Here is a 286762-nt window from a genome sequence, read left to right on the forward strand (position 1 = left end):
ACATATTGTATTCCTTACCAATTAACCTTCCACATAATATATTAGAAATATTTCCTCCCGTCTGCAGGTCCCGGTGTCCAAGTGAAGTTTAAACCTTCTCAGAGTGAGTTCTCAGGTTGTGAGAAAGTATTTGGTAAAGGGACAGTTATGTCTGCCAACTTTACAGCATCTGTGAACACTTAGTGAGGTGTTTGTAGTAAACCAACCGCTGCGGCTGTGGAATGAAATGAAGTGTTAAAGCCACGATGCATCGAGGAATAGGACATTTTCTCATTTGTCTCATTGAGTTGAATATGTCACCGACATTGAATGTTCTTTAGGACCAATTTCCAGGCAAGTCACTGTCATGCTGCCCCCTGTCTACACAAAGTATTTTCCATGCAACATCTCTGAATACTTCTTCAATCAAATGCAAAGCACAAGAAACAGACACAACCATTACATCAGGAGCGCCATTTAATACCTCCAACACCAAGAACAAACATACTCAAACGCACAGTTATCTATCGTTCAATAATGTCATGGAACTATTTGCACCCTCACATCTAGCACGCAAAACAAATTGTCATTTAAAAAGTCATTTTAAGACATACTTGATGCTGCCCACCATATGACTAATTACTAATATGTTGCGATTTATTTCTTCTTTATTCCTTTTTCTCTGTTATATCTGTAGCCTGATGATCCTTCCTTTTAAATGTTCTCTAATGAAATGATAAATTATAATTAGGGCCGGGAGTTTAACGCGTTAATTAAGATTAATTAATTACACAAAAATTAACGCGTTAAAAAAATTGATGCATTTTAATCGCACTTATTTTTGCAACGTTTCTCACTGGATGAGTTTCAGGCGGACCGATTATACTGGAGCACCAACTAGCGTTGATGAGTTCAGACAACAACAAACCACAGTGAACATGAAGGAAGAAGCTGATGAGACCTTTGGTTGGCCCCGTGGATGATGGGACATTTAGTTACTAAAAACCAACGGATGGAAGCGTCCATAAGAGCATGGTTGTGTTGCTATGCAACAAGGAATTCACATATCACCGCAGCACATCCAGCCTCAAGTACCACCTCAATGCTAAACATATAGCAGCTAGCGGCTAGTGTGCTAGCTAGCGTGGATTGTGTTTTACTTAAAAAATGATGATCGTGTTCAGATCCGACACCTTTATCTGCAAATGCAATCAGGTGTTAGTGCCTTTCAGCACTCTTAAACATAACTTTTACATAAATGCTTCAGAATTACCTTTTTTCATCTGCCACAAATAAGCAATAAATAAGGTTTGGTTGGCTTTGTGCACAAAAAACTCCCAGGTTAAGGGTAAGGGAATCAGGTAAATCTCAACTTTGGTTGTTTTTAGACATTTGAAAATGACAAATACTACCATTGTTCTTTTGAGGACGGTCTCCAAAGACTGTAAACTATGACTGGTTGGTGTTCAATGCTTATTCTGACATGTGTCTTGGTCAAATGTCACAAAGTTGTTGCAGCAATTTTTGGGTTGATACCATTTTCTACACACATTTGGTGCTAAATAATGCAATTTTATTCATACCGAGAATGGATAAAAATGGTCAGAAAAACCCTCCAGAAAATAACATCAATATGCTCAGACCTTTGGAACAAGTAGAATCCATGGGTTCAAAAACTTTGGTAACTTTGGAGATTTCTGTATTTTCATTCATTAGGCTCGATAGATTCTTTAGATCAGGGGTCTCAAAGTCAAATTACCTAGGGGCCGCTGGAGGCAGTATCAAAATGACAACAAAAAAGACACAAAATGATCAAAAAATACACAAAATGACCAAAAAAAAGACAAAATTACACCAAAAAAAGACACAAAATGACAAAAAAAAAGACACAAAATGACCAAAAAAGACACAAAATGACCCAAAGAACACACAAAATTACTAAAAAAAGACACAAATTTATGAGGAAAAAGACACAAAATTACCCCCAAAAAAGACACACAATTACTAAAAAAAAGACACAAAATAACCACAAAAAAAACATAAAATTACTAAAAAAAAGACACAAAATGACAGAAAAATAACTAAATTACTTTAAAAAGACACAAAATGACCCAAAAAGACACAAAATTACAAAAAAATACACAAAATGACCCAAAAAGACACAAAATTACTATAAAAAAAGATACAAAATTATGAGGAAAAAGACACAAAAAAGACACAAAATTACCAAAAAAGACACAAAATTACCAAAAAAAGACACAAAATTACATTACATAACATTTCCACTTCTTCCAGTAACAACAACACGGCAGATAATAAACGCTCCGGTAGCAGCTGCCTTTCCTTTTGTTAACGTTGTCATAGAAACAAGTGAAACAAAGCTCCAATTTGCGCAATGAAGGGACCTTCCACACACAACACGGTAAAGTGCCATTCATATAAAACTCAGATTAAACTTTCATATCAAGGTGGGGGCCACAAAATATCTATAATGCTTTAGATCTTCTAGTTTCATATGATATCACTATCTTCAGTATGCTCCTAAAATTCAGCCCGCTTCGCCCTCCAGAAGTAAAATTGTGGCGTATCATTCCGCTTTAGGCATCTGAAAATGATCAATGCTACCATTGTTCTTTTGAGGACTGTAAACTATGACTTAGTCTGAGATGTAACTTGGTCAAATGTCAACTGGAATGTAGACAACAATGATTATAAAGTGAAAGATGCACATGTTATGTCTGATCTCAACCTTATGAAAATCTAGAATCCCTCACATCTCTGCCTCAAAATTCAACATGACCTCAGTATTTTGTTTTCTCTGCCACCCATATTGAGTTTCACAGTAACTGACATCCATGTGGTCCTTTTCTTTTCCCCTTAAAGTGGAGAGCATTGCATGGAAATGTGGTGGAAAAGAAAGAAAAACAGAAAATACTAAATTAGTCTTAAAAGACATGTTGCATACAGTCACTTGTAATGACTGCTGGACTCTGGACAGAAGAGGAATGTGTGGAACCACACAGAACCCAGCGATGGGGAATTCTGTTTGCTTTCGGTGTTTTGTCAAAATACTTGCATAACCGCTATGCTGCATTTGTGCTCTTGTTGTGATAGAAGCTCCTCTATTTCACACACAAGTCCAACAGACCAGATTTAAACTGTGGTGTCCCACAATGGAAAGCAAACATCTACGAGCCGGCCAAAGGAGAATCCCACCTAGTGAACAAGGGGGAATTCAGGTTTACATGGCTTCAGGCAGGCTTGTTTGTTTATATCTTGGGTCTCAAACTCGCGGCCTGTGGGCCAATTGCGGCCCTCGTGACGATATTTTGTGGCCCCCACCTTGGCACTTTACCGAGTTGTGTGTGGAAGGTCCCTTTAATTACTTTTTTTTTGGTAATTTTGTGTCTTTTTTAATAATTTTGTGTCTTTTTAAAACAATTTTGTGTCTTTTTTTGTAATTTTGTGTATTTTTTGGTCATTTTGTGTCTTTTTTAAAATAATTTTGTGTCTTTTTTAATAATTCTGTGTCTTTTTTATAATTTGTGTCTTTTTTTTGCAATTTTATGACTTTTGTAATTTTGTGTCTTTTTTAGTAATTTTGTGTATTTTTTTGGTCATTTTGTGTATTTTTTGGGGTCATTTTGTGTCGTTTTTTTCAATAATTGTGTGTCTTTTTAAGTAATTTAGTGTTTTTTCAGTTATTTTGTGTCTTTTTTTGGTCATTTTGTGTCTTTTTTTAAGTAATTTAGTTTTTTTCTGTCATTTTGTGTCTTTTTTTTAGTAATTTTACTGCCTCTAGCGGCCCCCAGGTAATTAGAGTTTGAGACCCCTGGTTTATATGCTGTTTATACCAATACAAAGCAAGAATAAGAATGTTTTTCAGGCATGTTATGATGATGCACAAATGATCCTTTGAAATATCTATGTGGGATGTAAAGGCTTAGAAGGTTATCAGCAAGGTCCTTGAACAAGGTTCCCCTCCTATCACTGTTTTGGCACGGGTGAGATTTAGAGTGGGCTGAGTCCTCGAGAGTATCACTTGTGATTTTGGAAGGATGGGTCAGTTACTTTGCTGTGCAGTCAAACTTTTATGCCTCTTTCTCCTTCAAGTCTTCACTTGAATCATGTTCCTTTGAATCACCTTTTTCTTTGAATCTTCTCTTTAATCTTATTCCTCATGCTTAATATCAGCATACCCAAATTAACACTGTAAGAGTTGATCTTAACACTTTTAAAGTGTCTATAAGGGTCCACATCTCAGTGTTAATTTAACACTTTTTCGAGTGTTGGTACCTTTACACTGAGTTAGTGTAAATTTGACTCTTTTTGGAGTTAAAATTTAACACTGCTGAACACCAACCAGTGTTAGTTTTTTACTTCTATGTACAGGAATAGAGCTATGAAATACAGGATCAGAGTTTAGAGTAAGTAGTTCGGAGTTAATATTTAAACATTTACACTTACAGGTTTGATTTAGTGACACTTCCTTTTTACACTTGGTTTTGACAACAACTATTTATCGACAGAGTTAATTATAATGGATTAACTCTATCCAGAGTATAATTAACTCTACTAGTGTATGTCTAGTTTAACACCAAGAATTCAACTTTTCTCAATTTGCCTTGTATGCTTCTCCACCACTACAGTTTTAATATGTTCCTTTTGGAAAGTGGTGGAAACACACTGGAGGTGGATTACAGCAATTTGGTGCCTCAAAAGCAATACTTGGAAAAAAATACATTTATGATTGTTCACCATGAATAATGACACCCAACCAGAACCACATGGTTCAACAAATGGATTAAAATCAATTGGATTAAAGGATTAAAAATAGTCTTATCACCTTAATAAGTGATCTAATGACATAAAAGACGCATGTATCCTGGTCAGTAGTTTAGTAAGAAGAGTTTCCTTTTAATGTATCACACCCACAGGCTTGTGCTCCATGTGGTAGCATTTACTGAGGTGTTTGTAGTAAACAAACCAACATAATTGTAGGAATGGAAGAGAAGAGCAGACATTACAGACCTGTGTACACCTCAAGTACTTCTTCATTGGAAGTCAGTGGAGGCGAGAACATCATGTAATCACCATAGTCAGGCTTCTGTTGTGATAATTAGCTCTGTTTTTTAATGATGGACATTTTCCTGCAACTTACCATCAAATAAGTTGAAAAAGATTAATAGTGCCACACTGTAAAAAAAATGTCTGTAGATTTCTCGGGGAAAAACTGCTAAACCACGACAGTAAAAGGTTGTAAAATGATAAATGAATTCATTTAGTTTCAGTAACAATGAAATATCAGCCAAAACAGTATTTTTTACAGTTTTGTTTTTTGAAAAATACATTACTCCACTGTAAAATACACTGTAATATGTATTTAATGTAATATATTTACAAACCAACAATGCAATTTTTGCATTTATCTTTTGTAAAAAAAATATTTTCTCACTGTTAAATGTACTAAACACCATATCTCTAACAAAAATATACTGTAATATTTAATGGTAAAATCTTTCATTTATGCAGCATTTATAAAGTTGTTGTTTTTTGTCAATTATATGGCAAAACAGTGTTTCTTTTGATGTATTTTTTTTAAAATGTATACAGTAAAAAAATTAATAAAATGGCAATCTTAAACATGAAATCAACAGTGCCAATATGTTATTACCGTAATATTTTAAAAAGTTCTACCGTATTTATTACGGTAAAGTTCTGGCAACCACAGCTGCTAAAAACAACAGATTTTTTTTTTTTTACAGTGCATAGGAGGCAAACACATAAATAACAGTTTGCATGTTTGTAATTGGAAACTAACATACCATTTGGCTTATAATGTGTCCAGTGTTGCTGTATTTGTTAAAGGTTTTGGCCTCTCAGGGCATTACTAGTCTCTCTCTCTTATAGGAAGTGTATAAGCACTGTTTTACTGCTATTATTTATTACATGCTTTTTTTTTTTTTGCATAAGCACTTTTTTTTTATATTAGGTGATATAAAACGGCTTTTACTCTGTCTGTTAGCATCATTGTGAGCATGTTAGCATGCTCATATTAGCATTAAGCTCAGCCTCACAGATCTGCTAGAGTGGGAAGCCTGGTTTTAAAATGTGTGAAATAAAAACTTGTTTGTGGACAACATGGTGATTTGGCATAGCTGTTCAATACTTGAAGAGCAATGTTGGATTTGCCTTGTGCAAACTGTGTGTGATAGATAACATCTTGGAACATACAGTAGTCTCACTTGCCTTTAAAAGGCATGTAGCCCAGTCCGGCTCCATTTGACATTTAGTTATGCAGATAAGGGAGGCCTGACCCTTTGAATTTGTGTATTTAAGCAGACAAAGGTCCCCTTCTTAAGCATGAACAGCCCTACAACAGCCCCGGCTCTATCTCCCAATACAAAACTCCTTTTAGATCTTTAGGGCACTTAGAGGCAGGTAAGAATCACCCTGCAGGACAATTAGCATGCCAAAACTAGACAATCAGAGAATTGAATGAGTTTGAAATAAAGAGTTAAGAGTTTGAGACACAGTGACGGCAGAGAGAAGGAGAGGGAGACACAGGGCTTTGGAAGGACAGCCAAATTTCAGTAGTGGAGCCAGAGAGTGAAAGAGGGGTTAGGCAGGGTGAAACAGAGGAAATGGAAGAAAAAAGAAGAAGGGGGGGAAGAGAGAAAAGGCTACATAAACAGCCTGGGGGCAGGGAGATGAATTACATGACAAAGAAAACAAAATTCATCGGTAGTAGCATGAAAAGAGGTGATTATTATGAGCTATTGTTGTTGTAAACATGATACACTGGATATGAAAAGCCTCCATATCAGTATAATAAAATAATAATGAGGCAAAGACAATACCAGACATAATAAATGGGAGTCGCTCTAATGCAAAGAAAAGCAGCACATGTTGCCACTGTCATCATCTCTGAAGGCGCGGACATACTCCGCAGATTCCACATCAACGACAGCTGCAGAATTGTACCGGTCACACGGACACGCACGTTTCTATTTCACTACAATTGGAGGTCCAAATTATTCTGGAATTCCACGCATTCACACGGAGAACATCGGATCTCTTTTTACAACCTCAAAAATCCATATTGTTTTCTCCTTCTTTTACCTCTTTAATGGTGCCTATGCCATCACCTGGACGGGTGTGGAACAACAATAGACTGTATATAAATAATGGACCCATTGGTTTTTTCATTCATTATTTACACTATTAGCATCAAATTGTCTTGAAGAAAATTTTTACTACTGATTAAGACTGTAGTGTTGTCCTAAAAAACAAATCAAGTGAGAAGTTTTCTTATTTTGCATTGAAATAAATGGACAGAAATATTTTTGCAGCCAAACTTAGCGCCCCCTCCTGGAATCTTCCGTAGAATGCAGCTTAAGCACTTCCTGGTTTGCCTCCCTGCTCAGACCAGGAGGTTGCTGCCTGGAAACAACCAGAGCATGTGTAGTTAGCAGGTGGCAACATCCCAGTCTGAGCAGTGAAGCAAACCCAGGAGTGCCTCAAGCCTGCAAATTTTCTAAATTCCAACAAGGGTCGCTATTTCTGTTACAAAAGAACTCCGGTCCTATCTATCTATCTCAATACAAATTGCGACTTCTTCTCACTTGTTTGATGAGCTCAGAAAAAATTCTTGTGGCAACATTATGGCCTCAATCACTAGTTTCAAGTCTTCTTTAAGACAACATGGTGTTAATTGTGTAGATGATGGTCCATTTAGAAGAGAATAGATGATAAAGCAGGATATGATTTGGGACGTGAATACCTTGTGACTGACAGGTCACTAACATGGCAAACAGCACTGTGTACATCTAAATAGTCATAAACTTGTTTGTCGTTGTCCGTGTTTTTGTCTCAGAATTTTGACCCTTTCACTCTGTGTTTTCAGTTGTTCATGAAGTTTTTGAACATTTTGATCATTTAAAAATGTCCTGTTCGGTGTTCGGTTGTATAAAAGACACTCCAAGGAGTTGACTGTTCAGTTTTTCCTAATGTACGTAAGTAACGTACATTTTGTTTTAGCGTCAACAGTTTATTTTTCTATACGAATTAGAGCAAGATGGGGACACCAAACTCAATGCTTCAAACAGCCAGTCCACCATCCAACGGGTGACGTCACAGAGAATATATCCATTATTCATATACAGTCTATGGTAGTTACTGGACTTGCTATGAGCTTTTCAGTTTGTATGGTCATTTTTTAGGTGCACTGCATGCAGACGTAAATGGTAAATGGACCTGCACTTATTTAGCACTTTTCTAGTCGCTTTGCGACCACTCAAAGCGCTTTACACTACAGACTGCGTCATTCACCCGTACATTCATACTGGTGGCAGAGGCTACCCTAAACGGTGCCACCTGCCACCATCGGGAATTCATTCACACACCGATGAACGCAGCATCGGGAGCAATTTGGGGTTCAGTATCTTGCTCAAGGATACTTCGACATGTAGGCTGCCATGGTCGGGGATCGAACCACCAACCAACCAAGTTTTATATCACATGGACCAAAGCGGACCCTTGCAGAATTAACAGTTGAGAGATGATATCATGTACATTTTCAAGGTTTGTTGAGCAAAACACAGTACTTGCTGCAGTATTTTATTGTTCTTTATTATTTGGGTACTATAAGCAACAAAATGGATCATTGGCAAATGTGGACAAAAGGGAGGATTTTTATCTGTCCACAGGAGGAGGCTTTGGCTCTTAAGTGATGAATAAAGTACATAAAAATATTTCTATTAATATGTATGCTTTGATCATTTAGTAAACTTTAGTAAACTCCTAATTTCCTTCGTTCCTCTCTTGTATTTCGCTCCTCTGACTCATAGATTTTATTGTCATGATTACAATCTGACAGTCTAAATTACACAGAGCAGATGCACATGATGACAGTATGACGGATTGTGTTACAGTGTTTGCGTGTGTTCCGGACAGCATCTCTCGTCTCTCTCTGTTATTGTCCGTGCAGAGAAGAGTTATGAGATGGAGATCAAATCAAATCAAATCAATTTTATTTATATAGCCCAAAATCACAAATCACAGATTTGCCTCAAAGGGCTTCACAGACTGTACATGGTACGACACCCTCTGTCCTTAGACCCTCACATCGGCCAGGGAAAAACTCCTTTAAAAAACCCTTTTAACAGGGGAAAAAGAAGAAGAAACCTCAGGGAGAGCGACAGAGGAGGGATCCATCTCCCAGGACGGACAGACGTGCAATAGATGTCGTTGTACAGGGCAGGTCAACAGAGTAGAGTAGATAGAGGTTGGGGGGGGGGGGCGAGAGAGAGAGAGAGAGAGAGAGAGAGAGAGAGAGAGAGAGAGAGAAGAGAGGAGAGAGAGAGAGAGAGAGAGAGAGAGAGAGAGAGAGAGAGAGAGAGAGAGAGAGGAGAGAGAGAGGAGAGATAGAGAGTGAGAGAGAGAGAGAGAGAGAGGAGCAGGAGTTCTTGGGGGGGGGGTTGGGGGGGCACAGCAGCAGGTGATGAGCGCCACCATTGGCCAGTAGTGATGGGGAGTGGACCAGGAGAGGAACATTCCCATCTGGGGCCGGACCAGATCCACAGCAGTTGAGACCAGCAGGAGTGATGGAGCAGGACCACAGCTCCACACCCTGTGAAGAGAGAGCAGAGAAAAGTGCGAGTATTCTGGGGAAAATAAAAGCTTGTGTCATGTATTATTGGGACAGAGAAAAAGAGGGCCCCGGTGTATCGTGTCCCCCGACACATTGGGCCTATAGCGGCATAACTAGGGGCTGGTCCAAGGCAGGCCTCGGCCAGCCCTAACTATAGGCTTTGTCAAAGAGGAAAGTTTTAAGTTTACTCTTGAATAAAGAGAGGGTGTCTGCCTCCCGAACTGAACACTGGGAGATGATTCCACAAGAGAGGAGCTTGATAACTGAAGGCTCTGGCTCCCAATCTAGTTTTAAGGACTTTAGGAACCACAAGTAACATAGAATTTTTGGGAGCGTAGTGCTCTAGAAGGGTAATATGGCATTATGAGGGTCTTTAAGATATGATGTGGTGCCTGACCATTTAGAGCTTTGTAAGTAAGAAGAAGGATTTTGAACTCAATTCTGGATTTTACAGGGAGCCAGTGCAGCGAAGCTAGGAACAGGAGGAAATATGATCTCTTTTCTTGGTTCTTGTTAGTACACGAGCCGCAGCATTTTGGACTAACTGAAGAGTTTTTAAGGATTTATTGGAGCAGCCTGACAGTAAGGAATTACAGTAATCTAACCTTGAAGTAACAAAAGCATGAACTAATTTTTCTGCATCCTTTTGAGACAGGATGTGTCTAATTTTTGTAATATTACGTAGGTGAAAAAATGCAGTCCTTGAAGTTTGTTTTATATGGGAGTTAAATGGACAGATCCTGATCAAAGATAACTCCGAGATTCCTTATGGTGGTATTGGAGGCCAGGGTAATGCCATCGATGCTAATTAAGTCTTTAGATAATGAGTTTCGGAGGTGTTCGGGTCCCCAGTACAATCACTTCTGTTTTTTCCGAGTTTAACATTAGGAAGTTGTGGACCATCCAGGTTTTTATGTCTTTAAGGCATGCATTTAGTTTGGCTAGCTGATCAGTTTCACCTGGCTTGATTGATATATATAACTGAGTGTCATCAGCATAACAATGAAAGTTAATTGAATGTTTTCTAATTATATTACCTAGAGGGAGCATATAAAGGGTGAATAAAATTGGTCCAAGCACAGAACCCTGTGGAACACCGTGGTTAACATCAGTGCGCACGGAGGATTCATTGTTCACATGAACAAACTGGAAACGGTCTAATAAGTACGATTTAAACCAGCCCAGTGCCGTTCCTCTAATGCCAATTACATGTTTCCAGTCTCTGTAATAGGATACGATGGTCAATTGTATCAAATGCAGCACTCAGATCTAGTAAGACAAGGACTGAGACAAGTCCATTATCAGAAGAAATTAAAAGGTCATTTGTAATTTTTACCAATGCTGTTTCTGTGCTATGATGAGTTCTAAATCCTGACTGGAAGTCCTCATATAGACTAGTTGAAGAAATGACAGATTAGCCATGGTGACTTCCTTTGTCTCAGGTGGTGAAACATGGTAATGGCCTCTATCTGTCCATGACTGTATCAGTGATGAAGTGGTCCTTTTGTAATGGACTCTTGTATACTGGTTTACAGCCTTTCCTGCAATTACTGGGTCTTAAACCACATACTGTTGTCGTCATTGCAAGGCTTTCACTGTGAAAAGATTTTTTTAAAGAGGTTTATTGATGTCAAGGCAGGGTTTATTAGCAAAAAAAATAAAGTAATGACATTATATTATCAAACAGTAACAAAATCAACCACTTCATCTAAACCTTATTATTAACATGATATATGTTGTTTGTTTGATCTGCACAGAACCTAATCTAACCATTTTTACTCTTTTTATGCATATTAAACAAGCAAGATAAACTTGTTAATCAGTGACACACACACACACACACACACACACACACACACACTCAAAGAAATGCTGTCATGCAACCAGGTAAGCAAACAGTCACACAGTCACTTACACAGAGAAAGAGGCAATCAGGCAAGTAAATACACACACACACACACACACACACACACACACACACACATAGAGGGCTCTTATGTGACAGCTGTTTGTTATTGAGTCTGTGAGGTCAGCGAGGTCTGGTGTTTGTAGTCACTCAGACTCTCACTGTGGCATCAGGGTCAGTCCACTGGTGTGTGTGTGTGTGTGTGTGTGTGTGTGTGAGTGAGAGAGAGAATGTTTGACTAAGAACCTGTCCCCAGTAATGCAGATTAATTTTAAACCATAAATTTTCCTTTTACCTTGCATCTGAGTCAGCACAATTGCATTTTTTTAAAGAAATAGTATTTGTTTGAGTGCAATTTTCTTGTGTCCAGTAGGCTCCAACTCCAAATTCCCACCTGATCGACCTACACTTGACCCACTGACCCACACAACATACACTTATATGTCCCTATACTACTTTACCTGACTTTCTGTCCATGAACGCAAACCATAAGACAGTAAAATAATTTACATGTAGGTACACATAGAGGGCATAACGGTAAAAGTGCTTTTTAAGTTTAAAAGGTCAAGTTTTACTAGTCTTTGGACATTAGAGAGGAGGTCACACTTCGGACTTTTTTTTTTTTTTTCTCGTTTATTTTGGTTGAAAGGATGCTACTTTTTAAATAAGCGATGTTTGCCTGGATTCATGATGTCCAGGATTACAATCAATGATACTGGTTAAAGCTGTATTGTTTGTTTTTTTGTATTTATTTGTTTTCTGATCAAATGCACTATGTGCTGCACTTTTCTAATGTATTTTTACTGTTAAAGTTGTTGTAGGACTGTTGAGTATTACTTGTTGGAATGTGGAGCCCAGGAAGACTAGCTAACTGCCATGGCACAAGCTAATGGGGATCCTTTAATAAAAGATAAAACATCCGACCGCAACCACATATATTTTCAATTAAATGTTGCATTTGCCATTTTTGTAGCACTATTATTATTTATATGTATCTGTTTTTAACCCTTTATCAGGCGAAGAACTATATTTGGTAACTTCATCGGCTATATAAAATGAGTAATAAATGAGTAATAAATAAAATAATATTTCGAGAAAAAAGTTGCAAATTTACTAGATTAAAGTGGCAAATCTGCAAGAAAAAAAGTTGCAGATTTAAGAGATTTAAAGTGGCAAATCTGCACGAAAAAGTCGCAGATTTACAAGAAAAAAGTGGGGAAAAAAGCAACTTTTTTCTCGCAGATTCACCACTTTAATCTCATAAACTTTTTTTCTCAAAATATTACCCCCCTCCCCTTGGTCTGTATGTTTTTTTATAATTTGCAAGTATTTCAATGAGTGCCCTATTAAGGGTTAAGCAATGGTTTTACAGGACCAGTATTGGATGTGTAAACTTGGTTGCCATTGGGCTGTCCACCTCCTGAGCATTGTGCAGTTTTGGGTTCCAATCAAGTCAACTTTTGGCCGGAGACTCAACGTCACCATCCGACCATTGTTGGCTGTAATGTGTACGTGAATGGCTGATCAGTGGTCCAACACTGTACTGTAATGTTGCAGAGCATACAGTCTGCAGTTGCATGTTTGGGTTCTAATCTCCAACAGATTAGATTGTATTGTCGCAGAAACTCTCTTTCAAAACTGCCCGTGACCTGCGATGCCAATCAGGCTGTCACAGTTGGTCCGTTTGTGTTTCTGCCTTTGTACCTTCTAATTCAAAGGAGGTCGTGAGCTATGCTAGGATGCTAATGTAGCCCCCACAGGAGCAGTGCAGCATGGAAAAGCCATTACAGCTGACAGAAAGGCCTTTTATTTGGAGAACTAAGCTCAGCTTCACATCAGGAACCAATTACTTTCAACTGCTTTCCTCAGAAAGCAGCTGAAGAACCCCCCACCTCTACCTTCTTCTGTGTCCATCCCCCACTCCTCCCTCCATCCCTCCATCCCCTCCCCAGCCAGTTTACCTACCTACCTCTCTCTACGGCTCTATCCCTCCCTTTCCTTCCTTTAGTCTTCTCTTTCTCCTTCTCTCTTTCTGGCATCTCACACTTTAGCTAACCCTCCTTTTCCTTCCTGTCTCCCTCTCTGTCAGGAAAGGGTGGAGGGGAAAAGAGTGAAACCAGATAGCTATTCGTACTTAGAAATTTTGAAAAAAGTGCAAAAATTAGGGACAAAATATAGAACTATGTCTTCCTCTCATAACCTCTCCTTGCCCCCATACCTGGCTCTTTCTGCAGCCCACTTATGTTTCTCTTTCCAGTCCCTCTCCTTGTTATCATCCCTCAAACTCCTGCTCCCTCTGTCTCTCACTAAGGTTGAGTCAAAGTGTAAAAAGAGACAGAAGAAGAAGAACGAGGAGACAAAGGGACAAGTCCTCCAACCTGTACAACAACATATTGTTCCTTCCCCTCTAATACCAGTTAAAATCAACATTGACTTTTGGTGTCACACAGGATACGAACTGCTGTCTCCTGGTTTAAAGTCCTGTGTTTGCTGGTTTTGACCCTATACGGACTTTGTCGCTCTTTACACAATTCCACCTGGGTCACAATAAGCTGCTTGTTCAAATTACCTACAGGTTTGTTTTTGGGAGAGGAGCAATTCAGGGATCAATGATGAATTTATCCTTTAAGGATAACTGGGTCTGGGGTTTTTTTAAATACTACTCCTAAATGTCAAAGATCTGTGATGTGACATATATGTTACAATGGGCGTTTATGGTATTTATGTTTATGATATTTCTTGTTTTAAAATAGAAAAAAACTAGACACATTTTCTGCTTACAGAGACACAAATTTGCCTTTTGCTTTTGCATTTCCATAACAGATATCAAAATTGTGACTTTCATTTGTTCAAGAAATATGTTCAGAACAAATTAAATGCAATACAGGACAAAGTATTAACGGATAAGAATTTTTAAACGGGTTTAAACTTTGTCTAGTAACAAAAAATGAGCTACTTTTTCCACATTTCTGTTCCCATGCAGTCACAAAAAAGACAATGTTAATGATAATGACACATCAACAGCACACCGTCGTAAATTAAGGACCAAATTCTTTGCTAAAACCCAGATGATTTGAAAATGAGCCTCTACTTTCATTTCTTACATGGCGGTGCTATGATTCACCATGCACTCATCACATTATATGGTGTCTCACAATTGATACCATACAGGATCACAGAGACTAGGGGAGATTTTAATTGACTCATTCTCAGTGGTGGAAGAAGTATTCACATCCTCTAAGTACATTTTGATGCTGATGCTTTTTTTTTACTAATTTAAGTAGAGTATCAAAAGTAAAAGTACTCGTTATGCAGAATGAACCCACTCAGACTGTTTTATATATTCTAAATATATTAGATTATTTGTAATGATGCATTTTTGTAAGCAGCACTTACTTAGGGTTCATTTTAACTACTGCATGTGCTGTTATGTGGATTATTAACAAAAATCCTTAATCATTTTGTATGGATCACGTTTTTATGTTAAATCTCGACCTGAAAATCAACTAAAACTGTCGGCTGAATGTTGGGAGTAAAAGTTACAACATTTGCTGTAAAAAAAAAGGTAGTGAAGTAGTAGTAGAAAGTTACATAAAATGGAACATTTTAAGTAAGTTTTTGAAGAATTTATGTACTTTAGTTAAGTCCTGTACTTGAGTTAATCCAGATCCAGGAAGCTCAAGTTTTATTTCCTCTGGCAGATGTGTCTGACCCTTTTGCCATTAACACAGAATTTCACCTGTCCTGGTCCTCACTGGCCCTTCGCAACTATGTATCTTATTTAGGGCTGATTTAATACAATGACTGGCATCCAGCGCAAGTCACAAAACTCAGATCAAACTGTCAAACTCGGCAGCGATGACCAAAAGTGAATGAATGAAAGATTCTGTTACTGCATTGCACATTTCATACATCAAAGTATTTAGAAATAGTGACTGTTCAACTGATATTTGAGAAAGTGTCCAGAATTACATCCAGAAACAGGTGAATTAAATAAACGTATATTTTTGTCTCTTGGGTTCTCGATGTTTTAAAGCCTCTCACATTCTTATTACTGGAGTTATTTGCAATGTATTCCTTTCAGCTGCATATGATTTGCTAAAACAAGATATTCTGACATAAAGTTTGAAACATAATCACAAATATAATATCCTGCTGTGTGGAGCATTAAAATGTTAACTCAGTGTGTGCTGAGGGAGTGGAAATTACAACCTATATATAAATACTGTAAAACCCGAACTTTGAGTTGAAGCAGAAAGGGATTTTTATAATAGTATAATCCAATGGGTATTGACACAGACGTACAAGAGATCTGAGTTCAAATTTCACCTGTCTGTGGAACTAAATTAGTCGCAGATTTTGTTTAAACTAAGCTTGCATCGTAAAATCACAGGTTACATATTGAAACATATTGAATCTCTTCCCACAGGAATGTAGCGGTCTGTGTTTCAGACACTGAGAATACACACACACACAGCTACACGCGCACACACACACTGAGCAGTGCCACGTCTGTGGTTAAAGCCTGGTGGTTGGTACCATGTAAACACACACTCAGTGGCATGGTTGTGGTAACCCTCACACACTGAACACACTCTCTCTCTCTCTCTCCTCTATCTGTCTCTCTCTGTCATTTTTCCACTTTCTTTTTCCTGCTCCTGCATCCTCTCCTGTTTCCTGTATCTCTCTGTTCACGTCCACCTTAGAACTGATTTTATCTGCACATTTAAAACTTTTGCAGATGTCTGTCTGCATCCCAGACAGCACTGTATTCACTTTTGACTGTTTTTTTTTTTGCCTGCATCTGCACCACAAGGTAGTATATTCACAGTTTTTGATATGTCACATGCAGCTTTATGAACAGATTAGCAAGGAGAACTGCATTCATCTGCACAGTAAAATCAGCATTCCCAAATTAACACTGTAAGAGTTGATCCTAACACTTTTTGTCTATATGGATTAATTTACCACTTTTTCGAGTGTTGGTACCTTTACACTGAGTTAGTGTGAATTTGACTCTTTTTGGACTGATACATTTAAAAATTTTTGAACAATTCTCTGGTAAATCATGTAATTTTGTTGCTTTTGATATTTGTCTATAGATATACATCTTAAACACAGGTGATGAATGAGCAGAAAAACTAATGCTTTGATAATCAGTCAACTATAGACAAGGCCATTCAGATTCTTCGTCTGGGACACTGAGTTATATTTATATAACCCAATGTCCCAAATCACAAATTTTACTCCCTCACCCCCCTTTGCGGCTACACTGGCAGCGCAGAATGCAACTTATTTACTTTGTATAAAAGTATTTCTTCCTTGTTTTCAACAAAAATGTTGAAAGGCACTGATGCCAAAACCACCCGTGTGTCCAACTACACAATGATGCACACCTGCACACTCATAAGGCCGCTCCAATTGTGTGTCATACCAATGATTGGAAGGAATCTTGCCTTGTCTCTGTAGTTCCTGACTCACAGTGACCTGTCCTATCAATGAAGCATCCTGGACTCTGGGAACCAGCGTGTGTGTTGGTGTCTGGAGATAGATGTGGCTTCAGGGTCTCTGGCTCACTCAACCTGTACTCCTGCTGCTCATCTGCAATCAAGCCACCTACACGTTCAGTGTGAGACTGAACCAGGCTTTTATCCAGCAGACCGTCCATTTACCTCATGTGGTCTACAGCTCAGGCCCATTTTGAACTGGTTCATCCGCTGCCCTGCACTACCAGCCTGGACCCCAGACCAGCTGAGGCCGGCTCTACGCTGGGGCAAGAGGGGGCCGAGCCCACTTAAATAAATGTCTTGCTCCCTCAAATCAAAATTTTAGAAGTTGAGAAAGCCCATTTTAATATACTCACAAAATTAATATACAGTACAATTTGAAAAAATTATCTGCAGTAGCGGAAAAATAAGCCGAAAAAGGGACACACGAAACACAATTGTTGGTTGAAATCTGGAAGAAGGATGTTTAATTTTATTAATTTATCTAATATTTCCGTTTTCCCCCCCCTGAGGGGTTGCCACCTTATTGTGGTCGAAGGTTTGCGTGCCTCAGTGACCTTAAGAGCTAAACCAGCAGGAGCTTAGTCTTCAGGTGGGACACCCAAGTTGGCAACCTGGTCTCACAGGAATCCGTGAAATAGCCACGGATTTGCTTGACTCAAAATCCGTGGAATAGCCACGGAATCACTCAAATTTCCGTGAAACTGACCCGGATTTCGCTACAATGCAAGTTAATGACAGTCATATCCCGTGGCTATTCCAACAAACAAAGTGATTATGTACATTCACTGAGTGAATATTTAGAAAATAAAACATATATTTCTCGCTAGAAATGTTATCAAAATCCATTTTTATGCAGAAACTAAGTCAAAATATAGATTTTTTTCACTAAAAATGAGAGAACTGTCCGCCATGTTTTTTGTTCTCACCGCCGGACCCTTGAAAGTCACGTGACTTGGAACAAACCAATAGGAAAAAATATCCATGGAATAGCCACGGGATATGACTGTCATTAACTTGCATTGTAGCGAAATCCGTGTCAGTTTCACGGAAATTTGAGTGATTCCGTGGCTATTCCACGGATTTTGAGTTAAGCGAATCTGTGGCTATTTCACGGATTCCTGTGAGACCAGGTTTCAAGTTGGACAGGTGTGAAGGTAGAGGCCTGACAAAGTGTAATCCATTTCTCCAGGTTGGGGTTGGACACATAGACCCCTTTCAATGAAGAAAGCATCGTTACTATAAACACAAAATGATGTGTCCACATGATGCCCCCTCATACATGCTGCCTAGAACCGGCCCTGAGACCAGCCCTCACACCATTAGGAACCCTCTTTAAACCTCCAGCCACTCCCTGACTGATCCAAATAAATCCACTCTGTACTGCGGGTCGTAAAAGAACTACAGCAGTTATAACATCACTTCAGGATTTAAAGTATTTGCATGTTGGCATGTTCAGCAAGTAAATATCAGACGAAGACAGTTGACAGGTCTGGAATTACATACAAATATGTAAGTTCACATCATCAGGTAAGAAACACGGGTAAACATACGCATGTCTGCTCTTACTCAGACACACAGTCTCCCCTGTAGGCTCACACACACACACATACACGCAGACATTCTTGGATAAAGAGCTATTTGTTTTAATGGCTGAAGGGAGGATGTGGATCTACCACCCATTGTGACGCTGTGCTGACTGCTGCGGTTCTCAGGCATTGTGTGAAGAAAATCAGCCCTTAAAGCTCCACGCGAGAGACAATCAACTCTAAAAACTGCATGTTCGAGCCACAGCAACAGCTGGAGATCTGTCAGTCCAACACGAGGTTGTCCAAACAGAATCCAGGTCAGGTCCTTCATAGTCATTTAAATGGAAGACAGAATATTAAGACAAATTTCCAATGCTGTTGTCAGCAGTGTTGCAGGCTAGATGCCTAGATGGAAGAAACTCAAACATACACTCAAATATATTATTCTAATTGCACTGAATGCATGTCCAATTTAAACAACTTAAGTTTACCAAACAAACTGGAATATGCAGGTTCCAGTGTTCTGTAAAATCCCCTTTGTCGTTTTTGGACAAGCTCATATCATTATTATCAGCAAACAGAAATGTTAGAGGCATGTGGCGGGGTGTTGACTCCTTCCAAATGTGTTACTGGGGAGTACCAATAATGATCCAGAGCCCAAGGGACAACACTGTAAAAGGCCAAGAAAATTCTTCTGTTATTATAATAAAAGAAGAGACTGAATCTCTGTGTCCCACCCCACTGAATCACCTCCTGCATGGGTCTCAAACTCATGGCTCGCGGGCTAATTGAGGCCCTCGTGACAGTATTTTGTTGCCCCCACCTTGATATGAGAGTTTAATGTGAGTTATTTATATATTTAATGTTCATATGAATGGCACTTTACCGTGTTGTGCCTTTTTTTGGTAATTTTGTGTCTTTTTAAAATAATTGTCTTTTTTCGGTAATTCTGTGTCTTTTTTGGTCTTTTTAAAATAATTGTGTGTCTTTTTAAAATAATTTTGTGTCTTTTTTTGGTAATTTTGTGTCTTTTTTTGGTAATTTTGTGTCTTTTTTGGTAATTTTGGGTCTTTTTTGTAATTTTTGGTCTTTTTTGGTAATTTTGGGTCTTTTTGTAATTTTGGGTCTTTTTTAATTATTGTGTGTCTTTTTTGGTAATTCAGTGTGTTTTTCTGGTCATTTTGTGTCTTTTTTGGTAATTTTGTGTCTTTTTTGTAATTTTTGGTCTTTTTTGTAATTTTTGGTCTTTTTTGGTAATTTTGTGTCTTTTTTAAATAATTTTGTGTCTATTTTGGTAATTCAGTGTCTTTTTCTGGTCATTTTGTGTCTTTTTTTTGGTCATTTTGTGTCTTTTTTAAGTAACTTAGTTTTTTTCTGTCATTTTGTGTCTTTTTTTTAGTAATTTTGTATCTTTTTTGGTCATTTTGTGTCTTTTTTTTTAAATTTTGTATCTTTTTTTTTGTCTTTTTGGTCATTTTGATACTGCGTCCAGTGGCCCCCAGGTAATTTGAGTTTGAGATCTGATCTACTGTCAAGATCTTGTCACTAATCATACAGTGCCCATGCTCATATATTCCTTATCAATAAACAATCCTGTGTCTTAACTACAAACTCTACAAAAACACGTATGAACTTTGACTTCTAAAAAAAAAGTGTGGAAAGGACTCAAAAACCAGATGCTCCACCGTCACCCTCAGGCAGAATGACCGTATATTACCTGTGAAAACCTATTAAACGCTTGTTAGGGAAAGCTACAGTACGTCAGAGCAGCTGATGTCTAGTTCAACAATTGTTATTTTACAACACGGGACTATGGCGTGTCAGTCAGGGCTCTCAGGTCAGAGGTCATGATGTTATCTTGTAAGTGTCAGAGGCTTTACAACTGGAGACTGGTGACCTCCTGACAATCAGAGACCTGGCAGATCCTGACAGGATTTGGTCTGTTTGTGTTCCAGTTTTAACAGGACCCTTTACTAGGAAACAAAGTTGACATACTCTTGTGGTTTTTAGGTTTAGTGAAACCAGATAACAAAAAGATAGAATGGCGCTTAGAAGACCTACAATGGTGGTTATCTACTTGGTCAACAGGACAGAAGAACACAAGTCTGATGTGTTGCACTGGAAACATATGGATCAGGATACTGGGACAGAAAAATAAGTCCCTCCAACAAGAATAGAACAGAACGTAACCTGTTTCCATGTCCAATTTAGTGCATCAACTTTTTTCAGCAATGGTTAAAATCACCACGAGCAAGTGTAACATGATTTTACTTTTTTTGCAGAGATTTTTCAAATTTTGCAGTGTGCGTTTCAACATTTTAAATAAAATATTTTGTGCTTACTGTTTTTTGTGTGATTTTTTTTGTGTGTGTTTTTATCTCCTTTTTGTGTTTTTTAATGTTTTTTTATGTGTGTTCTGTGTGTTTTTAATTTTTGGTGTGTTTTTGTGTGTTTTTTATGTGTTCTTATCTGTGTTTTTTGTAAGAAAAAATAAAATAAAAACACCCCTGTGTTTTTTGGAAAAACAAAATTGTGTTTGTGTGTTTTTTTATTTGTGTTCTTTTGTTATTTTGTGTGCAGGTTTTTTTTTATGTGTTTTTTGTATTTTTTTGTGAGTGTGTTTTTATGTTGATCCAGTGGTTCTAGTCAGAGCTCCCTCTGGATCTCTGAGCTCCTCACCCTCTCTCTAAGGCTGAGTCCTGCCACTCTACAGAGGAAACTCATTTCAACCGCTTTTATCCGCAAGCTCTTTCTTTCAGTCATTACCCAAAGCTCATGACCATTGATGAGGGTTGGAACATAGATGGACCAGTAAATCCAGAGCTTCGCCTTCTGGCTCAGCTTCTTCTTCCCCACAATGGCCTGGTACTATATATATATATATTAGACTTTTTTCTTTTTTTGACAATGCAAAAGAGGGTCAATGTGGCAAGGAGGAGGAAGAGGAGAAAAAGAAAGATGAGGAGAAGGAGGAGGAGAGAGGGAGGCAGGAGGAGAAAGAGAGAAGGAGGTGGAGGAGGCTGTGGCTCAGTTGGTAGAGCGTTCGTCCAGTGATCGGATGGTTGGTGGTTCGATCCCAATGTGCCATTGGTAGCCTCTAACACCAGTATGAATGTGTGTGAATGGGTGAATGAGTGCAGTGTAAAGCGCTTTGGATATATGTATATACACGTACGTGTACCTATACGTATAGGAACCCAAAGGTAAATGTGTTTTTGCTGCATTTTCTTATATGTACAGTTTTCATGCTATAGGTCTTGTTTCCATACATGGGACTATGAACCAAAGCGTGAAGCAGGCCTGTTAACAGCAGGTTACTGTTAAGGACATAGATGAATCACCTTAAAGAAATGTAAACAAAAAAAAACAAATATGAAGCGAAAACAAAACCCACTGCAGACACCACGATCACGTCGTTGGGTACTGTACACAAGGGAAATAATCTGATTCAACTGCATAGCTGCACATAACACGAGAAAGAATCTGGTTACAGAAATAAATTCACTTGGGGCTTGGCTGGCAACACCCTGTTTATTCTATGGTAAATCCAATGAAAGACTGGCCCTTTTCCTGCCGTTACTCAATCTTTCAAACCCATCTTTGCCAATATCGCATCTTAGTTCAATCCAGTCCACTTTGACCCTCTTTTGCATTGTCACGTTCAGTTTATTTTAATTTCTTTCCACATCTTCCCTCTGCACCTGTCAATCAATATCTTTAGTTTTCTCTTTTACTGTGATACTCGTTTTTCTTCTTGTTGCTTCCACTCTTATTTTGATCTCTCTTTGTTGTGGCTGTGTATACGTGTATGTGTATTTCCCTTGCAGTATGGTTAGTGTGATTTATAGGGAAGCTGCAGACTGTGGAGGGACTTTGGTTTCAGCTTTGAAGTCACAGCGACCACAGGACCTCTGGCTGACACACACACACACAAACACACACACACACACACACACACACACACACACACGCACAGAGAGAGGACCTGTGGATTAAACACACACTGTCAGTTCCTTTGCCAGAATCCTAAAAGAGGGAGTCAGCAAAGGAGAGATGTGTCACACAGAGAAAGAGAGGGAGGTTGAGACAGATGGCATAGAGAAGTAAGGGAGGAAGGAGAGGAATGATATAAAGACCCTTAAAAAAGAGAAATGGGGTGAAGGGGTGAGAGAGGGAGGAAGGAGAGAGGGGGAAAGGAAATGGTCCCTGCCCATAGAGGTAAAAGAAGCCCTTGTCTGTTTCAACAAAGTCACATTTCAGCTCCTTTTAGTTGAGTTTCTTTAGTTCGGTCCTGCTTGTCACTTATTACGAGATCCAAAGGAAGTGTCCCCGAGGCTAATAATTCAAGATAAACTTTCACATTTAACTCTATGGAGTCTTTTTGGGCAATTTTGTCCATTTTTTTTAAATAATTTTTATTCTGCCTGTATACACCACTTCAAAATATGTTTAAATGCCATGTCAGTATTTTCCCCCATATTTTTATATTTCATTATATCAACATATTTTAAACCAAAAAAACAAAGAAAAACCAACATAAATGTGATCTTGTGATTGTGTGTGATCCTGTCATCCAACTCTGGTTTTTATTCTAGTGGGACTCTATTTTATTTGTGTCTTGTGTGTTTAGCGTTACAATTTTGGTCATTTTGTGTATTTTTTAGTAATTTTGGGTCTTTGTAGGTCATTTTTTTTTGTCTTTTGTTGTGTCTTTTTTAGTTATTTTGTATATGTATAAAATGAGATGTGGATTATAATAAATTAAATTACATGCAATGAGGTAAGAGAACAAGCTATTTACAATGAGATATTAGATTATGTAATATGATTTGTGAGATGAAAATATGAGATATGATGTATGGGTCAATATTATTGAATTTAAAATACAGCAATTTTGCCAAAATTCAAAAGGCTTGAAACTTGCTACAACTCTTTCGCAGAATTGAAAAAAAAAGATATAAGTCTCAAACCATAAAAAAAAAAATAGCTGCTTGGACCTTTAATCATCCCAAAATTGTTTTGTGTTGGTAGGGGACTTTAGGGGGTTTCCTTAACATATGTTTGACGAGGAAGGGGGCATGGGGCAAGTCTGTAACTCTGTGTGACAGTCTTTGTGGCATGATAAGAATGTGTGATAGTACACACACACACACACACACACACACACACACACACACAGGAGCTCTTGTGCTTTTACATCAAAGTGGTGACATTTAGCACCCGACTTCAATAAGAGGTCAACCTCAGCAGATCACCCACCGTCAGAGCAGCGATGGGAATGTCACTCATTTGGTGTGTGTGTGTGTGTGTGTGTGTGTGTGTGTGTGTGTGTGTGTGTGTGTGTCTATGAAAGTGAGAGTTTGAGTGACGGAGGGAGAATGGGAGATAGAGAGATAGAGAAAGCATATGTCTCTGTGTTTGTGTGTCACGAGGTCATGTGACCCTGTTAGTTCTTTCTGTCAAAGAGTCTCAGACTCTCTTTGAGGCGAGTCAACGACGTTACCTGCTGACATGTCCTCATTCACTTACATGCACTCAGTGGTGCGTTCACTGGCCACCAAGACTCACAGGTGTCCAACAGCACAGCACGGGGAAGTTCTGAAAGTTTCAGCTTCACTGGTTCTAGACCAGTGTTACTGTGGGGGCCAAGGAGGGGCCAGTGTTTAATCAGGGGGGCACATTAAAAAACGGCAAAGATGATATTTAAGCATTTAAAACCTTTATTTTAGCTTATTTAAAAATCTAATTTAAGTATATTTGGAAGATACAAATACACGGTTGAAATGAAACAATGATTATTGTTATGTTATTTTTGTACGACAATGACATTTCTAATTTTTGTGCACAATTATATTTTATTTTATTTTGAAAGTGCAGTACAGTGTGAATGATCTTTTTTATATAGATAATACAAGCTTTTATTGCACAATGAAACTATTATACAATGTGCACATTCTGGGTTCCTTTTGTGTACAATGAGATATTGTTTGAACAAAAAATAGATCAGAATTGTTCCGTCGTTCATCGTTATAAATTAATCATTTTATTATTAATTTGACACAGGGGCCACAGCAGGGGCCAAGGGTTTCTTCACAGGGGCAGTGGCCCCTGGAGGCCCCTGTGTAGAACCGCCACTGATCCCAACCACTTTTACCAGAGAACTAGATTGTGAAGAAGTTATGTTCACAAGATTAGTCAGGAACAATAACACATTATTAAAACATTAGTTATTAAACCTGCAGACAAAGGGAGGACAAATAGTATAACAGGATAGAAACAATTACATCTTAGAAGATAAGGGCTGTTTCCACTACCGGGCAATACCCGGAATGAGGCGGGTCTCACTCGCCGAAACGCCCCTAAGCTGGCTTTTGTCAGGACTTTTTTCATCCCTGTAGAAGAGCAGAGTGTTTTTTCTCCTCTGAAAAAAGCCTGGTTGCTGATTGGATAAATCGCTAAGCAGGATGTGACGTAGTACTAGACTCCACAACAACACGCGCCATTTATAAAAGCCAGCGAAGCAGTGTTGCCAACTTAGCCACTTTGTTGCTATAATTAGCAACTTTTCAGCTCTTCTTAATGAACCGTGGGGGCCAAGCCCCACCACCATAACACCACCACCCACTACACCCCCAGGTCCACCACCAAGCACTCACCAACCTACAATCCAACCTAACCACCCTCTCCACCTCCACACACTATGGACATCCCTCTCAAACCTAATCCCCTACTATCCGACCCCCTCACACCCAACATCATCACCACAACACAGTCACAACCGAACACCACACCAGAACCGACACCTAGTCCCCCACAAACACACACCACAACACCACACAACCTCAACCACATCGCAGTTTACGAGGGGAGGCCAGACACTCCACTAGACCCACTAGATCTTCCACTAGAGATTGGAAACTTGAGAGGTAAGTGTGTCTTTACAGGAAATCCAGGAGTATGAGTACTTGTTGGGAAGCAACAATATGTTGTACTTGAAGCAAGGAGTATTAAAGTAGCCCAAAGAGAAGTACAACAGATACTCCGGTAACACTTTACAATAACCATCATTTATAAATGGTAAACAGATAGTTTATTAATGTTTAATCATCCTTTATAAACCGTATATAGGCCATTTAGAATGGTAAATACATAATTTATTAAGGTTTAACTAACTTCATAATTTATACATGAGAAATAGATGGTATATTCATGTAAGTTTATAGTTACTTTACCATTAACAAACAATTCAATTATAATTAATAGTTTATTAATAGTTTTAGTTTCACTCATTTTAACATGTTTAACACCATATTAAGTATGTTAATGATTTTTTAAACGATTCATATACATTTAAGAAATTGGTTTAAAACATTTAAAGATTCAATTTGTATAGTACTGTGTATATGGTTAATAACTGGTCTATAAACCATCTATAAACATCGCTTAGTTGGTTATTGTAAAGTGTTACCGATACTCTTACTATTTAAATGTTCTCATCCTGGTAAAAGTTTGGATCATCTTTGTCCTCTTCTTTCTCACTGTGATTTGTAGAAGGTAACTGAAGACAGGGTCCCCAACCTGGTATGAATAAAATAATGGAACCCAGTAATAATTAAGCTAAAGCAAAACAAACAACAACAAAAAACTAATGAAAGCTGTATCCTCACAGCAAGCTAAACGTGCCCAGGCTCCTCACTGGTAATAGGACAAAATGAGGCAAATCTGTTTTAATTAACCCAGCTACAGGCTGATTGAGCAGCTGATATAACTTAACTGATAATGAAATAAACTGAAACTGAAACTGAAATTCATAGTTAAACAGACACAAAAAAAAAGCCAAGGCTATCAAATTAAACCACTCGAGCACCATAAAACCCCACTGTAAGTATTTGTTCCTGAACTTTTCAATCTTAACAAAGACAAAAGTTTGTTTAATTAGAGTAAAGAGTTTTTAGGTCAGCAGAGCTCAGTGTTTGGCCTGGATGTCTGGTTGACCCAAACAATTCTTGGTGAATACAATAATAGATTTATGTATGTAATTATTTACAGAGGAAAATCCTTGTTTCCTGCATGCGTAACTTGTTTGTTTGGATGGTGAATGTTTGTGTTAAACCGTCTGTCGGCCCGTATGTGTTTGTGCTGTATGTCTGCAGCTGTTTAAGAGTGTGTATGTATTTATAAATCGGTCTGCATTTATTCAAGCTCTTCCACTATTGTTTTTTCCTTGAGAACCATATTTGTTTTGTTTTTTAAGGATATAACTGCATGAATATTTACATTAAAATGCCCATGGTCTACAGTATGGAATGTACAGTATGCACTGTGAAAACATGTTACAAGTTATTGCACACTATTGACATTGAAAGCATTTCAATATTATTGTACACAGAGCATTGGTCACTTCCTTTTGTAATGAAGTGAGATGTGAAGAAATATTTCACTTCAAATTAATGGTACACGTGTCAAGTGCCTATGAGAGGAGGGAAACAAAGGGAATAAAAGGTAACAGTAGTAAAAATGAAGTGAAAGTGAATTAAAACGAAAGCAAAAGACAGAAAAAATGGGATACAGATGCATGTGTATTCACAGACTTATACACAGGAAGAAAGCTGAGTCAAGCTAAGAGATCCTAAAAAAAACATGTATTTTGGCCAAGACAAACACAGAAGAACTGATGAGGGAGGAAGAGAAACTAAGATGTGGTGATTTCCCCTCTTTTCCCTCTAAAACATTGCCTCACTCACTACTTAATGTCAATATGAGTTGCAGTCTGGACAGGCCAGGATATACAACAAACTTCCCAATCTACTATCAACACACATTGATGAAGCCTGCAGACAACAGGACCACTAGCCAGCAGGACAAGGACAGCAAGAAGGCACTGGACGAAAAGTACCTATTAGCCACAATTGTAAGAATAATTTCCAGTATCTGTTTACATCTGCTATCAACTGCTCCCAGTGCCAGTTACCTACTAATATGGTAAAAGAAAACTGTTATGAGGGTTTCCGGGCTACATAGACTAATGCTGCTTTGTTAAGTTGTGTGCTTATGTTATCCAAAATGTTTCTGACAATATTAAAACCCAGAGAATTCTTTAATCAGGGTTCGTACACTTGAGCAGTGGTCAAATTCAAGCATTTTTCAAGGACTTTCAAGGTAAATTTTCAAGCTTTTCCAGTACTTACACCTGCTGTAAATTGCATGTTTTAGATGAGTACTTACATACTAAAAAGGGGGAGATTACACTGAACCATACCAACAGTGATGGTATTACACTTTTAGGAGGAACGGTCTTCATTTCAGATAGGCTACTCATTATTTTTTACGTTGAACATGTGATTATCTATAGTCTATAGATGGATATAGTCAGATTGCAAGAGAAATACAGTAAGAATTTCAAGCATTTACAAGCACTTTATCCAAAATCCAAACACTTTTTAAACCTTGAAAATACAACATTTAAATTCAAGCATTTTCAAGGATTTCAAGCACCCGAACGCTGTTTAATTTTATTCAAAGTAATGGTCCGTTACATTTGTCCGACTTTTACTGGCGCCACATGCGCTTTTCTATGGAACTAGAAAAATGGCAGCTGGGAGAGACTGCTGTGGGAGGATGGGCCGCTTGTGAGTGCTTTGGGACGGCCCCTGCTACTCTTTAAGAAGGGTAGGAACGAGTCTCCAAAAGTCTCCAATAACACCAGACAAAGTCTTAAAAAGTAAATAAAGTATATATATAAATACAAAACAGCTTCCCAAACTCTAGAAGGATACCTCATCTAACTTAGAATGCAAATGTAACTTTTGTTAAGTCCTGAAGGATGGTAGATATTTTTGCACACAACCTGGTAAATCATTCTCACTGTTACAGTTCATTAATGGCTGTTTGATGAACTGCATGTGCAGCACAAATAGCTGTAACAAAGAGTGGAGAAGATAAACTTAAATGCAGGAGACTGCAGGTAACAGAAACAGCTTTCTATTCAAGGCTTGTGCAGGCAATGCAAAACTGATCATAGCCAAAGAATGGCAAACCAGAATGGACAGAAAAACCAGCACTTTAATACAAACTAATGTGACGAGGGGATGAAGTGCAGGTGGAGTGAGAAGACCAGGTGAGGGGAATGAGGTGATTAGGCAGGAGAAACCCCAGGAGCAGAAGAACTAACGAGGCTGATTCAGAGCATGTGTGTAAATGGGAAATGCAGCACAGAAACACAGGAGGGAAAAAAACAGAAAGAAATTAAGGAAATGATCTAAATATTACATCATTCAATATGAGATTAGTCATGTACAAGTATGAAGCAATACAGACCTATTTATATGGAAATTATAAGTCTGTATTCTGATATTAATGTAGTATTTTTCAGCAAAAGATGTGCGATCCAAATGAGCTTACAAAGTAGACTCACGCATCTGAGTACATTTTTGTTGTTGGACGTAGTTTATTCTATCTAAATGTCAATATATTTTAGCTGTATTTAGCAGTACATATTTTCCAGTATAAGGTAAAAAAAAAAGTCTCTTTAAACCTCTGAAGTCCAGGAGATTTTGGTTCAAATTTGTCAACTTCCTGTGTATTTGTTTCTGTCTGTGTTTAGCATCTTTCAGTCTGTCCTTACATCACATGCATGGCTCCTTTTTTCATTTTATTTTTAATTAAAGTATAAAGCTGCCAGGAACCCAAAATACAAACAAAAGACACAGGTGTCTATGGAAATGTAACACTTTTTTTTTTTCTTTTCTTTTTTTTTTTTTTACCATTTATACACACAAAAACAGCAAAAAAAATAATAAATAATAAAACTACAAAACAGTCTATTTGCATGTAAATTAAAAATGGTAATAGTTATCATTGTAGAAAGAAAATTCAAATTTTAAAAATGGTCTAGAAACATAAATGACACACTGTGAAAGCTCCTATGGTTGAACTTTCAACTGGTTTTCCCAGCTTGTCTACTCATCATATATAAATTAAGTTATTAATGTAAATGAAACGTGTATTTTCAATAAATAGATGGACTCCAGAGGGTTAAAGTAACCATTTGGTGCACCCCTGTAGGTTTACTCATGGGGTTAAGGCATCTGATCAATAAACAGCATTTTAGGGTTGCTAGATTATGACAATATAGCAAATTTTCTTCTGTGTATTGTGACATATGCATCATTTTACCCATGGAAAACATTTCCATAAAGTCTTCTAAACAACCCTTCTGCAGGGCAATATTTTAACATGAACATTTTAAGCTCAAGGGCCATGAAATACACAAGTTTCTTCCCTCTTTACTAAATGTTTTCCTATTAACTGAACGACTGTGAGATGCCCAGTAACTGTTTGTGTCTGTTTGTATTTGCAAAACTATGTTAGGCCTGACCTTAACAGAAAAGAGGGCAGTAATCACTAGATCTACAACACAGTTTACAGTGTGAGTGAGCCTGTACCAAACTTTTATTGAACTTGTCAGTTTCTAAAGTTACCATTCAAGATTAAGTTTCAAAGAACGGAAACTTGCAGGACAAAGATTTTTACTTGGTATGTATCCATCTTACACAGCAAAACACCAAAAACTGTAGCCTCAAGATATTTTTTCGTCAGTCACACTGTTTGATGACATTTGATACTATGACAGCTATAGTTACCCTTTGTTCCTTTTATAAGGGTAATAATTTTATTTCATGAACTCATTTTTTGGGGCGATACAGAAGTAAAGTCATAGTCATGTGCAATGTTTTGGCAGTCAGGCCTTCATCACTGGTTCAATCTGAGGTTAGGGGGGGACACACTGTTCCCTTCTGTCAAAGTCATCTCTGACTGGTTTTCACTCCCTGTTTCTAAGATTATCTCTCCCTCCATGTCAGTGTTTTATCTGTCTTAAAAATGTTCAGAATCATTCTCTACAGAATAAAAAATGTTGAATATTTAGTTTTTAACCCTCTATGGTACCAATTATGATGCCACTCCTGTTTGGAGTGGGGGTTTTTTGTTTTAAAATAGATTAAATTAATATAATCTGAAGACGTTTTTTTGGGTTTGTTTTCCATAGGCAACATTGTACCATAACAGTGCACAAGTAAAAAAGAAAGTTTTCTAAATTGATTTGAACATCATTTATCTAATAAATGTGTAAAAGATTCAGCAGCTTCAATAGGGTACAATACATAACATTTTACATTTAAAACATTATAGAAGGAACTTTTTTAACCGGTTTCCTGTCTGAATTTTGCCTGTAGGCAACGTTGTACCATTGAACCAACGACCCATTGAAATGAATGTCTTGAACAGTTCAAGTGTATGAAACTATCAAAAATGAAGGTTTACTCACCTATCAGTAGGAATATTTTTTTCCAGATGGAAAAGGGCCAAAAATGGACGTTTTGAGTCATTTTTTTGTGGCGCAAAATGGCAAAGCTGTATCCTTTGGAAAAGTCTGCAAAATAGGGTTTCAATATGGCCTCCTGGAGGTCATGTGACAAATTAAAGCGTTGCTATTGGTTCCCTATGCTCTTCCCTCTTTTTTAAAAGTATCGCATCACTTAAAAACATGCATTGTAGAAATCTGACAGGCCAAAAATGGGTATGTTGCCTGAGGACAACACCGTACCATAGAGGGTTTAAAAAAAGTCTTCGTAGGATACACCTGTTGTTTCTCACTTCAAGTTCTCTTCCACCATTGATGATGTCAGATTCTAGGTCATAATTAGCTGGTTGGAAGGTCTTCCCTCCTTCCCTTTCATTTTCTCCTGCCACCTGCCCTCTCCCACTCACAGGTCATCCATCACAGGGAGAGCTCTCCTTCTGTTTGAATCACCAGAGCAGCACACAGTAACCAGATATCATCTGCGATGTTACACTAACCGTCCATTACACACTGCAGTGATTGCAGGACTGGCTACACTTTGCTTTGATTTTGGATATCAACTTTGCACACACACAAATCACAAAAAGCTGGGGCTTTTCCTCTGCAAATGATTGGATTTGAATGTTTGCACAGTATCTCCCATGGCTGCAGAGTGATTGCATGTACACTACTGTGGTAAAGAGAGGTTTGTCTGTTTTCATTCATCTGTGCAAGCGTGCAATCAAGCAGAGAATGGCTGAGGAGTGTGTGCAGGTGTGTGTTTTCATGTAGGCTTTTTTTTTTTGTATGTTGTATGTGTGTCAGGCTGCAATCTGTATTTATCATCATCATCATAACAGTCCACAGAACTTCCTTTCCTCCTTTTCAGTCCTGTCACTTCTTGTTGTCTTTCTCTGAACTGGAGAATAAGTCTTGAAATTACACTTTTGTGGTTATTTTCGTAGTTTTGGCTATTATTCCCATCAGAGATAATATCATTGTACTCACAAGAATACTCACCGTTGTCTCAGATTTCCCAGATGTCAGCATTTACTTTGGTGCGTACAATGTTATCAGAAACACTTATGACGGTGGCCAACACAATGAAAATATGACCCAACTTGTAATATCCGTTTTCCATGAAATCATCAGCGGTGTATGTAAAAACGATATGACTTCACCCTTTCTGCTGGTGGGAACTACACTAGAAGACATAATTAAACTGATTTAGTTCACTGCTGCCACTATGCAGTATCGTGTGTGGGACTGAGAGACATGCAGACACAGAGAGTGAGAGCGAAGTGAGGTCGGCTACAGAGTGGAAAACCAGGGTTTTGGAAACATGATTTCCTGTGGAAACAGTGATGTCATGACGGTCTGTCTTTCACAGTGTCTCGTGCACACACGTACACACACAGGCATTGTCTGTGTAAATCAGGTTTTCTCTTGCATTCTGTTAATGTCATTAACATAGCGGTCTGTGTCAACTGTGCTGTACACTGCATCAATTTATAGTGTTTTTTACTACCGTGGTTGTGGAACCGAGTTTGTCAGCGCAATTCATTTGAGACTGGTAAATCACAAAAGAAAAGCCTCATTCTTTATCCAATAAACATTCATTGTTCATACTGTAGTGACTACATGCAAGCTTCTGTGGCTGGCAAGCTAACCAGTAGCATGCTAACTCGCATCGGGGAACATAGGACCCTTCTTTAGAAAAAAGGTCCTATGTTCCCCGCAATCTATCAATCTTTACGGTAGACTATTAGCATGGCCAGCAGGCCCACCTTAGCTCAAGCAGCCCAAAACTTAAATTTGCACAGCAGCTAATTTCTGGTTACTTTGCAGTTCATTTTTTTGCTTTTTAAATAGGGTTAGGGTTAGGGTTAGGATTAATAATAATGGTCTATATGCCATGGAATTTGGCAGTAATGGTGGAAAAAGTAACAGACCGGGGAACATAGACAAGCTCTCCTAGCATCTGTGGCTAACAAGCTGTCCGGTGACATGCTAGCTAGCTGATAGCTAGATAGATAAGCTAGATAGATAACTAGCCTTTCAAGTTTGATAGCTGGCTATTTACCAGCTAGCAAGCTCAGTTTCAAACAGTTAACACGGTATTGTTACGTAGTATAACATGATACCTGTCTCAAGACTGATTGAAAACTAGCATTTTAAAATGTTGTAAAATAGCTGCTTTCAAGACAGCTATTGTATTTCTTGCTCTTCTGGTTTGTGTATGCATTGATTCAGAGTTATCTAGAACAAATTGTTTGGTATAACTGAAATATTTCTCACAGTGAGACAAACTATAGGACACAACATACATGAAAAGCTTGTGCTACTTTGAAAATGTAGCACAAAGGAATGATGATTTGGTTTTGGAGAGATGTGATTAAAGATCTGAAATGGCAAATGCTCGATTTGAACTGTTTTGTGAGTGTTTACTTCTTGACTTAACTAGTCAAAGTTTAAACATCAAGTACATTAATAGAGAGCACATGTATACCTCTGGTTCGTACAAAAGGAAAACTGATGAGGAAATCAATAACTCGCTATCTGCACTTTCAACAACCTCACAGTTTTAGTTCAGAGACACAAAAACACCAACCAAACCATGAGCGAAACTCTCACACTGACACCAGTAATTCCTGAGATTTACAAACAATCACATGGCACAACACACACTCAACAAATGGTTAGAGCTCCAGGACAAATGGAAGCTACATGTGTGACTGCCCATTACATTTTGGCTTTGCACAAGCTTACAGTATCATAAATGCAAGAGTGCCAATGCAATGATGAATGCAATGCCAGATTGGAGGCATTAAAGGCCCATCCAGTAACTGGATCGGAGCCACAGTCTGCATGCTTTGAGCATGTTCTCAGCCAGGAAGGCAGTCTCACTCAACCAGGTATCCTGCCTCCTGGGGAGGGTTGGAACAGCGGGGACATATTTCCATAAAAGCCCCACAGCTGCTCATTCAGACCAAGAATAATTAGTAGTCCAGTTTCTACTTTAGGTATAAGGCTAGTGTACCATAATAGTCAATTTTCCCATGAAACAACCAAAACCAATGTTGCTTTAGTTGGTTGTTTGTTTTCTAATAATATGATCAGTCGAATTCAGAAGCAAATTAAAAACCGTTCACGGCAGCAAGTTGCACATTGGATTGATTTAAAATAAACTACTGTCTTTTAATTTAATCAAGGCAGCGCTCGTCCATTGCAACAATGTGCTTTTACTATTATTATTGTTTTTTATTTTGACAAATTTGCTGTTGGCAAGAAAAATATAGTATTTCTCCAGCCGTATCCTTTAACCCTCTATGGTAAACATTATGAGGCCAGTTAGGAAAAGACTAAATAAACATGATCTGAATAAAAAACATTTTTGGGGTGCACAAGTGAAAAAAATAGTTTTTTTAAATTAATTTTAACATAATTTATTTAATAAGCATGTATAAAAGACTCAGTAGCTTCAACAGGGTACAATACACAACATTTTAAATTTAAAAACATTATAAAAGGAACTTTTTTAAACCGGTTTCTTGTCTGAATGTTGCCTGTAGGAAACATTGAACCAACGACCCATTGAAATGAATGTCTTGAACAGTCTAAGATTGTAAAAGTAGGGTAAAAGTGTATGAAACTATCAAAAATGAAGGTTTTACTCACCTATCAGTCGAAAAATATATTTTTTTCCAGATGGAAGGGGGCCAAGATATGACATTTTGAGTGATTTTTGTGGTGCAAAATGGCAAAGCTGTTTCCTTTGGAAAAATCTGCAAAATAGGGTTTCAATATGGCCTCCTGGAGGTCATGTGACAAATTAAAGCATTGCTATTCGTTCCCTATATTCTTCCCTCTTTTTTAACCCATTGAAGCCTGGAAAGCAGATACGCCAGTTTGTAGTATTTGTATAAGCTCCCAAATACTTTTTGAATTTCATTTCTATCTGCTACAGAGGCTGAAAAATCTATTATTTAGTAGAAGCGTTGACACTTCTGTTGAATTTTAGGGGCTTATTTTAAAATCGCCCAGAGGTTTTACAGGCGTTTCAGGCCTCAATGGGTTAAAGTATCGCATCACTGAAAAGCATGCATTGTAGAAATTTGACAGGCCAAAAATGGGGCAACACCGAACCATAGAGGGTTAAATTGTTATTTAAATATTCATTAATTCACATTACTACGTTGTACAGAAAGGGGCTTTTAGTCATCAACGTTTTAGGATGGTTTCCAGAAAAAGGATTAAAATAAAGTCTATATTGATTATGAAATGTGTGGTAATCCACTAGTTTAAAATATATAGAGGGTTGTTTGGCCAGTAAGGTGGTGGTTGGTGTGAGGCTGCACAGTGAAAGCTTTATAAGTACTTGACAAAAAAAAAAAAATGTCTTTAAAAACATTTTTTTTTATTGTAAAACAAAAACATATGCGAATTTTGAACAACCTGGGAAAGGTAGGCATATGTAAAAGAGCAAATAGAAAAAATAAATGAATAAATAAATTATCCACCAGGGAGTTTCTGAATGAAATATAAGCAATACAAACTAATCATTAGACCCATTAAAACATTAAATAATAAAGTACAAAACAGCATTACAGGGTCATCCATACAGTACTTCTGTCTGTTCCAGATTAACATATTTAACCCACTTGGACCTCAGTTTAATACATTTATCTTTCTGAAGGCGAAGCGACAAAGTAATCCTTTCCATAATAAACAATTTTTTGACCTGATAATGTCAAATTTCATGACAATCCATCCAAGAGTTGAGATATTTCAGTGTTTTGATGGTTTAAAACGTCTGCTGCTCTCTCTCTTTGGCCTTTGCTGCCCGATCCATCTTTTCCTTCACTCCAAACAAACCACAGTTGCTACTGCTGGAAATATTTTTCACTTTCTCTGTGTGAAAAGATTTTTCTTGGATGAGACATTTGCTCACGAGAACAGCTAATGTAAGTCATTTTATGACCGTTTTAAAGCTTTCAGACACGAAGTTGATCCCTCTGCTACAAGGTTAAACTAAATGTTTGGTTATAATCGGCCCCTCGATGGCTGTTTTTGGCTGCAATTCACTGATATTCTGTTTCAAGTTTCCCGATCTGATCGATTTCAAATTTAACCTGATTTATGTGTTTGGATTTCACTTGAACTTCAGTGTAATATATATTATTTATTGCTTGTGTTGTGTCCTTTTCCTTTGCTTACTTTCCAACCTTTCACCAGTAAAAACCACATTGGAAATTACTGTTTTTTACTATTTTTATAATCCAAAGTAATTTATTTATGCCTGGTGGGTAATTGTTCGGCTTACAGTGTAAAAACAGATGGATAAAAGTAGTTTTATTTTGTGTCTGTAGTACTTAAACCAAAACTGGCTCTAGTTTTCCATTCGACTTTCCTGGCACTATTTCATCTAACAGTTGAACCTCTTTGTCTGTTTTCATCTTTTTCTTTCCTCATCTTTGAATTTTGCTGTCTCGCTGCTGTTCATACAGTTAATGTATTTTCTTCAATTTCATTTATCTCATTTATTAAAAATAATTTGCCTTGGCTTTCTTTTACTTTTTTACCCTTTTATTTTTCTTTTCTATCTCTAACTCTGTTTTTGGATTGAGTTTTTATTACTATTTTTATTCTTTCACTGTTTTTAGTATTTTATTGTTTTCATTGTTTTTATTTATAACTATATTTTTGTATGATTTTATTCTATTTTAATAACTGTACAGCACTTTGGTCAACTGAGGTTGTTTTTAAATGTGCTCTATAAATAAACTTTGACTTGACTTGACTTGCTTTCTCTTTCTCTCACGGTATTTTTTTTTTTTTAATTCTCACACTCTTTTGTTTTTCTATGTAATTCTCATATTTCTTCTCTACTGTTTTCATATTTTCTCTGTGTGTCTGCTCCGTCTCTCCTCACGCTGCATATCTCATCTCAGCTTTTATTTTCTTAATGTCTCACATTCATAGAGAGAAAGTGCTCGGCATCTCCCAGATGAGAGCTGGTTCATATTGCCACATTTCAGTTGATGTAACGCACAAAAATATCAAACAAGAGTACATTTAAAACCTTTAAAATATGTGAAAAGTTAAAGGTATTTCAGTGTGACACGTCGCACATCACAAGCCATGTTTCTGTTCAGTTGTCTCACAAATTGTTTCACATACTTTTGAAATGTTACTATGAAGAAATGGAAATTAAGCATTGTTGCTATCAACTATCTATCAATGGCAGGGGTCTCAAACTCAAATTATCTGGGGGTCGCTGGAGGGAGTATCAAAATGACAAAATGACAAAAAAAGACACAAAATGACAGAAAAAAAACTAAATTACTTAAAAAAGACACAAAATGACAAAAAAAAAAAAAACACAAAATGACCAAAAAAGACACAAAATGACTGAAAAAACACTAAATTACTTAAAAAAAGACACAAAATTACAAAAATACACAGAATTACCAAAAAAGACACAAAATTACCCCAAAAAGACACAGAATTACCGAAAAGACACACAATTATTTAAAAAAGACACAAAATTATTAAAACAGACACAAAATTATTTTAAAAAGACACAAAATTATTAAAAAAGACACAAAATTATTTTAAAAAGACAAAAAATTACACAAAAAGACACAAAATTACCGAAAAAAGACACAGAATTAGCAAAAAGACACACAATTATTTTAAAAAGACACAAAATTATTAAAAAAGACACAAAATTATTTTAAAAAGACACAAAATTACCAAAAAAAGACACAAAATTATTTAAAAAAGACACAAAATTACCAAAAAAAGTAATTAAAGGGACCTTCCACACAACTCGGTAAAGTGCCATTCATATACAAAGCACACTAACTGCCTTGTGGGAGTAAGTGTGTGTATTTGTACCTGTGTATATGTATATGTGTGTTTGTGTATGTGTTGCATATCAACTGTGTTGCAAGTCTATTCCTAAAAGTATCAGTGAGCATGTGTTGGCTTACATGCTGACCCTGTGCATGCAGTGTGTGTGTGTGTGTGTGTGTGTGTGTGTGCATGCGCGTGCATGTGTTCAGAGGGTACAGACTACGATTGTTCTCTCTGGGTGTTAGCTTTCTGAGCAGGAAGTGCACGTTCAGGTCAAGGGGGGATCGAGGCACGCTCAGTCTGACCACATCTGTTCAAATACCAGAGACCCTCAAAGTCACACAGGAAATATGTGTGAGTGTGTGCACGCTTAAGTGCGTGCACGCTACAGAAGCCTCTCTTTGTGAGCGCAATTTATAAAAATATTTGACCTTTCGCTGCAAATAACACGTTCCCACAATAAGTAACAGAGGGAAATTTGTCATGTACCTGCTGTAATGTTACTGTAAAAGGGCACAGACACTGAATAAACATCATTATACAGCTCCATTTTTTTTATTAAACATACAGTATATAGGGACTGAGAGTCAAAAAATTATACAATGAAGCTTTACATTGCTGATGGATGATAAAGTACCTTATACAGTGCTATTGCAATTTTAGCTTTATCTGCTTTATATTAACCCTTTGATGCACAACATGGGTCTAAAGTGACTAGACTAAGTTTTTATATTCTATATCTTTGCTATAAATTAATTTTATCATTCTGTTTTGCAGGTTTTCCTCTAATAACTTGTTTTTGATTATCATACGTCCTAATTTTTTGCTTTAATTTCTTACTTTTTGAATAAAAACCCTTTTTGTATCACTATGCTTCCAATGCCAAAGGTCATTTTTAAACCATGTTGTGCATCAAAGGGTCACCAATCACCAATTAAAAAAAATACACAATATTAACTATCCTATTTTGTTAAATTGGTGTTTTTTTTTCCAATGGAAATTATTATTTGGTGGCTCTAATAAGTCTCACATGTTAAAATATGTGATTTTCTAATGTAATCTGGTGGTTCTAACAACTATTTTAAAGTTAAACCTTCAAAATAAGACAAACATAGTTACACATACACTCAAATTGTTAATGCAAAGGTCATTTTTTACCCATGTGTGTAAACTTGAAGTAATAATACAAAAACTATTTTGCTTCATGAAGTATGAAAGGAAAAATTGATATAATGATCTGTTGTAATAAAAAAATAATGGGGAACCTTTATTATGCTTTTTGTTATCTTCTGACATATATACAGTCACGGAAAAAAATATTGGACCACCCTTGTTTTTTCCAGTTTCTTGTTTATTTAATGCCTGCTACAACTAAAGGTACATTTGTTTGAACAAATGTAATGATAACAACAAAAATAGCTCATAAGAGTTTAATTTAAGAGCTGATATCTAGACATTTAACATGGTTTTCTTGATGATGATTTTGATTCTTATTAACAATTTAATTGCAATGCTTAATAACTTAAAACGTGCTTGATAGGAAAGGGAAAAACTCCCAGAAAACATACATATCAACACAGTTATTGTTCCCATAGCGCTGTGTGTAACATCCACACTGACTGTTTCATGAGGTGTGACGCTGGTCGTCAAATGGTTAAAAGTTCTGGCGTCAGAGTGTGTTTGTGTTGTTCTGCTTCCAGGACGTTTAGGTACAATCCAACCTTTGTACATTCATCAGGAAAACACACTTTACAAAAACCATCATTTATAAATGGTAAACATATAGTTTATTAATGTTTAGTCATCATTTATAAACCTTATATAGGCCATTTAGAATGGTAAATACATCAGTTATTAATGTTTAACTAACTACATAATTTATAAATGTCAAATAGATGGTATATTAATGTAAGTTTATAGTTACTTTACCATTAACAGACAATTAAATTATATCAATAGTTTTAGTTGCACTCATTTTAACATTTTAACACCATATTAAGTATGTTAATGATTTTGAAATGATTCATATACCTTTAAGAAATTGGTTGAAAACATTTAAAGATTAAATATGTATAGCACTTTGTAAATGGTTAATAATTGATATATAAACCATCTATAAACATTACTTAGTTGGTTATTGCAAAGTGTTACCACAACTTTACTAAGATTTGGAAAAAAAAATAATTTAAAAAAAAAATAAAACAAAGCAGACCAAAAAAGATATAAAAATTACCAAAGAAGACACAAAATGAGAAGACAGAATAACCAACAAAAAAAAACACAGAAGACACAGAATGACAAAAAAAGACACAAAATAACTATAAAAAGACACAACAACAGACACAAAATGAGAAAACAGAATAACCAAAAAAACCCACAAAATGACGGAAAAAGACACAACAAGTGAAGTAGATAAAATAAAAATATTAAAAAGTAACGTAAAATAACAGCAAACGTTAATTGTTTGACAAGCTAAAACTTTTAAGTGTGCAATGCTGATGTTATTTGTCAAATCAATGCACACGTTTTCACTGGAAGAAGGGAACCATGCAGCATTTGTACTACATCACTTCTAACATAAACAGATGCAGACAGCCACTCATTCACATACACACACACAAGACTGACTCATGAGCTTTTGTAATGGCAATAAAAGCCGTCTGCTTCAAACACACCCTGTTGATTAAGAGTCGGTTAAAGAGCCTGAGACGACGGGGAAATGAGTGGAAGGGTGAGGAGGGGAAAATTCAGAGGGAGCCAATGTGAGGAAGGGAGGGAGGTTCAGAGAAAGAGCAAGACTTTTAGTATGGAAGGAGGAGAAGGATGATAGGAGGACGGGGGGAAATGGGCCTAGAGCAGGGGTCTCAAACTCAAATTACCTGGGGGCCGCTGGAGGCAGTATCAAAATGACACAAAAAAGACACAAAATTACAAAAAAAAACACAAATTGACAGAAAAAAAATTACTTAAAAAAGACACAAAATGAAAAAAAAGACACAAAATGACCAAAAAATACATAGAATTAACAAAAAAAGACACAATTATTAAAAAAGACACAAAACAAGACAAAAAAGGCCAAAAAAGGCCAAAAAAAGACACAAAATTACCAAAGAAGACACAAAATTACTATAAAAAAGACACAAAATTACAAAAAAAAGACACAAAGTGGCCAAAAAATACACACACTTACCAAAAAAAGACACACGATTACCAAAAAAAAGACACCAAAAGACACAAAATGACCCAAAAAGACACAAAATGACCAAAATAATACACAAAATTATTAAAAAAGACACAAAATTACCAAAAAAGACAGAATTACCAAAAAGACACACAATTATTTAAAAAAAGACACAAAATGACCCTAAAAAGACACAAAATGACCAAAAAAATACACAAAATTACTAAAAAAAGACACATTATTACCAAAAAAGACACAAAATTACCAAAAAAAGTAATTAAAGGGACCTTCCACACACAACACGGTAAAGTGCCATTCATATAAAACTCACATTAAACTTTCATGTCAAGGTGGGGGCCACAAAATATCATCACGAGGGCCACAATTGGCCCACGGGCCGCAAGTTTGAGACCCATGCTGTAGAGTAAAGGGGAAATAAAGGAGTCAGTAAATGTTCCCATGTGTTGCTGACACTCAGTATCTTGCAGGAGAAGTGAGGAGATGAAAGCAAAGGAGGCAACGCCCAAACTAACTATGACAGAGGGAGGGAGAGGATGGAGAGGAGGAGGAGAGGAGAGGAGGAGAGGATGCAAGGAGCCCCGGTATGAGCGAGGAGAAGACAAGGAGGGAGGAGGTGACATAGGAGATGAATTCTAAGGAAAACAGGGAGACATGGAGGGATTAACCCTTTATCAGGCAAACAACTATATTTGGTAACTTCAGGTAATATTTCGAGAAAAAAGTTGTAAATTTACTAGATTAAAGTGGCAAATTTACAAGAAAAAAAGTTGCCGATTTAAGAGATTTAAAGTGGCAAATATGCAGGAAAAAAGTTGCAGATTTACGAGAAAAAAGTTGGGAAAAAAGCAACTTTTTTCGCGCAGATTCACCACTTTAAATCAAATAAATCTGCAAATTTTTTTCTCGTAGATTTGCCACTTTAATCTCGTAAACATTTTTCTCAAAATATTATTTTTGTACGTTTTTTTTACACATTCTGGGAGTACGTAATATCCTCCAATATTCTCTAGGGTTGAAATTTGGAATTTGCAAGTATTTCAATGAGTGCCCTATTAAGGGTTAAAGTGGTGAATCTGTGAGAAAAAAGTTGTTTTTTCCCACTTTTTTCTCGTAAATCTGCAACTTTTTTCGCACAGATTTGCAACTTTAATCTACTAAATTTGCAACTTTTTTCTCGAATTATTACCTGAAGTTACCAAATGTAGTTGTTTGTCTGATAAAGGGTTAAGAGAACAAAAGGGCAACCTCTGATATTTAAAGATGCAGTGAATGAGCATTCTGTCAGCACTTTCCATAAATAGAAAATTAAACAAAAGCTGAGTGTCCCTAAAGGAGGTTTTCTCCCTCCTCCACCCCTGAGCTGCCACGTTTACGGGACAATCCGTCTATTCTTGGGAAAGAAAAGCTTTGACAGCCAGACGGGAGCCAGTTAGAGACCAAGCACCATGTGGTCATAGCTGACATTAGCTGGTAAACAACATAAGGGAAAGAAAGAAAGAAAAAAAAATGGGTGGAGGTCGTTAATACTTCATTGTACAATTTTAGTGCTTTGTCTAATATTGTTTTTAATGTTTGTTGTTGTTTTTACTTGGTGATGAATGACTGGAGGAGTCCTAGGGGAGTTGAGTTATATATTCAGCCAGAGAGTTATTGTTGCTTTATTGTTTTGAGTCTTTTGTAAAAGGCCAGAAGAGAGACTTTGAATTTAAAAGCTGCAATTTTTTTACTTGTCAAACATCTAAAACAACTGTCAACGTTCTGTCATTGGTGGGTTCATTTGATTTTGTACGAAAAGTAATGCAAAGAAATTAGTTCCGTACAAAATATAACCAAAACTATTGTTTTGATTTGGCTTTTACTTGAAGCATTTTTAAATATTTTTCTGCTCATCCATCTCAGTGTTAGAACATCTTCTCTTTTGTTTATTTATTTGCTATTTATTTATTAGTCTATATATAATCATGCTTTACTTTTCAATTATTTATGATAATTATTTTTTTATTATTATTTATTTATTAATATTATCATTATTTACTGTTGTTTTTATTTTATCTTATTTTACATTATTTTATTTATATTTATTTTATCTACTGCACTGCAAAAAATAATAGTCTTAACTCTATGGAGTCTTGGGCTATTTTGTCCATTTTTTAATCCTTTGTCTTTTCGTGTCTTTTTTGGTAATTTTATGTCTTTTGTTGTGTGTTTTTTAGTTATTTTGTGAGGGTTTTTTTTTGTCATTTTGTGTCTTTTTTGGTCATTTGTGGGGTTTTTTTGTCTTTTTTTTGTTATTTTGTGTCTTTTTCTGGTCAAAATCAGTCTGATAAATATCGTGATGTTGCTTTGTTTAAAAAGCATAAAGTACCTGAAAACAGAAGATCATTAATCGGTTCCCATGCCAACGATTATCAGAGCTGTTTACTGGCCAAAACATGACATCTAGTGGAGGCTACTGCACCTCTCACTCTGCCTTCTTCATTATTTTCTTTCCTGTACTTTGTGGAGTCACTTGGGAATAAAGAAAGGGAAATCTTATTAGATCCGTCTGAACTCGTGACAGGAAGAGCTTCAATGAAGAAAAAGCAACTCAGAGATTGAATTTTAAATTCTAAATGGTTTCCGACTGAGAAAGTCATTTAGACTGAAGAGAACCAGGCTCATTACAGACATCCCATTAAAAGGGATTAAATAGATATGATATTGGATCTTTAAAAGAGACATTATTAAAATTGGATTTTACACGAGTGGTGAAATTTAAATTTATTGCATGGCAGGTCTCAGCATTTGAACCGACACACCTGGTTAAAAACCCTCCAGTCAGCAGGTTGTCTAATTTCAAACACGGGAGCCAATAAGATCTGACAGTCTGGGTTTAATATTGGGACTATTCTGTATGTCAAAGTCATAAAATAAAAAAAATAAGAAAATTTAAATCCAAATTTAAATCTGAAGTTTTTCTGTTTCATATGCACTGTACTGTTCATTCATCAGTCTATTGTGTCGTGTGTGTATATATATATATATATATATATATATATATATATATATATATATATATATATATATTCAGGTGCATCTAAATAAATTAGAATATCATAGAAAAGTTTATTTATGTCAGTAATTCAATTCAAAAAGTGGAAATAACACATTATATAGATCCATTACACACAGAATGAAACATTTCATGTCTTAATTTATTTAATGTCTTCTAATTATAATGATTATGGCTTACCAATTTTAAAAAGTCTGTTTAATATGGAAATGTTGGCCTCTGAAAAGTATGTCCATCTATATGACTCAATACTTGGTTGGGACTATTTGACTTGAACTACTGGAAATTGACTTTTCCATCATATTCTAATGTATTGAGATGCACCTGTATACAATGTTTTGTTGTTGTTTGTTTTTTTAATCTTTTATCTATATTATTTTACCAGAAGAGAACCAGGCTGCAGACAGCGTCAGCCCCTTTACAGAAGTCACTGTATGTTATTTATGTTAATTTACCATATGTAATCAGTTCCAGTGATCAGTGCCTGGTCGCTTGTTTTCATTCTCTGGTCTCTTTCTCCCTCTAGTGGCGCTCAGAGAAACTGCAGACACTAAAAGTTATTAGTATTTGACACTGCACAAAAAAAAAATAATGCAACAAAATCAGTGTTGCTGCTAGTTTATTGAAAATAATTCATATTTTCTGTTTTTTAACACATGGTGGTGTTATCTATCTATCTATCTATCTATCTATCTATCTATCTATCTATCTATCTATCTATATATATATATATATATATATATATATATATATATATATATATCTACAGATACTGTAACTGACATTTTTCTTTGTGTGTCTTGTTTATATACTGCATGCCTGTATTTCCTTCATTGATAATAAAGATCTGGAAGGAAAAAAAGGAACCTTCCTGTTATAACCACAGCTCTCCACTAGGTGGAGTCATTACACAGGAGAGCAGACGTCACTGGATCATTCCTGTGAATTCAGGAACTTTTCCTTTCAATGTCAACAACAAAACAACCTTAGAGAGATTTAAGCTTGATATTGAGTATTCTTGTGTTTTCTGTGGTTTAGAGGAGGAAACAGTTTGACATCTTTTTTATCACTGTGTATGTGCTCGAATATTCTGGAAGTTTCTTGCATGAGTTTAAAGAGAACATGAAATCTCTCACACTAATTGACACTAAACAAAGCACTTCATCCACAGATATATACGAGAGGTTTTTCGAAGAAAAATAATGCATTTACATTCTGTTCCCTTTTTTCTGTTTGTTTGTTTGTTTGTTTGTTTGTTTGTTTGTTTGTTTGTTTGTTGTTTTTTCCCTTCCCTGTATTTTTTTTTAGTTTACTGGCATTACTAATAATAAACTTAATTTACTGTGATTTATTTATTTATTTATTTCTGTTGGCACATATATATTGGAGCACCTGTCTGCTTTTCTATATACAATTGTTTTTATGTACAACCTGTTTTAATAAAGTTCATTAAATGGAGAGAAAAAAATGACCTTTCCTGTAATTACCACAGCTCTCCACTGGGTGGAGCTGTTACTCAGGAGTTTGAATTGGTTGATCAGTGGATTCTATCAGTGTTTTCATGGAATTCTCTCAGCTTGGAGATAGTAGAGTAAGCTATATATATATATTTTGTATACATGTAATCATTAATAATGTTTTGATCATTCTAAAATGATTACTTTCACCACGAATAATGTGTAATGTTTTTTTAAAGTCAGTAATCCTATCATCTTACTCAGATCAATATCTTAAGCCTGCACTTTTTATTTTGTTTACTGGAATATATTGATCTAAAAGCATTCAGTTATTCAAATAAATAAATTGAGAGGAAACAGAGTGAGATATTTATTTTTTTAACTATTGAAAAAGATATCGTTGTGTGAATAATACTGTAATATAATAATAATAATGATAATAACAATAATAATACTAGTTTCTGTATGTGTATTACTTATACATGTTATATATCTAAGTGATGAGAGAAATACTGGTTTGATTGGTTCTGACTGTTCTAATGTGATTATGTACTGATAATACATACTATAGATTATGAATACTGAATATACATTTAGGAGACTTTGAACACACTGTTTATTGGAGATTTCTTCATTTTCACATTTTTGATTTAGATTTAATAATACAAAATAAAAATTAAATGTTTTAAAGCATTACTTTACTAAACCATTCATTAAAAATGGAAAAGCTGAAAATATTTTTTAATAATATTTTTTTATTATTGACGGTTTCAGATGCTTGGTCCTTTGAAAAAACACATAATAAAGTACTTTATTCATTTTTATTAATATTATTATGTTTTAAATAACATTTTATATAATAATAATTATTCTTATTTTTGCTTCATTCTTTTCCATTTATTTACTCTTCTATTTTACTTTTATTTTTTTTATTATTTATTTCTATTTAATTTTTTGCATTGTTTATTTTTCTGTAACTCATTTCTTCTTCTTTGTCACTGTGCAATGTATTGCTGTTTGACATAAGGGTCAATGATGTGATCTAACCCAGTGTCAGGTGGTATAACCAGTAATTTTTTCCCATAAAAATCTGATTATATACAGGTAAATAAATGTGAACTCAAATGAGGAAAAAATACAATCCACGTTTACATTGCAACACTATGGTACATAACACATTTTGTTATGTTCCGCTCCATATTGATGAAAATGTGTGAATATAGAAATGGTAAAAAAAAAAAATAATAATAATAATAATTAATTTGCTGTTTTTTTAGTCCACTTAAATACAATGTAGGTGGATGAAGTATTTAATATTCATCATTATTTTTGTGGTTACACCATTTGACATCTTGCCAACCGTTATTTGTCACTGACCCATAAATAAATAAATAAATAAATGAATGAATGAATGAATGAATACATAACTACATAAATAAATAAATAAATACATAAATATAAAGTATTGAAGTACTTAATATAATGTTCCTATGGTATAATAGTATTTAATATTCATAATTTTTTATGAATAAATTTTGACATCTTGCCAATCCTTATTTGTCACTGACCCATAAATAAATAAATAAATAAATAAATAAATAAATATAAAGTATTGAAGTACTTAATATAGTGTTCCTATGGTATAATAGTATTTAATATTCATAATTTTTTATGAATAAATTTTGACATCTTGCCAATCCTTATAATTGTCACTGACCCATAAATAAATAAATAAATAAATAGATAAATAAATAAATACATATATATATAAACACACACACACACACACACACACACACACACACACACACACACATATATATATATATATATATATATAGCCTATATATACATATTTATAATTATGCCTTTGATGGAGTAAACGATATGAAGTCTTTAGGGACAGTATCTCATCAGTGTGTGTTTCTCTGTATCTAAATCCCATCAGTGGGATGTGTGAAGTGTGAAGTGGGCAGTAAAAACACGTCCCTTTCCCTTTTTATGAATGAATGCCGAGTCCCCGTGATGCAGCCAGCCAATCAGCAGCTCGCACCTGCACCGTATGCAGCTCTGCAGCAACAAGAGGTCAGTCACTACACTTGGAAACGTGGAGGAGCGAGCAGCGCAGCAGCGACAGACAGACAGACAGACAGACAGTCAGTCAGTCAGGCCTTCATACGCACATATAACAGACACGTTTCACCAGGAGGCTCGTTGTTTCCACGGATCACGATGCCGCTGAAAAACGGCAACAGCGTGGCCGCAGAGAGACGCATGGATCTGGCCTCGCTCTTCTGCATGATCGGGCGGCACGGTCCCGCCGTGGCTCTGGCTGCCATAGCGATGGTGTCCGTGCTGGCGGGCTTCATCATCTACCGGACCGTGAGGGGGAAGCGGAGGAAGGCCACAGCCGCAGCTGCAGCCGACGGGGACGGCAGGAGCCCCGGGGCGGAGAGGGACCCATCGGTGGTCCAGCAGAGCCCCGAGGAGCCACACAGCCGCGTGGAGTCAACAGGTAAAAAGATCAACAAATAACACAATATTCATCTATAGATAGATATAGTGATTAGGGCTGGGCGATATATTGATATAAACGATATATTTTTAAATGTGATATGGAATTAGACCATTTCGCATATATCGATATAGTTCAATTTTATTTTCTTATTATACAGGACTTACTTGTATTAGTATATCTAAATCTAAAATATCAAAATAGTTCTTCCACCAATTATGTTGACTTTTATTGGGTGGTTTTGAGAGCAAACTTTCATATTTTCCATGTTTCTTTGCATTGTAATAAGGTCAAAATACATTGTCTTAAAACCAAATACCTGCAAGACTAATTATTCCCATCAGCCTGAGCTGTACCTTGTGTGTAGTGCTGATTAGGGCTGGGCGATATATCTATATAAAAATATATATCAATATATTTTTAAATGTTACATGGAAATAGACTATATCCCATATACCGATATAGTTCTTTTTTTTATTATTATGCAGGACTTACTTGTATTAGCATATCTACATCTAAAATTGGGGTTTTTGAGAGCAAACTTTCATATTTTCCATGTTTCTTTGCATTATAATCAGGTCACAATACATTGTGTTAAAACCAAACATCTGCAAGACTAATTATATTCCCATCAGCCTGAGCTGTACCTTGTGTGTAGTGCTTATTAGGGCTGGGCGATATATCTATATAAAAAATATATCAATGTATTTTTAAATGTGATATGGAATAAGACCATATCGCAAATATTGCTATAGTTCAATTTTTTTTCATATTATGCAGGACTTGTATTAGTACATCTAAAATATCAAAGTAGTTCTTCCACCAATGTGTACTTTTCTACTAACACTACCAATTATGTGGATTTTTATTGGGGGTTTTGAGAGCAAACTTTAATATTTTTCATGTTTCTTTGCACTATAATCAGTTCAAAATACATTATCTTTCTGTACCTTGTGTATAGTGCTTATTAGGGCTGGGCAATATATATATATATATATATATATATATATATATTATGCAGGACTTAAAAATCTTCTTCTACTTGTGACATGTCATATTTGGCTTTGACTGAACATTTGCTCTCACTTTGCGATAAAAATATCAGGATATATGTATCGTATATCGATATTCAGCCTAAATATATCAGGATATGACTTTTGGTCCATATCGCCCAGCCCTAATAGCGATGGGGATTTAGTTCAACACATCTGCCTTTAATCATCCAAAGTTAAACTCTGATGAATATCATATAAATATGATGTTTTAATACCAAAAGGACATCATGCATCTGAACATGTAACAGCAAAGCCCACTGCAGATAATCTCGTTATTAATAGGCTCTAGTCTGAGTTAGGTTACTGAAATATATATTAATAGGCTATAATACTACTAAGGTGCCATAGAGCCATTATTAGCTCACAGCTTACACATTAGTAAAAGCTGACCTCATTGACATTTTAAAGGGATATATTAAATGACATAGTACTACAAATACTGTTGGTAAATATTTGGAGTGATGGTAACAGAGTAGACCACATTATTTATACTTTACTTGATTTTTTTCCATGTTTCTCTATATTTCGTTTCTACTATACATAATACTTTTCCTCTTAATTAAAAACTACACGATGCTGAAAATTAAACTGATTTTGATATTTTAAAGTTTATTTTTGTAATTATTATGATTCTGTGGCTTTTTTAATCATAAACATTCTATAAATTGTATTTTCATCTTATTTTTTAAAATGTTATTTTTACTGTTATTATCAAGTGTGGGTTTTTTTCATTATTTCTGGCTGCCTGTTTTTATGCTCATTCTATTTATGTGATGAAGTATTTATTAATTATTATTTATTAATATATGAAGTATTTTATTAAATAAAGCATTATTATTAATATTATAGTTTGTAGTAGTAGTAGTAGTAGTAGTAGCAGAAGTAGTAGTTCACATTTACTACATTTATCTGACTGTTGGAGTTACTGGTTACTTCCCATATTAAGATTTTACTAACAATTATTTAATAAGATCCTAAAATATGCATTGTTATAGATTAAACTACCCCACAGCAGGCCTAAATAGTCCTTAAAATTGTCTAAACATCATCCGCCTATAATAGTAAAATATTGCTTGCAAATCACTGTATTTATGCCATATATATGCCATATTTCAGTGTGACGTATACAATGTAGGAATACACAGAATGAAAACCCATCATGACATACACTATATGAATATATAACATGAAACAAAAATAACACACAGACAATACGTACTTACATTTCACATAAAACATGGTTGACATCACAAAACAAATAGAAAACAAAACAACAGCCAAAAAAGACAGCTGCATCAATTAAAGTTGCTATTTAGATAATGACTTCTAAGTTGTTTTTTAAAGCTATATAGATTTAATTGAGTAATATGATAAGGGAGTGAGTTCTGCTGTCCTGTCTATTTACAAAGGTACCAAAGTTCAAAAGCTGCAAAGTTAGAAACAACATGATTTCTAAAAGCATGATGTATATTGCCAACATGGTCTCACAGGAATCCGTGAAATAGCCACGGATTTGCTTAACTCAAAATCCGTGGAATAGCCACGGAATTACTCAAATTTCCGTGAAACTGACAGATTTTGCTACAATGCAAGTTAATGACAGTCATATCCCGTGGCTATTCCAACATACAAAGTGATTATGTACATTCACTGAGTGAATATTTCGAAAATAAAACATATATTTTTTGCTAGAAATGTGATCAAAATCCATTTTTCTGCAGAAACTAAGTCAAAATATTGATTTTTTCACTAAAAATGAGAGAACTGTCCGCCATGTTTTTTGTTCTGACCGCCGGGACCTTGAAAGTCACGTGACTTGGAACAAACCAAGAGGAAAAATATCCATGGAATAGCCACGGGATATGACTGTCATTAACTTTGTAGCAAAATCCGTGTCAGTTTCACGGAAATTTGAGTGATTCCGTGGCTATTCCACAGATTTTGAGTTAAGCAAATCTGTGGCTATTTATCAGATTCCTGTGAGACCAGGTTCATATTGCTGTTATAGCATGCATGCATTTAAAATGTTATTATATAACATAGGGCTTTTTTCTATCTTGTTATAGATGTGAGAAGACACTCATCAGACGTGAAGGAGGATCTGATTCACAGCGATCTCAAAATCAGACACCGCCGTGCTGCTGAGAAGACGCCTCCACCTTATTTCCCTCCGAAGAGTGACATCCAAGTAGCAGGCAACAAGTACCCCACGACAGATGACACAGAGGAAGTGGCAGTTGTGTGGGACTCTCACACAGTAGCAGAGACGTATGCAGATGAGGCCAATCAAAGCCTGCAAAGTGATACTTACACAGAGGCTGAAACGGTGGCGGAGGAGGCTGTCGATGGCCATCAGGGTGCAACAGATGACGCTGTGAAGGATGTGTTGGAAGACGTCCATGATGATAATAATAGCTGCTGGAAGGAGCCTGAGCCAATTAATGAAAAGAACAACGAGGAGGATAACAAGGTAAGAAGCCATTTGTCTCTGTGTGAGGTTATGTGCAAGCCGTAGTCAAATTAAAAACTTCATCACAGTCACAGTTGGTCTGTTTAAAAGTCTTTATTATTGAGCTATAAAGGTGCTCATAGGTGGAATTTGATACCTTGAGACAGAGCCAGGGTGGCTGTTACCCACACCTTCCAGTCTGTGCTATGCTGAGCAAAGATAACAAGCTGCTGTGGCTTCATATTTAGCAGATAGGGGTATTGATCTTCTCATCTAACTCTTGGCAAAAAGAAGAAAAGCAAATGATGTATTTCCCAATTTGTCTGAACTATTTCTTTTAAAGGTGCAATGTGTAAGATATGTTCTATTTCAAAACATAAAGAAAATGTATCATTTTGATATTACTTCTAATAATTAAGTTTAATAATTATTATCAGAAGTAAAAAAATGTTTAAGGTTATGTCAAAGAAGTCTCCGTATTGTGTTGCAGAGATATTTATTGATATTAGCATGCTAACCAGCTAGCCCCGGATCCTCCTGTCCTGCAATTCCACTTGTGTTTAGAGAGGCCGTAATGAGCCACTAAAGCGTTGAGTCTTGAGGCAAAGACTTGGACACAGCCACACCATTAGCAGTAGCTACAACGGTTAGCATTCAAGTTTCTTAGTTATGTTAGACTGCCTGTTCGAGTGACTGGCTAGCTAACGTTACTGGAAGAGAACAAAGCCCACTGCGGCCAGTCGGCCTCCACTTGTTTTCCCGGTGCATGTATTTACTAAGCATTACAGTAAAACGCCTTCAGAATAAAAGCAAACACATGTAGCTTTCAAAATATGAACACATGGATGTGTTAGCAGAGTCCACCACATTATTTACAAGAAGACTCTCAAATTATGATGCCTTAAATAAAAAGGTGTAATAGTGGCATTAGAATGTGTGAGAGGCCAACAAAATTTAGACTTTTAGGGCAAAAAAATTTTCTGGGTTAGCATGCAACCGGAACCCCTACTTTGTTCAGGTCCCCCCTTCATAGTCTCAGAAAGTCCTATGGGAAACACTGGTTCTAAAGGTTGCCTTGGAGTCAAGTGTCATTTTTTATACTTTCTAAATTGCTGATTGATATTTACACGCGGGGGACATCCAAGGGACAAATTACCCTTCACTCCCGCTGCTGAAAAAAATCCTAGAGGCAAGCCGGGATGCTTGCTAGCCTATTACCAGCCCCGTACAAACCTTTTGTACCCAGCGTCTTTTTTGCCAACAACCAATTTCTTCCTTACAAGCTGGGCGACATGAGAATGTGGATTAACAACCACTGCAAAGATAGATGCGTAATGGTGATATCGGAGATCTGGCTGCACAAAAACATCCCTAACTTAGTGCTTTGTGTGCTCTGCTGAGCAGGTAATCTCTGCCGGAACCGTCCATTTGCAACAGCGTCTGAACCACAGAATCTCAGTTTGGTTGTAGGTCTTAATTTTACTTACATTTCTAAGGACACTGCAAGATTTACTGCCTGTCTAACTGTAACTTAAGACAATCTTGGGATACTTGCACAAAGTGAAATGTTACCCCTTATGTTATGGAGCAGGTGGCCAGTAATTACACATTGCCCCTTTAAGGATTTGGAGCAGTGACCCAGTGGGAATATTCTCTCTCAACTACAAATCCATTTTCCTCAGACCTCATTCTCTCTGTGTTTTCAGAATAGCACAGACTGTGAGATCAGCCACAGGCAGTATGTCTGTCTTTTGTGTATTTTTATCTTCTGTTTTACCAAGTTAGACCTGAAGATATTAACTTTCTGTTCATGTGTCTAGGTGTTGACAGCAGAATGCCAGGACGATGAGGATGTGACCACAGACAAGGACGTTTCTGACAACACAACCAGAGAAGAGGAGGAAGACTTTCAGTGTGCTTTGAACAATCCAGTCTACTTTGAACAAGCCTCTGCAATGAGTGAAATAAGTGACAGACTACAAGATGATGAAACCACAAACAGCGTGCGCTTGGAAGAGCCTGTCATTCATACAGAAGAGGTATCTGTTCCTTGCGTCTGCGATGGCAAAGATGAGGAGTTTGAGGAAGAGAAACCAGATAGTATCGATTACAGTTGTTATTCCAGCAATGATCATCAATCTCCAGAGGAGGAAATGAAAAACGAGGAGGCAGAGGAGGAGTGTGTAGACCACCAAGCTGAGATCTGGTCCTCAACCTTTGAACGACAAACAAACCTGCCATCTACAGAGGAAGATCAGTGTGATCATGTGACGGACAAGGTGGCGCCGGAAAGTGACTGGAAGGACGATGTTGCTGAAGCTGATGACGAAGTTATAGATGAAGACTGTTTGAACACACATACAGCTGTCAAATTTGAGCCCCAGATGCCACACTTCGAAGAGCAAGATGTAGAGATTGAACACATAGAGGAAAATGGTGTTACGTGCGATCAAGAGGAAAATGGTCTTACGTGCGATCAAGAGGACGGGGTTCTTCACGATGACCAAGTGAAAGTGAATATTCTGTCGGATGACAACATTGCCCCCTGTTTCGAAGAATGTGACCCTTCAAGTGTGTCACTCAGCTCTGCTTTGCCCTGTTTGAGTCCGCCCATGAAGGTTGATAATCAAGATGACAGTCTGGAAGATATCACCACTCATGCAGAAGCTCAAATCTCAAGCATTGTAGATTTCCTTGACTTGTCATTGGATTGTCCGCAACCACAGAAAGAAGGTAAAGTAGCTCCTGCTCTGGATGAAGAAACTGATTTTATTATTCTTGCCCCCGAAATGATGTCACATGAGACAGAAAACCAGCTTGAAAACAATGGGAATGACACAACCATGGTGTTGGCTGAAGAACGTAATGACCAAGTGAATGACCCGAATGTTCAGTCATGCGACAAAGATAAACAAAGTGTCCTAGTGATAGGAGATGAAGCCTTTGATGAGGAAAGTGTCGCTGCTGAGCCTGATACAGTTGACAACTTAACTTCTTCTGTAATCATTGAAGAAATGTCTTGTTCCCAGCTGGCATCCATTTGCCAAGACCAACAAAGTGACCACAAGGAAAATGTTAAAACCTTTGAAGAGACAAGTATCACTTCTGTTACTGATTTAGCTGCTTGCAATAACACAAGCTGCACTGCACTTTTAAGCTCTGAAGAAATATCCCACCACGACATGTCGTCTTCCTCCAAAGACCAACAAAGTGACCACATGGAAAAAAACGAAACTACTGTCGAGACGGAGGTTGCATCTGCTTGTCTTACTTCACCTATAATGTCTGAAGAACTCTCCTGTCCTGACAAGTCTTCATCCCAAGACCAAGAAAGTGACCAAACGAAAAATAACGATTTCTCTGAAGTCACAACTGGTGCTGCTCCTGTCATGACTGAGGACATTAACCCTCCCATGTGTCAGATTAACTTGCCGTCTTTCGAGGAGTTTGAGCTGAGGGATAACGACGTATCATGTGCTGGTGTTGGGGAAGAGAGTGGGATTTCAAGCATGGCTGTCAGCCCTGATGCTGGTAAAGAGTTTGATGTGATCTTTGAAAATATGGTGATTCCAGTGATTGATTGTGTGGAACAGACGGAGGCTCAAATCAGCTTCTTTGCTGATGATGCAGCCATATCCGTCATTAAAGAGGAAACAGCAGGGATGGTGTTCGGGCCTTACCCATCGCAGCCACTCCACAGTGAGCACAAAGATTGGACTAATTATGAGTCATTGGCAGCCAACGAGGACACGTTTGGCCATGAGGTTGAGGATAGTTACCACAGAGCGATGGATCAGTTTATGGCGCAGGTCGCAGATGGCGTTAGTAGCTTCACCAAAGACCTGGAAAAGCAGACTCACGTGAAAGTAGAGGTTAAAGTAAAGGAAGTAAGAGTAAGTGTTGAAAAGAAAGAGGAAGCAAAAGAAGAAGAGCAGAAAGAAGAGGACTATGAAAAGACTGAAATCAGTATCATGGAGGCAACTATGGACCACAATGAATGGATCATGGATAGCAACTACCAACCCCTTCCCTGGATGAATCTTTCTGCCCCGTCTTTTGCCCAAGATCACACGAAAACCAACCAGCTTCCAACTGAAGAGTGCAATTACAGCTCAGCTATAACAGTCACCACTTATGCAGATGCAACAGATATCCCACCGTCCATTGAAATCAAACAAACCAGCCCTCTCGCCCTTATCGACCACAGTACGGAAAATAACGAAAAGTTTGTGCCCGTGCAGCCCATGCCCCAGAACGTCGACGTGACCTTCCGCGTCCATTATTTCACCCAATCGCCGTACCAGAAGGTGGCTGTCACGGGGAACCAGCAGGAGCTGGGCAACTGGAAGGGCTTCATCCCGCTAGAGAGAGCCAAGGACGGGCACTGGACCACGGTGGTCAGCCTGCCTGTGGACAGTATCGTGGAGTGGAAGTTTGTGCTGATGGACAAGGGTGAGGTGTGTCGCTGGGAGGAATGTGGCAACCGGCTGCTTGATACGGGTAACGGAGACGATCTGCTGGTGCACAAATGGTGGGGAAGATTGTAAGAGATGAGGGGTGTGGAAGGTTCAAGCTTTGATACTTGAACCAGAGAGAAGTTTGTTTTGTACAGCCCGCCTTGAGGATACAGTCTATTCAAATGACACCTAATACTAATTTATACTGTATCATATTATAAATACATGCCAGTAAACATTGATTTGGCAAATTTGGGGATCACCAAAAGGGTCTACTTGTGTTTTTTAGATGGCAAGGTTACTTATAACCTTTGTTATGGTTTTACAACTTTTTACGTTTAACCATATTTAGACACCTGGACATATTTTGACCTACAAATTTTCCAACATCATGATCCCCTGGGATAAAAGTCATCTAATGGGACTTTTCTTAGAGGACTGCCCTCTAAAAGCCAGTGATTGCGTAAGATCTTTCAGGGAACTGAAAAGATTGCTATCAACGGACAGAAGCATTACATAAAATGTCTTCCTTTTTTTCTGTATCTGTAATTATGCAAATTGCACCTCTTTCCAAGGGTGACTCAATGCAAGTGTTTAATTTGTGTAAATTGAGACTTTATTATACTGTCCATATGCTGCTTAAATACCCTCCAACAGTCTATGAGAATTAATGCACATAGTTCACTTTTACTACAGCAATAATGAAAGCAATAAATGTATATTGTATACTGTATAACTGGTGTTATATCAGGTATTCTAATGTGTTTACCACTAAACTGTGATATCGTTGTAACTTTTATGCTGCTTTTATCTCGTGGGACTGCATGCAAGATTGTCCCATTGTTGTTCTATGAATGTGCCTTTTAAAAATAATTTTTCTATTAATGTGCTATAATATATACAAACAGCTTTGCTGGCCATCATTTTCTTCGTTTCACAACAACTTTTATTGAATAACTTAATGTGTATTGATAATTTTCTCAAAACAACTGTCACTTTTTTGTCAAGTTCTTAATCAATGTAGACTGTAGTCTCTATATCTCAGATCATGTCGGAGTATCTTGTTATGCAATACCGTGATGAAAATGCTACTCTTGAATGCTATTAAGGTGGAGTTGGTTACCAAATAAACAAATCTTCCAAGTCTGTCAAATCTGGGAAATATGTTTTTCTAGTTATGTTGATTGACTGGATGTTTTCATCTGTTTTTGTTTAAAAAATAGTTATCGCTTTATTGGGGACTTACTAAATAACTGATTACTTTTTTTTAACTATGAATACATAAATAAGGGACGCTGCAGTACACTTTTGATGATAGATATTTGCAATTTTGGATAATTTCGGTTAATTCAATATGAGTGAGTTTCTATAAGTAATGATTAGTCTGGTAAAACCTTTGACTTTCTTTCTTTCTTATCTGGTAATTGCCAAACTCAAACAAATGAGGATCAATATGATAAAGAGGAGGCTGTGCAGATTGACAGATTGACTTATTTTTTATCGTTGGTTTGCAGTTCAATTGCATTGAACAGTATAAGATGATTGTTGTTTCCCTTTTGATCGTTAACCCTTTGGAGTCTGGGGCTATTTTGTTGGTTTTTGACTCTTTTTTTTTTTTTATTCTGCCTGTATATGTAACTTACATAATGATTACCATACCATGCTGGTATCATCTTTTTCAGCACAACCTCACCTGATTATTATTTGTCATTTTTGACTAACTGGATCAACATAAAAACACACTCACAAAAAATACAAAAAACACATTTAAAAAAAAAAACGCACACAAAAAACACAGATAAAAAACACACAAACACAATTTTTTTTTTACAAAAAACACAGATAAGAACACACATAAAAAAAACACACAAAAACACACCAAAAAATTAAAAAACACAGAATACACACATAAAAAACACACACAAAAAGGAGATAAAAACACAAAAAAATGCAAAAATCACAAAAAAAAATCAGTTAACAAAAAATATTGCATTAAAAATGTTTAAAACGCACACTGCAAAATTTGAAAAATCTCTGCAAAAAAAGTAAAATCATGTTACACTTGCTCGTGGTGATTTGTACCTTTGCTGAAAAAGAGTTGATGCACTAAATTGGACATGGAAACTTTGAGAAAAGCCAAAACTTTAGAGTGACGCTGCTTAGTTTTTACGTCATGACGTCATGAAGAAGTCGTGCTCCGGTGCTTTCATGGACTCCAGAGGGTTAAAAAGTGATCCAATATCCAAAGGGACAGCATCAAAGGCAATAGAGAAATCAGTCTTTTTGCAGTCTAAATCTCTGTGGATCATTAATTCCTGCTCCAACAAACAACACTAACACAGATAGATTCAGTCTTCTGGGGTTTTGTGAGGCCACGCACTGACAAAAATCTTTGAACCGCTGCCTAAATCTACTTAAATTTCTGAGATTCAGACCAAAAGCCGAGACTGTGACCTTGTCCTGAGTCCAGCTGGCTCAGAGGTGGCTCATGCAGAGAAAGAGTCATTAACACGCGTATTTTCATGCCAGCTTGTCAGCTCCACTCAGCTCCGTGCTGAAGGTGACTTCACTGCATCTGAAAAGAGGGTGCTCTTCATCTGCTGATCCTGGGACTCACATGTATGCATGAAAAAATGCAATGTTTTGCCAGTCCTGTAAATGATTAATCTGCACTGCGGGGAGCGGGAAGAAGGTCTCGTCAGGGTATTTTAGAGGATAAAACCAAACGTAAGCACTACAGAAATGGGCATGGTGATTATGGGAAGAAAGAGACAGTTTTTATTATCAGTGAATAAGATGTTAATGGTTTATTGGCAGTCCGGGAAAAATCTGAGTAAGCTTTGCACTGTAATTACTCCGAAAGGCAAAGAATGAACATAAAAATGAGTGTTAATGAACAAGAAGGCTTGAGGCGAATAAATCAAGCCCACACTAAAATATAATACATAATACATTGGAAAAACAATGGAACACACATATTTGCCAGCCTAATAGTGATTAACCCTCTGGAGTCCATGAAAGAACCGGAGCACGACTTCTTCATGATGTCATGACGTAGAAACGAAGCAGCATGGAGGCCTGCTGTCAGCTGAACTCTAAAGTTTTGGCTTTTCTAGAAGTTTCCATGTCCAATTTAGTACATCAACTCTTTTTCAACAAAGGTACAAATCACCACGACCAAGTGTAACATGATTTTACTTTTTTTGCAGAGATTTTTCCAATTTTGCAATGTGCGTTTCAACATTTTTAATGCAATATTTTGTGTTAAATGATTTTTTGTGTGATTTTTTTTATTTTTTTGTGTTTTTATCTCCTTCTTGTGTGTGTGTTTTTTATGTGTGTGTGTGTGTGTGTGTGTGTGTGTGTGTGTGTTCTGTGTTTTTATGTGTTTTTTGTATTTTTTCGTGTGTTTTTTGTGTTTCTTGTGTGTTTTTTATGTGTGTTTTTTGTGTTTGTGATTTTTTTTTTGTAATTTTGTGTGCGTTTTTTTTTTATTTTTTGTGAGTGTGTTTTTGTGTGTTTTTATGTTCATCCAGTAAGTCTGAACGTGTTGGAGTTTTCTGTCTTTCTCTTCTGCACATTTTTGCATATAATTTGCACTCTGCACATTCTTCACTTAATTTGCACTAAGTTGTATATAGTATATTGTGTATTGTTAAATGTCTTTTTCTTAGATTGTTTATTTTTTTATCTTTATCTTAAAGGGAAATAATTTTGTGTGAACATTTTTGTGGTCGGCTGTAACAAAGAAATTTCCCCGCTGTGTGATTAATAAAGTCAAATCTAATCTAAAATCTAATCTAAGTCAAAAATTACAAAATAATAATCAGGTGAGGTTGTGCTGAAAAAGACGATACCAGCATGGCATGGTGATCATTATGTAAGTTGCATATACAGGCAGAATGAAAAAAAGAGTCAAAAACCAACAAAATAGCCCCAAACCCCAGACGGTTAAAGGAACCAACATGCCTCCCATGCTGGCCACTGTGACACCGTCTGTGAAATATGATGCCTGTCATAGATCCACATTTGCAAGACCCCCTATCTGAAGTGACCAGTACTTATGGGAGCCTCCCCTCGGGTATTGAACCTTGAACTTTTGCAGGATCAACACCATGCACCTTTTTAGCCAAACAAGTCCCCTGGGACTCGTTTGACTCACTTTAAATTAGGTCAACAGAACTCTGCCCAGGTGGAAGTCGCGTGATTTCTGGACTCTTTTTCTGTTTCAAAACAGGAGTTCAGGGAACTTTTGCCTCTTGCCCCACTGCAGAGAGCCAAATATAACAAACATGATGTTATACAGAGGCTCTGTTTAACCTCAGATGTCGAGGACGTTTTCTATCCTGTGTAACTAACCTAAATAACCTCAAAGGAGAATCAGCAGAGGTTGCTGGTTATCTTAACCCTTTATCAGGTGAAGAACTATATTTGGTAACTTCAGGTAATATTTCATGAAAAAAGTTGCAAATTTACTAGATTAAAGTGGCAAATCTACAAGAAAAAAGCCGCAGATTTAAGAGATTTAAAGTGGCAAATCTGCGCCTAAGAAGTCACAAATTTACAAGAAAAAAGTGGGAAAAAGCAACTTTTGGAATTTGCAAGTATTTCAATGAGTGCCCTATTAAGGGTTAAAGTGAAAAAATGGTTGTCAGATTATATAGGTGAAGAAAAAATGGATACCAAATATGGGTATAGTAAACATTTTTTTATGGACCCCAGAGGGTTAACCCTTAATAGGGCACTCATTGAAATACTTGCAAATTCCAAATTTCAACCCTAGAGAATATTGGAGGATATTACATACTGACAAAATGTGTAAAAAAAAAAAAAAACATACAGACCCGGGGGGTGGGGTCATATTTTGAGAAAAAAGTTTACGAGATTAAAGTGGAAAATCTAAGAGAAAAAAATGCACAGATTTATGAGATTTAAAGTGGTGAATCTGCGAGGAAAAAAGTTGCTTTTTCCCCCTTTTTTCTTGTAAATCTGTGACTTCTTTCGCGCAGATTTGCCAATTTAAATCTCTTAAATCTGCGACTTTTATCTTGTAGATTTGCCACTTTAATCTAGTAAATTTGCAACTTTTTTCTTGAAATATTACCTGAAGTTACCAAATAGTTCTTTGCCCGATAAAGGGTTAACAAAAAAACATTTAACATTGACATTCCTAGCTCATGTAAAACCAAAGATATTAGTTTTAATTTGATAGTACAGAAATATTTGAGCATTGGTGTGGCTCTCTGTGTAATTTTGCACATAGTTTGTTTTGAAGATTGAAGATTTGAACATTGTTTGTTTTGCAGCTAACAAGGGAGAAAAAAAAAGACTATAAATATACATGTTTTTACTTGACTTTTTTTGTAGATAATTTTATTACATTTAAATTCTACCTTTTTATATGTTCATATTTGCATCCTATGTTTATATTTCCAAGTTCCAAAACAGTTCATTGAGCATATTTGTGGTTTTAATTGTAGTAAACAGTGTAATTTTTCAACTCGGATTTCATGATTTTTGTGTATTTTTGGGCTCAATACGTTGATAAAGTTGGTTAAACGTCACGTGATCTGATCAGGACGGTACGATCCTGGACCACAGAGGGTTAACGTGTTCTCCCGGGTCGTGTGTGTTGGTTTTGTGGCGTTCAGATGCAGCGCGCCCTCCTCTCTGGTGCTAACGTGGCAGCTGGGAGCGTGTGCACTCTCTAAGGTTGAAGGTAATCCTTTATTTAGACCCCAGGCTTACAAGTGACACCACTTAGAATCTACTTATAGATAACTCTCTCTCTCTTTGTGAGTCTCTCACATAGACATTTAGACGAACACACAAACACATTTGTCAAACATCTAAACAGATAAGCCCCCCTGGACTGGTGTTTGATCTTTGTAAAGGCAAAAGTCTTAACACTGAGTCATCGTCTGCCAGTCAGGTTATCGAGAGTGGACAAAGCCTCCAAATCAACACCCTATAACGGTTATTCAGCTGTTGTTCTGGTGTCTCACTGATAGATAATCATGTGCTGCTGTGGGCAAATAGTCAGTCGTCAAACAAAGAAGTGATAATCTTTGTCTAAGGCTTTTTTACACCGTCAGACTTATTGCTGAATTCTGATTTGTTGTTAAGATCCGATTTGGCTGCTTGCAGTATTTCTTAAATGTGACCAATAACAGATTCCACACGCATCTTACGTAAGAAAGCATGGAGGGGGCTGAAGTCAGCGTTTAGGGTTTCATTTATAAGTTGATGAGCAGTGGAAGACAGTGACATTTGGACAATATTCAAGATTCCACTATAGTCGAATACCCCAAATGAGGAGGGTCGCCCTCGCCAAAACACCCCTAAATTGAATGTGAGCTGTCCCAATTTTCAAATGACAATGTGGCTGCAAGAAAGGGGTTGCTCAAAGTGACAAACCTACAGAGAAGTATCACCTGTTTAACCCTTTGATGCACAACATGGGTCTAAAGTGACTCGATAGTTTTTATGTTCTATATCTTTGCAATAAATTATTTTCATCATTCAGGATTCCAGGTTTTCCTCAATTAGTTGTTTTTGATTATCATACATCCTAATTTTATGTTTTCCTTTATTATTTTTTTAATAAAATCCCTTTTTGTGTCACTACTCTTCTGATGCGCAACATGGGTCAAAAATGACCATCCATTTTTTAGCTAAGTAGCTTGCTAAGCTAACTACTTAGCTAACTTCTTGGCTAAGTATTTAGCTAAGTAGCATGCTAAGCTAAATACTTAGCTAACTTCTTGGCTAAGGAGTTAACTTAGCGAGCTACTTAGCCAAGTAGTTAGCTATGTAATAATACAAAAAAGTTTTTCTTCATAAAGTATGAGAGACAAAATGGAACTAATGATCTGTTTTTATTAAAAAACAAGACATTTAAAGAATACTTGGAATTCAATCATAAAATAAGTTGATATCAAAAGATAGAGCACAGAAACACACAGCAGCATTAAATAACATGGGGAATAAATGCAGGTAATTTTTGACCCATGTTGTGCATTAGAAGGGGGTCAATATGTTGTGCATCAAAGGGTTAAGTTTATTGTTTCGCTCCCCATCAGCAACTATACTGTATGTTTCACTCTCATTGCTCTCGTAGTGTTGTTTTCACAGTAACAGAGCTCTAAGAAGCCCCTGAACACAACCTGCTCAACACTAAATCACAGCCAGAGACAGCAGCTAGCTGGTGAACCTGCAGCATTTACATGTAATATATCCCTCACACCAAAAAAAACTCAAAGAGAACTTCACCAAGCCACAACTTCAACATATCAACTAAAAAAATCACTATTATTTCAACAATGACTTCAGCCCACAACCAAGACGGGTGGGCGTGGCTGGGTCTGAAAGGCTGTTAGATTTCCTGATTTTTCATGTATCAAAGGGAATTTTGACCTGATTAAAGGAGAATAAATCCTAAAAAAGGAAGTTGTCAGGAAGTTAGGTTTCTGTCTCTAGCAGATTGTTGACTGAAACACTGTGATCATCTTGTTCAAGTTGGACGGCCATGTGTGAAATTCCCTTTAAGTCAAGTCTGCTGTCTCCTCTTACAGAAGCCCAGCAGTCAGACGAGGCTGCAGCTTTCCACTTGAACTTTGACCCATAGAGATTGTATGATAATATCAGCGTGAGCATGTCTCTATGTTCACTTTATTGAACCTTTGCCACAACATTTGAATGCATGGTTATGTAAAAAAAAAATGCTCACAGTGCTTCGATTCATCACAGTTTCTGTGACAAATCAAACTGTTTTTTATTCCAGCAACAATAAATGTCAGTGTCTATTAATAGCGTAAAGGATTTAACTGATATTTTTGTCAGATCTCTCACCAGCTTCTGATGTCATAATTGGTAGGTTGTGGAAAATAGTAAATTTTTTCCTAAATTAGAATTTTTTTTGTGAATCAGGAATATAATCTTAGGTTATTTCAGGGGTTTTTTAATAATAAAAGAAAAAGAAAAGGTCCATGGTTGTGGTGTGGGTGTGCCACACAGGCGGGCTATTTATAAAGCATACCAGTTCTCATTCCTGCTCCATGCAGCGGGTCACTCACTGACCTTCAGTGGAGGCTGTCGAGTCTGCTGACTGTGCTGCATGGCCATGAGGGGAGGGGCAAGGGTTAAACTGGAGCAGGAGGAAGCTATATAAGTTTATGTTTTAACCTTCATGTTGCATTTATTCAGCATTCAGGTACATGTGGATATCAGTCTATATCCATGTGAGATCCCATTTGCAAGATATATGACTTCTAATGGTCCTTAAATCGGATAGATGGATAGATAGATAGATAGATAGATAGATAGATAGATAGATAGATAGATAGATAGATAGATAGATAGATAGATAGATAGATAGATAATCAATAGCCTTTTTTTCAAACTTGTAATTAACCCTTGTATCTTTTTAAAACATATTTCTGCACAAAACTGATATAAGCTGATATACATAAACCTGTTTCTTCTACGGAGTATGGAAGCCCCCAAAATAAAAATAAAAATATAAAATAATTATAATAATTAAATCATAATAAATTGCAAAAATGTAATAATAAAAAATAATTATATATTTATTTAATATATAATATATATATAAAAAATAAATATTAAATAAATATATGTAAAATAAATATAAATATTGAATAAATATATATAATAAATAGCAAAATAAATCAAATTAAAAAATTAAAAGTGCAAAACCACATTAATTCATTAATACAATACTAAAAATAATGTATATATAAAAAATAATATATATATATAAATAAATTATATATATATAATAAATACCAAAATAAATAAAAACTTTTTTTAAAGGTGCAAAACCACATTAATTCATTAATACAATACTAAAAATAAACTGATACACACAAACCTGTTTCTTTTATGGAGTATTGAAGCTGCCAAAATAAAAATATTAAAAATAATAACAATAATAGCAAAATAAATTAACATTTTTCTTACAACTAAATTAGAACTACATTAATTATTTGAAACAATACTAAAAATAAATACATCTATAAATTCACAAAAGGGAAAATTACACAGGAAGTAAAATAAATAGGATAATTAATAGAATAGGTAAATAAATAAAGAAGCAAATTAATCAATTTATGTCACATTTTATCAAATAATTAATGCCTACAATTACTTTTGAAACATTTAATGGTACATTCAAAGAATAATGTATTTTTTATTTTTTATTTTGGCAGCCTTCATCCTCCATATGTTTTCCACGTGGATCAGAAAGCAGATTAGAAGATTTTGATTCTGTGCCATACTGGGACAGCCTCCACCAGTGACGTCATCGCTGGCAGTCCCAGAGGACACTGCAGTTGTGGACTGAATGCGGTACGCGTGTGTACGTGTGTGTGTGTGTGTGTGTGTGTGTGTGTGTGTGTGTGTGTGTCTGCAGATATAACAGTACAGGATGTATGTATGGCCAGTGTGAGTGAAAAGAGAAGAAAAAAAAAGAGAGCATGACAGCCAGAGGACGACAGGCAGAAAGAGAGAGAGTGAAAGAGCTGCATCCATAATGCAAACAAATCTGAAAGGTTGAGGCTTCCTGAAAGAGTTCGAGTTATAAAATATTTACAATAATCACATTTTTGTCCTTCATACTGCTTCTGACGTCCGTGTACCGTGATACAGTGTGCACGTGTCTTCGGGCCAGTACTGTACACTGTAAAAAATGTTGATTTTTGTCAAGTTGCATCAGAAATAGGGCATAAAATTAAAAACTGACTATCACCGAAGTAGATGCTTTTAATTATCGTAAATCAAGGAAATAGTACAAAACTTTTAAACTGTAGAAAACACACCATTTTTTCATGTAATATTAAAGGAGAAATACCATAATGTCACAAGGACACAATCATTTGGGCTCTATTGATTTACTGCAGGGGTCTCAAACTCAAATTACCTGGGGGCCGCTGGAGGCAGTATCAAAATGACCAAAAAATACACAAAATGACAACAAAAAAAACTAAATTACTTAAAAAAGACACAAAATATATTTTTTTTAAAGACACAAAATGACAAAAAAAGACAAAATGACAAAAACAAAATTCCCAAAAAGACACAACATTATTAAAAGATAATATTATAAAAAGATACAAAATAATTTAAAAAAAATACAAAATTATTAAAAAAAGACACACAATTATTTAAAAAAGACACAAAATTACGAGTTTGAGACCCATGATTTACTGTATAGGTATTTAATTACTGTATAAGATCTGAGATATAAGATAATTTGACCTGATGATGGTTTAGTAAAAGTTTTATTCACAGATCATTTTCCATGTAGAAACAATCGTGATGATCAAAATCAGCCAACAGAAATCTAATCAGCTGTGACTCAGAGGAAGCTCACATAACAAAATAACACAATGACGAAATATGTGTTGGACTTTATGAATAACGTGCTTTTTGCTGGTCCTTGCACTCCTATGACACTTTAACCACCACTCTCTGTTTATTTGATAGAAAACACAGTTACAAAGAAAACACTGACCCCTGGCTGCACTTTGAAAACACTGTGACAAGAGTTAAGTGGTACTGATTAAAGGTATATCTAATAATAAATGAAAACAGAGTATTAACACAAAGCAGAACAGTAATAAAACAATGTTTTTAAAAAAAAAAAAGATCTTCATGTCAGTAAATTATTATGTAAACAACAGTGAAAAAAGGTTTGTTGTAGATTTCAACTGAAATCACAGTTTTATCCTTTCTCAGAATGACACCCTGATCATTAAAATTCACATCAGTAAAATAATTAAAAGACACAAAATGCAACTTCATGTTGCAGGCAGTTTGGTAATCTAGATTGTCCAGATCAGCAAGTGGCAACTTTTACAAAAAAAAAAAAAATCTTGAGATCAGAAAAGAAAAAAAAAATTGGTGTGCATGACACAAAATGAATCTCATTGCAGTTTTTGGTTTTGCATGTTGTGGTCTAGTGCAGGGGTCGGCAACCTGAGGCAAAAAAATATGGAATTTGTCTAAATTATCCAAATTTTTGTAGTGATTCTTACATTCTCCAATTGTAAAAAATATGAACCCTATAGACAGGAAAAAATATATATTTTAGTCGACTTAAATGTGCATCATAGCCTATATAACCATCTGGCTCTTTGCCCTATCCTCTAAATTTTTGGCCAAAATAGCTTCAACAGAAAAGACAGATTCATTTACATTAACTGCAAGTGCTTCACGCTGAGTGATTTGCTTGATTTGCAGCGAGAAATTTGCTAATTACTTTCATTATAAGTAGGGCCGGGACTTTAACGCGTTAATTAAGATTAATTAATTACCCAAAAATTAACGCGTTAAAAAATTGACGCATTTTTATCGCACTTATTTTTGCACCGCGGAACGTTTCTCACTGGATGAGTTTCAGGCGGACAGATTATACTGGAGCACCAACTAGCGTTCATGAGTTGAGACAACAACAAACCACAGTGAACATGAAGGAAGAAGCTGATGAGACCTTTGGTTGGCCCCGTGGATGATGGGACATTTAGTTACTAAAAACCAACGGATGGAAGCGTCCATAAGAGCATGGTTGTGTTGCTAAGCAACAAGGAATTCACATATCACCGCAGCACATCCAGCCTCAAGTATCACCTCAATGCTAAACATATAGCAGCTAGCGGCTAGTATGGTAGCTAGCGGCTACTGTGGTAGCTAGCGTGGATTGTGTTTTACTTAAAAAACCAAAGTATTATAGTTTACAGAGGGATTTTTTTCTTCTGTTTTTTGGCCAAAAATGTCTCTTTTCATGGAAAAGGTTGCTGACCCCTGGTCTAGTAAATACAAACTGCATACAGTGTTTCTGACCGTTTCACAGGATTATAATAAGCTTTCTAGTCATTCACTACATTATTAAATTAAGCTTGAAGTAGATAATCTACACAATTGATGCCCTCTGGCAGCTGTGAGTAAGGACTGTCTTTATTGTTGTGTTGTGTTTAGAAATTTCGAAATAATTTGTTTTACTTAAATGTGACGCTGTAAAAAACAGCCAACCCAGCCAATGATAAGACTGTGTTTTGCTGTATGCAAGTGTGATGACTACAAAGTTGAATGAATGGAAAAGCATTAAATCTATGAGAAATCTACAGGTGCATCTCAATAAATTAGAATATCATGGAAAAGTCAATTTCCAGAGGCCAACATTTCCAGATTTAAATATACTTATATGAAACATAATTGGTATTTTGTAATAATAATAAAAAAAATTCAGACAATGAATTTTAGGTCTTCATTAAATGTAAGCCATAATTATTATAATTAGAAGAAATTAAATAAATTAAGACATGAAATGTTTCATTCTGTGTGTAATGGATCTATTTAATGTGTTATTTCCACTTTCTGAATTTAATTACTGACATAAATAAACTTTCTATGATATTCTAATTTATTGAGATGCACCTGTATGTTATTGGAAAATCTAAATCTGAATTTATTCTCCTTTTTGGTTTCTGCTGAAATGCTTTTTTTTATGACATCACATTGACAAAACTAAAGGCACAATGAGCAGGATTTACAAGTTTTGGTTTGTAAAAATAACATTCAAAGTTGGCCCCTCCTCCCCATGCAGCTCAACGACACAGTCACTACGATTTAACAGAGTAAAGCCCACAAGCTGATGCCCAGAAATGTCCCAAATGCAACAAAATGCCAGGCAAAGAGAAAACAGTCGCATTAGACCTGGTCTCTGCAGCTACAGACTCTGACACAGACACACTTCAAGTGGGTCATAAGTTGTGATTAAGGGGTATAATTTATGCTTCATGCTAGTCTTCTAGGAAAATGGTCTGCAGTATGAAGACTGCAGTCTATAGTCAGGTGGCTTAGGACCAGATTTAAGAAGAATGGGGACACGTCAGACAAAAGCACCAATTTTTTTCCACATGCCAGGTCTGATTTCCTGTGTGGAACATTCTACCAATCGCTTCATTAGCCTGCAGGGAACTGGTTGGGTGTGGTTGTAATGCTGCGTTCCGTTGCACTCAGAACTCGGAAAGATCCGATCTCTGAGTCGGAAAAGTGCAATAGAACGGCCCTTGAACTCGGGATTCTGGCTAGAGTAGGTCGGAATTACGTGGAAGACGTCAAAGCAAAATGGCGCCACACACCCGCATGCATGTGTGATTACTTTGTGGTATTTGCACTCCCACTCTGTTAATTATAGAGTTTGTGTGAGCATAATATGGACGAAAAAGCACAGTAAAAGTGTAAAATATATTATAGTTTCTCCCATATTTAAACTACATTAGTCTATAACAATGATACGCATTTACCTCGGAAGTCGGAATTTCCAACTCGGATCTTTCCGAGTTCCGAGTGCAATCGAACGCAGCATAAAGCTGCAAGTGTCTGTGGTAATAAAAGTGAAGCTAATAGAGTTTAATTAAATGTATTCATGTTATCAATTTTTTACAGAATACATGCACTGTATACGACCTATAATAATATATGTCTGACCGCTTAGGAACTGAGTTGGAAATTACCTAAATACATGGCCAAAATAAACATATCTATTTGATCAAAATAATCATCTAGTGATATTCTCAATAGCTTTAATGGATTCCATGACCCAGAAAATGTAGATTTTGACACCAAGATTGACCTTGGAAGTGGCTCGGAAGATATATTGGTTCTCATAGACTTTATATGGCTGCCATCTCCGATCCGAAATCTTGATGAAGTGGCTCCCACTAAAAATTTAAACTTATGGTGATAGAGAGCAATGTGGTGCTTTTGTCCGGTGTGTCCCCTTTATTTAACTAAACCGCCTGACTAATATGACAATTGTACTTATTACCGTATTTCCTCAATTTATAGCCGGGCCCCTATTAATGACCGGCCTCTTTCATAAGTGTCTTACCGGTGTTATGTCAAAGTCTCCCGCTGTCCTAGTCATTCTCTGTAAAGTCGAGCCGTTTACACACGTTCTTCTGGGCTTTTTAGTAGTTTAGACATTTTAAATCCTGCTTAAAATGAACATTCAGCGTGCTGTTCATTGTTTGTTTACATCCCAGTACTTCCAATATGGCCGACATCCGGGTAACTGGCTACAATGCGCTGTGTAAAACACTCTAAAAAAGTGCCGGTCAGAGCTGCTCTGATTGCTGCTCTTTTCTTAATAAAAGCCTCCTTCAAATAATAGCCTGCCCCTTTTATTAGCTGGGTCCCAAACTGATTTTTTATTAATAGAAGCCCCGGATACTATTTGAGGAAATACGGTAAACTAAAACGTGCAGAAGCACCAGTGTGGTCTTTAAGGTTTTATGTGCTCCCGAGTTCCACATTTTCACAGTGATATCAACATTCATCTGTTAGAAAAACAGCTTAAGTTAAAGTCAGACTCAGTTTTAAGTATAAAGCTCTGTCCTGGAGACGATCCAGACAGTGATTATTACCCTGTGCTCCCAAACAGAACGGTTCTATGCTGCTCCGTGCTATACTTCCTGTCTCTGTGAGTTCTCCGGCTCCTCTGCGATGGTGCGGTAGTGTTGTGGCTGGTTCTGAGCCAGAGGAGAGTCTGTTTGTGAAAACAGGACCTGTCGACTCTTCAGCGGTAGTTTCAGCAGGAACCTGCGAGACGTCACCAGATCTCCGTAGCCCTTGGCGTGAGAGAAGGCGTAGCCGGACCGCCGGGTGCTGATGCGCCTGGGATGAGGAATGCGAGGAGCAGGAGCAGGCAGCGCCTCCTTCCTCACCTTATGTCTCACCTACAGGACGGAGAGGGACACGTCTTTAATTTGACTTCCTGTGTGTGTGTGTGTGTGTGTGTGTGTGTGCGTGCGTGCGTGTGTGTGTGTGTTTGTGTGTGTGGTTGTGTGTGAGTGTGGTTGTGTGTGTGTGTGTGTGTGTGTGTGTTTCTGTGGTTCTGTGTGTGTGTGGTTGTGTGTGTGTGCGTGTGGTTGTGTGTGTGTGTGTGTGTGTGTGTGTGTGTTTGAGTGTGGTTGTGTGTGTGTGTGTATGGTTCTGTGCGTGTGTGTGTGTGGTTGTTTGTGGTTGTGTGTGTGTTTATTTGTGTGTGTGTGTGTGTGTGTGTGTGTGTGTGTGTGTATGGTGTATGGTATGTGTAACAGACCGGGGAACATAGGACCCTTTTGGGGAAAAGCGGGGGAAAAGGGAAAGTCTCATACAAAGAGGGGAACATAGGACCTGGGGAACAAAGACACACTCCCAACCTTAGCAGATAGAACCTTATAATCTCAATTAGTTTAGGCAATCTACATTAAACTAAGTGAATCTGACTGACCGCTGCCTCAATCATCTCCCTCTATTACATTCACCATAGAAGGCCAATCTGAAGCATAATGTGGGAGATTGAATGACATATTTGATCATTTACAGAATGATAACTCTGTTTATAGGAGTGAAAACAGGGTACATATATTCTGTATATATACATAATACTTTTTATAGTCTGTTTCCTGTGTTGTCTCACCTTGTCGTTGATGGTGGGCCGAAGCTGGATGAGGACGAAGCGGTAAGCCACCACAGGAAGAAGACAGAGCAGCGCGGTGAGGAATATGGTGAGCCAGACGTTAGGCTGGTTCAGAGAGTTTCTAGCTGTGCCTGGAGATACAAAAGCATCACAATCACATCGTAGAAGGGTTTATAATTTTTATACAACCCTAATACCGCCCTACAAAGTCTAACTGCAGTAACTACGCAAAATGTAAAACATCAGCAACATCAAGCCCTGCTGTCAGCTTTTCTCTAAAGTTTTGGCTTTTCCAGAAGTTTTCATGTCCAATTTAATGCATCAACCCTTTTTTCAGCAAAGTAAAAAAAAACATCTACTCACCGATGAAGGGAAAAGAGGAGGTGAAGATGAAGAACATGCCGTTGCTGTACATGGTCATTGTGATGGCGAAGTAAGCCGCCAGGCTTCCCCATATGAAGAACTGGTTCACAGCGGTCCAGTAGTGGGTGTCCAGACACAGCTGAAAAATAGTGAAACGTTTTTTATTCTGCCCCACATATTCATTCATAATGAGTTTTGGGGGTGGGGTTAGTGGTGAAAAGTAACGAAGTACATTTACTCAAGTACTGTACTTAAGTACAATTATGAGGTACTTGTACTTTACTTGAGTATTTCCATTTTATACACTGTAAAAATGGTGTGTCTAAAAACAAGATAAAAACACTAAATCTGAGGGAAATTTAAGATTTCTTAAATTACGATTATTAAATCTAGAAATAAGCATGTTGAACACTTAAAATAAGAAATTAACTCTTAAAACAAGATAAATTAAAGCTGCAAGCAGCGATGAACTGGCCCGAGCAGAGTGACCTGCAAATTATTTGTTTCTTTTACTTCAGTAAGTTTTGAATGCAGGACTTTTACTTGTAGTGGAGTCATTTTACAGTGTGGTATTAGTACTTTTACTTAAGTAAAGGATCTGATTACTTTTTTCACCCCTGGGTGGGGCATATGAATGAAATGTATACGTCATAGTATTTTGGCGACTACATTTATATGATAATTTGTATCATTAATATGCTATCCGGAGGTTGCCTGAGGAACTGATCCCCTCACCTGTATGTTCATCACCACCAGCAGACAGGTCTGAGCCAGTAGAGCGAAGGACTGGTAGTCGGCGATGTCTTTGCCGTCGTCTCGGACCGTGTCGTGCATGGCGGCCCACGGGATGAAGAAGAGGATCAGCGAGCTGTAGCAGCTGTGCAACATGCAGCGCACAAAGGCTTTCTTACTGAAGTACATGTTGAGCTGACCGGGAGAGTAGAGCTGAGGGTACTGGAAGCTCCAGCGGTCATTCACATCCTACAGACACACAGATGAGAGAGGGAGAAGAGGTTTAGGGTTATTTACACGGTTAGAATTACATATAATGACAAAGATAACATATAGTGTTAAGTGCAGGGAGAGGCAGAAAACCCAGATGGGCTTGTTTAAAGCCTCCACCTAAAATTTCATAATTTCATAGTTATAAGTTAGTTATAAGAAAGTAATAACAAACTGACAGTAGAAAAACACATGTAAAACATCAACAAGACGTTATGATGACAATAACAAAAATAACAATATAAAAACAAATATGAGCATTGTATAAAAGGGTATTTGTGTGTGAATTAGAATTTTAAAACCGCAGTTAAATCATCTTTTAGACATCTTTTGAAACATTTTATAAAGCTTGTCAGATGGGAAAAGGTATTTATTCCATAATTTGGTGCCCATAAATTGAACAATAAATTAACCTCTACATGTCAGAAATCTTGTAGGATGAAGATCTAAAACATATATTTGAGAGATATTGATGTCATGAACAGTAAGTATTTGAAGGCATGGGACTCAGATCGGGTTGCCATCCTAACAAAACGTTTCTGAAGAACCAAAATTCTGTAGAGTGTAGTAAGAAAGTTGCTTGCCCAAACAATACAGGTTACAGATGGCCTGTGAACAACTGACCAGTAGTTTACACATAATTACAAATATATAATTTCTTTATAGAATTTGATATTTACCTGGTCGAAGAGGCTCAATCCGAGGACAGGCAGAGCTGTGTAAACCAGGTTGTATAAAGTGATGAACCACTCATCATACACAGTCTACAAACAAGAAAAGCAAAGACAAAATTAAACATGTAAATGCAGCATTAATGACATTGTATGTATGACTATGTGGTGCAATATGAATTTCATGTCACATTGAGCATCCATTTTTCCAGAGTCTGGGATATTTCAATGATTAGCAGTTTAAAAAACATTGATTTAGATACAAATCTGTAATAAAGAGACAACAATAACTATAGTGAAAACCAGCCAAGTTTAATTTATTTTCCCACTAGGGCAAACATGAGAAAACGGTTCATTCTAGTGAAAAATGCATGATTTCATTCTATGATGGTGGGTTTCATTGGTGAGTGTCTGTATTTCAGCTACATGGTTTATTATAGTCTTATAGTATAGGAGCAGAGGTTGAACTTCAAACCTTCACAAAAAAAAAAATTAAAATCTCACAACCTTGCAACAACAACAAAAATCCATATACATTAACATAGCAAAAATTATTGAACAATTATATTTAAAAAGTAAATGTCCATAGTGATGCACAAGGGTTAACGTATGTACTAGGGATGTCCCGATAGCCTGCCAGGTATTTTAAGTTGAGCTGCTGTTCATTTTTATGTTTGACATTTTTATTTAAAATATTCTGTTGCACTAAAGTACAAGGTGAAAATTTGTATTTGTAATTATTACTTGATTGTTCAAGCTACCTTAAAGAAGTGCTCAAAGAATGTGTGTTGAATGATATCATAAAAAAGGAACATCCTGGATTATCTTCTTCATTTTTTTATGTATTATAGAAGTATCGGATCGGGACTCGGTATTGGCAGATACTCAAAATCAAATTACTCGGATCCGGGGGCAAAAAAACCTGATCGGGACATCCCTAGTATGTACCATAATTACAACACTCATTCCTCACCTGTGCAGAGAAGCCGCAGAAGAAGGCGTACCAGAAATGCACAAAGGTGAAGGTGAAGTTCTTGTAAAAGAAATATCGTAGGAATTTGCACATGCGTAGGTAGGACCAGCGGCCGTGCACCAGCAGGAGGCGCTGGAGGTACCGGAACTGGGCGAAGGAGTAGTCGCTGGACAGAACCGCCTGCATCCCCTCCTGACCACTGATACCCACACCGATATGAGCCGCTGGAGCACAGACAGGAAACAAAGACAGAATGAGTCACATGGAGTATTATCTAACTCTGGTTCTATGCTGCGTTCGATTGCACTCGGAACTCCGAAAGATCCGACCTCCGAGTCGGAAAAGTAGAATAGAACTGCCCTTGAACTCGGGATTCCGACCCGGGTATTCTCTTAGGATCTAAGCAGCACAAGTAGGTCGGAAATACGTGGAAAACGTCAAAGCAAAATGGCGCCACACACCGTGAGAGGTAAACAGTCACTTTACCTTCAACATTTAGTCTGTTATGTGTCATTTGATTCAGCATTTGTGTTACTAAAAGTGTAGGATTACTTTGTAATGGTATTTGCACTCCCACTCTGTTAATTAAAGAGTTTGTGTGAGCGTAGTAGGGACGAAAAAGCACAGTAAAAGTGTAAAAAATATTATATTTTTTCCCATATTTAACCTACATTAGTCTATAAGGTGTAATACTGCACTTCTTTTTATTATATCCAGGAAATTTGCAGACCACAATTCCACCCTATATTTGGACCCAGGGAAGATACAAACCATTTAACTGTATGTTGTCATTTTTAAATGCTCGAAAGACATCCAAACAAACATCAGTTTGCCGTGGTCGGCCATGTTTTCCGAGGTTGAGCAATGAAACGCATTTACCTACCGAATTTCCAACTCGGATCTTTCCGAGTTCCGAGTGCAATCGAACGCAGCATTAGTGTCAAGGCTCTGAGTGCTGAGTTCACCTTTGATCATGCTGACATCGTTGGCTCCGTCCCCGATGGCCAGAGTGACGGCCTGCTTGTATTTCTTGACCAGCTGAACCACCTGGGCCTTCTGCAGAGGGGTGACCCTGCAGCAGATCACGGTCTGACACATACACGCTGTCCTCAGCAGCTCCAACTGCATGTTCTTCTCCAGTGCAAAGGCCTGAGGACCAAAGGGGACAAGGGATTATGACATTTAAGGCGGGAAAGCATTACCACATTTCTACCATTAAAACCAGGGGCGCTGTTGTTGCGTTATTCTACCATTAAAGCCGGGAAAGAGGATACGTCGTTTTGTAGTATTTGTAGTTTTTTCCACTTTTTTTCGGCCAATGAAATGCATCAGAATACATGTGGGAGTGTCGCAATGGGACATGGGACTTTTCCAGAACTGAAATCATCACCAAAAAAACGACACAAAATGACACAATATGATTAAAAAAAGACACAAAATGACCAAAAAAAGACACAAAATGACAAAGAAAATGACACAAAACAACACAAAATGATTAAAAAAAGACACAAAATGACTAAAAAAAAGACACAAAGTGACTAAAAAAGACACAAAATGACACATAATGAGAATACATGTGGGAGTGTCACAATGCATCATGGGACTTTTCCAGAACTTTGAAATCATGGCTGAAGACGACTATAGCGGAGGGAGCTCAGATATAACAGGTACAAGCTCTAAAAAATACTTTTTGAATTTAATTTCTATCAGCTACAGAAGCTGAAAAATCTGTTATTTAGTAGGAAGAGTTGATACTTCTGTTGAATTTGCAGAAAAACTTCAGGTTATAGGGGGTTATTTTAAAATCGCTCAGAGGTTTTACAGGCCTTTTTTTCCAGGCGTTTTAGGCCTAAATATATATATATATATATAAATATATATATATATATATATAAAAACAAAAATAAAATAAAATAAACAAATAAAATGTATATAAATAAAAAAATGTTTACACAACAAAATGATGGCTGCATTATACAAACATTGATGAAAACCAGCCCACCCTCCTCCCACACCTTCCCAGACCCTCTAAAGTCTCCTTCGTTCTCTTTAAGTCCAAAACTTTGTAGGGATATTGGGGGTCTGTATCGATTTTTTCCCCCACCTCTATTACTTTTAGGTCAAAAAAGAGACATGAATGAAATGAAGGATTAATTACTTCTTCAGTAAAATTTAGTAGTTAATTTACCCATACTGATTCATAAAGTTCTAATATCCTAAAAGCCTGTAAAATAACAACTTTTCCTAGATTGATGATACACGGAGACAAAGGAGGACACATTTCTTGCTGATTCAGCATCTAGTAAAAATACAAATGTTCCTGAAAAAGCCTCTGTTACCAGACTGTGTCCGTTTATAACTAGGCCGTAGTCTCCGTCCACCTCCTCATCCTGCACAGTCTGTGTCTTCTCCAGCCAGAACAGGCCAGCGCGAGCTTTGCTGACAGATGGCTCCTCCGCTGCAGCCGGACACATTTTCCTTCGTGCTTTCCTGAAAACAGGACGACATGGGGACTGATGGGTGAGAAAATAAAAAATGCTCTGATATTTTTTTATGAACTGTATTTTTTTTCCTCTCTAAATCATGTGTTTGGGATGGAAACAAATGATTTGTCCTAAACTAATTAGCAGTTAATTAGCAGCATTAACAGTTTTGGTTTAGTTCTTTAGGGTTAGAATAAAACACAGCAAAACTGGTAGGGCATCAAAATGCATACACATTTTTTTGTTTTGTTTGTTTTTTTGTCTTTTTTTCGCCTTGTGGCTTTGTACTGGTGTATCGTCGTTTTCATTGTTGTTGTTGTGCTTGTCCTTTATATTATTCTATGTATGTTATTTGTGTTTACATTATGTCTAATTTGTAAATATGTTTCTGAGTCTTCGTTGTCTAGAATTGTGCTTTAGTGTCGTTTTCATATTGTGGCTCCTAATAAGTAATCCACTGTTCTTTTTTGTTCATTCGTTAATAAAAATTAAATTTTAAAAAATGCATAAAATATATGTCAAATTGTGTACAATACATCATTTTTTTTTTTTCTAGAAATTTCGAAATGTTGGTGTTGGAAGAAAATGAAATAGTTGTATATTCAGTAAACATAAACATTCTCTTATCACCACACATAGCAATAATAATAATAATAATAATAATAATAATAAAAATGATAATAATAATAATAATAATAATAATAATAATGATCATAATAATAATGATAATAATAATAATAATAATAATAATAATAATGCATTTTATTTATAGGGGCCTTTCAGGACTCTTAAGGTCACCTTACAATAAACAATTAAAAATGAAAATAATAAAACAGCAAGGGCAGTAATAATAAACAACAATAAAACAATTACAAATAACAACAATAATAACAACAACAATGGCAGTAATAATAAGCAACACTAAAACAGTACAGACAAAAATTGGCAACATTAATAAAATGATGAATATATTAGGGGTAGGCTAGTCTAAACAGGTGCGTTTTGAGATGTTACAGTTGTTAGCTTCAGACTAACTTACTGTAGCTCCTCTCTGACTCCTTCAGCTGTGTTTGCTGCCACAATGAAAACATCCTTCATCTCCTCTCTCAGCATGTTGCAGGAGTAGCCGATGTTCTCTGCCGTTTCTGTTAGAAAACATTGGTATTTAGTGAGGAAGGATCACTGTGATTTCATTCATATATCAAACATGATAAACATTCACTTTATGACCATTTCAGTCAAATGATGTTTAGATTCATCCTTGGAGATACTGGAGATGCTTGAGGATCAATAGAGAGCAAAATAAATTATGTAATTTTGTAGGCAAAAGTAGCATTGCCATGAGGTCTAATGAGAATTCGCCTATGGGATTTTGAGCAATATTGAGTGGGCATAAAAAGTGAGAGGTCCACCATTTGTTACAAAACTACGCATTCAAAATTAAATAAAATATAGCACAGCTGTGTGACGTAGAAATACAATAATCATCCACCCACCCACCCAAATCAATCCAACCAAAACAAAACAAACACAGATAAGCAGCTAAAATTCTAACTGACTTCCAGGTTTAAGATCTCATTCCTGTGGTGCACTATGGTAACTTTAGATTTGCAGAACTTTGCACAATGACCAGGGTCAGGAAGTCTCACAAGAGCTTTCTGAAAAATCTCGAGTTACCATCCAGAAACACGATCGACCCATAGAGATCAGGCACTGGGTGTTCCTGACACATTGAGATTATATTTCACATTTTATTACTGTATTACTTACATCCATCTTGAAACGTGTGATTTGATCGGGAACATCAAATCCCTGACACTCACCCTGTTTATCTCCAGTCAGCACCCAGATCTTGATGTCAGCTTTAGACAGCTGCTCGATGGTCTGAGGGACTCCGTCCTGCAGCTTGTCCTCCACGGCTGTCGCTCCCAACAGCTAAAAAACAACGAGAACATGGTGCTGATGTCATTTTTCATTACTGTATGTTTTTAACAACAGGCACCGCGGATGCTTCAATCAACCCCTGTTCCACCAATTTACAAGTAACTAAGGCTTTGAGCTCCTTCTTGAGAGCTTGCCGGGAGTAGGCAATTTGTAAATGATCAGCAATTTGAATGAGATCATCTTTTCTACAGCTTTCAACTTGTGAAAGCGAAGGCTCAGCCAGAAATGAGTCAATGTCAAATTTCTCCATTCTCCGCACATTTTACACATCCAAACAAATCATACTACAATTTTTTTCTCTTTTTATAATACCTCCTCGGGAACTTTTAAAGTGATCCCGGACGAGCCCCCAATTATGTTACGTCCACCAGCTCTTAAAGGGGTAAAAGGAGATAACATAAACCAGATGTAGTGGTTTTAACAGAGGTGTTTTAATAAGAAATAAAATAGCAGTAAGATATACAAACAAAAGGACCCTTCAGGCTTAAGGTTTGACAAAATGAAATAACAACAAAAAAACAGGGTCAGTTCTAACTGTTACACAGTACAAAATAACAACTACCACTAATCCCAGTACTGTTACACAGTACAAAAGTACAACTACAATGAAACACAGTATTCAATACTACGAAATGCCGAGCACAGACAAGGGTTTGGGCGACGGTTCACAACAGATCCAGCCGCTCCTGACTGAAGCTCCATCCAGCCTTTTGAAAGATGTGGCTCACTAATTGCCGAATCTGATTGGCTCCCGTGGTCGCCGGAACGCTCCAATCACCCTTCTCCAGCAGCCTGAGGGGAGGGAGCAAACACACAGACGCACGCATGCGCACAGACACACGCACAACTACAGACTATACGGCTGGGGCCGTAACACATGTTTGCTCCAATATTAGTCTACCAGTGACCCACTTTGTAGAGTAATGACTGACATTACAAACTACCAATCCTAATCAAAAGGAGACTTATAAAGTCCATACAAAGTAAAGCATATTGAGATTGTAACTCATATACAACAACTTCCTTTCTTACTACTAATAATCAATAATTCTGAGGTTCTTGAAGGAAAACTCTTAGTTAATGTCTTACTGGTTGTATAATAAGGCCATGCAGAATAAGGCATTAATAACTACTTAATAATGAAAAATTAAGAGGCAATATGTTACTTATTTGCATGCTAATGGAAACTAATTAATGTTGAATATGTGTCCCCTAATCTAAAGTGTTACCCTTTTGGGTAATACTACTGTCTATAAATCAAATTGGCCCTATGATGTTAAAATGGAGGTTTCAACTAATCTGACTTTTTTTACAATGTGTCAAAGGATTCAGAAGGCAGACTAACCATCAGATCTTTCTCTATCTCTTCATAAAGTTCATCCAGTCTTTCCTCCCTGTCGTCCATGGCGATGCTTGCCTCATGGTGGCGCTGTCTCCACTCCTCCATGTAGCGATCGTCCAGGTCCTTGTAGGCCAGAACGAGCGTGCGGAGGCCGTCGCCTGCATACTCCTATTTTACAATTCAGAGCAGTTCAAATAAAAAATGCTGAGAATTTCTGAGGGTACATTAGTTTTATGTCTGCACAAACGAATGACTCACGTTGAGGTGATTGGTGGTGACTTTCATCAGTTCATTACAGGACGGGTGCAGCCGTTCATAGATGATGGTGTCGGCTCCTTTGCAGTAGAGGGTCAACTTGCCTTCAGGGCTACGCACTGAAAATCATTGATTGATTGATTCAAGTTTATTTCGAATATGAAAACAAAATAGTAAAAAAAGAGTCACACAAAAAAAGACACAAAATAACTAAAAAAGACACAACAACAGACACACAATGACCAAAAAGACACAAAATGACAAAAAAAGACACAAAATAACTAAAAAAGACACAAAACGACCAAAAAAGACACAAAATGAGAAGACAGAATAACCAAAAAAAAACCCACAGAAGACACAAAATGAAAAAAAAAGACACAAAATGACACAAAAAATACAAAAAATAACAAAAAAAAGACACAACAACAGACACAAAATGACCAAAAAGACACAAAAAGACACAAATGACCAAAAAAGACACTAAAAGACATGAAAAGGATTAAAAAATGGACAAAATAGCCCAAGACTCCATCGAGTTAATAAGTCATCAGAGGAATATTGTTTTAGAGAAACTGCACGTCTATCCGCGAACAATTACTGCAAGCTAAAACCTGATTTTCATCAATTAAATGTCATAAAATGAGCAATAACCACAGTATTTAACGGTGTAATAGGAATAAAATCCTCCTACACATAAATAAGTTATTCCTGGTAGTAGGCTACAACAACTATTGTTTTAAGAAAATCAGATTTTATGTAATTTATGTGAATTTTACTGAGGAAAATCAAGGTGTAGCTTGCAGTCTACTTTACCAAACTCAAAAAGTTGACTTTATTCTGGACATTTTGACTTTTTCCTCATCTCATTATTTTTTCCTCCTACCTGGCTCTAATCCTCTACCGTATTTAAAACTCTATAATGACTCAAATATCATATTTTGCCAACATTCAAAACATAGAAAACACCAAAGATTGCCCCGCTGCTTCCTCTCACCTATGACTGACATTCTCTTGCGAACATTGTTGAAGTCAAGAACAGCCAGAAGTTGGTACGTGACTGTTCTGCCCATCTCCACCGTCGTTATGGTCTCCGGTGTTCGAGAGCGGAAAACAAACCCAAAGTTTCTTGCTGCGGTCACCAGAGCTCCTTCATCAGGAGACTGAGCCTGATAGTAGAGCTCTCCTGTCACGAGACAAAGAGAACAAGAGAGGAGAGGAAGGATTTCACACATTTAATCACCAAAAACACAACATAAGTGGAGAAGGCGATGGAGCACGACTTCTTCATGACGTTGCAACGTAAAAACTTCAGCAGCATGGAGACCTGCTGTCAGCTGAACTCTAAAGTTTGGGATTTTCTAGAAGTTTCCATGTCCAATTTAATGCATCAACCCTTTTCCAGCAAATGTAAAAAACACCTCGACCAAGTGTAGTAACATGATTTTACTTTTTTTGAGAGGTTTTTCTAATTTAGCTTTGTGCATTTAGCATTTGTAATGCAATCTTTTGTGTTTACTGTTTATTTTTAAAATCATTTATTTGTGTTTTTATGTGCTTTTTGTAATTTCTTTGTGTTTTTTATGTGTGTTTTTGTAATTTTTGCGTGTTTTTTTTTATTATTATTATGTTTTTGGTGTGTTTTGAGTGTGTTTGTATGTGTTTTCTGTAATTTTGTGTGTGTTTTTGGTTTGTTTTTCATGTTTTATGTGTTTTATGCGTGTTTTTGTAATTTTTTTGTGTTTTTGTTTATTTTTTTGTGTTCAAAATGTTGATCCAGTAAGTCAAAATGAAAAAAATAATCAGGTCATATAGGTGAGGTTGTGCTGAAAACAATGATACCAACATGGCAAGGTAAAGATTTTTAAGTGGTTTATACAGGCAGAGTGAAAAGAAGTCCAAAACCGACAAAATAGCCCCAAACTCCAAAGGGTTAAGTCATGTGAATGCTTAGACTTGTAAGGATTAAACATTATGTAACTTTCTTTTTATTTATTTTTTAATCTGTTTTACTACTTGCTGTAGATGGAAACACCACCACGTTCTGTTTGTGCTATTAAAAATGTGATTCTAAAAAAAGACAAAATGTAAAAAACAAACAAAAAAAAAAACCCAACATAAGCAATGTGATTCTTTAGTTTTAAACAGTTGTAACCATAGTAACAAGGCTGTCCATTTGATGGCGCTCACCCTCTTTCTTCTCCTCGGGCATGACGGTGTGACACAGAGCCAGTAACCTGAAGAAGGACTGAGCTTCCTGGTTTCCTTCTTTCACCGTCTCCACCAGACTGTGATCGTGGAAGACGAACTTGGGATCAGCCAGCTTGTTCCACCTGAAGTCCACTTTCTCTGTTTTCTGCAGAGAAAAAGTGAAAGTAAAAGTATTATTACCACACTGTGAAATTACTCCACTACAAGTAAAAGTCCTGCATTCAAAACTTACTTAACTCTATGGAGTCTTAAAGGGCTATTTTGTCCATTTTTTTATCCTTTTCATGTCTTTTCATGTCTTTGTAAGTCGTTTTGTGTCTTTTTTAGTCATTTGTGTCTTTTTTGGTCATTTTGTGTCTGTTGTTGTGTCTTTTTCAGTTATTTTGTGTCTTTTTCTTTATTTCATTTTGTGTCTTTTTTGGTCATTTTGTGTATTTTTTTTGTCATTTTGTGTTTTTTTGTGTCTTTTTTTGTCATTTTGTTTCTTTTTTAAGTCATTTGTCTCTTTTTTGTGTCTTTTTTTGGTGATTTTGTGTCTTTTTGTGTCTTCTGTGTAATTTTTTTTGCACATTCTGTCATTTCATTTTGTATCTTTTTTGGTCATTTTGTGTCTTTTTTGGTCATTTTGTGTTATTTTGTGTATTTTTGTGTCTTTTTTGTTATTTTGTGTCTTTTTTCAGCCATTTTGTGTCTTTTTTGGTCATTTTGTGTCTTTTTTTGGTCATTTTGTGCCTTTTTTAGTAATTTAGTCCAACATTTTATATATTCTAAATATATTATTACATTATTTGTATTAATGCTTTTACGTAAGCAGTGTTTTCATTTTGTAAAGACAGGGCTCATTTAATTACTTAATATACTGTTATAAGATTGAATTTAAAAAAATCAAATCACTTTAAATTGATCATATATTTTATGTTAAATCTCAACCTGTAAAGTAACTAAAGCTGTCAACTAAATGTAGTGGAGTAAAAAGTACAATATTTGAATAAATATGTAGTGAAGTAGAAGTAAAAAAGTTACATAAAATAGAAATACTCAAGTAAAGTATAAGTGCCACAAAATTGAACTTAAGTACAGTACTTTAGTAAATATACTTAGTTACTTTCCACCACTGGGAATGAAACATATAAAATACACAAAAATACACACTCGTGTATCAGTATTCTCCTCTCACCTCTGTTATTTCAACCCTCTGACCACGAAAGTCAAACAGCTCCCCTGAAAAACAAAGAAAGACCATCCAAAATCAATCATTCAGCCAACTTCAGCCAACAGCCACTAAATATCACTAAATATATGGTTTAATTTAATAAAATGTCTAGTCACTTTAAATTGATCCAGTTTTTCATGATAAATCTTGACCTGAAAAGTAACTACACTGCAAAAAAAGGTGTGTCTAAAAACAAGATAAAAACACTAAATCTGAGGGAAATGATCTTGCTGCATGGACAGATAATTTACCTTGACAAGATTTCTTAAATTAAGATTATTAAATCTAGAAATAAGCATGTTGTACGCTTAAAATAGGAAATTAACTCTTAAAACAAGAGAAATTGTCTAAAACTTCTAAATCTAAAGTTGTTTTTTTTTGTTTTTTTGGTAAGAAACAAATAATCTGCAGTGCACTCTGCTCGGGCCAGTTCATCTCTTTTGTACATTTTTTGTCTTTTTTGGTCATTTTGTGACCAAAAGAAGATGTAAAAAGACACAAAATGACCAAAAAACGACACAAAAAAGACACAAAAAAACATAAAATGACCTTAAAAGAAACAAAAGATGTAAAATCACAAAAAAGACATAAAAAGACAAAAAAAACACCAAACAAAGATACAAAAGACATAAAATCACCAAAAAAAAAGACACAAAATGACATAAAAACACCAAAGAAATACACTTTTTTAAGAGTTAATTTCTTATTTTCACGTCCATATTTGGTATATAAGCCGAGCAGCTCACCGTAAGCCTTCCCGTTGATGGAGCACCTGTTAAAAGTCATGATGTTCTGCGTTAGAGTTCCCGTCTTGTCACTGAAGATGTATTTGATCTGACCCAGCTCCTCGTTCAGCGTGGTGGTCCGGGCCTGGGCCGGAGTGTCGTTCTTGGGGTAATACATCTTCCGGTCCCAGTCGATGTAGAAGCTGTTCCCCAGACGGATGATCTCCACACTGACACACACACACACACACACACACATACACACACACACACACACAGGGAGCAGTGTGACACAATGACTCTCAACTTAATCACTTTTGTCACTTTATGATTTTAGTAGGATCATTCAAGAACCAGTGGTGGAAAAAAGTATTCAGATCCTTTACTTCAGTAAAAGTACTAAAACTACAATGTGAAATGACTCCACTACAAGTAAAAGTCCTGCATTTAAAACTTGTGAAAAAAACTTGTAAAAAAAGCATCAAAATATACTTAAAGTATCAAAAGTACTTGTTATGCAGACTGAACACACTCAGGTTGTTAAATATATTATTAGATTATTATTATTGATGCAGTTATGTCAAGTCAAGTCAAGTCAAAGTCTATTTATAAAACACATTTAAAAACAACCTCAGTTCACCAAAGTGCTGTTCAATTGTCAAAAAACAATAAAATCATACACAAATATAGTAATAGATTTTTAAAAAATAATGAAAACAATAAAATAATACAAAAACAATAACATAGTAATTATGATTAACATTATTAATATTAATTATGTAAGCAGTGGTTTATTTTCTCAAGGTAGGGCTCATTTTAACCACTAAATATACTGTTATTTGGTTTAATTTAATGAAATATCTAGTAACTCTAAATTGATCATATTTTTTATGTTAAACCTCTATCTGTAAAGTAACTAAAGCTGTCAGCTAAATGTATTGGAGTAAAAAGAACAATATTTGCCTCAAAATGTAGTGAAGTAGAAGTACGAAGTCACATAAAATGGAAATACAAGTAAAGTTCAAGTACCTCAAACTTGTACTTAAGTACAGTACTTTAGTAAATGTACTTAGTGACATTCCACCTCTGGCTGTAACGTACCTGACGTAGAGAGAAATGGGCACCACGGTGTTGAGGACGATGACGTAGGAGAAGAAGGAGAGGAAGGAGGAGAGAGCAGCTCCGACCCCTGGCTCCCGAGGGAGGAAGGCTACGAACACGGAGCCCTCCCTCACCTCCCAGATGGCGTTACCGATGGCCATGATGGTGCACATGGACGCCAGGAAACCAAAGATCTGATGAAGATAGGAGAAGGTAACACTTTATATTAGGGAACACATATTCAATATTCATTAGTTGCTTATTAGCATGCAAATAAGGAACAAATTGGCTCTTAATGAGTCATTTTGAGTAGTTATTAATGTCTTATTCTGCATGGCCTTATTATACCCATTTTGATGGTTTCGTTCATCGCTATGTAGAGACTTATAAAGTCCATACAAAGTAAAGCATATTAAGATCGTAACTCATTCACAACAACTTCCAACATGTTGTTTTCATGTTATATTTTGACAGCAGAACTGTGTTTCCTACAGTTTATATGAGTATAATTAAAAGTTTTGTGCTATTCTTTGATTTACGGTAATTATAAAAGTGTCTACTATGGTGATATACAATTTTTAATTTTACGACCTATTTCTGATGTAATTTGACATTTGAGTTTTACTGAAATTTCTACAAACATTTTTTCAGTGTATCTTACTTTTTTTTTTACTTAATCACTTCCTAGATAATAATTTCCCTATCAAATAAACGTATCATTTCTATTATTCTTGCCTTCACTATTCAACACAATGAAGAAATACAAGACTACACTGTATCACAGTCAAAGTTTAGCTTTAGTTTTGAGTTGGATTTTGTAGTTACTGCATTTTTACAATATTATTTATCTGAAATAAAGGAAAATTGAAAGCTAAAACTTTGTCACAAGATAAAACAGACATAAAGGAGTTCATTTTTAGTTATAACTCAATTTCGACCAAAAAATGTAGTTACTGCAGTGAGACTCTGTAGGGCAGTATAGTCCCTTCAAAGTCACCAAACTCTTTGACTTTGACTAAAACAGTAATTTCTAGATCTGGCAGTGTTTTTGTGTTATTGTGGGACTTTGGTGAATTTGTGTGTCAGTGTGCATGGACATGAAACTCACACACAACACTAAGACGTTCATCAGGTGATCGATGCTCGTCCGTTTGAATATCGTCTTCCCACTGTTCTGCATCAGTTTAGTGTCAGGACCTGCAAAGATTCAATCTGTTAACATACACTCACAATCAAAAAACAAGATAAAAACACTAAATCTGAGGGAAATGATCTTGCTGCATGGACAAATAATTTCACTTGACAAGATTTCTTAAATTAAGATTATTAAATCTAGAAATAAGCATGTAGAACGCTTAAAATAATAATAAGAAGATAAATATCTAACACTTCTAAATCTAAAGATTCTTTTTGTCTTGGTAAGAAACAAATAATCATAATAATAATCATCAGGTCACTCTGCTCGGGCCAGTTCATCGCTGCTGGCAGCTTTAATTGATCTTGTTTTAAGAGTTAATTTCTTATTTTAAGAGTACAACATGCGAAATTATCTGTCCATGCAGCAAGATAAATTCCCTCAGATTTAGTGTTTTTATCTTGTTTTTAGACACACCTTTTTTTGCAGTGCACCATTGATTAGTTTCTTTCAGTTGGTCTTATTCACAATAAAAAAGATGATTTTTACCACCTGAACTGGTTTGTTGTGTGCAGCAGGTGCGCCCTCTGCTGGTGCACCACAAACTAACTCAGCAGTTTCGACCACATTATCAGAAATTAATATTCGGTTTGAGCAGCTATTTACCCCCGAAGATGACCAGGCCGAAGCACCACTCGGTGTTCCTCAGGGTGCATCCTCTGAGCAGCACCTTGTCGTTGTCCAGAGAGTAACTCTGTCCGTCCAGAGTCAGCGTCCCTTTGAACTTATCCAGACGGTTGTTAGGAGGCTCACACTTCACCTCACCTGAGAGAGACGCACAAGAAACACAAGAAATATGAGGAATTAGGTCTGTGTTGAAGTGTGAATAGACAAGACTGAAACAACACATTTTAATTCTGAATTTTTGATAAATATATTAGCTTTGGTGTGTGCTTTTTTAGCTGAAATTTAAACATTTGAAAGTACATTTTATTGCAGTGACAATATGTGACTAATTATATTTAATCAAGGATGTAATTACAGTTTTAAGCTGCAAATATCTTTACTTTACTTGCCTTTTTCTATTTTATGTTACTTTATACTTCTACTCACCTACATTTTGGAAGCCAATATTGTACATTTTACTCCATTATTATCAAAATTGTAATTGATTAAATGTACTTAGTCACATATTGCTACTGCAAATTTTTTTACTTTCAAATGTTTCAATTTCAGCTTAAAAAAAGTGCACACCAGAGCTGATATTTTTGCAAGAAATTCACAATTAATATTGTTTTGTTCTTTCTTTGAGCTTGTCACCTTTGAAGCCAGCCAGAGCCTCGATGCTGTCTCCCAGCTCTCCTGTTACAGACAGAGCCTGTTTCACCTTCAGGTTGGTTTCACTGAGGAGACGAGAGACAAAAGAGACACGAAGAGACACGATGAGACACGATGAGACACGAAGAGACACGAAGAGACACGATGAGACGAGATGAGACACGATGAGACAAAAGAGACAAAAGAGACACGATGAGACACGAAGAGACACAAAGAGACATCAGTCAAACATACACACACACAAATACATACAGACCCACACACCCCCACACATACATACAGACCCCCACACACACACATACATACAGACCCACACACACACATATACATAAGGACATAAACACACACACACACACATTCATACGGACATACACGCACACACACATATACAGACATAAATACGGACCCCCCCCACACACACACGCATACATTTGGAAACACACACACACACACACACACACACACACACATACATGCGGACACACACACACACACACACACACATATGAACATACACATATAAATAAGGACATACACACACACACACACACACACACACAGACACACACACACATAGATACGGACCCACACACAGACAGACAGACACACACACACACAGGTACGGACCCACACACACACACACACAGGGTTCTGCCCACTCACCCGTCTAGCTCAGCGGTTTCTACGTAGATCAGGTTTAGCGGCTCGCTGCTGGACAGCAACAGAAGATCCGCCTGAAAGTGAACAATAAATAAAGAACGGACAAATAAAAGTATATTAGATAATAAAACAATAAAATCTTTACTGCCACTTGTGGGGACTTTGACTCAGTGTAGCAGCTGTTATCACTGAAAGCATCAACGTGAATCTAACAGCAGGAAGCTGTAAAACGCCACACACACAATCCTTCTGCTGGCATCTCCTACTTACTGTGACAAACTGATTATTCTCCAGTTTGACGATGTCCCCAACCTGAACGTTCAGCCATTTTTCACTCCTCAGCCTGCCAGAAAAAATAACATTAGATATACAGTGAAATCACAGTAGTACACATAAAATACACAAGCTTTTTAGATGTGTATTTCTAGACCTGTCACGATAATTACTGTATATCGACACAATAGTTTTTTTCTGGACTTTTTGAGCTTTTTTGTGTTTAAAGCAGGGCCCCCAAATTACCTGGGGGCCGCTGGAGGCAGTATCAAAATAACCAAAAAAAGACACAAAATTACAAAAAAAAGACACAAAATGACTGAAAAAACACCATATTACTTAAAAACGACACAAAAATGACAAAAAAAAAGACACAAAATGACAAAAAAAGACACAGAATTACTAAAAAAGACACAAAATTCTTTAAAAAAGACACAAAATGACAGAAAAAAACAAAATTACTTAAAGAAGAAACAAAATTACCAAAAAAAGTAATTAAAGGGACCTTCCACACACAACCTAAAAAAACAACTATATTTCCCAAGCAGCCATTCCAGCTGTTTATATGTTATTTTAATAATAATATAATATAATACATAATGATTATATCATTGCAATGTTTTGTTAACAGAGCCTGAAAGTTTATTTTGTTTGTTTTGGTTGTTTATTTATTGATGTTTTATCTATCTAGGATATTTAAATTTTTCTTTCCCATATTTCAATTCCAAAGTTTAATATTCTCAAGATTTAAACATTAATTGCGGTGGAAAAGATGTACTTATTATGCTCTAATATTGTTTTAAAAATAAAATGACATTGATACAACGATACTGTCGTTTATCGTGATAGTTTCTTGGAAAATATATCGTCCTAAAAAATGTGTTATCGTGACAGGCCTATGTATTTCTACTATTATTGTCTATAATTATAAGTATACAGTTTAAAAGTTGCATGTTAAATGACTCACTCTCCATCGATGAGGACGCTCACCATGCGGTTATTCACCTGCTTGTCGCTTCTGTGTCTGTTCTGCTCAGACGACACAAAATAAAGAGAAATAAGTGAAAAACGTTCTCATTAAATTGTAATTTGTTAGCAGTTTTTCCTTATAAGACTGTTTTAAAAATGAGCCAAAGCGATTGAGTAAAAACTAAAAAAGAAGCTGTGATTCAGTTTAACCCAGATAGAAGTTTATAATTCCAGCTCACTATGTCGTCGCTGGCGTCTTTGACTGCTGTCATAGTCAGCACCAGAATGAGAGGCACGGCCGTGGTGAACCAGGAGAGGGAGGAGATTTGTGGGATGACCTGTCAACAAACAAACAAACAAACAAACACATTGAAAATGCTTTCAAACCTTGCATCTGTTGGACTAAATCATGCAGTATTCACACTGCAAAAAAGGTGTGTCTAAAAACAAGATAAAAACACTAAATCTGAGGGAAATTATCTTGCTGCATGCACAGATAATTTCACTTGACAAGATTTCTTAAATTAAGATTATTAAATATAGAAATAAGCATGTTGAACACTTAAAATAAGAAATTAATTCTTAAAACAAGATAAATTAAAGCTGCAAGCAGCAATGAACTGGCCCGAGCAGAGTGACCTGACAATTATTTGTTTCTTACCAAGATAAAACAAACATAGATTTAGAAGTGTTACATAATTTATCTTGTTTTAAGAATTAATTACTTATTTTAAGCATTCAACATACTCATTTCTAGACTATCTTAATGTAAGAAATCTTGTCAAGTGAAATTATCTGTCCATACAGACACTCCTTTTTGCAGTGGACACTCAAATAAAATACTCTGGAGACTAAATAATGGCTAATTCAGTAAGCACAACCACCCATGAACCCACTATATATCTATATATATATCTAAGACCCCCGGTCCAGTCCATGACGTGCATCACAGCACCAGAGGCGATAAACAAGTCAACGTGTACCTGGAGCATCATGAGGAAGAGGAAGTAGGCGTTGGCGAGCCTCCTGAACTGCTCAAACAGGTTGAGTGGCAGGAAGGTGAAAAGGTTGTACTTGGACGTCTTGATGGCATTGTTCTGGAGGAAGTGACACATGGATTAAGCAGATTACAGTTAAAAATAAAATAAAATAACAATATATATAATATAATACATATATATACATCTGTGTAAAAAATAGATGAATAAAATGAAACTACATTTAAATAATTAATATAAATATAATAGTAAATGATTAATAAAAAAATCTGAGAAAAAATGTATACTCTAATATGTATCAACAGACTACAATTGACCCATTTTTTTACCTCATGTTTTTTAACTGGCCAGCCAAATGGGTTGTAGGTAGGTAAGTAAGTGATATGACACTTATTTCTACATGTATTGATGATGTCATTTTTATGCTAAAAAATCATGATGATTTATTTGACCTTTGACCCCAAAAATGGAGTTACTGCCCTCTGGTTTTGTTGTAAAAGGTTCTAATATTAATGCTAAAACAGAGTGGAGTAACTATAATGTTGTTGTCTTCTTTCAGCTTTTTTTTTTTTTTTTCAGTGAATAAACATTTCTAGAGTTTTTTTTAGAGTTTAACAACTCCATTCAAAGATTTGTGTAAACATTTAAATATTACAAAAGACCAATTTCCAAAAGTATATTTAATATGGAAATGTTGTCCTCTAAAAGTATGTCCATCTATATGACTCAATACTTGGTTGGGGCTGTTTGACTTGAACTACTGGAAATGGACTTTCCCATCATATTCTAATGTATTGAGATGCATCTGTGCAAACTACTGAAAACAGCGAAACATATATGTAATATATACATATATATATATTTAAAATTAAAAAGAAAATTGTCCAAAATAAACTAGATCAGATAAGTTGTAGTGCTAGGATGTGAATTGACTTTTAAATTCTTTTTTTTTTTTTTTCTTTAAAGACAGCACTAACTGAAACGATCTTTTCTGCTGAATACACAGAAAGTGTTTGTGTCTTTACTTACAGCATAGTGGTACGAGAGGTTATAAGGTCTGTCATTAGCTCGGAAGTTTCTCTCCTCCTCTGTGGAAAAGTAACAGATTTAGAGCAACAGAGAGATGATGATGATGATCCAGGTTCATCGGGAGAAAAGTGTCATTTTTATTCAACATGTATTAATGCCATTAGTTCACTGACTCTTCATGTTACAGACCTGAAGCTTCAGACTTATAAAGACACACAGTAACATTTAATGAACAGTTTGTCAGAATCACCTTTCTTCTCCTCTTTCCCAAACAACCGGCCAAAGAACGACGCTACCGATCCCATCTTTAGCTCAGATTCTCCATGTTTCACACCTGGAGAGAGAACATGTGTATATTTATCACAGAGTGAATTATGATTAGTGAAATAACTGTAGTTAGACAGGAACAGAAAGGGGAAACTGTCACATAAGTGAGGGGGGAACCAGTTTATTTATAGAAGGTCGTATTTGTTGACTTATGTTTCAGTGTTAAAATCTCCACAGATATCTCAGTAGCAGGAAGAGGAAGTGATTTCTTGGTTAAAAGTAACATTTGCAACATACAGGGAGAATCTACTGAAATACAGTCATGAAGAAGAGTTAAAAAAGGACTGAAGGATGAAAAACAAAGGATTTTATATATATATATACATATATGAGCCTTTAACCCTTTTTCAGCCAAAGAACCATATTTGGTAACTTGAGCGGACATCTATAACAGGTCTCCTCGTTCATGAAGCTTTCCTTCATTATCATTGTATTTAAAAAGTATACAACTAAATTTACGTGTGCTTCTCATATATAAGGTGCTTTAAAAAAGACATTCAGACATCACGCATATGTAATAAGTAGTCTAAAAAGATAATAAATAGTTTAAAGGTCAAAGATAAAGTGGTGATGTATGCAAATGATGTGTTATTGTCTATTTAGGGTTGCTGTGGGAAAGAGACTATAATAAATATAATATTAATAATGACTCAATTGACCTTGATTTGCAATATAAAAATGAAACATTTTGCAAAAAGTCTTGTAATATCCTCCAATAACACTTCAGGGTTGACATTTTCAATTTCCAGGAGTGATTTATAAAGGGTTAATGCTTTCAAACAGCATAGATGTGTCAACTCAAACCACTTGTACCATCAAAGGAAAAGGTCAAATTATTTAAAGGTGGTTGTATGTAGGGCTGGGCGATATATCGATATATTTTTTAATGTGATATGGAACGAGACCATATCGATATGGAATGGAATGAGACCATATCGGCTATACCGATATAGTATAGTATTTAGGTATTTTGTAATGTTCCTTATTGATTTCTCATATAAATACATCTCATTCAGAAAAAGATTGGACCAATTAATTACAGAGGCTATTTTTATTTAAGATATTTTTTTTATTTAAATGTGCACTTTATGAAGCTTTGATTTTTAAAAAACTTAAATCACTTAAATAAACAGCTTCAATAAAACTACTTGTGACATGTCATATCTGGCTTTGACTTTGACTGAACATTTGCTCTCAATTTGCGATAAAAATATTGGGATATATATCGTATATCGATATTCAGCCTAAATATATTGGGATATAACTTTTGGTCCATGTCCCCCAGCCCTAGTTGTATGCCGTATTTCTCCACAGTCAGAGTATTTATTATCTATTATCAGTAGATGGTGGAGGTTGGAGTAGCAGCAAGGAAGCAAAGCAATGTACTGCTGTTAAAAATGTATTTTAGCTGCTTCGAAAGAAGAAAAATCAATTTAAGCGTACAGTCAATTTAAGTATTTTCACTGTTTTACCCTGCAGAGAGAGACGGCCCAACTGTTGTTTGTGCTCTCTTCAAAGCCACCAGACAGTCATTTTACTTGAACTCGAGGCAATAAACCAGCACCTGTGATGTTCTATGAGGTTAAATGACTTTTGTTTTTGTCAAAGGAGTCTGGTCGCTTTGACAATAACATAAAAACTGGGCAGTCTGACAGCAAGGTTAAGTATGTAACTCATACAACCACAAGTAAAAAAAAATAAAGAACTATCCCTATTAAATTAACATTTTGTCATGGTTGATAACTGCTAGAGACAATCATTTGACTCATCACTTTTAATGTAAACTAAAAACAAACAAGAATCAAATACAGATATCATTTGACTCCTGATTGTCTTTTGCTATTAGATTGTTTATTTTTTTATCTTTATCTAAAAGGGTAATCATTTTGTGTGCAATTTTTGTGGTCGGCTCCAACAAAGAAATTTCCCCGCTGTGGGATTAATAAAGTTGAATTTAATCTAAATGTATCTAATCTATGTGTTTCTGGCTAAATACAGGTGCATCTCCATTAATTAGAATATCATAAAAAGTTTATTTATGTCAGTAATTCAATACATAAAGTGGAAATAACTCATTATACAGATCCATTACACACAGAATGAAACATTTCATGTCTTCATTTATTTAATTTGTTCTAATTATAATGATTATGGCTTACATATAATGAAGACCTAAAATTCAGTGTCCCAAAAAAAATAGAATATTGCAAAAGACCAATTTTAAAAAGTGTTTAATATGGAAATGTTGGCCTCTGAAAGTATGTCCATTTATATGACTCAATACTTGGTTTGGGTTGTTTGACTTGAACTACTGGAAATGGACTTTTCCATTATATTCTAATTTATCGAGATGCTCCTGTAATTTATAGGTGTTGTTGTTAGTCAAGAAACTGTGAAATTGCATCAAGAAAGTATCCTGTAAGCTCCAACTTTCAAACTTTTAATGAATCAGATCCTCACTGAACTGATCGTGGTTGATATAATACAGATCCTGTTTGATCTTACAGCTAAATACAAAGAACATCTTAGGGTAACATGACATTTAAGTGAGAAATCAGAGACATGCATGAGTCGGTCCTTGAGTTAATAACATGCAACATCCTCGAGACTTTACCCGTTTTGCAGAGCTATATAGACATGCAGCCACTCCTTTTTAAACCCTTTGTACCCAGAGTAAAATCTTTAGCAGATAATCTTTAAACATAAAGATTAAGATAACGATATGACCTCGAACATTTGACTTGCTCAGAATCAGAATCGGGTAAAAAGACGACGACAGGAAATCTAGTTTTTGCTTCATATTTGTGTTTTTCCTGTATCTTGGAATGATAAGATATTTCCAAAATGGAACAGGAAGAGTATTAATAAGCCACAAAGAAATCCATAACAATAAAAAATAACCAGGGCTGACCCTCGCCCTGTATAGCAAAGAAACAAAAACAGCCATTTCTCTGTATTTTTATTTGAAAATAAGTTTTTTAAAAAAATTCCTCAACGTAAAATAAAATAATAACTACTATTTCAGGTAAATGAGACGTATTTTCTCACTACTACACTGCTGCTTAGCTTTACCATAATAATGATAATAATAATAATAATAATAATAACTTTATTTATATAGCACCTTTCAAAAACAAGTAACAAGGTGCTGTACAACAGAAATAAAACATATCAAATACAATTTACTGACAACAAAATAAAACAAGAAGAAGAAATTACATTAAAAAAAATAATAATAATTTAAAATCACCAATCACAACAAGGTAATCTTACAACAATAATAAAAGGAAATTAAGAGAAGGCCAATCAATAAAAGTGAGTTTTTAAAAGAGATTTAAAAGAAGCCACTGTAGTTTGTATCGATGCACAGTTCAAACCCAAAGGAAACCAAGAGGATTGCTTTGGCCTGTTTCATTCACTTTTATTGTTCCTCTTGCACACACTAAACTTTAAAGTTGAGTGAGTGTGAATCTGCAGTGAATGAGGCTCTAGGCTGGGACTTTGATGAATCATTGATTTCATATGTTTGTCACATTTCAAAGGGTTTAAGACATGTATATAAACCACCACCACCACCAACGTTTTTCCAATAAAATGCAAATCAGCCACATACCTCAAACAAAAAAGTGATATTCCAGCTCACACATGGACCCAGGAACACAACACCTCAAAAAAAAAGAGGGAAAAACGACAAATTTAAATCCTCCCTTTGCTTCCGCCGTAGATGGACTAAATCCAGGCCCTGGTCCGGGGCTCCGTTGGGACGTCCAGGCAGAGAACAGGGTCCGACTGGGGCCTCCAGCAGGATGAAAGACACGCAGGATGGACGACGGGTGAAGCGGCGTGGTGCTGAGAGAGGCGTCTACAGTAGAGGTTTCAGGTTCAAGCAGGAAGAGCTGGGATCCCCCTGCGCCTGCCTAACAGCTCAGGGCTTGAACAAACAGTGCAGCGATCTTTGGACCTGGATGGTGAGACGGGGCAGTAAAACAACAGCACAGGTGAAAGGCTTCAGCCAATCAAAGGGCCAACATTATGGTTGGTGATGTGGGCGGTCAGGTATGCAGCACACCCTGTGATGGGTGCGCATGCTCACACCAAAGACACATTTTTATTATCAGCTCACATTTAGTTTTTGTCATATAGGTGCAAGACAAGCTGCACGTCTGTTGGACGCATATTTATAATGACTTCTTATAATGAAAGCTCCAAATATTGTGATATCATGACTGATATGCACATCCAGGTGCTTTCAGAAATGGAATTTAATACCTGGGCTCCAACACAAAGGAACGCTGTGTCGTCCAGGGGACCTCCACATGAACCGCTTGCTAAATTAGTTATTGTGTGTATGCTGGTGTGCAGGTGTGTGTGTGTGTGTGTGTGTGTGTGCTACAGTGGCAAGAAAAAGTTTGTGAAGCCTTTGAAATTACTACTTTTCTGCATTAATTGTCATCCAATGTTATCTGTTCTGCATCTATGCCCCAAGTAGCCTGATGGATGAACAAATCAAATTAAAAACTTATGAATAAATAGGATATCTTGTAGCTTTACAGCATGATCCAAATATAGTATTATTTGATACAATTTTAAAGTTTCATTATATTTTGGGCTGAATCAACCCTTCTGATGGGATCAGAGTTTTTGTATCAAAGTAATCCCAATCCTACTAAAAAAGTTCTAAAAAAAACCTAAACTAAAGGTTTGATCCGGATCAAAACCAAGATCGGATTATGTAATCCGTTTTCCCATTTTCAAGATTTGATCCAATCCGTTATCCAAAATCCAAGCGGATTACTTTTGAAAAACCAGGCCCAGGAGTTAGCAAACCTGGAGTCCAAACAATGAAATTATATTTGAATGAGGTGTAGAGCTACTTTACTTACTTACTCACTTACCTACGCTTACCGCCCAACTTTGGGCACAGGCCATGAACAAAGGCTCTCCAGTTGTCTCGGTCCTGGACCAACTTCTCCAGCGGCTCCATGTTTGGCCAGATCTCTTCACATCTGCCTCCAGGTCAGGACTGCCTCTCTAGAGTTACTATGACCAATAAAAAACACTCCAACTTTCTTTGATTTTACTGATCTGAACCATGCCTTGCAAAATAAAAAAGATCTCCAAAGATCTCCAATGAAGAATTGTTGATTTGCATCAAACTGGAAGGGATTGGCAAGTAGCATAACTGTATCCCAAATCGGACACCGTTCAGCTAACATTCTATCAAAATTTTACATTAACTCCTATTTAAATTAATCGAATGGTGTGAATCTAAAGTCTAACTTCTTATCTTTTGAACCGTATATTGTTGTAACTGTGTACGTTAGCCTCGGGTTTACAAGAGTCGGCTAAAGGATGCTAACGCTGGTGAATTAGCCGTGCGCTAACTGTATCCCAAATTGGACACCGTTCAGCTGACATTCTATCAAAATTTCACATTAACTACAAATAAAAATGATCATGTTATGCTCCCAATTAATTAAATGGTGTGAAACTAAAGTCTAACTTCTTTTCTTTCGAACTGTATTTTAACCGTTTAAGTTAGCCTCGGGTTTACCAGAGTTGGCCAAAGGATGCTAACGCCGGTAAATTAGCCGTGAGCTAACTGTATCCCAAATTGGACATTTTGATCTCCTCGCTGTAAAACAATGGGGGCTGCTGATTATTTCGGGGGAAATTGGATATTTCTGGGTAAGCCGAATAAATATCAACATATATCAACACACCTGGACCATACTTCTGACCTTCACAATAAAATACAGTACAGTAAAAATACAGATGCACTTTTTAGGATCGTCGCCCGAGCGTTACTGTTTTCTCTCATCAGAGTTACTTTCATATTGTAATTAGACATGTAAATCTCCATGTACATTAATGACATTTCACACGTAGATTGTTAAATATGTATAAATCAATTATACCTCCACTGGTGGTGCGGCGATCTTATTCGAAATGACCGTGAAAACACCGGAAAGTGCAGCATTGCAGATGTGTCCGATTTGGGATACAGTCTCTTTAATCTATAATCTTGGTATTCACCTGTCCACAATTAGACAAATTTTCCACAAAAGGAGAAGATTTAGTTCTGTGGCTACTCTCCCTTGAAGTGGGCAACCAGCCAAGTTGACTCCTTTGGAGGCTCAGAGAACCAAGGTTACAATGTAACCAGACGATATACCCTGGACAGGTTGCCAGAATATTGGTTATAAATTTACCCTGGGAAAAAACCAAAAAGAACTGGTGTGAAAAAAGTATTCATTGAATATATTCCGTCTTAAGCCCTGAATGAGCTGCAGAAATCTAATTGTTTTATAGTTAGTGGAGGTGAGACAATAAACCTCAAGTCGGTTTAATACAGGTGCATCTCAATAACTTATATCATAGAAAGTTTATTTGTCAGTAATCCAATGCAAAAAGTGGAAATAACACATTATATAGATCCATTACACACAGAATAAAACATTTCATGTCTTAATTTATTTAATTTATTCAAATTATAATGATTATGGCTTATATTTAATGAAGACCTAAAATACAGTGTGTCAAAAAAAAGTAGTATTACAAGAGACCAATTTGAAAAAGTATGTCCATCTATGGACCCATCATATTCTAATTTATTGAGATGCACCTGTAAATAACACTACTCATATATTGATAGGTTGAAAAAAAAAATCTTAATCTTCAGTCAGTTTCATATTGTTCTCGGGAGAAGAAAATCAGACACTTTTATAGATACTTCTCAAATACTTTATACAAAATTCATTAATCGGAATGTTTACATGGCAACAACATTTCAGAGTAGTGACAATACAAAGAAAACACCACAAAAATCCAGTTACTGTGACTGATATACTGTTCTTGTTAACTATTGCAGTGATTCAGTGATAGTGCAAGGGTTAACAAATTTAGAAAACATAGAAATAAAAAAAAAGATCAAACGTGAACACCTGTAACTTGGCACAAGGAACATATATATTAAAGAATGGCTATGAAACATTTGTATTCACAGGGGATAATGTACTGTAACAAAGAGGGATCTGGCTTTTCTACAGAGTGTGATCGGTTTAAAAATGTGCACACATTGAGATTCTCCTTCGTTAAAAGTAACATTTTAATATTCTTCCATCAGTTAGGAACAAATTCACTGGCAAACTGCTCATATTATATATAACTCCTGCCCATAAAATATAATTTAATTGACATTATTCCAAACTATTAAAAAGGATTGAAGGGAAACACTTAATGAAATAACATAAAATAGACTGAAAAGAAAAACCAGCCTAGATATAGTTACGTTTGCAATAAAAAGTACAAAATGATAAGGAACATCACTTATTTGACATCATTTTGGGCAAAAAAGTGGCCGATCCTCATTACTGAGAGCCAAAGGAAATACAAGGATTTAAAAAAAAAAGATTAAAAACATACACATAATTGGTTTTTCCCCAACGTAAGGCCACTCAAAGACAGAGCAGGAAGATATATGTAAACCATAAGTAATTCTACACTCGTGTTCAAATGTTCAGATATCCTTTTTTTTTTTTTTGGAAGAAAAAGTATTTACCTGAAAGTTCAACATGTCATATTTCATTACTATAAATGAAGAATTCTAAAAAGACAGTTATCACTATTGTCAGTCAAGGACACAAGTCGCCAACTTTGTTATTAATTTCATAACAAACAGCAGTTTGTCACTTCGTTCTTGTTGCCGCAGCAACTCGTTCAGAATAACCGACTGTGCAAATCCTTCTCTTCTGTCCCCCAGTAGTAAACAACAATCAAATCATGGACAGACAAAAATAAATATATATAAAAAATAAATAATGGTTGCACCATCATGGTTACACGAGGGTTGTTAGAGGAGCTATTATAAATAAATATGGCCATAAAAGGATTCACCTTTAACATTGTGTCCACACTTTCTCATAGGGAAATCACATTTTTGTTGATTTTACCACTTTGATTATACACTAAATGATCACTAAAGCCTGTATCGGCCTATCAGAGATACATCTTTATTGCGCCGATTGGAGTTTTTTTACACAATATAATGCACAAAAAATGCTTGTGTTATTTGGAAATGATATACTCTTATCGGCTGAGTGAAATCTTTTACTCCCTGATATCAGCATTGGCCCCAAAACTACAGTAAGTACAGGGAAACAGGAAGTTAATATGGCAAGGCACACATTTAAAATGAACAATCCCTCAAATTAACGGGTACAATTAAGTGTTATTAGTACCTTCTCTTGAGTACAATATTACTTCCGCTCTATTCAAAAACTCATAAACCTTAAAAAGTCATTCAAACAAAAGCCCCCTTTATGCAATAAACCATACAGTGTTTTCACATTTACTCAAACCATCACAGTGGAGCTACAGAACAGGGGGTCTTTTACTTCACACATTCACAGTTTGCAGAGCGTAAGGCATCAAACACATGGCCACGGTTTAAGGGGAATAAATGGGGTTATTGCACAACAACACTGGGGAGGTTTGTGAACTGGTCTGTTCCCATGAGGCTGCAGCGTGCACACTGAGCCTCTACAGCTGATGAAGAGGAGGAGGAGGGGGGTAAAAGAGGTTAAATGACAGAGTAAGTGGTCACTGTCTGGTGAAACAGCTGGTGTGTGTGAAGGTTGAGTGAGCAGGTGTGTATGTGGCTGTGTGCTGTACAGAACAGAACAGAAGTTCGGTAAATATTTTGTGTTTAACTGAACACAGTTTGTCCAAAATACCCAGAGTGTGAACGTGACAGTGAGTCACCAAACAGTCAACAGCAGCTAAGACACAAAAAAGGTCTAGGACAGAGTCCTCATGGCCATCTACGAGGAAGTATTCCCTGCTTTTTGAGCTCCTTCTCTCTTATTGTGAAATCAGGAGACCTTCCTTCCTTCCATCCTTCCTGTCTTTGTCTGATCCTCTCCTCATCTTCCCTCCTCGGCCGAACGAGTCTCTGATTTCAGCCGCACGAACTCCTTGGCCACGTCGTCGTTGGAGCGCTGGGAGAGGATCCTCATGGCGGTGAGGCCCGTGTCGTCCATGTGGATGCGTTGGCCCAGAGGACACCAGCAGGCGCAGCTCCCCTTCCCCATGACGTCTTTTAACTGGATCACGGCCAAGCCCACCACTCTGTCTGCACGGCCGAAGCAGTAGTCTTTGACGCAGGTTTGCAGCTCGTAGCACTCGAAGCCGTCCTGGTTACCCAGAATGCTGTGGAGGGAACAGGAGTCAGTCAACACAGCAGCAGGTTGGTCCGTCTGTCCATCCATCCATCCATCCGTCCATCCTTCTATCCATCCGTCCATCCACCCGTCCCTCCGTCCATTCACATCCATCCATCAATCCATATCCATCCATCCATCCATATCCATATCCATCCATCCATCCATCCACCCACCCACCCGTCCATCCATCCATCCATCCATCCACCCACCCACCCACCCAACCATCCATCCATCCACCCACCCACCCATCCATCCATCCATCCGTCCATTCACATCCATCCATCAATCCATATCCATCCATCCATCCATCAATCCACCCATCCATCCATCCATTCACATCCACCCATTCACATCCACCCTTCCATCCATCCATCCATCCATCCACATCCATCCATTCACATCCATCCATTCACATCCATCCATCCATCCATTCACATCCATCCATCCATCCACTTTGTTTTATGTATGTTTTATGGTTGTATTGCTGTGTTTTTGTGCCCTGAGTGTGGCATAACCAGGAGCCCCACTGAAGACAAATAAAGTTGTTAAAAATAACAGTAAATTCATTTTATTTCCGTCGATTAATCAAATAATCAAATAGTTGTTACAGCTCTAGGTTTAACTACAAAATACAACCTCTAAAACAGCAGCTGAACACCACAGATCAGACAGGTTGGTAAACATTACCATTACAGATGTCACATTACATCATTCCGAGTACTAAGGGTCAAATTCTTCAAATATCCGACAAGGCATGTAAATATTTACAGTGTACGTGTACGTATGGTTTGTAGCCACACTGACAGAAACAGGAACATAGATAACTGATGCTGCTGAGTAGCAAGAAATAAAATAGTGGAACAAAAAAGAAACAAATAAGAGTTTGTCAAGTAGAAATTAGAAAAAATAAAACACACACTTAGAGGTTCAGCTGACAAATTCAATAAGATTTGGCAACTTTTTCTGAGATATGTGGAAGAGCTGCATGACTCAAGTTAATTAGGACAACCACTGATTTCATTGTGTTTAGATGACAACCCGCTTAAATATTATTCAGTATGTACTGTACTTCTCTCATGTTTTTTGCTTGTTTGTTTTTTTGTTTTCTGTAAAATTCTCTCCTTTTTATGTTTATCTTTGTCCTCTTTTACAACATGCTTAACTTATATTGTCTTAGATGTACTCATCTATTTATCATTATTATCATTATTATTAGTATTATTATTATTATTATTTATCTATCTATATGTTTATTTATTTTTACTTTATGGGGTGGGGATTCTGTTATGAGTGTTGCTGTATGTCTGTGTTCTATTGTGAAAAAAGCTTAATAAATAAAGTTTAAAAAAAAAAAAAGAGTTTGTCAAGTATTCAGTGATTAGATTTTCTGAGGCTGTCTGGTGTTGTAGTACTTACAAGTGGAAGGTTTCGTTGAACTTGGGAGACCAGCTGTTATTCTTGGATTTGGTCTGGAATTTGCGTTTCTTATCGCTGAGGTGAGGCCCGATCATGGTGACCTCCACGAAGGGTCGGAACATGCCCGACGTCTGCCATTTCAAATCGTTTGCTCCAATAACTAAATACACATAAAGACACCAACATGTTAAACACAGGCAGAGGAAGAGGATGATGATGTCATCAGATAGATAGATACTGAGTAGAATAAAATACTGAGGTAGAATAAATAAAAACAACAATAGGAAAAAAAAAACAAGAATAGAACACTTAAGTTAAAAGAAGATCAGTTGGCATACAGTGGCAAGATGATGGTAATAATGTTATTGTGACTAGACAGTATATAATAGTACAGTATATATATAAATATATATATATATATATATATATATATATATATATATATATATATATATATACATATATATGTATACACACACACACACAAGATATTATATAATATGACATATTGTACTAGCATTATATATGCATATAAGTACTTGACTATACAAGATATACATACAATAGATAATATACTAAGAGTATAAGAATATGTAAAAAAAGTAGAATGTGCAAAAGGACAAGAATATTGTATTAATATGATATATAATATCAATACGATTAATAATTCATAACAATCAGACGAGAACACATGCAGCATATTTGCTATGATGTCATAAACAGACCTTTGACAGAAACTTTGCGCTCCTTGTTCCCAGGATGAGTGTGCAGCTCAAACTGGACCGACACCTCACCGATGGGCTTGTCCACGCCTGGACCTAGTGCAACACACACACACAATGAGCTTACACTGGGCATGATAACAGCACATATTATACTTTGATTCATAATGCAAGGGCAGTATAAAAGAAGGGATGCAGGTGAGGTTGGGTTGACCTGTCCACCTTAGTGGTAAAAAAGAGAAATGTAGTGAAAAGAGAGAGTGGGTGGGGAAGGAGAGGGAGGCTGGTAAATGATTTTAATGAAACCTACCCCTGCTGGGCTGTATTTTTTCATTGGGAGTTAACCTAATACCCTTTCCATTGTGCACTGGCACAGAGGACGCACAGGAGACAAAGAGAAGACAGCAATCACATGTTAATAAAGTCCAGCATCAAAAACACTTCAAATACACACAAAATAAATAAAAAAAGGGAATAAAAAAATTGAAAACCCTGTTTTTTTCTAACACACACACACACACACACACACACACACACACACACACACACACACACACACACTGCCCTCTCCTGGTCATATATGGGTAATGCTCCCTTCATATAGTTGCATCTCAATAAATTAGAATATCATAGAAAAGTTTATTTATGTCAGTAATTCAATTAAAAAAATTGGAAATAACACATTATATAGATCCATTACACACAGAATCAAACATTCCATGTCTTAATTTATTTAATTTCTTCTAACTATAATGTTTATGACTTACATTTAATGACGACCTAAAATTCAGTGTCTCAAAAAATGTGATTATTACAAAAGACCAATTTTAAAAAGTATGTTTAATATGGAAATGTTGGCCTCTGAAAAGTATGTCCATCTCATATTTACTTTTTATCTCAAAATTATGACTTTTTATCTCATAATTTCTATGTTTTATATCATAATTTCCACGTTTTGGATCAAAATTGAAATAATGAGATTTTTAATAAATCACAACTTTTTTATCTCATAATTATGACCCTTTATCTCATAATTTTGACTTTTTTATCTCATAATTATGACCCTTTATCTCTTAATTTTGACTTTTTTATCTCATAATTATGACCCTTTATCTCTTAATTTTGACTTTTTTATCTCATAATTTCGACTTTTATCTCAAAATTTGAATATTACAAAAGACCAATTTTAAAGTATGTTTAATATGGAAATGTTGGCCTCTGAAAGTATGTCCATCTCTATGACTCAATACTTGGTTGGGGCTGTTTGACTTGAACTACTGGAAATTGACTTTTTCATCATATTCTAATGTACTGAGATGCACCTGTATGTCCTTTTACATGAGTTTTGGTGTGAAGTACCTTGTGCCTGTTGGGTGGTCACAAAGGTCTTGATGAGTGTGTCTGTTGGCTGAGTGTAGAGGGACAGAGCGTGGCGCAGCGAGGACAGTTCAGCACTTTTCTCCAGGAACGCCTTCTTCAGCCCGTTGCCTCCTGCATGGAAGTATTGCTGCAAAGGAAAGAGGGTGGGTTGACGTATAAACATTTACGGCTCTTTTTTTTATCAACTATATCCCCCCCATACACTTTTTCATGGCCTGTTAAATCAGAACACTTGCGGTCCCACGCTGCTTACAGAAGCTTTCAGGGCACTTGATTAATGAATGAATAGTTGATGGAGATAATCTGACCCTTCTACCCTTCATCCTAATGAAACTAAAACCTGCAGGATAAACTGACCTTGATAGTGTCCAGTGCCACGTCCATGACAGCACACTGCCTGGGAGACAGGCTCTTGGCCTCGCCTGCCATGTGATCCTGCAAAGAGATCAGTTCAGTACATGGTAATAGTCATCTTGTAACACTGAGGGAATTTAATATGGTTCAGTTTTTGTTAACCCATTTAGGCCTAAAACGCCTAGATAAAATGCCTGTAAAACCTCTGGGCGATTTTAAAATAACCCCCTAAAACCTGAAGTTTTTCTGGAAATGTTGCATTGCAACGCTCCCACATGTAATCTAATTTTGTGTCTTTTTTCAGTCATTTTGTGTCATTTTTGGTAATTTTGTTTCTTTTTTTAGTCATTTTGGTCATTTTGTGTGTTTTTTTGGTCATTTTCTGTGTTTTCTTTAGTCATTTTGTTTCTTTTTGTGTCTTTTTTGGTAATTTTGTGTCTGTTTTTAGTCATTTTGTGTCTTCTTTTTTAGCCGTTTTGTGTCTTTGTGTGTCTTTTTTTTGTCATTTTGTCTTTCTTTGGTCATTTTGTATGTGTTTTTGGTCATTTCGCGTCTTTTTTTGGTGATGATTCCAGTTCTGAAAGTCCCATGTTGCATTGCGATGTATTCTGATGCATTTCATTGGCCAAGGGACCGAAAATAGGTGGAAAAAAAACTACTAAATGGTAGAATAACGCAACAGCGATCCGGGTTTTAACGGTAGAAATGCGATAATGCTTTCCCGCCTTAAATGGGTTAAACATATGAAGACATTATAATACCTTGAGTTTGGAGAGCTGACCCAGTTCTTTAGCAGCCGAGAGAATCTGTGCTCCCTGAAAAAAGAAAAAGGAATTGAGTTGCTGCCTTTTTTAGCTGTTGCATTTCTGCATTTAAGTCAAATTAATGAGCAGGTTCTACACATGCTGAGGCAAACAAATTAACTCATGATGTTGAGTGAGCTTACAAAGGTATCGCTGCCCTGTGGCAGGACGATGGTCTTCTCCAGGCTGCTCATTACGATCCTCCACAGCTCCTTGAGCACACGCTTCAATACCGTCTTCTCACACACGGTGGCAAACAGTGTGAGCCTGCAGGAAAACACACACACACACACACACACACACACACACACACACAGACACACACAAATACAGACACACAGAGGCTGATGAGACTTATGGACCGGAGCAAGTGCTGGGATGTGTTAACCAGTGGTGGAGAGTAAGTACATTTACTCAAATACATTTTTAATTTTTAAATTAACTTGAGTTGTAAAACAGGTCACAGTATTGGGAAGACAGCAGCCTCAAATGTGAATTCATCCTCTCACCTTCCATCCAGGAAATCCATGAGTGGTCGCAGCATGTTGTCGGAGTCGGCCTCCACCTGGTTTTTGTTGTTGGCGTTGAGCGGTCCTTTGATCTGGTAGAGCAGAGACGCCATCTGCCGCATACATTCATTGATGCGGATCTGGAAACTGGAAGGAAAATGATCAATCAGAACAAATGCATGTAGTTACTGATCTGCCTGTAAATGTATCAGGGTTCGTACACTTTAGCAATAGTCAAATTCAAGCATTTTTAAAGGACTTTAAAAAAGGGGGAGATTTCACTGAACCATACCAACAGTAATGGTATTATACTTTTAGGAGGAACGGTCTTCATTTCAGATAGGCTACTCATTATTTTTTACATTGAACATGTGATTATCTATAGTCTATAGATGGATATAGTCAGATTGCAAGAGAAATACAGTAAGAATTTCAAGCATTTACAAGCACTTTATCCCAAATCCAAGCACCTTTTAAACCTCTGAAGTCCCATAGATTTTGGTTGAAATTTGTCAACTTCCAATGCATTAGTTTCTGTCTCTGTTCAGCATCTTTCAGTCTGTCCTTACATCACATGCATGGCTCCTTTTTCTCCACACAAACTTGGCTATCAGTCAGATTTTTCATTTTATTTGAATTAACAAAGTATAAAGCTGCCAGGAACCGAAAATACAAGCAAAAGACACAGGTTTTTATGGAACAGAAGAAAATATAATAAACAATAAAACTATAAAACAGTCTATTTGCATTTAAAAAAAATGTTTTTTTTTTTACCATTTATACACACAAAACCAGCACAAAAATAATAAATAATAAAACTACAAAACAGTCTATTTGCATGTCAATTCAAAATAGTAATAGTTTTCATTGTAGAAAGAAAATTCACATTTCAAAAATGGGTCTAGAAACATAAATGGCACACTTGAAAGCTCCTATGATTGAACTGTAACTGGCTTTCTCAGCTTGTCTACATATCATATATAAATAAAGTTATTACTGTAAATAAAATGTGTATTTTCAATAAATAGATGGACTCCAGAGGGTTAAACCTTGAAAATACAACATTTAAATTCAAGCATTTTCAAGGATTTCAAGCACCCATACCAACCCTGATGTATGTGTATGTGCATGTGTGTGTTTATGTATCTAGTTTGGGATTGTTCAGGATTAGGTTACCTGTTCCCGAATGTCCTGCTGAGCTCATCCAGCACGTTGTTCAGCTTCACCTGCAGGTCGTTCAGTAAGTCACTGGCCTCAGTGTCCATCTGTAGAGAGGCAGGCAGGCAGACAGAGTCCAGGGAGGGATTTGTTAGAGTTTGATTGAGATCCACTTAGCCAGGCATCAGCAGACTAACTGGTATTAGTCTGAAACGTCGGTTAACTTTTGATTTCCAAGGTGTGTTATCAACAAGTGCAGACCAAAATGGCCCAGAGTAGATTACAACCAATCGGAGCAACTAAATGTGAGTAAGAACTAGGGCTGGGCGATATATCCATATATTTTTATATGTGATACGGAATTAGACCACATCTACGGAAGCCCAAAATGGCCATGCATTCATGTAATTTTTTCCTCCGTTTTCTCGTGATAACGAGTTAATTATGTTGTTATCTCGAGAAAACAAAACTTTGTTTTCCAACAACAACTGTCGTTTTCCCGAGATAACAAGATAATTTTCTCGAGATCTTGAGAAAACAAGTGAAATTAACTCGTTATCATGAGAAAACAGAGGGAAAAAATATATGAATGCATGGCCGTTTAGGGCTTCCGTGCATATCACATATATCAATATAGTTCTTTTTTTTCTTTCTTTATATATAAATGCTGCCCTTACTAGGGTTTGTCATATTTAGTTATTTTGTAATGTTCGTTATTCTTTTCTCATATAAATATATTTACTTCAGAAAAAGATTGGCCTATTTTATTTCATAGGCTATTTTTATTTAAGATTTTTTTTTATTTAAATGTGCACTTTATGGAGCTTTGATTTAAAAAAAAAAAAGTTCCTCCTGTTATACAGTATTTATGTTCACTTAAATAAACGGTTTCAATAAAACTACTGGTGACATGTTATATTTGACTTTGACTGAACATTTGCTCTCACTTTGCGATAAAAATATCAGGATATATATCGTATATCAATATTCAGCCTAAATATGTCAGGATATGACTTTTGGTCCATATCGCCCAGCCCTAGTAAGAACAACGAAGCATGTGTAACCTGCCATATATTTTGACCTCATCATTTATTTACTAAATCTGATTCCATTGCACTTGGTCACATTTTCCTTTTATCGACACACCCAAAAACCTTTGCGATAATAGATATAAGAAATCTTTTTTTAATCTCCATCCTCATCACAATGTTTGTACATTGTAAATAGTAAAAAAAAACAAATAGAGCCAGTAAACACTGGTAATCAGTGATTTTTTTTTAACCTCTAAAATAGGTATTGGTCACAAAAATCCTACACCTGTCAGGCTTAATAGCTCATTAAAACCCACCTTTGTACCAGCAGTCTCCAACTTTTTAAGGGAGCACTTTGAAAAGCAAAAAAAAAAAAAAAGTTTAATACTGCAGGACAAATTTGTCTTCAAGTGTCACAAGTAGGCCTGTCACGATAACACATTTTTTAGGACGATATATTTTCCCAGAAACTATCACGATAACCGATAGCATTGTTGTATCGATGTCATTTTAGATTTCTAACCATATTAGAGCAGAATAAGTACATTCTTTTCCACAGCAATTAATTTTTTCAATCTCGAGAATATTAAACATTGGAATTGAAATATTGAAAGGAAATATTAAAATATCCTAGATAAATAAAACAAATAAATAAAACCTAAACAAATTAAATAGACTTTAAGGCTCTGTTAACAAAAAAATGCACTGAGATAAACCTTATGTATTGTATGATTTTATCATTAAAATAACATATAAACAGCTGGATTGGCTGCTTGGGAAATATAGCTTTTTTTGGCAAATCGTACTGCCTGTCAAACATTTGCAGCATTACTTTAAACACAAAAAAGCACAAAAAGTCACGCATATAAACAGCAATATATTGAGTCCAGCAAAACACTATCGTCTCCATTTTTATATATTGAACGATAAGTCGATATAGTAATTATCATGACAGGCCTAGTAGTCAGGCAGCTAAGGACCAGATTTGAAAAGAAAGGGGACACGCCGGACAAAAGCACCGAATATTTTCCACATGCTCTCGATTTCTATTTTTGGTAGGAGCCACTTCATCAAGATTGTGTATCGGAGATGGCAGCCATATAAAGTCTATGAGAACCAACATATCTTTCAAGTCACTTCGAAGGTCAATTTTAGTGTCAAAATCTACATTTTCTGGGTCAAGGAATCATTTAAAGCTATAAAGAATATCACTAGATGATTATTTTGATCAGATAGATATGTTCACTTTGGCCATATATTAACTTAATTTCCAACTCAGTTCCTAAGCGGTCTGACATATATAAATATAGATCATATACAGTGCATGTATTCTGAAAAATTGATAACATGAATACATTTAATTAAACTTTATTAGCTTCACTTTTATCATTTATTACATTTACAACCACAAAGATCTTTGCATTTCCAGTGTGCCTTCATGCATGAGCACCTTGCACCACAGCCACTTGCACCTTTAGTGCATGTTATCAATTTTTCAGAATACATGCACTGTATATGACCTATTATAATAATATTCTCAATAGCTTTAAATGATTCTTTGACCCAGAAAAAGTACATTTTGACACCAAGATTGACGTTCTAGGTGGCTTGGAAGATATATTTGTTCTCATAGACTTTATATGGCTGCCATCTCCGATCCACAATCTTGATGAAGTGGCTCCTACCAAAAATTTAAACTTTTGGGGATGAAGAGCACGTGGAAAAAGTTTGGTGCTTTTGTCCGGCGTGTCCCCTTTATTTAGCTAAACCGCCTGACTATATATATATAGTCACAAGCACAGGGTGAGGGAACAAGTAGGGAGTGAATTACCTCCAGTATACCTAACACAGGTATACTGTAGCTTCATCTAAATAAGCACTGCCTGCAGGGGAGCTAAGCCATATGGATGAAGGTGAGGCTCATTAAGTCAATGATCCAATGGCCTTTTGATTCATGGGCTGTCAGGGTCACATAGCACCATTAGAGAGGAAAGACGTTTCTGCTGCGCAGCACAAAGGGAAGGCTTCAGGGGAAGGAAAGGCAGCCAGAAATGGATTGTGTTGTGTTTGTAATGTTCTGTATGTGTTATGTTTAGCCTGAGAGTATGTTTGTATTTTAATATTCATGAGTCTGTACAGCTACACTCACCTTCTTGTCTTCGAATGCATTATCAGTCTACAGCAGCACAAAGAGAGGTGGAGGGTAACACAGGACAACCTCAATTATCTGTCATTTCTCATTTGGAGATGAACTTTCATTTATATTAAACTAACTACAGGCGGATCGATGGCCATTATGCAAAGTGCTGCAGCAGCAGATAATGGTTTGCATGTAACATACCTTTTCTACCGGCTCATCCATCTTTGCAAGTTTTTTTAAGAAAGAGAAATAAATATGAAAAAAACAAAAAAACAAAAACAACTTATTGTAAGTCGCTTTGGACAAAAAGCGTCAGCTAAATTACATGTAACGTAATGTAAAAAATCTTGTTCTGTTGTAACTGTAGCTCTGTTAGTCAATTAAAATAAAATAAAAAATCACAAATACTGCATGTTTTTCACACTAGAAAGCACATGGTGTATTTGTAACACCCACCTTCTCATTCTCGGTCTATTGCAAACAAAAAGAAAACACAAATTTAAGAAAAAGGAACAAGAAATAAGCTTTGTTTCAGGGGGAAATGAGTGACCAGTTTTGAGGAAAGGCCAAGGAAAATGCTTCTGAAAGAGTGTAAAAACTCGAGGTGAGATCACCACAGATGACGGGAGAAAAACGGCACAATCGACACCACTATGATAAACACGGGGACGTCTTGAGTATCACTGTGAAGTTGCTGTGAGTAGGAAAAGAACAGGGCACACGAGAATGACTCCTGAGAATGATAAAACCACTTCGGACTGCAACAAACCTCAACCTCATTTTTCTCCCCTTCTTCCCCTATTTCTTCCTCCTCCTCCTCCTCCTCACTCTCATCCAACTAGGAGTGGCAGTGAAAAAACAACACAACATCGTTACGTTTCCGCAACCATTTCCAACAAAACTTGTGCTTTCAAGATGATTTCAGTGCCTCTGTCTCCCCAGAAAATATTACAAGTGATGCAATATTTAACTAGCAGAGAGAGAGATGAGCTTTTTGAGTATATGCAGTCATGCATTTAAAAACATGTCTGCATATACAGGGGACTTGCCTGCCATGCTAGCATTCTATTGTTGCGCTATGAAAAGAGGAAAAACATGATTATAACTTCACTTTCTCAAAAATAAAAATGCTTTTAGTTAATTGTACCTTGCAAAGACAAAATGCAGTAACTACATAATTGGTCAAAACTGAGTTAAGACCCAACGTTGCACTCTCTGTCACCGAAAAACACAGAATTAAACAGCTACAGCATCAAGCTAACTGGTCAGCTAGCCACAGCTAGCATTGACTAAAGCTAAAGAGATCCACTTTGAAGGACATCAACATAATTACATTTGTAAATCCTGTTGTTCCTGTTGTATGTGTGGTGACTTTTTATTTGACTTTACTGTTTAGATTATATTCATTCTTAAAGTTATCCATAATTATTGGAATGCACGATTTGATCACAGATACGATATTATTGTGATTTCAAGCATTTTGCCATATTGTGAGTATTGCGATACAGTATATTGATTGATTGATTTAACTGTTTCACTGCATTTTGTGTCCGCAAAATTAAATTAAATCAAGAATTGTTTTGTCAAATTAGAGAAAATTCTCAGTCTATTCACCTCACTTCAGTCTTTTATTTCTCCACAATCAGAGTCAAACCCACAGACTGACCAACAAAGAATTCAGTCAAACTGAACTCAACTGATATCAAACATGTTGGACGACAACAGCTGCAGCATTTTATCAAACTTTGCTCGACTTTAAGCTTCACTGCTCTGAATTTTTTTGAATGAAACATTAAAAAAAGCCGAACTTTGGAGCGTTATTTCGACAACTTCCGACACGATATCCTGATAGTTCCTATAGATTCGGTATGGCCTCAGCAAAAAAACAAAAACGGCGACGTTGGAACGCTAAATATCGATACCCGGCAGCCATAAATCGATATGATATTGCCATGCAAAATATTGCGATACTATGCTGTATCGATTCCCCCCACCACCTTGAGTGATGTATTTCAGAAAACAGGCTTTACTCAGCCTGCATCATCTCACCCAAGCTTCACTTCTTTTCCCATTCTTGGATTAGCTGGGTGTTAGTCAGAGTCAGACACTGACAGGGTGGTGACAGCCAGACCTACCACACTGAGCTTCACACTGGCCCCTATAGAAACCTATGGGAGACTAGGTCCATGTTTTACACAGTCAAACACCTGCACAACTAATAACATTCCCATTCACGTCAGCAACTTTACTAGACTAGAACATAAGATGCCACAAATGCTAAACAGGGGTTGTCTATGTAGGATCCTGGATCTACGAGTCTCTAAACTTCAGTTCAAACTACAGGTACATCTCAAAAAATGAGAACATCATGAAAAATATTTTTTGTCAATCATTTCAGAATCATCAAAATTACAAGAAACACAGGCTTGAAATATTTCACTCTATGTGTAATGAATCTATATAATATACAAGTTTCACTTTCTGAAATACTTGACGAAAAAATGTTAAACATCTTCACGATATTCTAATTTTTTGAGATGTAAGATCCTGGATCTACGAGTCTCTAAACTCCAGTTCAAACTACTACTAATGATTCTAATCTTCTACCACCTACAGTACCCACCAGGGCCTTCGCTTCCTCATCCTCTTTTACGAGCTGCTGTCCACGCCAGAAGAAGAGGGACATAATCAATACACTGGTGTCCCACACACCATTAAACTGATTAAAGATGCACTTTAATATGGATAAATATCAGCTCTGCTCAGACTATGATGGAAACCTACCTCCTCCTCCTCTTTCTCCTCCTCCTCTTCTTCCTCGTCAATCATTTCATTTTGCTTTCATTGTGAAGTGAACACACTTTTTAAAACTTTAGCTACAGTGTCCAACAGCTACAATACAACATCAACTTAAAAAACACACTACAGCTACAATTAATAGGGTGAAATACTGGCAGGGATTCAAAGCAGAGGGAGGTCACAGCTGACAGAGAAGCTATTGATTGTCCCACTGTAGCTACACTTAGGACACTAAGAGAGGACATGATATAATTAAGTCTGTGTCTACATATTCTGTAGCCTGTGAGGCAGCACAGCGTCTAATCTCTGTCAGTATTGATCTGTGCTGATGCCTTTATTGACATCACATTAGACTTCAGGACGCCATACAGACCTTTAAAACAACTTCTATGTACTACGGCATTATTAAGAGTCAAGGCTATATCTTAACAGACAAGCATCTACTTCAAATGGTCTAAACCAGTAGTTCTCAACCTTTTTGAGTCGCGAACCCCCAATTTAACATGCATGTTGTCCCTCTTGTCTCTTCAGTTTTACTGGTTTCAAGCTTTCGTTTGCCAGAACTTCAGAGCAAACGACACACTGTGGATATTCTGTGTTGTTTTTTGTCATGCATGTAAAGTCATACTTCAAGAAGTTGGGCTGATATTTATGGAGTCTACACAGCAAAAAGAGATGTGTTAAAAAACAACACACATGGTTGCTATCATGTTGATATCATTTGGACACATGTTGTGTAGATTTTAGCACACAATGTGTTATTTTTCTTTTCTTTTTCCCCCATGCCTCTGGATAGATTGACACAATATATGTGTCATCTGACGGGGGTAGAATAGTTTGTTTAATAAAAAAAACTTGATAAAAATGTAAAAAATGTATATGATAGTACATGAAATAGCCTTAGAAATAATAAAAAAAATAATATTAATATATATTAAATGAATACATATGCCATTTTTGTCATTCAATGAATTCGGACGTGGTTAACACATTAAGTAGTAGTTTTTGGTAATTTTCAGTTACACATTATCAACATATGTGTTAAAATTACACAATTTGTGTGTTAAAATGGTTCACACATTTATCGTGTCAATTTTGACACATCTCTTTTTGCAGTGTAGCCTGTGTCGGCCCCACTGCCCTCCTGTTTCTTTGGTGGTTTCGTTAGGCTTTCTGCTAGTCGACCTTTGACCCCTGCTGCTGCTGCTGACCCAAGTCTGGAGCTTTTCTTTACAGCCATCGCTCCATTTTTCCAGCATCAGTTATAGCTAGCTGCTAGCAAACTACAGCTGCGGTAAAGCAACAACGCGCCAGTTTTTTCCTTTTTGTTTTTTATTTTTTCCGCTGTGCTCACTGAACAGAATCTCACACACAGTTCAGATCATACAAACTCAGCTGATAGGACGAATTTTGGACAAATAATGAAGCAGACAATAACTAAAACATCTCCCTGTTTGAAATTATGCAATTTAATATTAATTTTGTGCATTTATATATTTTCCAAAATGATGTGGCGACCCCCAGAAATCATCTCGTGACCCCTATTGGGGTCGGGACCCCAAGGTTGAGAATGTCTGGTCTAAACTACCACTACAGTACATACCAACGCTTCTTCTGTAGCAATCTGATGCACAAGACACAAATACAACTGTTGTACCTGGAACCGGCACTATATGTCTATCTCTCTTGCTCAAGTAAGAAATATTTAGTTATTTAGTTATTTTCTTGCCATTAAGGCATTAACAGTTTCATTCTGGTACTGATATCCCTCCAGTATGAGCACATCGATTGTTCTTGTCTTACCTGTTTGGCACCCATCGACTCAAACATCTTCTCCAGCTGGATCCTTAACTGCTGCACGTTGTTCATCAGCACACATGGCTAACAGAGGACACAGGAGACAGAGATTACACACATATACCAGGACGTCTGCAGTCACTGCCGTGTGAAATCTTTAGTTTTTATCTCACTATAAAGCAAGGACTCAATGCAGGACTCAAGGACAATTTGGTACAAAAATATGTCTGTACCAAGCTGGAAAATGTTACTTTTTCAGATGGGGATGTAGCAATACCAGGAGCCACACTGAACAGACTGCACTCAATTATGTAATTATTTAACATAAGTATACTTTAATAATATGCAGTGGTGGAAGGTAACTCAGTACATTTACTCAAGTACTGTACTTAAGTACAATTTTGACGTATGTGTACTTCACTTGAGTATTTTTTTAATGTAACTATATACTTCTACTCCACAACAATTTGAGGCAAATATTGTACTTTTTACTCCACTACATTAAGCCGACAGCTTTAGACACTTTTCAGGTTTAGCATGAAAACAAGTGATTACAATTACACTTTTTAATTCCTCACCTTGAGAAATAAAACGTGCTTACATAAATGCATCAAAACAAATAATCTAATAATATATTTGGAATATATAAAACAATCTGAGTGGGTCCATTCTGCCTAATGAGTACTTTTACTTTTGATACGTTAATAATAATATAATATAAGTACATTTTGATGCTGACACTTTTGTACTTTTACTTCAGTAAATTTTGAATGCATGGCTTTTACTTGTAGAGGAGTAATTTCACAGTGTGGTATTGGTACTTTTACTTAAGTAAGAGATCTGAATACTTCTACCACCACTGATAATATGTTTATTAATGTAACGATAGTGGCCTGGAGGGTCTGTCAAGTGACAAAACAATCCCTCAAAAGCTTATTTAATTATAAATTAAAACACAGCAGCGTCTTTAAAATGGCAGACTGTTGTATGTAAAGCACAAAATGATTCAATGCTAATGAAGTATGTGACAACTTACAATCTTCTCCTTGTCGATATAAGTAGGAAAACTCTTGGTCAGAATGGCACTGTACTGCAGGAGCACTTTGGCAATAGTCTGTCAAGATAAAGAGGAAAAAATGCATTAAACATTAAAACTGTATGGAACAAAATTTAATTTGATATAGTTTAACAGTATAAAGTGCTACTATAAATTACTTATTTCTCATAAAACCTTCCCAGAAGGGTATGTATTACACTTTTGGGGACTAGTTTTCAAAAGATCTTTCCCAACGTTCCCAAACATTCCCAAATGTCCTGTCATGTATTCCTTAGCATACAGGAAAGCAAAAACCCCAAAACACAAAACTATACTGTGCCTCCGTCCCCCAGGATAGGAATATCATGTCTAATTCAACATTTATTTTTAATGAGAAAATATGAAATTCTCTTTAGAAACAGAAGTGAATGTCCCTCCAGACAATGATGGAGCTGTTTTGTTCTTCCCCTCGTATCTTTCAGTGTTTCTAAGAAAAGAAAAATAGACACAGATGCTTTATGATCACTGACAGTTAATTCATTATTAATTATGGAAATTTATGAAGCTGGAGTGCAGGACTTCTACATGACTATAATAAAAACAGTGATCCAGTGACCCACAGGCAAACACACAGAGAGGTGTAATTCATCTCACTGCCAGAAGGGGGAGACAAATGTTCCGCACTGCAGCTTTAAAACCCAAATCCACAACATGTCATGTGGCTCCAGCAACTATGAGTAACAAACAACAAGAGCTATGAGTAGTTTCCCATGTTAAAAGCTGAGAATGAGCCCTTCATATCTACAGCAGGTCTTCTTCACAGAGTCCACCATGTTTTTAACCCAGAAACACCAAACCAAACACCCAGCTAGGGGTGGGCGATATGGCCATAAAAGATTATCAAGATATTTCAGGGTATTCTTTCAATACAATATACTTGACGATATTACTAAATACTGAAAAGTATGTAGGGCTAAATGTGAGGAAATACCACACATAACATTTTTTCACAGTCAACAGGGCTTTCCCCTTAGCCTGGCTAACACCAGACTATATCACAAATGAGATCTAGTCTGGCAACCAGCCATTCATTTCTCCGTAGAGGAGGTGTGGTTTACGATCCTCCAGAGCTGTTTATTGGGCGATACGAATGTCTATCATAAGCGTCTGTAGGTAGCTCTTAGCCAATCGTATTAGTTATACCAGATGACGTATGTAGAGCGACAGAAATTGATGTTTACATAGCCAGACTAGCCCATCTCTACTTTGAGACTAAAATGCTCAATTCTGCTTCTGCAACGTTTTTCTGCAGCATGCTCTGACTCTGGTGTGGGGTGTGTGTGTGTGTGTGTGTGTGTGTGTGTGTGTGTGTGTGTGTGTGTGTGCGTGTGTGTGTGTGTGTGTGTGTGTGTGTGTGTGTGTGTGTGTGCGTGTCTGTGAGAGAGTGTTGCTTGCTGCTTTGCTTCTACAGTTCTCGCTTTCTGCAAGATTATTTATTTTTACACCTTATTCCCCCTCATGTCATGAATAGTGTAGATATATATGTTAGCCCAGCACATGAGACTCTGGCGGGCCACCAGTCTAGGTAATTAATGGGAAACCCTTACGCTACTACCTCAAGAAGTAGGAATGTTGCAAATATAATGATATGCATTTTTTTCCACACCCCTACACCTAGCCTCAGACTTTTGCCACTGTAGGTTTGGATAAAGTGGATCGCAATCTGCAACCTCTCCGCTTACATAGGACTAAATCCTACAAACTGCTGCTTTAAGGTTTCATCATCCAGCATACTGCACCTTGGAGAAGCGGCGACTGTACTGAGCCATGACGTTAGGGTCGGGACACTCCAGTTTCTTGATGATCTCAAAGCTTTGGTTGAGCTGGGTGAAGATGTCCACCACAGAGCAGGAGAACAGAGCATGCTCAGACGTCTGCTGGAACTGGTGACGGGAAGACCACAAACACTTAGTTATAACCTCCTTGGCTAAGGTAAGAACATATGAAGGGTCAATTTAAATGTTCTTACTCCATCCTTTTTGTCTCTCTCCAGGGCTCCATGCATAAACTCCATAGATACGTCCTCATTTTCTTCCAGCCACTGTAACACAAACTGTAGGAACCATCTGCAAGGGAAAATAAAGACAGCTGCAGTTATTCTGTCTCTGCTGGTATTTGATCCATAACCAGAGTTAAGGATCAATTTATTAAAAAGAGGTTTTTCATAAAGAAATAAACAAGTCTAGTTCTTACGATGGGTAGTCGGGAACGACGCCCTTAAAGCTTGGCAGCTCCTTGACGTATTCGTTATTGAGCCACTTGACTTTGAAGTGCAGGTTCATGTAGTCGGTGCTCTTACACAGTCTGTGCTTGTCATGTTCTGCAGACACAAAGACAGGAAGAGACCGTAAGAACTGTGATGAGTTTGTGCTAGAGCATTGGTCTCAAACTCGTGGCCCGCAGGCCAACTGCGGCCCTCGTGACGATATTTTGTGGCCCCCACCTTGATATGAAAGTTTAATGTGAGTTTTATATGAATGGCACTTTACCGTGTTGTGTGTGGAAGGTCCCTCTAATTACTTTTTTTGGTAATTTTGTGTCTTTTTTAGTCATTTTGTGTCTTTTTTGGGTCATTTTGTGTCTTTTTTTGGTAATTTTGTGTCTTTTTTAGTAATTTTGTGTCTTTTTTGGGTCATTTTGTGTCTTTTTTTTGGTAATTTTGTGTCTTTTTTGGGTCATTTTGTGTCCTTTTCTAGTAATTTTGTGTATTTTTTTTGTAATTTTGTGTATTTTTGGTAATTTTGTGTCTTTTTTGGGTCATTTTGTGTCTTTTTTTGGATCATTTTGTGTGCATTTGTTTCAGACAGGCTTTAAGAAAGTTTTCCTTTCACCCTAAAAATAAGTAATCTCTTAATGTATCAGTACCAGTATCTATGCTGAAGTCACCTATTATTTAAAGTGAGTTAACAGTGACATTACTCTTGGAAGTTATTCTGAAAAGTCAGCACTTACTACATGACTTTACCTGCTGTTACTGACGTAACTCCAGCTGTGCTCGTATAAGGTAAAGATACCTTCATAGTTTCTCACTGGAAGAAATTTGCATCAGCAATAGCAAAGAAAAGCTCAGATCTAACCAGGCACTTGAGTATCTTTTTAGTGACCCACTAAAAAACTACTACTACTCCTAAAATTGAAGTACACTTTGCTAGTGCTTCTGAAGCGAAAGCCCTCAGGAATTATCTCTGAACACATTTTCCATCCCTCGTTAAATTAATGCAGACTGAAAAATGAAGGGGGCACCACTTCCTTGCTGTAGTATGTGAAACAGATATTTCTCAGTGATAGTCTCTGTAGGCCACTCATCTTAAGGACAGGGGCTGGGATAAAAGCTGACTGCCTCTGGGGACTGTTGGAGCTGTTCAGTACAATACAGCAGAGAGAAATCACAGAAAGGCTTCAGAGAGACATAAGCAGCTTTCAAACCCTGCACAGTTATTATTTCGCTCTTTCACTTCTTCTTCCATGCCGCTGTATCATTTCTATCCCAGAACTTCTCTTCTCTTTTTTGCTATTTCAAGTTTCATCAGATCTTCTCTTCTCTTCCACTTGTTCTTCCACTCTTCAGGATCTCCTTTTACTTCTTGCAGATCAAAAATACCTCCATAATTCAACACAGCAGAATAATAATGTACTGAGTCTATGGCTGTGTTTCCATTCGATTGTGAGGCAATTTTTAATGGAACTTGTGAAATGTTGCAAAAAAGGAAAGAGATTTAAGGCGCATTGGCAACTGGCCTGGAGCGAATAAAGTGGACCACAGCGTAGTTTCTTCAGAAGTTAGTGCTTTTAAAAGTACTTCATATTTTACTGGATTAAGAAGTTTTCATATCCCATTTAGCACATTTACTCTTTTTCGGCAAAGACAAAAAGCTGTTCTTCTTTAACCCCTTTCAAAATGCGCATGGCTTATGATACAGCTCTAAACCAGGGATTCCCAAAGTGTGGTTCGTGTACTTCCAGGGGTGCGCGAGCTGCTGCTAGGGGGTGCGCGAGATGAAAAATTGAATGGCGGTCTGATAATTACACAATTACATTTTTTTCCCCCACACAATAAAGACCTGTCAATAAACATATCCTTTGTAAAACATAAAATCAAAAACTTGAATATTAATTAATTAATAAATGCAGGCTATTCAATTTTGTGTCATTTTTTGTTAATTTTTGCATCTATTTTGTTAATTTTAACATCTATTTTGTTAATTTTTGCATCTATTTTTGGTTATTTGTGTCTTTTTCGGTCATTTTTGCATCTATTTTTAGTCAATTTGTGTCTATTTTGATTCCGGGTTAACCTACAAACCTGGGCGTGTCTTACCTTCCATAGCGTACTTCATGTCCTGAGCAAACAATGTCCACATGACCTCCGCTGACACCTTCCCTACGTTCAGTTCTTGAGGGAATCTGAGAAAAATGTTGACAATGCAACAATTATTAAGCGCTCTAAACATTGATAACCTGCCATTTAAAAAGCAGTAAAGACAAAGTGAGTGCATGCATTACTGACTGGTTGAGCACAGGTGTGTAGGAGTTCCTGTCCTCTTCAATAATGGAGACGATGAGCATGATGAGTTTGGGCCAGAAGTCTAAGTTCTTGATGCTCGGACCCTGCTCCTCCAGAGGAAGCTCCTCCTTGTTCTGGAGCAGAAACAACACAGTCAGACAATAAAAAAAGACACAGCACAATCTGTGTAATGGATTTCTGTCTGCTTGATGCTACCTATATGAAAAGATTTGGAAAAGACTCCTGGATAACTATCAGCTCACATCTAAAGACGAGTGTTAGAGTTTTTAGTCCCAGACTGAGATTTTAGACAGATTGTGAATCTTGCAGGGAAACCATTTACAAGACTACAATTACAATTTTTTAGCATTTTTTTCCTACCATGCATTTTTCCCCATCATGCTCTTAGTAAAAACTTATAAAATGGAGGAGAAGTAGCTTTTGGCTCCAGCTGCTCTAGTGTGTGCAGTGGTTTGTGTTAAAAAAACAACAACAAAAAGAGGAAAAGATGCCACAAAATGCCTCTCACAAAGCTGAAAAATGGTTTCTGTTTTTCTGACATGAAAAGTTGACTATTTCACGGTAAAAATAGATATAAAGAAGAATAAAGGAAAGGAACATTTAGAAATTGATTTATGATGTACATTCATGACCTATTTAATTATAATTTGTTTAATTGAATAATTATATTTATCAGCTCTATCAACTTTCATTTAGTTAATCATACATTAATCATCAATTATTTATTACTTATTTATATATACATTTATTTATAAATTTTAACTGGGTCTCCTTACTGTCTTTACTAAGAGTCATTTTGTTAATTTTGTGTTTTTAAAAAAACATTTTTTTTATATCTATTGTCATTTTGTGTCTTTTTTGATAATTTTTACATCTATTTTGGTAATTTTGTCTCTTTTTTTTGATAATTTTTATATCTATTGTCATTTTGTGTCTTTTTTAGTCATTTTTACATCTATTTTTGGTCATTTTTGTGTCTTTTTTGATCATTTTAACATCTATTGTTGGTCAATTAGTGTCTATTTTGATCATTTTGTGTCCTTTTTTTGTTCATTTTTTACATCTACATTCTTGACAACAGAGCAGATTACTACCTTAAACTTAACGATGGAGATGACGGGAGCGCCGTGACTCCAGTAAAACTCCTAGAATCACTAAAGAGTTTCAGGTTTTAGTCTGGGACTGTGGAAATCTTTTGGTGTGAGCCCAGCATTAGTAGTCATGAGGTCCCTGTAATACCTGGAAGGAAAGCTCAAGGCAAACTAACAGATTACTGGCCCGAGCTGTATTCCATTAACTTAGCCCTTTGGCATGTTTACTTATTGATGCTGCTGCCACAGTTGGATAATAATTAGTATTGGACTCACTGTGTCAACAGGTTGGTACTGTCTGCTGTAGAGCTCGTGGCAGTTATTGAAGATGTAGTCGTATGTAGAGTTGAGGCAGGCCTTGACACAGTCCCTCACCACCTGGCTGGCTCTGGGAGGAGACTGTAACTCCTGGACCTGAACATGACATGGAGATAGCAACACTGGCAGTGAATGACTGAAAATCATTATATACACGTTATCAGCTTGTGCAGTAACTGACAACAGGGTTATCTGCAAAAAACAAACAAACAAAAAAAATGTAATATACTGCATCTTATTTAACCCTCTGGAGTCCATCTAGACTTTTGTAGTTTTATTATTCATTATTTTTTTTCTGCTGTTTTTTGTGTATAAATGGTAAAAAAAAAAAATGGTACATTTCCATAGACACCTGTGTCTTTTGTTTGTATTTTCGGTTCCTGGCAGCTTTATTCTTTGTTAATTAAAATAAAATGAAAAATCTGACTGATAGCCAAGTTTGTGAGGAGAAAAAAGAGCCATGCATGTGATGTAAGGACAGACTGAAAGATGCTAAACAGAAATGAATACATAGCAAGTTGATAAATTTGAGGAGGCCTAAGCCAAACTATGGCATTTAAAAATCAATTGAGAACCACTTGCAGACATCCTACAGAGAACAACTGCATAAAAAATACATTTAAACACAGTTTGCTACCTTCATCCTGAAGAAAGTGATGCTGGTTAGAAGGTCGACAGTTGATTTCAAATCCTGCAGACGATCCTTGTTGCTGGCCGGAAAGTGGTTCTATGGAGGAAAAACAAGTTTAATATAATACACAAAATAAATGTAATTAAAGACCAGTACAGGCATATAGTCGTATAGTAGTATATGTGTCGTGTCATGGGTGGATGTGATACAAAAAAATAAAAAATTGTCTGTACAGTGATTGTCTTATACATACTTTGTCAGACCATTGAATGAAAGAGAAAGATTAATGGCAGTTGTATTGATTTAGTCAAATCAAAATCTTACCCTGTAGGTTGAGAGATCAATGCGCAAGGAGTTGTGTAGTTGGTCTAAAAGCTTGACAAAGCGTTCTTTCTGTAAGTTGAAAAAAAGAAGAGATTATATCATGTATACAAAAAAACAAAGAGAAAGACAGAGGCTGCACGTGTTTATGAATAACTACTGACAGGGTTCGTACACTTAAGCAGTGGTGAAATTCAAGCTTTTTCCAAGAACTTTCAAGGTACATTTTTAAGCTTTTCCAGTATCTTCCACCTGTTGTAAATTGCATGTTTTAGATGAGTACTTACATACTAAAAGGGGGAGATTTCACTGAACCATACCAACAGAGATGGTGTTACACTTTTAGGAGGAACGGTCTTCTTTTCAGATAGGCTACTCATTATTTTTACATTGAACATGTGATTATCTATAGTCTATAGATGGATATAGTCAGATTGCAAGAGAAATACAGTAAGAATTTCAAGCATTTACAAGCACTTTATCCAAAATCCAAGCTTCTCCTTTTTAAACCTTGAAAATACAACATTTAAATTCAAGCATTTTCAAGGATTTCAAGCACCCGTACGAACCCTGTATAGTGTATATTTCCTTGTATTTATAATATTTCCTTGTATTTTTATTTTATATTGTATTTTTTATTGTCAATTTTTCACATTGAGACTAGTTTTTAACTTTATTCTTTTTTATTGTATAGGTGTTGTGCTGCTGCTGGACTTGCAATTTCCCGAGGGAAGTTTCCATCCACACATCCATCATCCATCCATCCATCCACACATCCATATATCTGTCCATCCAAATATCTGTCCATCCATCCATCCATCCATCCTTGTGTCAAGAATTTCAAGCATTAACAAGCACTTTATCCAAAATCCAAGCACTTTTTAAACCTTGAAAATACAACATTTAAATAAAGAAAGGAAGAGTGAGACTGATATTTATTGTCTGTCTCTGTGTGTGTGTGTGTGTGTGTGTGTGTGTGTGTGTGTGTGTGTGTGTGTGTGTGTGTGCGCTAGAGTAATACAAACCCCAAAATTAGAAGCAGCAAAGCGGTCAGAGGCGGACACATTGGTGGAGGCGGTTGTGTGGGCATAGAAGGCATTGATGTTGGCCAGCAGGGTGCTCATCACTGCAGGGACCCCGGGACACATGTACTTAGACGACAGACAGGCAAAATGGCTGGAAAGACAAGCGCAGGGAAAGCTTGATAAAGACCCGTGCAGAAGCCTCACTTACAAAGACGTCTCATTGTCGCGGAGACAAAGGTTTTGCCACAGGAATGTGGGAGTACACCGTGAAGAGCTGTGTCTTTATTTGGTCAGCCTGGGTCCTGTTTTCCCACCTAATGGTCCCTATTAGGAACGGTCATTTCATCTGCCCATCAGCTAGCTGGCACGTTTAGGCTGAAGGATGGCCCCATTGAAGTGTGCTTTCTGTGAATGATGAGCCCAGCGTACAGGCATCTGTACCGAGCATGACATTTCATGGAGACAAATCCATCCTCAGACCATTTATAATTGATTTTCTTTCATTTGGAGGCCAACGGGGAACGGCGGCAGCATTGAGAGGCACTTTGATATTAGAGCAAAAGGTATAAAGAGAAAGAGAGAGAGAGAGAGAGAGGGAGGGAACAAACACAGGAACAGGTAGAGGAACCTGCAGAGAAAGCTCATATGTCCTGTGTGATATGCAGTGATGGAAAAAAGTAATTAGGTCCCTTACTTCAGTAGTTTTCAACCTTTTTGACTCGCGACCCCCAATTTAACATGCATGTTGTCCGCGACCCCCGCTCACTTTATATTTTATTGCTTCTTTTAACACAAAATGACCAAAAAAAGACACAAAATTACCCAAAAAAGAAATAAAATTACCAAAAAAAGACACAAAATGACTAAAAAAAGACACAAAATGACCACAACATGATCAAAAAAAGACACAGAATGACCAGATAAGACACAAAATGACCAAAAAGACACAAAATGACAAAATAAAACACACAAAATGACCCAAAAAAGACACAAAATGACAAAAAAACACACAAAATGACCAAAAAAAGACACAAAATGACCAAAAAAAAGACACAAAATGACTAAAAAAAACTCAAAAAAATGACTAAAATACATTAACACATGAACACTTTAACACAGTGGAGACAGAGCTGACTTCCAAATTGATTTGGCGATCCCCAGAAATCATCTCGCGACCCCAATTGGGGCCGGGACCCCAAGGTTGAGAATAGCTGCCTTACTTAACCCTTTATCAGGCACAGAACCATATTTGGTAACTTGAGCTTCAGTAAATCATACAAGATTCAAGCTTACCTTTATTGTCATTGTGTTAAAAAAGTATACAACTAAATTTATGTGTGCTTCTCATATATAAGGTGCTTTAAAAAAGACATTCAGACATGCGCATATGTAATAAGTAGTCTAAAAAGATAATAAATAGTTTAAAGGTAAGAGATAAAGTGCTGATGGATGCAAATGATGTGTTATTGTCTATTTAGGGTTGCTGTGGGAAAGAGACTATAATAAATATAATAATAATAATAATAATAAAGACTCAATTTACCTTGATTTGCAATATAAACATGAAACATTTTGCAAAAAGTCTTGTAATATCCTCCAATAACACTTCAGGGTTGACATTTTCAATTTCCAGGAGTGCCCTATAAAGGGTTAAGTAAAAGTACCAATACCACTCTGTGAAATGACTCCACTACAAGTAAAAGTCCTGCATTCAAAACTTACTGAAGTAAAAGTACAAAAGTATCAGCATCAAAATGTACTTCATCAAAAGTAAAAGTACTCAATATGCAGAATGAACCCACTCAGATTCTAGTATATTATTAGATTATTTGTATTAATGATTTTATGTAAGCAGTGTTTTAATTTTGTAAAGACAGGGCTCACCTTATATACTGTTATAAGATTTAATGTTTAAAAAGTCTAATCACTTTAAATTGATCATGTTTTTATGTTAAATATTGACCTGTAAAGTAACTAAAGCTAGATGTAGTGGAGTAAAAAGTACAATATTTGCCTCAAAATGTAGTGGAATAGAAGTATAAAGTGACATAAAATACAAGTTCCTCATAATTGTACTTAAGTGCAGTACTTGAGTAAATATACTTAGTTATATTCCACCAGTGGTGATGTGTCAGACTCACGTCATGGCCTGGTAGATGGACTCGATCCCGTAGCGCATGGCGAACTCGTCCACTATTTCCTGCGCCACGTCGTCAAAGTAAACTTTCCAGGCGTCGTCTCCACGAGCTTCTGGGATTTTCACCACACCTTGGCCGAGCATATCAGTGGAGTGGTGGAACAGGTTCTGTATTAGACAGAAATATTGGGTTAATGTCATTTGAATGGCTTTTATATATCTGAACCAATTGTGATGAGTATGCTGAGTTTAAGCCCTCTGGAGTCCATCTATTTTTATTGAAAATACACATGTTATATTTACAGTAATAACTTTATTTATATATGATATGTAGACAAGCTGAGAAAGCCAGTTAAAAGTGCAATCATAGGAGCTTTCACAGTGTGCCATTTATGTTTCTAGACCATTTTTAAATTGGGAATTTTCTTTCTACAATGAAAACTATTACTATTTTTAATTTACATGCAAATAGACTGTTTTGTAGTTTGTAGAAAAAGGAGCCATGCATGTGATGTAAAGACAGACTGAAAGATACTAAACAGAAACAGAAATGAATGCATAGGAAGTTGACAAATTTGAACCAAAATCTCCTGGACTTCAGAGGTTTAATAGGATATTTGCAGGGAAGATAATGAGGGGTTAAAACCTTTTAGCCTTTGTGATTATGGGATTTTCTACTTTGTAAGCAGAGGCAATATGTCATAAGAGCTGTTCAAAATTCAATTTTAGAAATGTTTTTTCAAGGATGTGGTGGGATTATGTCATTTTTGGCTGACTGACGAGGTCATTTGCAGTGCGCGTCTGTTTTCATACATGTTGTCATTGGCCTCATAAAGACAGAGCTTTTACTTCACTCGTTTCATTTCAAAGGTTTATCACGCCATGAACGCATATCTAGCTGTTCATGGATAATACAACAGTGTTTTTATACATGTTTATATACATGTTACAGGAATAATTATTGACATTAAGTAACGGTCAGCCATATACAGGTGCATCTCAATCCATTAGAATATGATAGAAAAGTCCATTTCCAGTAGTTCAAGTCAAATAGTCCCAACCAAGTATTGAGTCATATAGATGGACATACTTTTCAGAGGCCAACATTTCCATAGTAAACATAATTGGTCTTTTGTAATATGACATTTTTTTGAGACACTGAATTTTAGGTCTTCATTAAATGTAAGCCACAATCATTATAATTAGAAGAAATTAAATAAATGAAGACATGAAATGTTTCATTATGTGTGTAATGGATCTATATAATGTGTTATTTCCATTTTTTTAAATTTAATTACTGACATAAATAAACTTTTCTATGATATTCTAATTTATCCAGATGCATCTGTATTAAGATTTTGACCTCGTCTTGTTATTTATGTTTTTAATTTAATTTGTCTTCAAGTTTTTTGGGTGTTGTTTATTTATTATCGTCTCTTGTCTTTTCAACTGTTTGTACACAGATGTGATTATAATAATTATGGTCCAAAATAATGTGAAATTGCATTTTTTTTTTTTTTTTAAATCATTAGGGGACATCATCAATACTTGCACTTAAGTCTTTCCCAAACTGAGGGAAAACACTGAGAAGAATGGGAGACCTTCAGGTTTGAAAAAAGTGAAGCCAATGAAGAGAATGGAGTCTTGGGCTATTTTGTCCTTTTTTGAATCCAAAATGTCTTTTTTGTGTCTTTTTTTTAGTAATTTTGTGTATTTTTTAGTCCTTGTCTTTTTTTAGTCCTTTAGTCCAACATAAAATGTGATTTTGAATCTTTCTTTGACTTTCAAAACACTATCATGCTCAATAAAGACTTTTAAATGTTGCAAATATAACATATAAGAGGGTTCCATCCAGTTCTATCATTTTATACTAAATATATTTGAGCTTGTCTCCAGTTTTACTTGGTATATCATCATCAAACTGAAACTGGCCTCATGGAGTTTACAGCCAGAACTTTAGAGGTAAATTTACAGTAGGGCTCCACGCTGCTTTGTTTTCTAGTCTGGATGTCATCAAGAAGTCTGGATTTGGAGCTTTTGGAGACTCCAGAGGGTTATCCACCATTCTTTCTAATGGCCCGCAGGGGTTGCAGAAAGAATTGTTTAGAAGACCTGCCACGTCAGGCTTTACTGATATCCAGGTTGTTTGAATTATCACAAGTACAGCCCATGACAAGCGAGAATCAAATACCTCATGTAAACAGGTGTACTGCACATGATACGGAGCCACTTTCTCCTCTCCTTTGATCTCCACGTTGATTTGGAGGCGAATGGCACCTGACACGGCTGACTTGTCCGTCCTCTTCTCTGTAATTTAACACAAATAACGTCAAACAGACACACACAGACCACAAACACACATATACACCAATGTTATAATAGTTTGGGATTTTTCATTAGTTTTAGTTTTAATTTCCTTGTCAATTTTTGTTTTCAAATTCAGTTAGTTTTAATTCGTTTTTAGAGTGAGTTTGCTAGTTTTAATTCATTTTTCTTTTCTGGAAAAAGCTTAGTTTTAGTTTAGTTTTTATTAATTTTAGAGTCAGTTTTAGTTTTTTGTAATGGGTTATTTTTGGGTGCCAGATCTATATGAAGTCACAATAAATGTTCCTTTATTTCCTTTGTCTGATCCATTTCAGCCCCAATAACTTTATTAAGTCATAAAACCAGATAGATTAAATAGATTTCATATCAACCAAAAAGGTTTAAGTATGAAAAAAGTTGACAAAGACGAAAACGAAGGACATTTTCACTATAATTTTAGTTAGTTTTAGTTAGTTTTGTAACCACAAAATACAGTTTCAGTTCGTTTTTATTCTTATTTCAGTGAACAAAAATGTTTTTTCAATTCTAGTTTCCGTTATTTCGTCAGTTTTCGTTAACTATAATAACCTTGATATACACACATTCTCGATTCATAACTCCGATGCAAATCTGTGACAGGAAATCTCATGAGACCAGGTCTGTTAACACAACACTAATTACAGACTATTAACGTGGCAGTTCTATTGTAGGGGGCTGTGTTTCTACACTTTGATGGCAGTGCCGAGCCGGCAGCACTAATAGAAGTCCTCTGGCTGATAGTGAGGGAGACAATGGCAGTGGGCTGTATGGATTTGCGCCTGATCACCGAAGACACTTGAACCAGAGCTTCTCTGGAGGTGGAGTGCTTGGCGGCTCACCCCTGCTATTTGCCTTGACAGGCACATCATTAGGGGTAATTTGTACATGTCGGCGGAGCGGTCGATTTCCGACTGGAGTGCTGCTACTCTATAATCACACATCAGGAGGAGAAAGAGGGGAGAGTGCAGAGCTTTGGAGCACAAGAAGACAGAGACAGAGATGAGAAAATGTTGTTTGAAATCTAATTCTACAGGACTGATTATTAATTTTGCTTCAAATTAAAACTCCCAGTGAGTCCTAACCAGTGGAATATTTTGTTGATGTGATTATCAGAGTGATATTAAATTGAGCATGTTACAAGAAAAAACAGCTGATTTATAGGCAATTTTTATATTCGGTGCCATGCTGCTGCAGTATAAGATTTATTAATGCCACAGTGACGTCATTTTCAGCACTTTAATTAAGTAGAAACAAGACGCTTTGCGCCTAAGAAGTGAACACCTCTATTACATGCAGCATGGATGTGAAAATGAGTAGTGCTTTTAAAAGGATAGCAATCAAAGCAACATAACATAATGCCTGGAGTGGTTCAATTTATCAGTTAACTTCTGAAGGGAGGGGGTTGAAATAAAAGCTGTTGGATTTTTAGAAAGAAACAGACAGAGATTGTAATTCAGAAATAAAAATCCAAGGACAATGATAAAAATGATAAAATCAGGAGGAGGTTCTATCCTAAGATTTATTCAAGATACCTGATTTGTGATGTACAACCAGTGGTCATAAAAACAGCACAGGGGTAAATAAGTGCCTGTGTACTTATAATTAGCTGTATTCAGGCCTAAGCGTGATAGAAAATATCTTTAAATCCAGTGGAATAGCCCTAGGGATGATCATGGAACATGTTTTTTTTCCAGCTTGTGTAAAGGGAGTTCATGGAAGAAGTTTGTCTGGGAAAGTTAGTATTTTCATGCAGGCTAATATGGTCCTTGGGGCCACTTCTTGCCTGTGTAAAAATGAATGTAGCTGCAGGCATTGGGCATGTGTTTAACGAGGTTCAAACAAACAACGGGCTGGACTTTCTGAAAACAGAAGCACCGAACAGAAACACAGAATACTGTACGCCTCATCAGAGGAATATCAATCACTCATATGAAGACAACATTGTACAATGAAAGTGGAAACTTGCACTAACCAAGTACTGTTGTTATAGTTATAGTATATATTTCCTTATATATAATTTATAATATCTCCTTGTTTTTATATTTCATATTGTATTTTTATTGTGTCTTGAATTCTCTTATTTTGCACATTATGTTACTACTTTATTCTATTTCATTGTATTGGTGTTGTACTGCTGCTGCTGGAATTGCCAATTTCCCGAGGGAATCAATCAATCAATCAATCAATCAATCAATCAATCAATCAATCAATCAATCAATCAATCAATCAATCAATCAATCAATCAATCAATCTATCTCTCTATCTATCTATCTATCTATCTATCTATCGATCGAATGGTCTTAAGATATTTTAATACTGTAATCTTTACTTTATGATCCAATAGGTTGTGTTTCTTATTCTGCTGAGACTACTTTGCTTTTCTGCAGTCGATGCAGTCTAATAAAGACCAAAGAGCTCTACTTATGGAGAATTTGCACCATCTTAATGTGCATGAATGAGTTTGTATGTTTGGGATTGAGCCATCACCAACTTCTATTAATGGTTCTCTGAATAAGGCAGGTCTTTGTAAACTTGATTTGTACTGTGGTGTGCTTTTATGAAATTTTGTACTTGAATGGGTGATGTGTGAAGTACAGTTATTGCTGTAGCCTATTCTATATTTTTCCTATCCTTGAAATGTTTTTTCTATATTGTTTTACTAACAAACTTTATTCTGTTGTTTTGAGACACATCTATGGTAAAAACCTAATTTCAACTCAGTGGATAATAAAGTTTGCATATTCGTATTCGTATTGCTTAGCACCTAAAAATACACCAAAAAACAAATCAGATTGTGTTTTTCGGTTCCTCTCCTGACGCAAAAAGTGTACTTATGATTAAAAATCAATAACTATAAGAGCATACGGACCCAGGTTGTACCAGACGTCCATTTCTCCGCTCAGCGTTCGAACTTCGATGATGCTCTGGCCCAGGAAGTCGTCAGATTCCCTCTTCAGACGCTGCTTCACCCTCGACTTGATGTCGTCATCCTCGTCCCACACACGCACTTTAATTCGGTCGGAGGAATTGTGGCACTCACTGTCAAAAAATGGGGGGAAAAAGACACATATTACATAAATAATATAATACTGGATGTGGGTGCAACAAAAATATTAGAGCTGGTACAGTGTTTATGAAGAAGCACAAAGTGAATTGAAAAAGTTGTAACGTCAGACTTTGACCAATAAATTACACTAAGCTCGAAACTTGTGTATGCTCTGCTATCATATATATATATATATCAAGAAGTGACTTCGCCAAAATAATGTATGTGTGTGACTGGAAACAGAAATGTGAAAAAGTAACTAATTTCAAAATCTTATTTTTTGTTACGGGTCTAAGTTTAAACCCATTTAACAATTCTAATCCACTAATAGGGTGTCCTGTATTGCATTTAACCCTATTTGGGTTTGTTATTTGTTTTTATTTATTATTGATTTATTATTCTTTTGTTACTTAAAAACAAATCCAAAAAATAATTTGTTGTTAAAGACCAATATTAATGTCACAATTTTAATACAAGTTGTGGAGATGCAGAGAAAAAGGCAACTTTGTGTTTCTGTAAACAGAAAAGGTGTCGAGTTTATTTATATTAAAATAACAAATCTGATGTGACATATACATTTAAAAAACACATCATAAATGTGTTCTATGTGGTCCACTTGGTCTGTGGTATATCCCCCATAATGTTCCTTAAAGGATAAATGGGTCTGGGTTCTTATGGGTTAAAATAAAAACACTTTGGTGACTTACAAGTGGAACTTCTCCTCCCAGACAGGATTCAGATTTCCGTAAATGGTCTTGGTTCTCTTCTTGGTCTTGCCCACCTGAACGGTGACATACGGATCACTGGATCCTGTCTTATCCTTTGCCTGAAGTCCTTGGGCACAAACCACTAGTAAAGACATAAAAAACAACCATTAGCATTCCACATTGTACTGCTAAAATAAATGCTGAGGATTAAACTTAAACATTGTGGTTCACTGAATGGATTTGATCAGACCTGTGATTGTGATCTTGGCCGACCACTTTGAGGTGCCGTCCAGAACGCTCTGCTTGATGGTCTTCATCTGCTGCGCATGGATGGCTTTGCTGATGATAAAAACTTCTCTGATCAGTTCAAAGATTTCTGGTTTGTTCCTTTCCCTGATCTTCATCCTGTCCTTCATGGCCATGATAATATTCTGAGTCCGGTCTTCAGCTCCATGCTTAGAGCTCTTCTCCGCAGCACCTACACATTCAACAACAAAAAAGAGTATAGTGAGTAGGTCTTCCTTAAAAAATACTGTGCACTTTTTTTTTTTTTTTTTACTTTATTGAGAAGTTGCAATTACAGTTAGAACATTCATGTCGGATACAACAGACAAAGTCTGGCATCACAAAATGAGAAAATAAATAAATATGAGACAAAGTGAATGAAGTGCATAAGTCAGTACAGGTGTAAATCAAACAGAATAATAAAAATAATTAGATTAAAAGGGAAGGAGGAAAAGAAGAAAAAGGCATGAGATATAACATTTCTCCAAATATTTCATGAATTATGTTAACAGTATGTATACATTTGTTATTATCAATTGTTTTAATACATTCAAGGTAGTTGTTGAGTTCAATTTCAAAAGCAGGAAAGAAGGGTCGACTTTTGGAAAATTTGGCCTTATGTATGTGGAATTAGAATAATCAAATGAATTAAGTGTTGAATTTTCCTATCTTTATTGCTATAATGTAAAAATATATCTATGGGGTTCAAATTAATTGGTAGGTTGAAATGTGAGGTGATGTAAACATGAATTTTTTTCCAAAAAATCTGGGAAAAATTACATTCGACAAAAAGCTGCCTGATTGTTTCCACTTCAGCATTACAAAATACACAATTAATATCAATATTGATCAATTTTGACAGACATTTGTTAGTGGGGTAAATGTTATGTTTAATCTTATATTGAACTTCTTTAATTTTATTGGAGATAGCAAAGTTATGTGGGAGGAGCCATGTTGCTTTCCAGATAATGTCAGAAAAAGAGGAGGACCATACAAATTTTCCTCTAGGCGTAATTTTCCTTTTCCTGAAAAAGTGATTCCTTATTTGTTTATTATTACAGTGGTGACTCATAATATTTCTACCACTAACAAAGAGGGTAAAGTCAACTTTCTCTGTCACTTGCCTTTCAAAATGACCTTTTATTAATTAGAGAATTCCACTAGGAAAGAAATGTGACGTGTTGATGTGTTTTCTGGGCGTTACTCACGCTGTAGACAGTCTGCATTCAGCAGCTCTTGGCACTTCTCATGGCACTTGACCCCACACTCGGAGCAACGCATGCCTTGGCGGGCGATTCCCCACAGCAGCCCCTCACACTCGTAGCAGTATGTGGGCGTAGTGGCAGTCCACACCTCGAAGTTATGTGGCGTGGTGCAGGATATGGGGTAGATGAGAGCCTGCAGGGTCTTCTTGTACACGTGGTTTTTCTACAAAAGGGAGATTTTTAAAAGAGAAATACATAGAATTCCTGATTCAGTTATAATGAGAGAGATGGCAGATAAGGAAGAACAGAGTGCAAGATAACTTATAACACCTTCAGCACTGCAAGGATGTGAAAGGTGCATCACAAGAGCATGGGCCCCGGATTTTAAAAGCTTAAGTTTTGATAATATAATATGTTATGGAAGCAGAGAGCGACCGTGCATGCAATTGTTGTTTTTTTTAATGCCGTTATATTGAGATTACAAGTTAATTATGTTGTTATCTCAAGAACAGAAGCTTTGAGATAAATAACTCATTAAGACAAGAAAATAATAAATGGTTTCCTCTTATTATTTTTAATGTTTGGGTCAAATCAGCCAACAACAAATGCATTCAAAAGTCCCATATTTACACACTTAGTGTTAACAAGGGTGTATACAAATGTTTTTTTTCTGAAAGTAAGATTTAATGGATTACATTCACAAAATGTACAAAATGGGTTACCTGTGTCCCCTAAAAATTTAAATTAAAATATCAGAAAAATTGTGAGGTACATTTCTTCATATTTTGATTTGGCTGCTGTGTACTGTACAGTTTACTGCATGGGTCTCAAACTCGTGGCCCGCGGGCCAATTGAGGGCCTCGTGACAATATTTTGTGGCCCCCACCTTGATATGAAAGTTTAATGTGAGTTTTATATGAATGGAACTTTACCGTGTTGTTTGTGGAAGGTCCCTTTTATTCCTTTTTTTGGTAATTTTGTGTCTTTTTTAATGATTTTGTGTCTTTTTTTAAATAATTGTGTGTCTTTTTTTAATAATTGTGTGTCTTTTTTGGTCATTTTGTTTCTTTTTTAAGTAATTTAGTTTTTTTTTTATATATATTAATACTTTGCTGCCTCTTGGCCAGGGCTCCCTTGAAAAAGAGGTTCTTAATCTCAATGGGATATTCCCTGGTTAAATGAAATAAAAATTAAATTGCAAACATAGCCGTTCTCTGCCTCTGTATGTTATTTGATTTGATGATTTTCAAAATAAAAGCAGAGAAAGTTGAAGTTGTTCTACTCACCAGCTCCTCATCCTTGATGGAGGAGCGTGCAGCCATGGCTGATGCGATCCCCGCCTTCCTGGCTTGGACCAGAGACTGAACAACAGGTGACAAAGGAAACTTTAGTCAGCATTAATTAAACACAGACACAACCCACTACCAAGCACACCTCTAAACATTACTATAACGATGGAGGTCAGTAGGGTTAAAAAGCTGTCTGGGGGAGTTGTAAGGGTGGTGAGTAGGGTTATTATTATTTTTCCCACTGATGAATTCTTAGCAAATGATCAGAAAACCCATGTAAGTAATATTAGTTTTAAGCAAATAGTTAAAGAGATGATAAAGTTATACCAATACTGTAAAACAATACCAAAACCATCAGCCATATATTTCCACGGGAGTGTTAGTAGAGTATTCTAGCCTCGCCGCTTTAGGCTCAGGAGGTGAGGAAGAATACAAACCAAAGGATGGAGGAATGATTTGCTGCTTATATGCACTAATGATAATATCAAGTAGGAAGAAAAGCTACCCATGACCAGGAGGATGCATGCAAATGTTTTTTTTTATTTGTATTAAACAAGAGGTTTGTGATCAAAGAGCTCAACATGCTATAGCCATTTGTTTGAGGAAAACTTCTGTTTTGTCCTACTTGATATTTTGAACTTTAGCAGGAAAGGGAGTTGCAATTGGGTTCTATTAACTTACCATAGCCTGACCAAGGAGTGAATGCATTCAAGAGAGTTGTGGGGAATAGTTTCGGGTTTAAGAGAGGAGGGAGAGAGAAATTAGCAGGCTCCATTTGATGATAACAATCTCATCCCAAATTCAGCTCAGAGGTAAAAGAACTGTGACTTCTGTGGTGGTCTCACAAATAGAAAGAGGTGCACTCACAGAGAAAGAACAAAACAAACACAGTGACATATGACATATAGTATATATAGCCAAGGAATGATGGGTTAGTACTTACCACATCGCTGACCAATGGGATCGGCTTCTTTTTGCGAAGGTCTGGCATGCTGTCGATTCCATACAGTCCAGATCCGCTACTACACACCAACAAAAATAGCATAAAAGTCAATAAACACAACAAAGTCACATGGCTGGTCACCAGCATTTTTTTTTAAATTAACACTCTAGAGTCCATGAAACCACCTGCACATTACTTCTTCATGACGTGAAGACATAAAAATTAAGCAACATTGAGTCTCTCTATCAGCTTCCCTCTAAAGCTCTGGCTTGAAACTACATGCCAGATTTTTTTTTGATGATATTCGGCCAAGTAAAACCAGAGATAATGTCAAATATATTCAGTATAAAAATATAGAACTAGACATTATCCTCATTTTACCTGTTATATGTTATATCTGCAACATGTAAAGTTCTTTTGGGCTCAAAATTTTGATCAAGTAAGTCAAAGTTAAAAATTAATTATCAGGACATATAGCTGAAAAAACTGATTCCAACATGGCATGGTAAAAAAAATGTAACACATTTTTAATGCACATAATAGCCGAAGATTTCAGAGGGTTAGAATGCTCCTTTGTTGATTCAAATGTCCAAAAAGTATACTTAAAATTGCTGTTAACTATATATGACTTACCCTGATTTGACCCAAGCCTGTCTAGCATTTGGTTCTTCATCTCGAACCTACAAGATTAAAAACGGGAAAATTTAGGCTGATGATTAATAAACACCAACACATAACAGGAAATGATCGAAAAATAAAGGGAGGTTATGGAAAAATGTATTTGGTTGAGTTTCACCTCTTTGATGTTACAGAATGTGTAAAGACAAATAAAAAAAAATCATGATCAAATTAAGGTTTCTTTAATCTTAAAATGTGTTATGTGAAATAAAATGATTGACCATTACGCACATAAACAAGCACAGAGTGAGTTTTATTTCACAGGTCAAAATTCAAGCAAAATTGGTTCAACTTTTTTTGTCCGCAGACTGTTTTAACCCTCTGGAGTCCATATATTAATTGAAAATACACATGTTTATTTACAGTAATAACTTTATTTATATATGATATGTAGACAAGCTGAGAAAGCCAGTTGAAAGTGCATGTTTCTAAACCATTTTTAAATTGTGAATTTTCTTACTAAAATGAAAACTATTACTATTTTTAATTAACATGCAAACAGACTGTTTTGTAGTTTTATAATGTATCATATTTTCTTTTTTTCCATAGGCACTTGTGTCTTGTTTGTATTTTTGGTTCCTTGCAGCTTTATACTTTGTTAATTAAAATAAAATGACTGACTGATAGCCAAGTTTGTGTGGAGAAAAAGGAGCCATGCATGTGATGTAAGGAGACTGAAAGATGCTAAACAGACAGAAATGAATAGGAAGTTGACAAATTTGAACCACAATCTCCTGGACTTCAGAGGTTTAAGAGACACTCCAGATAACTTAGATGAAGAGACAGATGAAACATTTCACAAAACCCAAATTGTGACTGGGGGGGCTACACATGTCCAAAAGTTCTTTAACTTTTTCTTCAAAGGTAAAGTCTTTCATCTGTGTCTGTATATCCGTCTCTCAGTTGACAGAAGTGTAAAGTGGAGATCCCTCTGGGAATCACTCTCACAGTACGAGTTTCTGATGGCGTTTGAAAACTTTGGGGGAAAAACATAAAGCAGCTGCACTTGAAGAAGAACTGGGGAGTTTTACTCTAAAGCTTCAACATGAATGATAACAATAATAAACTATGTATTATACAGAATAACTTATGTGATAAGATTTTTTTTCAGAATAGCAAGAGGAAGTTTTGAATAAATATTACATAACAACCCTATGATAACCTGTATATTTTGCAGATTGTGCATTATGCTCTAGAGTGCACACAAGCATTCCCTTTGATAAAGACAGTAACGGAGAAAAAATAAACACAATTATACCACAACAACCAAAATCAACAGAAAAAAAATAAATATGGTGCTAATGTTATATGAGTAACCTGATTATCTTCTCTCCCAAACTCTGCAAAGACAGAAAAAATACACATAAGGATTAGAAAACCTGATTAAAAGAGACACAACCAATATACAACATAATACATATACAACATAAATATATAGATTATAATGCTGGGGGTTGTCAAAGTAAAGGCCATAATAAAATGGTAATAAAAATGTGTATTCATGCAACTATTTTACATATTATATAAAATTATAGAATATATTTTGAATGGCAGGTTTATTTATAAAGCCCTGCCAGATGGGTCTGTCGACAAGACCAAAGTTAGGGGATATTTTGGCTTCACTTTTGTGCAGAGGCAGCAAGTGGAGACACGTTGTTCATTTTTTATGCAGTCTGTGGTTGGGCATAGCATTTAATCAGATAATTACACAAGATGTATTTTTTTGCTCTTTACTGGGCTTGCCAGCTGTTAAAGTCAAATAAAATCTCTTTAAATATACCTGGAATAAACTCGTCTTGAGATTGGGATCCTTGAGACCCTTGAGAGCCATGGGACCCCTGAGACCCATGAGACCCCTGAGAAGATTTGGACATTCTATGACGTGTTTGCCTCTTTTCCCTCAGAATGCGCTGGAAATTAGCTATACGCTCTCGATGACTGGCATCCATAGGCTTTTCTTGATTTACCTCCTCAAGGATGTGGTTCTCCCTAATAGGACTTAGCCGAGTCTCATCTGTACTGAGTGCTGGGCCCAGTGGACTTTCTCCCTGCTTTGCTGGAGAATGGTCCGGGGTTAAATCAAGGTTGGACAGTTCCCCATCTGTTGGAGAGTCTCCTTTGTCCTGGGTAATCTCTACAGAGAGATACTCAGTGGGGGTGCAGAGAGAGTGGCTTGCTTCCTGGGGGGATTCTTGAAGGGAGCATGGCATGTTCTCATGTGTTTCAGTACAATCCACGTAGACCGAAGCCTCACTCTCTTCCTTTGGAGTGCCAGATTGAGCGTGATTCTCTGCCATACTTAAATCTCCCTCTGTGTAATCTGTACCGCTCTGTTCTTCCTCAAGTTCATTGGGTTGTCTGACAGGAGATGGAGATGTCTCAGACCCACTATCATCTTTAACACCTTCAGGGTTGGATCCTTCTAACTTTTTCAAAGCCCCTTTCAAGGCGGACTTGAATGTGAGTACAGCCTTGCTAAAAGTTGTGACGTCAAAACCTGCATTGGGGGTCTTTGCTGCGCTCTGAGGATCTATTTCAGATGACATCTGGGACAAAGATTCTTCTGCTTCATCCCTGGAGACGCTGTGATCCGTCCACTCCCTGTCCAAGCTGTCTGCAGACCCCAGATCAAGAGTGTCACCAGAAGACGGACAGTCGTCGCATAGTGAATGTGGCCCCAGGTAACCATCATCACAGTCCGTCAACAGCACAGTGGAGCAACTCAGACTCCTGGAGGGCTCGCTACCTAGTTCATTTGCACAAGCATCCATGGTGTGGTAACCAGAACTTCTTGAGTATGGGCAGTTTGCAGAACAGTCACACTCCAAGTTTTCTTCCTCGGTTTGTGGTCTGGGGGGCCTCCAGTCCACCATACTGGAAGAACTGGAAGGAGAGTTGTAATGCTGTCCAAACAGCAATGAGAGATGCTCCGAGCTGTTGTGAGAAGAATGACCCGGTGTGCTACTTTGTGTCTCCTCTGTGGTACACCGATCCCAAACACCTAGACAATTATCTAACTCTTCTCTACTGTTTGCATAAGAGCAGATGTCTTCCTCACTCCAACCTCCTTCTCCACTTATACTGTGCTGCATATCAACAGAAGGCCACCTGCTATATTCTGTGTCACCAGAGATAAAGCTTGCTGGACAGTTGGAGCTTTGGCATGATGACAAAGAGCTGGTGCTCAGGTAGTCATGGCCACGACGAAGCTCCTGGTAGGAGTGGTCAGGTTTTGCAGAGCCCAGCATGTGCATGTTTGAACTCTGCTTTGAGTTGGCATGGTCCGTTTGCTGGTCTGATTGGGAAAGGATCCTGTCAGTATGCCACTCTTTGGGTGACCTGTGAGATGGTAGGCATCCTGGATCTTTTCCACAGTCTTTGTGATCCAACAGAGGACTTGCGAGAAGAGATGTGATGGCGTTCTGTCTTCCCAGGCTTCCTCGTCTGATGCGGGCCGTTTGAGGGACGGGACTGGGATGGGGTGCAGCTGAAGCCCCAGAGTACAGCTCACCTATTTCACTGAGCACTGCATCGACACAACAGGATACTTCGTCCACTGAGCCTCGCACAGATGTTAGATACTGCCTCAGGTCAGAAATTTCCTCCTGGATCTTGTTGATGCCTTTTAGCTCTTTTAAAATATGTTCTACTATGTTACTAGAGCCTTGCTCTGCGTCCTCACCCTCCATCTCCTTTCTCTCTTCTTCATTTATGATCCTTTCAAGAATCCTTGGTATGGTATCCTCCACAACCCCAACGCCATCCTGGCAGTCAGAGCTGCTGTTTTCCCCAGACGGGGTGGGGGAGCCTTTGGTGCAGGTGGTTTCCACTGACGACAGGTCATGAATAGAGTTATCCTCTGCACCCTGCAGGCACTTCTGCAGCTTTCTGCGCAGGCTTCGCCCCATTTTTGGGCTTTGTGATTTCTTCTCCTGCAGGTCTCGCCTCTTGGGAGAGAGTACAAGTAGCTGATTTGTTGGGTTCATCCTGTCCACCGAGGTGTCCTCTGGGGAACATCCCTGAGAAATGGTACTCTTGATCAGCTATTCCCATACATGGACCAATCACTGCCTTAGTGACTCCTCCTCAGGGGGGCGTAAGCATAAGCCAACACCTTAAATGTCAATTGACAGAGTGCCTGACAGACAATAAAAAACAAATTATTTGTTGTGTGTCAATACATTTAGAAAATGAATCACACTTGTTGCTAATTTGGTTGGTAGTTCTGCTATGCAATTATTCCATGTCTCTGCCATAAAATAACAATCCCAACTTCATCATTAAACTACAGATAATATTTTATATGCTACTTATAAAGATAATGCATTATCCCAGTTGTCACATTTATATTTTAATTTCAAATGCACCCATTGAAGTGAAAGAAGCAGCATTGTCAATCTTTTTTCTTTACAATTTTCTTCACAAATTCCTTTAAAATTCTATTTTTTATGACCAACAGACCAAACAGTAATGAGAGGAAAAACAACAAGTAATTCCACCTTCTGAGCCTTGCTGTAAATGTATTTGCTGATATTTGAGGTCATATTGAGAGACTAGACTACTCAGTACTGTATAGAAGTAAGACAGACAGTGTCTATAACCAACCTCCTCTCAGTCACAGTGGCAACTTGCAGAATGAACACCATGCAGCTGCTTACATCTCTGTAATTAGGATGCTTTGGAGAGGCAGCTCAGTAATTAGATGACAGGTCATTTCTTTCCTCTAAAGCCATGTCATTCTTTCACACCCATACCAGCTGCACAGCTGGATACTGTAGCTTTGACCCATCGCCTATAGCTTGGATTTCAAACTTGCGGCCCGTGGGCCAATTACAGCCCTTGTGACGATATTTTGTGGCCCCCACCTTGATATGAAAGTTTAATGTGAGTTTTATATGAATCGCACTATGTGGAAGGTCCCTTTAATTACTATTTTTGGTAATTTTGTGTCTTTTTTAAATAATTTTGTGTCTTTTTTGGAAATTCTGTGTCTTTTTTTTTTAGTAATTTTGTGTCTTTTTGTGTAATTTTGTGTCTTTTTGGGTCATTTTGTGTCTTTTTTGTGTCATTTTGTGTCTTTTTTTAAATAGTTTTGTGTCTTTTTTGGTCATTTTGTGTCTTTTTTGGTCATTTTGTGTCTTTTTGTGTCATTTTGTGTCTTTTTTGGTAATTCTGTGTATTTTCTGGTCATTTTGTGTCTTTTTTGTCATTCTGTGTCTTTTTTGTAATTTTGTGTCTTTTCTGGTCATTTCGTGTCTTTTTTTGGTCATTTTGATACTGCCTCCAGCGGCCCCCAGGCAATTAGAGTTTGAGACCTCTGGCCTATAGTGTCTACACATTTGTTACTGTATTCTCCAAAAATGCAACAGAAATCTTTCTGATGGGATTACATAATACAGGGAAGTTGGGTTAGGGAAGTTGATTAGAATTATTTTGTATATTTATTTCACAGGATGAAAAAATAACAACTTTAATGTGCCTTAGCTGTCCCTTTGGTCGGTGTATTCCCTATTCCATTAAGCAAATCATCCCAGAGAGTGTATAGTTGCTAACTACATTATCCCCCCTGTGCACGGAGGTCTCCAATAAACATTTTTGCACTGAAGGCATGTATTAGCCTGATAAGGGTTTGGTAGGCAGAAAAAGCTATTATTAAACCAGAATCAGAATAGAATATTTCCCAACACTACTGAAATTGATATTAAGCTGATGAGCGTATCAGCTAAATGGAATCAGGCTGAAATTAAATGTGCGTATTATAGCTTCCCATTTAAATATAATATATAAATATTCTATCATTTCTGATGAATACATATGAACCAGAATATCTGGCTTAAATAGTATTAGTGTAACACATTACCTACCAAATAGTAAATTAATAAAAACATTAAGCTTCAATTCTATGGAGCATTGTTGTTTTTTTTGTTTTTTTTACAGTTGATCTGGTTTGGGTGCACTCTAACAGTCTGATTAATTTGTTAGATGTCCAAGATAAAGAAAGGTTTAAGGGCTGTTGGAATCATTGTTTCTCTCTGCTTACTAAATGGTCTGTGGCCTGGATAAATAGACAACTTTCTTTTGAAGTTTTGAAATTGACTTCTCATCAAATAATGACATTTGCTATGGAAATAGCAAACTGACTACTGAAATAAGCTGGAATGCTGTTGTTTCTCTAGATCAGGGGTAGGCAACCTGCTACTCCGGAGCCACATGTGGAGCAAAATATGTACATTTTGATTTTTATTTATCATTGGGGTAGGCCCAAAGCAATTTATATTCTTCAATTGTAAAAATTTTAAGCTTATATACAGCAGTAAAGCATTTCTTTTTAACATACAGTCATGGAAAAAATGATTCGATCACCTTGTTTTCTTCATTTTCTTTTTCATTTTAATGCCTGTTACAACTAAAGGTACATTTGTTTGGACAAATATAATGATAACAACAAAGATATATCATAAGAGATTCATTTAAGAGCTGATATCTAGACATTTTTCATGTTTTCCTGATAATAACCAAAATCATTATCAAGAAAAAAACATGGAAAATGGCTAGATATCAGCTCTTCATTATTCAATGGTCTAATATTTTTTTCCATGACTGTATTACAACTACAACTAAAATGTGCATCATAGCTTATGAAAATCTTAAAAAGCCTTAACCTATACATTTTTCCAACTTCAAGCCTAGTTTTGACTTTCCCTTTCAATTACAAACTCCATAATCATATTAATGAATGCTAATTTTGACCAATTAGTCATGTTGGTAGGCAAATTTAGACTTGGTAGGCTAATTTATTTTCATTCAAAATAGGGTTTGCGGCTCAATTCCGACAATATTTCTCTTATTTTGGCCAAAAATGGCTCTTTTTTTTAGTAAAAGTTGCCGACCCCTGCTCTAGATGCACTAGAGAAAATGAGAACTTTTTTCATGTACATTAGCATTACAGTATAACATGCATTACAGTGTATTATGTCATCAAAGAGTACACAAACTTAAGATTTGGTGCATAAAAGGACAAGAATATTTGTTAAAATGTAAACCTTACCTTATGGGGTAAACAGCAATCAAGTCAACCTGTAGATTTCATCTTGAAAGATCCATTAAATCCATTAAAATGGAAAAAAAGTCGCTGAGCAGTGAATAACTTTCCTGTTTGTATTTATATGTATCCCCAGGTGTATTACTGGATCTCTTGCTCTGCCTCAATCAAAGCAGCAGATCTTTATCTGACAAAAGATGCAGAAGTGCTGAATTGCTCGTTTCTGCCACTGGAATGTAAAAAGCTCTCGCTCGTACTGTAGTAGACCACGATCTCACAGCAGTTCAGCCTCAGTTAAGTAGCCGTCCCTTCTCCCCTCCCACCCTCTTGCATGCTTTCTCTCTCTCCTTCTGTCCTCTGGCAGTGTATTCCAGCACAAAGCTGATCTGAGGCTGTGAGACTGCCAGCTTTCACTCTCGTTCACTCTTTTTCTGCGTTTTCACATCTGCCAGTTGCTGATATTCATGATTTTTTTCTCTTTCTATTCATAAAAAAGTGAAAACACCCCCAATAAACAGCGGTTTACTTGCATATTTTTACCTTCTTGATGGAAAATTGTAAAGAGGAAGGAGTTTTTGTTTAAAAAATTGCAGTTCAAATGAAATGATGCTGTAAATGGGTCTAGCAGGCAGCTTCATTTATTCTACATTTGTGCTGCTGCTGCCAAAGATTTTTGAAGAAACTGCAAAAAAAGCCACACATCTCATCTTTTTTCTATTCTCTGAATGTAAACACGCATGTGAGGATGATTTACAGTGTCTTATTATGCCGTTCACTGCTAGACAGATTAACAACCAATTCTAATTCATTACAGTCTTTTCAGCATTTCGACTAGTGTCCTAAGTGTTTCCCTTCGTCCTGTAATAAATGGCACTTAGACAGCTTTCACCTTGCTTTCCATTCATACTCATGTCTTCAATCAGCCATCATTTACAGTACATGTTGGTCTCAACCAGTCTATGCAAACCAATCATTATAATGGAGCCAATCGAGGTTCTATGTGAGGTACTCCTTTACTGCTGTGCCATAAAAAAAGCTTAATCAAGAGGATGAACCCCAGTTATGGCTGAAATATTCTGATGTTTTCATTATGACCACCCTCTAAAGATTTCCAATTACTCACTGTAGATATATGATTAGATTCAACATCTGTTCACATGCACGGGGTTTACATTCTCCAGACCTGGTTTAGGAGAATATGAGACACCACTGAATCTGACTCTGACACCAGATTTGACATTATGGAGATCAAAATAATGTCATGTGATTTCCACTTTTATCAAAACACACTTGATATACATAATTGACCAAATCCAGCATGTAGAGACTGTCCAGGTATATTAACCCTTTGATGCACAACAAATAAACACCTTCTAATGCTGTAGCACAGAGGAGCAAGCTTATAACAAGTCTGTGGCAATTAAAAAAACATGATGGCAGTAAATATACACTTTGGAAATCTTTTGTGCTGGGCATTTGATGAGGCACTGAATCTCAAGTACTTTAACCGTTGCTGCACAGAGGTTGTCAAAAGTCTGTCTGTGGACTCCACAGTTCTCAGGAATCAATGTGTTTAAAAATGATGCAAAAATAATTTGAGTTTCTGATATCACTCCAATAAACTTTGATGCAATATGTAAAAAAACCCCAAAGAGGTTAAACTCAACCACTTTCCAAGAATGTAAATGTTGTATACAGTGTTCAAAATAATAGCAGTCCAATGTGACTAACCAGATTAATCCATGTTTTTAGTATATTTTTTATTGCTACATGGCAAACAAGGTACCAGTAGGTGCAGTAGATTCTCAGAAAACCAACAAGACCCAGCATTGGTGATATGCAGCTCTTAAGCCTGTGCAATTGGGCAATTATTTGAAAGGGGTGTGTTCAAAAAAGTAGCAGTGTGGGGCGTCCCGGTGGCTCACACTGGTAGAGCGCTTACCACTAAGGCTGAGTCCTGCTGCGGCGGAGCCGGGTTCGAATCCGTTTTGCGTCCCTTCCCCTTCCCCTCTATCACCCCCTTTCACTCTATCACTTTCAATAAAAGCATAAAAATGCCAAAAAAATAATCTTAAAAAAAAAAAAAAATAGCAGTGTGTCATTCAATCAGTGAGGTCATCTACTTGTTTGCCATGTAGCAATAAAAATATATTAAAAACCTGGATTAATCTGGTTACATTGGACTGCTATTATATTGAACACTGTATGTGTGGAACATTGTGAAAGAAGAGGGTAAGAAAGTGAGATTTCAGAGGTGATGATGGAACAGATTTGGGGGAACTGAAGTGAAACACTTCCTACCTCTCGGAGCTGAACTCTGACTTTATTGATGGCCTTCAACCAACGAACTCTGGATGGGGAAAAGGGTAATGGCGCCCCATCATCGTGGAACCTGGGAAACATGAGTAGAGAAGAAAATCAGCCCATGATAAGGTACTGTTTGCAGAAGAAAACATGGATGAAGGAATGTGCACATGGGGCAGATAAACTCACTATTATTACGGCTGTTATTGTGATTTTCTAATTATCATTTTTATGTTTTTATTTTTTTCAGATTTTCAAGTTGCCTATCAATTTAGGGATAAGTATGTCTTTATAGGAGTATTGTGATAGAGTGTAAATGCTTTTGCGAGGATGTGATTTGGATTTTTAATTTAATTACATTTTTTTATTTAATTCATTTTTTTTCTTTTCGTTTTTAAACCATTTTCTTTCTTTTTATGTTTTGATGAAAAAACTTGATATATTTACAAAATGTAGAGCAACATGTATGTGCTGTTTTGTTTTTCTTCAAATAAAAAGTTACAAACGACAAAAAAAAAAAAAAAGAGTAGAGAAGAAAAAAACATTGAAGATATCTCAATTCCCATGCATCTTCATCATAGCACATATAAAACCGTTAAAAAAAGGAAAATACTTACCTTAGGAGTTTAGCGGACCCTCTCTCTGCTGGAGTGTCACTTTTCAGGCCCCGTCCTACTTCAGGGGACATCCTATGTTTCTCCTTCTCAGCGACAGTAGAGTGTCCATTGGTGGGATGATGTCCATTGGTGCGTGGCTGTCCATTGGTGGAGGGGTGAAAGCTACTGCTGTGGTAAGAGTGGAAGGACTCTTCCAGTTCGGACCCTCCAGTACTCTCGTGGCCAGTCTCACTGAGCTGCGAGCTGGTCTGACTCAGGTTTCCTGATGACCCAAAGCGACTACTTTCCACTGGACTACAATGGTAAGAGAGGGTGAGGAAAAATATTCAATGTCAGAACACTTTTATTGAGATTAGAACTGAGTGACTTCTATATATATATATATTATTTTTGTGGTTTATATATTTCCTCTAGCCAATATTAGATAAGAGGGGATTGTTACATAAATCCAATTACTTAATTTAAAAAGATTTTCAATGCTTTTTATACTAATATAATTTAAATATTAATAGTTTTGGGCTGTAAAAACACCCTCCCATCTACTAAGAATTATACACAAACAATATTGAACTAGTTAATAAAGGTCTACTCTTATTAATAACCTCTCTAAATGATCATTTGATATTGTATACACACAGCACATTATGCCCTAAAATGATACCCAACCTTGCATGGAGGCTGTTGCATGTTGGAAAATAATGAAAATGTGCATTATATACTGACGATACTTGTTCTACATTAGAGTTATACTTTCAAATAGAAATGGCACACATAAGAGTGTGCCTTATTTTGTAGTCTAAGGTATAAAATCGCCTCTAACTGCTAGTCCTTATTAAAAAGAGTAAATTATTAAACACAATTACATCTGCATATTTTTTTGTCAGTGTTTTCCTTTCCTCTTTCCACAAGGTAAGGAAAGGTAAATTTATGGAGATGCAGTGCTGACATTTAGATGCATGTGGACAATAAAAATATGCAGATCCATGTGTTTAACCTTTCATAAACTGGTATTTCTTCACGGCTTTTATGTTTAAGGGCAAAATGCAGATTTTCTCGGTGAAATGGTTTTTCAAATTTTGATTGGTTAGTAAGTAAACATAACTGAAAAATGTGTTTTTCACCTTACAAAATAAAAACACAACACAAACTGGAATTCCATGTTCAAACAAATGTTACAACATTTATATTTGTCATAGGCTGTCATGCTTATATTTGATTCTTTACAGGAAACACATTTTGTCAAACCATTGAGAAAAGCTGAGAAATTAGCATTTGCTACAGATACGGTAAAAATGAACATAATTTGAGTATATAAGTTAAGGCAGTTCATGAATCAGTATCAGAGGAGGAGCATGAGAAATTGTCTCTCTTTAGTAAACTAACAAATTATGAAGTATACTCCCTTGTGAATTGCCTATGAAAATATACATGGCTGTAAATTTTGTTTGGGAATTCTGTTTTGAAATAACATGTAAATGATTTAGATGCTACACACAAGATACCTGTATCAATGAGTACACACACACACATACAAACAAACATACAAACACACATACACACACAACACATAAATAAATTAAACTAGCAAGGATGGATTGCAGAGCTGAACAGGGAATACACTTTTTTGAAAATCTCAATGCATCATAAATGGTAAAGGGGGATGCCATTTATTATGCTTCTACTAGCCTTTTTGCATTCAATAGATCCTTCTCGGACTGGTTGTCCAGCTGCACTCCAGAGGTAGGACCTGCAGAGGGGTATGTCTCTACAAGCCCTTCCTTGTCCTTTGGGGTCAGGGATGCTGAAGGATCTACTTCAGGAGTGGAGATGCATATCTGGGGGGTTGCTATACCATCTGTGGAACCTACCGATTCCGTTTTTTGGCTGCCAGATGTTGCAACCTTTTGTACAGTACTTGTTTGACCACTTGTTGGCTTGTTGTTAGTTGTGGGTTGAGTTGTGGGTTGGGTTACAACTGGGACAGCTTGTGGTTTGGGTGGCTCTGCCTGCCAAGGAAAACTTATTTTCGTTCCAAATAATGAAGTGGCTGGGGGCTCTTGTTTTCCAGCAACAGGTTTTTCCTCTTGAAATAGGCCTCCAGAAAAGGTTTTTAATCCTGAAAACAGACCACTCATTCCTTCGGTTTGAGGCATTGATGGGGCACCTGAAGTCATTGTTGGTGAAAACAGGGATCCAAGAGATTTTCCTGCATCACTTTGTGGCGATATAAAACCAAACAGAGACTTAGCTTGAGGTGGCTCTGCATTGTTGGGCAACTGATTAGCTGGAGGAGCTAAATTAGTATTTGCTTCTTGAATAACAGGTGGAGCTGATTTGTCACTTTCTTTACTCTCAGGCTCTCCTTTAATGACTAGTGGCTTCTCATGTATAACCTCTCCTTCAACTGCTGGCGTCTCTTTTTCAGTATTTTCTACCTGATGAGTGATGTCACATGTTGGGCCAATTGAAGCATTTGTGACAGCAGATGTTTCTGGACAAGCCGACTCAGATGCCACAGCACTATTATTTTTTAGAGATTTTTCTTGATCGTCATTTTGTAGGGCTGAGTCCACTATTTTATTTGTGCTAGACTCAGTACAAGATGAAGATGCTTTTGGTGGTACACTTTCATTCTTAATCTGTGCCTGAGGGGTAGTGCCAGGCATTGGCTTGGGCTCAGCTGCCATTGTTTCAGATGGTTTAGGTGATTGTCCCATACCCCCAAATAAAGATCCTCCTATGCCCCCGAGTATTGATGCTCCAGACTGTGCTCCTGTCGTCTGAGCAGTGACTCCTCCAAACATTCCTCCAAGTAAAGAACCACCAGGTTGTGCTGTTGCTGCAGATCCTCCAAACATCCCGCCAAGTATTGATCCACCAGTCTGGGGACCTGCAGGCTTTGCAGGGGATCCTCCTCCAAACATCCCGCCTAATATTGACCCTCCCATGGTGGGGGCTGTGGTTTGAGGACCAGACTGAGGAGCAGAACCCTTAAATAAACCTCCTAGTAATGACCCTCCAGTCTGGGGAGTTGTTGTTTCAGTGTTAGACCCTCCAAAAATACCTCCTAATAGTGATGATCCACTTTGACCAGAAGCAGCTTGGGGTGCTGTTCCTCCAAGCCCAAAAAGTGAATTATTCTGCTGTTGCTGAGGACCTTCTGTGGGTGCAACTGTTGGTTTGAAAAGGGAGGACATAAAGCCTGTTACTGCCTCTGCTGCTGAGTCGCCAACAGATTTATCTGTCTCTGGAGGCTTTTGTTGTTCCTGGACAACAGTACTTGCTGACTGAGTGGCTGGTGTTTCCTCTTCTACTTTAGGTACTGTTGAAGCCTGACTTAACTGACCACTTGCAACTTCTGGTTTTGCAATTTGTTGTGCTTGCGCACATATTTCCGATTTGTTAGACTGAGTATCATTAGCTAAAGTAATTGGTTTGTCCGCATCTTTGCTTTGAGCTTCTTCTGTGACAATGCCATCTGGTTTGGTTAAGCTTGCCTGAATTGTGTCAGTTTGCTGTAGAGTTCCGCTCTGCTCTTTGCTTGTGGCTGTTGTATCAATTACAGACGTTTCAGGACCAGCTAGAGCTGGAGCAGGTTTACTGTCATCACTGGACTGTGGCAGAACAGTTGTATCAGAAGTAGTGTCGTTAGAAGCTGTAGTTGGAGTCTTTTTGTCATCATTAGATATTGGTGTAGCTTTTGTCGTGGGTGGAACGGGTCCTCCAGGCACAGAAATTTCATTGGAAGGTTTAGCTCCAGGTAAAACAGCACCCGAAACAGATGTACCAGTCTGTGCAGTTGCTGTTTGAGAAGATGATCCCCCCAAAATACCTCCCAATATAGAGCTAGTATTTTGGGGTCCTGAAGTTTGGGTAGCAGACCCACCAAACAATCCACCAAAGGCCCCAATAGTCTGAGGTGCGGCAGCTGAAGCTGCAGATCCTCCAAAAATTCCACCCAAAATAGACCCTCCAGTCTGAGATGCAGTAGCCTGGGGAGTAGATCCACCAAAAAGGCCTCCAAGTAAGGATGCCCCTGACTGAGGGCCTGCTGTCGGAGGAGCAGGTCCTTCAGTCTTAGTAGGACCAACCTGAGGAGCAGCCTGAGGAGAAGGTCCTCCAAATAAACCACCTAGTAATGACCCCCCTGTTTGAGAAGTTGTTGTTTGGGTTGAAGAGCCTCCAAACATTGCCCCTAATAGAGAACTTCCAGCCTGAGAAGAGGGCTGTGGGGCAGGACCTCCAAACATAGAGAACAAACCTTTGGCTGGAGGGTCCTTGGGGCCTGATGATCCAGGTGCAGAGCCTGTAGGTGAAGGACCTATCTGGCTAGCACTTGGTTCAGTGCTGGGTCCAGAAAATAGTGAAAGCAAACCTTTTCCTGGAATTTCTGATCCACTGATTGCAGACAGAAGGCCAGAAGCTGAGGGTTCTTTTGTGGCAGCAGGATCTTGGGGTGCAACTTCTTTGCTTGTTTCCTTTTGCACAGTGACACCTTCTGAATTTGGCTCCATAGATGCAATATCAACGCTTTTAGTTGTGGCACCCTGTGTAGCATCTATAGTAGCATCAGTGGATGGAGTTGATTCTTCACTGGCTACTGCTGGGACATGACTACTGGACACAGATGACATTTGGGAAGAACTGTGTGTTGTTGGAGGCTCTTTAGAGTCAGTAACAACAGCAGATGATGAATCAGGAGTCTGTTGTGGAGGTGATACAACAGACAGTATACTCTTTGCAGGATCTTTGGGTGCTGCAGTCCCTGTAGACGTTGACACATTTGCATTTTCCCCAGCTCCTGGTGTTTGAGTAGTACTGGGGCCACTAAACATGGAGAACAGAGTGTTTCTTGGACTTTCACTAGAGGTAGACAAGCCACCCAAGATTCCACCAAGAACAGAGGTGGCTGGCTGCCCTTGTGCTTGTGGCTGTGCTTGTGGCTGTGCTTGTGGTTTAGATTGTGTCTGAGGTCCCCCTTGTTGTTGAGTTTGTGATTTGGCCAACGCTGTTGGTGGCTGAGGTTGTGGAGGACTGGGATCACTAAACATTGAGAACAGTTCCTTCATTGGGCTTTCAGTTGTACTCGATGAGCCAGGCAGAATTCCCCCTAGAAAAGATCCTGTTTGGGGTTGCTGTTGGGTGCTGGGACCACTAAACATTGACAAAAATCCTGTATTTGGGGGGTCTTTAGGAGGAACAGTTCCCTGTTGTGGTACCTCTGCAGCAGGCTTGGTTTGAGGGGCAGGAGGAGGAGGACTTGGTCCTCCAAACATTGATAATAAACTTTTACCAAGTGATTCCTGTGGAGGAGGTTGTGGAGCTGCAGTTGGTGGATGTGCTTGAGGCAAGGGCCCTGTTTTAGGTGCAGTCTGTGGAGGACTTGGCCCACTAAATATTGATAATATACCTTTACCAAGTGATTCCTCTTGTGGAGCTGTAGCTGATGGGGCTTGAGGAGGTTGTTGAGCTGCACTTGGTGGATGTGCTTGAGGCAACGGCCCTGTTTTAGGTGCAGTCTGTGGAGGACTAGGCCCACTAAATATTGATAATATACTTTTACCAAACGATTCCTCTTGTGGAGCTGTAGCTGATGGTGCTTGAGGTGTGGGTCCAGACTGGGCAGCTGCTGTTGGTCCTGCCAGCATTTCTCCAATTGAAAACCCAAACAGTCCACCAGCTGGTTTAGTCCCTGCTTCCTGTTTTGCCTGTTCTGTGGGCGGCATAGTTTCTGATCGCCTTGTAGCAGGGCCTGTGGAGGAACTGGATGGAAATGCTTGACTCATACTTTTGTTTGGGAGTTGGCTCTGCATGGGCCGAGAAGTACCACTTTGGTCCATTGTATGTTGTCTCTGTATACCCTTTGGTCTGGATGCTGATGTCAATGAACCCTCTGTAACACTAGGTTTCATTTGCTGTTTCTGTGGTGGAGAGGGCTCAGTGCTAAATAGGCTGCCAATTGATCCAAACAGATTTGACACGCTTGGGGACTCTTTATTTGCAGGAGCACTGCCTGGTAAGGATGCAGTGCTTCCAGTTTTGCTCTGTTCATTGAGAGATGTCTGAGAAGATTTCTGAGGATCTGGCACGGGTTCTTCAATTCCTACTGCAGACTTGAGAAAGTTCATGAAGCCTGCCTGTTGTGGTTCAGGTGGTTTCTCCACTTTTACATCCATTGGCTTCCCAGCTGCAAGTTGTCCAGGTGGTCCTGGTTTAATAAGAGATTCTTTTGATCCTAAAGGCACTGTAACATTGGGCTGTGTTTGCGGGGTTGCTTGTTGTACCATGGTAGATTGTCGTGAAAGTCTAGGTTTCTGTGACACTGTATGTGATTGAACTGAGGGGTGAGTCACTGGAGCTGTCGTTGGTATTGTGGGCAATATTCTTTCACGTGTGGTAACTGGCCTCTGCACTTGTTGTTTAACAATTAAATCTGGCTGAGTCACAACAGCAGGAGATTCCTCTTTGATAATCTTTGACTTCAGACTTTGTAAGCTTGATGTAAGAATGTTCTTTTTTTCAGGAGTTTTGTCACATGAGGATGTGCTAGGTTCCATCTGTGATGTTTTGCCCACAAAAGAGGAGATGAGGGAAGAAATCTTTTTGACTTGACGATTGGGTTGTTCTTCGCCTGGGGATACTCTCTCCCTCCATTCCTTCTCTGATACATCATCGACATGTTTCACTGTAACCGCAGTGGACGAACGTCGACGTTGGCAAGGCTTGTAACAATTGTAAAGTAGCTGCTGATTGGCATTTTCAGTCGGAGTAGAGTTCAGGGAAACAGCAACCTTTTGAGAAAAAAATGACTTAAGTTCCTGGTTGTTCCAGTAAGGACCGCTGTGGCCTTTATTACGGCAGGAAAGGTCAATAACTTGATCTTCATAGTTGTAACTGGCCTGTCTTGGATCTATCCTGACTTTGTTTAATCTGTATGATGTGAAATCTAAATCTTGTTGCCCTTGTGACAGAAATGAATTTTCAAACATTTCAGTGAACTGCTCAAGATTTAAATTCATGATCTGATTTCCTTTTCTGTAGGCCGCAGACAAATCAAGAGGAGCATTGAGAAGTTGAGAATCACTGTGATCTTGTCCAGGGAGCCACAGAAGCTCGTCCTCATTGTAAAGTGGAATTTTAAAGCCACACACTAAAACCATTTCACTGTCAAGCCATGCACTTGGAAAACCATCTAATTTCTGTGCATTTCCCCAAGATTCACCTTCAGGGGCACACGCATACACGTATTCACCTTCTGCATCCGTAAGCAAAGCATAAATGTACTCATGATCTGTGTAAACAAAGTAGCCACAGTCACCATCTTCTGCGGGCCACCACATTCCTTGCTCCAAAAGTGCAAGCCACTGCTGATACCACTCAGTGTCTTCGAGGTACAGGGAGTCTTCCATCTCAATTTTGGCACTTAGAGGACGGTTTGAATCTATTGGTCTATTCAAATTAAAATGACTCTGATGGATCATACTGTTATTATTAAAATTTTGTTGAACTGCATTATCCATTCCATATTGCCAGTTAGCCGAATAAGATAAGTTTGGAGCAGTCTCCTCGTAATAGCCTTCATGATATGAAACCCCATTCAAGCTGTAAGTGCTGCCTTCATTAAACGAGTGCCATTTCCCAAACTTTGCATTACTCTGTTTATTACTTAAGTTCAACGCACCCTCCTCATTAGATGAATATTCTGTGTTTCCCAAGTCTTCGTGGCTGCTCCATAATTTCCTCTGGGGATATGGATCATCATTTCTCTGTCCCTCAAACTGATATGGCTGAAGTTGCTCTTGGCAAACAACTCCTTGGCATTGTGGAGAGAAGTTATATGGCTGATATGTATTTGACGAGTTAAAAGGAACAGCGGATGCCTGTAATGACGCACCTTCACAACTCTGTCTATACGCTTGATCCTCTCCTTGGAATTGATAATTCAGTGACTCATTCTGAAACTGCTGCCAGAGAGAACTTTCACGGATCCACTGGTTTTCATCATAAGAAGGACTTGTTCCATAAGGGGACACCTGTCCTTGGTAAAGATTTTGCCCTGTTGCTTCACACAAAGAGGAAGTGCTTCCACCAATATAGGGCTGCAAGGACATTAATGAGGAAGCTGCATGGCTTTGTAAGAGAGAATGAATGTTTCCTGTGCTATAAGCCATTGGGTGAACTGACTGAAGTGAGCCAGAATAATATAACTGAGATAAATTGCCGGCGCTAATCGAGGAGTATGGTGCCTGACTCTGAAGAGATCTAGCAAAAGTAGCCGATGTTCTTAAGTCTAAACTCTCAGTGTCAATTGCAACAGGTGCTCTGATTAAAGCATGTCTGCTCTGCCCTGGATTGAAAGAATCTCGCACAACTCTTTGACAGCTGTCAGAGGAAGCACTTTTTAATATGCCTGAATGTACCTCTGTGAACTTGGTTGAGGATGTCTGTTGTTTTGTAAACTGACCTGTTTCTACATGTTTAGGAGTACAAGGTTCCTCGGTTACATTTTTGCTAAACAGTCCAGATAAGAACCCTTGCTGGGCATTTCGTGGGACCCTCCTCTCTTTTTCTTCATGTTCTTGTGAGGTTTGTTGTGTTACATTAGTGTGTAGCTGTGTTTGTAATGGTGTCTTCATTGTGACTGTGTTATTATTGCCTTTTTGCTGCAGTGATTGTCCTGCTGATGTCTGGCAGGTTGTGTCGATGTTTTCAGAAGATTTTGTTAACTTGTTAAACAACCCTGAGAACACTCCAGATTGACTTGTTGTCTCCACATGTGTTTCATTAGTCTGGCTGCTTTGCACTCTGATTTGCTGTTCTGTGTCATGGATGATTGTGGGCTGCTGCTGTTGCGCCACATTATCTGAGGAGGATTTGAATAGTCCAGAAAGCAGACCACTTGCCTGGGTTGGTTTTTGTGGTGGGCTAATTTGTGGTTGATTTTGATTGGAAATCGGTGTATTCCTTGCTGTTGGTTGCTCATGGCTGGATCTACTTGGGGCAATTCCCTGCTGTTGAGCCAATGGGGACTGTTGTGTCTTTATGTTGTCTGCTGATGCAAATTTAAAAAGACCAGATAAAAGGCCACTTTGTTGGGATGGTGTTCGCTGGAGTGGAACAGTTTGTTGTCGAGTAAAGCCTGGTTTACTTGTCTCCTGTTGGACAGCTTGCTGACTGGGTATTCTATTCCTGAGATTAGGCCCTCGATTTGGGCCTTGAGTGTTCTGTTGGTTGAAACCCTGTTGATTATGTTGAATATTGCTTTGTTGGTGTTGAACTGATTGACTGCTGGAAACATTCTCAGAGGACGCAAATTTAAGGAGGCCAGACAACAGCCCTTTTTGCTGAGTCTGTGTTTGCTGAGTTTCAGCTGAAGTCTGCTGCTGACCAGAGTAATTTCCAGGGACGTAGCTCTGCCTTTCAGCTTCAGGAGGCTGTATGTTTTGTGGTATATTCTCTGTTGATGAAAACTTCAATAGCCCCGAGACAAGGCCCCCCATCCGTGGTATTGAACTTTGTTGTGGGGGAGGGTGATTAGGAGGCTGTGGGGAATTGCTGCTCCTGGGAGGTTGATTGCTATGGGGAGCCTGCTGTGGCAGATTGCCAGACAGGTCAGTGGTAGAGCCAAATTTCAGAAGTCCAGATAGCAATCCTCCTTGTTTAGGTTGATTTGAGCCCACGTGAGGGATGTCCTCGTTTGAGCTCCCTTTAAAAAGACCTGTCAAAAAACTTTGTGACTCGGGCTGATTGGGAGCTTGATGCTGCGTTCCATGAGGGGCTGCTACAGGTTTCTGATTTGACGTGTGTTGTGCATGTGAGCCATGTGGCACGTTGCTGCTCTGAGATTGCTGATTACTAGTAAAATTCTGGTTTGAACCAGAGGGAGCGGAGGTAGGGTTAAAAATGCTGGAAAACCATCCTTTCTCTGTATTTTCCTGGGGCACGGCAGGATTCTGTGTAAGGGTGGTGGATGTTGCTGAAGAAGAATCATGATACGATTGCACAGGATTCTGTGTGCTCATGGAGGCACTAACATCGTCACTGGATGCAAACTTCATCAAACCAGAGAGCATGCCTCCCTCTGCTTTGGGACGTTGCTGTGTCGAGACATTTTCAGAGGAGAGGAAAGGCAGTTTAAACTTACTGCTCAATAAAGGGTCCTCCACTGGTTTCTCCAGTCGGGGATCCTCTGTGGATCGAAACACTGGATAAACTGCCACAGGTGGAGCTCCCTGAGGTGGAACGGGGGCAGCATGTGTGATTAATGAACTCAGTGATTTCCTGAAAGGGCTAAAGAATCCAGTGTTTGTTGGTTGTGTTTGGCCAGTTGGCCCCGCTGGCCCCGCAGTAGCTACATTTTCTTGTTTGTATGTTATCGGATTTTGTCTGCCATTTATATCTTCATTGAGTTTTTGTTCAAAATGTTTCTCTTGTGATGAACTCCTTAATTTTTCATTGACTGATGGCTGACCTTGATTAACACATTTCTCATCCCATTGTGTATGGCCTTGAGAATATGTGGACTGTGGTGCCTGTTCAGCTGAGCTCTCGTTATCCCCTGCCGAAAAAATCTTTAAAGGATTTAATTTCCCCAAGACTGAGTTTCTTGGGGCACTTTGAGGTTTGGTTACCATCTCTGGTATATTTTCTTTTGTACTTTGAGTCTGACTCCTTATGGGAGCTTTTATTTCTTGATAATGACCTTGTGTCTTGGCATCATGTGGTGGCTGAGAAGGCAATGAACTGAATGATTTATCTTGAGTACCTTCCACTGGAGATACAACAGCTACAGGAGCTGAAGTGTTTGATTTAGGAATAAAGAACAACAGTTTTGTGAGTCCAGATTGGTTGGAGGGTGGTGCAGATGGTGCTTGTGGAGACGGGACAGGCTGTTTGGGGCCTCCTCCGACTTTATCAGTGAGAGAGCTAAATAATGAGCTCATGGCATTTTTCACTCCAGAAATGCCCTGATCAGAAGGAGCTTGTGATTGGTTTTCTCCCTTAGACTCCTTTGATGCACTAGTTTGGTCTTCTCCAAAAGAATCAGTCCTGTAGCTCCCCAGAGATGAAAGCCTTGATTTGCTTGACTTAGGAAGAGAACCATATTTGCTAATTTCCTCTTCTTTCTCAGCAAGGTATTCAGAAACTGTCTCAACTAGACACTGGAGCTCATCCATAGGGTCTACATATTCATCACTTGGCTCCTCTACAGGAGAGAGCATTGCTTCCGAAGCCCATCCTCCAATTTTAGCTTTTCCACACTTCTTCTCTCGAGGCCCCTGAGAATTTTCTATGTGCCCGGAGTAAGAATACCTATCTTTGTACTGTCTTGCGTTCTCTGGGTGAAAGTCTTCTCCTATATAGGTAATATCATCAATATCCTCCTCTGCTCCTATGGAGTAGTGCAGATCATCTGTACTCTCTAAATCGAAATCAAACCGTGCCCTCATTCTAGCATCTTGCTCTTTTTTATATGCCACGTAATTCTCCAAAGTGTTGTCCAGCTCATTCTTTGCCCACATCCTCGTCTTGTAGAGAAGCCCATTATGGTATGGCCTGAGGCATGATGTCATCCGCTCCTCCTCTTCCTGCATCTCAACTACCTGCCGCATGAACAGCTCGCCTCTCTTCTCACGGAGCAGTGCAAGGTCAGAGGGAAAAGCCTCTTCTCTCATTTTGTCTGCCTCCGTGCCGAGGAACCCTCCTGGGTCCCTTATCTTTTTCTTGCGCCGCCGATCAATAGTGTCATAGCCCTCAGGGTAGGTGGCAGGCAGAAAACCACTGCGTTGAGTACTTTGACGGATAGGTGTGTGCGATGGCTCAGGGTACGGTCTTCCCATTCGAAGGATAACATTGTCCTCCTCATCATCCAAGAAGTCGCTCAGCTGAGGCTTGCTGTGCCCTTTGTATTTATTCTCCCAGTCTTCAACCCCCATGCCAGAATCTACAGGTATAATTCTGACCCTTCCTTTCTGGTTTAATGATCTAATTTAGGTTAAAGGGTTGATTTAACAAGGAGGTGGGGAAAGGATACAGGGACAGAAAAAGAAGAAGCAAACACAGACAAGAAAAAAAAGAAAATGCAAACACAAGTTAAACAGAAGAAGAAATGGAAAAATTAAGACGAGAGCATGCAAATGTGAAGAAACAATTCAGCTTAGTTATCTATGTTGTAATGTAATATTACAACATTCTTAACAGAGATTACAGGCTAAATCAATATTTAGCTGTCTGAAATGATCTTGTAAAACAGCATATTGTCATCAGAGAGTTATGATACACTTAAAACCAACAGCAAATTGCAGAAATACCTTGTTACACATGTTTGTGTGCATGTGTAATATAACTGCAAGTGTGCAAGAGTGTGTGTGCCCCTATGTTTGCATGTGCCTCTGTGAATGTAGATCTTTGTAAATCCCTACAGAAACTGTCATGCTTATCAGCACTCAACACTCAGCCTGCAGAAGTGTTCATGAGAAATGCACGCTAAAGCACCAGCATATGGCGTGCATTGAACAAGTTTTTAATCATTGACGAAATGCCTGTGTGTCACTGACCCAGTCCCTCGATGTGTGACAGAGGGATTTCCTCAATGATATGGCTAAACCCAGTTCAGAGTCTTTAAAACAAACTAAGAGGAACTTCAACCGACACAACAGACCCTCTCGACAAAAAGAAACACAAACAATGAGCGTTCCCTGGCTGTGATCCCATATTTTTTTCTGATGTAGAATTATCCGGATCAACTTCCTATCAGTCCACACAGCAGCAGTCTCACTGGTATACATGTATTCCATGACGATCCACGAGTGCACAAAAACTAGATTCCATGCACTGAGACCGTTTGTCTTATGGACCAAAACTGGCCTGGCCTCAAAAAAACGCTGTGTAGTGGTAATAATAATGATAACAATGTACCATTTCTATAGCATCAGAATCACAGCTTGTGTCTTTCCCTCTAATATTCTATTATTTCGACGTGAATGTATAATTTTAGTCACCACACACACTTCTGGCCATCTCCGCTACATTCTAACTTCAATAATACTAAACAGTCTGATATGCCTCCTGATGTGCAAGTTAGTGGATAACGACAATAATATAAATTAACCCTTTGATGCACAACATATAAACACCTTCTAATGCACAACATGGGTCAAAAATGAGCCGCATTCATTCTCCATGTTATTTCATGCTGGCTGTGTGTTTGAATATCCTTTTTTTATTACAACAGATCATTGTATCCATTTTTCCTTTCATATTTTATGAAGATAAATAGTTTTTGTATTATTACATCAAGTTTACACACATGGGTCAAAAATGAGCTTGTATTAGAAGCGTAGAGATACAAAAAGTGATACACTGAATTAACAATTTGAGTATATGTTTATATAATTGTTTGCTTTTGTTTTGTTTTGTTTTGTTTTTTAACTGTAATTATGTATATCCACTGTGAAGCACATTGAGTCTGCCTTGTGCATGAAATCCGCTCTATAAATAAAGTTGAATTGAATTGAATATGTGTAACTATGTTTGTCTTCTTTTTAAGGTTTAACTTTAAAAGAGTTGTTAGAACCACCAGATTACATTCGAAAATCACATATTTTAACATTTGAGACTTATTAGAGCCAGCAAAATAATAATTTCCATTGGAAAAACACCAATTTAACAAAATAGGATAGTTAATATTTGAAGCGTAGTGATAAAAAAAAAAAAGGTTTTTATCCAAAAAGCAAGAAATGAAAACAAAAAATGAGGATGTATGATGATCAAAAACAAGTTATTTGAGGAAAACCTGCAATAGTGAATGATGAAATTCATTTATTGCAAATATATAGAATATAAAAACTTAGTCGGGTCACTTTAGACCCATGTTGTGCATCAAAGGGTTAAAATGTTATCGATCTTAAATGCACTCCAGCACTTAAGCTGGGGAATCAGGGTCTCTGATCTACCTGGTTCCTCTCTGGTCCCTGTAGTCCAGGTCAAAACTGTGCACGGAGTCTGTGCAGGAGTCTGGGTGGTGGTGCTGCTGCCGCGGCCCCATGGGATACTGGTGCATGGAGGAGTTGGGCTGGGCTGTTGTGTGGTACCGCGGAGGCAGACTGTTACTGGTCTCACTGCGGTAGTCACTGTCCCGATCATCTACGGCGCTGTCCTGGTCATCCAGAGCTGCAACAAGCAACAGGGTGGGCTCAATAAATTAACCTTTCCTTAAGTATTTCTCATGTGACAGCCAGTAATTTTTAAAATCAGCATTAACTCGTCTCAAAGCTGAGGATGCATCCTAATTCATATTTTGCCTCTCTGGGCAAAATTGTTAGGAGTTGTAGAAAAAAAAGAAGAAAAGAACTGGGGGCAGCGGATGCCAGGTTAATGGGAGGTTGTGAGGGCCAAAGTAGGTCATGCACTTTTAAAATATAGTCCCTTATATGTGCAAGCTGTCATGCTATAACCAAAAAAACTAAACAAATTATCACAATCTGTTTTATTCACATAATAGACATTGTCCCAACTTTTTTTGGAGTCAGGTTTGTAGTAAAAGATATTAACCTACTTTTAGATACTGCTGTTGTATCATCTGAAGACATATAGGTAGTGATAGCAATCTAATGTGCTTCTGCATTACCATTACTTTGAGCAGTTTGATGGTGTTTATATTGTACAATCCCGATTCCAAAAAAAGTTGGGAAATTGTCTAAAACTTAAGTACAGGGTTCGTACACTTTTTCAGTGGTCAAATTAAAGCACTTTTAAGGTCCATTTTCAAGCTTTTCCAGTACCTTTCAACAGTTGTAAATGGCATGTTTTAGATGAGTACTTCAATACTAAAAGAGGTAATTTCACTTAACCATACCACCAGCAATGGTATTACACTTTTAACAACTAAAAGTAGTTTGCTAATCTCATAAAACACACTGGTATGGGAATCTAGGGGCTAGGAGCAAAAGTAAGCTCACAAAAATCATCAACCGGCAGCTGGTGGAACTAAACACGACCCAAACTAGGAGGAAAGACCCACAAACAGGCCGACATTTCAGATATTCAGTTGATATATTTTCTTGCATTGAAAATGCGGTTATCTATAGTCAGATTGAAAGAGAAATACAGTAAGAACTCCAAGCATTTACAAGCACTTTATCCAAAATCCAAGCGCTTTTCAAACCTTGAAATTCAACATTAAAATTCAAGCAATTTCAAGGATTTCAAGCATCCGTACGAACCCTGTAAGTAAAACAGATTGTGATAATTTGCTAATCCTTTCTGATGTTCAATTGAAAGCTGTACAAATACAGTATATTTTAGGTTCAAACTGATATAATTTTTAAAATACACCTTGAATTCTGAATGTGATGCATTCTCTTTGTCTTTAGGCTTTACATAGCATTAAAACTTTTTGTAATGTACAACTTTAATATAAACCACTTTCTGAAAGTGACCCCAGTAATGACCCTAAGAAAAATTCTTTCAAGAGGTGACAAAGTTTAGTGTCTGCTGCAGGGGACAGCTGAGTTATCTTCTTCTAGTGATAAAGTTAGAGGTTGAAAAATAAACTGATGTGTTGATATCTCTTGAAAGGACGATGAAATGCCAAGGTGACATGTACAGTATATAGTTAAGCAAATACTGCCACCTATCAGCTTTGTGTTGCAACTGCAACTTCAGAAATATGTCTGTAAGTAAAGCTAAACATATTAAAACATCTTTCAGTATTCTCACTGCAAAGTCTTTCTAAAAATATGCATGGAGCACAATTCCAGGGAGAGGGAGAAAAAAAACATGAGCCCCTTTTTATAATAATTCAAGGATAAATTAAATATGGCTCATGAAAGTTGCATGACTTCATCACAGATTAGGGTTGTCAAAAGTATCGATACTCAAAAAAGTATCGATACTAAAACGTTATATCCGGATACAATACTCATTTTCAAAAGTATCGAGTATCTGAAGCTTGTTATCATAGTTGCAGTTTATTTTTGCACAACTGTTTTTTATTATAAATATTTAACCTTCTGTTCTGTTAATTTTTACATGTTGCATTTTTCTTGTAAATAAAAATATTTCTGTTAAATTTTGGGGTCTTTGTTTTTATCCTTGTGGTCCCGAAAATGGTATTGAGTTTACACACATGGGTCAAAAATGACCTTGTGCATTAGAAGCATAGTGATACAAAAAGTGATTCACTGAATTAACAATTTGAGTATATGTTTATATAATTGTTTGTTTGCTTTTGTTTTGTTTTGTTTACTGTAATTATGTATAACCACTGTGAAGCACATTGAGTCTGCCTTGTGCATGAAATGCGCTCTATAAATAAAGTTGAATTGAATTGAATATGTGTAACTATGTTCGTCTTATTTTTAACGTTTAACTTTAAAAGAGCTGTTAGAACCACCAGATTACATTGGAAAATCACATATTTTAACATTTGAGACTTTTTAGAGCCACCAAATAGTAATTTCCATTGGAAAAAAACACCAATTTAACAAAATAGGATAGTTAATATTTGAAGCGTAGTGATTAAAAAAAAGGTTTTTATCCAAAAAGCAAGAAATGAAAACAAAAAATTAGGATGTATGATAATCAAAAACAAGTTATTTGAGGAAAACCTGCAATAGTGAATGATGAAATTAATTTATTGCAAAGATATAGAATATAAAAACTTAGTCGGGTCACTTTAGACCCATGTTGTGCATCAAAGGGTAAAAATGTTATAGATCTTAAATGCACTCCAGCACATAAGCTGGGGAATCAGGGTCTCTGATCTACCTGGTTCCTCTCTGGTCCCTGTAGTCCAGGTCAAAACTTTTTAGAGCCACCAAATAGTAATTTCCATTGGAAAAAACACCAATTTAACAAAATAGGATAGTTAATATTTGAAGCGTAGTGATTAAAAAAAAAGGTTTTTATCCAAAAGTAAGAAATGAAAACAAGTATTGTATCGAATATTTTCCTGAGTATCAGTATCGAGTTGAAAATTTTAGTATCGTGACAACCCTATCACAGATCATAAAAAAGGAAAACAGCGAGAGCAGGAAAGGAAGTAACAAAAGGCCAAAGGGGTTTGAGGTAATCATTGAGGAACATCAAGTGTTAGAGTGAAATAATGAGAATACAATGCATGGAAACCTTATAGATGACATGTTATTAGGGGAATATGGGGCATTAGGACATGCAGAGGGCACTGAGGATTGGCCAGGGGGAGAATTTCATCAAAGTGTGTTTTACATACTCAGTGGCTCAGCCCATCCGAAATAGTTGCCTGGTGAAAGTGCAGACGTTACAAGTGAGAGGTACAGTCAGAGGAGGCAGGGGTTGTGAAAACAAAAAAAAATGTCCCTGTGTTGTAATAGTGGGAGGATGAGGGAACCCCATCAGTGGAAAACAAACTATCACAACAGAGAGGATATTTAACATGCTTCTGGGCAGACTGGATTTGAAAAATCTTCATTTTTTAACTCTGATTAAGAGGATTTAACTGCTACTATATTAGGCAGCACAACAGGGTGGAGGAAGTGAAAGGAAATAACATCAAATCCTGAAAGCTAGTGGCTCCATCTAGTGGTGGAGAGGAGTAGGAGCAGCACACTCACAGCACTGGGAGGCTGCAAACGGCAGTGGGCGAGTCTGAACATCATCCTGAAGAGGGTACTACAGAGGAGAGAAGGAGAACAAAAAATAACAGGCATCACGTATGTTTTCAGTGTCGTCATATTGTTATTATTGCCACGGTAATTCACAAGCACCACTCCAACATTTACAGCTAAATTAAATATAGCAGTTCTGCGTCATCAGTGCAAGAAAACGTAAACAGGAACAAACAAGTGTAACATAACTTATTCTGTCTTTTAATGCATGTCTTGTTTGTTTAAATATTATTTATCACAGTTGAAACAGTGCATTGCAATACATCAGGGATTCCCAAAGTGTGGTGCGCGCACCACCAGGGGTGCACGAGCTGCCTAGGGGGTGCGCGAGATGAAAAATGTAATGGCGGTCTGATAATTACACAATTAAATTTTTTACCCCCAAAACAATAAAGACGTGTAAATAAACATTTCCTTTTTAAAATGTAAAATCAAAAACTGTAATATTAATTAATAAATAAATGCAGGTTATTCAAAATGCACTTCATCTTAAAATTAAACGTAGAAGAAGTTATCTTCTTCCATTTTTCCAACCTGTGTTATGATGACGGGGTTGTGTTTTAGCTCCACACTCATTTAAACTTGCTGCAATTTTTGTTCTATGCGTCTCAAAATATTGTAACATTTCCCCAACTTATGTGCTTTCTGCCTCTGATCCTGAGCCTGTCATCATCCTCTTTGCTCTTAAAAGTTGAAGCTTGCACATAACCTTGTTGCATTATATTGAAACTGTGTTTCAGATTAATTCAAATGCGAGAGCTCATTGTTGTGATGGTGATTATTTTATTATATGTGTGTTCTGGTCATTTGAGCTCATTAGCTTCTTTTTTTTTGACTATTGCTATTTTTGTTTTGATCATTCTCATTGGATTTCTTTGTTTTTGAGCTTGCTTTGTTCGCACATGTTCGAAATAAAAAAGCTGAACTGAACTGAACTGTTATTTCTTCATACAACTTAGAGTAGTAAAAAATCTTGTTTAATTGCACTTTACCTCATCGTGGATCCTCATGGTGTTGATGCGTTCCAGCTTGCCTGTCCAGTACTGCGCCTCATCATCTGGGATGTCTGTTACACAAACACACATGTTAACCTGTGTACAGAGTGAACATCCTGCTCCCTCTGATATCAAACATCATATTCAAGGATGCCATCATAATACATTTATGCCTGTTCAATTTCTCATGAGCATCTCAGGGATGAGGAAGTAAAAATAGTGAGAGAAGGGAGGATAACTGGAAAGATCAGGAACATTATTCACCACAGGGACAAAGATCCAAAGTCCAAGTAGTAGTAGTAACATACCAAACAAATGTTATATATGCAGTAGAGGTGTGAATAATCAGAGGCCCCACGCTACGATTTTATCCCAATATTTGAGTCACGATACAACATTATTGCAATTTTAAGCATTTTGCGATATGGTGAATATTGGGATACAATATATTGCGATTTTAAAAAATCCATGTCATGTTTTTGACACGCTCATGTCACTCTTATGTAGACACCTTCAAAATAAAGTGTTACCATATCTTGCTTAAGTCACAGAGGCATGTTGAAAAAAATGCCTAAGTCACATTTTAATTTGATTTAGGCATAATACATCTGCTTAAGTCACACACTTGATATAGGCCACTATCATGGGATGTGTCATGAACATTAATGACACTTTGAAGTAACATTAACGCTCATGATACTTGTCATGTCATGTTTGTGACAGGCTTGTGTGACTCTTATGTAGACACCTTCAAAATAAAGTGTTACCATATCTTGCTTAAGTCACAAAGGCAGGTTCAAAAAATTGCCTAAGTCATTTATTTCTCTTAAATTACATAATTTACACACAATGTTATTACTATGCCAATAGCCATCCTTTGTTACATCCTTTTTGAGTGAAATGATCAATAAATGCCATATGTTACACTTTTGGTGAAGTTTTTTGTGTTTCCTGCAAAACTTGAAAAAATTAGTTAGGCGATTATTTTAACAGGGTGACGATATGCAGGCTTTACAAGTTACAAGTTTCTGATTAAAAAAAATATCTGGCATTTTTGAGTTAGTATTTTTTAACATAAATGAATCATAAATTCAGCATTTGACAAGATTACTGTTGTATTCTGGGCCTCCACACAAAAGCAAACATATTTAATCGAAAAACAAACAATCATAATAGTAATTATAATAAACGTGATCATTATCACCACTGTTGCATCACTCAGAGATATAATTTATACAGTATGCAAAGCATGACATGACCCTGTGTCTCGTTTTTTTTTTTTTTTTTTTTAAATTTACATGGAATGGCACCTCCTCCTTTAAACCACTCTGTTAAACCCAGGGACAGTGCTTCCAGGACAACCAGGGCAGCTGCCAGAGGAGACTGTATCGTTCCATTGAGATGCATAAAAATTGGACAATCAGCCTTTTCTGTTAGAGCAACAACCCTGAGGGGATGAGGGACTTCACAAACTAAAGCATTTTTAAAATGAAACTTAATCGACTTAAATATGTACTGAGTAATTAACCTGTTTGTGGCGTTTAGGCTAATACATGTTCGACTGTACTGTTCATTAAGCATTGCTGGATTAAAGTGCTACATTTTCTGAATTTTATAACATTTGGAAGATATTTCTGGAACTGTTGGGGAATGGAGATATGGAAGAGGCAGTGGGAGAATGAGAAAAATAAAAATGTCTGATTTGTTGTTGGGAATGTACACTGTAACCTACACTGAGAATATTATTTATTTTTATTTTATTTTATTATTTTTCAAATTGTATTTTTTTGTTATCTACATTTATTTAATATGTCATTTATTTTGGTCCTGTCAGTATTATTAATATTTTAAATATTATTTTCATTACTGCCATATGTTCTTGCTGTTTTAAGTGTTGAATGTATTGAAACAAAAAAAAACAATAAATATGTTTTAAAAATATATAAATAAATAAAAAAGTGCTATGTTTCCTCATGCTTTTATGTTTTTATCTTTTTAAGTCTTATCAGGCTTATTGGTGAAGATAAGCTTTTAACCCTTTATGGGGCAAAGAACCATATAAAGTCGTAGAACCACATGGATTTCTCCCAAACCATTCAGCTAAGATCAGGAGATCTATCTCAGATAGTGACACCATGGCATCTGACCAATCAGTATGATAATAAAATGATAATAATAATAATAAAAATAATAACTCAATTGACCTTGATTTGCAGGAGAAGAAGAAAAGTCACAAAAGTCTTGTTTTATCCTGCAATAACACTTGATTGGGTTGAAATTTTCAATTATTTCAATGAGTGTCCTATGAAGGGATAGAAAGGTTAAGCTAAACTCTGTCCCATATACATTAAAATCAAATCATTTAAAATAAAATTAAGAGGAGAGATCTGGTGCTCTCACCATTCCCATTTTTGAAGGTGAGCTGTGACAGATGCACATTAAAGGCCACACACACAAAGGCCAGAGCTTCAAAGACCCACCGAGCCTCAGCTTTAATGAATGGCTCTGGTGGCTCAGAGAGTCATGATGGCCTCCTGCAACACTGAAAGGTCTCCTCTTAAAGCAGAGAGAGAGAGCACTCAGTGGACAGACTCCCTGCTTTAACTTTGATGCATTTTGATCACGAGGCTGAAGCTGCTAACAGACGTACTGGAACTGTGGTCGAAATGAATTGCATGTGTTAGCTTTTTTTTTTTTTTTTTCTGCTGTATTTCTTTTTCTTTCTCTCCTGGCAGAAAACCAACCGAAAAACGATCAATGCAGGCGCAGCACAGTCATATTTTTTGTCTTCTTCTTGTTAGAAATTCATATAAAAGCATTCTTAATGCGGAGGTAAAATAACTACCTTTTACACAATATGGCAGCCATTTATGGATTATTATACTAAATATAATCCCATGAAAAATTAACAACTGTAAATTTTAGGAACACTTGACATCCTCCAAGTTGTTTTATTACTATTTAAATCTCTTTCTTTTATTTGTAAAACGTATTATTGTTTTGATATTTGATTTGATTTGTAGGTTTTTTTTATTTTTATTTAATTTTTTAAATTGCTTTTATTTCTTTACTACCATTCTGTTCTTTCGTGTTGATTTCAAGCATAAATGAACATGTACCTTCTTTATTTTTGTATGTGAACGAAAGGGGAAAAAAACCCAATAAAGAGAAGTTAAAAAAAAAAAAAAAAAGCATTCTTAATGCTTCCTTAATCTGGTTGGCCACAATGGAACAACCTGGCAAAAATCAAATTATATTTATTGAACATAAGTTAATAAAGAAAGATCTACGATTGATGAGTCAGTGCCCTCAATTAAGCGGGACAGAAAGTCCTAATCCCCAGTGAAACCAGATAAAGGACAGAAGAAGAAGAGTGTCCTGTTTCTAGCCATTAGTTGTTCAACTTCACATCAAGGAGTGAGATAATGCTCTTTAATTTCATACAGGAAAAAAGTGACCTCATACTGGACTCATGCATGTTCTTCATATCCCTTTTTTTTTTGCTTTATTTTAACTCTTGCAGGCAATGTCTGCTAACCCTTTTTGTTTATTTTACCTTTGTCTCTCCTGTATTTTATTGCACTTCAATGTGAAGCACTTTATTGTCAAGCACTTTAAAATTTGACTTGATTTGACTTGATTTGATATCCGACTTCAATCAATCAGACTTTATTTGTAGAGCACTTTCATACAAGAGAAATGTCACGCAAAGTGCTTCACATAAAAAAGGAAATAATAATAATAATAATAATAATAATAAATAATAATAATAATAAAACATAGAAACAAGCAAACACCCTCCATCCAACCATCCCATTAAAAACAAAGCACAAACTGCAAAAGCTGCATCTCAACGTCGAGCAAATAAATAAAAAAAAATAAAATAAATGAATAAATAAATAAATAAATAAAATTAATAACAACAAAGTAAGGTAAGATAAAATCAAATAAAAACAAAAGTAAATAATAATAACAATAAAAAGTAAAAGTAAAAGAGCTAGATAAAAACATGAAAATAATAAATAAATAATTTAAAAGTAGAGCATGATAATATATATATATATATATATATATATATATATATATATAAATAGACTAATAAATAATAGCAAATTAAAAAAAAGAGAAGCTGTTGTACACTAAGATGCATGAGGAGAAACATATTTAAAAATGGTTCAAGTAAAAGCCAAATTAAAAGATAAATCTTAAGTTTGCTCTTAAAAATATGGTCCTTATGTTTTCTTTTTGACTTGAGATGACAGATCAATGGCATACAGGTAACAGTTGCATAAGACTGCTGCAGGTTATATCGTCATCAGTTAGTTAGACAACGCCTCGGGCTGGATAGTAGCCTCGGAAACAGACCGCTGACATTTCAGCAGGACACACGTGTGGCCTTTGTGTAACTCAGTGGATGAAGGTTTGATTTGCCCTGCGGGAGCCACAATCACAGATGTACTCTCTACATCATCACTGACTGGTTTCAGAGCAAAAGGACTTGATATGACACGTGGGGGAAAGCCTTACATAAGCAGCTGAACCTTTCAAAAGGTGTGATTCATTCATTGGAGATTTTCCTCATTCTGAAAATTGAAAAAAAATCAGTAGGCCTGTCACGATAACACATTTTTTAGGATGATATATTTTCCCAGAATCTATCACAATAAACGAAAGTATTGTTGTATCTTTGTTGTTTTAGTTTTATAACGACATTAGAGCATAAAAAGGTACATCCTTTTCCACAACAATGAATTTTTTAAACATTGGAATTGAAATGTGGAAAATAAATATTAAAAATAAAACAAATTAATAAACTACAACCAAAACAAACAAAATAGTCTTTCTGTTAACAAAACATTGCATTGAGATAATCATTATGTATTATATTGTTTTATTCTTAAAATAACATATAAACAGCTGGAATGACTGCTTGGGAAATATAGTTTTTTTTCCCCCAGCAATTCGTACTGCCTGTCAAACATTTGCAGCATTACTTTAAACACAAAAAAGAACAAAAAGTCACGCATGTAAACGACAATATATTGCATCCAGAAAAAAACTATCATGTCCATTTTAGTATATTAAAGGATAAGTCGATTTAGTAATTATCGTGACAGGCCTAAGTCAGGACTGTAATGATTCTCTGAATGCAGTTTGGTTAAGACCTAAATTATTATTTTGGCTGTGGGAGAATAAGAAAAAAACAGGGAAAAATTCTGGGTGTTATTAAATAACACGAAGGAACAGCTGCTTTAATACACAGCCATGGTATTGTGCATCTATGATATGCTGTATTTTTAAATAAGAACACTGTATTACACATAATTTATATATAATATTTTTTATTATATAGAGTTTGATGATGATGAAATTCAGATGATTGATCTGATCATTGTGTATGTCCAATGCCCTAACAGCTGTCATTTACATTTCCAAACGATTCCTCTAAAAACATAGGCTGCACGGTATCCTGATTACATGATTAGTTTTGATGCTCTCCATATTGATTTTACATTTATTCAGCTGAAGTGGTGTTGACTTGGGTGCTGTGCCTGAGCCTTGAAATGGTCGGGAAAACCAAGGAAACAGCTGTGGGCTGGTGTCTGCCAAGCAACTGATTTAGAATGATTTTATTTTACAAAAAGTGATGATTCTTGGTTTGGACGGACCTTAAAAGTTCAATATCTGGGTTACATGTGCTTTCTGTAATGGTAATGTACCGGTGATGGACGCATTTGTGTCCAAAATATGTCCATGCAGGATATCTCTGAAGTACAAAAGGCTGCATTCATGCCATTCTCGATTTCAGAAATACTGATTGAACATGCAGCTTAAATACAAAGCAACTGGAAAAGAGGGACTGTCAACTCTTGATATCTCACCAAAAGGCAGCTCGAAGCGAGTGTCCAGCAGGACTCGATGAGGCGTAGGGTTCTTGGTGCCGTAGATCTCATCTGCCTTCATCAGGACCTCTGCATCCAGAAAGATCCAGTCCCCTGAGCCCTCCTGCATGCAGATACACATACATTAATTTTTACCTAGCAGCAAGAACCTTCCCTTTGTCCATTCTTCTACATACTCTATTTCCAAGAGTCACATATCTCAGGTCATTTTTGAGGATTTGTATTATCTATATCTGTAAAAAGCAAGAAGCTTCTGTGTGTGTGTGTGTGTGTGTATGTTAGTCTGTGTGTGTGTGTGTGTGTGTGTGTGTGTGTGTGTGTGTGTGTCTAGGGCATATCTCTCTGACCGTTAGTCAGACTGACCTAAGATATCGTATGTGGCTTGTGCATGGCACGAAGGTGTGCATCATTGATTTTGAAGATTTTTGAATTCATTTTACACTGCCAATCAATATGTGCTGTGTGTGAGTCTGAGTGTGTGTTTGTGTGCGTGCGTGTCTATGTGCGTGTGTGTGCAGATGTGTATGTGGGGATGGGAGGGGTGGGTTTTGTCATTTTTATTGTCTGTTTTTATTCTTATTTTTTGTAAAGCACTTTGTGTTGCTATTATATGTATGAAAAGCACGATATAAATAAAGTTTGATTTGATTATTTGATTTGAGTTTGATTTGATGATTTTTCAAAATATATTATTTACGTAGGACGTGTTACATTGCACTGTTTTCGATCGGACGCCTTTTAGGGGAGCTCCGCACCCTTTTAGTGGAGCTCCGCCCCATTGTGTGATAGGCCTACACCTGGTCAGTAACACAATTCACTCTGGATTTACACCCTGACTCATCTCATCTGTAAGTCTATTTAGCCTACCTATCTTTAGGAGTTTTAAAGTGCGCTACAAGGTTCGATTTTCCAATAATAATCAAATAGTTTCCATCGAATATCAATGTTCAATGTGTATGTGCTGGATGGTGTGGTACCTTATGAAAAGTAAGTGTTTTATGGAGTTGCAGACGTTGTAGTGGTCTGAATGTAATGTGCAAATTCTGTTATTCGCAATTAGCATGCTAAGCGGAGATTTAGCTTTATTCACTTCTTATGTTGCATTACTATGTAATTCAGGGATGACGTTCATGTTGCTTAGCGTAATGCCCATAATCATTTGATATGAGTTACTTACATGTAATATAGTATATCAGCTCAATCAATCAGTCAAACTTTATTTATATAGCGCTTTTCATACATATAAATGCAACACAAAGTGCTTTACAAAAAATAAGAATAAAAACAGACAATAAAAATGACGCACATAGACACGCACGCACACAAATACACACTCAGACTCACACACAGCACATATTGATAATAGCTAATTGGGTTCATATATTAACACTATACAAAAGTATTACACCTCATTGTACATCCCACTTTTAAACACAACCTCAATTGGACATAATTAAAAATTCTTAATCTCCCACTATAGTAATACATACTTACTTGTTTGGCATTGCACTACTTTATAAACTAATAAACACAGAAGAATCTGAATCTGAATGTCTAGAAAATAAAAAAAATCTGCCTAAGTGAAATACCTTTTTACAAATAACAAACCTAGTTAAGTCAGTCGGGACCTTTTGTAATCATGGATGGATTTCAGGTTGCTTTTTCTCTGTTTTGAAATAAAATCCTTCCTACTATATTACTGTATTTATATGAGAATCATGTGTGGGTGCATATTCTAACCTCCTCTGATTGTTGGACACTCTTTAGAGGAATCCAGGCTGTCCCCACCATGGTGTCCCAGATGAGGCCTTTGTTCCACACCTCAACAATAAGGCCCAGGTCCAGCCGGTTGATCTCACTGAGAAAGAAAAAGGTGGAAATCAGGTATCAAGTAATGTCAAGCTCCCATAACAGCCCTTCGTGATAAACAGCGTGGGAAATGTCAGTGGATAAAAGAGTGGCATAATAACTGTGTAGTTTCAGTCTTTGTTATCAGAATAAAAAAAAAACGTGAGAAAACTTGACAAAATGTCATTCAAACCCACCCAACGGAGCAGAAATGTCTCCATAATTACAGCCGGGCCCTACCACCGCCTGATAACAAAGACTACTTCCTCTTTTTGTTGTGCATTAGCTGTCATAATCCATTCAAGCCTTGTTTTGTTATTCAACGTGCTATTCAAAGGGCTCAAAAACAGCTTGATGACAGCAGTAAAATGGCATATCAATTTTTAAAGGAGCCGCATGACAACGGCATTTGCATATTCTCATCTGTGGCAGTTTACGACTATCGACGGGCCGAACAAAAGGAAGATGAGAGAAAAGATAATCAAAGAGAGCAGCTAATTGAGAGAAGTGCAGGCGAGGGCGCAGAGTGTCCAGGTGCAGAGATATACATGGGAAATATATCATTCTGCCAATGTATTCAAATCAAGCTGGTGCTATTTTTAACTCAGTCATTTAGATTCTGTAATCTAATCACATAGATTTTTACTTTCATTCATTATCATTATTGTATTGTATTATCAATGTCTTTTTTTATTAAAACACAATGCAAATGTTTTGGAATCTTGTAAATTTCACTGCTAAAGCAATAATATATAGGTAATATATAGTAGTAGGGCGCTACAGGAATTAGTTCTTAAACGTAGTAGAAGTAAATTACATAGAAGTTAATTAGCATTTTAGTGCCAAGGAGTCTAACCTCTGAAAGTCATTGAGGATTTTGAATGGGTTTTTTGATTAGATGCCTGAAATAATGTCAGTAGTTAACTCTAGCTGAGGAGATTTTCGTGTTTTGCTGTACAACATAAAATAAGTAAGCAAATATCCCCATATGTGAATTTTTTTAGTTTTTAACGTGTCCTTAACCCATTTAAGGCGGGAAAGCATTACTGCATTTCTACCATTAAAACCGGGAAAGCGGATACGTCGTTTTGTAGTATTTTTTTTTGCTTTTTTGTTTTGTTTTTTATTTATTCATCTATTAATATTTAAACTTGTTTTTTTTTTTTTGTTTTTTTTGTTTTTTTTTTACTTACTTGCATGTTCGAAATAAAGACAATCAATCAATCAATCAATCAATCAATCAATCAATTTGTAGTTTTTTCCACCTATTTTCGGTCTCTTGGCCAATGAAATGCATCAAAATACATGTGGGAGTGTCGCAATGCAACACATTGATTTTTATTAAACTTTATTGAAGGTTTGGACAAATAAACTCAACTTATCATGAAAGCAACGGCTATAAGCTTTCAAATACTTTTTGAATTTCATTTCTATCTGCTACAGAGGCTGAAAAATCTATTATTTAGTAGGAAGTGTTGAATTTCCAGAAAAACTTCAGGTTTTTGGGGGTTATTTTAAAATCGCCCAGAGGTTCTACAGGCTTTTTTTCCCAGGCGTTTTAGGCCTTAATGGGTGAAATGAGCACTGTATTACAAAATAACTTGAATGTTCGGAAACAGTTTGGAAAAATGTAAATTCCTTTTAATAAATTTTATTTGAGCTGAGTCATTATTTCTTAGTGTTTAATAGATGAGTTTTGTTGTAACAGGTGGTGCTGAGCGTTCGCTGGAAACGCCGATGAATGATTATGTTTTATGTTGAATTACACCTTGCCGACACATCATTAATGGACAGTGGAAGGATGAAGGTCTGGAAAAACAAACACTGTTGCAATGAGGGAGTTCACAAAAGACAAACAATGACACACATGCAACAACGTGCTGGCTCTCTCGTCGCCATAGATACCTTTCACAGGGAAAGTAAAATGAGGAAATTAAACCAATGAATTACAAGGAGGAAATGAACAGCAGCTGTTTTACAAGATCGTTGCAGTTTGAAAACAAGGCACCACTCCTGGCGCTCTAATAAAACTCATTTGGGGTTTTAAAACTTCTGTTTGGCAATTTGCCTTTATTGAAGAGTTTGCACATTACTCAATGAATGGAGTGTATCTACATGCTGATTTTTTGACTTTACAGTGTATGATAGCAGTGTTTGGGGTTTGTGTAGCATTTGCTTAGTCTACACTAGGGTTGTCATGATACTAAAATTTTCAACTCGATACCAATACTCAGGAAAATATTCGATATTCGATACCATTTTCAATACCACAAGGATAAAAACAAAGACCCCAAAATTTAACAGAAATATTTTTATTTACAAGAAAAATGCAACATGTAAAAATTAACAGAACAGAATATTTTCTCTTAGGTTATTAAGTTTACTGATATACTGTATGTTTTATGTGGTAATTATGTTTGATGTTTGTTTGTGTTTAGTTTTAGTTTTAATGTTATTAAATGTGTTAAAGTTCTTATTTATTTTTGCTGTTTTATTTATTTAATTATGTAGGTTGGTTTAGTGATTTTGTTGTTGTTCTTTTTTTTCTTTTTTACTGTGTTTGTCCATTGGTGACTTATGTTGTGTTTTGTTTAAATTAATAATAATTAAAAAAAAAAAAAAAAAAAAAAAAATGAAGAGAACCACAGGTTAAATATTTATAATAAAAAAAAGTTGTGCAAAAAGAAACTGCAACTATGATAACAAGCTTCAGATACTCGATACTTTTGAAAATGAGTATTTTATCCGGATACAACGTTTTAGTATCGATACTTTTTTGAGTATCGATACTTCTGACAACCCTAGTCTACACTGAAAAAAAATGGAGTGACATTTACTTCAAAAAAGCTAGGCAAGTTTTTCCCACACAGAAAGTGTTTGTAATCTTTACTCAGGCTGTTTCTAAGTAATATTTATTTAATAGAACCACTTATTTTTTTATGAAAATACACAAGTAAATTGCAGATTCACTGATGTCCCTCAATTACACTTTACTTGGAAATATCAACTAATTAAGCCAATGAACTGGTTTAGTGAATATTACTTGGAACAAATTATTCAATTTACATACAAAAATGAGGACACATAATAACAAACAATCACTAATTAATGCACGACATGAAAAACTGCTATTTCAAAGTAAAAGCACTGAATTCGTTTTTCTTTGTACAATTTCTATAGATGATTGAAATAATAATTACAGGGCCAAAAAATCTCTTTTTTTCAGTGCACAATGAACTACATTTATTATAGTCGGTGATCTAAATGATGATGAATGAAATTTAATTAGTTCAATAAATCTTGAAGCTGTGTCTGTGTGTAATAACTTACAACATGAAGTCCTGTTCCCAGCAGGGCTGGTCGCCCCGCACCGTGATCGTTGTGCTTTTGACATTCTGCACCTTCAGCGTCACGTAGGTGTTGAACTTGTCTGAAACAAAGGAAAAGGGAGATTATATTTTTAATTATAGCGAGGTGGCAGCAATATTGTCTAATCACTGAGGGCATGTAGAGGCGTACATTATGGAGAGACTTCTATTATGTTCTTTTAGACAGAAAACATGAGGAAATGAACAGTGAAGAAGATATAGATTATTAGTAGTCACAGTGTCAACATATTGGCAGCAATCTGCAGGATTTTATTTATCAGATACAGTTGAGCCAAATACACACTTTCATGTAGGGCTGGGCAATATTGCCTAAAAATGAAGTCTCCATTTTGGCAAATCTTCAAATTGGTATCGTAAAAGTGCTTGATTTTGACCTAGGGCTGGGCGATATGGACCAAAAGTCATATCCCGATATATATATTTAGGCTGAATATCGATATACGACATATATCCTGATGTTTTTATAGCAAAGTCGAGCAAATCTTCAGTCAAAGTCAAAGCCAAATATGACATGTCACAAGTAGTTTTATTGAAACTGTTTATTTAAGAGAACATAAATACTGTATAACAACAGGAGTACCTTTTTCAAAAAAAGCAAAGCTCCATAAAGTGCACATTTAAATAAAAAAATATTTTAAATAAAAATAGCCTATGAAATAAAATAGGCCAATCTTTTTCTGAAATAAATATATTTATATGTAAAAAGAATAAGGAACATTACAGAAGAAACAAAATATGACAAACTCTAGTAAGGGCAGCATTTATATATAAAGCAGCTTGCCTGGAGCAAGGATCACAGCACAGATTTGAACTATATCGATATATAGTTCAATATATCGCCCAACCCTATTTTGACCATTTATCCAGGAATCCAGGAATCTGTGTATGCATTTGTGTTTGTTTTTGTTGGCTGAGTTTCCCGACAACCATTCATCTATACGATGCCACACTGTGAAGTCGTTTGGCTAAACATTTCTGCAGAAAACTGCACGTTGCGCCCGCCCCAACAGGCACTACACCAGTAAATCCAAAGGAATTGATAAAATCAATGTATTATCCAGCTCTACTTTTAAGGACGTTATGAAATAAAACACTGCTCTCAGACAGTGAAAGCAGATCAGACGTTCAAACCGATACAAGAAACAGTAACCAGGCCAGCTCTACTTTGGCTTTGTGTGATAGAAAAAGACATCAGGAGCTCCAGTGAGAGGGAAAGCAGATAAGTCTCTTCATCCTCCCCTCCACTATGTCAAGCCAAGCCGTGCCAGGGCAGCAAACTGACCCCAGTAATCTCCAAAGAGAGCCAACCCCGTGCAGCAGATACCGCTGGAGGATCCCTCTGCATGTTATGTCTCTCCTGCACTGTGAATTACAGCTTCTCTTAACCTTCTGGGGTCTGAGCCTATTTTGGCCGTTTTTGAATACTTTTGATTTTGCCCTTTATGTACCACATAAAAAAATGTTTATTATACCCATATATGGTATCCATTTTTTCTTCACCTATATGATCTGACAGTTATTTTCTCACTTTAACCTACTTTATCAACATATTGAGCCCAAAAATCATGAAATCTGAGCTGAAAAATTATACTATTTACTACAATAAAAACCACAAATATGCTCAATTAACTGTTTTGGAATTTGAAAATGTAAACATAGGATACAAATATGAACATATAAAAAGGTAGAAAATTAAATATAATAAAACTATATTCCATAAAGTCCCATAAAACATGTATATTTATAGGTTTTTTTCCTTGTTAGCTGCAACTTTTCAAAACAAACTATGTGCGAAATAACACAGTGAGCTACATCAACGCTCAAATACTTCTGCACTATCAAATTAAAACGATCATATCTTTGGTTTTACATGACCTAGGAATGTGGAACAAAAACTGGGAGAAAGTTTCAAGTCTGTACTTTGGAGTGAAGTTGATAGCAGCGCTCCATGCGACCTAGTTTTTTTGTTAAACGTCACATGATCTGATCAGGACGGCACCATCATAGACCCCAGAGGGTTAAACAAAACTCTTCATAATTGCTCTCTACACATACAGTATGTAAGACAGGGGTGTCAAACTCAAATACATAATGGGCCAAAATTTAAAACTTGAATAAAATCACGGGCCAACATTGAACAAATAAACCTTTTAATATATATCAAACATGTTTTGCTTTAACATTAAATATGGAACCAGCAACGCTTATAAACATACAATATACTACTAAATAGTGCAGACATGCAAAATCAAATTAAAAAAAAAAAACACATCAATGTCATTAATTTATTAAATAAAAATTAAATAAAAATCGTAAGCCTCTTTTCTATTTGCATTCTTCTGATTTGAATATCAAAATAAAGTTTTTCAACAGCTTGATACATTTAAAAATAAAATAACAATAATAAATCTAGTATTAGCGGTAAATGCGCCGTATAATAATGGCGGGTCAGCTTTTATAGTACAATAATATAAGAATTTGGTATTGCCTCGCGGGCCAAATAAAACTACACTGCGGGCCAAATTTGGCCCGCGGGCCAGAGTTTGACACCCCTGATGTAAGAGAGGAAGGTCTGCTGATGATGTAATGGAGGGGATGTCACTCCTGACCCGCAACTGCTGCAGAAAAGGTCTCTGTCAGCCCGGATAGCATCAAGTCTTAAACTGAAATTCAGTTGGGTCAAAGGTAGCAGCAGCTTTTACAAACAGAGCCTAAATTGCCGCTGTTGTCTCTTTTGTAACAGTTGACAGTTGAGACGAGGAGTCAATCGCCTATTTGTCAGCCTGTGTAGACAACTTTCACACCCAGTGGTCTCCATCAGCCTCCATCAGCCAGTCAGCAGCGTCACAACAACCGTCTGCACCAGCTGTCAGCGCGGGGCGGGGTGAGGGCCGAGGGGGGTGGAGGGGGATTAAGACAGCCCGTGACACAGCCACCACTTTTCATTTCCTGCAGTAGGACGGGGGAGCATCAACACGTGCCTGCTGATGGGGCTCAGTCTCACTCTGGTAGATAGCAGCTCTGCACCACCGGTGGTCCTCCCTGTCATTCCTCCCTTCTAGCAGAATAAATGCAACCCCCTACCTGGGCACAGCAACAGCAGCAGGAATGGTTTGGATTGAAATGCTGATCATGTGTGTGGACTGTACTAGGGCTGGGCGATACGGGCCAAAAGTCATATCCCGATATATTTAGGCTGAATGTCGACATACGATATATATATATATATATATATATATATATATATATATATATATATACATATGTCGATATTTTTATCGCAAAGTGAGAGCAATGTTCAATTAAAGCCAAATATGGAACCTGATTTCACAGGAATCCGTGAAATAGCCACGGATTCGCTTAACTCAAAATCCATGGAATAGCCACGGAATCACTCAAATTTCCGTGAAACTGACATGGATTTCGCTACAATGCAAGTTAATGACAGTCATATCCCGTGGCTATTCCATGGATATTTTTTCCTATTGGTTTGTTCCAAGTCACGTGACTTTCAAGGTCCCGGCGGTCAGAACAAAAAACATGGCAGACAGTTCTCTCATTTTTAGTGAAAAAAAATCAATATTTTGACTTAGTTTCTGCATAAAAATGGATTTTGATCACATTTCTAGCGAGAAATATATGTTTTATTTTCTAAATATTCACTCAGTGAATGTACATAATCACTTTGCATGTTGGAATAGCCACAGGATATAGTATGACAACAGGAGTACCTTTTTTTAAAAATCCCTAGTAAGGGCAGCAATTATATATTAAGAAAGAAAAAAAATTGAACTATATTGAGATATGTGACATGGTCATCCATATTATCCATGCTGTTTAAACCCAGTATTCCTGTACGTTTGCAGATAAAGATAAGGCTACAATAATATTATTAGTATTATACTACTGGCATTTAATTAGACTCTAGTGTTAGATTTGTAGGATTGTTTCCAAGTTGCGTGATCCGCCTCATTTCCTGCCTTAAGTAGACTTTTCTGGGCAGAGGAGCAGACAGCAGCTCTGGAGACAGACCTTCAGTTAGCTCCTAGCAAGTCATATTCAGCCAGTACAAACCACAGCACCAGTGATGGTACTCACTTCCTAAAGTCACCACACCATTAGGCATATACATGTGGGTTGTCTTAATAACAAAAACCCTATTAGTAAAGTATAACACAATGCAATTTATCAAAAGCTGCAGCCTCCAAAATGACCATAAAGTTGAATCAATATCTCTCTAAAGCGTGTCACCACCACGGCCTTAATGGGTGTAGGATATATTGATTTATTGGATATATAAGGCTTTTATATTAATCTGCATTAGTTTTAGTGAGGTGCAAAAAAATAACTGCTAATTAAGAGTAGATTGTAATTATGGCCAGACCTAACAAAATACAGTCATCAAGTACAGTTTTCAATGATGATATGGTACAGATTTGCACTTGGGTTGCAACTACTGATCATTTTACTTATCAATCAATTTGACAATTATTTTCTTTATCAACTGTTGGTCTATAGAGATGGTGAAGTTGTTCTGTTTAATCAATCAAACCCCCCAAAATATTCAGTTTAATATCACAAAAGACAAAGAAAATAAGCAAATTCTCTCAAATGAAAAGCTGGGACTAGATAATGTTTTTGCTTTGTCATCAAAACAGTTAATGAGATTTTTTTGCATGATTAAATTGAGCTCTAAACATTACAAACTACAATAACAAAGTGCTTTTAAATACACATGATATATAGTAAAATAACTATAGTTAAAATACATATACAAGTTTTGCCTAATAATAGTGGTAATGAAAATCTGAATCAAAAATATAACAACAATACATAAAAAAGCATGACTAGGATGCATTTATCTTGAAATTTCGGGATAAAATATACAAAATATGTTGCTATTAATACCTATTTTTTTTAAACTGACAGTTCTGTCATGTCACAAACAAACCCTGAGAGTTAGCCTCCACACACTACTGCCCACGCTCCACTTTTTAGTCTATGGGAAATAAAAGCAAGGCATCAGCTGCTCCTTTGTAGACTGATCACCTGACCACACTAAACAAAGATTTCCCTGGTTAACATGGCAACATATTAAAACATTTACTCTGCACATAGCCTCTAACACAGCAGCCAGATAAGTAAATGTGACTCTTGACACAATGAGACAATAACCAGTTGACACAGGTGGATTCTTACGACATTCCACTGACACACAACATAAATAAACATTAAATTAGGACCCAAAACAAAAAAGCTGGACTGAAAGACCCCCAGTGACCCATGTGCCATGAATTGTCTGAAAGCACTGTCCATCCTACAAGCAGCGTGAGTGAAAGGAGGCAGAGCTAATTACTGTCTCGAGGGGACAGTAGGACAAAACACAGGCATTATTACAAAGGGGCCTGGGGGATGCTCAAGCCTTTCCCTAATTAGATAGTCCATGCCTTGTGCCACATTTGGGTCGACTCCCATGAATAGAAGAGATGAGATAAGGGAAGAGGATGTATGGATTAGATAAGAGCCACTTAGTGGCTGTGGGCCCTTTAAAGCAGGTGTCCACAATATGGCTGATACAATCTGCACTGTTGAGGAGAAAGCAGGAATAACTGCCCGGAACAGTGTATGCCTGCACACTGAAATCTGCAATTTCTGGCTTGAAAATTATTTATTCACTCCCTTTACTTTAAAGCAGGGGTCTCAAACTGAAATTACTTGCGGGCCGCTGGAGGTAGTATCAAAATGACCAAAAAAAGACACAAAATTACAACAAAAAAAAGGACACAAAATGACCAAAAAAAGTCACAATATGACAGAAAAAAACTAAATTACTTAAAAAAGATACAAAATGACCAAAAAAAGACACAGAATTACTAAAAAAAGACACAAAATGACCCAAAAAAGACACAATGACAGAAAAAAAACTAAATTACTTAAAAAAGACACACAATGACCAGAAAAAGACACAGAATTACCAAAAAAGACACAAAATTATTTTTAAAAAGACACAAAATTACCAAAATAAGACACAAAATTACCAAAAAAGGTAATTAAAGGGACCTTCCACACACAACACGGTAAAGTGCCATTCATATAAAACTCACATTAAACTTTCATATCAACGTGAGGGCCACAAAATATCATCACGAGGGCCGCAATTGACCCGCGGGCTGCGAGTTTGAGACCCATGCTTAAAAGGGTATGAATACTTATGCAATCATTTATTTTACAGATTTTTAATTAATAGATACTATTTTGTAAAAATCTTTTTTCACTTTGATATTAAAGAGGTTTTTTTTTTCAAATTCTTTTTAAAAAGGCCAAATTATATCGACCATGATTTCATGTGTAAAAGCAACAAAAGGGTGAAACACCCAAGGGGTATGAATACTTTAGCTGGGCACTGTTTTCATACTAACTGATATATCCATAATGCAGTAGCAACCGATAATATCAGCCCTGCCAATATCCTGGTCAAGGTCCACCACAGGTATAAAAACACACAAGATAAAACAACATATATCAAGCATATACACAACCTAATCTGAGGTTAACAATAACAAGCGTGCAAAGTTATCCGGGGCAAAATAAGTGGGAAAGGTGCGGCAAGTCTCGTGTTCCAAAACAAATCCAAAAGCAAATTGTTTAATTATGTTGTGGTTATGTGGGCAATAGCCTTGCTAATGTTATCTTAGCATAAAGAAAATGTCAACAGCCAAATGTGATCTGTAACAAAATGGTTAATGGTAGGTAGGCTAGCTAAGTCAATGAAAATAATCTTAACAACTTGGCGACTACCAGAATTAGAAGTACAGTCGAGAGGATGAGCAGAGGAAAACAAACTTGCCGGACGCATTGGTTGACTGAAACACATCTGATTGCTGCATTCTGAACTTTTATTAAGGAAACAAGTTGCATTTATCCAGAACAGCACAAACAGTGGTTCGAGGAAACTATTTTAAAAGAGAAACAAAGTAAATGGTAAATGGACCTGCACTTATATAGTGCTTTTCTAGTCACTTTGCGACCACTCAAATCGCTTTACACTACAGACTGCGCTCATTCACCCACACATTCATACTGGTGGCAGAGGCTACCCTAAACGGTGCCACCTGCCACCATTGGGAATTCATTCGTACACTGATGAACAACAACAATCTGCACTGTTGAGGAGAAAGCAGGAATAACTGCCCGGAACAGTATATGCCTGCACACTGAAATCTGCAATTTCTAGCTTGAAAATGATTTATTTTCTATTTTTTGCCATCTCCAGTGCCTTGCAAAAGTATTCACTCCCTTTACTTTAAAGCAGGGGTCTCAAACTCAAATACCCTGCAGGCAGCTGGAGGCAGTATCAAAATGACCAAAAAAAAGACACAAAATTACTTTAAAAAAATGACGCAAAATGACCCCAAAATAGACACAATATGACAGAAAAAAGCAAAATTACTTAAAAAAGACACAAATAAAAACACAGAATTACCAAAAGGACACAAAATAATTTGAAAAAAAAGACACAAAATGACCCCAAAAAGACACAATATGACAGAAAAAAGCAAAATTACTTAAAAAAGACACAAATAAAAACACAGAATTACCAAAAGGACACAAAATAATTTGAAAAAAAAAACACAAAATGACCCCAAAAAGACACAAAATGACCAAAAAAATACACAAAATGACCCCAAAAAGACACAAAATGACCAAAAAAATACACAAAATTACTAAAAAAAGACACAAAATGACCAAAAAAAGACAATTACCAAAAAAGACACCAAATTATTAAAAAAGACACAAAATTACCAAAAAAAAGGTACAAAATTACTTTAAAAAGTAATTAAAAGGGACCTTCCACACATAACACGATAAAGTGCCATTCATATAAAACTCACATTAAACTTTCATACCAAGGTGGCTTTACCAAGTCGCTTTACACTACAGACTGCGCTCATTCACCCGCACATTCATACTGGTGGCAGAGGCTACCCTAAACGATGCCACCTGCCACCATTGGGAATTCATTCACACACCGATGAACACAGCATCGGGAGCAATTGGGGGTTCAGTATCTTGCTCAAGGATACTTCGACATGTAGGCTGCCATGGTCAGGGATCGAACCACCAACCCTCCGATCGGTGGGCAACCCGCTCTACCAACTGAGCCACAGCCGCCCGTAACAGAGTAACAAAAGGTAACCATAAGCGGGCAGCAAAAATGAGGGCTTCCTACCTGTATATAAACACCACATGACCCAATCAATGGACGTAACAAAATAAGGTACACAATAATAATAGAGATCATAACCAGGCCCCTACAGCTAGAGTTGGGCGATATGATTATAAACTGTGATGATAGAAATCTTCCCATTAGTAGTCATTCTTGCGAGGTCATAATTATTGCACTGGCTCATAATCTTTGGCAGAGTTGTGATCTTGCAAATCTTGCTGCCTGCAAGGTCATGTGAATCAGGCAGACATAAAATTGTCGTTGTAAATATAGAAGATTACCTTTTACCTTTTTTTTTTCCTTACTGTCGGCAGTCAAAACTGACCTAATTTAATTCCATGTGGCCCCCACCAGCCTTCATCCCAAATTTAAATAAAATACATATTGATTTTCACGTAAAGTCTTGCCCTTATGTAGCTTTCAGGACCTTCCTAGCGGTAAGGAGAACCTATTCTACTATGTTAAACTGCATTAAAACACAAACAGCAGTGTGCACATACTCTCATTCTCACTCTCCAATACACACACGGCGTAAACACACACCCACCCACACACACACACACACACACACACACAGTGACATAATAAAGTCAGGTGAATTGTGGGATGATGCATGCTACTGGTCCTGTCCATGTTTTAAGGCCGTCACCACATCCTGTGAACCACCCACTCCCCCCTGAGCCTTCAGTCAAGCATCTTCATCCATTATTGACTGATGATGAGTTTTTCAATAAATTAGTCAAGGAAACGCAGGCAGATGGAAAGCTGACATTTCAAATTCAGATCTCACATCAATATTGCATGCAACCAAAGACGTAAAACCTATTGGATGACTTTTCTACCATTGTTGGGACCACCTGAAGAGAAGTTTGTCCATGTAGAGTACATGGAGTTCTAGACGGAACATAATGTGGACAGTTTATTTTGGATTCTGGGCACTTAATGTTGTTGAAAGAAAAGCTTGTTCAGGAAATGAAATATAAATTATCACAGACAGAAACTGTGTGCAGGAAAGGCCCAGAGACTGAACACACACACACACACACACACACACACACACACACACACACACACACACACACACACACACACACGCACACACACACACACACACACACACACACACGCACACACACACATACACAGAACAATGCACACACACACACACACACACAGAACCACACACACACAGAACCACACACACATAGAACCACACAAACACACTCACACATAGAACCACACATACACACACACACACATAGAACCACACACACACACACACACACACAACCACAGAGAACCACAGACACACACACACAGACACACACACACACAGACACACACACAACCACACACACAGAACCACACAAACAGACACACACACAACCACAGAGAAGCACAGACACACACACACAGACAAACACACACACACACACACACACACACACATACACACACACACGCACACAGACACACACAGACACACACACACACAGACACACACCCCTTATCAATCCAAAAAGTCAGGCAGTCTCACTGGTCCATCCAAGGGCACCTCCAGTTCAACATATACAGTATAAAACAACAGAAACATCTTATTGTGAAAGGGCTCCAGAGGAAGCCAACAAGCTATCTGTCTGAAGGTGTGGTGGTGAAAACGCAGTGCAAACACACATCTCAGACCAGCCTTATGTAAACTTTAAGGCTCTTCCAATTAATCACACGTCACCCTACGCAGAGCAAGCTAAGGTCATCATGAGCAGAGAGGAATAATAAATAACCGTATCATGTTAAGTAATTCATTCCTTAAAGCTGAATAAACAGACAAAGGGCAGGTCTACACAGAGTACACAGCTTTGATGCACAATGATTGTAGTTGCAACATAACTAGATAGTGTAATGTGTTACCTCCAAACTGTGTCCTCGAGATCAGAAATATTGGAGAGAAAGTGTAAAGGCTCTGTATTACAAAGTATACTAGAAGCCCCAATGGTGGAGTGTTTTAAGTCTCGTCTTAAGACCCATTTTTATTTCCCGGCTTTTTTTTAACTTTGCGTTAGTTTTGTGGTCCTCTGTGACTTTTATTTATTTTATTACTATTAACTACGTCTTTTATTTATTTTACTATGTTTATCTGTTTGATTGTATTGTTTTATTTTATTTATAGCATAATTTTAGATTTATACACTTATTATTTATTGCTGATTGTTATATGGAAATGTTTGTTTTGTTGTTGATTCTATGTACAGCACTTTGGAGACGTTTTTGTTGTTTAAATGTGTTATACAAATAAAGTGGATTGGATTGATAGAACTAGAATTGCTACATCATGCTTGTATATCTCCTCAAACCAACCAAGTTACAGTTTACATCCATGTCTAGACTTATGTGTAGCTATGACAGTAGTAATGCTTTAAATATGGATATTGCTGCAAAGAAGCTTGTGCTTTTGCACAAAATTATGATGTCAACAAAATCGAATAATTTCATCCTTGTGTCATACTTGTGGACATTTGTGCTGAAAATGAACAAATTCCCTCAAGGCGTTCCGAAGATTTAATGTTCACGACTATGCGGTGGTGATTTCATAGAGTCCTATGCCTCAGGTGTTTGGCACAATGTTTGGAAAAGATTTTGGCTGATTACATTTCCTTGAAAGACCTGAGCAGGTTGCTACTGTTAGGGCTGCAGTACTGTGACAATAATGTGACAAAAGTCACATTTAAAATAGTCAAATTGTTGTTTAATACATCTGTATATATCAGACTAAAGTTATTTCACAAAAATACAGTAAAAGTCACATAATTTTGTTAATATTTAATAGGAAATTGTTTGGAATGATTCACTTGGGTAAGATAAGTTTGTAAAATGATAACAAGATACAATCATATATTCACAATACCATATACTATTTACCATATACTATATTTGGTTGAAATTTTGAATTAAATCTAATAATAATAAGCTTGTTTTGTCTTGAGAATGCTAAATTCTGGAAACATCTACAAGCACAACTGTTTAGGCATTCATTACCAAAACTGACTGCAGATTCTGCTGAGTCACCATAAGCTGACAACACAAATCCATTATGATTTAAGAGGCCTTATGTCAATTATCTTTCTGAAAAATGGCCTCTAATAAAATAAACTTTTAAAAAACCACTGCAATTAATCAGCCCCAGACCAGCTTGTCACACACACAATGCTCATTTCACTGCACTGTACTGTAACAGGAGCAAAACAAAGAAATATTTGGTCTTATCTACACTGTGAACATAACCTTTGCTGTTCTAAATCTCATGTCGGACTGTACAAATCCGTCTTTGCCCTGCAGCCAAAAAAGTGACTGCTGTTTACATTTGGGAGACAACAATAGGCTGAACTAAACTTGCCTGGTGTTTGCTCTGGGACAGGTGTCACATGGCCCGGGGGGGAGGGGAGGGGAGGGGAGGGCAGCATAGACTACAATCCAAAACCAGTATCTCAGATTGGAACAGTGGAACCACTGCTGCTTTCATTGGTGTGTGAATGTTGGTGGCAGGTAGCACCATTTAGTAGAGGTGTGAATCAGGCTATCAGCCCCACAATACGATTTTATCCCCATATCTGAGTCACGATACGATATTATTGCAATTTTAAGCATTTTGCGATATGGTGAGTATTGAGATACAATATATTGCAGAATTAATTTCGATCAAGAATTGTTTCGTCAAATAAGAGAAAATCCTCAGATTTTGTATTTTTCACATACTATTTTAGCATGGCAAACAATGGCAGATAAGATCAAGGATTTGCTGTAATCAATATTTTTATTTGCATTTCTTGAACATGGTCTCTCATGTCCTGTAAGAGTTTTATAGAGATCCAAGTTGGGGGGGTGGGGGGTCTGGCCCCTGGCCCCTTTTTTTTTCTTTTTCTATTTATTTATTTAATTATTATTATTATTTTTAAATTGGATTGCAATGTACCTTTTAATTTTATCGGACTGCTGTACTTGTTTTGTCTCTAAAAACAATAAAAAAGTTGTTCACAAAAAAAACTTGCTTCAACTTTAAGCTTCACTGCTCTGAACTTTTTTTGAATGAAACAAAAAAAAGCCCAACTTTGCAGCGTTATTTCGACAGCTTCCTGACGCGATATCCTGACACATGGTGCCTATAGTTTCCTTAGATCTTCGAGTTTCATACGATACCAGTATTTCCAGTATATTCTTAAAAATGAGCCCAATATGGCCGTCAGTATTTTCGCCAAAAACGGAGGCCGTCAGAGCGCAAAGCAAATTTCATGGTTTCCCCACACTTCTATACAATAAATATTTAATAACCTTTATAAAAAATAAATATACATTTGTTAAAAAATGTATAATTTAACAGAATATAATCAAACATAATGGTTTTTAACAATGTATAAAGAACAAAATCTGAATGAAAATTGACGAGAAAAAATGGTTAAATGTTATGCTAATGATAGAATTGTTTGAATTAAAATATGTGTAAATTTTAATAAAATACATGTTGGTGATACCAGCTACCTTTGAGCATATTTAAGTGCTTGCCAAAGAAAAGAAAAAGAAAAAAAACCTTAGGTTGTTTTTTTTATTTCTATTTAAAAATGTGTTACGGTCATGAATTTTGCTCAAAGTGTCTCTAAAAATGTCAGAAAATACATTAAAAAAAAATTCAAATAGATTATAAATTCATATTAAACAGTGACTTCAGATTGTATATGTTATAAAGGGTCAAAGAAAATATGTATTCAATGCTGTTGGATTTTTGCTGGGCTGCACCATGTTCACGAGAATCACCCATTTACCATCTAACACTTTGTTTACCTAAAAGGAAAAAGGAAAACACAGTCTGACCTGCGAGGTAATTAACCTCAGCCATTATCCTCAGCCAGCACGGGGTCAGTCAGGGATTCAGAATGAGAGTAAACTGTCACAGGCGATCTAAAGCCGCAGTGACTTTCTTTCTTTGCTGCTTCCCGCTGCAGCCAGAAACGTCACTGGGCTTAAAAGAAGGCGTGAGGCTGAACACTAGAGGGATTTTCCGAGGTGGGGAGCTTGGGGATTTGGACTTAGGAGCCAACGATCTAAGCTCACCTGTTCATGCCATGGAAGGACACTGGATTACATAATACAAAATCAACCTGAGCTTTCAGTGACTTGCCAGAATTTGACTGATTGACCTACAGGAGAAAATGAGCGCATGTGGCATATTTCCAAAAACAATAAAGCTAATGAGCTTTTAGGTAGGTGAGCTGTGTCAAGGTCTGGCTCTGTACTTTGTAAATGACCACATTATTGGAATTTACTGTGTAAATTTCCCTTCAGCTAAGCACGGGGTGAGATAGCGGAGATAGATGTTATTGAACATATGTCTTTAATAACAAGAATAAACTCAGAGGAGCAACAGAATATGCTCCCAACTAAAGGTAAAATCTAGAGCATGGGTCAAACTCGCGGCCCGTGGGCCAATTGTGGCCCGTGTGATGATATTTTGTGGCCCCCACCTTGTTATGAAAGTTTAATGTGAGTTTTATTTGAATGGCACTTTACCGTGTTGTGTGTGGAAAGTCCCTTTAATTAATTTTTTGGTAATTTTGTGTCTTTTTTTCATAATTTTGTGTCTTTTTTGGTAATTTTGTGTCTTTTTTTAGTAATTTTGTGTCCTTTTTAAATACTTTTGCGTCTTTTTTGGTTATTTTGTTTCTATTTTTAGTAATTTTGTGTCTTTTTTAAATAATTTTGTGTCTTTTTTGGTTATTTTGTTTCTATTTTTAGTAATTTTGTGTCTTTTTTAAATAATTGTGTGTCTTTTTCTGTCATTTTGTGTCTTTTTTAAATAATTTTGTGCATTTTTTTAAATAATTTTGTGTCTTTTTTGGTAATTCTGTGTCTTTTTTTTGTCATTTTGTTATATTCTTTGAGTCATTTTGTGTCCTTTTTGGTCATTTTGTGTGTTTTTTTAAGTAATTTCGTTTTTTTTCTGTCATTTTGTGTCTTTTTTTTTTTTGTAATTTTGTGTATTTTTTTTGGTCATTTTGAAACTGCCTCCCCTATTCTAGAGGAACTATCAGTCGGTTTGTCTGTTTGTCAGCATGATTATGTAAAAACTACAGGCCCCATTATCATAAAACCAGGTGGCAGGACAAGGAAGAACCCACTGAATTTGAATTGCAGGGTGGATATACAAATTACATTTCCTCTTTCTTTATTCCTGGGTTTCCAGAGTAGCTGTAAAAATGATTACCATTCACATTTCCTGACTCACCTGATCCCCGTCCTTTGCTCTTTGTTGTCACACAAAAGAACGAAAGCTAATAAGCTCAGAGAACTCTGCATTTGGGACTATCTGAGGAGCATGTGAACGCACCATTGGCCTTTGCAGAGGTCATCCCATACTAGCTTATCAGAATCTGAATCAGAAATACTTTATCATTGTAGTATTTCACTGAGCCAGCACTAGGGAACTGGTTAGTTAACATTAGCATTGTTCATTTAGTTTACAATTTTTATTCTACCTCTATATAAAAATACCTATATATAAAAATATATATACTCTATTTATAATCCCACACAATCTTTCATTCATACGTTTGTTTTTTGCTTTTTTACAAAGTTTACTTTTTTAATTACCCATCAACATCTAGTCAGTTGATTGATTTAATTAATTTTTTTTATTTTTAATTCAAAATAAGTGCACTGCTGACAAAGTGCAGATCAACTGAGTCAAACGGAGACAATGCATACAGTTAAAGTGTTTAATAAAAGTTCATTTAAGTTTTTCAATTTTATGTCTCACTTGCTTTTATTGATACATTTTTGGATTTTATCCAGGGTTCATAAACTTTAGCAGTGGTCAAATTCAAGCATTTTTCAAGGTCAATTTTCAAGCTTTTCCAGTATCTTACACCTGTTGTAAATTACATGTTTTAGATGAGTACTTACATACTAAAAGGGGGAGATTTCACTGAACCATACCAACAGCAATGGTGTTACACTTTTAGGAGGAACGGTCTTCATTTCAGATAGGCTACTCATTATTTTTTACATTGAACATGTGATTATCTATAGTCTATAGATGGATATAGTCAGATTGCAAGAGAAATACAGTAAGAATTTCAAGCATTTACAAGCGCTTTATCCAAAATCCAAGCACTTTTTAAACCTTGAAAATACAACATTTAAATTCAAGCATTTTCAAGGATTTCAAGTACCCGTACGAACGCTGTTTATCAAATGATATGGGTATTACATGTTGTCCACCAGCTGCCATTTCTCTCTAAATGTGGGAAATATCGATCAACTCTGAACTCCTGCAGCTTTACAGCTTTCTGATCTCCAAATTCAAAGACAACTCAGAAAGAGTTTGTGTTTCATGTGTGAAACATTTGGTCGATGGGCGACGAATACACTAAATGTTCATAAAAAAGTAAAAGGATTGCAAATACAAAAGTTCTCACCTGGAGGTCCTTGGAGCTTGGCTTTTTTCACTGTAACAGAAAACAGAAAACAAGATTAGCCTCAACTGGAAAACAGATTTAAATCATCTTATTTACAGGAGCATCTCAGTACATTAGAATATAATGGAAAAGTCCATTTCCAGCAGTTCAAGTCAAACAGCCCCAACCAAGTATTGAGTCATATAGATGGACATACTTAATACATTTCCATATTAAACATACTTTTTAAAATTGGTCTTTTGTAATATTAATTTTTTTGAGACATTGAATTTTAGGTCTACATTAAATGTAAGCCATAATCATTAAAATTAGAATAAATTAAATAAATTAAGACATGATTTCATTCTGTATGTAGTGGATATGGGTCAGTGACAAATAAGGGTTGGCAAGATGTTAAATAGTGTAACCACAAAAAAATGATGAATATAAAATACTTCATCCACCTAAATTGCATTTAAGTGGACTTATACATATAATATAATATAATATATAATAATTTTTTTAGTTTTTCTACATTTACACATTTCGTCCATTTTGAGCAGAAAATATTCTAAATACAACCTTTTTTTTCTTAAGTTTTAACAAATTATGTAAAATTTGTTATATACCATAGTGTTGCAATGTAAACGTGGATTGTATTTTTTTTCTCATTTTAGTTCACATTTATTTTCCTGTATATAATCAGATTTTTATGGGGAAAAAATGACTGGTTACACCAAGTGACTGCGTTAGATCAAGTCATTGACCCATATATATATATATATATATATATATATATATATATATATATATATATATATATATATATATATATATATATATATATATATAAATATATATATATATATATGGGTCAATGACTTGATCTAACACAGTCAGTTAGATCAAGTCATTGACCCATATATATATATATATATATATATATATATATATATATATATATATATATATATATATATGGGTCAATGACTTGATCTAACACAGTCAGTTGGTGTAACCAGTCATTTTTTCCCCATAAAAATCTGATTATATACAGGAAAATAAATGTGTATATATATATATATATATATATATATATATAATGTGTTATTCCCACTTTTTTAATTGAACTACTGACATAAATTAACTTTCCTATGATATTCTAATGAGATGCACCTGTACTTTATGAGTTAAAAACAAAGGAAAAATGAAAATGAATTACACGAATGAATATAGTGGTGAACCTGTAGGGAAAAACAAGTCAGAAATGTAAACACATGTGGGCATGAGTAATGAAAAGCAGACAGGATCACATGTAATAGAAGCCTGACACATTCATTTATATGCAGACCAGCGGTGAGTGGATGACTCGTGACACCTGAATCACACAAACACACCGACGGCCTCGCGGTGCTGTCGTCCGTAAAAGCAGGAACACGGATGAGTTGTTTGTTTTGGATGGAAGCTTTGCGTCAAAATGTTATTAATAAACAAAAACACGGCTGTTACATACGTCACCTGGAGGCTTTAAGATGCCTCGACTTAAAAAGTGTTCACCCTGCCACGTTGGTATCATTGTTTTCAGTACAGCCTCACCTATATGACCTGATTTCTATTTTTTCATTTTGACTTACTGGATCAACATTTTGAACACAGAAACACACAAAAAAATACAAAAAACCCACACAAAATACACAATAAAATGACAAAAAAAACACATAAAACACACATAAAACACTAAAACACACAAAAAAATGCAAAAAACACACAAAAAAATACAAAAAATACAAAAAAACCCACAAAAAACACAATAAAATTACAAAAAAAACACTTAAAACACATAAAACACTAAAACACACAAAAAAATGCAAAAAACACACCAAAAAAATTACAAAAAATACAAAAAACACATACAAACACGAAAAAAACCTTAAACACAAAAGACTGCATTAAAATGCATTGAAATGCTGAATGCACACTGCAAAATTCAAAGGAATCTCTTCAAAAACTTCAGTAAAATCATGTTAAAGTCTTTGCTGAAAAAGAGTTGATACTTCTAGAAAAGCCAGAACTTTAGAGGGAAGCTGACAGCAGGGCTCTCCGGCGCTTTCGTGGACTCCAGAGGGTTAAATGATTTAGATTTGTCTTCATTTGTTCTCACGTTAAAATATTATATATCTCCTACAAGACTTGTAATAGAAAGATTTAGCAGGTGAGTTTTTGTGATCCTAAGCTCTGCCTCGTCAGCCACATAATGCATTAAGAGAGTTATGAGTGAAAACGTCTACAGTAGGGCTGGGCGATATGGACCAAAAGTCATATCCCGATCTATTTAGGCTGAATATTGATATACGATATATATCCCGATATTTTTATTCTAAAGTGAGAGCAAATGTCCAGTCAAAGTCAAAGCCAAATCTGACATGTCACAAGTAGTTTTATTGAAACTGTTTATTTAAGTGAACATAAATATTGTATAACAACAGGAGTACCTTTTTTTAAAATCAAGGCTCATAAAGTGCACATTTAAATAAAAAAAAATCTTAAATAAAAGCCGCAGCTTGCCTGGAGCGAGGATCACAGTGCACAATTTGAACTATATCGATATATGCAATATGGTCTAATTCCATATCACATTTAAAAATATATCGAAATATCTTTTATATCCATATATCGCCCAGCCCTAATACAGGTATTCCCCCTATGTCCACAATCTATGATTTACATTAGGTGGGCATGACGAACCTTTACACATACAGATTTTTAGACCAAATTTGTTTTCTTCAATTTCTTTTTCGTTTTAATGCCTGCTACAACTAAAGGTACATTTGTTTGGACAAATATAATGATAACAACAAAAATAGCTCATAAGAGTTTAATTTAAGATCTGATATAGGCATTTTCCATGTTTTCTTGATAATGATTTTGGTCATTATCTACTGTTTTTGTTGTTGTCATTATATTTGTCCAAACAAATATACCTTTAGTTGTACCAGGCATTAAAATGAACAAGGAATTTTTGGCTAATGCCAATTTTGTTGATTAAATCTTCTTTTCTTTTTTTGGACTGGCAGTCGAAGAACACTACAATTTCAATTTGAAGCAATTACATGTTTGCTTCTGGGATCCGACCACGCATTCACTGACATTTTCAGTGAGGGTGCATTCACACCTGCTCAAATGCTTGGTGCACTTGATAAAGCACAATGTGGAAGCAAACCAAACCAAATGAAAAACACAACAATCTTCCAAGTGCACCACTGAATTGCACACCTGACCTATATATGTGAATGCAACCTTACTTACAGGTGCATCTCGATATTCCAATATAATAACAATAGAATACAATTTCCAGTAGTTCAAGTCAAACAGCCCCAACCAAGTATTGAGTCATATAGATGGACATACTTTTCAGAGGCCAACATTTCCATATTAAACATACTTTTTAAAATTGGTCTTTTGTAAAAATATTTTTTTTTTGAGACACTGAATTTGAGGTCTGTAAGCCATAATCATTATAATTAGAAGAAATTAGATAAATTAAGACATGAAATGTTTCATTCTGTGTGTAATGGATCTATATAATGTGTTATTTCCACTTTTTTAATTGAATTACTGACAAAAATAAACTTTTTTATATTCTTCACAATATATTCTATATTTATAGAGATGCACCTGTACATAGCCTACTACTCTGCTGTGATTTATGTTTGCCTCCAGATTTTCCTTTATTTTGCCTCCAGCTAACACCATGACATTATCATGAAATCCTCCCTAACAAGGTCTATAAATAAAAATAAATATAAACCTTGCACTGAGTAAGAGCTTTTCACATTAGAAGAGTGAAAAAATCAAGATTGCCAGCCACATTCCTCTCAAAGCTGATAAATACATTTTTTGATTGTATAATACCAACTTTAATATAATCAAGAAGCATAAGCCGAGACAGCTGTATCACAAAACATAACAGCTGGTAAACAAACACTCAAAAAACAATGGCGAAAAGTGGGCCAGGGCAGATGGGTATTAAGATAACAAAAAATAAATAAAAATGTGCGGCAGCAGGAGCCATTTTCCGAAAACCGCGAAAAAAAAAATAATTTCAGGGCGAAATGCTTGTGATGTATTTTTGGTTTATTTTTAGATCATCTTTAGCCCCTTGATGCATCTATACAATAATGTTTATGGGATTTTGAAGTGCTTTGGGAGGGATTAATTGTGATTGCGGTGGCAGGGTTATGTGTTCAGGCATATAAACTACTAAAGCTTTGGAGCCTGAGATGGCAGATGGGCAGGACGGGATGATAGAGGCACAAATGAAGCTTTCATATTTTCATGCAACACACCCTGTCCTCTCTCTGTGCACATCAAACCCACCATGCAGCAGACAGAAGTATCTATTTGTGTTCCATTCTGTCTGAAATGTCACTGGTGATTAAATAAATTAAACCACAACATGCGACATTGCTTCCCCAATCAAACTATTTTAGCCACAAATATGAGGAAGTTCAACTCGTGTCTTTTTCCAGAGTTGTCTTTTTGGATAACGATGGGAAAAAGGAACCTTCTTATTAGGGATGTCACGATCCGATCACGTGATCGGAAATCGGGGCCGATCACGTGGTTTCAGACTCGATCGGAATCGGACATTATGTCCCGATCAGGGATCGGATATATGTATATTTAGCATGATATCATTTTACTGCAGGCTGCATGTCAATAAGCGAAGCAGAAGTTAACACACTCCAACCTAGGTGGCGCTAATGCACTTTAAAGTTGGTGCCACCGCCATTACAAGAAGAAGAAGAAGAAGAAGAAGAAGGAAAAAACAATAACACGGCAGCAGTTTAAACCAACGCGCAAGTATGTCTGCAGTCTGGAAGTATTTTAAAGTGAACGAAAATAACACAGCGATTGCAAACTGTGAAGTATGTAAACTGAGAAGGTGAAGATTTTTATTTGTAATTATTACTTGATTGTTCAAGCTACCTCAAAGAAGTGCTCAAAGAATGTGCGTTAAATGATAAAAATAAAAAAGGCACATCCTGGTTCTGTTTCTTCGCTCTTCTTCATTTTTTTAATGTATTATAGAAGTATCGGATCGGGACTCGGTATCGGCAGATACTCAAAATCAAATTACTCTGACTCGGACTCAGGGGCAAAAAAACCTGATCGGGACATCCCTACTTCTTATCACAAGGGAGGGAGAGAAAAAACCCGAACTCGTCACTTCTTCCGAAGGTTTTACGGGCATTTTTTCCAAGCGTTTTAGGCCTAAATGAGTTAAAAAACGGGGGTCTCGGTTCGATTCCAAGTGCACCAGAGTTCAGTTCGCTGCAGGTGAGAACGCCGTCTAAACCAAAGGAAGGACGTGAAACACAACACAGCATTCTGGGTTAAAAGTGAATGGAAATTTGAGAATCGACATCAGGAAAGGTAGCAGCAAGCTTGAAAAAAAAAGGTCCTTATTGAAATATGATCAGATGATCACACAACACAGACCAGAAACAAGTAAGTCTACAAATTATTAAGCGACAGATATGGATGTAATCGCACAGCAAACAACAACAACATGCTGCATAAAAGTGAAAAAATTCCGCCTTCTGTCCACTTCTGTCCAATAGATGAAGGAAATTTGCAGAGGTGGGCAGAGTAGCCAAAAAATGTACTCAAGTAAAAGTACTGTTACTTAAGATTATAATTACTCAAGTAAAAGTTAAATTACTCATAAAAATAATTACTCAAGTAAGAGTAAAAAAGTATGCAGTGAAAAGACTACTCAAGTACTCAAGAGTACAAGTACTCATATTAAACCCTATGGATTAAGAATGGGATGTCACTTTAGTTCATATGTGAGTCAAGGCAGGTGAAGGGCCGTTAAAAAGTGCGTGTTCACTGTTGCTATGGCTATGACCAACATGACAACACTTGTCATCTGACCCAAGTAGCTGCATTTGATTGGCAAGATCATTTTCTAAAGTTTTTTATTGGTTGAAAGCTGAAGACGTAGAAATAGATCTCGCATGTAATAAAAAAAAAAAGATAAAAAAAAAAAAAAGTAACTACCATCACGTAGCCAAATAGAACGTAGTAAAAGTACCGTTCCTTCTTCAAATATATACTCAAGTAAAAGTAAAAGTATGGTCCAAAACAACTACTCTTAAAATTACAATTTATCCAAAAAGTTACTCAAGTATTTGTAACGGAGTAAATGTAGCGCATTACTACCCACCTCTGGAAATTTGTTTGCAATGTTCGGTGCACTTGATTAAGCAAAGTGTGGAAGCACTCCCTGTGACGATGCAGCAGACAGAAATATCTATTTGTTTTCCATTCTGTCTGAAATGTCACTCATGATTATATAAATCAAACCACAACATGCAACAGTGCTTCCCCAATCAAACTATTTTAGCCACAAATATGAGGAAGTTCAACTCATGCTTTTTTCCAGAGTTGTCTTTTTGGATAACGATGGGAAAAAGGAACCTTCTTATCACAAAGGAGGGAGAAAAAAAACCCTAACTCGTCACTTCTTCCGAAGCGTTTCCTGTCTTCCACATACCTCACAGCTCAGCGGAAAGGGAGCAGTGGAAATGTGGAGCGTAACCAGCAGTGAGAAGTGTTTTTTTTGGCTTTCCACTAAGCCTATTTAGCCATGTGTACAACTCTTTGTCACTGGGGCAAATGAGCTGGCACAGTGGCCTTATGTCCTAAACTGCATGATGTTATTTAGGGCACACAGAGCAGAGGGTAATAAAGCAGGAGGCCATTATGGTGGAAACTGATGCTTATCATCTTCTGTTGGGCCCTCCATGGCTTTGGGGGCTTTTTCTTTCTTCTCTCACTTTTTCCCAGTGTGCCGACTTTCTTTTGCCTGCAACTTGATTTGAATATATTGAAGTATGCACATATTTTGGTCACAGTTGACACTAGGGCACTCCTTGTAGGTTCAGCTTCAGATTAGGGCTGGGCGATATATCCATATAAAAAATCTATCAATATATTTTTTAATGTGATATGGAATGAGACCATATTGCAAATATCGATATAGTTCAATTTTTTTTCTTTATATATAAATGCTGCCCTCACTAGGGTTTGTCATATTTAGCTCAATATATAAATATATTTATTAAGATATTTTTTATTTATTTAAATGTGCACTTTATGGGGCTTTGATTTAAAAAAAAAAAAAGTTATCTTGGTTACACAGTATTTATGTTCACTCAAATAAATGGTTTCAATAAAACTACTTTGTGATAGCCATTTTTCATGGTTTTCTTGATAATAACCAAAATCATTATCAAGAAAAACCATGTTAAATGTCTAGATATCAGCTCTTAAATTAAACTGTTATGAGCCATTTTTGCTGTTATCATTATATTTGTCCAAACAAATGTACCTTTAGTTGTACCAGGCATTAAAATGAACAATAAATTGAAGAAAAAGGGTGGTCTAATCAATTTTTCCATGACTGTATATTGTATTTTTTGGTTTGAAATATGCATAACCAATATTAAGAAAGTGACTGAGAACACAGGGTTTTCAGAGCCTATAAGAAAACTGACAAAAAGTGTGGATGTTCCAATTAAAAGGACAAGGAAAAGTAGGAACAGGAAGTGATGCAGGGATCTACTACTGCTGCAGGAGAGGGGTACTTCCTCTTTGTGCTGGCTGTTGGATCTGATCAGGTGGAGAGAGAGAGAGAGAGAGAGAGAGAGAGAGAGAGAGAGAGAGAGAGAGAGAGAGAGAGAACGAGAGAGAGAGAGAGAGAGAGAGAGAGAGAGAGAGAGAGAGAGAGAGAGAGAGAGAGAGAGCAACAGATGGCCAGGGGATTACTCCCACAATCTCTAAGCGCTCTCTCTGCCTCTTTCTCTCATAATTCCACTACTGTGCTGCTCGCTACACTCAACCACTCTGCCTGCAGGTCCGTCCTTCCTGCTCCTGCAGGGCCTCCGTTCCTCATCCTTTATTAAATGATCTTCTTGTAATAGCTCCTCACCTACTCAGTCAGCCGCAGAGCCGAACTCAAATAAGCAGCCTCAAAGCAAACAGTGTTGATGCAGTTAGCGTGTTGCTAATCTGGCCTGAACACTTGAATGAGTGGGGAGTGTGCCACGACAAAGAACTGCTACATGGCTGTTTTTTTCAGGGAGAATAGATGTAATTTCGATGTATTTTAAGAGAAGAATCAGCACACAAAAGGTGTGTCGATGCATGAAACAGGCTCAACATCCTGTATGGACACTGTTCAGTGGACAGTATAAAATCTCAGGACCAATGTAAGAGCTAGTTTACCAGCTCCATTAGACTAAACAGAGCAGACTGCAGACTTTGCTTGGCAAACATGTGTGATATATAACCCACATTTACCTGCCGTTTATTGAATATCATTGTTTTATTGCTTAAATCCCACATCCTAACACCTCCAGCACAGTTTGGTCAAGTGCAACTTCCTCATGTTCTAATAAAAAACTACAGGTAGTCGTTCAGTATATGAGCACATCATGGTCTGTTAGTTGACCTCCATTAACCCTCTGGAGTCTCCAAAAGCGCCATCAGATCCAGACGTAAAAACAAAACTACCAAAAAAAAGACACAAAATTACAAAAAAAAAGACACAAAATTACCAAAAAAAAAGACACAAAATGACAAAAAAAGAGACACAAAATAACTAAAAAAAGACACAAGATGACCATAAAATACACAAAATAACTAAAAAAAAACACAAAATCAGACACAAAATCAGACACAAAATGACCAAAAAAGACACAAAAAGACACAAATGACCAAAAAAGACACAAAATGACTTACAAAGACACGAAAAGACATGAAAAGGACTCAAAAATGGACAAAATAGCCCATAGAGTTAAGACTTTGCATGACACACTGGGGAACGGAAAACAACATTAACTCTATTCACAACCACTTCCCTAAAATACACTCAGGAGACCACATGAGTCCCAAAGACCAAAACCAACCGTTTCCATAAAAACTCTCATCTGATAAATGTGTATGAGTTCTTAGTCTTTTCTTCAGTTTGTAACCTGCAGGGCTTGATATCGAGCCGGGACAAGTAGATTTTTTGTAGGGCAAGTGGAGCTGACATTGAATTTTTGAGAAAAACTCACTGAGGGAAAACCTGAAACCTCAATATATCTGAATGAAAATGGGCTCTATGGGTGCCCATGAGTCTTGTAGACATGTCCACTGTACAGCCAGCAGTTTACAGAACAGAATTGCTCCAAAATGTCAAATGTTTTTGAAACCAAATCACAACATGAATTTTTCCGTGGTGGTCTTCAAGGTCTTGATTACATTGATGTAATATTTTGGAGGGAGTCTGACCATTTTTATCAATTCTCAAAGACTAAATTTAGCCACGAATCTGTGAAACAAATGTTATCAACCAAAAAATTACTGAAACAACTTGGGCATGGGAATGGACTTCATTAATATTCTCATATCATAATGTTGTAAACCCTTATATACACTCGATAATTTTTATAAATTAATTATGGGATTCATTCATTTTTAATACAGATCTATGACTAAAACAACTTGACACACAGCTGAATTTCAAATTAATCTTCATGTTCCCAGCTTTCAGATAATATACAACACTTCTATGTGGCATGTACTGTTGACCTGCTATCTCCTGCTTAAGATCCCCTACCCCCAACTAAAAAGACAGTAAACAGGTGGGGTGGAATGGAAAAGGTTAAAAGTAGGAGCCCTGAAGTTAAACCTTTCCTTTATAGGTTAACCCATTTAAGGCGGGATAGCATTACCGCATTTCTACCATTAAAACCGGCGGCGCTGTTACGTTATTCTACCATTAAAGCCGGGAAAGAGGATACGTCGTTTTGTAGTATTTGTAGTTTTTTCCACCTATTTTCGGTCTCTTGGCCAATGAAATGCATCAGAATACATTTGGGAGTGTCACAATGCAACATGGGACTTTTCCAGAAATGAAATCATGGCTGAAGACGACTATAGCGGAGGGAGCTCAGATATAACAGCTATAAGCTCAAATATTTTTTGAATTTCATTTCTATCTGCTAAAGAGGCTGAAAAATCTATTATTTAGTAGGAAGAGTCGACACTTCTGTTGAATTTGCAGAAAAACTTCAGGTTTTAGGGGGTTATTTTAAAATCGCCCAGAGGTTTTACAGGCATTTTTCCCAGGCGTTTTAGGCCTAGATGGGTTAAGGGAAATTTTCAATGGATTCCTGATGAGGCTGGTGATGACCATAACCAAAATTCATGTAAATTTACAATAACGTTTTTGAGAAGTTTAAAGGGAAAGTCAGCTTTTATGATGGGTCAATGATAATTTGAGGATATTTTTCAGTTATGTGTTGACGTTAAATTAACTTGTTCAAGGGACAAGTGTATGGGCTGGAATATGTGCCACCAGAAACTGAATTTGAATCATTTATATTTGAATTTAAATAGCTTAACTTGAATAATTTAGCGCAGATTGCAGGGTGGCAACAAATGAGAAAACGGAGCTGATTGGTCGAAGATGCGTTCTGTGTATCTGCGCTCGATTGCTCTGTTGCAGAAAATTTAAATTAAACTTTGCGAACTGAATTTGAATTGTGAGAGCTGAATGTTCAGTTCCAAACTAATAAATTCAATTTCAAATTTCAATTCAAATTCAGTTTTTAAATGCAATGATTCAAATTGAACAATACAAATTCAAATGATGTGATTCAAATTCCGTTTTTTAATGCAATTATTCAAGTTAAGCAATTCAAATTCCATACAAGTGTGTGAAAAAAGTTACCGCCAAGCCCTGACCTGTACCAACTAGTTCTCTAGCGTTGGAAAACACCAGCTATTCTGTCAGTGAAGTGATCACACGTGTGAATCTGTACAAGTCCAACACTGCAGCATCATGGGTCCATGTGAACCATGCGTCCAGTCAGCCCTGTCCTGATCCACAGCAGGAGTCTCCCCCACATGTCCACTTGCAAGGGCAACCACTTATCTGTTGTGTAAAGACATCGCCATGGAGATGAAGCATCTCGACTCCCAATAAATAAGCAACATTGTCAAGCTGTGCTATCAGGGGATGAGTCACAACATCAGCTAATCACACAGCCCCCGTTCAAGCACCCTCGTCTCTCTTATCTCTGGGCTGCATAATTACAACCAGCTTACATCTACCATAACAGTAATCAATAAATGGATAGTGAAAGGTCCCATTTAGGACAATAACTCTTAATCTTCAGAGCCACTGGCTGAACTTTCCCAAGTAAGTGGAATCAAACTGACTCGCCTCAGTGACCTTTTCCCTGCCAGGAGCTTTTCTCTTCCCCAGCTTGCTGTATTGAATCTCTTCTGAGGCTCATTGTTTTCAGGCTTTACACTAAAATACTTAGATTTTTTTTCCCTTTTATATTTTTAGTTGCAGCAAACAGCTGATTTTCTTTAGGATTTTATGTTCCCTACACACACATCCAAAGGTTGTTGCATTTCAGCTACAAACAACACTGATATTTATTTATTTATTTTTGACAAGATAGTGATGACACGATGATCTGTAATTGCCCATCCTTAACCCTCTGGGGTCTGAGCCTATTTAGGCCGTTTTTGAGTACTTTTTTCATTTTTGGTAATTTTGTGTCTTTTTAAGTCATTTTGTGTCTTTTTTTGGTCATTTGATGTCTTTATGTGTCTTTTTGTGTCTTTTTTGGTAATTTTGTGACTTTTTTTTAGTCATTTTTGGTCATTTTGTGTCTTTTTTTGGTCATTTTGTGTCTTTTTTAGTCATTTTGTGTCTTTTTCTTGGTCTTTTTGTGTCTTTTATGGTCATTTTGTGTCTTTTCTGTGGTCATTTTGTGTCTTTTTTTTTGTCTTTTTGTGTTTTTTTTGAACATTTTGTGTCCTTTTTAGTCTTTTAGTCCAACATAAAATGTGATTTTGAATCTTTTTTTTACTTTCAAAACACTATCATGCTCAATAAAGAATTTGAAATTATGCAAATGTGAACAAATGTTGCAAATATAACATAAAAGAGGGTTACATCCAGTTCTATCATTTCATACTAAATCTATTTGAGCTTGTCTCCAGTTTTACTTGGTATATCATCATCAAACTGAAACTGGCCTCATGGAGTTTACAGCCAGAACTTTAGAGGTAAATTTACAGTAGGGCTCCACGCTGCTTTGTTTTCTAGTCTGGATTTGATGAAGAAGTGATGATTTGGTGCTTTTGGAGACTCCAGAGGGTTAATGTAATAGTAGTGATCTCGCTGACACAAATAAAGGGGGAAGAAGCTAAATAGTTAAGTTTCCAGTAGCATTTTGAAATGGAGGAACAATGCCTAGCCTTATATATTTATAATCTATAACATTAGGCATAATAAGCATCAGGGAATAAACAATGTGACACTGCATCAAACAGCTGTTTAAACTATAGACGGTAAATATAAAGATGGACAACCTTATAGCTACACAAAAGTGAAAACAAATAATATTGACCGCCCCCTGGTTGATGGCTGCAGTTTAGATCATAAACCCTGTCCCATCTACAGTCATGGAAAAAAATATTAGACCACCCCTTTTCTTCTATTTATTGTTCATTTTATTGCCTGGTACAACTAAAGGTACATTTATTTGGACAAATATAATGATAACAACCAAAATAGCTCATAAGAGTTTAATTTAACAGCTGATATCTCGACATTTTCAATGATAATAACCAAAATAATTATCAAGAAAACCATGGAAAATATCTAGATATCAGCTCTTAAATTAAACTCTTATGAGCTATTTTGTTTGTTATCATTATATCTGTCCAAACAAATACCTTTAGTTGTACCAGGCATTAAGATTAACATAAATTAAAGAAAACAAGGGTGGTCTAATAATTTTAGTGTAGTATGTTCATGTATGGGACACGGGCCAAGTTTTTTAAAATGCATGCAAATACGTTTTCCACAAAGATTGTCATTATAAGCAGTTGTTTATTGTATTTAATTTAGTGTTTATTTAATATGGACATAGCAATTACATTGGACAGACCAGATGCATTGTTTAAGTGTTTTGGCGCAAGTGCTGATGCTATCACACTGATATTTGTTCTTTTTATAATTTTCTGATAAGTGTGGTTTTAATTAGTTATTAAGTGCTATGAAAAGGCAATGTAATGTCATGATTGACAGCTGTGATTGAGTCAGACGGCTGTGTGGGCGGGACCTCGATACAGCAGCTCCAACCCAAATCACCAGAGCAAGTTAGCAGCACCTGTATCTGTGATATTTTTGCATAATTATTGTACAGTGGAAGGAAGAGGAGAGGTCATCCATCCTTTATGGTTAAAACATCTAGTACCTAACGTAAAGGTGTGCTTGACTCAGCTCAACAGCAGGTGATCTGTTGATTAATCACATTCGATTTGCAGTAATCAATCAGAGCAGCAGGTCTCAAAGAAAAATCAGAGACAAACAATTGTTGACTCACTGATGTGTGAAAACGGCTTTATGAAACTTCAAGAAAAAGGATTCCAGCTGTGAACATGTTTTACTTGAGATGAGGGTTGTGACATTAATTACTGGAAACGTGGATAACTTTTGCACAGTCATTGGAGAAACTTAAGATCCCGACTGAAGGCGTCTGCTTCTTGTATAAACATACATGAGTCAGAAGGATGTTTGAAGAGAATTAGGTGTGTGTGAGGCCTGAAGTCCTGGCTGCATTTTCCATCACAAATTTAAATTCAAAGGAAGGAAAGAGCTCAGACATACCATGCACTAAATGCATGATGAGAGCAAAAATATTTTTTGGCCCTGTAATTATTATTTCAATCATCTTTATAAATTCTACAAAGAAATACGAATTCAGTGCTTTTACTTTGAAATAGCAGTTTTTCATGTAGTGCATTAATTAGTGATTGTTTGTTATTATGTGTCCTCAGTTTTGTATGTAAATTGAATTATTCGTTCCAAGTAATATTCACTAAACCAGTTCATTGGCTTAATTAGTTGATATTTCCAAGTAAAATGTAATTGAGGGACATCAGTGAATCTGCAATTTACTTGTGTATTTTAATTAAAAAAATAAGTGGTTCTATTAAATAAATATTACCTACAAACAGCCTGAGTAAAGATTACAAACACTTTCTGTGTGGAAAAACTTGTCTAGCCTTTTTTTTAGTAAATGTGACTCCAATTTCTTGTACTTAATGCTAAATTTTGAAGCTTCCAACACCCAAATGAAAATAATTGGACAAAACAGGATCAGACAGGGGATTTACAAACAAAGGCTTAGTCTGCCAAACATCAGATTTTCAGAAATGTTCTGAATATGTTAAGGTGTGCTGTATTTATTCCTGACTCACTGCTTGTGCCATTCTAGCAGTAATAATATGGTTAAAAGCAAAATAGTTAAATTAAAGGGTGTCAGACAAAAACAGGACTTCTGGATGTTGGCTTCAAGCTGCATGATTTTTTTAAGGGACAGGATAAGAAAAAAAACTTGTTTTTCTTCTGACCAACAAAGGTTTGCACAAAAAATATCGGGTTGATAAATTATCAGCGGATAATAGGAAAATTAGCTGGTAAATAGAGTCACTATAGTATAGTTTGTTTGGAACAACAAGAAGTGCAGCACGCAAACGTGTCGTCGCTGGTGTGAACGTTTGTCACAGTTTTCATTAAGAAAACGAGATTGTAATTAGCAATGCATGGTCCACAAGTATTCCAAGATGAGGTAAAAATGTCTGGGAGTTTTAACACAACTGACCTTTTATTCACCAGAAAAATCTTCATTGTGACAAAGTTAAAAACTTGAATCAGCAGCAGCTAACGTTATTGACAAAAATCGCATAAGTTATTGCACTTGATGATCATTTTGTCACCTAAAGATGCATTTTGAGCCCCAGTTGAAGATCTACCTGTCTTATATATGTGGTTGAATACTAATTCAAGAAAGTTTTGAAACCTTTTTGTTTTAACTGTAGACTAAGCAGCCATAGGCTTTTGGTTCAATAACCTTATTTTTGTATTGAGGCATGCATTGTCAATAGCTTGTGCTTAATAAGTCTACATGTCTGATTTGACAGAGTATATTAGTATATTTGCAGACTAAATATCAATAGGCTTTGGGTTCTGTAAAAGGTTTTTTAAGTTATTTAGATTAACATGTCTTGATTTGTTTGTTTTTGTTGTGTCAATAACGGTGACGTCAGTATGATTTGGCTACTATAAAAATATAAAAACCTCCCTACAAACATAAAAATATATATTAAATTTAGTTAAATTATTAAATTAAATACATATATATTTCTGATACCGGCTTCACTGATAAAAAGTTACAATTCTTATATTTATTTATTTTTTAAACGGTTGTTTTATTTCCTATTTCACTAATTTAGAGGTACTACCTGATTGAATTTCTGCCTATTAATCTTGTTGTGCATTTTTACACTCCACTCTGTAATTGAAGTATTTTTCCTCAACAATTTTATCAGTGTTTTTGTTCATTTTCATTTGTGTATGTGTATATGTGACTGTTTACATGTACATATATGCATAAAAAAAAAATAAGAAAAGGATAATTATATTCCTGTAATTGGAAATTTCTTATTGTATTTTTCAATAAAAATATTTTGAAAAAAGAAAAAATATGTTGTGCCTTAGCCTTACAAAACTAGGAAATGGTTTCCCTGTGATTAAATCCCTCTTTTTTTAATGAAAAAACAACAATCATACATTTGAAGCACTGTTTCAAAGTAGGATAGTACAGTAAAGTACTCTGCCAATACAGATGTGCACACATGTATGGTTACATGGAAAGAAGCCAGCAGCTCTGTTGTGAGCTTAAAGCATGATTTTCGGTCTTTTTATCCCCACTGAACTGATGGCCATTGGTCTTGTTGACACAAAATAGAATATTGCATAATGTGCTTTGCTGCTGAAAAGGATGCTAGCAGGCAAGGATTTCTTTTTGGTGTTAACCCACCGCAGCCTGATCCGATTTAAACTTCAATTGCCTAGAAACATGTCCATGTAAAGAAAACTTAAACTTTGATTACTTGCAGCTGGAAATGCAACAACTTTTGGATGTGTAGGGAACATAAAAACACTAAATTATTAAATTGTTAATTATAATTTAGATCCCAAAAACATTTATGTTTTTATTGCATAAACTAAGGATTGGTTTTTAATATAGATTAATCTTTAGATTACTTTTTAGATTAATCGATTAATGGTTGGGTTTGTCAAATGTGAAAAATGTCCATCCCAGTGTCAAAAAGTCCAAGTTGATATTTGTGTTGTCAGACATTCAGTTTAGAGGTCGACGGATATATCGACCGGCCGATATATCGGGCCGATATTTGCGTTTTTTTACTTGTATCGGCATCGGCCGATACGTGCATGCGTTCGCCGATCAATTAGTCCATTTCACTGAGCCAAAAAAAATCAGCAGCACATATCAGGGATCGGTTAAGACTGATGTCAAAATAATCGGTATCGGCCTTAAAAAAAAACATATCGGTCGACCACTAATTCAGTTTAATGTGATAGTTTTAAAAAGCAGTAAATCTTTGTATTTAGGCAAAAAAATGTGGCTAAATACTGCATTTTCTGCCATTTTGCATGCAAAATAACCTATATCAATCGATTTTCAAATGAATTGCCATAATTTTTCTGTTGACATCACTAAGGTGAATAACCATTGCAGATATATATCCTGAAGTGACGATGGGTTTTTTGTCAGGACTACTTTTTGTTTTGTTTTTGATAAAAGTGATAACTTAAAGTGAACAATTGGTTCTGTTTCCTTCAACAGCTGCTATGGTAAACTATGTGGAAAGCCCCATCAAAATAAAGCTCACATATATCATTGTTTGGAGGGGGGAAAAACCCAACTATTGTTCATGTTTTCCACTATGTTAAGGAAGTCTGTGTTTTGTTTTTAAACGTCAAAATCACGACCGAAAAAAATGTAAAAGCCACTTTTAACTCCCTGAGGGATGCCTCCTGGAGGAAAACCCGTTCAGTGAGATTTTATCGTCTCCATCAGATTAAAGTCAACAAATTCAGGTTTAGCGTGTAAAACTAACACGCAGTGTCGTTTCTAAACCGTGTAAAGAAATAAAAATAAAAGTAAAACTTACCTCTGACACACAGCAACGACATGGCAACGAAATTCCCGCAACAATCCAGCAGTTTGACACAGTTTATAAAGCTCAGCGGAGATTCACTCTGTCCGGTAACATTTTAACCATTAAATTACTTTTCTAATCGTTGATAAGTTCCCAGTCGGTATTTACAGGTGTGTTTGTGATGCAGGACACGCGCAGAGAGCAGCAGCCCCCCGCCACGGCCACGCCATTATTAAAACTCTCATAATCACAATCTCAGGTTTTAGACTGACGAACAACCTGAGGGCAGAGAGAGAGAGAGAGAGAGGGGGCGGGGCCGAGGCACCTGTTACTGCCATCTGAGCTGTCCAATGAGAACACAGTACCGCGCTAGGGGGCGGGGTCGTTTGCAGTGGATCTGACCAATCGCTGTGAGGGACAGGTTATAGGGAAAAGCAGGTGACGCACACAGACTCTGAGGACACAAAACACCTGTAACTTTTTACTTATGGAGATGAGCCACAGACAACTTTACACTTATTTTATATTTGCCCATTGTCATCTATATTTTGGAAGGATATGGAAAAATTGATACTTGATAAGACTGGACAGCCCATCATTTTTTAACCTAAAGATATTACCTCAAAATTTGAATCTAATAACAACAACAGTATGCTTTATAGCAAATCTTTTGCTTCTGATGGGTAAGTTTCACATCCACAAGATGACGTTTTCCAAATACCCCCCTAACGTTTTCACAATAGATTTAAAATCTTATATAGAAACTTTAGAATTGATGTCAAATAAGAAATGTGAATGCACTCTTATACACTTTAAAAAACTTTCAGAAACCCCAGAATAATTTAAAGGGAAGCACCTTATACCCTTATTATTTTATTATATATATACATATATATATATAAACATATATATATATATATATATATATATATATGTATATATAATTCTACAGATACTGTAACTGACATTTTTCTTTGTATGTCTTGTTTACATACTGAATGTCTGTATTTCCTTCATTGTTAATAAAGATCTGAAAAAAACCCTGTAACTTTTTACTGGACATTGCCTTATAAGTATTGTATTTCCAATAAAATAAAAGAGGTTCAAATTAAACTTTTACACACTATATATCCAACAAAATTATATTTCTCTAGATTTTTAAATATTAAAAACAAATGCAGTTTTTGCAATATGGAACCAGAAACCTTAACTAATTTATTCTACCACTGTACCCAATGTATTAATTTCTGGACTCAACTTGAACACTATTTAGTGTGTAAAATCAAGATAAACATCTTAATTGACTGTAGAAGTGTGATGATGTATTTTGTCCATGGAGAAACATCACCTTTATTACAAACCTGTTCATTTCTGAGTATGATCAACCAGAGTTAAGACAAAAGCAATAGCACCATCCTGTGTATTTAGTGAGTCATTACATTATGTCCTGAATAATTTCATGGAAGTAGTGGATACAAGACAGACGCTTTGATAAAAGTTGTTTTTTCAAAGCTACATAGTTGCAGAAGACCTAAACAATGACTGTTACTGTATAGTGCTGTTTGCTGTCTTTCCTTTTGTGTGTCTTCTGTAGTAATACTAGCAATCTTACAGCAATACTCCATTTCTGCAAATAATAATTTTCTCCATCACACTTTTGTATGCTTTCTCCTTTTAAACAAATATTGGGTTTTTAAAGATTTGAACCTTCACTATAATTGACTTCAGTACGTAATTTAAACAGCCTGTTACTGTAATATACATTGTAGGTATTTTGTTTTTTGTCGTTGTTTTGTTTCAAATCTGAAAAGATTCAGTCAGCTGAGGTTTTGAAAAAAGCTAGTCTCCTATCCTGTTTTAAGTTTTTTTTTTTACTTCTCTTGTATGCAGTGGTGGGAAAAAAAGTATTCAGATCCCTTACTTAAGTAAAAGTACTACTACAGAATATGTGTTAAAAATATCAGGTAATAAATGGGTGGTAATATTACAGTAAAACATGTTAGAAAAAAAGAAAAGAAAAGAAAAGAAAAGGCTTGTTTTTGAAAATATGGTTTAATTGATGACCCAATATAAAGATGAAATAACATTACACTGAAAGTAACCACCTTTTTTGTGTCATTTATGACCCAACAGAAATGTAAATATCTACATCATAACCATAACCATCAAATAGCCACAGGTATGCCTATAACCACAAACAGAACATCCCATTTTTGGGTGATGACCCAGTGGTTTTTATGTGTACTGGGCATACTTAACCAAGTACTGGGCCTGTGCTTCATTGACCCAGTATTGGTATTTGACCCAAATTGTGTTAAAATTGACCCAGTATTGAAAGCTTGTAAGCTAAAACACTAAATGCACAACCAAATCCAGCAAGAAGGAAATGAAGACAAACTGTGTATTATTTACTTCTAGAGGATGGGAAACACAGTAACAGAAAAAATCATGCAAAAAAAGCAAGCCTCAATTTAACTACCTGAGGGGAAACAGGACTTATAGAGATAATTTAGTTATGCATTTAATTATTTATATTTGTATTGTAAAATGCTATTAGTTACACTATTGTTTCCCCCTGTTCCCGTTAAATCATTTATTTATCTTAATTTTATTATTATTATTATTATTATTATTATTATAAGTAGTAGTAGTAGTAGTAGTAGTAGTAGTAGTATTGCTATTATTGTTATTATTATTATTATTAGTAGTAGTAGTAGCAGTAGTAGTAGTAGTAGTACTTTATTTTTAATTTTAATTTTAATTTTAATTTTAATTTTTTTTATATTTAAAAAAAAATATATTATTTTTTTTTTTATTTAAAAAAAAATATTTTTTATTTTTTTTAATTAGAAAAAATATTTTTTTATTTTTTTTATTTCTTTTTTTCTCTCCTTATTTTCCTGTCAATCTACTGCGCCACCACTCCAGTCCAGTAGGTGGCGTTAATGCGCCTGTACGTTGGTCTGCTGCCAACCGCCAATAAAACTCAAAAGAAGAAGAAGAAGAATTAGCGGAACCATAGCCGTCCGGTTCTCGCAGCCCGCACTGTCGGGAGCTTTTCACCGTTGCACCACTGATGTAACTTTCATTTCCTGATCAGTAAGGGTCAAACACACATGAGTGCAGAGTTTGAGTCCAGTTTACGAAGCTGAAACCTTCTTAACACACTCTGAAAACTGTAGTGAACTTTAACGATGCTACGGACGCTGTGTCGGACCGGCGGGGCCCTTCTGCAGGTAAACTAAAGCTTTATCATCACATCCGGCTCTTAGCTCGGGCTGAGTTCTCCCACAGTAAACATGTGTGTCATTCAGCGGGCAGCAGAGGGTTAATAATCCACGAAATGTCACTCTTCTTCCTGATACAACTACTGCTGAGTCCCTATTAAGTTAATGAGAGAGGCACCTTTGTTTTAGCCAACTTCTGACTGACATGCTAACCATTAATCCTGGGTAGAAATGACTAGAATGACAAGTTACACCTACAGTCGTGGGGGAAAAATATTAGACCACCCCTTTCCTTCAAGTTATTGTTAATTTTAATGCCTGGTACAACTAAAGGTACATTTGTTTGGACAAATATAATGATAACAACAAAAATAGCTGATAATAGGTCCATTTAAAGGCTGATATCTAGACATTTTCAATGGTTTCCTTGGTAATAACCACAATCATTATCAAGAAAAACCATGGAAAATGTCTAGATATCAACTCAGATTAGTTGCAGCCATACTCTAACAATCTAGGTCAAAACTCTAGCTTTAAATTATGGATACTGTCCCAATACCACATGTTTAAAACAATGCTATATCCACATTCGATAGTATAAAAAGTACAGCTGGGAGACTGTAAAATGTAAATAAAAACAAAATGCATCAAATTCAGAGTGGATTTTTATGCCAAAACACATTAGTTTGCACACTCTAGGTTAAATATGTGTTGTAAATTATTAGAAAATGAACAAAGAAACTTGGCTCCTGCTGGCTCTCTTCGTGGTGGTAAAAAACCATAGGCCCAAAATAAACAAACCTCTAGAATAATCAAATGATACTCAAACTAAACAGACAACTAAATACTAACCAGAACTAAATGGCAACAGACAGATTATAAAATCTGAAGTTCTACAGTCTGATGAATTTTTTTTTCTTATCTCTGCAGCAAACCCAGCGAGCGGCTCCGAGGCTGTGGGCGACCCCGGCCCAGCAGCGATGGGCGTCCAGCCTGCCCATGAACACCGTGGTGCTGTTTGTGCCCCAGCAGGAGGCCTGGGTGGTGGAGAGGATGGGACGCTTCCACCGCATCCTGGAGCCGGTATTTATCTCACAAGATTCCTCATCAGATTGTCATGAAGCGGCTCATAGATCACGACAAAACAAGGGAGACCACACGTGTAGTCAAGCTATAAGAAAATAATGTTTATTTAATTAATTGAAAACAACACAAAGGAAGTTAATTATGTGAGTCAGTAGATCAGTGGTGAGGTGTGTGCATGTATGCAATGTGGTGAAATGCAGGTGTACAAGCTGAAAGTAACTAACAAACTAGACCAAACCGACAAATCCAAAAATGTGAATCTGTCAAAAAAGGTTTTTTAAAATGGTTTCTGCCTGTCACACACTGAGAGACAGCAAGGGACACACAGCTGTTGTTTGTTTTGTTTTTATTTTTTCTTCTTCTTTGCTGGGACAGTTAGATTGAATGAATGATAGATTGATTGTAATTCAGTGATTGTAAATATTGCTTTCGTTTATTGTTATTAGTTTTTCTTTTCTTTTAAAATGAATAATATAATTATAATAATTTATTGTAAAAATGAGAGAAAAAAGTGAGAGAGCTGAGGCCTCATCTCCTTTGTATAGCCTCAGTAATTGAGACTGGATTCAGGTGTGCAACCCAATGACCACATGCAACAAATTAATTAAAGACTCAGTTGATAGTATTACTGATTTTCTGTATTTGATTTTCTTCTTCTGCGAATGAAACAAAGTTTAAAGTCAGTAATGGCAACACTGCTCCAAGTATTTCTGTACTGCAGACTGGAGGAGTGGCCTGACCTGTGGCCCCTCCCACACAGGAAGACAAATACAACATGCCACAACACACAGGGGGGGAAATCATCACAAGACCATGCCAAATAATTAACGTGGGAAATAAGAACCGAAAGCTCAACAACCTCCGTTTTTTCCTCTTTTAGGGTTTAAACTTCCTCATACCGTTACTTGACCGGATTCGTTACGTGCAGAGCCTTAAAGAGATCGTCATCGACGTCCCGGAGCAGTCGGCAGTATCTCTCGGTGAGTCATCCAGAAAGTGTCAAATTCTTATTGTGACATAAGTTAATAGACATGTAGTGTATTTAAAATGAGTGTATCCTGTTTGTTTTTTTACAGATAATGTGACACTGCAGATTGATGGAGTGCTTTACTTAAGGATCCTGGACCCTTTTAAGGTATACGGTTAAACAGTAGTTCTCAACCTTTTTGAGTGGCGACCCCCAATTTAACATGCATGTTGTCCCGACCCCCGCTCACTGAACACAATATCACACACACAGTTCAGATCATACAAACTCAGTTGATACGACAAATTTTGGACCAATAATGAAGCAGACAACAACTAAAACATCTCTCTGTCTGTGCATTTATATATTTTTTTATATTTTATTGTGACTTTTAATAAGTCCTTTGCTAAAAGTTTAACGGTCCATTCTGACCTCCTGAGTGTGTAACAGTCAGCTTCAAGCCAGAGACTCCTTGGAAAGTAACAACTTGATACTTTGGGATTTGTCAGAAAAGACACAAGATTACCCAAAAAAGAATCAAATTGACCACAAAATGACCAAAAAAAAGACACAAAATTACCAAAAAAGAAACAAAATTACCAAAAAAAGACACAAAATTACCAAAAAAACTAAAACACATTAACACATGAACACTTTAACACAGTGGAGACGGAGCTGACTTCCAAAATGATTTGGCGACCCCCAGAAATCATCTCGCGACCCCAATTGGGGTCGGGACCCCAAGGTTGAGAATAGCTACGGTTAAGAACTGCTGAAATAATCGTCTTCTCCTTTGTGCTGTTGTAGAGTTGGAGATATACTTTTTTATCATGCATTTTAGGGATAAGTGTTTGGAAGAAACCTGCCAACTGGATTATCTATAACGTTAACGATCAATTAATCGATTAATCTAAGCCTGTTTTGGTAACTGACGCTTTTATTTTGAAAGGTGGAAAAAAGACTTGATCCTGTCAATCGTAAAACTAACTCAAGTGAAATTAAACTGTAAAGATGACGTCAAGGAGTTCAATGTTTTATGTTTTAGCCCCCGAAGAGGCATGAGGTTAGTTTTCACAATAATCTTGAATATTTAAGTGTGTTTTGTGTTTAAATAAGTTTTGGATCAAACTGTAGCTTTATCCAACTTAATTCTCTGCTCATTGACTTATTCACGTCGTACGGCCGTAGAACCGAAGAATCGGCCGTGTTTCAGTTCAGTGATACTGATACGCAGTCAGAGATAAAATTAAAAAATACACCGATTGATTAAAAATTTCATGTGATGACCAAATTCTTAATTATCGATTAATTATTCCCATCCCTCATGCAATTGAAGTGACAACCGGCTGCATTGTGTAATTGTTTACATATTATTAATATAAGTGTTACTGGAGGATTGCACTGCAGGGCACACCAGAGAACTCAGACCATGTAGACTAGGGGTCTCAAACTCAAATTACCTGGGGGCCATTGGAGGCAGTATCAAAATGACCAAAAAGAGACACAAAATTACAAAAAAAAAAGACACAAAATGACAGAAAAAAACTAAATTACTTAAAAAGGACACAAAATGACAAAAAAAAAGACACAAAATGACCAAAAAAGACACAAAATGACCCAAAAAAAGACAACAAAATGACCAAAAAGACACAAAATGAATGGGGGAAAAAACTAAATTACTTAAAGAAACAAAATGTCCAAAAAAAGACACACAATTATTAAAAAAAGACACAAAATTATTTAAAAAAAGACACAAAATTACCAAAAAAAGACACAAAATTACCCCAAAAAGTAATTAAAGGGACCTTCCACACACAACACGGTAAAGTGCCATTCATATAAAACTCACATTAAACTTTCATATCAAGGTGGAGGCCACAAAATATCGTCACGAGGGCCGCAATTGGCCTGCGGGCCGCGAGTTTGAGACCCATGATGTAGAACTTCTGGATTTGCATGATGCAAACAATAAACCCCAAATCTTGCAGATAAATTAATTTCTGAGCACAACCAACACTCCAAATGGATGCAAGATGCATAACGCAGCAATCGTGTGCATGTAAATGTGTACTTAAAATCAAGTGTACCTCTGGCTATAACCTGTTCAAAGTGACATAGCTTTTATTTCTCATTCCCAGGCCAGTTACGGTGTCGAGGATCCTGAATACGCCGTCACACAGCTGGCTCAGACCACCATGAGATCAGAACTGGGCAAACTCACACTGGACAAAGTCTTCAGGGTAACGACAACTATCTCACGTTGTTCTGTCGGCTTGTATTTATAGGTTTCATAAGCTTTTTCAAGTGATTAAATTGTTTTTTGTTGTTGTTTTTAAGGAAAGAGAGTCCCTCAATTCCAACATCGTCCACTCCATCAACCAGGCGTCAGACGACTGGGGGATCCGCTGCCTCCGTTATGAAATCAAAGACATTCATGTTCCACCTCGTGTCAAAGAATCCATGCAGATGCAGGTAAAAACAGTAGATTAATGATAATGTAGCTAAAGGGTTTCAGATGCAGCTTTCCAGATCTTCTGAGTTAGAAACATTTTATATTTTTGGTCAGATTGCCTGGGAGGAGTTGTTGCTGTATTTGTAGTGAAGCTATAACATTCTGCATCTTACTAGTGAGACTCTAGTACAGGGATGGGCAACTGGAGGCCCGGGGGCCGCATACGGCCCGCACCCTCACTTGAAGTGGCCCTCAGTACAACTACATGCATTTGAGCATGGAATCTTAAAAGTGCAGTGTAAAAATGCACAAAATGACTTCTTGCAATTAATGTTGGTCTGCTGAAAAAAAAATCACAGTAAGTGGTTATTTTTTGTTGTCTTCAAACCTTTTGTATTCCTATTTATACTGTTATACACTGCAAATTATTTGGTTCTGTTGTGGCAATTCTGGTCAATTGCACTAAGTTAGTGGGTGAGCTGGCCAAGAACAAAGCACTCAATACTCTGTTCAGCACAATTTATTAGTACATTCGTGTTCCATACACCGCAAAATCCCGAATGACTCTTTCACAATACAACAAAGTCCTGTACACCGCTCGACTTATGTCTGTTGCAGTTTCCAGCATTGATTCTTTAGTAAGCCTCAATGTGGTCCTATCTTCCTGCCCTATACATCACATCAGGACAGAGCCCACTGGTCTATATGTTCCCCTCTCTCATGGTGTTATCATTGTTAAGTTCACAGAGTCAGTTCCCACAATGCCTTGTGTCTTGAATATCAAGTAGGCCACCGCCTACCTCATGTCCCACCATGCAGGAAACGCCAAATTTCCTTCACAGTTCTTAAGTTAAAACAAACTTGGATCTAGAAGTGTTGGATAATTTATCTTGTTTTAAGAGTTAATTTCTTATTTTAAGTGTCAACATGCACATCTTAATTTAAGAAATCTTGTTAAGTGAAATTATCTGTCCATGCAGCAGGATAATTTCCCCTCAGATTTAGAGTTTTTATCTTGTTTTTAGACACACCTTTTTTGCAGTGTACATGCATTTGAGCATGAAATATGTTAAGTTACTGCACTGTAAACATATTTAAAATTGCAGTTTCATCATATCTGGTTAAGTGCACGGTCCTATATGTGGCCCTGTGGTGGTGTCCATTAAAAATTGTGGCCCCCTGCAGCATATAAGTTGCCCATCCCTGGTCTAGGAGGAATGCTGGAAAGATGTGTTCATAACAGAAGAAGTTTGACCACATGTTTCCGTTGTGTGTAGGTGGAGGCCGAGCGGAAGAAGCGAGCCACGGTGCTGGAGTCTGAAGGGACGAGGGAAGCGGCCATTAATGTCGCTGAGGGTCGTAAACAAGCCCAGATTCTGGCTTCGGAGGCTCAGAAAGCGGAGCAGATCAATAGAGCATCTGGTGGGTACACTTCATAATATTAACAATAATAATAATAACTAGAAAATTTCCTCTGGGAAAATTTTGAAAGGGCCACGGGGGCTACTGCCGGTGTGTGTACACTATGATGAGATTCTTCAGAGATTTCAGTGTGTGTGTGTGTGTGTGTGTGTGTGTGTGGCGAAATTCACATGAAGTTACCTGTGTGTGTGTGCGCGCGCACATGTGTGTTTGAAGCATGTGTATGCTTACGCGCATGTGTGTGTGTGTGTGTGGGTATCTGTAACTGTAATCACATCAAAGATCAAAGGCAATCAGATCAAAGCAATCAACAGAATTAACTGACACCTGTTACAGTGACAGCAGCCAGAGGTGGACTGGAATTTCTGGCCTCGAACAGAAAGCATTTTTGGCAAAACCATAATACCTATCATTGATCCGACTTCACTTTGAGCGTCCTGAGTTCTTCCTGAACATCTACATATGTTTTTTTTAAGAAAGATGAAGAAATAGCTTTGTTAGAGCGATCTAAAAAAACTTTAAAATCTCACTTTTTCTGAAATCTTCCTGCGTTTTTAATATGGGAGCCAATGAGGCTGTTGGTGGTGTTGGTGGACCATCTCTGCGTCTTACGCCCAAACTATAACTCAGACAGCTTTACCAGAGGATTGTGAGGGAGAAGATAAATTTTCCTACATTTCTATGTATAAATTAATTCTGTAGAGTGGAATTTGCGGCCTGGAGCGCAGTTTTAAAATTTATTTTTTGACAGTTTTACCTCTCCCTCTACACTCTGAGCGATGACATCACACACTCTGACATGAACATTCCGTGCAATAAACACCCATTATAATCTCAGAATTTTTCCAAAAATGATCATGGTCATTGAACAGGGATTGATAAAAAACTATATGACCTATCGAAACGCAAATTAATACACCAATACACAAGACTTGTGTCTACTGTTTAAAGTTTAAATGGAGTCTAGGGGAAATTATGCCGGAGAAATAGACGTCTGAAAATCTTCAATTAATGTTCTTTTTTGCTCATTTTCTTTCGGCCGTCCCATTCATTTCAATGCAAAATTTTGGGCAGTTTTTCGTGACTTACGTTGCGAAAAATTCGTATTCCGTAGAGAAAAGTAATAGCACACCGATCCAGATCAAACCGCACGTTTTGATATATAATTTGACTAGTAGCGGGACGAAATTGTGTCCGCAAGAGGAATAAGAAGAAAGCCCCGAGCACTGGTCCCTACAGCTATTGCTGTATGGGACCAGTGCTCGGTGCGATTGCCCCGAGGCCCTAATAATAATCTTTATTTATAGAGCACTTTTCATAGTGCTTTCCAAAGACAAGTTAAAAACGGACATAAAACAACATATAAAAGTAATGTCAGGAAGTGACATCATTCTGTGCAATTAAAAGGTAATACTGCAAAAATTCATCCTGAAGCATATGCCGCTTTTTCATCTATTTTACTCTAAATGGGACCATCATTTTCAAAATGAGCATAATGCCGTATTGAGGAATACTGATGACCAAGACCATAAACTCATCAGTGGAATGTTTACTGAGGTAATAAATCATGTGAGAGGTATGGTCATTTTCTTATAGATTTCAATGCAATCTAACTTATTTGTTGTAATCAGTGGAGTCGCCCCCTGCTGGCCATTAGAAAGAATGCAACTTTCTGCATAGACTTGACTTTCCAGACCTGGAGGTTGCTGCTTTTTCTTTTAAATTCACTAACAGACTCTGTGTTTCCTGCAGGTGAGGCCCAAGCAATCATGGCCAAAGCAGAAGCCAAATCTAAGGCCATCCATCTGCTGTCAGACGCTCTGGCTGAGCAGGTGAAGAGGAGTTTTTACCTTTTTAATGAGAGATCCCTGATCGAAATCTTATTTATGAAAGTTAATTTTGATAATGTTTACTTTGCATTGTACAGAACGGAAACGCAGCAGCTTCGCTAAGTGTGGCCGAGCAGTACGTGTCCGCGTTCTCCAACCTTGCCAAAGAGTCCAACACCATCCTCCTGCCCTCTAACTCTGGTGACGTCACTGGAATGGTCACCCAGGTATGTACACGTGCTTCATTATTTGTATTCATGCAGGGTCACTTTTATTAATTGTTTTTGAATCTATATCAGGATATCCGCAGGGTTTTAAAAAGTCTTAGAAGGTCTAAAATCCAATAATTTGAATTTAAGGGCTTAAAATGTGTATTAAATTCTCATAAAATGTCTTAAATATGATTTTGAAAGGTCTTAAAATGTATTAATGTTACTTTCATTTAAAACAAATGCATAAACTTCAGTCTCACTTTAAATATTTCTATTTTTGAGGACGTCATAACATAACTATAAAACAGAACTAAGTACCTGTGCGGCCCAGGTCAGAATTTAAACGGTCAAAATTGAAACTAATTCTAAACAAATATTAGTTCACAATAAAGAGGCTTCTGGTGTTTTTTAGTTGGGTTAAGCAAGTAATTCTGGGCCTCTGATTTTCCTTCATGTCTTTCCTACATTTTTGCTAGTCTAAATGTGAAATAGGTCTTAAATTTTAATCATTATGGTCTTAAAAAGTCTTAAATTTGACTTGTTGAAACCTGCAGAGACCCTGTACATCAGGGATCTCAAACTCAAATTACCTGGGGGCCGCTGGAGGCAGTATCAAAATACCAAAAAAAGACACAAAATTACTTAAAAAAGACACAAAATGATCAAAAAAAGACACGAAATTATAAAAAAAAAAGACACAAAATGACAAAAAAAAAAGACACAAAACTATTAAAAAAGACACAAAATTATTTAAAAAGGACACAAAATTATTTAAAAAAGACACAACATTATTTTAAAAAGACAAAATTACCAAAAAAAGACACAAAATTACCAAAAAAAGTAATTAAAGGGACCTTGTACACACAACATGGTAGAGTGTCATTCATATAAAACTCACATTAACCCGCGGGCCGTGAGTTTGAGACCCATGCTGTATATGTTAATAGCCACAAGATTAACTATTTGTGACAATAATTTTAAAATTATGACAATAATGTTTTTTTATTCTGTCTTCCTGCTCTCAGGCCATGACCATTTATAGCAGTTTGGCAAAGGCGACTCCTCATAAACCAGCAGCAGCCGTGGTGGTGGAGGAGAAGAACGGAGAAGAAGAATTTAACCAACCGTCTCAATAACAAAAGGACGAGAACGTGAATGAACTCAAAGCAGGAAAAATGACACAGAACCACCAGGAGCAGTTTATGTTTCAGTCGTCGAGGCTCCGAGGCAGAGCTGCATCACAAACCTCCACTGACATGACAGAAGGAAGGAACTGACGACTTTATAACTGCTGGGATGTTTGGCCTTGGAGTCTTGGGGGAAAATCACATCTTTTGTTACAGGATTCATAATCACTGCTTTTTTTCTTTATGTTCAGTTATTGTAGGATTTGGGGGATTAATACCAGAGACTTTTTCAGCCTCTAGGGCCGCTGGATGCAGAAATGAGCCTTTGTTGTTTCGCAGTATATGATTTATTAGCGTATAGAGATGTTCCGATACCATTTTTTCTCTCCCGATACCGATTCGGAGTACCGTTCCGATACCAGTATTTTATTAAAAAAATATCATACTACACCTGCATGACTGTGATATGATTATCATTGTGGTGAGGCCTGGCTCAGGTTAAACCCTTTGTAAAAACATGAATAAATACAGCAGATTCAAGCCATTTATTTTTTTACATTTATTTTTAAATGAAACAGTAGTGCAACAGCAACCTAAATAAATAAATCTCGGAATATATTTAAATTAAAGTGCAGCCACAATATTGTAAAATGAAGGTACAGTATAAAAAAACAGTCCAACAGCAACTTAAATAAATAAAGCGCCACTGTTTTAAGAGCGGCGAAGAAGAACTGTGCCAGAGCTCAATGGATTGAACCAGTAAATAGATTACTAATTTAATAAATGGTATTGGGTCCGATACTGGTATCGGAATCGGAACAACTCTATTAGCATACAGTCATTATTTGTGGGCAATTTCTTTTGTGCATCAGATCTGTTGCATGTGTATTGTGTTATTGCATAAACACTAATAGAATTGGATGTAAAGGTTTTCATTTTCTATTACAACTTTCATTTACAGTTTTGTTGATTTTTTTTTTTTTTTTTTTTTTTGCAACCTGTTTTCTAGGGCTGCTCCAAATAACTGTTTTCAGGTTCTGTGGGCTCATTAGTGTTTATGTGTCAACTCATGAAGCATCTGCTTTGAAACGGCTTGTTTACAGACATCAGTGAGAAAACTTCAACTGTCTTCAGCATCGTTGGGACCAGCAGCTTCAGGCTGCTACATGTGATGTCTGACCAGATGCCTCAGAATGGTGAAATGTTTAATATAGTGTAGTTATTTTACAGTTTGGCCCATGTTAGATCACATTTAGTTTACTAAAATTATTCAGAGACAATCCCTTATCGATAAATAGCCCTCGGAACAGATGTTCCTGTCCTATTCATATTTGTATTCACCCATTATGTCTTATGGAATATATTTATTAAATTTCATGGTTCTCTGCAAATGCAGCAAGTTTGTCATTTCCTGGCTTAACTGATGCTTACAGGTTTAAGGAAGATAATGTAAAAAATAAAAACTGGCACATGCATGTGTCATTAGAGACTAAGAAAAAGTAAAGACGCTTATGTATGTTTATGATCTGATGGAATGGGATCTTGTGAAGCACTTAAAATATACAGTTGTGTTAAAAGAAGATGGTGTAGGACGACTGGACGTCTTCAGATGTTTGGAAGAACTTGATTGTTGATGAACTCAGAGTTTGATTTTAAAATGGATGTGAAAGTTGACCTCCATGTTTTGGGTCACTGTTTTGGTTCAACAATGTTAAATAATGATTAAATAAAATAAAAATACATTGGTTAACCATGTCTGTGTGTCAATAAATAGATTGTTTATACTTTACTGCTATAATTTTAAGTCAGTATTGGTATGGTATTGGTATACAAACTGCTGGGAATTTTTTTTGGCAGTATAAAATATACATATATAAGGGCATAAGCCACCATAACAGGGATGGGACAGACTTATACATAGCATGTTTTTATTTAACAAGTTATATCTGCTCCAGATTTTTCCCCATATGATTGCAACCCAACACTATCCTCTTGTTTTAGTAACATTACTACCTCTGCCAATGTTAACTTCATTGTACAAAATGTATTATTTCACTTCTTCAGTCATACATTCAAGGGTTTATGTACTGTTGTTGTTTCTGGTGTTGAAAATTCTACATACAAAAATAATTTATCCATAAAATAATCTTTGGTTCCTCCCTCCTCTGCTGCAGGTGTCAGGGGTGTTTGTGCCCTCTACTGTGTCTCACAGGCGCTACAACATGAACACCTTGAGGCGTGTAGTTTATATGGTATTGTATTTTAATGCGTTTCAAATAAGTGTAATTATATAACTATATATTTTTTAATGAATTAAAAAATGTTAAGAGTAGCCCTGGCAAAAAACCATTAAGTCTACATATGAAGACTGCTAGCAAAGCATGGCAGTAGTTCGTACTTTTGCTTTTTTTTTTTTTTTTTTTTAAACCTAAATTTGGAGGTATTTCATGTAAATACTGAGTTTTATTGATAAAATGTGCCAAAGGTTACGCTATCCGACGGTTGTGAGCAAGGTGTGCCTAGAAGTCATTACTTAGGGCACAAAAACGAACGTAAAAAAACAGCTGTGTTACATGTAAAACCGTCCGACCCACATTTCCGCCGGGTTGCATGCACGCTGAAGTTCCTAGCTGTCACCAGCAGCCATCTAATCTCATTGTAGCGGAGTCCAGATGAAGGTGAGGCTGGTGTCGCGGCGCTCTCTGTTTACCTGAGACACCTGTGCACCTGTGTTTTCACCACACACACATTCACGTCCGCCCTCTGGCCGAGAGAGGACCAGGACCCGACTGCTACAAGGTCAGTGACAAGAGCGAGACAAGCCAGCCGGCTAACAGCGTTAACTTACTCACCGTCTGCTCCTCTTAGTGTTAGCTTGTTACCTGTCACGTCCCAACACCGTGTGCTGTGCATTTTGATTTAAGTGGAACTTGAGGTTTCTGTTAATTTACATGTTTCTAGCATTAGCATCTCGTGTAGCAGGTGTTGCTCATAGACAGCTGTTTCTTTAACCCATAAGAACCCATGGTGACACCCTTGTAACAAACACTTTAAATGTCCTATAATCTCCCATATTCTGCTTAATTTTTGTACTTATATGTTATGCATGTGTTATGTATTGTTTTTATGGATATCCTGTGAAGCACTTTGGGTACCTTCTGGCTACTGTAAAGGGCTATACAAATAAACTTGATTTGATTTGATTTGATAATGCTTCACATTAACTCATTAAATCCTTGTGCAGAACTGTGTGACTTTGACAAGAAGTGACTTTTCCAAAATGTGGCTGTGACAGAAACAGAAATGTGAAAAAGTAGCTCATTTCAAAAAGGTTATTTTTTTGCTCAAAGGCTAAATTTAAACCCATTTAACAATTCTAATCTGTTAATTTAAAAGGTTAAAGTATTGCATTTAACCTGTTCTGACCATATTTCCTGAACAAATTAATATGAAACAAGTAACAAAAATATCTTTGGGCTTTTAACCTAAAAATCTAAAACCTGATGTGACACATCAAAATAACAAAAATAGTAATAGGCCACTCAATTATTTTCTCTGTTTAAATTATTTTTAATTAATACATGCTCTGCTGTTCAATTTAAAGTACATTTGACCAAATATAAACTAATAATAATCCTATCCTATCCTGTCATAATTTTGATAAATGTTGTGGTGATGCAAAGAAAAAAGGCAAATTTGTGTCTCTGTAAGCAGAAAAGGCGTCAAGTTTATTTATTTTAAAATAATAAAAATATTATAAACATAAATACCATAAACGGCCAATGTAACGTATATGTCACATCACAGATATTTGACATTTAGGGGTAGTGTTTTCTTTTTTTTAAACCATCATACATGTGTTCTATGTGGTCCACTTGGTCTGTGGTATATCCCCCATAATTTTCCTTCAAGGAGAAATAGATCTGGATTCTTATGGGTTAAAGGAAAATTATGGGGGAAAGACCACAGACCAATGATATTTCTTATTTTTAAATGAATGAACTAGACACCTTTTCTGCTTACAAGTGGAACTTGAGGTTTCTGTTAATTTACACGTTAATAGCATCAGCATCTCGTATAGCAGGTGTTGCCAATAGACAGCTGTTTCTTTGACTTGTTTTTTAAATCTTGTGTGAAACAAGTGTGCCTGATTTTTTTTCCCCTGTCACTTCTGCAGAATGAAGAAGCTCTCGGTGCTGTCCCTGCTCCTCTGGATGTGTGCCGTCTACTTTGTGGGCATCTACCTGTTTGTGGGCGGGTTCCTGCTGGTGAGACTGGAGGTGAACAGGACCAGCACCTGCGGAGACGTGCTGCAGCCCGGAGAGGAGCCGGTAGACTTCTGCCGCGTCCAGCCGCGTTTCCGCAGGGCCGTCCTCCTCATCATAGACGCCCTGAAGATCGACTTCGCCTGGTTCGACCGCAACAACACAGCACCCAGACCTTATGAGAACAAGCTGCCCGTCCTGGAGGAGACGGTGTCGTCCCAGCCTTCCCACAGCCGCCTCTACCCTTTCCGTGCTGACCCGCCTACCACCACCATGCAGAGGATCAAGGGCTTCACCACCGGCTCCCTGCCCACCTTTGTGGATGTGGGGAATAACTTTGCATCCAGCGCCATATTGGAGGACAACCTCATCCACCAGTTTGGGCAAGTGGGTGAGTAATTACACAGTTTTATCTATTATAATGTGCAGTTTACTGCAATATTTAGCATGCATTGCATTCTCTGCAGAGCTGAAGAGGAAAATCAGCCTTGATAGTCTTTTGCAGACTGCTGGGGTGAAGTAGTTACTTACAACACAACCCAGTGCTTGAAAGTTTAACCCTCTATTCTCAACCTTGGGGTCCCGACCCTAATTGGGGTCGCGAGATGATTTCTGGGGGTCGCCAAATCATTTTGGAAGGTAGCTCTGTCTCCACTGTGTTAAAGTGTTCATGTGTTAATGTGTTTAAGTCTTTTTGGTCATTTAATGTCTTTTTTGGTCATTTTGTGTCTTTTTTTTTGGTCATTTTGTGTCTTTTTTTGGTCATTTTGTGTCTTTTTTTGGTAATTTTGTGTCTTATTTGGTCATCTTTTGTCTTTTCTGGTATTTAGTGGTTTTTTTTGGTCATTTTGTGGTTTTTTTTGGTCATTTTGTTTCTTTTTTGCGTCATTTTGTGTCTTTTTTGGTCATTTTGTATCTCTTTTGGTCATTTTGTGTCTTTTTTTGGTCATTTTGTGTCTTTTTTTGGTCATTTTTGTGTCTTTTTTTTACACCCATGACCCACCCATTATGTCTTTGCCATGCCTTTATTAATCTTATTTTGTTTGCTTATTGATATGAAAATATACTTTATTGCTCATCTATTATAAGTTAACTATAAGTTAACTATGCTTTTTGCAACTACCGGATCTAAAGCGAGAACAATGCCTTATTACTTGTTAATTAATGGTTATTAAGGACCTTATTATAAAGTGTTACCAAATCTTATTTTATACAAGCTGTACATTTTTAAATGTTGTTCTTACCTTCTCTGTTCTTACCGTTTTCAGGTAGATTGTGATTGACTTTACCTGTGAATGTATGATATGTTGAGAATATGATTTTCTTGTGTATATTCTGCGTTGTTCCTGTGGACCCCAGGAAGACTAGCTGGTTACTAAGGTACCAGCTAATGGGGATCCTTAATAAATAAACAAATAAAGTGAAAATGTTTCTGTTAATTTTAAATGTTTGTTTCCCCTCCCAGGCAAACGGGTGGTGTTCATGGGAGACGACACTTGGGAGAATCTTTTCCCGAAGAAGTTCCACCGCTCTCTGCCTTTCCCTTCTTTTAACGTGAAGGATCTGCACACGGTGGACAACGGGATCCTGCAGCACCTCTACACCACTAGTATGTTTCTCCACCTGCCTGTACGTCTGCTCTGCTCTTGTATCGCTCTCACGCTTCACATGTTTCCGTCTGTCTCTTGCTGTTGGTTCTGACAGTGGTGGGGGACGACTGGGATGTCCTGGTGGCTCATTTCCTGGGAGTGGACCACTGCGGTCACAGGTTCGGCCCCGACCACCCGGCCATGGCCGACAAGCTCACGCAGATGGACGGAGTCATCAGGTCAGACACACTGCAGCTGCTACAGGCTGTTTTACAGCTTCCCCCAGCTGTTATAATGCACCTATACGCCTGTATGTCACATCACTTAGCAACAGTGTTATGGGAAGATGCTGACCCAGATAGTTAGACTGCATTTCATTAACGATTAAACACTTTAACCCATCTAGGCCTAAAACGATACAGAGTACTGATCTGATACCAGTATTTTATAAAAAAAATATCATACGACACCTGCATGACTGTGATATGATTATCATTGTGGTGAGGCCTGGCTCAGGTTAAACCCTTTGTAAAACATGAATAAATACAGCAGATTCAAGCCATTTATTTTTAAATAAAACAGTATATAAAACAGTAGTGCAACAGCAACCTAAATAAATAAATCTAGAAATATATTTAAATTAAAGTGCAGCCACAATATTGTAAAATGAAGGTACAGTATAAAAAACGGTAGTCCAACAGCATCCGAACAGTCCCCACGTTGGAGTGTTTTCAGTCTCGTCTTAAGACCCATTTTTATTCCCTGGCTTTTTAACTTTGCATGAGTTTTGTGGTCCTCTGTGTCTTTTATTTCTTTTACTACTTTTAACTACGTCTTTTATTTATTTTACTATGTTTATCTGTTTGATTGTATTGTTTTACTTTATTAATAGCATCATTTTAGATTTTTACACTTATTATTTATTGCTGATTGTTATATGGAAATGTTTGTTTTATTGTTGATTCTATGTACAGCACTTTGGAGACAATTTGTGGTTTAAACGTGCTATACAAATAAAGCGGATTGGATTGATTGGATTGGATAAATGAAGCGCCACTGTTTTAAGAGCGGTGAAGAAGAACTGTGCCAGAGCTCAATAACCAGTAAATAGATTACTAATTTAATAAATTACCTGGTATCGGATCGGTGCCTGGACTCCAGTACTCGCCAATACCGATGCAGGATTTTCAGCAGTATCGGAGCAATTTCCGATCGTACCCTCCACTCCAAATTGATAAATGCCGAGCCTTGTGTAGAAATGATCGTATGCCCACTTTACGCTCACTTTTTGTCGTACGCTCGTTTGATAAATGAGGGCCACTGTGAGCTTTAATTGCAGGAAACCTAATGAATCTGTTTATTTAACCTCTCTGACCGTATTGACCCTTTTCCTCCAGGTCTGTGATCGACCGGCTGCAGAATGACACCCTGCTGGTGGTGATGGGAGACCACGGGATGACGGACACCGGAGACCACGGCGGGGAGAGTCAGAAGGAGACGGACGCTGCTATCTTCCTCTACAGTCCTTCTCCTTTGTTTCCTGGACCTCCGACACAGGTCGGTACAGTCGCCTCCTTCACAGTTGTTTTTTTTTTAAAAAGATGATTGATATGTGAAGGAAGGACATGAACGAGAAGATTTTATTTTGTGGTCAATCGCTCAGTGACATGAATTCCTAACCAGTTCATTAACTCTTAAAGGATAGTTTGGTTACTTTTTAAAGTTGGGTTGTATGAGGTACTTAACCATGGTTGGTATTAGGGATGGGAGTAATTTATCGATGATTGATTACGTGGAATTTTTAATGTATCTGTGTATTTTTTCATTTTAATTTTATCTATGACAGCGCATCAGTTTCACTGAACTGAAACACAGCTGATTGTCCAGTTTTGCGGCTGTACATCAATAAGCCAATGAGCTGAGAATTAAGTTGGATAAAGCTACAGTTTGCAAACTGAAAGTTGCATTACCAATTTTAAAACACACAGAAATACAAGAGGATTAATTTGAGCAAAGCTAGCTTAATGTATCAAACCTTGCTAGCATGAATCACTAGGTTTAATTCAGATTCATTAATCCAAAACTTATTTAAACACAAAACATTTAAATATGCAAGATTACTGTGAAAACTAACCTCATGCCTCTTCGGGGGCTAAAACATAAAACATTGAACTCCTTGACGTTATCTTTACAGTTTAATCTCACTTGAGTTAGTTTTACGATTGACAGGAAGTCTCTTTTCGTCCTTTCAAAATAAAAGCGTGTTATCAAAACAGGCTTTTGCATAGTACTGTATATATATCTTTTATTTTGCCAATGTATGCATGTTTTAATACATACTGGATTATGAATAGAATAGAATAGTCTTTATTGTTATTGCACAATGCACGAGAAAATTATGGGTGCTCAACCCAATCAGTGCATAAGACATTAGAAAGTGCATAAGATATTAAAAAAGATAAAACAAGATAAAGGAGTCTGGTGGCTTTGAATAGAGTGCAGATCTGTCTTTATGTGCTCCGTGTTATTTAAACCGGCTGTCTGACAGCAAGGTAAAGCAGTGAAAATATTCTAAATATGGCATATACTTAAAATTATATTGATTTTTTTTATTTTTATGTGGCTAAAATACACTTTGTTGCAACCTCCTGTTCTCAGCAGCACACTGCTTGGCTTCTATACTCCTGTCTGCGTGCTGACTGCCTTAATGTCATTTATTTAATCAACAAATATCCATTTAAATTGTGATTATCCCACCAAATCAGCAGAGTGTTTGCTGTATTAGGAATATGGACCATCAAACCACTCTGTGCATGATCGTTTCTGTTCATGGTTGGCTGTGCAGTTCCCCAAATCTTCTAAATTGATGCCGGCAGGTGGTAAAAGTGGAGGAAAATGAACTTCACTGATGACTCCCAATATTGCAGTGTAATTGGAGTAATACATATTAGATAGTAGAAAATCCTGGGTTATACAGAAAATACCACTACTACCAGGAAAGAGGATATTATTAGAAACCCTGAAACACACAGGATTCATCCAGTCCACCAGTCGTACTGGACTTATTACAGATGAGAAACACAAAAGGTTTCTCAGGAAATATTACATAAACAAAAGTCAAGTCAAGTCAATTTTTATTTCTATAGAACAGTTACAGACAGCTGAGCTGCACATAAAAGTGCATTTAGTGCAATAAAATACAGGATTGACAAAGGAAAAAGATACAAAAAGGGTTAAAAGACATTACCTGCAAGAGTTAAAATAAAGCAAAAAAGAAGGGATAATTTAAAGGAAACTAAAGACTAAAAACACTGAAAATAAATGATGTTTCTGTACCGAATGAGTACTTAATTTGATACCTCTTTTTATTAAACTTTATTCTTACCCATCGTGTGAATGTAAAGGTACATTTGTTTGGACAAATATAATGATAACAACATAAATAGCTAATAAGAGTTTAATTTAAGAGCTGATATCTAGATATTTTCCATGGGTTTCTTGATAATAACCAAAATCATTACCAAGAAAACCATTGAAAATGTCTAGATATCAGCTCTTAAATTAAACTCTTATGAGCTAATTCTGTTGTTATCATTATATTTGTCAAAACAAATGTACCTTTAGTTGAACCAGGCATTAAAATGAATAAGAAATTGAAGAAAACCAGGGTGGTCTAATAATTTTCTCCATGACTGTAGGTATTCTGTGCAATTAGGTGGAAAAATACATGTGCATATACTGGTACTGACATCAGCAATCTGCCAAAATAAGTAGAAAATATTGGTATATTGGCGATCAGGGAAAAAGCTGATATTGTGCATCCTTCGTCAATAACACAAAAGGTTTTCTTTTTTTTTGTCATTTACTTTTTATTGGTTTTTGATTTTACATGTAAATGAACAAACAAACAATCAACATGAAGACATATAGACAAATACAGAAAATATCAAGGGAAAAATAAAAGTGTACAAAAGGGGATTGGAAAACACCCAGAAAAAAAAAGAAAAAAGGGAAAATTATAAAGAAATGAAAGTATTCTGATAGTCCAATCTGAGATTACCTGAAATACGGTTTTATGGTATAGACGTATGTAATCCATTTTTGCCAATTTTCAATAAATACCTCTTTTTGTGTTCTTAAATTGAAAGTAATTCTTTCAATTACAAAGAAGTTGTACACAATATCAATCCCTCTTCAGCCGTTTCTTCGTTATTGATTTCTTAAAGGCCACCAGTAATATTCTCAGAAAATATTTACACAGAAGGTTTTCTAACATGTCAGAATAGTCCTTCACATCACAGATAAATAGAGTATTAATCTAACGCAGCAGGCTTTTATTTTGTTATATTTGTAGAGTGAACCGGACGTGGTGCCCCAGACGGACCTGGTGCCCACCCTGGCTCTGCTGCTGGGGGTTCCTATCCCGTACAGCAGCGTGGGCCAGGTCCTCCTGCCTTTATTTCCTTCTCACGAGCAGACAGAAGGTGCAGTTGGACGCCTCAGCCAGCTGGAGGCGCTGTGGATCAATGCCAAACAGGTACGCTGCTCAGTTAGGACCACACACAGGAAAACACATCAGTTTAATACTTTGTCGTGATTGTGTGTGTTTAATTTCACCTCATGTGACAATTCTTCAAGTCTTTACACTTTACACAAAGAACAACACAAGAGAAATGTATTGACATGTATCAAACATACTTACAGATTATTAGAGAAGAGTTATTGATTTGGTAGATTAGAATGCAATCTATAAACTATTATAGATTTAAAACTACACTAGTAATCGTTGAACTATGAAGCTTTTTATACAAAACAAATAACTAAATCAACTTTAATCATGATAATTTTAATGATTGATTCTGAAAACAGCCTGAAAATTAGACTGTTATATATTCACAGACTAAAATATTTAAAATAAATTACAATTGTTTATTTCAAAAGGCATACATAAATATCATATAGTATATAGTATACAGTTCTAGTAACCATTTGACACAGTTTTCACTGTAAAGTTTAAAAAAAAAGTGAATGGATTCCCTCCAAAAACACTGCTTGTTTAATACAAATGTTAAATGTTTGTATTATTTTGAATGCATGATTAAAAGCAAGGCGAACACATTAGGGTTTACACGATACAAACATTTTCAACTCGATACCGATACTCAGGAAAATATTCGTTACTCGATACCATTTTCGATACCACAAGGATAAAAACAAAGACCCCAAAATTTAACAGTAATATTTTTATTAACAAGAAAAATGCAACATGTAAAAATTAACAGAACCTCAGGTTAATATTTAAAATAAAAAACAGTGGTGCAAAAAGAAATTGCAACTATGATAACAAGCTTCAGATACTCGATACTTTTGAAAATGAGTATTGTATCCGGATACAACGTTTTAGTATCGATACTTCTTTGAGTATCGATACTTTTGACAACCCTATAACAAATACTGTTTATAAGAAAATATACAGTAAAACAAAAAATTAAATGATTAAAATACAATCTATAAACTATTATAGATTTAAAACTACACTAGTAATTGTTCAACTATGAAGCTTTTTTATACAAAACAATTGTGTTTGTGAAGGTGAACCGTTTCCTGGAGACGTACTCCGGCATGGCCAAAGACATCCCGCCAGAGAGCCTCGCTCGGCTGAAGGCCGACTTCTCCCGCCTCTCCTCCGAGTACCTCGCCGCGGTCCGAGAGGGTCGGCCCCCCTCGCCACAGCTGGCCGCCTCGCTGCAGGCCTACCTCACCTCCGTCAGAGACACCTGCCGCGCCACCTGGGCGCGCTTCAACCCGCTGAAGATGGCGGCGGGGTTGGCCATCCTGGCGTTCGCCTGCCTGACGTGCTTCATCCTGTCGGAGCTGTCCCTGGTGCTGATCCGGGAGAACGGGCCCGGGCTGAAGGCCCCGGTTGCCGTGGCGCTGATATCGGGTGTGTGCGTGGCGGCGTGTCAGGTGGTCACGCAGGGCCACGTGGAGGCGGCGTGGTGCCTGGCGGCGGCCGCCCTCAGCTCCGAGCTGCTCTTCCTGTGGAGAGCCCGGCGGTCCAGAAGCATCACGGTGGAGAAGAACGGCTCCAAAGCTCCGAAGAGCTGGCTGACCCCGCGGCGCCTCCTCATCCCGCCGCTCTTAGTACCGCTCCTCCGCTGTGCCTCGCTGCTCTCTGACAGCTACGTGATCGCTGAAGGCCGGGCGGTAACCTTCCTGCTGTTCTCTCTGGCGCTCTACGTCCCCGTCCACCTCAACTGGGACGGCCTGCTGCTCCCGCCCAGCCACGACCCCCTGAAGGCCGCAGGCTTCCTGCCCTCCCCGGCTTTACCTCCATCCACCGTGAGGAAGGAAAGCAGCACCCTGTTGGCGTGTTTAGGCGTCCTGGTGGGCAGCCTCTACCTCTCGCTCTCCTTCCACGCCTGTCGGGAGGAGCAGGGCTCCTGCCAGCCGTCCCCGTTCCTCGCCCCTCTGTCCCGGCTGCAGAACAGCCAGCTGAAGAACCTCCACTACGTGCTCTCCGTCTGCTCCCTCGGCTTGTGGACGTATCTGCTGAAACGCTGCCTGCGTCACTACGGCAACCTGAACTCGTCCGGCGGGACGGTGTTCACGGCCCGCTGGGTGCTGCCGCTGCTGTCCGTGTGTCTGGCGTTCCACTGGGCCGTCAGCGCCACTCCGGAGGACAGCTTCAGGAACCTGGCGGAGCTGATCAGCCTGGCCCAGCTGGCGCTCCCCAGGGCCGCCTTCGGCCTCCTGGGACTGGGGCTGCTCCTGATCTGGCTGGACCCCCTCACCGTGTTCGTGAAGCCGAGGGCCTCGCCTTCGACCCGAGGCTCCTCTCTGCCGCCGCCGCCGCGCTACCGGGCCAGCACCGGCATCAGCCCCCAGGCGGAGCTGCACCACCTCATCCCTCAGATCTACCAGCGCATGCGTCGCTCGCTGGACGACGGAGAGCTGAGCGGGGGCGGCGAGGTGGACAGCAGCCCCGCTGTGAAGGCCTACGGACTGGGAACCGTCTACTCGGCTCCTTTGCTGCTGTTTTGCGGCATGCTGGGAGTGGGGCTGCTGCTGCTGCACCCCGAGGGCATGGCGCTGTCTTTCCTCCTGCTGCTGCTGGAAATGGGGGCTCTGCTGCACATCCACGCCTCCTCCACCACCCTCAGCGGCCTGCATGGAGCAAACTCTGGTAGGCTGCTGACCATCTTTTCTTTTATGCTCTGCTTTTCATTTTTTTTAGATTTTACTGTACTCACTCTAGAGGTGATGATTTGCAAATTATTCAATATTATAACTATTTAAATTTAAGACAATCTCCTAGAGGTGTGAATCAGCTTATCGGCCCCACGATACGATTTTATCCCAATACGATTTTATCCCGATACTTGAGTCACGATACAATATTATTGTGAATTTAAGCATTTTGCGATATATTGCGATTTAACTGTTTAACTGCATTTTGTGTCCACGAAATTAAATTCAATCAAGAATTGAAAATAATAGAAAATTCTCAGTCTATTCATCTCACTTCAGTCTTTTTATTTCTCCACAATGAGAGTCAAACCCACAGACTGACCAACAAAGTATTCAGTCAAACTGAACTGATATCAAACATGTTGGACAGCAACAACTGCAGCATTTCATCAAACTTTCCTCAACTTTAAGCTTCACTGCTCTGATTTTTTTTTTTTTTGAATGAAACATAAAAAAGCCTAAATTTTCAGCGCTATTTCGACAACATCCCATTACTAGTACCTCCAGTATATTCCTAAAAGTGAGCCCACTACGGCGAAAATACTGCAGAATGCCAGCCGTTGGAACGCTAAATATCGATAGTTGGTGGCCATGAATCGATATAATATTGCCACGCAAAATATCACAATACTATGCTGTATTGATTTTTTTCCCCACCAAGGTTCTAATAGTTTTGGATTTTTCAATAGTTATAGTTTTAATTTCGTTGTGATTTTTTGTTTTCAAATTCAGTTAGTTTATTCAATTAGTTTTTAGAGTGAGTTTGCTAGTGTTAATTCGTTTTTATTTTTTGGAAAATGCTTAGTTTTAGTTTAGTTTTTATTAGTTTTAGTGTTAGTTTTAGTTTTTTGTAATGGGGTATTTGTTGGGTGCCATTAAACAAAGTCATAATAAATGTTTCCTTTATTTCCTTTGTCTGATCCATCTCATTCCCAATAAGTTTATTAAGTCATAAAACCAGAAACCCAAAAAAGTTGACAAAGACGAAAACGAAGGACATTTTCACTATAATTTTAGTTAGTTTTGTAACCACAAAATACAGTTTCAGTTAGTTATCGTTTTTTAAAAAACTCTAGTTTTTTTATTTTTTATTTCAGTTAACGAAAATGTTTTTTCACTTCTAGTTTTCGTTATTACGTTAGTTTTCGTTAACTATAATAACCTTGTTCCCCACCTGTCGTTGTTTCCCCAGGTGGCTTTAACGTGCCCTGGACTCCAGTCGTGCTGTGGTCTCTGGCTGCCACTCAGTTCTTCCACGCCACAGGTCACCTCCCCACCTTCCCCTCCATCCAGTGGGGGGCAGCCTTCGTGGGATTCCCTGACGGACACACAGGCACCGTGCTGCCCGCCTCGCTGGTCACCCTCAACACTTTTGCCTCACACATCTTGTTCGCAGGTAGTTATAAACGGAGAGGCAGCAGTAAATGTGGGCTATAGTGAGTTAGGGTTGTCACTATACTAAAATTTTCAACTCGATACCGATACGGAAAATATTCGATACTCGATACCATTTTCGATGTCACAAGGATAAAAACAAAGACCCCAAAATTTAACAGAAATATTTTTATTAACAACAAAAATGCAACATGTAAAAATGAACAGAACCACAGGTTAAATATTTATAATAAAAAACAGTTGTGCAAAAAGAAACTGCAACTATGATAACGAGCTTCAGGTCTGAGGTAGTGCAAAAAATAAATAAATACAATAAACAATAACAATTACAACAATATTTTGAGGTTGTATGCTGGCTGTGCACAATATTAGGCAAGCTTGATTTAAAAAAAAATAACAATAACTTAAGGGTTCATTCCTTGGTTAGGTATCGATACTTTTGAAAATAAGTATCGTAGCCAGATACAATGTTTAGAGAGTTACTTTTTTGAGTATCGGTACTTTTTACAACCCTAATTTGTGTCGTGTGTGGTTGTCTCCAGTGGGTTGTCCCTTGCTGCTGTTCTGGCCGCTGGTGTGTGAGGTGCGGGGCAGCAGAGGAGGACGAGCTTGTGGGGAAGAAGGAGAAGACGCTGTGATGGAGATGAGACTGAGAGAAAACCCCGAACAGTTCAGCTCCGCCCTGCTCCAACTGTCAACACGCTACCTCTTCCTACTCGGAGCACAGGTACCATTTAGGGATTGGAGCACCCTATAATGTCATCACTTCCTGAAAATGTAATAAAACGCATGATAAATTTGCACTTAATTTGATCGAAAATGGGATAAAACCCAATAATGTAGGCCTGCCACGATAGTCAAAATATCTAGTTATCATTCGATGTATAAAAATGGACTCAATAGTTTTTGTGGACTCTAACTGTTGTTTGAATAAGCCATCAATATTTTTGCCAGTTGCGCTGCTTCTGTCCCTCTCCTGTCGCTCAACCTGCTCTATTATAGTAGTTTATTTATGTATGTTTTATTTATCTAAGATGTTTTAATATTTATTTTCCACATTCAGTTCCAATGTCTAATATTCTTGAGATTTAGAAATTCATTGCTGTGGAAAAGGATGTACTCAACAATACTGTCGTTTATCGAGATAGTTTCTGGGAAAATATATCATCCTAAAAAATGTGTTATCGTGACAGACCTACAATAATGTAATAACTTCACCAATAATGTAATAAAATATCCTAATGGGAAAACTAATCCTGACCTTAAAGGTTGAATATGGAGAATTAACAGAATACCACCATCTATTGATCAAGATAGGCAACAACAACAACAACAACAGAAAAATAATTCCTGCAGTCAGTTGCCAGGCCGTTGCTAAGTGTAACACACCGTTGCTAGGGACACCGCTCCGATCAGAGTAAAAACCCCTCCTGAAAACGTAATAAATTCCCAATAATGTAATAAGGTTTTACACTCTTGGTAAAAATGTTATTACAATATCAGTCAGGATATTTTTTTACATTATTGGTGGAGTTATTACATTATTGGATTTTATCACATTTTCGATCGAGTTAAGTGCAAATTTTATTACGTTTTCAGACGTTATTACATCATCAGGAAATGATGACATTACAGGGTGCTACAGGGATCTGTGATGTTACTGATGTTAAGTTTTTATTCCTTGTGTGTACGTGCATATCTCTATCACATCATGGGAGTCAGTCCGTATCTGTGCGTCTCTTCACAGGTCTTTGCTTCCGTCTGTGCAGCTGCTATCCTCAGGAGACACCTAATGGTGTGGAAGGTTTTCGCACCCAAGTGAGTGCCTGAATGGATTTTCCAGCTCACACAAACTCACTTACAGTAAAGGCATTAGAGGATGTGGACACAGTGTACATTAGTCAAGGGATACTTTTCTCTAGTTGACTACTGTGAGATACTCTGTGCTCTGTTTTTTTAAGCCATAAAATAAATAAATACAGAAAATACAGATTTTTTAAGCCTCTGGGATCACTTTAATTTACTACCCTTTCAGGCCCTTAAGGCTAAAAAAAATGTCCACTTCCAAAAAAATGCTATAAAAACTTTACAGATTGATATATATATTTAATTTTTTGACTTTTTTTTGCATAAACCTCTTAAACAACTTCTGCCCTGCTCAAAACTACCAAATGTTTAAACATTTTTGCCATTTTAACCCTTTAAATGGCAGTTTGATTGAACAGTGTCACTGATAATTTTTATGAAAATAACTGCATTTGTGTTTTTTTTTCTTTTCTTTGAAAAACAGTGACATCCTGTAATCAAACTGGCATTTAAAGGGTTAAAATCCTCAAAATCTTTGAATGTTTGGTGGTTTTGAGCAGGGTGGTTTATATTAAGAGGTTTATGCAGAAAAAAGTAGAAAAAAATGTTAATCTGTAAAGCTTTTATAGCATTTTTTTGGAAGTGGACATTTTCAGCCTTAAGGCCTGAAAGGGTAGTAAATGTGTACACAGTGTATTATAGACCCATAAGAAAAATTTAAATTTGAACTCCAAATTCAATTAAATTCAAAATATATCAAGAAAAAAAAACTCCACAGCTAAAATTATTGCCAAAACAAAAGTGGAAAAAATTACAAATATGGTCAAAAATGTCCCTAGTGGTCCCAAAAGGTTAAATGTGCAATAATACATTTTCTAAGAGGGGTCTCTTAATCAAAACAGTAACAAAAGATGGAAGTAATGCCATCTTTGCAATACATTTCTCCTGGTTAGAATTCCTTCAGTGTTTTTAATCAGGATTTTAACAGAAGCCAAACTATCCGCAGAGATCTCCTCCTCTCCAAAACAAACAGACCTGCTGATTAAATCCAGTAAAAACACTGATTAAAGCTGTTTTACCTTTTAAAATCAGTGTTTCTCTGACGCCGTTCAGTGCGTTGGCAGAGTGGCTGCGAGCCGAGCTGCTTCTAACGTTTGCACAGCTTGTTTCTCTGATAATCCAGATGTTCAGGAGGTTTTTACCGGGACAAGAATTATCCACAGAGGTCTCCAAAATAAACAAACAAACCCCGGTGATTTAAACGGGTGGTGAAAAATCTGTAGATAGAGCAGTTTTGCATAAAAATCTGTTTCTCTGATGCCACTGAAGGGACTGTGAGCCGAGCAGCAACTAATGTTTGGTTCGCTTGTTTCCCTGATAACTTGATGAATAAAATCCTTCATCTGGTTAATATGAACTTAGAAGTGAGAGTTATAATTTAAAAAGAGCAAGATTCAAGATGTGGAAGAATGTGGCTTAAACCTGGATAAAAAGTACATTTATTTGTGTAGCAGTAGGGCTGGGCGATATATCGATTATAAAAGATACATCGATATATTTTTAAATGTGATATGGAATTAAACCATACCGCATATATTGATGTAGTTCAATTTTTTTTCTTTCTTTATATATAAATGCTGCCCTTACTAGGGTTTGTCATATTTAGTTATTTTCTCATATAAATACATTTATTTCAGAAAAAGATTGGCCTGTTTTATTGCATAGGCTATTTTATTTAAAATATTTTTTTATTTAAATATGCACTTTATGGAGCTTTAATTAAAAAAGGTGGAGAGAATGCTGCATAGAACAATTTAGAATAAACAAGGTGTGTATAAAATAACATTAACACTTAATTAAAGATTACTGTAGTTTAGGGCTAGGCGATATATCGATATAAAAAATATATAGATATATCTTTAAATGTGATATGGAATTAAACCATATCGCATATATCGATATATTTTATTTAAATGTGCACTTTATGGAGCTTTAAGTTTAAAAAAATTAATAAATAAAGGTACTCCTGTTGTTATACAGAATTTATATTTCACTTAAATAAACTAACTTAACTAAAATATATCAGGATATGACTTTTGGTCCATATCGCCCAGCCCTATGTGGCAGACAACCACACAGACACATTAGTGCACAGCACAATGGAGATGATAGACTTTTTTGAAGTGGAGTTCACATTAACCTACAGTCAAAACCATTTTCGTCAGAAAAAAGGGAGAAAAAAAATACTGGATAAAAAAACACTTCAGAGCATTTAAAAGAAGAGGTTGGAACAATAATTTCAATCAAATCAGAAGACAACCATGTTTAAAATATTCTACTTTTACACAGGATGGGCAACTGGAGGCCCGGGGGCCACATACGGCCCGCACCTTCACTTGAAGTGGCCCTCAGTACAACTACATGCATTTGAGCATGAAATCTTAAAAGTGCAGTGTAAAAATGCACAAAATGACATCTTGCAATTAATGTTGGTCTGCTGTTCTTGCACTGAAAAAAAAAATCATATTAAGTGGTTATTTTTTATTTGCTTCAAACCTTTTGTATTCCTATTTATACTGTTATATATGCATTTGAGCATGAAATATGTTAAGTTACTGCACTGTAAACATGTTTAAAATTGCAGTGTCATCATATCTGGTGAAGTGCACAGTCCTATATGTGGCCCTGTGGCCCCCTGCAGCATTTAAGTTGCCCATCCCTGTTCTACTCTATACTTTGAACTTTTGTATCTCCCACCTAGCGTAACACTCTTGTTTTCTCCTTCCAGGTTAATGTTCGAGGCCTCGGGCTTCCTGGTGAGCAGCGTGTTCCTGCTGATCGGGGTGACGTTAGTGCTGAGGGTGGACGTGGCGGTGGGCAGCTGGTTTAAGAGACTCGTCCCTGAAGCCTCCAGGTAGCGACGGCGCTTTACCGCAGAAGGCCACCAGAGCTCACTGTGCCACAGAGAACACGGACATGGAGGTGTCACTGTAAAGCTTTTATATGGACCTTTCACACACACAAAAAAAAAAAACATTACCATCTGTGTGGAGCATACGGATCCCCTCAAACGTGTCATGTGAGGTTGCCACTTTTTGTTACTCTTTTTGAGGGCTATTTTGTTCTTTATTAACACTGAGGCCATTGGGACATCAAATGTTGGACTGACTGAACTCTTAGCATCTGGAGCCACATTGAACATTTTGTTGTTGTTGTTGCTGTTGTTGTCTTTTACACTGGTAAGATGATAAGCTTGTACACCACCTCATTCAGCTCATGAGGTTGAAGGCTTATGTTGTCAGAGAACGGACAGCAACTCCTGAATGTCTCTCCGAAACTCCTGTTTTCTAACTGATAGTATGGATGAAACTTTCAAAGCTCTCCAAGCCAGACAGTCTTGCAAACGGTTCATGGTGCAGCAGTTAAAAAAACTAAACAGTTTACACTAGCTACATGCCTGTTACAGCTGGCTAGCAACAGTATTTAAGCTAAATTGACACTCAAAACACATGTATGTGCAAGTTTAATGTAATGGAAAAAAAGCAACAATACAGCACGTGAATGTTACGGAAGCCCGTAGAGGCAAGTGAGGAAAAAATATCTTGTGCTCCATTTTAACACATGAATGCTTTTAGTCCTTTATAGAACAGATAGAAAGATTTGCATGAGAAAAGCTTGATGGAAACACAAAAATTCTATAACAATTTTGAAAATACACATAAAGGGTCATCAATATAGGTCGTATGCACAGGCATAAAAAAAAAAAAGATCGATATTGACGCATTTCACCACCCACATCAATGCGTTTGCTGCTATCCTGTTGATGTAGCTAAAGTTAAAATGGCAGATTTCCACAATTTGCTAGAGGCTGGTGTTGGTGGTTGGGTCGAATAAATGGCGGACTTTCACCCAGTAGAGCGGGATTCGAGTCCTGTGTGAAAACAAAAGTGAACAATTTTTAACTTGAGTTACGTGAATCACATTTTTTAACGTTACTTACATTTTTTACGTAACTTGCAGTACTCATGTGATGCTTGTAACTACTTCACTTACGGCAATTACATACATTTATTTACTGTTTAAACTGTCTTTTATAACGCCTAACCAGTTGGTTTTTACACTTACTTGCAGTGGTTTATATTTAATGTGCTTAACGATTTTTTTCAAATAAGTTCTGACTTAGCGAACATTTAACTCGCCTGACTGACGATCGGCTGTTTCCGCTCTGCCAAATCCAAATCCTGGAGACTTTTCTCCCATTTTCTCTCGTGGGTGATCAAAGTTGTCTGATTAGCAACCTAGTTTTTGTTGTTGTTTCGTCCCTTTCCCCCATCGCTACTTTGACTGTTTTATGTCTCGCACAATCTCGACTTCTTCGACTGTTAACTGATAGATTAGTCTACCGAAAAACATTACAACATCTTCTGACAAAAGTACTTTATGCAGCTTTGTTTAATCTCTCAAAACCAGTCGATGGAAATGTCCCTAATTTGCATTTTCTTTATTGCGACAATAGAAACATGGCGATAGACCACCACAAATAACGGGCATAGTCATTGTGACATCACCAACTATTTCATGGACTCCAGTTTTGTAGTCTTGAGTTTGTATTTTGGCAGTTACCATATTTTTCTTTTACAGGTGCATCTCAATAAATTAGAATTTCATTGAAAAGTTTATTTATGTCAGTAATTCAATTCAAAAACTGGAAATAACACATTATATATATCCATTACACACAGAATGAAACATTTCATGTCTTCATTTATTTGATTTCTTCTAATTATAATGATTATGGCTTACATTTAATGAAGACCTAAAATTCAGTGTCTCAAAAAAAAAAAAGTAATATTACAAAAGACCAATTTTAAAAAGTATGATTAATATGGAAATGTTGGCCTCTGAAAAGTATATCCATCTATATGACTCAATAGTTTGACTTGAACTACTAGAAATGGACTTTTCCATCATATTCTAATGTATTGAGATGCACCTGTACAAACTGTTTCACAGATTTATAAAAAAAAAAAAAAGGAAAGCAACTTAAAAACAACTGTTTTTAAAATCATAAACACGGAGATAACAATTTAGATCACACTTATAAAAAGGCATCACCACAGTTATGTTTCCCATTTGCCTCTCAGGGTTTCCGTAGAAAATTGAGTGTCTTACTGCAGAAGCTGAATCTGTGACCACTTAATACTTAAACCACCAAAGCCAATCTTGCCACCTGATGTCTGGAGCTACTTCATGATCAATTTGCAAGCAGATCTACTCCGAGTCCATCCAAGTGCATTACACCATGTCTGTCATCTAAGTGTCTGCTGGAGGAACTTTTCCATATTTTTTTTTGTACGTTTTATACTTCCAAGATGATGAAATAACCAGCACGTCTGGTTACTGCCAATTCACATAGTATTACTGTGAATATAATTGTTTGTTTTTTTAAAACGGTTGCATAATCTATTGTGTTCTTTTCTTCTTTTTTTTTTTAGAGTTCTGATTCCTAACTCTAACGCCTATTTAAAATTCTTTTAATCGCTAATGATTTGTTTTTGTTTTTATCTCAAATTTAACCTTTGTCTTAATTAGGCCTCATACATCTTTTCCCTGGAACAGGTGCCTACTAGATTTGACCAATGCCTTTTTTTTGTGTATGATGTCATTATGTTGACAGGGTTATTGAATCCAGAAACACCCTCAGTTAATTAATTTCTGCAGGACGTCAGAGTCGGTGTCCAAAAGTAAGATCTGTGACTGTTGTGCAGCTGTAGTCAGCAGCTGAAGCTCATTAGCTAATGCATGATATCGAAGGGATGTTGACTCAGGATGAATTAGCTACAATGCAATAGTGCTGCATTTCTCAGGCTGTTGTATATGGGAGTGACTGGTCGTTTAGAGCAGAGTGATGGTTTGGCTAGGTTTGAGTGTTGACGGGGCACTTTTTTTTATTTCCGTTCTAAAATGTTTAATATATAAATATCTGATTAATTAAGATGATTTTTTTCATTCTGTAAAAAATGTAATAAAACTTTTTTACATGACATCATAGTCTCCAGATTCTCTGGTGTGCTTTATGCAAGGTTCATACACTTTTTGAGTGGTCAAATTCAAGCACTTTTCAAGGACTTTCAAGGTAAATTTTCAAGCTTTTCCAGGATCTTACACCTGTTGTAAATTGCATGTTTTAGATGAGTACTTACATACTAAAAGGGGGAGATTTCACTGAACCATACCAACAGCGATGGTGTTACACTTTTAGGAGGAACGGTCTAATACTTTTTTCTATGACTGTATTTTTGTTCATTTTTACATCTATTTTTGGTCATTTTGTGTCTTTTTTTGTTCATTTTTACATCTATTTTTGGTCATTTTGTGTCTTTTTTGTTCATTTTTACATCTATTTTTGGTCATTTTGTGTCTTTTGTGGTCATTTTTACATCTATTTTTGGTCATTTTGTGTCTTTTTTTTTCATTTTTACATCTATTTTTGGTCATTTTGTGTCTTTTTTTGGTCATTTTTACATCTATTTTTTGTCATTTTTACATCTATTTTTGGTCATTTTGTGTCTTTTGTGGTCATTTTTACATCTATTTTTGGTCATTTTGTGTCTTTTTTGGTCATTTTTAAATCTATTTTTTGGTCAGTTTGTGTGTTTTTGGTCATTTTTACATCTAATTTTGGTCATTTTTACATCTATTTTTGGTCATTTTGTGTCTTTTTTGTTCATTTTTACATCTATTTTTGGTCATTTTGTGTCTTTTGTGGTCATTTTTACATCTATTTTTGTTCATTTTGTGTCTTTTTTGTTCATTTTTACATCTATTTTTGGTCATTTTGTGTCTTTTTTTGGTCATTTTTACATCTATTTTTGGTCATTTTTAAATCTATTTTTGGTCATTTTGTGTCTTTTGTGGTCATTTTTACATCTATTTTTGGTCATTTTGTGTCTTTGGTCATTTTTAAATCTATTTTTGGTCAGTTTGTGTCTTTTTTGTTCATTTTTACATCTATTTTTGGTCATTTTGTGTCTTTTTTGGTCATTTTTACATCTAATTTTGGTCATTTTTACATCTTTTTTTGGTCATTTTGTGTATTTTTGGTCATTTTTACATCTATTTTTGGTCAGGAGAAACAGTCTTCATTTCAGATAGGCTCCTCATTATTTTTTACATTGAACATGTGATTATCTATAGTCTAGATGGATATAGTCAGATTGCAAGAGAAATACAGTAAGAATTTCAAGCATTTACAAGCACTTTAGCCAAAATCCAAGCACTTTTCAAACCTCGAAAATACAACATTTAAATTCAAGCATTTTCAAGGATTTCAAGCACCTGTACCAACCCTGTTTATGGTGCAGTCACGTTTCAACTTTTAGCATTATTTATTGTTGCAGTGCAAACTATTTATACGGTGCATAAAAGTAGTATTTAATGTTTCGTTTATCGATCCAAGCACTTGATGGAAGAGACGGGTGCACCCATAACTTTTTACTGCCCATCAGTCAAGGTGCTTCATTCATTATTCACCGGCGCTTTCCACATTTCCAGTTCCCATAAGTCTGTAAGTCGTCAAACATCTCACTTTTGCAAATGGACAAAGGGCAAAATTATAATCAAAGAAGTTGTCAGTTGTTGGCTTTGCCTGCTTATAACCTGTTTTTCTCAGTGAAATAATACAGTAAATTCTCCTCATATTAAAGACTACAGACATGCATTGGGATGCAGAATGAAACTCAATATATGTAGTTTAAGTTAGACAGTTTTGTTACATCATTTATATCTGTATATCCTTTAAAATCAAAAATGTCAAATTCAGGTTTATCTCAATAAATTAGAATATCATAGAAAAGTTTATTTATGTCAGTAATTCAATTCAAAAAGTGGAAATAACACATTATATAGATCCATTAAACACATGTCTAATTATAATGATTATGGCTTACATTTAATGAAGACCTAAAATTCAATTTGAATATTTCAAAGGACCAATTTAAAAAAAAATGTTTAATATGTAAATGTTGTCCTCTGAAATATATGTCCATCTATATGACTCAATACTTTATTTGGGGCTATTTGACTTGAACTACTGGAAATGGACTTTTTTTTCTCTAAATTATTGAGATGTACCTGTATACAGGTACATCTCAAAAAATTTGAACATCGTGAAAAAGTTAATATTTTTTGTCAATTATTTCAGAAAGTGAAACTCATACATTATATAGATTTATAACACATAGAGTGAAATATTCAAGCCTGTATTTCTTGTAATTTCGATGATTCTGGCTTACAGAAAATGAAAACACAAAACTCAAGTGTCTCAGAAAATTAGAATCTTACATAAGATCAATAAAAAAAGGACATTTTAAACTCAAATGTCAGGCTTCTGAAAAGTATGTTCATTTTATAAATATTTCACTCTATGTGTAATGAATCTATATAATGTATGTGTAAGTTTCACTTTCTGAAATGATTGACAAAGAAACTTTGGTCATCATTAAATGTAAGTCATAATCATTATAATTATAATAAATTAAATAAATGAAGACGTGAAATGTTTCATTCTTTGTGTAATGGATATATATATATATATATATATATATATATATATATATATATATATATATATATTACATTATTTCCAATTTTGAATTGAATTACTGACAAACTTTTCTATGTTATTCTAATGTATTGAGATGCACCTGTATATGTTCTTCCCGTATACGGTATATGACCTTGACTGGGTTGAATGTTCCCATATTGTATTGTACTCCCAATGAACATTCAGTCATTTATGACTGAATAAAACCTTATAAAGGACCAAGGACATGCAGTTGCATTGACAGACAGGCCTCTGAAACTGCTTCTAAAAGACAGAAGTGAAATCAATTCAACAACAGAATGAGGAAAATTGAAAAGCACAGTCTCAAAGCCAGAAATCCAAACACCTGCCGCAGTAACAGTCGAGTCATTGTTATTGATCAAAAGGTCTTTCAAGCCACCACGGAGGTATTTCTGTGCGACGTGGGTGTGTGAATCTCACTGTAGCCGAAAAACTTTTATATTTATTTCTCTCATATCTCTCACCCACTGGAGACAAGCAAACTTGGATCAAGTATTGGGTTGTCTGGAGAATGGGATGGATGGATATGTGGGTGGGATGCTTTTTTTTTCTTTCCCCCAAGTATTTGCTGATTAGCTTAAATCTCATCAATATTCATAAAAAAAAAAATCAACTGAATAAATCAATATTCAAACTAGAAGGGCATTCAGAGAAAACAGACCTCTAGCATAGTCCAGTTTTCTATGATGTGCAAATCTGCAAACAAAAATGGAAATGGATTCATTTCCAAAGAAGAAAAATATTATTTCAAAATATAGTTGTGCCTAGCTGAAGCCTTATCATCTCAGCTGTGCACTTATTATGAACTTGAAAATTGGAAATATTACATGTACAGTTAATATAAATTTGTGAAAATTAGAAAACATTTTATACGTACAAATATCAAATGTTAAGACTGAAATAATGTAGAAGGAAGACATTTTTAGTTGACGTGAAATTTAAATTTACAACATGTTATTTTCTGCCAATGGGGGTTGCATTACTTTCATTGCAGTCAGATTTTCGCGGTAAAAAAATCCTTCAGTGTTAATTTCTCAGGACGTTTCTCCTCCTCATCAAAACAAATGGACCTGCCGATTAAAATTGTAGTAAAACACTGAATAAAGCAGTTCCGTGTTAAAAAATCTGTGTTTCTAACATCTAAAATTTGTTCAGAATTCTTCTCTGATAACTTAGAACCAGAAGTCTGATGACTAAAATCCTTCATGTGGTTAAAATATAGTTAGAAGTAAGAGTGTATCTTAAAAATGTCACATTAGCATTGCTAGCTAACGTTAGCTAACGGTATAATGTTAGCATAAGTTATCTGCTGCTTGACGTTGGCTAACTTGGTAAGTTACAGTGATATCAAAATATTAAGGTTGTAGCAGGATGTGATAATTTAACTCTACTGTGACGTTTTTAGATGACGTGAAATTTAAATTTACAATATGTTATTTTCTGCCACTAGGGGTTGCATTACTTTTCATTGTAAAAAAAAAAATCCTTCAGTGTTAATTTCTCAGGATGTTTCTCCTCCTCATCAAAACAAATGGACCTGCCGATTAAAATAAGTAAAAACACTGAATAAAGCAGTTCCATGTTAAAAATCTGTGTTTCTAACATCTAAAGTTCGCTCAGAATTATTCTCTGATAACTTAGAACCAGAAGTCTGATGACTAAAATCCTTCATCTGTTTACATTTTGTTTGAAGTAAGAGTTAAAGTAAAAAAAAAAAAAAAAAAAGACCAAAACCTGAAAAGTGTATCTCCAAAACGTCACATTAGCATCACTAACTAACGTTAGCTAACATTATACCGCTAGCTAACATTATACCGTTAGCTAACGGTATAATGTTAGTATACGTTATTTGCTGCTTGGTGTTAGCTAACTTGGTAAGTTACAGTAATATCAAAATATTAAGGTTGTAGCAGAATGTGAGGCTATTAATGGTTCGTTTTGTCCTGCATTACTATACTGTCCCTTTGGGTAATGTTAAAACTGGGGTCACTGGTTCATTACATGAGTACAAAAAAGTTTTAAAAATGAATAAAATAAAATAAAAAAAGAAGTGTGTTTTTATGGGGTTGTTTTGTTTTGGTTATTCATTTTTTTTTTAAACTAATAAGTGGTTCTAGCCATAACAACAATTTGAGAAAAAAACTTAACAGTAAAATCCAGGAAAAAATCACTAACCTCTGCTGTTTGAAGCTTTTTTCAATGTCTTTATTATTTTGGATGTGAAACACCATTATGACTGAGCAAATTGCCAAGCTTTCATTCAAAGCATCAGCGCTCCTCTAATTGCTCATCATTATCAGATGAACAGCCCTTTGGACAACAATCCCTGCATTTCTGCTCGCATCAACTATTAAAGTCAGACCAATTTGTATTATGAGGATGGAAAACCATCCGGCTGCCCTCTGATGTTTGTGCTCTGAGTTCAGAAGGGCTGGATCTTTCCACAGGGGACCAGACATAAAATTGTTTTGATGATATCCATCATCACTTTCTGCAGCTCCTCCGATGAGAATGAATAGAATACAGTGTCTGGACTCAGAGTGGATTTATGGGCGTAACATTTTCAGCCATTACACCCATAACACTCAGTTAAAGGATCTGTAAAAGCAAACTTTGAGTTCACTGGCCTTTGAAAAGTGCCTGTCAGATCAAAAGTTAGTTCTTATAGACAGGACGTGAAGTAAATGCCAGAGCTTTCGAGTCTCCAGAATGCTATATTCTTTTGTTAACTTGCGATAACATTGACAGCCGTGTTTCCTTTAGGGGAAAGAGTGGCCGCTGGGAAAGTCTCAGGCCACGCCGCGATCACATACGAGACGGATTAAACACAGGAAAAACCGAGTCATTTTGAGGGGGTTGTGACGCTCCAAAAAAATGTATCCACTGGTTTACAGATGCCTTTTTCCCAATGTAAGTCTATGGTAAAAAATTCATGGTTTGGCCATTAAAGTCCAGTGGTCCCAGAGGAAGTTGCTGGTAGAAGAGCTTTTGACTGGGAATTAATTGCAATTATATACAGGTACATCTCAAAAAATGTGAATATCATGAAAAAGTTCAATATTTTTTGTCAATCATTTCAGAAAGTGAAACTCGTATATTATATAGATTCATTATGCGTAGAGTGAAATATTTCAAGCCTGTTTTTCTTAATAGGTAGTAATTTTGATGATTCTGGCTTAGAGATAATGAAAACCCAAAACTCAGTGTCTCAGAAACTTAGAATATAACAAAACATCATATTAGATCATGCAAAAGGAGCCCAACCAAGTACTCAGTGTATAGAAATAAAGATACTTTTCAGAAGCCTGACATTTGTGGTTAAAATATCCTTTATTTTATTGATTTTCTGTAATATTCTAATTTCTGAGACACTGAATTATGGGTTTTCATTATCTGGAAGCCATAATCATCAAAATTACAAGAAATACATGCTTGAAATATTTCACTATGTGTAATGAATCTATATAATATACAGGTTTCACTTTCTGAACTAATTGACAATAAATATTGAATTTTTTCACGATATTCTAATTTTTTGAGATGTACCTGTATGTCTTGCTTTTTCTCTGACAGTCTGAACACATCCGAACTACATTTTTTACTAGTCTTTTAGAAATAAAATCCCAAAGAGGTCTTAAAAGTAGCTAAATCTACCAAGAAAGTCGGCAAATTGGCAACACTGGATTGCTGTTGTCTGAAATTATTTTGATGGTGGTTGGTTTGCATTAGCAGTAGGCTGATTTACTGTAGCTGTGTCTAGAGAATCAACAGTGAGCTGTTTAGATATATTTAGATATAAATAACAAAAGTTAATTTTAATCCAGTGCGGGAATGGCAAAAATAAATAAAGAAAAGAAAATAAAGAAAAAAATAAATAGGAAAAAAAAGTATAGTAAAGTACAATTACAGAATGTATATACGTTGTATGGCTAATGCTGAAAAATATAGATAATAAATGGTGTCAAAAAACATGGTTAAAATTCATGAAAATCTGCAAGATTATAACTATAAAAGTATACTTTTATTACTTTTACAACAAACCCTGTGTTCAATACAGATCTCTCACTGGGTTTATAGGTTTATACACTGTATAATCAGTATTCTGTCTCTTTATTTGTCTTCCAAGCCAAGTTAACCTGCATGTTTCAGATCTTTTTCTGTCTCCAATAAAGATTTTACCCAACAAAGATCAGAGAAGCCACCGAGAGTAATTTTGAGCGAGTGAGCCCAGAGTGAAAGAGAATACACAACGGTGTTAAATCATGTACACCACTTTAAAAAAGTTTGCGGTGAGGTATGTTTATCAGTTGCACAAGATTAGATATGCAGCCTCAGTTCAAATACTTGTTAGATGGTTTGATCTCTTTGAGAGAAAGTCTGAATTTTAAATGAAAGGAAGTAAAAAGAAAACAATTCGATGAATGCTGTTTGTTGTTTTCTTACTTCAGCTGCTTCCAGGGAACAATTTCACATCACTTTGTATTCTGCTTGAATAATAATGCAATATGCACTGCTCTGATTAAAAAAAAAAAAATCTTTCAGGAGACATTTTACTGAAGGATATAATCTTTAAATGGGTGAACTAGCTCAAGGTATAGTGATAAGAAGACACTTAATATGTAATACTACATTAACATGTATACACCGGATAAAATATAGGTCATAGAGATGATAACTGAATTCAATTGCATGCATTTTGTTTGGATTAGCTCTCTGTAAGTCTGATTTCAGTCAGTGTCCATGGACAATATTGGGTTGAATATTGTTGCACCGAAAAGTAATCCCACCCAAGGTTACCATGACTGGGCCTGCCTCGGGCTCAACTTAATTAGAAAAGGAACAAAGTTAAAGGGTGATGGAAAATACAGTGAAAGGGTCAAAGTTATGAGACCAAAACCGGTGAACGTCCCTTTTTATATATATGTATACATATATTTATAACTTTATTGACACGTTGCCGTGGATACGCATTGTTCTGCTTCTCTTCTGATGACAGCTCGCCTTGTTAGTGACTGTCAATCAAAGGTAGCCACGCCCCAAATCATACGATTCTTTATCTTCTATTTTCTTCTAAATGGGGCCATTATTAAAACTATAAGCATGAAATTGTCAGCAAGGAGATTTTTTTACTAGCGATTGAGACCACAGTGTTGTCCTAAAAAAAAATTGAGGTATTGAGGAAATGAATGGACAGAAATGTTTTTCCTGCTGGAATTTTGGGTAGAATGCAGCTTAACCCATTGAAGCCTGGAAAGCGGATACGTCATTTTGTAGTATTTGTATAAGCTCTCAAATACTTTTTGAATTTCATTTCTATCTGCTACAGAGGCTGAAAAATCTATTATTTAGTAGAATTGTTGTTGAATTGTTGAATTTCCAGAAAAACTTCAGGTTTTAGGGGGTTATTTTAAAATCGCCCAGAGGTTTTACAGGCATTTCAGGCCTCAATGGGTTGAGGCACTTTCTGGTTTGCCTCCTTGCTCAGACCTGGAGGTTGCCGCCTGATATACACCGGATAAGATATAGGTCACAGAGATGTTATCTGAATTGAATTGCTAGCATTTTGTTTGGTTTAGCTGATTTCAGTCAGTGTCCATGGATAATATTGAGTTGAATATTGTTGCATCGAAATGTGATTCCACCCAAGGTTACCATAACTGGGCCTGCCTCGGGCTCAACTTAATTAGAAAAGGAACAAAGTTAAAGGGTGATGGCTTCCAAAAGGGTCACTAACAATAAGGCTGGAAATACACAGTGAAGGCAGCAGGTTGTACAAGACATATATAAAATAAAATATTACCCTGACTTTGCCCTCTGCTACATGCAACTCAGACTTTAACCGTATACGAACCGTAAAGTTCCCATAGTGAAACACTGATGCAAGTACAAACATTCATTAGCTGCCGCCTGAGAGAGATACCATCAGCAACAATGGTCTCTGGCAGAGAAAGAGAGGACAAACAACCTTTAAAAGAAGAGATCAAGAGAAGGGGATGAATGGGCCACACACTCACCAGGCAGGCCCTTAGATGGAACCCTCAAGGCACAAAAAATGAAGGCGGCCCAGATAATCATGTAATGTGACAGACTCACAGATCCAAATCTGAATGATACGTCAGTAGCTTTTCAAGTGGAACCACAGTTGCCAATAAGTGACACAAGCCGGAGCAGCTCACAGCATTTTAAAGAAACCGTCCCCATTCAGGGTCATCCCTATGTTCCCTATTTTAGAAAAAAGGTCCTATGTTCCCTGTTTTTCCCAAAAAGGGTCCTATGTTCCCCGCAATCTATCAATATTTACGGTAGACTCTCAGCATGGACAGCAGGCCTACTGTCGCATGGGTTAGGTTTTTGGAGAAGGGGGTAGCAAACCAGAAGAACTGATTTGCCACATACACACACACAGCTATTTCTTAGGTCTATATCAGTGTCTCCCTCATGTGATAAAACGTCATTCAATATAATAAAGATAAAAAATAAAAGACATATAAAAAATGTAAAATCGTGTAAATAGAATGAGTAAGATAAATGAATATAATGAATAAAACAGTTTATCATACACTCATTATTTTGAAGGATCAGTAAAAACCATAGGCTAGCCATAGGGATACGGTTAAGGTTAGGGTTAGTTTGCCACCCCTGAACTAATCTTTTCTCGTCTAGGCCTATTTGCCATGAAATTCGGCAGTAATGGTGGAAAAAGTAACAGAACATAGGAGCGGGGAAAAAGGGTCCTATGTTCCCCAGTCTCATACAAAGAGGGGAACATAGACACTCTCCCAAACATTCTAACCCCTGAGGCTAACAGTAGCAGCTAGCATACTACTGTTGATGGATACTGACAGTTAAACTCTCACCTCGACGGTTCTCCTTTAAATAATTAACTACTTTAGTTGGAAACGTAGCAACTTAAACGGCCAAAAGGCATTATAATATTGCAGAAATGTTTTATTTAAATATAAAGGAACATAAGCTAATGTTATGACTGAGGGGAAGCAGAAGCGGGCTGCTCCGGTAAGGTACCAGAGAGTTTAACCTTCAAATAAATATACTGTTGTGAGCTTTTTCCTCACACCATCATCATGACCTCATTTTTACAGCACCATGCATTGATTTGAAGTATTAACATGATATTGTCATGAAGATTTTTTACTAGAGATTGAGACCATAGTATTGTCCTCAAAAAAATTATGAGGTATTAAATCAAGTGAGAAGTTTTCAAATTTTGCATTGAAATGAATGGACAGATTTTTTATGCAGCCAAACTGGTACCGGTATTTTCTGTAGAAGGCAGCTTAAGGCACTTCCTGGTTTCCCTCCTTGCTCAGACCTGGAGGTTGCCGCCTGATATGTAGTGTACAACCAAGGTGTAGTATGTAATATGTCCAACTGCATATAAGAGCTGCAGGGCAGGAAAAAAATGGTTTCTGCATGAGGGACCCCATTTCCAATATATGGTCATATCCATATTATAAAAAAAAAAAACACCACACATGCAAAGACAAACACTTCCACACACATGCATGCATGTCATATATGAATTACTATATAGTTATTCTTGCAGCTGAAATGCATGACTCAAACTGGACATATTCCCATTGAGGGTTAATGGTGTTGACTTACACAAAATTGCTACCTGACGTTCAGAAAGGGTGAATGTTTTATGCTTGAATGTGTTTTCAGCTGGGTCACAGCACACATAAACAGAGGAGCTATCAGACACAATGTGTTTCCACACAACTGCCCTTCTGTTAACTTCCGTCCTTTCTGTAGGTGAGATCTGCTTCAGTGAGTTGTACCAAAGCCAAGGAGCGAATTCTTTCTCTTTCAAAATGATATATGTGTATCCACTGAGGGAGACAATTTGTTGCTTGAATGCTCTCAGTTAGCAGAGTTAGTCCTTCTGAGGAACAGGTAATTACAGACTGCAATCAAAGTTCTTAAAACCAGTTTAGAAACTTTCGAGGAATATTTTTGTGTTCAGCCTTCACACTGAAAAACAACTTTGTGGGAGTAAATGTGTTTTTGACGGGCAAAAGCAATAAGTCTTGATCCAGCCCAAGACGGGGAAAAACTTGTACAAGTAATGGAAGAAACCTCAAGAGAAGAAATTCAAAAAGAGATCAGAATGTTGTAACAAGTGGAAGGGGAAAAATATAAATAATAACACAACTATAGAATAATTAATAAACTATTAAAAAAATATATCGAAACAGATATTATAAATCCAACATAAGAATTGATGAGGGAAAAAATTAAAGCTGCACTTGTAAAAAGTTTAAACTTGTCAAATGATTGAATCACAATATGCAATGTAAGGTGTTCCCCGTTACTATGTAACCAATTCTGCATTCTCTCACTTCAATAGAGCGTTTTAGCATCTTTTAGCACCTTGTTTTTGGTTTTCCAGCCCTCAACATTGCTGTTTTGGTTCACTCACAGCCTCACAAGAAAAGTCAACATGAGTACAAGTACGTGGGTTTTCTATGAATAACTGCAGTATGCTGCACTAAAAGTACATTAACATGAACCCAATTAGCTGATTTACTATATTGCATGTAAGTATCTCATATCAAATGATTATGGGCATTACGCTAAGCAACATGAATGTCATCACTGAATTGCATAGTAATGCAACATAAGAAGTGAATAAAGCTAATTCTCCGCTTAGCATGCTAATCGCGAATAACAGAATTTGCACACAATTTGCACTTTAAAACTCCTAAAGATAGGTAGGTTTAATAGACTTACAGATGAGATGAGTCAGGGTGTAAATCCAGAGTGAGTTGTGTTACTGACCAGGTGTAGGCCTATCACACAATGGGGCGGAGCTCCCCTGAAAGGCGTCCAATCGGAAACAGTGCAATGCAGCAACACGTCCTACGTAAATCATGATGATATTTTGAAAAATTAATTAAAAAATCTTCAAAAACGAGGATGCACACCGTCATGCCATACACAAGCCACATACAAAACCTGAGGTCTGTCTGACTAACTAGTCTACTAGTGACTAGTATTTGTATTTAATTGTTTATGTTAATTGTGTTTTAAATGTTGTAACTTGTCACTTTTATGCTGCCTTCTTGGCCAGGTCTCTGTTCTAAAAGAGATTTTTTAAATCTCACCGAGACTTTTTACCTGGTTAAATAAAGGATATATATAAATGTCGCTTCACGCTCCACTGGATCAACTTTGTGCTAACAAGTCATAATTTGTCATAAAAAACAGAATAACAGGAGCGCTGCTGGTGTCCCTAAACACACCTGTGCTCTTGGAATGGGTAAACAGTGAACTCATGTTTGTTTTTATTAACAGCTTGTCCTGCTGCCCAATGGCATTTAAAAAAAAATCAATTATTACAAAATAAATCAATGAACACTGTTTTAAGTATTAGACTTTACTAATGCTTTTACATGCCCAAGGCTCCAACGGGGAGCCAAAGCAACAAAGCCAAGACTGAAGTTGGTGCGGTGTGAATTTGATGTTACAGATGGCAAACACAGATGGGCAGGGGTAGACTGTAATAACATGCTCTTTCTCCCAGTTGGCACCAACACACAAGGCCACTGAATGCTGCTTGAAACAAACAATAACTGTTTTCTTCTTCAAAGTGGTGAAAACCTTCAAGAATCAAGGGGACGCTGCCATATACAGCTCCCACTGTGACAGTAAGCACCCTGTTTGTACAATCTGACATGTTCACAGCTCTCTGGCCAGTTAAATCTCTGCTATTTTTTATTTTATTTTTAGGTCTACTGTATTTCTGTATCTTTTCATCGTGACCGTGCATTGTTCTCTACAGTATGGAGCCTCGCTATAAATTGATTCTCCCAGGAGGAGGATGATATCATGTCGAACTGAAACAAAAACAAAAACATTACGAAAACAGACACACAGTAGACCAAAAGTTTAACATTGGGCGAGTGGTTATGTTTCAGTCCTTGGAGCCGAAATTGCCTGTGGGCGTTTGAAGCGTGAAAGAGAGGTATTGGCTGTGATAAGATAGTGATCTCATCCAACATTTTCTCTGTTAATATGAAAGAGGGATTCATTGCTGCTTTTGAAAGCTGGTAAAGGTTTTCCGTGCTTGTGGGAAACCTCAGTCTTATGTCTGTGCCCTACTTATTAAAGGTCACAGAGCAGAGAAGATCCTCTACAAAGAACCCTCCAACAGCAGCTAAAGCTTCACTGAGATGATTTTACTTCACCTTTGAGGCTTCTCAAGTGGAAGAAAGGCCAGAGAGATCAGATGCTGGCATTACAGTGACCTGGTGATTTTCTATTGAACCTCCTGAGGACAAAACGTCAGAGGTCGGGTTGCTGAGGCTTGAACTGATGTTCAGAAGCTCTACTGTTTACTTCTGTATTATATGAGCATGACGGTCAGGATTACTGCATCAGGCAAAGTGTGATAGTGTTAAAGAAGTCTTAGGTAAGTCAAAAAATACACTTAAAGTAAACACATATCTGACTTTACATCAGGGGTCTCAAACTAAAATTACCTGGCAGCTGCTGGAGGCAGTGTCAAAATGACCAAAAGAAGTCACAAAATTACTAAAAAAGACACAAAATTACTAAAAAAGACACAAAATTACCCCAAAAAAGACACAAAATACTAAAAAAGACACAAAATTACCAAAAAAAGACACAAATTACTTTTAAAAAAGACACAAAATGGCAGAAAAAAAAACTAAATTACTTAAAAAAGACACAAAATTACCAAAAAAGCACAAAAAGACAGAAAAAAAACTAAATTACTTAAAAAAAGACACAAAATTACTTTAAAAAAGACATAAAATGACAGAAAAAAACTAAATTACTTAAAAAAGACACAAAATTACCAAAAAAAAGACACAAAATTACAACAACAAAAAAAGTCACAAAATTACAAAAAAAAAAAAAATTACACAAAAAAAAGACACAAAATTACCCCCAAAAAAGAGACACATAATTACATTACATAACAATGGCAAAAATTCATGTGAAAAAAATCTCACTGTTCTCAGGTCAAATATTTATATGCGATTAAAATGCTATTAATTTCGATTCATTCATTACAAAGCCTCTAATTAATTTTATTAATTTTTTTAATCGAGTCCCGGCCCTAATTTCAATGTAGATTTTCAAAAGTAAGTTATTGTCATAGTTCTAAGATCTTATTGATTTTATTTACAGATCAACACCATAGTTCAGTTTCCAATCTTCACGGAGCTATCATGTGTAGCGGCTCTGTAACACAAAGTGCAGACTCAAAGGCACGACTCACAGGCAGTAAGATAAATGAAAGGTTTACTTGGTCAAAAAAACAAGGTAGAGGTTAGCAAAAGGGCAAAGTCAGAACAGGAAAGGCCAAAAGGACAAGCAAGGGAAAGAAACGCAGGAGAACAGAACGAGAAGGCTCACTGGTAGAGGGATCACCGTGATACAACATGATGAAATGCCAAAATGCAAGTTTTTATTATACACATTTTTATTTATTAGTGCTTGAAAAAGCTTGAAATGTCAAATTCGCCCTTTTTTTTGCAAGTTCTCAATCATTACTGTACCCCTCAATATGAGAAGGAAGTAAAATTATTTTCTACTTAGCTTCTTATGTCAGATTTAGTGTTTTCATCTTATTTTTAGACACACCTTTTTTGCAGTGTGGATTTATTTGATAGTCAGGCTCCCACAGTTTCTGCTTAGAAAAAACAGATAACCCCTGTTCTATGATTTACAAGCCCAATGTAGTATTTCACTTGCCCCATGCAAGTGGGCAATCCTATTGGTGAGCTCTGCACTAAAGGTGCCTTTAAATAGAAAAAAATGTGATCATGTACGCTTTTGAATGCACCTATTGGACAAAGAACAGGATAAAATGCCCTCCAGGGTGCCCTTTCAGTTGAAATATGTGATCTAGTGCCCTCTCGCGACCCTTCCAGTGAAGAAAACAAGATGTAGGGCACTAATGGCTGACCTTTGATTGAGGAAATGTGCTGCACTGAGCTTCCAATGAAGAAAGCATGATATAGTGCCCACAAGGGTGCACTTTAAATTGAGAAGACATGATGTAGTGCTATATACGTTGATTTGCATGCTTGTAAACTTTCTACATCAGGGATGGGCAACTGGAGGCCCGGGGGCCGCATACGGCCCGCATCCTCACTTGAAGTGGCCCTCAGTACAACTACATGCATTTGAGCATGAAATCTTAAAAGTGCAGTGTAAAAATGCACAAAATTACTTCTTGCAATTAATGTTGGTCTGCTATTCTTGCACTGAAAAAAAAAAGATATCATAGTAAGTGGTTATTTTTTATTTGCTTCAAACCTTTTCTATTCCTATTTCTACTGTTATACATGCATTTGAGCATGAAATATGTTAAGTTACTGCACTGTAAACATATTTAGCTATTGCTACACTTCATGGCAAAAATTGCGCTGGTCTGTTGGACTTGAACAAAAATATACAATATTTTTGTTGCTTAAGCTTATGTATTCAGTCATTATTCAATGGAATACTAAAAATCCATGTGGGAAAAAATTACATCTCACTGTTCTCAGGTCAAATATTTATATGTGATCAAAATGCGATTCATTTCGATTAATGAAATTAAAGTACAAAGCCTCTAATTAATTAGATTAATTTCTTATTTTAAGTGTACAACATGCTTACTTCTAGATTTAACCATCTTAATTTAAGTAATCTTGTCAAGTGAAATTATCTGTCCATGCAGCAAGATCATTTCCCTCAGATTTACTTTGTTTTTAGACACCCCTTTTTTGCAGTGTACATGCATTTGAGCATGAAATATGTTAAGTTACTGCACTGTAAACATATTTAAAATTGCAGTTTCATCATATCTGGTTAAGTGCACACTCCTATATGTGGCCCTGTGGTAGTGAACATGAAAAATTGTGGCCCCCTGCAGCATTTAAGTTGCCCATCCCTGTTCTACGTCTTCATGCAGGCTCGCTGTCACACTGTCACAGCTTACTGGGACGCCTGAATTGAAGAGAGACATTGTTAATGTTATTAGTAACACTTGTGCTTTTCCAGCTGTGACAAGTCAAAATGTGGAGGGGGGATGCGTATGACTTGTGATTGGCAGACAGGCAACAGAGAAAACAAGTCATTGGGTGATGACATATATGGATGGATGGATGGATGGATAGATAGATAGATTACTTTATTTATTATTTTATAGAATATAATTATTTATAGAATAAAATACTGAGGTAGCATAAATAAAAACAATAGAAAAAAAACACAGAATAGAACAAAGACACTTAAGAAGTTAAAAAGAAGATCAGTTGGTAGGTAAGGTTCAGTGGCAAGATGATGGTAATTATACTGATGATATGATGGTAATAATGTTATTGTGACTAGACAGTATATAATAATAGTACAGTATATAATATATAATAATAATAAGATAATATAATATATAATAATAATAAGGCCAGTATAATAATAATAGTAGTATATCACAGTATATAGTAATAATAGTAATTGTAGCAACAGTATATGTATAATAATAATAATAATAATAATAATAATAGTAGTAGTAGTAATAATAACATAGCAATGTGTCATATATTTAGCCTGTGCAGGGTGTGCATACATACATAATATATAATATGTAAACATGAATAAATAAACACACACATATATATATATATATGCAAGATATGATATATTGTACCAGTATTATATATGCATATAGATACAATATACATATACATGAGAGTTTTGGTGACAAGTTTGTCTCTTTCAACAACTTTTTAGTTGTGTGAAATATTTCACTGTTTCAGTTTGGAATGAGTCAGATGGTGGGCTGTAACTTGGATTGTAACTTTCCAATCCATAATGTTTGAATCCATCTATTTATACATCATCCAGTCACGCCACATGAGGTAATCAACAAGCAGCATTTCCTGCAGTTAAAGGAGTGACCAAGCACAACAACCAGGAGCTGACTTCATGTTAAAACTCTCCAAAAATGAAGTGGGCGGGCTTTTCTTTAAATGTTTCAAAGTGGCATGTGTTAATTACGTTTTTTCTATATTTTTAATGCGTTAAAATATTGTCACATTCATTTTACACAGTAGATTAAACCAATTTTCAACCAGGTTTTATGTCCTGCTGCAAGAAGACACTAGACCAGCTGTTGTCAACCTTGGGGTCGGGACCCCAATTGGGGTCGCGTGATGATTTCTGGGGGTCGCCAAATCATTTTGGGAGTCAGCTCTGTCTTTTTGGTCACATAATGTCTTTTTTTGGTCATTTTCTGTTTGTTTTTTTAGTCATTTTGTGTCTTTTTTGGTCATTTTTTGTCTGTTTTTTTATCATTTTGTGGTCAATTTGTGTCTTTTTTGGTCAATTTGTTTCCTTTTTTGGTCATTTTGTGTCTTTTTTTAGTCATTTTGTGTCTTTTCTGGTAATTTTGTGTCTTTTATGGTCATTTTGTTTCCTTTTTTTGATCCTTTTGTTTCTTTTTTGGGTGATCTGAACTGTGCGTGTGAGATTCTGTTCAGTGAGCGGGGGTCGTGGACAACATGGATGTTAAATTGGGGGTCGCGACTCAAAAAGGTTGAGAACTACTGCAGTAGACTGATAGAATTTCAATAAAATAAATCAAAGAGGAAAAGCTCCTGAATATTCATTACTCAGAATTTAAATTAATAAAAGCCTGTCCAATAATTTCCATTGGTAAAATCCAGTTCTTACACATTGCAAAATGTATTTTTCATGAAGTCCATGGAAGACTATAAAAAGGAACCAGTACAAATGACCTTGCTGCTGCTTCTCTTCTGTTGTAAAAACAACATTTTGCCTCATTCAGGTTCATGTTGTTGACTTTCCCCAGTTTGACTGTCTGAATATCATGCTGGCAGGCAAAAAAACTCCTGAGCTGTACAAAGTGAAGAGACGTGCCCAGAAAGAAAAGTAGTCTTGTTTTTGGAACCAACAACCACACCTGTGAAATACACAGACCCACACACACACAAATATGAATTGCAAATTAAAGCAATTACACAGCAAAACTCTTGGTTTTATTTGGCGTGTTACTTTTTCCCCAGCTGCCAGGTAATCCGACAAATTAGTCTCAGCTGTTCCTTCTTCTTCTCTGGGGGAATATTTTTCTTCTCTGTGGCTCCAGAGATTGCAGGCCTCCCTCGGCACAAACTCACACACACACACACACACACACACACACACACACACACACGTCAGTTGCCTCTCACTGCCTGGAGCACATAAGGCAGCCATATCTTGTCTAAATCTCAGTTTAATAGACCTCTTTTTTACCAGACAGAATAGAAATATCATTGATTTAGTTATGATAAACTAATGGACTCAGGGAGCGTTCAGGGAGTAGGTAAAGACAAAAGGTTTAATAAGGGTCATTCTCGAGACACGAGCTAAAACAGGAGGTGGTATGTTCCTGCATATCTGTTAAAATAATCGCCTAAGTCATTTTTTGTCAAAATTGTTCTTTTTTTGCCTAAATCATCTCCTCATTGCCACCTATGGTAAAATCTCCTACATCCTCAGTTGATCACATCATGTGATTTTACCCCTTTAAGATAATGGCCTATGTCAAGTGTGTGACTTAAGCGGATTTATTATGCCTAAGTCAAAATAAAATGTGACTTAGCCAATTTTTTGAACATGCCTTTGTGACTTATCAATATATGGTAACACTTTATTTTGAAGGTGTCTACATAAGAGTGACATGAGCATGTCATAAACATGACATGGGATGTGTCATGAACATTAATGACACAAGTAACATTAATGCTCATGATACTTGTCATGTCATGTTTATGACAGGCTTGTGTCACTCTTATGTAGACACCTTCAAAATAAAGTGTTACCATATCTTGCTTAAGTCACAAAGGCATGTTCAAAAAATTGCCTAAGTCATTTATTTCTCTTAAGTTACATCATTTACACACAGTGTTATTACTATGCCAATAGCCATCCTTTGTTACATCCTTTTTGAGTGAAATGATCAATAAATGTCATATGTTACACTTTTGGTGAAGTTTTTTGTGTTTCCTGCAAAACTTGAAAAAATGACTTATAGGTGATTATTTTAACCAGTGTGATGATATTGTAACAACAGGCTTTGCTTGATTCTACCATACATCTTCCTACAGCTGCACAACTATTTTGATACTCAGCCAAGAAAAATACTTCTCACTTCAGTGGTTCCAAATCATACAAACAAGAAAACCTGATGTTTAAATCCCGGAAGAGATTGTGAAATATTTACAGTCCATTTATTGCCTAGAAGGACAACTCAGCTGTAAAGGGAAGCTGAACCTGGTACTCATGATATTCAGACTACTGTAAAGCACTTTCTGGCAGCACTGTCTGTGTGTGTCTGTGTGTGTGTGTGTGTGTGTGTGTGGGTGCAGGTGCAGCGTTTGATTGAAGACTCTCCAGCCATGCTCGGGGCTGTACTTAGACACAGTGGTGCTTTGAGCTAAATGCTGACGTCAGAATGCTAACATGCTCACAATGATAGTGTCAACATGTCAACATTAAATACTATGTTTTATTATGATTGCATGCATTGGCATCCTTGGAGTCACATGGTTAAAGTGGCTAAAATATTAAAGCAGGGTATTAGAAACAAACACGTATGGATGATTCTTACTTACTGTATAGTTCAACAGAAACCTTCAAGGCTGAGGCCAACGTGGAGGAGCTAAAGAATCCAGCCCCTTGAAGTAAACCTCAAACCACCCACCGGATTGACCCAGGAGACCGGGATTCACTGCCAAAAGTCAGTGTTGTTATTTGGAGTCAGTCTGCCTAACTCAGTTAGGTAAGTGTGGAAGTGGATTTTTTTTAATGCTCAACCGTGTATTTTACACTAACCTTGGTCAAGTGGTTTTATTGCTTAAAGTTAATTATTTCCTGTGAAAAGCCCCTATGCATGTAAACTAGTGGAAAGTGACACACTATGTGCAGCAACTCTGAAACCAAAGTAAAGGTCTCCGGTGTATGTCGGTTCATAAGAGGCCAACCTCCAGACTGGACTATTGCAACTCCACCAGCCTTCAAAAACTACAATATGTCCAAAACTCAGCTACCCGATTGCTCACCCACTCCCGCTCCAGAGAACACATCACACCCATCCTTCAGCACCTTCACTGGCTTCCTATCCAGCACCGAATCCACTTCAAGATCTGCTCATCACCTACAAAGCCCTCAATAACCTTGCTGCCCCATAACTCACAGATCTGCTCCAACGTCACTCCCCCACCCGCAACCTCAGATCTTCAGATGCCGACCTACTGAACCCAATCACCAGGACCAAGCACCGCACCGTTGGCGACAGAGCCTTCTCCACTGCTGCCCCGACCCTCTGGACCTCCCTCCCTACTCACATCCGCAGTTCAGACTCACTCCACGCCTTCAAAAATCAACTCAAAACCATTTCAAATAGCTTACAAGACCTGAACTCAAATCTCTCATCTCTGTTTAGTTCTGTTTTCTTCTGCATTTTGGTTTTGTGTGTGTCTCAATTCTGTTATGTTAAGCGACTTTGAGTACCTTTAAAAGCGCTATAAAAATTGAATGTATTATTATTATTATTGTTACTATTATTAAGGGCTATGACCCGAGCTCAAACCCGAACTTTGACGAGGGGATGAGAATTGTTGCATAGACTAACGCCTCCAGGAAGAGCACCCCGTCTCTGTTCATGTCATGCCAGGGGGCCCAGAAAGACTTTTATCATAAGGCGTGTTTCCACTGATATACTTTTTGGAAAGCGGCCAAGTTTTTTTGGCTCCGCCCACTTTCTGCGACACTTACGTGATTATTCAGCGCTCTGACAACAGACCAACACAGCAAGTCCAAAAACGTTTTCCTTTGTCCATTGTCTTCTCTTCTTTGCTTTCTTGTTCTCGATTCTCTCGTCTCTGCTTATTTCTTTTAAAAATGGCGCTGTTATGTTGTAGTTATATCAAGTTCTACTCACATCATATCCCACCTCAACCTTAACTAAATCAGCGGATACTTTTTTTTAGCGTAACAACAGGTGTGAAATAACTAATTTCACTATCAGAATTTCATGCATTGGTCCAATAAGATTTTGGAAGTCAGAAACTAGCACTGGTGCAGCTGCTCTATGTGATCTGGGTGATTTCATACACTAATGCTGGCTTACACCAAAAGATTTCCACAGACCCAAACTAAAAACTGAAAGTCTTTAGTAAATCTAGGAGTTTTACTGGAGTCACGGCTCCCGAGTGTTTCTCATGTTTTCCCCCCGTCCTCTTGTTTCCAACATGTCCTTGTTTATCTCTCCTGCCTGTGTGTGTGTGTGTGGGGGCGTGTCCCCCGGCTCTGCTCAACCTGCACACCTGCCTGCTGTCAGCTCATCACCTCACTGCCTCGGCTCTCTCACCTGCCATCAATCAGCTCATCAGCTCTGCAGTATTTTTACCCTGAATCCTCATCCACTCCTTGCCAGATTGTTGTTCATCTCCTTGTGGTATTATGCCCTCCAGCCACTCCTAGTGGTTTTTTGTTTTCTGTTTTTGTGAGCAATCTTTCCTTTTTTTTTCTGCCTCTGAACTCATCGTTGTATCTCCTGTGCCCTAGGATCAATGTCATCTCACCTGCCTGTCTACCTGCTTCACCTCCCAGCTCTCCATCTGACCTCAATCATTACCTCACCTCACTCCATTCCCCAGTGCCATCCCACATCGTGTAATAAACAATATTCCTTTTTTAAACTAACCATCCTGCCTCTGCTCTGCATTGTGGACCATGTTAAAATAATCGTCTAAACAACAAACAAAAGTGTAACATATGACATTTATTGATCATTTCACTCAGAGAGGATGCAACAAAGGATGGCTATTGGCACACATTATGTAACTTAAGAATTAAATGAAATTTAATTTAATTTAAAATTAAATTAAATTTTGAAGGTGTCTACATAAGAGTCACACAAGCCTGTATCATGAGCATTAATGTTACTTCAAAGTGTCATTAATGTTCATGACACATCCCATGTCATGTTTATGACACGCTCATGTCACTCTTATGTACACCTTCAAAATAAAGTGTTACCATATCTTGCTTGAGTCACAAAGGCATGTTCAAAAAATTGCCTAAGTCACATTTTATTTTGACTTAGGCATAAAGCCTGATTTCCACCGGGCGCGTTACTGCAGTGTAACGTCAGCGTCGCGTACGCCGTTGCAAATAGGTAACACTCTAATCAATGAGAGCATTTCCACCGGGCGCGCTGCGTAACGTCTCAGCAGCGTCTCTACGCGAGCATCAGGTAGGACTTCTATTTCTCCGCGAGATGCTGCCAAGTCGCGTAAATCTCAACAGAGCAGATCGCACCAGACAGGAAGTCCGACTCAGAATCAGCGTAAAACACTTCCGCCCCTTTCAAAATAAAACACAATACGCAGTTCATGCAGCCTAAAACTACTTCACATCAACATTATGTTATGACCGGGGCACCAGATCAGCAATCAATCAATCAATCAATCAATCAGAGGATCGGCGACACGGACGACAAGAGACTGATTGTTGAAGTGGAACATCATACAATCATTTATGACATAACATATTGTTTTTATAAGGATAGATGGTCAGATCAACAGATCTTTCACGTCAGAGAAGCAAAGTAAGTTGGTTGTTGTTGTTGTTTACTTTATACACACAGTTTATCCATAGACTGTATAAATAGAGTTTAGAGTTTATCACGGGATCTTGCGGTCTCCCGTATGGTCAGGATTATCGTGTGATCTCGTTATCTCGTGTGTATATGACCGGCTTCCAAACTGACGTGACGCTGCTGTAACGCGCCCAGTGTGAATTGACGGCGGGCAGAAGACGCAGCAAAACCGCGGTGGAGACGTGCTGCTGCTGTAACGCGCCCGGTGGAAATTCCCAGTAAGAAATCCGCTTAAGTCACACACTTGACATAGGCCATTATCTTAAAGGGGTAAAATCACATGATCTGATCAACTGAGGATGTAGGTGATTTTACCATAGATGGCTATGGGGAGATGATTGAGGCAAAAAAAAAACAAATTTTGACAAAAAATGACTTAGGTGATTATTTTAACAGTGTGACGATATATAACCCGTTCCTGTTTGTGAAAACTGTACGGGGGTGAACTTTTATATAACTCACCCATCTAAAGTGTATTAACAATCAAAGTTATGCATAATCAAGCTTAAATCTGCTTTGAGTGACAGATGAGTGCTATTACAGGCATGTTTCAGCAACCAGGCTCCCCTGTAAGCCGACAAGTAATGCATTCAGAAACCTTGTGTAGTCAATTAACCCTCCAATTTATGCAGAATTTACAATTAGGTTTAAATGGAAGTTGCCATGAAAACTCAATCAAAGAAGCAACATTTAAGCTACTTATGTTGGGACTTTTAAAACCCATTTGATACCAGTATTTCTCCAGCTGCCACCAAATAGTCCTTTTTGTGTTTTTGCTTTATTTTCAGACTAGTTATCTGGCAAAATAGGACATATTCATGCACTTTTAATTGCCTGTTTTCCTGTGAAACTCCTGCAGTGAGCAGGATATTCCCACATACATCATTATATGTGTGATGTGTCTCCTTTGCATGGCTAATCATCGCATGTTTGCATATTTGAAACCTGGAGCAGTGAGCTCTGGACCTTTCAGCAGCACTGACAGATGTGAGGCATATGCCGCCGAGGCTGCCGCAGATGCCACGGACGCATCCACAGGATGCCGTTAGATAATAAAGACATTTCCTACTGACATTTGAACAAACGCAGAATCAGGACCATTACTTTGTTCCACTGGATTTAGGACACAGATGCTATTTTTCTCACTAAAAAACTAAGCTGGGCAACAAATATAATTAACAGCTTCAAATTATGATGAATTACGATTCGGTGCTTTTGCCGTGTTTATGTGTTGCCTGGATTGGAAAAAAGTTGATAGCCTAATAAATAAAACAGCCCTGCAATCATTACTTCCACTCTCATTTCACATTCATTTAGCTGCTTTTCTTATTTTGCATTCTTCCAGCACCTGACTCATTTATACTGTGGTTTTCTGTCTCATTGATTAAACTGCATTACATTTGTACAACTGTTTATGTGTTGGGCAATGTGTCTGCTTTCACTTTAATTAAAAAAGATGTTACTAGCTAATGCAATGTGCAGTAGCAATCACTAAACCTATTTTTTACGATTATGAGAACTGTATTTTCTTTGGTCCATACATGTCTGGGGAAAAGTTAAAACCAGTCAGTGTTGAATCATGTATTTGTGGTGCAAGCAACAGAGTAAAAGCATAAAGTAAAGTCTTCATTAGATATGTATATCCACTTTCTAAGTGCAATTAGACAGCTGGCTCGAGCTTCTGAGCCTGCCATGTAATCTTTCATCTTCCTTTTCTGAGAACAGGTCATTACATGAAATATTACCCATTATTGTCTGTTCGAGGAGGCATAACTCACTAATACATTGCGATATTTTCTCTCATCTCCCCAAACACAACAAAGAGGTGAAAAGAGAAGTGCACATGACAAAGTAGTCATCGGGGCATTGGAGGGATTGACTATACTGTGGAAAAGAACACATTAGGCTAATGGATGAAGCCGATGGACTGCTCTTCAACCTCTACAGCTTCCAAACACCATCTACAACCTCTGTGCACTAATGTATCATGTCTCCGAGGCATGCTGGACAATTGTTATCCTCCCAAAGAGACTATATGGGATGCTTTTTATGGATATATATACATTTTGGAAAAGAGTACCTTTCTTGAATCTGAGGTTTTAAAAAAAGGCAGCTGTAGTCTTTTTCCTCATCTGGATCCTCTGTGCCTTGCCATGTCTCTACACTGTCAATCAATATGTGTGAGTCTGTGTGTGCTTGTGTGCGTGCATGTCTATGTGCGTGTGTGTGTACATACAGATGTGTATGTGGGGGAGGGAGGAGTGGGTTTTGTCATTTTTATTGTCTGTTTTTATCCTTTTTTTTTGTAAAGCACTTTGTGTTACATTTCTATGTATGAAAAGCGCTATATAAATAATAAAGTTTGAAAGTTTTGGACTGAAGCATTAGTGGGAAAACAGGAAATTACTGTCTAATAAAAGTGTCAGTACCAGGAAGTGCCTTAAGCTGCATTCTACCAAAAATTCCAGCAGGGGGCGCTAAGTTTGGCTGCAAAAAAAAATCTGTCCATTCATTTCAGTGCAAAATGAGAAAACTTCTCACTTGATTTATTACCTCAGAATTTTTTTTTAGGACAACACTATGGTCTCAATCACTAGTAAAAAATCATCTTTAAAACAATTTGATGTTAATAGTGTAAATAATGGCCCCATTTAAAAGAAAATAGAAGATAAAGAATCGTATGATTTGGGGCGGGGCTACCTTTGATTGACAGGTCACGAACAAGGCAAGCCATCATCAGGAGAGAAGCAGAACAATGCGTATCCACGTCAACATGTCAATCAAGTTATATGTAATGTTATATAGATAGAAAAGAGGACGTTTAGCGGTTTGGTCTCATAACTTTGACCCTTTCACTGTATTTTCACTTAATGACAGTTTATTTGAACGTTTTGTTCATTAAATGTCTTGTTCAGTGTTTGGTTGGACTAACAGACACTCCAAGGAGTCGCTGCTCATATTTCTGCGGTAAGTAAGATACATTTTGTTTTTGTTTTATGCTAGCCAAAATTAAGATCCCAGTTAATGCTCCAGTTGATGCTAACATGAATTAGCAGCAGCTTCTCTCAGTCAGGTTGAGGTGTAGAGAGGCTGTAGTCAGTGATCAGATCCCTCTCCTCCTCCACAGTCCAAATATGGTCTGCTTCCTGTATCGGAAACAAGATGGCGACATACGTAAAGAAAGATGGCGATGAGTGTAACGCTGAACTCGATGCTTCAAACGGGAAGTCCACAAACCAACGGGTGATGTCACAGTCCTAATTTATATAATTCATTTTAATTTATATACAGTCTATGGTATTTCAAGAATCTGAGCAAAAAATAACAAACATTCTGTCGACTGCACAATGAAAAAATGTTTTATCCAATTTCCAAAGTTGTTCCAAACTCCCAGTTTGTACAGCATCCGTCACTTTCAGTTATACTACACAAAATAAGATGTCAATATTTGTGACTCAAATGTAATGCCTTGTAATTTAATGTCATTTTTTTTTTTCTCTGCTCATAAAAGAGTAGGAGACCATAGAGCTCTGTTGTGAAGAAAAAGGAGTGTCTGGATGAGGATCAACTGTGGAAAAATGCATTAGGATCAGCTTGTGAAGTTCTCTGTTCTGTTATGAATCCGAGCCGACTCCAGTGCAGCTGCTGTCCTCTGTGAAGAAGCAATCTCTCTCTTTCAAACCTGCTGGTATGTGCTCAAAATATAGATTTCTGACATAGAAAGAAACCTTTTTTTTTTTCAAATGTTTCAGTGGTATTTGATTAAACATCCGGAGGTACACCAAAAGGACAGAGGAGCCTTGGCCTCAGTAAAGGACAAGGACAGAGACGGCATCATTAGACATCATGTTATTTTAGAGCTGAAGTGTGACAGCTGAGGCCTTATGGGACTCTATGAGCCGAGCAGAATTATTGATATGTGGTTCATTTTAGTGACATACCCATTGGGAAGGTGGATTCACCTTGAGTCAAGGTGGGCTGACAGCAGAACGTGACACAGATACACAATCTGTAGCTCCACTCTGATGTGTGTCGAGGTCATTTTTAGACTTATGCTGGGCTTACACCAACCCATTTCCCCAGTCCCAGACTAAAAACTGAAAGTCTTTAGTAAATCTAGGAGTTTTACTGGAGTCATGGCGCTCCCGTCATCTCCATCGTTAAGTTTAAGGTAGTAATCTGCTCTGTTGTCAAGAATGTTTCCATGACTGTAGATGTAAAAATGACCAAAAAATGACCAAAAAAACAAAATGATCGAAATAGACACAAATTGACCAACAATAGATGTTAAAATTATCTAAAAAGACACAAAAATGACTAAAAATAGATGCAAAAATTCTCAAAAAAGACACAAAATGACCAAAAAAGACACAAAATTACAAAAAAGGACACAAAATGACCAAAAAAGGGACAAAAAAGACACAAAATTATCATTTTTTAAAAAGACACAAAAAAGACAGAAAAAACTAAACTTAAAAAAAACTACTTAAAAAAGAAACAAAATCACCAAAAAAGACACAGAATTACCAGAAAAGACACAAAATTATTTGAAAAAGACACACAATTATTTTTTTTTTTAAATCACCAAAAAAGACACAAAATTACCAAAAAAAGCAATTAAAGGGAACTTCCACACACAACACGGTAAAGTGCCATTCATATAAAACTCACATTAAACTTTACAAGCTGCCAAAACAGCTGCAGCTGCAGCAAGATTGACAGTTTGTCTAAAATCCCAGTCTGGGACTAAAAACTCTAAACACCTGTCTTTAGATGTGAGCAGGTGTGAGCTGACAGTCTTCCAGGAGTCTTTTCCAAATCTTTTCAAAGTCTTCTGGTGTCTAGGTAGCATTAGTTTCTGTTACACTCACCTGATAATAACCGCTAACCTGTTTGGGCAGCGCATACAGAAAGGATAACATCCAGAGTGGCACAGCGAAACAGCACTCTGAATCGATGATAATGCCCGTCAGCTTTCACTGTTGACGAGGGAGGGTGTTGCGTATATGTCCCACGGTTTAATGTGTATAATTAGCAAAGCCACAATTAGAAAGAACCACACTGTTGCCCAGTGTGATTAAGGACTGGCTTCTCTTTTGTCAAGCTTTCCAAGTGGCCGTTCCTCATCCAGCTGGCATTTTCTAGCCCGGCTCTTAGAGTAACGCTCGCCTTTAAGAGCCGCTGAATGCCTTACACCTACCAGTCAGAGGTTATGGGGACGGAGGGTCACAGGGAAGTCTTGAGGCTATTTTATTGCTGGTTGGTGAATTACAGGTCTGGGTTGTGGAAAAAATTGGGTACTTATTCTTCCCTTATCTCCTTTGAGAGCTCTTGGGAAGTCGTGACATGGGTATATTCATGGAAAAAGACTCGAGAGAGCATAGAAATCTGGAGATTTTCTGCAGTTTATATGAGAAAAATGGCTGAAGCAAATTATCATTTAATTCTGATGTGATTTAAAAGTAATTTCTTGTTTTGATAGTAGGGTGTTTGCTTTGTATTTACTTCTATTTCTAGTGGGATTTTTTGAACCAGATCTAGGGTTTTTAGGGTTTCTATACAAGGGACAGTGGTGGAATGTAACTAAGTACATTTACTCAAGTACTGTTCTGAAGTACAATTTTGAGGTACTTGTACTTTACCTGAGTGTTTCCATTTTATGTGACTTTGTACTTCTACTTTATTTCGAGGCAAATATTGCACTTTTTACTCCACTACATTTAGCCGACGGCTTTAGTTACTTTTCAGGTCGAGATTTAACATAAAATCATCATCAATTTAAAGTGATAAGACATTTTAATTAACTCTATGGAGTCTTGGGCTATTTTGTCCATTTTTAAATCCTTTTCATGTCTTTTTATGTCTTTGTAGTCATTTTGTGTCATTTTTGGTCATTTTGTGTGTTTTTTTTAGTAATTTTGTGTCTGTTTGTGTTTTATTTTGTGCCGTTTCATGTCTTTTTTTTGTTATTTTGTGTCTTTTTTGTCATTTTGTGTCTTCTTTTTTATCAATTAAACCACATAACAGTATATTTAGTGGTTAAAATTGACCATTGCTTGATAAAATAAACCACTGCTTATATAATTGCATCAAATATAATAAACGAATAACCTTAGTGGGGCCATTCTGCATAACAAGCGCTTTTACTTTTGATGCTGATTCTTGTACTTTTACTTTAGTAAGCTTTGATTGGAGGACTTTTACTTGTCTTCTAGTGGAGTAATCTCACATTGTAGTATTAGTACTTTTACTTAAGTAAGGGATGTAAATACTATTTTTTCACCACTGGTAAGTGATGAAATCATTTGGCTTAATGTTACTCTACAGCAGGGGTCTCAAACTCAAATTACCTGGGGGCCGCTGGAGGCAGAAAAAGGCAGAAAATTACTAAAAAAAGACACAAAATGACCAAAAAAGACACAAAATTACTACAAAAATACACAAAATGACAAAAAAGACACAAAATGACAAAAAAAAGACACAAAATGAAAGAAAAAACTAAATTACCAAAAAAGACACAAAATGACCCAAAAAAAGTAATTAAAGGGACCTTCCATACAACACGGTAAAGTACCATTCATATAAAACTCACATTAAACTTTCATATCAAGGTGGGGGCCACAAAATATCATCACGAGGGCCGCAATTGGCCCGCGGGCCGCAAGTTTGAGACCCATGCTCTACAGTACAGATGCACACGCTAACAACAGCTGGAGTTGCATGTTAAATGATAGGGCATCGAGGCAAACAACCTCTTGTTTACAAGCTGCCAAAACAGCTGGAGAACATTTTCAGAGCAGACAGAAAAAAACAAACGCATAAAACAGAGATTGTCCTCTTAAATCTGATTCTGCTCGTATGAATCTGTGTCTGTGTGGAGTCAGATGCTGACTTGCAGAATACTCAGTTTTTGTTTTTCAGCCCTCTCAAATCTTGTTGTCAATAAACTTCCATGTAGGCAGAGCAGATCTCAGCCTCACTAACCCTCAGGGGACTATAATCATAATAAAGCCAATGAACCGAAATTTCTTAAAAAAAAGACACAAAATGACAAAAAAAGACACAAAATGACCAAAAAAGACACAAAATGACCAAAAAAAGACTCAGAATAAAAAAAAAAAGACACAATTTTTTTTAAAAAAAGACACAAAATGACAGAAGAAAACTAAATTACTTCAAAAATAAGAAAAATCACCAAAAAAGACACAGAATTACCAGAAAAGACACAAAATTATTTAAAAAAAGACACACAATTATTAAAGAAAGACAAATAATTACCAAAAAAAGACACAAAATTACCCAAAAAAGCAATTAACCCTTAATAGGGCACTCATTGAAATACTTGCAAATTCCAAATTTCAACCCTAGAGAATATTGGAGGATATTACATACAGCCAGAATGTGTAAAAAAAAAAAAACATATGGACCCGGGGGAGGGGGGTAATATTTTGAGAAAAAAGTTCACAAGATTAAAGTGGCAAATCTATGAGAGAAAAATGTGCAGATTTATGAGATTTAAAGTGGTGAATCTGCGAGACAAAAAAGTTGCTTTTTTTGACGCTTTTTTCTCGTAAATCTGCAACTTTTTTTCTTGTAGATTTGCCACTTTAATCTAGTAAATTTGCAACTTTTTTCTCGACCCCATTTTGATTTCCACTGAAGTTACCAAATATAGTTCTACGCCTGATAAAGGGTTAAAGGGACCTTCCACACACAACACGGTAAAGTGCCATTCATATTAAACTCACATTAAACTTTACACAAAAAACAAACGCATAAAAAAGAGATTGTCCTCTTAAATCTGATTCTGCTCGTATGAATCTATGTCAGATGCTGACTTGCAGAATGCTCAGTTTTTGTTTTTCGGCCCTCTCAAATCTTGTTGTCAATAAACTTCCATGTAGGCAGAGCAGATCTCAGTCTCACTAACCCTCAGGGGACTATCATCATAATAAAGTCAATGCACTGGGGAATGAGGCAGCGTAGCCAGCAGCCGTCTATCACATTCCTGTTATTACTGCCGCTGTAAGCAGCCAACGGACAACACAGACAGATGTGAGAGCAAAACAACATGGCCGAGGCTCTCTCTCACCTTAGACACTTATTTCCAGTTGGAGGGAAGATCAATACAGTTAGTGAGATTTACTACAGCCAGGAGAAGAAGGATCATTTACGCTGGGAGCAGGACAGTGTTTTAGTCTTTCTTTTTCTCTTGTTCCTTCTCTGTTGAAAACATCTCTGAAGCTTCTGAGCCAGAACGAGCTTTTATCTCCTTTATTTCATCTTGTGACAACAATGTTTTTTACTGCTTCTACATTATTTTTGGTATTGATATTTTTAGCAATAACCTTTTTTTTTTATTATAATAGAAGTGTAAATTTAAGGTGTGTTTGGGGACTGAACAAGAGAACATTCAGTGGATTCAGGAGAGTCGAACTGAAATAATTGAAAGAAGGGGTAGACAGTTATAATTAAACAAAAATAATTGATATTGATTGCATACTTACAAAAATCTTTAGTAATTATGCTTTTTTGATAATGACCAGTGTTGAGTTTAGTCTTTTGATTAAAAATATTAGTGAGATAAATATTTTTTGCGTCATTGGTCATTTGATTATTGTGACAAATTCACTGTGTGTCTGTAAAATCTTACTTTTGCATATTTAACATTCATTCATGATCCTTAACCGTTTATCCGCACTCCGGTCGCAGGGGACAGAAGCCTGCTGACATCGAGACAGACAACCATTCCCGCTCTCATACACACCTACGGGGAATTTAGTAACAAATTAAACCTAAGCTGCATGTTTTGGGACTGTGGGAGGAAGCCAGAGAACCTCTTCTGTGTGGAGTTTGCATGTTCTCCCTGTGTCAGCATGGGTTCTTTCTGGGTACTCCAGCTTCCTCCCACAGTCCAAAAACATGCACTTAGGTTTAATTGGTGACTCTAAATTGCCTGTAGGAGTGAATGAGAGTGTGAGTTTGTCTCTATGTGTCACGTTGCAATCCGAGTGTCGGTTATATTAGAATTATGAATGAATGAATGAATAAAAAAGTTAAGTTATTTCTCCATTTGTCTATTTTGAATTTGTCAATGAAAATTGTCATACTTTTCTATTGTAATGTCAGTGTTCCTGGTGTTAACCTTTCCTTCTGCAATTTGTCAATGCAATTGTACATCACATCCCCTCGTCAAGACTTGTTAAATCAAACCCATGCTGTTACCCTCTGACCTGGAAAAAGTCATTCATACTCTCATATTCTCCCGTTTAGATTACTGTAACTCCTCCTCTCCTTTCTGGCATCTCCCAGAATCCCTTTCTCGCCTCTAACTGGTTCAGAACACAGCAGCTCGGCTTCTTACCGGTTTTAACAGACGACATGACATCACCCCGATTTTAGCTTCTTTTCTTTTTTAAATTACAAGTATAAAGCTGCCAAGAACCAAAAATACAAACAAAGGACATGGGTTTCTATGGAAATGTACCACTTTTTTCACTATTTATACACACAAAAACAGCATAAATAATGAAATAAATGAATAACTATTTTAAAAAAACCCATCAACAACATGTCTTTTGTATGTACATTAAAAATAGCTATAGTTTAGTACAAAGAAAGTTCACATTTTAAAAATGGTGTATGCATGTAAAAAGCTCCTATGATTGCACTTTCAACTGGCTTTCTCAGCTTGTCTCCATATGATATATAAATAAAGTTATTACTGTAAATAAAACATGCTCAGTGTATTTTCAATAAATAGATGGACTCCAGAGGGTTAATACCCTGTATGTCTAGTATTGAGGAATATAATCCTGATAAATTCCTACAGGCTGTGTTATGGTATAGACAGATTGTTAAGTAGCTCCACTATGTGGGATTGTGAAACGGCGGTTTTAAATTTGATGGTTAACTGTGTCCTGACCACCTCCGGAGGCGGTTCCGGCGGTCAGGATGGTCTCTGGTCTCAGTGTGTCTTGAGTGCATTTACACCTTTTGGTTAAGTGCTTTCTGGTTACGACACAGTCAACCAAGTTGCATGCAATTACCAGGTAAATGGGATCACAGAGTGCACCATCACACCCATCAACTAATGGTTTGAGACAGAAATACCTTTGATGCATTCAGCATAGGGTACTTAAAAAATTACGCTGTGAAAAAAAGCTGCACTTAAACCTAAACTTCTATGTGATGCATTTAAAGATAATAATAGACTCTTCACTTGGATATGATAATGAAGGCAGGGCCTCGTCTACTCAGGTGTCTATACTACAAATTGTACACTGTAAAAACAAAAACTCAAAAAGAAGGAAAAAAAGTACAAAAATTAGGTTTATTTTGCTTAAAAATTGCAAAATTATCTGCCAATGGAACAAGAAAATTTGGCTTGTCAAGACTTTTCAAAACAAGTAAAAATATCTAATCTCAATGAACCCACAAATACCTTAGAATAAGTGTATTCTAACTAATAACAAGTGCATTTTTCTTGATTCTAATGAAATACATGTGACCTATTTTCTCAACATGTTGAAAAATATTCTTGAAATAATAATAAGTAAATGCTGGAGCCATCATCTTGACATAATGATATGCATAGGCATTATATTTATTGAAACCAGCAAAGTCTGATTAAAAACTAGTGAACTTTTCTTGATATTGCTACAAAATATTTTTATCTGGCTGCTTGTTTTAAGTATGTGAAGAGGTAAAATTATGTCAAAGTTATGATTTCTATGCTTGAAATAAGAAATTGTTGCCTTGAAATAGCAGTTTTACACTTTTAAGTGTTGATGAAACAGCTTTGTAACTTTTGATATTCTAGTTTCAAGCATGTATTTACTTAGTTTAGGTCATAACATTTCAGTAACAAGCTGTAATATCTTATTCAGATAATAAAGGACCAAAATACTTAAAACAAGTGAAACAGTCTCTAAAATAAAAGAACTATCTTATAAGACAAAATATAAGCATATATCCCCTTGATCTAAGATATTTAATCTTACTTATATTTCAGTTTTTGCAGTGTATATATAAGATCTTTTATGGTTTATAGCCAGGAAAATGTCTGCTATTGTCGCCCTACAATAAGGTTTTAAAACAATAGGATTATATCTAAAAGCTGTCCATGCACCACCCACTGGGAGGTGTAATGGGATCCTCACCGGAGTGGAAACCCTAGAAGATAAGTTGGACGTGTCAAGTTATTGTACACAGCAGAATTGATTCCCTATCCCCACTGACTGATGGCCTTGGGCTTTTGTTGTGAAAATCCTGGCAGCGTGAATGGGCAAAAAAAAAAAAAAAAAGACTCCCACTAAGACTTCTGCTTCTACGCTTGTTTGGATGATTTCCTTGCTGCAGACTCACATTGGGAAATATGTCTACTGAGGACTTGTGCTCACTTTGGTGCCAGTCAGAGAGCCAGAGAGCTGAGTATGTGATAACTCTTAATACTTCATCCACTAATGGCGCTGAGTAAGCTTTAAATACAAGCAACTCTATGTGCCACTTTTCATTACAGTATTTGTCCAAAGGCAGTGAGGACCTGTCCCTGCTGGTTATTACACACACACACACACACACACACACACACACACACAGTGGATATTCCTACAGTAACCTGTGTTTAATGAAATAACCACAAACTAACTGACACACTACAAGCCTTTGTGGACTTTTTGTTGAATTGTTGTTGTTTTTTTTTTAACCTTTTTCCCCCCGAAGACTTTATATAGGCTTCTCTATCTCACTGGTAAATGTTTTAGTGGTTGTATGACATTTTTAGGGCTGAAAAGCTTTTAACCCAGGGGTCTCAAACTCAAATTACCTGGGGGCAGCTGGATGCGGTATCAAAATGAACAAAAAAAGACACTAAATTACTTAAAAATGACACAAAATGACCCCAAAAATACACAAAATTACTAAAAAGACACAAAGTTATTAGAAAAAGACATAATTACCAAAAAAAGACACAAAATTACTAAAAAAAACCCCCACAAAATTACAAAAAAACACAAAATTACTTAAAAAAGACACAAAATGACAGAAAAAAACTAAATTACTTAAAAATGACCAAAAGAGACACAAAATTACAAAAAAGACACAAAATGAGCAAAAGAGACACAAAATTACTAAAAACAAAAGACACAAAATGACCAAAAAAAGACACAAAATGACTGAAAATGTTTACCATCTATTTGTTAAATTTGAGCTAAATCAGTGGTTAAAATAAGAGAGTAAATATTGGACTTACAGGTGCTTATCAATAAATTCGTACATACTTTTCAGAGGCCAACATTTCCATATTAAACATACTTAAAATTCGTCTTTTGTAATATTACATTTTTTTGAGACACTGAATTTTAGGTCATCATTAAATGTAAGCCATAATCATTATAATAAGAAATTAAATAAATTAAGACAGACTTTTGAATTGAATTACTGACATAAATAAATTAAAATAATTTTTATGATATTCTAATTTATTGAGATGCACCTGTACATTTGTCAGACTCGCCTGATACCAGAGGTGTCATTGTTTTTCAAGTCCCAAGTCCTAAAGTCTGAGTCCCAAACAAGTCATAATGTGCTCTTTCCCAAATGTTAAGCCACTTTAACAATAGAGCAATAATTGATTAAATCTATCTCAAGTCAAAGGCTCAAGTCCAAGTGAAGTCATGAGTCACTGTTGTTAAAATCCAAGTCATGTTGCAAGTGTTTTTTATTTTATTCCGTCATGTTAAGCCTCCAGAAACTAGTCATGCTGTTAGAAGTGGAACCCTTTTGTTGCAGAATGCATCACAGTGCATCTATTTTTCAACAGTTTTGCTACTGAAAGCCATCAGTCAGAAGCAGTGAGAAGTGAATGACAACAAAAACATGATTGTTGTCAGCAAAAGTTGTCAGATGGTTCCTGTATTCAGTTGTAACTCTAACTTTCATTACATTTTGTGAGACGAGTTGTCCCTTTTTTTATTTCTCAGAACGGGTGACATCCTTGGAACTCAATTTTCCATTTGCACTGGTATTTTCCAATGAATAACAGAAAAACACACAGCAACTACTTTATTTATTTTTTCTTTTCCATTTCTCTGTAGCCATACACCACACACAAACATCTGAAGAAGGACACAAAAACTGACAAAATAAAAGGATGCCTGTAAAACTGTAGCTGTCTAACTTTTTGATGCTATTGAGAGTTTTATTCAAGTAGCTGTCGGTCTGGCTTGCCTCCACAATCCATTCTGCAGCGTAGAGCTGGTGGCCACGGAAGATGACAGATTACGTGGAGTAGCAATAAAGCAGCTTCAATAAAGCATCAAATGAAACTTTCAGGATGAAGCTGAGAAAGATGAACAGTACTGTGCTGCTGTGTGAACTCTTACCTCAGATGACCGTGTTATCATAAAATCAAAATGCCAAAAGGTGGAAAGATAGACCTGTCTGTGTCTGCTGGCAGTTCACAGCTGTGAACAATTTACAGCTCCACAGATACACAGTTGTCTATAAAAAGCTTAAAAAACACTATTGTGGAAGATACTCTGAGTCATCATCAATCAAAAGTCATGTGAGGGAAGTTTCTCTAGAAATAATGCGAGCAGCATAACTGTCAGCTTTTATTCAGACACGTGCATGAATCTAAACAGCTATGGTGTTATAGTCTGACAGTGAAGTTTAAACTATCCTCCCCCTGAAAAATGGCTCCATATATCGTTTGTACAGCAGCTTATTATGACCGACTTTTACGTTTATTACTACTTTTTGTACTATAATGCACTGTGAACTCGTTTTTATATATTTATATCTATTGTTTATGTACAAAAAACTTTCTGCTGCTACATTTTTGTAATTTTAAGAAGTGTTTTTTGTTTGTTTTTCATTTGGGTTTTTCTGTAATTGTGTGTGCACGTTTTTTTTAACAGGTTTTTTTTTTGTGTGTGTGTGTCTTTGTGTTTTTGTGTTTTAAAATGTTGATCCAGTAAGTAAAAATGACAAAATAATAATCAGGAGAGGTTCGGCTGGAAAAAAGATGATACCAGCATGGCATGGTGATCATTATTTAGATGGTTTATACAGGCAGAATGAAAAAAGTCAAAAACCAACAAAATAGCCCCAGACTTAAGACTTTCTTTTCTAAACAGATTTGAACATTGAAGCTATCTGATAAGAATATATAAGCCAACATTAATTAGTTTTATCAAGCTAAAGTTCTTTTAAGCCTTTTCTATTTGTGGCATTTTACTTGTTACATGTTTGCTGCTAACTTAGCTAGTTAGCAAACTAGCTAACCCTGGCTTAGTACCTCATTAGATAAAGAGTATATACTAAGCCAACGTGTATTAGTTGTATCATGCTAACTAGCTAGTTCTTTTTAGCCTTTTCTATTTGTGGCATTTTACTTGTTACAAGTTTGCTGCAACCTTAGCTAGTTAGCAAACTAGCTTACCCTTGCTTAGTACCTCATCAGACAAGAGTATATATTAAGCCAACGTTAATTATTTTTAACAAGCTAACTAGCTAGTTCTTTTTAGCCTTTTCTATTTGTGGCATTTTAGCTGTTACAAGTTTGCTGCTAACTTAGCTAGTTAGCAAACTAGCTAACCATGGCTTAGTACCTCACCAGATTGCATCCAGAAGAAGTTTATTTGTTTTAAAGTCTAAATTAAACACTAGTTTTCTGAGTTGATGAGGGAAATAGCTAACGAGTGAGCCATATCGTTTCGTTCGTATCTCAGCTTGGAAATACGTTATAAACTTATTTTTTAAAGGAATTCCTTTCTTTAACCAAAGCATGAAGAGAAAATGCAGCGGGACAATAACATTAATAAGTAGAAAATACTGGATTACAGCATTTCAAGACAGACATAACTTCCTCTAACCTTTTTCTTGTTGCTTTAATTTGCCATTTTAAAGCTGATGATCCAGGTCAGACTGGGATAGAAAGCAAAATGAACCAAATTCATGTTCAAGCCCCACTAGCATGTTGTGTGCTTCGCCCAGCAAGCATCTTCTTAATCAAATAAGTACTCAAATCTTCTTTGTATGACTTCATATGCAGTCCTATTTTTAAATCCTCCCTCTTAACCTTTTGACCATGGTGTATCCATTTTGGCAACAGCCAGAGCGCCTTCGCTGGAGAAACAAGACATCCATAACAGTGCATCTGCGATAAGTGGCAGTCCATTTCCTTTCACATTAGGGCCCGGCCAAAGGGAAACGTTTTTTCCGACTCTCATTGTGCACAACAGCATATCCGTCTTTCATCTAACCCGGTGACTCGATCAATTATGCATGCAAGCTAAGCACGCCTTTCTTACTCAAGTACATGAGAGCATCACGGCTTATATAATGAGGCGCCAAGGTGTTTGTGCACAATTAAAGGGTGTCTTCACAGTGCTTTATTTCTCTCCTGCTTGTGGTCAGACCTTCAACTCTTACTTTACAAGTGTTAGGATGAAACTTTTTCTTTTATTTTTCAGTCATTCAGATATCTCCTTTTACTCTCAGTTATGTGTTCTCTTTGAACACTTTTGCCACTATTTCAACAGTTTTCCTTATTTCATATGAAATCTTACAGTATGTGTCTTTGGCTGTGCTTTGTGTCATTGGTTTGAAGTGGCTGGGCAAGGTGATGTGGAAAATGTCTAGGCACCTATGAAAGATTTATTGATCAAACCACACGTACACACAATCCTGATGAGTGATATTATGCTTTTTTTTAAAACTGTTTATGAATGGATCCCAATTGAATACTTATACTTCTATAGCAGGGGTCTCAAACTCTAATTACCTGGGGGCTTCTGGAGGCAGTATAAAAATGACCAAAAATAATACACAAAATTACTAAAGAAAGACACAAAATGACAGGAAAAAAAACTAAATTACTTTAAAAAGACACAAATTGACCAAAAAAGACACAAAATTACAAAAAAAAAGACAAAAAATGACCAGAAAATGCACAAAATTACTAAAAAAAAGACACAAAATGCCCAAAAAGACACAAAATGACAGAAAAAACTAAATTACTTAAAAAAAGAAACAAAATGACCAAAAAGACACAGAATTACCAAGACACAAAATCACAAAAAAAGACAAATTATTTAGAAAAGACACAAAATGACCAAAAAAAGACACAGAATTACCCCCCAAAAAGTAATTAAAGGGACCTTCCACACACAACACGGTAAAGTGCCATTCATATAAAACTCACATTAAACTTTCATATCAAGGTGGGGGCCACAAAATATCGTCACGAGGGCTGCAATTGCCCCACAGGCCACGAGTTTGAGACCCGTAGTGTAGCTCCACCAACTATTTCCTAATATATTTTTCTGTTATGAAAACAATAAAAATAAATACACAAAAATGAATTGTGTCTTTCTTTCACTCTGTACCAAAACAGGGGCCGCCAAAATCAGCACAAAATAAAAGTTCAGGGTAGTTGCATAAGCACATAAGCATGTTTTATTCTGAATATAAACTTTAATTGTTGCCTATTTGGTAATGCTATAGTGCAATCACCAGGTTTTATGGTGTTTAAGAATACATATACCTTAGGTGCTGTTTTTCTATTGACTTTGTTTTTGTTTTTCATACATTCATCACTGTCTAGTTGCAACCTGAAATAGCAACACACAACATCTCAAACTAAATACCTGACAACTGTAATAAACACCTGAGGATACTTCATAAGGAGCTCCAATTACCCATCCTGCTCAGCTCTGTTTGTTTCCTTGTAATAGAGTTGTAGCATGAGATATTTTACTTATTAACATACCCAGTGATTTGGGAAGGCAGCTGTACTGTAATTGTGGAGGATGTGCGGAAGAAAGTAATTAAATCATTGCGATGCTGTGTTTTGCCTGCAGCTGTCTGTTTTTCATCAGTTTTTCCAAATGGCTTTGTCAGATCCTTCCCTATTCGTCCGTACAGAAACCGTCCAATTACATTTTTATTTATGTATGATAATTCCCTGAGCATTGAATGATGGCTGTTTAATATGCATTGGCTGTGACAATGGATTTCAGACAATGCCCACGGGTTGCTTCGTTGAAGTTCGTGATGATTTGAAGTGATTGGAGCACGAGTATATGACTCTAGTTTGCATATTTTCTTCACATCCGAACTGCTGACCACATCCTGTGTGTTGTAATCTCCCCCCCCCCCCCATCAGGTGCATCTGAAACACAGGCTTTCCATTACAGGAAGGGGTCCTATCAAATATTAAATTGTGCTAAAATGCTCCGTTGGGCTGCTGCCATGGAAATATGGACTGTCATTTGTGCTCTAAACATTATCTACTTCTAATTTCTGGATCATTGTCTGTTCGCTAAAGAGGCAGGGAGGTGCTTCTTATATGCACAGCTAATGGCTTTTCCTTTCATTACTGCCTTCCTCCAAGCGCACAGAAAATTAACCTCCATATATTAAAAGACGAGGCTGTTATGGGGTGGAAATGATTCGTATAGTTTCTCTAAATAAACGAGAAAGAATCCACTCTGAAAACTTGGTGAGGCTCTATTCTGGGCTGAACCTGACTCTGCCCCGACATCCCTGGTGGTCTCAGATGTTGTTTCCGTTTCTGTCACTTCATGTCTAATTAATTAACCCTGCCAGGTCCTTTCAGAGCCCTCAGCAGCAGAAGCAGGTTACCTTGGTAGCCACAGATCACACTACATCTCTATGTGAGCTGCAGAAAATACTCCAATTCTACGGTGGAGTAAATAAACATCTGTTCTTTACTGAGGGGTTTATAGTCATTCCAACATTTCTATTTCTGCTAACAGGCACAAATAGCTCTGTTTACATCAGTAAAAATACGTCTTCATGTACAGATGGGGGTTTTTTTTGGGTCATTTTTGGGTCTTTTTTTTAATGAATAAATGAATTTGCAGTAGCTCTACGATTAACCCTCTGGAGTCTCCAAAAGCACCAAATCATGACTTCTTCATCACATCCAGACTAGAAAACAAAGCAGCGTGGAGCCCTACTGTAAATTTACCTCTAAAGTTCTGGCTGTAAACTCCATGAGGCCAGTTTCAGTTTGATGATGATATACCAAGTAAAACTGGAGACAAGCTCAAATATATTTAGTATAAAATGATAGAAGTGGATGGAACCCTCTTATATGTTATATTTGCAACCTTTGTTCACATTTGCAACATTTAATTTTTTTTTATTGAGCATGATAGTGTTTTGAAAGTAAAAAAAAGATTAAAAATCACATTTTATGTTGGACTAAAGGACTAAAATGACCAAAAAAAAGACACAAAATGACTAAGAAGAGACACAAAATGACTAACAACGACACAAAATGACAAAAAAGACACAAAATAACTAAAATGGCACAACATGTTGGACTAAAGGACTAAAAAAGACACAAAATGGCAAAAAAAGACACAAAATAACTAAAAATGGCACAACATGTTGGACTAAAGGACTAAAAAAGACACAAAATGACCAAAAAAAGACACAAAATGACAAAAAAGACACAAAATGAGAAGACGGAATGACCAAAAAAAACAAACACAGAAGACACAAACTTACAAAAAATAGCCCAAGACTCCATAGAGTTAAATGTAAATTACCTTTGCAGTGAGATTGCCCACTGTTTCCTTTTACTGCTGCCGTGTCTGTTTTTATACCTGATGACGGTGAGAAGCATCATCAGGCTTTGGTTATTTCCACTATTGTGAGCAAATTGAAAAGTGTACAGAATTCAAATATAGGTCGTCAAAACAAATCCAGGATGAACTAGATTTATGACAAGAAAAGAGGATGACTCAGCACTAATATTTATACAACCAAGCCTTCAGAGTTGAAGCACTGGAAAATAAAATGGTGAGAATGAGACTGCAGAACTTCGCAAAGGCCAATGGTGCATTCACCTGCTCATCACATGGTCCCATTTCCCCAGTTGGAAAGATAAGACTTCAGTGTTTTTTAAATATTTTTTAGGGGAAATATAAAAACAACGCTACAAAGAAGATGTATTTATGTATTTTACACAACACATTCATCCAAATACTTAAAAAAGCTTTCAATGAAACAGATCAGGTTAGCCAAGAAACATGATCAGAAACAAATTTTCTACTTTTCTATTACCACATGAATGCAGCACAAATGCCCTATTTCTGAATATTTACAAAGTAAAAAAAGAATCACTTGTTTTGAATGTTATCAGCCCATTTAATTGTTCATAATATAAGAAGATGCCCACTACGGGTGTAACATATCGTATCGTTCACAATAATATTGTTTTTTTTCTTATGGTTAAAAAAAAGGCATATCATGATATTGGCAACGTTCTTACTTCGACTAAATCGTTTTAATCACAAAAAGCTACTTACTCTCTGTCGTTAAACACATGCAGCTTTCAAAATAAGAGCACAGTGTGTTAAGAGAATCCACCACAGAATTTACAAGAAGACTGTCAAAATAAGATGCCTTAAATAAAACATACAAGAACCTTTATTCTCCTTTACAAAATGTCATTAAAATATGCCCCCGGATTTTTATTATTTGCTCATACTCAAGAGTCAAGAGTAATTTTTTTTGTATTTGGCAACTGTTGAGATTTGCACTTCAAACTACATTATAGATTTTTAATTATTTATACAGACTAAAAAAAATCATATTTTCTATATCTTTTTAAGTATTTCCTAATATCGTCAAGAATATCGTTATCGCAAAAAAAGCCTGAAATATCATGATATTCTTTTAGGGCCATATCGCCCACGTAACTAGGTTTAGGTGCAAAAACTACTTTTAAGGTTTGGAAAATAAATCGTACTGGTGATGAAGAAAACAAAGACAATCAAACATATTTATCATTCCTATCACGCCACTT

At 36.8% G+C, this 286762-nt stretch overlaps 5 protein-coding genes across 5 annotated transcripts; 3 read left to right on the top strand and 2 right to left on the bottom strand.

Annotated features, from left to right (window-relative positions):
- The first annotated feature begins 47492 nt into the window (after positions 1 to 47492).
- stbd1 (starch binding domain 1) lies at positions 47493 to 57104 on the top strand. The gene is made up of 3 exons (XM_059357616.1): positions 47493 to 47997; positions 51119 to 51522; positions 53322 to 57104. The coding sequence occupies exons 1-3, from the start codon at positions 47508 to 47510 to the stop codon at positions 56046 to 56048; spliced, it is 3621 nt and encodes a 1206-aa protein (XP_059213599.1). The 5' UTR covers positions 47493 to 47507; the 3' UTR covers positions 56049 to 57104.
- Positions 57105 to 66168: 9064 nt separating this feature from the next.
- Positions 66169 to 96546, bottom strand: atp8b5b (ATPase phospholipid transporting 8B5b). The gene is made up of 28 exons (XM_059357617.1): positions 96068 to 96546; positions 92378 to 92461; positions 92128 to 92186; positions 91084 to 91197; positions 90340 to 90438; positions 90099 to 90160; positions 89129 to 89201; positions 88862 to 88932; positions 88181 to 88263; positions 87527 to 87685; positions 86834 to 86922; positions 85726 to 85919; positions 84646 to 84854; positions 83864 to 83907; positions 82666 to 82831; positions 81473 to 81661; positions 80482 to 80597; positions 80227 to 80391; positions 78761 to 78872; positions 77977 to 78082; positions 76794 to 76944; positions 75420 to 75603; positions 74455 to 74678; positions 73491 to 73574; positions 72544 to 72789; positions 71809 to 71947; positions 71446 to 71576; positions 66169 to 70720 (listed from the first exon to the last, which is right to left on the bottom strand). Exons 2-28 carry the CDS (start codon positions 92430 to 92432, stop codon positions 70448 to 70450), a joined length of 3597 nt encoding a protein of 1198 aa, XP_059213600.1. The 5' UTR covers positions 92433 to 92461; positions 96068 to 96546; the 3' UTR covers positions 66169 to 70447.
- A 2629-nt stretch (positions 96547 to 99175) lies between these two features.
- On the bottom strand, positions 99176 to 210221 carry LOC131992146 (protein unc-13 homolog B-like). The gene is made up of 40 exons (XM_059357615.1): positions 209970 to 210221; positions 192864 to 192893; positions 177115 to 177214; positions 173677 to 173794; positions 171916 to 172039; positions 166031 to 166104; positions 164985 to 165042; positions 161346 to 161562; positions 147391 to 147684; positions 146771 to 146861; positions 137383 to 137429; positions 136750 to 136828; positions 135804 to 135878; positions 134521 to 134740; positions 133278 to 133505; positions 133028 to 133169; positions 132144 to 132313; positions 129123 to 129238; positions 126936 to 127099; positions 124795 to 124945; positions 123773 to 123841; positions 123455 to 123544; positions 122776 to 122913; positions 121391 to 121521; positions 121202 to 121287; positions 119077 to 119203; positions 118853 to 118949; positions 118623 to 118766; positions 116824 to 116901; positions 115794 to 115871; positions 108039 to 108127; positions 106863 to 107009; positions 106497 to 106620; positions 106312 to 106365; positions 105554 to 105631; positions 105176 to 105323; positions 104127 to 104183; positions 103820 to 103912; positions 103095 to 103254; positions 99176 to 101664 (listed from the first exon to the last, which is right to left on the bottom strand). Exons 1-40 carry the CDS (start codon positions 209989 to 209991, stop codon positions 101379 to 101381), a joined length of 4794 nt encoding a protein of 1597 aa, XP_059213598.1. The 5' UTR covers positions 209992 to 210221; the 3' UTR covers positions 99176 to 101378.
- Positions 210222 to 212940: 2719 nt separating this feature from the next.
- Positions 212941 to 222729, top strand: stoml2 (stomatin (EPB72)-like 2). The gene is made up of 10 exons (XM_059358691.1): positions 212941 to 213193; positions 214115 to 214267; positions 215151 to 215250; positions 215347 to 215405; positions 217376 to 217477; positions 217575 to 217709; positions 218967 to 219111; positions 220864 to 220943; positions 221039 to 221167; positions 222178 to 222729. The coding sequence occupies exons 1-10, from the start codon at positions 213152 to 213154 to the stop codon at positions 222286 to 222288; spliced, it is 1056 nt and encodes a 351-aa protein (XP_059214674.1). The 5' UTR covers positions 212941 to 213151; the 3' UTR covers positions 222289 to 222729.
- A 2214-nt stretch (positions 222730 to 224943) lies between these two features.
- pigo (phosphatidylinositol glycan anchor biosynthesis, class O) lies at positions 224944 to 243610 on the top strand. The gene is made up of 11 exons (XM_059358479.1): positions 224944 to 225078; positions 226457 to 226935; positions 228010 to 228153; positions 228249 to 228372; positions 229531 to 229690; positions 232488 to 232670; positions 233726 to 235319; positions 236577 to 236780; positions 237322 to 237506; positions 238527 to 238597; positions 241374 to 243610. Exons 2-11 carry the CDS (start codon positions 226458 to 226460, stop codon positions 241501 to 241503), a joined length of 3273 nt encoding a protein of 1090 aa, XP_059214462.1. The 5' UTR covers positions 224944 to 225078; position 226457; the 3' UTR covers positions 241504 to 243610.
- The last annotated feature ends 43152 nt before the right edge of the window (positions 243611 to 286762 follow it).

The sequence above is a fragment of the Centropristis striata genome, chromosome 19 (assembly GCF_030273125.1).
Source record: "Centropristis striata isolate RG_2023a ecotype Rhode Island chromosome 19, C.striata_1.0, whole genome shotgun sequence".
NCBI lineage: Eukaryota > Metazoa > Chordata > Actinopteri > Perciformes > Serranidae > Centropristis > Centropristis striata.

Bases quoted from the DNA above. Each gene is read 5' to 3' on its own strand.
- stbd1 (XM_059357616.1), top strand. From the start codon at position 47,508: ATGCAGCCAGCCAATCAGCAGCTCGCACCTGCACCGTATGCAGCTCTG. The intron at 47,998-51,118 runs GTAAAAAGATCA...ATCTTGTTATAG, and splicing joins CAGCCGCGTGGAGTCAACAG to ATGTGAGAAGACACTCATCA. The intron at 51,523-53,321 runs GTAAGAAGCCAT...TCATGTGTCTAG, and splicing joins ACAACGAGGAGGATAACAAG to GTGTTGACAGCAGAATGCCA.
- atp8b5b (XM_059357617.1), bottom strand. From the start codon at position 92,432: ATGGGATCGGTAGCGTCGTTCTTTGGCCGGTTGTTTGGGAAAGAGGAG. The intron at 88,264-88,861 runs GTGAGTGGGCAG...TCGTCTCCTCAG, and splicing joins GAAACCGCTGAGCTAGACGG to TGAAACCAACCTGAAGGTGA. The intron at 86,923-87,526 runs GTAAATAGCTGC...GAATCTTTGCAG, and splicing joins CGGCCTGGTCATCTTCGGGG to GTCCTGACACTAAACTGATG.
- LOC131992146 (XM_059357615.1), bottom strand. From the start codon at position 209,991: ATGTCGTTGCTGTGTGTCAGAG. The intron at 132,314-133,027 runs GTAAGTCACCAA...ATTTTTTGACAG, and splicing joins TGGGAGGAGAAGTTCCACTT to TGAGTGCCACAATTCCTCCG. The intron at 106,621-106,862 runs GTGAGAGGATGA...GTTTTCCTGCAG, and splicing joins ATGGATTTCCTGGATGGAAG to GCTCACACTGTTTGCCACCG.
- stoml2 (XM_059358691.1), top strand. From the start codon at position 213,152: ATGCTACGGACGCTGTGTCGGACCGGCGGGGCCCTTCTGCAG. The intron at 214,268-215,150 runs GTATTTATCTCA...TTCCTCTTTTAG, and splicing joins TCCACCGCATCCTGGAGCCG to GGTTTAAACTTCCTCATACC. The intron at 215,251-215,346 runs GTGAGTCATCCA...GTTTTTTTACAG, and splicing joins GCAGTCGGCAGTATCTCTCG to ATAATGTGACACTGCAGATT.
- pigo (XM_059358479.1), top strand. From the start codon at position 226,458: ATGAAGAAGCTCTCGGTGCTGTCCCTGCTCCTCTGGATGTGTGCCGTC. The intron at 232,671-233,725 runs GTACGCTGCTCA...GTGTTTGTGAAG, and splicing joins TGTGGATCAATGCCAAACAG to GTGAACCGTTTCCTGGAGAC. The intron at 235,320-236,576 runs GTAGGCTGCTGA...TTGTTTCCCCAG, and splicing joins CCTGCATGGAGCAAACTCTG to GTGGCTTTAACGTGCCCTGG.